Source organism: Saccopteryx bilineata, chromosome 4 (assembly GCF_036850765.1).
Source record: "Saccopteryx bilineata isolate mSacBil1 chromosome 4, mSacBil1_pri_phased_curated, whole genome shotgun sequence".
NCBI classification, from domain to species: Eukaryota; Metazoa; Chordata; class Mammalia; order Chiroptera; family Emballonuridae; genus Saccopteryx; species Saccopteryx bilineata.
Genome location: NC_089493.1, coordinates 23,967,355 through 24,228,480, shown reverse-complemented (window position 1 = coordinate 24,228,480; position 261,126 = coordinate 23,967,355). Strand labels below are relative to the sequence as shown.

The following is a 261,126-nucleotide window of genomic DNA, read 5'->3' as shown; positions in this document are numbered from 1 at the left end:
AATCAGTAAGATACAGACCAAGACCTGGGATGTAGGATTGAAAGAAAAAGGTTGAGAACAGCTTTAAAATTCACTCTCATTTTCTACAGAGGCACATCTGTGTGAAGCATTTCAACTAGTCATGGTCCCTCACTGTCCTTGGGGTATATAGAGAATGGCAACTGACTTTAATAGCAATCTTAGCAAAACATAATTAAGAAGGCAAATCTGCCTGACCTGTGGTGGCGCAATGGGTAAAAGCGTTGACCTGGAATGCTGAGGTCGCTGGTTCAAAACCCCAGGCTTGCCCTGTCAAGGCACATATGGGAGTTGATGTTTTCTGCTCTCTTTCTCTCTCTCTCTCTGTCTCCTCTCTCTAAAATGAATAAATAAAATCTAAAAAAAAAAGAAGAAGGCAAATCTACTGCAAAAGTAAGACTATCTTATACCCCAAGGCTAAGTAGTTTACTCATGTTGGGAGGAGGGGTTGGGTTCAACTGTGTTGACTCTTCTTGTAGCATTCATCTGTCATTATCATAAGTAATTAGCAGCTGCTTACTCATAAATAGAGAGCCCAGTGTAGGCCAGAATTGGTGTTGCTCCAGGTTGCAAGGAACAATTCACTCATTATACTTTTGTTATTTCTGATAGATGCTGGAATTTGTCCTCAGAGAACCGAGGATCTAACTTGATTTCTAACTAGCTGTGGCTCCACAGCCACAAGTAACATTAATACTATCTAGTAGTCTGGTGGAGTAATTACACAGATTCTGGAGTCAGCTTTCCTGGGTTCTCTTCCCAGCTCCCTAATTTACTAGTTTTGGACCCTGGGCAAGTCTCTTAACTTTTCTCTCAGTGTAAAGCCAATAAGTATGTCCACCATCACAGCTGCCTGTCCCATGCAGGTTCGCATTAGATTCGGACAGATGGTAATGAAACAATGGAGCCAAGAACTGGTGAGCCATCATCTTTAATCCTAGCTTGCACCTGGCGGGCAAGTAAAAACACACACTGGGCTCCAAAACCCACTCATTCTGTGCTCACAAAGCTACTGACTTTTTTCAAGTTTCCTAGAATCAAAGGTTTCTAGCTCACCAGACTTACCTCTGTTCCCCATCTCCTTCCTTCTCCCTGCACAAACTCTGCACAAACTGGCTTCTCACTCAGCACTCCACTATCTTGGCTGCTTCTCCTGGCCTCCTTCACATGGCCTTTCTCTGCTCTCCTCTCTAATGCTAATCTCAGGAACCAAGAGAGAGCAAGCTCCGGGTCTGCCCCCATTTTATAGTGTAGAAATCAAAACCTTTAATCCAATATACAAACAAGAAAGTCTCTGATACAAAGTCACTTATCTGGGGCATAATGGGATTACTCATGAGAGTGCACCACCCCACATCTAAAAGGGTGGGAAAGGCTTAGTCCTAAAATCAAGCCCCAGGCTACAAGGATCCTGCCTACCCACAGCCCATCCTCAACACACATTAACATAATCACGCCCATTCCAAGCAAGAAGGGCAACTAATATAACCTGGGCAACGGGCTTCCACGTGGGCAGTGCCATCTTTAACAAAGTGAGCATAATATATTTTATCTGCCCAACATCTCAGTTTTGTCACTGGCCAAGAAATGGGGAAAGTAAGTACAGTATAATCTGATCTCGTAAGGTTGTTGGGACAATGAAATGAGTTAATCACGTAAAATGCTTAGGACAATATCCATCATAGAGTAAGGACTCAAAAAGTAACTATTATTTTCTGGACTTCATTTAATTGGCCTTAATAATATTTTTTAAACTTTCTGAACTTCAGATTTTGTAGAAAAGTAAGGCAATTGAACTCAATTTTTTTTTGTATTTTTTTTTTTTTTCTGAAGCTGGAAACGGGGAGAGACAGTCAGACAGACTCCCGCATGCACCCGACCGGGATCCACCCGGCACGCCCCCCAGGGGCAATGCTCTGCCCCTCTGGGGCGTTGCTCTGCTGCGACCAGAGCCACTCTAGCGCCTGGGGCAGAGGCCAAGGAGCCATCCCCAGCGCCCGGGCCATCTTTACTCCAATGGAGCCTTGGCTGCGGGAGGGGAAGAGAGAGACAGAGAGGAAGAGGGGGGGGTGGAGAAGCAAATGGGCGCTTTTCCTATGTGCCCTGGCCAGGAATCGAACCCGGGTGCCCCGCACTCCAGGCTGATGCTCTACCGCTGAGCCAACCGGCCAGGGCTGAACTCAATTTTATTTCTAGGGTAAGTTCCAACTAACATTCTTTTCTCCTATATGATGTATGTTTTTGTTTATTGCAAAGCCAGTGTTTTACGCTCTGATGCTATTATGCTTCAGTTATTACTGCTTTATTTAACTTCATTCTCTGGTGAAAAGTGGCACTGCCACACCTTATTGTTTCACCTTTTTAGAAGTCTTTCATTTGCTTTCACAATCTTAAAAAAAAAATTAAAAGCAACATTGTTGGGCAGATAAAATATATCATGCTCACTTTGTTAAAGATGGCACTGCCCACATGGAAGCCTGTTGCCCAGGTGATATTAATGTGTGTTGGGGGCGAGCTGTGGGCAGGCAGGATCCTTGTAGCCTGGGGCTTGTTTTTAGGACTAAGCCTTTCATACTCTTTTTGATGTGGGGTGGTACAATCCCATCATGCCCCAGATAAGTGACTTTGTATTAGAGACTTCCCTATTTTGTATATTGGATTAAAGGTTTTGATTTCTTCACTATAAATGGGAGCTTGCTCTCTTGGTTCCTGAGATTAGCATTAGAGAGGAGAGCAGAGAGGAGAGCAGTGAAAGGCCATGTGGAAGAGGCCAGGAGAAGCAGCCAAGATGGTGGAGTGTTGAGTGAGAAGCCAGTTTGTGCAGAGTAGGTGCAGGGAGAAGGAAGGAGATGGGGAACAGAGGTGAATAAAGTCTGGTGAGCTAGAAACCTTTGATTCTAGGAAACTCGGATAAGTCAGTAGCTTTGTGAGCACTGAATGTGAGTGGGTTTTGAAGCCCAGTGTGTGTTTTTATTTTTTATTTTTATTTATTATTATTATTATTATTTTTCTTTATTTTTCTGAAGCCGGAAATGGGGAGAGACAGTTAGACAGACTCCCATATGCGCCCGACCGGGATCCACCCGGCACGCCCACCAGGGGGCGACGCTCTGCCCACCAGGGGGCGATGCTCTGCCTCTGGGGCGTCGCTCTGTTGCGACCAGAGCCACTCTAGCGCCCGGGGCAGAGGCCAAGGAGCCATCCCCAGCACCTGGGCCATCTTTGCTCCAGTGGAGCCTTGGCTGCGGGAGGGGAAGAGAGAGACAGAGAGGAAGGAGAGGGGGAGGGGTGGAGAAGCAGATGGGCGCTTCTCCTGTGTGCCCTGGCCGGGAATCGAACCCGGGTCCCCCGCACGCCAGGCTGACGCTCTACCACTGAGCCAACCGGCCAGGGCCAGTGTGTGTTTTTACTTGCCTGCCGGGTGCAAGCTAGGATTAAAGATGATGGCCCACCAGCTTTTGGCTCCATTGTTTCTTTACTGACTGTCCGAATCCAATGCGAACCTGCATGGGCCAGGCTGCTGTGATAGTGGCTCTGGACAAACATGTTGGTTTCTATTAAAGTTAGGAAGAGTGTTTGTTGGGCAGATAAAATGTATTATGCTCACTTTGTTAAAGATTACGTTGCCCACGAGGAGGCCGTCAACCAGGTGATATTAATGTGTGTTGAGAATCCTTGTAGCCTGGGGCTTGGTTTTGGGATTAAGCCTTTCCCTCCCTTTTTGATGTGGGGCGGTACAATCCAATCATGCCTCAGAGAAGTGACTTTGTATTAGAGACTTCCCTATTTTGTATATTGGATTAGAGGTTGTGAAGCTACACTATAAAATAGGGGCAGAACGGGGGCTTGCCCTCTCTTGGTTCCTGAGGTTATCATTAGAGGAGAGAACAGAGCAGAGAGCAGAAGGAGGCCACGTGGAGGAGGCCAGGAGAAGCAGCTAAGATGGCGGAGTGCTGAGTGAGATGCCAGTTTGTGCAGTTTGACGCTGGAGAAGGAAGGAGATGGGGAACTGAGGAGAATAAGGCTGGTGAGCTAGAAACCTTTGATTCTAGGAAACTCGGATAAGTCAGTGGCTTTGTGAGCACTGAATGTGAGTGGGTTCTGGAGCCCAGTGTGTAGTTTTTTACTTGCCCGCCGGGTGCAAGCTAGGATTAAAGACTATGGCCCACCAGTTTGTGGCTCCGTTGTTTCTTTACCGACTGTCCGAATCCAATGCGAACCTGCATGGGCTGGGCTGCTCTGATGGTGGCCCTGGCCGTGGCTCCTGGCTTTACAGTGTTCATCAAATAAGTTTGTAAATATGATGTATATGTTTGCTTGCTTATAGTTTGCATTGAGTGTGGGGGACAGGCTGTAAGCAGGCAGGATCCTCATAGCCTAAGGCTTAGTTTTGAGACTCAGCTTTTCCCCACACCCTTAACTGTTGCATGATAGCGGGTGGTGCACTCTCATGAGGAATTCCATTATGCCTCAGATAAGTGACTTTGTATCAGAGACTTCCTCGTTTGTATATTGGATTAAAGGTTTTGATTTCTACACTACTAAATGGGGCAGATTGGGAGCTTGTTCTCTCTTGGTTCTTTTTTTTTTTTTTTTAAGATTTTATTTATTCATTTTTAGAGAGGGGGGAAAGAGAGAGAGAGAGAGAAGGGGGGAGGAGCAGGAAGCATCAACTCCCATATGTGCCTTGACCAGGCAAGCCCAGGGTTTTGAACCGGCAACCTCAGCATTTCCAGGTTGACGCTTTATCCACTGCGCCACCACAGGTCAGGCCACCTCTCTTGGTTCTTGAGATTAGCATTAGAGGGGAGAGCAGAGAAAGGCCACGTGGAGGAGAGGAGAAGCAGCCAAAAATGGCTGAGTGCTGAAAGAGAATCCAGTTTGTGCAGAGTTTGTGCAGAGAGAAGGAGATGGGGAACAGAGGTGAATAAGTCTGGTGAGGTAGAAAACTTTGATTCTAGAAAACTCGGATAAGTCAGTGGCTTTGGAATCCCTGAATGGGAAGGGAAGTGATTTCTCACTGTGTGTATTTTTTGTCTGCTGGGTGCAAGCTAGGATTAAAGGTAATGGCCCACCAGTTCTTGGTTCCGTTGTTTCATTACCATCTGTTTGAATCAAATGCAAACCTGCATGGGCCAGGTGGCTGTGATGGTGGCTGTGGCTACTGGCTTTATAAAGAGGTTAGTTAGACTTACAGATTATTTAGTAACTGAAAAAGTGTACCTTGTGTTTAGACTTCCTGGCCTACAGAGTTATCTGTTGTTTATAAGCTAGTTGTAGCAGCTTATACACTGCTTTGTTGTAGCAGTCCATGTGGACTAAGACAGGATGCCAAAGCCATCCTATTAGTCAAATAAGTTTGTAAATATGATATACTGTATATGTTTGCTCGCTTATAGTTTGCATGGGGAATGGGAGACAGGCTGTAAGCTGGCAAAGTCCTTATAGCCTAAGGCTCAGTTTTATGACTAAGCCTTTCTCACCCTTTTAATACTAAGATCTTTTCAACATCCTTCTAATACTAAGATCTTCTAAAAACTAAGCTTTTCCCCACACCCTTGACTATTACATGATGTGAGGTGGTGTGCTCTTATGAGGAATCCCATTTATGCCTCAGATAGGTGGCTTTGTATCAGAGACTTCCTTATCTGTATATTGACTTAAAGGCTTTAATTTCTACACTATAGGGCAGTGGTTCTCAAATTTTTTGAAGTTGGGGTGCATTTAAAATCCTACAAATAATTGGCGCACTTTATACAAATTTCTGAGAAATATGTTATAATAATTAAGTCAAATATTAAAGAAAAAATATAAAGTCCAAATGTGCTTTTATGACATTAAAAAACATTTTTCTGAGTTATGCTTTTTAGAATTCATAAAAAAGAGTAGTTAAAAAATAAAAAAAGACAAAAAATTATCTTTACACACACACACACACACACACACACACACACACACATTTTTAGTAAGATTTAGTAAATTCGGCAGGTCCTGGTAAGAATGTGTTAAGTTTTTTCATTCTAGTGTTTTATAAGAAACATGAGTGTTGGGCAGATAAAATATATTATGCTCACTTTGTTAATGATGGCACTGCCCACGTGGAAGCCTGTCACCCAGGTCCGTGATGGGGAACCTTTTTATAAAAACCACCCACTTTTACAGTGCTAGTCAACCTGGTCCCTCCCACCCACTAGTGGGCATTTCAGCTTTCATGGTGGTCAGTAGCGGAGCAACCAAATGGTGCCACGATTGGCCCACCATGAAAGCTGGAATGCCCACTAGTGGGTGGAAGGGACCAGGTTGACCAGCACTGCAAAAGTGGGTGGTTTTTATAAAAAGGTTCCCCATCACGGATCCAGGTGATGGTATTGGTTGCCCTTCTTGCTTGGGATGTGCATGGGCCAGAGGAGATGGGGGACAGAGGTGAATAAGGCTAGTGAGCTAAAAACCTTTGATTCTAGGAAATTCGGATAAGTCAGTAGCTTTGTGAGCACTGAATGAGTGGGTTTTGGAGCCCAGTGTGTGTTTTTACTTGCCTGTCAGGTGCAAGCTAGGATTAAAGGTAATGGCCCAACAGTTATTGGCTCTGTTGTTTCATTCCCATCTGTCTGAATCTAATGTAAATGTGATTATATTAATGTGTGTTGGGGGCAGGCTGTGAGCAGGTAGGATCTTTGTAGCCTGGGGCTTGGTTTTGGGACTAAGCCTTTTCCACCTTTTTTTTTTTTTTTAATTTTTATTTATTCATTTTTATTAGAGAGGAGAGAGGCGAGAAAGAGAGAGAGAGAGGAAAGAGAGAGAGAGAAGGGGGAGGAGCAGGAAGCATCAACTCCCATATATGCCTTGACCAGGCAAGCCCAGGGTTTCGAACCGGTGACCTCAGCATTCCAGGTCGATGCTCTATCCACTGCGCCACCACAGGTCAGACCTTTTCCACCCTTTTTGATGTGGGGTGGTGCACTCTCATGAGGTATCCCATTATGCCTCAGATACGTGACTTTGTATCAGAGACTTCCTTGTTGTATATTGGATTAAGGTTTTGGTTTCTACACTATAAAGTGGGGCAGACTGGGAGCTTGCTCTCTCTCTGGATTCCTGAGATTAGCATTAGAGGAGAGAGCAGAGAAAGGAGAGCAGAGAAAAGTCACATGGAGGAGGCCAGGAAGCCTCCTCCATGTCACAGGAAGCAGCCAAGATGGTGAAATGCTGAAGGAGAAGCCAGTTAGTGCAGTTTGTGCAGAGAGGAGATGGGGGACAGAGGTGAATAAGGCTAGTGAGCTAAAAACCTTTGATTCTAGGAAATTCGGATAAGTCAGTAGCTTTGTAAGCACTGAATGAGTGGGTTTTGGAGCCCAGTGTGTGTTTTTACTTGCCTGTCAGGTGCAAGCTAGGATTAAAGGTAATGGCCCAACAGTTATTGGCTCTGTTGTTTCATTCCCATCTGTCTGAATCTAATGTAAATGTGCATGGGCCAGGCGGCTGTGATGGTGGCTGTAGCTACTGGCCATACAATAAGCCTGATGTGTCCTAGTGATTTCTTCAATGTTTGGTTATAAATTTAAAAGGCAAACTCTCATTTCCTCATCAATACATTGAAGAATTTCTCTTTACTCTTAATTGTGCAGAAAACCCCCATCATACATATCATCTTAACTTTACACCAAACAAAGGATAGAAGAAACTTATCTCCAGTCTTTCTGGGGAACATGGGGGGTAGTGTAAACAATCCAGTACCACAGCTTAACAGCCTATTGCAACCTAATCAGACAAGTGAGGTGGTGGGTTGGATAGACTGTCAGCTTACAGCAAATTCTCCACACCTTTGTCACCCAAAAATCTAAACTCCAAAAACCCTGTTGGTTTTTTGATCCCTAATGGGCACATATTTCTCTGGAACACCATAGGGCACACCTGGAAATCTTCTAGGGTGCACACTTTGAGAACCACTGCTATAGGATAAGGCACATGGGGGTGGGGTGGGGAGTGGGCTTTCACTTGCTCAGATTCGGTCATCAGCATTTTTCAGAGGAGAGGCAGCCAAGATGATGGAGTGCTGAAGGAGAAGCCAGCTTTTTGCAGAGTTTGTGCAGAGAGAAAGAGATGGGGAACAGAGGTGAATAAGACTGAGATGGGGGCCCTGGCTGGTTGGCTCAGCGGTAGAGCGTCGGCCTGGCGTGCAGGAGTCCTGGGTTTGATTCCCGACCAGAGCACACAGGATAAGCGCCCATCTGCTTCTCCACCCTTCTCCTGTCCTTCCTCTCTGTCTCTCTCTTCCCCTCCCGCAGTCAAGGCTCCATCAGAGCAGAGATTGCCCGGGCGCTGAGGATGGCTCTGTGGCCTCTGCCTCTGGCGCTAGAATGGCTCTGGATGCAACAGAGTGACACCCCAGAGGGGCAGAGCATCGCCCCCTGGTGGGCATGCCGGGTGGATCCCTGTCGGTTGTATGCAGGAGTCTGTCTGACTGCCTCTCTGTTTCCAGCTTCGAAAAAATGAAAAAAAAAAAAAAAAAAAAAGGACTGAGATGGGGAACAGAGGTGAGGTAGAAACTTTTGATTCTAGGAATACTCAGATGAGTCAGTGGCTTTCGGAGCCCTGAATGGAAACAGAAGTATTTTCTCACTGTGTGCATTTCTTGCCCACTAGGTGCAAGCTAAGATTAAAGGTAATGGCCCACCAGTTCTTGGCTCCATTGTCTTATTACCGTCTGTCTGAATCAAATGCAAACCTGGAGACTGCAACATGGCAATGGAGTAGGTGGACATACCAACTTCCACCTCCCAGAACCAAAGTGGATTACAACTTAATTTTAAGATCCATCATCTGGAAAAACCAACTTTGGACTAAACTAAGAGAACTCTTTAACCAAAGAACATCAAAGAAGCCACACTGAGACTTGTAGGAAAAATGGAAACATGGATAGGGCTACTCAGCTCCCTGGGAGCGAACGGCAGCCTGGAGCTACTCGCATGGTGGGAAGTGAGTTTAGTGGAGTGGGAAGGATCCCGAGTCCCAGGAACAAAGCCCCAGCCTGCAGTCCCAGAGCATAGAAGAAGCGTATAGACAGTATTTAGCTGTAAAACAAGTCAGGATACTGTTTGTGAGAAAGAGACAGATTTCTCAGACCCAGGATTCTATTTAAAGGGATGGCACAGAAAACCTGTTTCACAACCACTCACCTGGGGCTCCTGGGGATGGGGAGAGAGGAGAGAACTGGAGTAGCAGGAAGAGAGTGTAATCTAAGAGGCACAGACAGAAACACTTTAAGGGACAGCCACCCTAACCCCTGGGCTTAGTCACTCCCCAAATCTGAAGTGAATATTTCCTCTGGAACCAGCAATACCAGCAAAGGGAAGCAGGACAAAAGCCAAACAAGCTCTTCTGTGGCACTCAGAGCAGAGTCGCTTAGAAGGAGGGAGCTTTCAGAAATACAGTATTGAGTGCTAGGGTCTGAGCTGCTGTGCCCCCACCCACACTGCTGAGGGCTTGCTGGAAGGTGGACAGCAGCTGGATGCGAAAGCATGGTCCTGTCGTCAGGGGTGGAAGCCGGGCCGGCCACAACTGAGGCCCAGCATGAGCTCAGTCTCACCCAGCAGTGGCGGGAAGGGCGTATGAAAGTGGTTCGGCCAGCTGCGGGCCCACCTGCAATCCCACCCACAGGGGAAAGGTGAAAGCCTGGGAACTGCAGAGACCTGTGGCTGAGCAAAGGTGCTCACCACTGCCCACGGTGCTGAGGCTTTCAGCCCCAGGCACAGCATGCAGTCCCAACCAAGGGGGCAGGGTGAAGGCTGAGGATTGTAGACCTGGGCATGTGAACACAACACCTCCTATGGAGGAGAGACAGAAACCACAGCGACAGCCGCAGCTGGCTGGCACCAGCAATGCCCATACCCTAATCCCCGAACGCCCAAGGCAGCGGTAGAGGGGTGGCAGGCCTGCAGGCAGACCACACTTAGGGAACACAGCGGCCACACCCATTGGACTTCAGTGGCCATACCCTTATTATACATAGACAAAATGGAAAGGCAGAGAAAAGCAAACTAATTGAATCAAGAGAAATCCCCAGAAAAGGATTTGAATGAGTCAGATATAACCAAATTACTGAATGCAGAGTTTAAAATAATGATTGGTTGGATGCTCAAAGATCTTAGAACAACAATAGATAGTCATAATGAACAACTAAATAAAGAGATAGCAAGTATAAAAAAGGACATTGAAATAATAAAAAAGAATCAGTCAGAAATGACAAATACAATATCAGAAATGAAGACCACAATAGAAGAAATTACAAGCAGGATGGATAAAGCTGAGAATCAAATCAGCGAGTTAGAGGACAAGATAAATGAAGGCACGGAAGCAGAGCAGAAAAAAGAAAAGAGACTCAAAAAGTCTGAGAAAACTCTAAGAGAGCTCTATGACAACATGAAGAGAAATAACATCTGCATCATAAGGGTTTCTGAAGAAGAAGAGAAAGAAAAAGGGATAGAGACTTTGTTCAATCAAATCATAGCTGAAAACTTCCCTAAATTGATGCAGGAAAAACTCACACAAGTTCAAGAAGCACAGAGAATTCCATTAAAGAGAAACCCAAAGAAATCTACACCAAGACACATCATAATTAAAATATCAAAGCTAAGTGATAAAGAGAAAATATTAAAAGCTGCTAGAGAAAAAAAGGCTATCACCTACAAAGGAGCCCCCATAAGGATGACATCCCACTTCTCAACAGAAACACTTGAGGCCAGAGGGAATGGCAAGAAATATGCAAAGTAATGTAGAACAAGAGCCTATAACCAAGACTACTTTATCCAGCAAGACTATCATTTAAAATTGAAGGAGAAATAAAAAGTTTCCCAGAGAAAAAACAAAAACAAAAACTAAAGGGATTCATTACAACCAAACCAATGCTGCAAGAAATGTTAAGGGGCCTGTTGTAAACAGATCAAAGGGTGAAAAGAATATAGCAAAAGATGAATACAGCTTTAAAGAATAAAATAGCAATAAACAACTACATATCAATAATAACCTTAAATGTAAATGGATTAAGTGATCCAATCAGAAGACATAGGGTAGCTGCGTGGATAAGAAAACAGGACCCATACATATGCGATCTACAAGAAACACACCTTAAAACAAAAGATGCACATAGACTGAAGGTAAAAGGATGGAAAACAATATTTCATGCAAATGGAAATGAAAAAAAAGCTGGGGTAGCAATGCTTATATCAGACAAAATTGACTTTAAAACAAAAGCTATAGTAAGAGATAAATAAAGTCACTACATAATGATAAAGGGAGCAATCCAACAGGAAGATATAAACATTATAAATATATTAGGTGCACCTAATATAGGAGCACCTAAACATATAAAGCAGACTTTGATGGATATAAAGGGTGAGATTAACAGCAATACTATAATAATAGGGGATTTCAGTACCCTACTAACATCACTAGATAGATCCTCAAGAAATAAATTAATGAAGAAACAGCAGACTTAAAGGACACACTAGATCAACTTGATTTAATAGATATCTTCAGAACCTTTCACCCTAAAGCAGCAGAATATACACTCTTTTCAAGTGCTCATGGTACATTCTCTTGGATAGACTACTTGGTACGGCACAAAAGCGGTCTCAACAAATTTAAGAAGATTGAAATCATATCAAACATTTTTTCTGATCACAATGGCATGAAACTAGAAATCAACCACAACAGAAAAACTGAAAAATACTCAAACAATTGGAAACTAAATAGCATGTTATTAAATAGCAAATGGGTTTACAATGAGATCAAAGAAAAAATAAAAAAATTCTTAGAAACAGATGATAATGAGCATTCAACAACTCAAAATGTATGAGAGCCCTGGCTGGTTGGCTTAGTGGTAGAGCATCGGCCTAGCGTGCAGGAGTCCCAGGTTTGATTCTGGTCAGGGCACACAGGAGAAGCGCTCATCTGCTTCTCCACCCCTCCCCCTCTCCTTCCTCTCTGGGTCTCTCTTCCCCTCCCGCAGCCAAGGCTCCATTGGAGCAAAGTTGGCCCGGGCACTGAGGATGGCACCATGGCCTCTGCTTCAGGTGCTAGAATGGCTCTGGTTGCAACAGAGCAACGCCCCAGATGGGCAGAGCATCGCTTCCTGGTGGGCATGCCGGGCGGATCCCGGTCGGGCGCACGTGGGAGTCTGTCTGACTGCCTCCCTGTTTCCAACTTTAGAAAAATACACACACAAAAAAATGTATGGGACACAGCCAAAGCAGTACTGAGAGGGAAGTTTATAGCATTATAGGCATACCTTAAGAAGCTAGAACAAGCTCAAATATACAACTTAACCCTGAATATAAAGAAACTAGAAAAAGAACAGTAAGTAAAGCCCAGAGGTAGTAGAAGGAATGCAATAATAAAGATCAGAGCAGAAATAAATGACATAGAGGCTAAAGAAACAATACAGAGGATCAATGAAACCAGGAGCTGATTCTTTGAAAAGGTAAACAAGATTGATGAACCTTTAACCAGACTCATCGAGAAAAAAAGAGAGAGGACTCAAATAAATAAAATTAGAAATGAGAGCGGAGAAATAATAAGAGACACAAGAGAAATACAAAGGATTGTAAGAAAATACTATGAAGAACTTCATGCCAAAAAACTAGACAACCTAGATGAAATGGACAAATTCCTTGAAATATATAATATTTTAAATATCAATCGGGAAGATTCAGTAAACCTAAACAGACCGATTACAACAAATAAGATGAAACAGTTATCAAAAAACTCTCAACAAACTAAAGCCTGGGGCCTGATGGCTTCACAAGTGAATTCTACCAAATATTCAAAGAAGAACTAACTCCTTTCCTTCTCAAGCTATTTCAAAAAATTCAGGAGAAAGGAAGACTTCCAAGCTCCTTTTATGAGGCAAATATAATTCTGATTCCAAAACCAGGCAAAGACAACACAAAAAATAAAAATTAGAGGCCAATATCCCTGATAAATCTAGATGCTAAAATCCTCAACAAAATATTAGCCAACCGGATCCAGCAATATATGAAAAAAATCATAGACCATGATCAAGTGGAATTTATTCTGTGAAGGCAAGGCTGGTACAATATTCTCAAATCAATCAATGTGATTCATCACATAAACAAAAGGAAGGAGAAAAACCACATGATAATTTCAATAGATGCAGATAAAGCATTTGATAAAATCCAGCACCCATTCATGATGAAAATTCTTAACAAAGTGGGAATACAGGGGACATACCTCAACATGATAAAGGCCATCTATGAGAAACCCACAGCCAACATCATACTCAATGGGCAAAAATTAAAAGCAATTCCCTTAAGATCAGGAACTAGGCAGGGGTGCCCCCTTTCATCACTGTTATTCAACATAGTTCTGGAAGTCCTAGCCACAGCAATCAGACAAAAAGAAGAAATAAAAGGCATCCAAATTGGAAAAGAAGAAGTAAAACTGTCATTATTTGCAGATGATATGATATTGTATATAGAAAGCCCTAAAGTCTCAGTCAAAAAACTACTGGACCTGATAAATGAATTCAGCAAGGTGGCAGGATATAAAATTAATACTCAGAAATCAGAGGCATTTTTATACACCAACAATGAACTGTCAGAAAGAGAAACTGAGGAAACAATCCCCTTCACTATTGCAACCAAAAAAATAAAGTACCTAGGAGTAAATTTAGCCAAGGAGATTGAAAACTTGTAGTTGGAAAATTATAAAACAGTGATAAAGGAAATTAAGGAAGATGCAAACAAGTGGAAACATATACTGTGTTCATGGTTAGGAAGAATAAACATCATTAAAATGTCTATATTACCCAAAGCAATTTATAAATTCAATGCAATACTAATTAAAATACCAATGACATACTTCAAAGATATAGAACACATATTCCAAAAATGTATATAGAACCAAAAATTAACACGAATAGCCTTAACAATCTCGAAAAGGAAGAATAAAGTGGGATGTATCACAGTTCCTGATATCAAGTTATACTACAAGGTCATTGTACTCAAAACAGCTTGGTACTGGCATAAGATCACGCATATAGATCAATGGAACAGAACAGAGAACCCAGAAATAAACCCACACCTTTATGGACAACTGATATTTTGACAAAGGAGGTAAGAACATACAATGGAGTAAAGACAGCCTCTTCAACAAGTGGTGTTGGGAAAATTGGACAGCTACCTGTAAAAAAATGAAACTAGATTACCGACTTATACCATTCACAAAAATAAACTCAAAATGGATAAAAGACTTAAATGTAAGCCATGAAACCATTAGCATCATAGAAGAAAACATAGGCAGTAAGCTCTCTGACATCTCTCACAGCAATATATTTGCTGACTTATCTCCACAAGCAAGTGAAATAAAAGGCAGGATAAACAAATGGGAGTATATTAAACTAAAAAGCTTTCGCACAGCTAAAGACAATAAGAACAGAATAAAAAGACAAACTATACAATGGGAGAATATATTCGACAATACGTCTGATAAGGGGTTAATAACCAAAATTTATAAAGAACTTGTAAAACTTAATATCAGGAAGACAAAAAATGGACAAAAGAAATGAATAGACAGTTCTCCAAAGAAGATATACAGATGGCCAATAGGCATATGAAAAAATACTCAATATCACTAATCATTAGAGAAATGCAAATTAAAACCACAATGAGATATCACCTCACACCACTCAGAATGGCGCTCATCAACAAAACAATACAGAATAAGTGCTGGCGAGGATGTGGAGAAAAGGAAACCCTCCTGCACCGCTGGTGGGAAAGGAGACTGGTGCAGCCACTGTGGAAAACAGTATGGAGATTTCTCAAAAAATTAAAAATCGAACTGCCTTTTGACCCAGCTATACCACTTTTAGGAATATACCCCAAGAATACCATAGTACTATTTCAAAAGGCGAAATGCACCCTCATGTTTATCGCAGCATTGTTCACAATAGCGAAGATCTGGAAACAGCCCAAGTGTCCGTCAGTGGACAAGTGGATTAAAAAGAAGTGGTACATATATACAATGGAATACTATGGGGCCATGAAAATGAAGGAAACCTTACCTTTTGCAACAACATGGATGGACCTGGAAACTATACATATTATGTTAAGTAAAATAAGCCAGGCAGAAAAAGAAAAATATCATATGACCTCACTCATTTCAGGAATCCAATGAACAATGTGAACTGAGGAATGGAATTGAGACAGAGGAGAGATCAAAGGGACCACAGGAAAACAGAACAGAGGGAAAGAGGATGATAGGATGGGATAAACCTGAAGGGAAGAGGGGAGGGCGCTGTAAGGAGGGGGGTAAGAAAGATGTTGAAGGGAATACAGGGGAGGGGGGATGCATTCAAGGCAACACTAGAATCTGTGTAAACACAATAAATTAAAATCAATAAAAAACAAAACAAAACAAAAAAACCCCCAAACTTGCATGGGCCAGGTGGCTGTGATGGTGGCCATGGCTACTGGCCTTACACATTCAATGGGAAAAGAATAATCATTTCAACAAATTGTGCTGGAAAACTGAATATTCACATGCAAAAGAATGAAGTTGAATTTTTTTTGTACACCATATATTTATATAAGTATTAACCAAAAATAGATCAGTGACCTAACTGTAAGTCTTAGAAGAATAAAACTTTTAGAAAACATATAGGTAAATCTTTATGATCTTGGATTTGGCAAAGGATTTTTAGGTATGACATCAAAAGCATGAGCTGTTAAAATAATTAAATAAAATTGGACTTTATAAATATTAAAACATTTTGTGCTTCAAAAGACACTATCACCTGACCTGTGGTGGCGCAGTGGATAACGCATCGACCTGGAAATGCTGAGGTCGCCGGTTTGAAACCCTGGGCTTGCCTGGTCAAGGCACATATGGGAGTTGATGCTTCCAGCTCCTCCCCGCTTCTCTCTCTCTGTCTCTCTCTCTCTCTCCCTCGCTCTCTCCTCTCTAAAAATGAATATAGAAAAAAAAAAAAGATTAAAAAAAAAAAAAAGACACTATCAAGAAAATGAAAAGATATCCTACAGAATGGGAGACAGCATTTGCAAATCATATCTTATAAGGAACTTACAGCCAGAATATATAAAAAAACCCAATTTAACTGGAAAAAGAGAAATAATCCAATTAAAAGAATGATGAAGAATCTGAATAGATGTTTCTTCAAAGAAGATATACAGCTAATAATCACATGAAAAGTTGCTCAACATTATTAGCAATCAGAGAAATGCAAATAAAACTACAATAAGAAACCAATTTATAGTCACTACAATAGCTAAAATAAAAAGACAGACAATAATGAATATTGATGAGGATGTGGAGAAATTGGAAGCCTCATACATTGCTGGTGGTATTATAAAATGGTATATATAGCCACTTTGGAAAAACAGTTTGGCAGTTCCTCAAAAAGTTAAATGTAGCCTGACCTGTGGTGGCGCAGTGGATAAAGCATCAACCTGGAAACGCTGAGGTTGCCGGTTCGAAACCCTGGGCTTGCCTGGTCAAGGCACATATGGGAGTTGATGCTTCCTGCTCCTCCCCACCCTCCCCTCTCTATAATAAATAAATAAAATCTTTAAAAAAAAAAAGTTAAATGTAGAGTTACCATATGACCTGGTGATTCTACTCGTGTGTGTGTGTGTGTGTGTGTGTGTGTGTTTGTATACATACACACACATATATAAATATATACATGAATTTATCAATATATATTTAAATATATATATACATGTATACATATATATCAGTATATATACCTAAGAGAATGGAAACATGAACTTATGCACAAGTACTTGTACACAAATGTTCATCTAAGCTTGAGTGTCCATAGTTTTTATTGAATTTCCATCAAGTAGACATGACTGCCCATGTGGCTGATCTCAGTCTCCAGCCCCTCCAGACATCTACTGACCTATAGCCCCCAAGCTAAATCACATTGCTGGTCTTTCTGGCCAGCTTCCACCCTAAAACTATTTGATGTGGCCAGTTGCCATCTTAAGTCATATTTTTAAGACTATCTGGTGCCCCAAGGCTCCAAGGCAAAAGAAGACACTTATTAGGCATGACATTTCAGGAGCTTAGTGATTACTTCCCAGAAGCTGAGGACAAAGGCCAGATCTCTGTTTGGGGAAGATTGAATTCTTTACTACAGAAACCTTGAAAACATTAAGCTAAGTGAAAGGAGCTAGTTGCAAAAAACCAGATATTGTATAATTCTCTTTAAGTAAAATTTTCAGAATAGACAAATCCATAGAGACAAGAAGTAGATTAATAGTTACCTGCCACTGGATGGGGTGAGGGTGGGGGGATGGGAAAGGTGAGTGACTGTTAGTGGGTACAGGGTTTGGAGTGTTGAAAAATTATATGGTGTTGATGGTGGCACAACTCTGCAGATATACTAAAATCCATTGATCTGAATACTTTAAAAAAGGTGCATTTTATGGAGTGTGAAATACATCTCAATAAAGCTATAAAAGCAAACTCAAGTAAAATGCAAAATTTATTAAGTGAATAAATAAGTGATAAAAAGTATGATCAAGGATCCCTTCATTTTTTTCCCAAATGAGCTTTAGAGTTATTTTGTTGAGTTCTTTTTAAAAAGCCTGTAGAAATATTGATTGTCATTGACTTGATCATAAATTAACTTAGAGAGAAAGCTGATATCTTTACAATTCTATGTCTCAGGAACACTGTTTAGGTTTTGACTTATTAAAATCTTTCGTATCTTTCAATAAGATTTTAAAGCTTTCTTTAAATAGATTGTACGCATTTCTCAGGATATTGATTCTTAGGTATTTCATTTCTTTGTTATCATGAATGCAATCTCTGTTTTGATATGATTACTAAATATAATAATAATTTTTATTAAGCAAGCCAAAAATGTTCTGAAATGTGCCTATGAGTAGAATGAATTTTTTTATTGTAACGACATAAAGTTATGGTCAGCTTGTATTCGGTGATATGTGTTTCTGAATCCTCTTCCTGAAACTGAGCAATTCTTCGGGTTGCTGCTATGAAAGCAGCTTTGAGGTCAGCTACTTTCCTCCTCCAGCCCTGACACTTCCTGTTTAAAAAGCACTCTGAGATCTGCTGACCCTATTTCTTTGCAGATTTAATTATTCTTTTTGAAACTGGGCTCTAACCTTAAGGGGATTTAAAACATAAGGCTCCAGTAGGGATGAAGCTTTAGACCCAAGATAACTATCCCTTTTTCTATTGAACAGCCTGGCAGGGGAACAAATGCCCCTTGCCTTGTGCGCTATCATTTGTTTTGATCATTTTCACTTATCAAGTGTGCTACTGGCTCAGAAGGCAGCCATCTGATACTTGAAGTGACTTCTTACATGACTCCCTTGTCTTTTCTGTAATAACAAGATATCCACCAGAGCATGCCTATTTGTGGAGTAAGAAGCTACAGTGGGTGTGGATGGCTCTGATTTAATAACCCTAAGGGGGGAAGATACTGGGACAATAAGAATAGTTACTGTTTGTTGATGAGCTCCTCTGTGCTTGTTTATCTCATGTCACACTTACACCAGCCCTATGAGTAATTAATTCTTATTAACCCCATTTTACAGATTGAAATATGGAGGCTTAGAGATATTATATAATTTTCCAAGATGACAAATAGAAAATAACTGATTGGAAACTGAAACCCAAATAATAAGATTTTTTTTTTTTTTGACAGAGACAGAGTCAGAGAGAGGGACAGACAGACAGGAAGGGAGAGGGATGAGAAACATCAATTCTTCATTGTGGCATCTTAGTTGTTCATTGATTGCTTTCTCATATGTGCTTTGATGGGGGGGGCTACAGCAGAACAAGTGACCCCTTGCTCAAGCCAATGACCTTGGGCTCGAGCCAGCAACCTTGGGCTTCAAGCCAGTGACCTTTGGGCTCAAGCCAGCAACCCACACTCAAGCTGGTGAGCCTGTGCTCAAGCCAGTGGACCTCACGTTTCCAACTTGGGACCTCCGGATCCCAGTCCAATGCTCTATCCACTGTACTACCGCCTGGTCAGGCAAGAATAGGAGCTTAACTACAGTTTCCTACTGGAAATCTTCCAAGTGGGAGAGTCTTTCCTTCTAAGAACTCTGCAGTCAGACAGAACTGCCGCCCTGGCTTCTAGGCAATGTGCTTTAAGTGCGTGGTTCACAGTGAGTGCTAAATAAATATCAGCTGTTATTCTTCAAAAATACACAAAAATCTCTCAAGTGCTTTTTCTGTACCAGATCCTGTGCTAATTTGGGTGGATTCAGAGTCACACACTGCACATCTAGTAGCCTAAAGGCCAGGGGGTTGGTAGATCTGGGCTTTGTGGGCTGAATCTGGCCTTTGGAAGTGTTCTGTTCCTTCCACACATGCTTTACAATTTTTGAATTAGTTGCAGACATGTCTTTCATTATTTATTTCATAATTTATCACATTGTGTTTGAATTACCAGTTTATTGTTCTCCCATTAGACTGGGGTTCCTTAAGATCGGGGACTGCCATGTCCACTTTGCCTTGAAGTAAGTATCAAATTATTTGCTAAACGAGTAAAGCATGATATTTCTATTCAAATGATATGTTACTTATCCATAATTATTGAGCACTAATCTGGAAGTATTCTGTAATCCGATTTAAAATTCTCCAATTTAAACAAGAAACTGGATGCCAAGGCTGTGATTTAGTTTGTGCTAAATCATTTATAAAATGTGTAGCTTCAGAACATTTTATTATAAAAAGCTGGTACTCATATATATATACTTATAAGAACTTAAAATGCATCATACAGTTGTTTCATTCTTTAGCTTAACCTTCTAGGAACTCTTTAGCTTCATTGATTTTGGCCGCTATATAAAGAGCAGCTCCCTGGTCTGGGTGATTTAAAAGCGTAATTTGTCCATAAGCATCTCTTATCCTTCCTGTATTGGCAGTGGGACTTGAAGCAAGCATCAGAGCTGCTTCCCGTTTCATCATTTTGTGATAGTCACCTCTGGAGTAGCCACCACAGAAGGCCCTCTTTAGGTAGAATTCTCTAGACTTCATGCAAGGGCAGCAAAGAATTAGCAAAAATGTTTGCTAAGGCTTACAGATTTTGGTAGACTTTGAAAAACTTGTTTGACTTGAGGCTCCAGATGCTTCATGGCTTGTAAAACATAACAGCTTGCAAATCCTGCAGCGGCAATGGTTCGTCCAGCTGCAACCGCTGCGCTGGCCACGGCCCAGCCTTGGCTCCTGTTTCTGCGAGAGCGCGGGTCAGCCCAGCCAGTCCAGAGGCCGCAGTCACCACCACACTTCTACCAGTGTGGCCGTGATGAGCAGGGACAAAATGTCCAGACCTAGTTGCAGACATTTAAATGTTGGGAGATTGAAAGATTTTAATGTTAATAAAAATCTGGACTTTCAGCTTCTTTAGAAAAACCAGCACAGCTGGTAACACTTGGTTTACATTCTCAGGGAATGTAGTTTGCTATGTGGGAATGGGACCACAGTCTCCACCACTCCTCAGCTGGGGTCATTGGTGGCCATTCATTGTTTCATTTGCACTGTTTTTCTTATGGTAGAAATAAAATGCTATGATGCTCTCCTAAGAAAACAAAAGATAGGTCAAGAATGGATGACATTTTTAGTTTAAAAACCAGGATTATTCTCATATTTGATCTGCTTTACTTGTTTTATTATCTTCTTAGTTTCTGTAGGCATTTGAATTTGCAGGACCCTAATATAGAAAGATAACCTCAGAGTGTGCTAAGTGCCATGCTGGATGCAAGCCCAGGATGCTTTGGAAGTACCAGGGAGACGTATTCAGCCCAGTCTGGGGCGTCAGGAGATGCTTCCTGACCATGATCATGTGCCATTAGTTGGTGAGGCCCAGAAGGACAGTGTCAGAGGTTTGGGTGGTGGTGGAATGGGGGAGCTGTGTAAACAGATGGAACAGCATGGGAAAGGGCTCAGAGGCAGCAGCAGCAGCTTCTGTCTCTTCTTTGATTTATTGACCTGCCTTTGACCTTCCTACACAGATTTCTTCCTAGGGCAGTGGTTTTTCTCTCTCATCCCTGCGATAGAGAAGATGGTTGAACACCTTCAATGGCCTCCTAGCTCCATATACCAGCTGCATTCACATGCCTAGGTTCTTCTTTTTTTTTTTTCTGAAGCTGGAAACGGGGAGAGACAGTCAGACAGACTCCTGCATGCGCCCGACCAGGATCCACCCGGCACGCCCACCAGGGGGCGACGTTCTGCCCACCAGGGGGCGATGCTCTGCTCCTCCGGGGCGTCGCTCTGCTGCGACCACAGCCACTCTAGCGCCTGGGGCAGAGGCCAAGGAGCCATCCCCAGCACCCGGGCCATCTTTGCTCCAATGGAGCCTTGGCTGCAGGAGGGGAAGAGAGAGACAGAGAGGAAGGGGGGGGGGTGTGGAGAAGCAAATGGACGCTTCTCCTATGTGCCCTGGCCGGGAATTGAACCCGGGTCCCCCGCACGCCAGGCCGACGCTCTACCGCTGAGCCAACCGGCCAGGGCTCCCTAGGTTCTTCTTGAGTCACCAGACACGCAGGTACCCTCAGAGACTACCCCACAAAAATCCCATCAATACAGGATTCCAAAAGAAGAGTCTTTATACCCATAACCTAGTTACATACCATGACTTTATCTGTTCTGCTATTGATAAACTTTTAAACTGTTTCCATTTTGGGATTATTCATAAATAATATGGTTTTGAATATTTCTGCATCACTTTCTCAATATATTAGGAGGGAATTATAGAGTAATAGGGTTTGCGGGTCTTCCTATTTCTAGATAAAGTCAAACCATTTTCCAGGGCAGTTGATTCAGTTTATAGCCCCCCCTCCCATACACACACATGATATGCTCATCTTGTACAGTTTTACATCTGGTATGTAATGGTGGCATCAATTTTAATTTGCATTTCCCTGATTACTAATGAGGGCAGCTACTTTGATTTCATCTTTTGGGGAGTTTCTGTTCAAGCCTCTCATCCATTTCTTAATGGGTTAAATGTCTTTTTCTTGTTGGTTTGTAAAAATTCTTTATGTGATTTGGAAATTAGTCTTTTGTCTACAGCAAGTATCATTTTTTTTATTATTATTAAGTGAGAGTAGGGGGAGGCAGAGAGACAGACTTCCACACATGCCCTGACTGGGATCCACCTGGCAAGCCCCCTATGGGGCGATGCTCTGCCCATCTGGCATGTTGCTCCATTGCTTGGCAACTGAGCTCTTCTTAGTGCCTGAGGTGAGACCATAGAGCCATCCTCAACCCCATGGCCAACTTGCTTGAACCAATCGAGCCATGACTGCGGGAGGGGAAGGGAGAGAGAGAGAGAGAGAGAGAGAGAGAGGGAGAGAGAGAGAGAGAAATGGAAGAGGAGAGGGAGTGGAGAAGCAGATGGTCACCTATCCTGTGTGCCCTGGCTGGGAATTGAACTCGGGACTTCTGGGCTGATGCTCTACCACTGAACCAGCTAGCCAGGGCCCCCAAATTTTAATTCTTAAGTAAGCAAACTTATGAATCTTCTATTATGGTTAGTCCTTTTTGTTTCTTGATTAAGAAAATTTTCCTTGTTCCAAGGTCTTGAATATGCTTTCCAGCTATTACCTTGTAAAAGTTTAATAGTTTTTTTATACTTATGTCAATTTCACCTGGAATTGATTACTATGTATGATATGAGATAGGTTTGTAATTTCAATTTTTCCTACATGGACTCTCAATTTTATCAGCACCATTCATTATAAAGTCTGCTCTTATCTTCCTGATCTGCAGGCCACCTCTGTTGTGTAGCAAGTGTCTGTGTGTACGTATCTGTTGGGGGCCTCTTCATTCGGTTCCTCTTACAGCAACCCTTTCTGCCCTATTCTCCTTATTCAATAATGTGCTTTGTCTTGGCCCTTTACTTTGAAAATCAGCTTATCAATTTCCACCCCCATAAATAAATAAATAAATAGGTAAATAAGTAAATATTTTCCCCAATCAGTCTACATCTCAGCATCTACTTGGAGGGTAGTGGGAAGGGGCTCTTTCTTTGCCACCTGGAAGTGAACAAAGAAGAATGTGGATTTAGTTGCTGTTGAAAGTTGCCTTATTCAAGGGACATTAATATGGGTTTGAAAACAACAGAGAAGGGCAGAGCCCAGGGAATCAGTGAAAACAGAGTCAGACCAGGTCTTCTGTGTCCCTTTTACCTCTGAGTGTTGCAGTTCTGTCAGTTTGACTTGAAGTTTCTGTTATTTGCAACCAAAAACATCTTTAAGCTATCTTAAATATGGACTTGAATGCAGAAGCAAGTAAAAAGCCTCCTTCATGAAAAAGAACACAGCTGTCCCCAACACTATGAATTTTATTTTATAGGAAGGCAGTATGGAATAATAATGATAATGATGATAGTTATAGATAACATCTACCAAGCCAGGTACTGTGCTAAGAAATGTACAGATAATATATCACTACATTTATTATCTTAGTCCAGGAGTCAGGAAATTTTTTGGTTGAGAGAGCCATGAATGCCACATATTTTAAAATGTAATTCCATGAGAGTTATACAACAACCTGTGTACATTAAGCATTATCCAATAAAAATTTGGTGTTGTCCCGGAGGACAACAGTGATTGGCTCCAGCCACCCACAACCATGAACATAAGCAGTAAAAAATAAATGGATTGTAATACATGAGAATGTTTTATATTTTTAATGTTATTTTTTTTATTAAAGATTTGTCTGAGAGCTGGATGCAGCCATCAAAAGAGCAAATCTGGCTCGTGAGCCATAGGTTCCCAACCCCTGTCTTAGTCAATGTCCATGACTTCCCAATATTATTCTTTTTCCAGACCAGAGATATTAGGTAAGTCTCAATATCACACAGCTAACAATATTCAGATATAGGTCTGTCTGAGTCCAACACAGTTATCAATTGTTTTTTGACTTAAAATTTTTTATTAAATAGGAAAAATTAAATGCTTTCAAAAGAGTAAGAGCATGTTTTGGGAAAAGGGGAATCCTACCTTGCTACTAGAAGGAACATAAATGAATATAAGCTTTTTTTTCTTTTCTGAAGCTGGAAATGGGGAGAGACAGTCAGACAGACTCCCGCATGCGCCTGACCGGGATCCACCCGGCACGCCCACCAGGGGAGACGCTCTGCTCACCAGGGGCGATGCTCTGCCCCTCTGGGGCGTCGCTCTGTTGCGACCAGAGCCACTCTAGCGCCTGGGGCAGAGGCCAAGGAGCCATCCCCAGCGCCCGGGCCATCTTTGCTCCAATGGAGCCTTGGCTGCAGGAGGGGAAGAGAGAGACAGAGAGGAAGGAGGGAGGGGGTGGAGAAGCAGACGGGCGCTTCTCCTGTGTGTCCTGGCCGGGAATCGAACCTGGGACTTCTGCACGCCAGGCCGATGCTCTACCACTGAGCCAACCGGCCAGGGCCTGAATATAAGCTTTTGAGAGAACAATTTGACAGTATGTATTAAAATATTTATATTATAAACATATTTATATTCCTTTAACAACTAAACTCTACTTTTAAAAAATGAATAGTACCTACTCCAAAATAAAGGTTTTCAAGGATGTTCATAGCAGTAAAATGTTTAGTAGCAAAGATAGTGTTTTGATTAAATAAATGTTAGGAACTACAATACTAATGCAACTATTAAGAATAATGTTTCAGAATTTTTAACAAGGAAAAATATAGTATCTTAAGTTAAAAAAGCAGATACAAAACAATATTCACAGCAGGATTTTTATTACATATTATTTGAAAACCTAGAAGAATATACTGTGGAACGATAGTAGTGATTATCTCTGCAGGGTGAGATTATGGATAATTTATATTTTCTTTTCTTTTCTGAAATCTTTAAGCTTTAACCATGAATTTGCAGGATATCTTATTTATAAAAATTTCAAACCTATTCAAAAATAGAGAAACTAGAAAGATGAACCTGATAAATTCATCACAGGCTATAACAATTTTCAACCCAGAGCCAATCTTGTCTATATTACCCTTTCTTTCTCCCTCCTCCAGATTATTTTGAAACAAATCTCAAAGGCCATATTCTATTTTTAAAGATTTCAGCATGTGTTTCTAAAAGATAAAAATCCATTTTAAAAAACTACCACCACAGTTTCATTATCACACCTAAATTAAAAAAATATTAATTCCTTAATATCAAAACTCACCATTCAGAGACTGTGAGTGTTGGCTGCTAACAGTTCACACCTGCCCCATTTTCTGGGAAACTGACCGGGCTGAAGAGAGCTGTCTCCGCTGGATGTGTCTGGCCAGCCACACCCTCTCACATTCCCCCATTATGTTTTCAGAAAGACATTCTGATTTTTAGACACTGAGATATCGTCAAATATCCAATCAGTGTTGGCTTTTTCCTGATTGTCTTAACATTTTTATGTTTTATATATTTTTATGTATTCTTGGTTTTGCTTTTTGAATATATCAATCCATCTGTACCTATGAAATAAATAAAACTATATCTATTCATCTATAATCGAGATCCAAGTAAGTTTTAATCATTGTGATTGGTTGATATGTCTGATATCCCTTTTACTTTACAGGTTCCCATCCGTCTCTGTTTTTTTTTCATGCAATAATTTATTGAAGAAGCTAGGTTGTTTGCCTTGTAAGGTTTTCCATAGCCTTGATTTTATCTGTGTGATGTTGTTCCTCCTCTGTCATTTGCTGTCAATTCTTCGTTAGATCTAGAGGCTGGATCAGATTCAGGGTTTCATTTTGCTTCGTTTTTGAGGTGAGGTGTGGGAGGGATAAAGCAACTTCAGAGACAGCGTGTTGACTTCTATCTGGAAGCTTCAAAGTCTGGCAGTCTTTCCTGTGACATCAGCAGCCATTTATGCTTATTGCTACAACCATAAACCGTTAGGAATTACAAACTGGTGATGTTCTATCATTTCTCTTTCATTTGTTAGCTGGAATACTTCTGTAAAGGAGATTTTCCTTTCATCAACGATTTGATTACCAGTTGGAAGAGACAACAAAGAGAATAAATGCCTTGTTTTTTTCCCTCTAATATCTAGTTTTTAAAATAAGTAGGTGGTTTCCTAGCATTCTTCATAAGTGACTTATTTTTAAAATATCAATATAAACTCATGGAGTTAGACATACTTGATGTGCTTTAATTCATTTATGTTTTCAGTTGATTGATGATCAAATTGTCCCACTTTCAGCAAGTGGGAGGCTCTTCATGTTGCCTTCTGAGTCCTTCTGACCCAACCCCAGTTGTCTTTGATAACTTCCGTGCTTTCTGTTATGAGATATTCCAGGACCATCGTAGTTATTTTACCTTCAGATCTGGAATGATTCATTTCTCAAAGTAGTGCCCTTTTCTTCTAGTGAGACAATCTGTATCCCAGGAGGCAATAAATAAATGATGCTTTATAAAAGCATAAAAGACACAGGATGGTGAATAACAGTAAAAAATACATAGAACTATAAAAGTGTCATAGCCCAGGACCCCTTTAGAGACAGGGACATAGTCCCATAGAACTCAAAAGGAATGTCCACTCCATATCATGGGCATGAGCCACAGTCACGAAGAAAACACACTGTTTAGCAAACTTTACAAAAATGTGCAAAACTTTCAAAAAGGTATATATGTGAATAAGCCCTAGTTACTCAGAAAATTAATGTAAATAGAATGCTTCATTCATCTTCACAGTGGTTCTCAGGCTTAGGGTACAGAAAAGAACCATTTAGGGAACTTGTTAAAAAACAGATTTCTGGGCTCCCCTGCAATCTAAGTGATTTTAAAGATGGTGATTCTACCAGCCACCCTTTGAGGCACGTGACCAGACAGAGTCTGGGGAGGAGGGAATGTGCTTCAATAGGGTGGACCTTGGATATACTTCTGAGAATTCAACCATGTTTAAAAATTTTAGTGATTCCAGCCCTGGCCGGTTGGCTCAGTGGTAGAGTGTTGGCCTGGCGTGTAGAAGTCCCGGGTTCGATTCCCGGCCAGGGTACACAGGAGAGGCGCCCATCTGCTTCTCCACCCCTCCCCCTCTCCTTCCTCTCTGTCTCTCTCTTCCCCTCCCGCAGCCAAGGCTCCATTGGAGCAAAGATGGCCCGGCGCTGGGGATGGCTCCTTGGCCTCTGCCCCAGGCGCTAGAGTGGCTCTGGTTGCAGAAGAGCGATGCCCCGGAGGGGCAGAGCATCGCCCCCTGGTGGGCAGAGTGTCGCCCCCTGGTGGGCGTGCCGGGTGGATCCCGGTCCGGCGCATGCGGGAGTCTGTCTATCTCTCCCGGTTTCTAGCTTCAGAAAAATACAAAAAAAAAAAAAAAAAAAAAAAAAAAATTTAGTGATTCCCTATTTCCCATTTTTGAAAGGATTTATTCTGTCGCTTTCTGTTGTCAAGAAAAATAAATTTAAAAATAGAAAAGAAAACAGAAGAAAATAATAACCACTTGCAATCCTATTAACCAGAGACAATGTTCAGACTTCTACAGGGCATTTTAATTGCTCTTTTTGCCCACAGACACCGTCAGTGACTTGCTGGGGTCTCTCAGCTAGTAATTGGGAGAGTCCAAACTGGACCCCAGCTGTGGGATCATGAACTTCATTACGCTCAGGAACAGAGTAGATCCCTCCGCCCACCCAGTATTACTTTATACATATGTCTATACAGCACTTTAGAAATTGTAAAATTAAAAAAAGTTATCTGCGTCTACCAGCTGATGGGCTTCTCAGCAGGGAAAGAATGTCATCTTGTTTATATCAGAATTTTCAGAACAAGGCTTGGTGCTTAACAGTGGCTCAGTACTTGGAACATAGTAGACACCCGATAACTGCTCCTTCCAGTCAGGGAGACAACTCAGCCTCCACGGCCGCTCACAGAGCTGAATTGCAGGTATCCTCGATTTTCCAACACTGACCTGGTTTCCTCCCAAAAGAACAGTTTGTAGCATCCCAGTCTTCAGGAATCAGAACGTCTTCCTGAAAGCATAATGGGGGAATGTGAGAGGGTGTGACTGGCCAGACACATCCTGCGGAGACAGCTCCCTTCAGTCGGGCCAGTTTCCCAGAAAATGGGGCAGGTGTGAACTGTTAGCAGCCAACACTCACAGTCTCTGAATGGTGGGGTTCTGGCCTGGTAAAGGCAACCCGGGCAGGATCTAACCATGTGTACCGCACCACCTAAAATTATCCAGTGTACCTCCAGGGGCACTTCATCCATAGTTTAGAAAGTCCCCATATAGAGAATGGCAGAGGTGGTGTTTTGTGAGATGTTTTTGAGGAGCTGGATTCTGGAGGAAGGGGGATTGGATGGAAGTCTGTGGAAAAGTCTAGACATGAATGTAGGGAGAGCTTGACAATGTTTGTGGTGAGAGGAATGGGAGGAAGGGGGTGATGGAAAGGGTCTAGAGCAGGAAGCGCCAGTAGGCTGAGGTCGGTAGTGATGAGGGACTGAGAAGGAGGACCTGAGTTTGAAACTGGGGGTCCCGGAAAAATTTCAGTGTCTGGGCAGGTGCAGAGGTTCAGGCCAGGGGGCTTCTGTGAAGACCAAGAGAGCAGTTCTCTCACACTAATGTTTGTGGGAAGATCCTCTTCTTTGCTTTAGTCTAGAGTTTCCATTGCTAAAGATAAGGATTTGCTCCTCCTCAGATTTTAGCAAAAGAGGCATGATAAATGGGTGAAAAAGCACATGTGCTTTCTCTTCCTACAGAAATGCCAACCCACCCACCTGGCCCACGAACAGGGTAGGACCTGGGTGTCTGTCAGGAGCTCTCAGGGGAAGCTACAACACCCTTTCTTCTTTCAGAATCAAATTAGCCTTGACATGAGTCACAGTTCCAATTGCCTTTCTTTTCTGAGGAGAGGGTGCTCAGTGTCTCCTCTGCCCTCCTTTCTTGGCAACAAAAGGGGTGCTGTGAGATTTAATTTCTCAAGAAAACTAAAAAAAAGACACAAAGATCCCCAGTCTCCATCTTACACGTGAGCCAAGACCTTCACTGGGTGTAGAGGGTCAGTGCAGACAAAGGCACTCTGATCACTAGCGATGGTTTCTCTCTCTAATTATAGAAAGTATTTAGCTATTGTTCCCTAATTGCTTGCGGCAGTTGGGTTTGAGCATTGTTTTTTTTTTTTTTTTTTTTTTTTGACAAAGCCTGGTTTTTGATGAATTGTTCTTTCCTTTCCCTTTCTTTCTTTCTTTCTTTCTTTCTTTCTTTCTTTCTTTCTCTCTTTCTTTCTTTCTTCTTTTCCTTCCTCCTCCCTCCCTCCCTCCCTCCCCCATCTCTCTTTTCCTTCCTTCTTCCTTCCTTCCTTCCTTCCTTCTTTCCTCCCTCCTTCTTTCCCTCTCTCCTACCCTCCCTTGCTTCCTCCTGCCCTCCCTCCCTTCCTCCTTTCTCCTTCTTCCCTCCTTCCTTCCTTCCTCCCTCCCTCCTTCCCTTCTTTCTTTCCCCTTCCTTTCTCTCTTCCTTCCTTCTTTCCTTCCCTCCTTTCTTCCTTCCTTTTTTCCTTCCTTCTTTCCATCTTCCTTCTTTCCTTCCTTCTTTCCTTTTCTTTCTTTCCGCGTTGGTCCATTGCCATTCTAGCCCTGGCTATTCCATTTGGAGAACTGAAGGAGGAGGTGTGGTACTTCTGGAGTTGCCGCTTACCTCACCTAATTGTTTTCATGACTTCCTCTCTCCTCCTCCTAGTTGCCTAATGGAGAGGGAAGGAATTAACATTTACTGAGCATCTATTTGATATGTGCCAGGCATTGGACTAGCTCTCACATAGGCTGTCCTATTCAATCTTTTTCAGCAAAGAGAGGCAGGTACTATTATCCCCAATTTATAGATGAGAAATCTAAGGCACAGGAAGTCCTCCCAACCTATAAGTAGCTGATCTAGGATTTAAACCCAGTGAATTGAAGCCAGGATCCAAACCCAGGTGTGTCTGACTACATGTTGCTTCTCTCAAGACAACCTGAGAAGCTTTTATAGACTTCAGTTAATAGAACATTAAAGTTGATACTCCTACCACTATGGGAAAATGGAGGAATCCTGCTCCCTGAGTGCCGACTTCTTTTATTTTTTATTTTTATTTAAGTGAAAGAATGAGAGATAGACTCCTGCATGTGCCCCAACCAGGATCCACCTGGCAACCCCCACCTGGGGCCAACACTTGAATCAACCGAGCTATCCTCAGTGTGCCTGAGGCTAATGCTCAGACCAAGGATCTATCCTCAGTGCCTGGGGCCAATGCTCGAACCAATCAAGCCACTGGTTGCAGGAGGAGAAGAAAGAAGTGGAAGAGGGAGGGGAAGAGAAGCATATAGTAGTTTCTCATGTGTGCCCTGACTGGGGATTGAATCTGGGACATTTATATGTCTGGCTGATGCTCTATCCTACTGAGCAAACTGGCCAGGACCTAAAGTGCCTATTTATAGGTTCCTTGCCAGAAGTCTGGGATTCTTGTGTTGGTTCATGACAGGTTGAGAGATTTTCAGCATCATGGTAGTAGTAACAAGGAGGAAAGCCATCTCACCACCAGGGGGCAGTCAGGGTCGCACAGGAATACAGTGTTGAATGAATGGAGTGTGTAGAATAAATAGGTATGGGCAATTAAGGGAACCAATAAATGGTGGGGGAAGCAGCTGGCACAAACATAGCTGGAAGCAATCACTACCCCTAAGTCTAAAGGGGCAGCATGTAGGAACAGTGTTCCTGAGTCCAGCAAGAAGGGTTGGGGCTTGGGCAGAGGTACCCTGACAGGAGCTGTGCAATGCAGAAAGGACGGGCAGGTCACAGAGTAGGGTGTGTGTGTGTGTGTGTGTGTGTGTGTATGTGTGTGTGTGTGTGTGAACAAACATCTAGACTTCTCACTCCTTTGGCTCCCTGTCTCCTGCTCATGGTCAAGCTTAACTAGAGGCAGAAGGCAGGGGAACGCTGGGGAAGCAAGCTGTGCCAGTCAGAGTCCTGCGGCACAGCAGGGCCCAGAGGGTGCAGAGAGCCCTGGGGAGGATGGACTGGAGCAGGGGTCCCCACACTTTTTACACAGGGGGCCAGTTCACTGTCCTTCAGACCATTGGAGGGCCAGACTATAAAAAAAAAACTATGAACAAATCCCTATGCACACTGCACAGATCTTATTTTAAAGTTAAAAAAACAAAACGGGAACAAATACAATATTTCAAATAAAGAACAAGTAAATTTATTTTTTATTTTTTATTTTTTATTTTATTTTATTTTATTTTTCTTTCATTTTTTCTGAAGCTGGAAACAGGGAGAGACAGTCAGACAGACTCCCGCATGCGCCCGACCGGGATCCACCCGCACGCCCACCAGGGGCGACGCTCTGCCCACCAGGGGGCGATGCTCTGCCCATCCTGGGCGTCGCCATGTTGCGACCAGAGCCACTCTAGCGCCTGAGGCAGAGGCCACAGAGCCATCCCCAGCGCCCGGGCCATCTTTGCTCCAATGGAGCCTTGGCTGCAGGAGGGGAAGAAAGAGACAGAGAGGAAAGTGCGGCAGAGGGGTGGAGAAGCAAATGGGCGCTTCTCCTGTGTGCCCTGGCCGGGAATTGAAGTCGGGTCCTCCGCACGCTAGGCCGACGCTCTACCGCTGAGCCAACCGGCCAGGGCAGAACAAGTAAATTTAAATCAACCAACTGACCAGTATTTCAATGGGAACTATGCTCCTCTCACTGACCACCAATGAAAGAGGTGTCCCTTCTGGAAGTGCGGCGGGGGCCGGATAAATGGCCTCAGGGGGCCGCATGTGGCCCGCGGGCCATAGTTTGGCGACCCCTGGACTGGAGACTAGCACAGGTGATTACTCAGTGTGCCCTCCATGTCAGTCTGTAGGAGGCAGGACACTACTTACAAACTCAAAATAAATGGGCTCTGTGAGAGTTGGAAGAGCCTTTGAGTTCTGTCAACAAACTCCCTTTACTTTGCAAAAGAGAATCCTGAAGCCCAGGAAGGGACAATGACTAGCAGGTCCAAGGTCCGAGGCTGGCAGCCAGTTAGTAACATAGGTAGCACTTTAACCCAGCTTGTCTAACTCCCAGTCCATCCTACCTCTTGATATGAGAGATACGGTCAATTAATGGTTGGCAATGAAAGATTACTGCTGAGCCAGCTTGCCTATTTCCTGTTAAAATCACTCAAAGAACTCAGGGTATCTTTTACTTTGAGCCTGGATACTTGCTTCCAATGATGCCCTCTCTGAATACATCTATGATCAGAGTGGGCTGCCCAATCCAGAATATGGGCTCTGGAGTCATAATCATGGGGTAGAATCCCAGCTCTGCCCTTATGGAGTGATCTTGGACAAGTGACTTAACTCTCTGTCCCTTAGTTTGCTCAGCTATAAAATGGGGATCATAAAGATATCTATTTATAGCTCATGAGGATTATATTAGAAAATATACTTAAAGCACTTAAACAATAAGTACTTGATAAATGATAGCATATATAGGCATTTATTTGTACATAAATGCATATGGGATATATGTATCTCTAATAAATTGATTTAGAATTCTGGTTATGAGTTCATATGGTTTTTATTGCTTACTGAGATATATCAGCTGGTTTTCATAAGGATTTTCCCCTCTCCCTTAGGGAAGTTAAGAAAACTTAAGGGTATTCCAGTTATAGTTCAATAAAGATGAAAAAAAAACCACCCTGAAGGGTCTGGGTGAAGAGTCTTTTGGGGGATTCTTCAGCCAGTCAGAGGCAGATAAGATTCCCTGTGGTTCATATCACTCTAGCCCTGGGTTGCAAACTAATTCCAGATAACTCACCTTGACTTGCTTCCTCCCAGATATAAAATATTCCATTTAGCCTTTCATCAAGTACAGGCCTGTCTGACCAGCTCAGGGGACAGGCCAAACAATTTTCCACGTCATGGTTATGGAAACTGAGATGTGTCTAGCACACTTCTGTCCCTCCACCCTGGCTCACAGATGTATATATGGTATATGGACTGGCCTGCCAATTCCCTGGCAAATGATACCTGGCCCTCTGGGGTAGCAGGACCCCGACCTTCTGGCCCTAAGTCTGGAGTTGACTGCTTTTGTCCTGATGGACATTCTTGGTCCTTGGCAGGCGCTAACACAGGCTTCTTGGTCTCTAGCCCATAATTCCTTCCTCTCCTGCTTCTATGGCTGTGTAAAGCCAGTAGCCAGGGCCACCACTATCACAGCAGCCAAGCCCATGCAGGTTCGCATTGGATTCGGACAGTCGGTAAAGAAACAACGGAGCCAAAAACTTATGGGCCATAGTCTTTAATCCTAGCTTGCACCCGGTGGGCAAGCAAAAAACACACACTGGGCTCCAAAACCCACTCGCATTCAGTGCTCACAAAGCTACTGATTTATCCGAGTTTCCTAGAATCAAAGGTGTCTAGCTCGCCAGACTTATTCACTTCTGTTCCTTTCCCACCCGTCTTGATGTGGGGTGGTACAATCCAATCATGCCTCAGAGAAGTGACTTTGTATTAGAGACTTCCCTATTTTGTATATTGGATTAAAGGTTTGGATTTCTACACTATAAAATAGGGGCAGAATGGGAGCTTGCTCTCTTGGTTCCTGAGATTATCATTAGAGGAGAGAGCAGAAAGGAGAGCAGAAAGAGGCCATGTGGCCAGGAGAAGCAGCCAAGATGGCGGAGTATTGAGTGAGAGGCCAGTTTGTGCAGTTTGATGCTGGAGAAGGAAGGAGATGGGGAACAGAGGTGAATAAGTCTGGTGAGCTAGAAACCTTTGATTCTAAGAAACTCGGATAAGTCAGTGGCTTTGTGAGCACTGAATGTGAGTGGGTTTTGGAGGCCAGTGTGTGTTTTTACTTGCCCGCCGGGTGCAAGCTAGGATTAAAGACTATGACCCACCAGTTTTTGGCTCCGTTGTTTCTTTACCGACTGTCCGAATCCAATGCGAACCTGCATGAGCCGGGCTGCTCTGATGGTAGCCTTGGCTTCTGGCTTTACAGTTCCCCATCTCCTTCCTTCTCCCTGCACAAACTCTGCCCAAACTGGCTTCTCTCTCAGCACTCTGCCATCTTGGCTGCTTCTCCTGGCCACATGGCCTCTTTCTGCTCTCTCCTCTAATGATAATCTCAGGAGCCAAGAGCGCAAGCTCCTGTTCTGCCCCCATTTTATAGTGTAGATCAGGGGTCCCCAAACTTTTTACACAGGGGGCCAGTTCACTGTCCCTCAGACCGTTGGAGGGCCGGACTATAAAAAAAAAATATGAACAAATCCCTATGCACACTGCACATATCTTATTTTAAAGTAAAAAAACAAAATGGGAACAAATACAATATTTAAAATAAAGGACAAGTAAATTTAAATCAACAAACTGACCAATATTTCAATGGGAACTATGATTCAAAACCTTTAATCCAATATACAAAATAGGGAAGTCTCTAATACAAAGTCACTTCTCTGAGGCATGATGGGATTGTACCACCCCACATCAAAAAGGGTAGGAAAGGCTTAATCCCAAAACCAAGCCCCAGGCTACAACAATCCTGCCTACCCACAGCCTGCCCCCAACACACATTAATATCACCTGGGTGACGGCTTCTGTGTGGGCAGCACCATCTTTAATAAAGTGAGCATAATATATTTTATCTGCCCAACAAGCTGCGATCCCTGTAGGGTGTTGCTCACCTTTCAGATGCTGCTGGAACCAAATGCGGCTTTCCTGCTTCCCCTACCAGAGGCCTCAGGCTTTTTCCTCCAACATAGGACACAGTTCCTTTATTATTTCCTCTGCAGTGGTCTTTTCTCCTTGCCTTAAGGATGAACCGTGTACTTTGCTTTCTCTTGTTTTTCCTCTGGTTGGCTGCTATGTGATACTTTTTCCCAGATGGTACACTTCTGGGACAAGATATACAGTATCTTTCATGAAAACCTTACTTGGACAGCATTCCAAATACTCAATTTACTAACCCAGACCTTGCTGCCCCAGAAACACAACTGGGACTCTGGCAGGTTCTGAAATAAGTTAGTTGCTTCCCTTTATGGCTTTGGATACTCTGTGCAGATTATATTTAGCTTCTCTGGTCACATCCCATCTCAGTTGAAAACATGTCAAATGTACCAAGCTCTTTCCTACCCCTGGGCCTTTTTACTTGCTGTTCCCTCTGCTTGGAACATGGTTCCTCATCTTCCCAATGCTGACTTTCTCACCCATCAGGTTACAGCAGCCTCAAAAGGCCTTGTCTGACTACTTTGTCCAGTTACTCTTTACCACTTCCCCAGCTTCCTTCCTTCACAGGGTTTATTATATCATGCACCTATCCTGTTATCTCTTTGCTAGTCTACTGTGTGTCTCCTCCTACCCTACCCCAGCCAAATGACATTCTTCAAGGGCCAGGACCTTGTCTGTTTTGTTCACCTTTATATCCTCTGTGGTTTTAAATTGTCTGTATAAATAAGTGGAAAAACAAATCAATGTTCCTCCCTTTCTCTTTCTCTAAAAAAAAAAAAAAAAATAGTCCTGGCCAGTTGGCTCAGTGGTAGAGCATCGACCCAATGTGTGGATGTCCTGGGTTCGATTCCCAGTCAGGGTACACAGGAGAAGCAACCATCTACTTCTCCTTCCCTCCCCCTTTACACTTTTTCTCTTTTCCCCTCCTGTAGCCATGGCTCAATTGGATCAAGTGCATCAGCCTGGGTGCTGAAGATGGTTCCATAAAGCCTCACGTCAGGTGCTAAAAATAGCTCTGTTGTGAACATTGGCCTAAGATGGGCAGAGCATTGGCCCCAGATGGGGAGGTTGCTGGGTGGATCCCAGTTGTGGCACATGTATAAGTCTATCTCCCCTCCTCTCACTTAAAAAAATAAATGAGTAAAATAAAGTGTCCATTTTCATTTACTTATTTATTTGCTAGTTTTAAACTTTATTTATTTATTATTTTTCAATCATTTTTTTGTTTTGCTTTTCAATTACAGTTGACATACAATATTATACTATTTCAGGGTTTCAGGTGTACAACCCAGTGATGAGATATTACATATCTTACTAACTGATCATCCTGATAAGTCTAGTACCCATCTGACACCATACATAGTTCTTACAATATTATTGACTGTGTTTCCTATGCTGTGCTTTACATTCCCATGACTGTCTGTAACAACCAGTTTGTCCTTCTTCATCCCTTCACCTATTCACCCACCCTCCCAAAGCCCCTCTTTCTGGCAACCATCAAAGTGTTCTCTTTGAGTCTGTTTCTATTCTGCTTATTCATTTATTTTGTTTATTTAGATTCAATTGTTGATAGATATATATTTATTGAAATTTTATTGTTCATATAAAAAGGTTTTATTTATTGATTTTAGAGGAGAGAGAGAGAGAGAGAAAGAGAGAGAGAGAGAAAGGTGGAGGGAAGGAGGAATGAAAGCATCAGCTTGCAGTTGCTTCTCATATGTACCTTGACCAGGCAAGCCGGAGTCTCAATCCAGCAACCTCAGCATTCCAGGTCAGGCTTATTGTTCATATTTTTTATAGTTTTTTTCTTCTTCTTAAAGAAGGCCCTTTAATATTTCATGTAGTACTGGTTTGGTGTGAGGAAGTCCTTTAGCTTTTTTTTTTTTTTTTAGATTTTACTTATTCATTTTTAGAGAGAGAGAGAAGGGGGGAGGAGCAGGAAGCATCAACTCCCATATGTGCCTTGACCAGGCAAGTTCAGGGTTTTGAACTGGCGATCTCAGCATTCCAGGTCCACACACGATCCACTGCGCCACCGCAGGTCATGCTCCTTTAGCTTTCTCTTGTCTGGGAAGCTCTCTATCTGACCTGTTTCTGGGCTCTCTAGGCTGTATCATTTTCCTCCTCTGTCTAGTCCTATATTGTTACATGTCTTAATTTTTATAGTTTTATAATAAATGACTATAGAAGGAAGGGCAAATCCTTGAAACATGTTACTCTTTCCCCAGAGTAATTTGGCTATACTTTGCCCTTTGTTTTTGCATATAAATTTTAGATTAGCTTGTGAAGGTCCAGAAGAAGTCCTGTCGGAACTTTAAAAGTCTCAGGCTCTACCGACTACGCTAGTCGGGCAATCCTGTCGGAACTTTAATTGGGATTGTATTGAATGGATAGGTGAGTCTCACTCCCATCTCTGTTCTCCCAGGAAGTAGCTCAAGAGATGTTTGCAGAATGATTGAATGTCTGATAAATGTCTCCAAATTACAGTATATCTTTTTTTTTTTTTCTTCCATTTTTCTGAAGCTGGAAACAGGGAGAGACAGTCAGACAGACTCCCGCATGCGCCCAACCGGGATCCACCCGGCACGCCCACCATGGGGCGACGCTCTTCCCACCAGGGGGCGATGCTCTGCCCCTCCCGGGCTTCGCCATGTTGCGACCAGAGCTACTCTAGCGCCTGAGGCAGCGGCCACAGAGCCATCCCCAGCGCCCGGGCCATCTTTGCTCCAATGGAGCCTTGGCTGCGGGAGGGGAAGAGAGAGACAGAGAGGAAAGCGCGGCGGAGGGGTGGAGAAGCAAATGGGCGCTTCTCCTGTGTGCCCTGGCTGGGAATCGAACCCGGGTCCTCCGCACGCTAGGCCGACGCTCTACCACTGAGCCAACCGGCCAGGGCCAAAGTACAGTACATCTTATGAAGAAACATTCGATAGCTGTCAGTGATGAATAAATGGGAACCAAAGATAATTACGATTAATTAGCACATTCTTACTATTTAGCAAATAAATAATTTACTATTTAGTGAATTTCTTTCTCACCTACTTGTTCTAATACCTTATTTAAAATACACAACCCACAATTCCATACTCCCTGAACTCTTTCTTATTTGAAAAGCCCCTTGAAAAACAAGTTTTCAGGAAGATTCCATGTCGGCGGCTCAGGCAAAGAAACAAGGCTTTCACATCTGATAAGTAAAGTGCCTGTGACCCCTTTTCCGCCCCGGATTCAGCGGTCCAGCCCGACCTTGGTGGTTATTTGTCCGAGTTCCCTGCAGTTTAGGAAACCAAGGAAAACTACAAGTCCCGGCAGGCCGCGCGGCGCCCGGTTTAACCAAACGCAAACGGGGTGGAGAGGAGCGACGTTTCCCGAGAACTGTTACCGGGCCGTGCCAGGAGGCCGGATTCCACGGCGCGACTTTCCTCAGGGTGAGTAGGGCGGCCACTAGGAGGCGGGCGCAGAGCCGGGGTCGCCGGGGTCTCACGGTGCGTACAGCGCGGGGGATCCTGTGTGGACGCGCCGGGCGCCCGGCCCTGCTCCGGTTACTGCAGCCACCTCTGGAGCCGGGAAGAAACCCCAGCCGGTGACCTTGTCACCCCGGGCTCGGGCACGTGGCTCAGGAGACGGGCAGTGCCCCGCCCCCCTCTACGGCGACTCTCCGGCTTGGCTTACGAGTGGGCTGAAGCGTGGACTGGCTACTTCGGTGGCACACTCTTGCATGTAGGTAGAGACGGAGCTGGAGGAGGGCAGCAGGTGGCTCACCGCCAGGTGGTCTGTGTGCTCCAAGACGCAGGCAGCTGGGGCTCGAGTGTGGCCTGAACACAATCAAAGGGCAACGGAGAAACCTTGACCCTCCCGCCGGGACCTGCGCCGTGCCCCAGAGCGCTCCTGATTTCCAGCACCTTGCAGGGCCCAGCGCTTTCGTGTCGCACGATAAATGAGTGCCCGTGACAGTCCGTGTATGGAGAGCAGCCTTTAGAAGACACCTGCCTAGTACAGCTCTCTCTCTCTAGTTTGTGGCATTTTCTTTCAACTGACTAGGAAGTCATTCAATTCAACAAGTCCTTATCGATTACCTCCATGATGCGTGGCACTTCGGGGGTGCTCAAGAACTATTTGCCCAGTTGAAAGTGAATTAAGAGTGTATCTGTGCCTTTGCACGTTTTCTTTAAGCATTTCCCTCTTGCAGTGGTTCTCAAACTATAGCGTGCCTCAGAATTAGGTGGAGGGCTGTTAGAACACAGTGCTGGACCGCCCCCAAGTTTCTGATTTGGTAGGTCTGAGTGGGGAGCAAGAGTTCGCATCCCCTAGAGATGGGGATGTCGCTGGTGTGGGGACTTATTTTTAAGTTCTGTTGTATAGGGAAAAATCCTACGAACTTAAAGCTCCAACCCTTTACACTTGGTTATGGGCCTTTCTGTCCTTGTTTGCCAATATAATTTTGTAGTTATAGTAAACATGTGCATATTACTTTGTACACTGTTAATTCCTTGCACAATACCTTATAGACAGATTTTCGTATAGTCTGTACTTCGTGGACTAATTACATATTCTATCTTGTGTTACTGGCTTGGCTATTTCTCAATAGCCCTCCCAAATGCAAGGTTTGACCTTTGCTGGGAGACTTTGCATTTCATTTCTTTCTGCTGTCCACACTTTCCTGTCAGACAAGGGACCTGTAAGATAAGAATATTGCTTGATTCAGGCATCCACCGCCCCCTCCCCCAACTCACTGAATACATAAGGTCTACCAGAAAGTTCTGTCCGTTTTTGGAATAAAACAAAATACAAATTTTTCTTACCGTCAATAAAGTTTACTAAGTAATATATTTCCACACCAATCCTATCTTCCGAATATGGTCTGAAATGGTTTGCTGAGCTGAATTCAGCCTTTCTGTGATCTCCGATGTTGTCAGAAAAGGATCTTGCTCCAACATGGTCTTAACACCATCGTCATCGATCAAAGATGGTCGCCCAGAACATGGCTTATCAGAAAGGTCGAAATTACCTGTTTCAAATTTTTCGAACCATCTTCTGCATGTCCTATCAGAAACTGTACCTTCACCAAACATTTTCAATAAATTTCTACATGCTTCTCTAGCATTTCTTCCTTGTTGAAATTCGGAAAAATTACAGTGGCGTAAATGAACTTTATCAGTAGCCATGGGTACACTATTGCTTCACACATAAGACTAACGTGAATCAACTTTGTTTTAGTTAATTTGCTATGTCAGTATGTATACCAGAGGTCCCCAAACTTTTTACACAAGGGGCCAGTTCACTGTCTCTCAGACCATTGGAGGGCCAGACTATAAAAAAACTATGAACAAATCTTTATGCACACTGCACATATCTTATTTTAAAGTAAGAAAACAAAATGGGAACAAATACAATATTTAAAATAAAGAACAAGTAAATTTAAATCAACAAGCTGACCAGTATTTCAATGGGAACTATGCTCCTCTCACTGACCACCAATGAAAGAGGTGCCCCTTCCGGAAGTGCAGCGGAGGCTGGATAAATGGCCTCAGGGGGCCACATGTGGCTTGCGGGCCGTAGTTTGGGGACCCCTGATGTATACATTAAGTGATAAAAATAGAGAGGCACACATGCGCCAAATAAACATGTGCTTACGTGTCGAAACTTGTGATAGAAATGGACAGAACTAAAAAAAAAAAAAAGAAATGGACAGAACTTTCCGGTAGACCTTATACCTCCTGGGTTTAGGTTTTCATGTCAGAGGGGTTCTTGTCACCTACCTCAGGGCCCAGGAAGCCACTTGTTCGCCTTTACCCTGTGCTCTCTTAGTTGGAAAGACACACTTATATTCAAGTTCAGGCTCCATCACTTCCCTGTTGTTTCTTACTGTTTCTAAAACCCACCTTCCTTATCTGTAGAATGAGGCTCTAATAGTGGGCACCTCAGAATGTATTGTGCAAGTTGCATGAGATGTTTAAGCACTTGGCACTCCACCTCTCCCGTTGTAAGCTTACTCACTTAACCTGCTGCTGGCTCTTGGCACTTGGTTTTCCCTGAGTCCCTTTCCCCCAGGAGAATGGAAAATTTCTATTTTTTGCTTGGATGGGACTTATTTTCCGTGTCTACTCTGGGACCTCGGTATCAGTTAGGGATTCCTTTATTTAATCAAGATTGATTCATCCACCTTTTGGGCATCAAACACTAGGAAGGGGAGTACGGTTACATTGGGACTGCATCCCTCTCTGCAGGGCAGGGCAGGGCAGGGCAGATTGTAAACCTGCTCAGGCCAACTCGATGGTCCCTGGGCATTGACTCAGTGTCTTTCCGGATTCGAACCATGACGATACCATCTACATTATTTTCTTTTTATCCAAACCTGATTCCTCAAAAGGCATTACTGGGTCTTTTCCAGTCTTGGGAGCAGACCAGAAAAATAATGTTCATTTGTCTAATAGCCTGTCTAGGAAATGGGAGGAGGCTGTGGTCATTTTACAGGATTAATGGAATTAGAGCCCTAAGTTCCTTTCCTCTGTGGCCATTCTCACCTGTGCACCAAGCAGGGCGAGGTGATTCCAGGCTTATTGTCACGGAATGTGGCACAGGGAGGGGGCTAAGGTGAGTGATAACCGAAGAGGTCCAGCCACTTAGTGGCCCATGGACAGTAAGTGCTTGGTGCCCTATTTAGTTCTGTCCAGGAAATGCGTATTTCATTTGACTACCAACTTCGCATCTGTAGAACTTCTCTGACTCTGCTTTCGCCTCATTTCATCGCCCATGAGGTGTTCCCTGTGGTCCAGCAACATGGATCCCATTCTTATGATAGATTTGACAATAACGCAGCTCTCCTAAATGTTTTATAGACTGGAATCAGTTGTTCCTAGTGAAATGCTTTGGTTGCTCTTGGGACATATTGATTTCCAGGGCTCCAAGCAGTATCTTCCACATGCCTGGCATTGTTCGGGTGTGGCAGAGGGTCAGAAATCCCAGTGCCTGATGCAGTTACCTTGTGGACAGTGGTAAGGGTGTTGGTGAAAGGAAGTCTGGGAGTGCCTGTCACGCAGGTCACGTCCCAGAGAAAGCAGGCTCAAGCTCTGACTCCACCATTGACTAGCTGAGCCGCCTGGGGTGCGTCGCGCACCCTCTGTGCTCCTTGGTTTTCTCACTTACACCTGGGGCTGATAATGATACGTCTCACCTCCCTGGGTTGTGTAGAATATCTAATGAGACAGTAAGTGCAAAGGGCGTTGTAAAGGTTACTTATTGCTCATGTTATCTGATGATTGGGTTTAGGATCTTGGTGCCCCCTCCTCCTCCCAAAGGATGTTGCTGTTACGAGAGGTAACTCAGGTGAAAGTCAAAAAAGGCAAGTAAACAGAAGAGGGCAGGTGATTCATTAGCAAAGGGTTTAATAATAAAAGGTGTTTTTCATTGACAGACATATTTCACGGCTGACAGGGTCTTTTAAAATACCCCGAGGGAAGCAATCATTTGCATGTTAAAGACTCACTGACACCTTATGGAAAACTCCAGCTCCAGTCTATTTAGACACAGTTTGGCTCCTATATCATCTATTTTATGTTTTTCAATTTCCACCTCTTTTATTACTGAGGAGATTTGCATGAAAACCGGGTCTTGGGAGTTGTGTCTGCTTTGCCACTTCCAAACCCAGAGGTTGTCTCAAGGCTAGGGGTGGCCTCATCGCCTGCAGGGACAGGCATGGAGGGTGGTGCTAGGAGATGGGGTTTAGGGGATGCGAGGGCTGGGAGCTGGTGCTGGGGGTGACTAGAGGAGGCTGGCTGTCCAATTGTCAGCCCTGGGTATGTGATTCTCACCCGGGCTCTATGTTGTTACTGGCTCTGCACAGGTTCATGGGGTATATAGTTCATTCATTGATTCATTCTTTCAGTAAATACTTTTGGAGCACCTACTATGAGCTAAGCCAAGGTTTGGCAAACTATAGCTTGAACACCAAACCTGCTCACATCTGTTACTTTATCTATCATCTAGGCTGCTTTTTGCCGTGAGCTCTACATGCAGAATTGAAGAGTTGAGACATTATACCCTGCAAAGCCAGAAATATTTACTTTATGGCTCTTTACAGGAATAGTCTGTTGAATCCTGTTCTGGCAGGGAGAACAGCAAGTGCAAAGGCTCTGAGGCTAGAACGTGCCTGACATGTGTGAGGAATAGCAAGGAGGTCATTGGTGTGAAGTAAGATGGGACCAAGGGGGAAGGGGCTGAGACCCTGCAGGGAATTGGGTGTCAGGTCATGTAGGAACTTGTAAGTCATGCCACTGCTCAGCTCTTCATCTGAGTGAGGTGAGGGCCATTGGAGAGTGGAGAGCGGAGGGATGCGCAGTGGACTTAAGTTTCCATGCTTAGAATAGACTGGGGAAAAAGTCACTCACTTATTCATTCAATCATTTATTTTTATCAACAGACTTATTTATTAGCAAATTGTACCCTTTGTATTGAGTAGAAGAGGCAGATATAGGACCAGGTCATTAGAGATAAAAAGCAGTGCCTGATAAGACCAGAGAGGAAGGAACAATGAATTCTGAGTCATTGGCTCCCAAAAAAGAGATACTGGCAGATTGAGTGTGGAGGGATGTTTTGGGAGGTGAAACTGGAAAGGTAGATTGGGCTGATGTGGTGGGGGCCTTGACTGTCTAGAGGATTTGGTCTTCTTGGTGAATGGAGGGGAAGTAGGAGTGATGTGCATGTCCTTGTGGGTTAGGAGGGTGACAGCTTGAGCTGGCAGAGTGAAGGTTAGGTGGGGTGTGGGAAAGTGTTTGGAATGGGGAGTGATCGAGCGGTTCCGGCACATGTGATGGCCTTCCTCGCCTCCTTTATTAATTGTACACGTTTGTGCCAAATCCTGGACCCTGAGGTGCTAGGAGTTCTTGTACCTAAGTTCTTCAGCTTTTCAGAGAAGAAATGTAGTTAAAAGAAATAACGGTGAGGAAGTCTCATTTACTGAGCAGGTGGGGCATTATGTTAAAGCAGCATCTCATTTAATTCTCACCGTGACCACATGAGGTAGGCACTATCAAGAGCTCTCTTATCGCATGGCGGCTCCAAGGGATTGTGACCTGCTCCAGGTCACACAGCTGTGAGCAGTAGCCACGACTCTTTCCGGCTCATAGTATACACATTCTTATCATGGGCTTCTCTGCAGGCCCATCAGGAAGGTCCCAGGATGATTACCCCTCATGGGCCTTCTCATACTGATGATCTTGGGGAAGGAAGGTGGGAAAGGAGCTCAGGACACTCAGCCTAATTTAAGGCCTGCTCCCAGGTCTGACTGGGAATCTGTGTCTTGGAAGAAACAACGGAGAGGGTGAACAGAGCATGCCACCACATTTGATAGAAAATACTAGGCCAAGGGTGTAGAGAGCAAGGTGAAAAGGTGGGATCAGGTGGGGGCCTGCCAGGATGTGAGACGTGGGGCAGGAAGAAGTCCTCTGGGAGCTGACAGGCAGGGGAGTAATGAGGCCCTTCGCTGGAGCCTGGCATGGGGCGGGGAAATAATAACAACAGCGGTGGTAACAGTGGTTGCTGCTGTGTTCTTACTGTGTAGGTGGCACCTTGCCAAACATTTTGCATCATTTCCTCATTCCTCACCACCTGGTCAGATAAACACGGCTGTTATTGCCCCTCCTTTACAGACAAAGTCATGGGATTCAGAGAGAGTAGTTTGCCCCTGCTTACCCAGTTTGTAAGTGACCACGTTCAGACTCTAACCCAGACCCGCTGGACTCTGGAGTGCACGTTCTCAACCACCAAGTCCCCCTGTCTGAAATGAACCCTTGGATTATTATGGCAAAATGATATAAAGATACGGAGGGTTTTTTATATTTTTATATTTTTTATTTATTTATTTTAAGAGAGAGATGGAGGGACAGCTCGGAAGGGAGAGAGATGAGAAGCATCAGTTCATAGTTGTGGCACCTTAGTTGTTCATTGATTGCTTTCTCATATATGCCTTGACTGGGGGGCTCAAGCCAAACCAGTGACCCCTTGCTCAAGCTGGTGATGTTGGGCTCAAGCCAGCGACCACGGGGTCATGTCTATGATCCCATGCTCAAACTGGCAGACCCATGCTCAAGCCAGATGAGCCCATGAACAAGCCGACGACCTCAGGGTTTTGAACCTGGGTCCTCAGCATCCCAGTCTAACGCTCTATCCACTGTGTCACTGCCTGGTCAGGCAAGAGATATGGAGGTTTTCATAAATAGAGACTATAAAGAAAATAAATAGCACACTATTATAAGAAGTGCTGAGTCCAGAAAGTGTGAAGAAAGGCGAGAAAATGAAACAGAACAAAGGTAGGAAAAATAGAAAGCATAGAAAAAGATGGTAATACTCAACCCAAATCCATGCTATTATGTTAAATGAAACAGAAAAAAAGTCAACTATATGCAGAAACAGTATAAAAACGTAAGTTGAAAGTAAAAGAATGGAAAATGATATGAATACTTAAAAAATATATGGCTACATTAGGAGGCATGAGTCAAAATGTCATAGAAACTGAAGACAAGGCTGTTTGTGGCAACAGCTTCCATACCCAGGGGACACAGAGGCACAGAGCAGGGAGGGGCTGGCCACAGGCCGAGTCCAGAGCAGGAGCACACCGGGTGGCGCCCTGAATCTTCCTGCACATCTGTACAAGGTTTTCATCTCCAGGTGGCTTGCTGATGCACTTCTCTTTCGGAAGCTGCAGCTGTGGGTGCCTGGCGTGGGGTGAGGAAGGGCTGTAGTCCCAGGAATCGAAGGGGAAGCAGCCCATTGAGCGCAGTGGCCCCGAAGAGTGACCGTGTTAGCCGGGTGGTGGACTGAACAGGTCCCAGTAGGGTGGGAAAAGGTATCAGGGAGTCAGGAGCTCCGTCAGTCCCACTGTCTGTCAGTGTGGGTTTGTTCCAGCAGGTCAAGTCTGCAGCTGAACACTGAAACCCTAACCATAAGCACCCTGCAGCATTGTGGGTAGCAGCCATGTTGTTTGCCCTCAGATTTCACAGTCCAGACAAGGAGTAATCTGTTCTAACTGAAAATCAGCCAAACGCGAGGGCTCACCTGGCTGCTTCTGACCAGCTGCCATTCTGGCTGCGGCCTGACTGCTTCTGACCTGGGTGTAGAGGGCTACTGACGCCTGTGTGTGCGTGGTGGTGTAATAATAGTTACAAGTAACGACTGTTGACATGCTCCGCTGCTTTTCCTATCTGAAATAGCATTCCTCGTCCCATATTCACCATCTTTCCCCCTTTGATTTTCTTTTCAGTACTTAGTACCAGTATGAGTACTGGTATTCTGACATTCTAATATATATTATGTTTGTTTGCTCATGGTCGGTCATCCCATCGAGAGTGTAAATGCCCTGTGGGCAAGAACTTTGTTTTGTCCACTTTGTCCCCAGTACCTAGAACAGTGCGTGGCACTGCTGAAGGAAGAATGACGTTGAGGGTTGCCTTGTGCTGGGTACTAAGCTAGGCATTTTATATACATGACCTCATTTTATCCCAACAACTTTTATGTTGGATATGATTCCCTTTTACAAATGAGGAAACTGAGGTGCAATGAGATCAAGAAAATGCCCCAAGGTCATACAGTCTGTTAAGTGGCAGAGCCTGGATTTGAATCCTGTATTGTCTGTGCCATTTAGCTGCTTCTCTTTCTCTCCATCTGCAGGGTCCGGGGCCATGGCCAGAAGGGCTCTCAGGCTTGCTTCATGGACCAGCATGGCTCTTGCTGCCTCCGGCTTCTACCTCTATGGGAACAAGTACTTGGACCCGAATGACTTCGGCGCTGTCAGGGTGGGCAGAGCAGTTGCTACGGTAGGTTTTTTCATTTGGGAGTGGAGAGGAACTACAGTTTTACATGCAGGTGTTCAGACATGTAACAGATGGACATGCCGGTCACATATATGGGCAAAGGTCCCTTTACGTATTGAACATGCAAGGATGTGTACCTTCACATACCTCTGCCATCCTGAAGTTAAGAGAATGGGATGGCACAGGAGTTCTGTTTTAAAGCCTTTACATTTAAGTTCCATATCTTATTTTAGGGACAGACTCAAGGGCAGCGCTCCTCGGCAAATGTGTGGAAAGAAGGCTTTGCAGCTTTGATTAAATTCTACCAGGAAAGTTTGTGTGTGTCTCTCTCTCCAGTCAGCTAGTGTGAATCGTTTCTGATGCAGGGCTCATACTCAGAGCATCTAGGCCTTGGGAGACCTTTGGGGATCCCCTTCAATCTTTGAAGTAAGAGTATCTGAGTTGACTATGTGACCATTGGTGGTTTTGTCCAGTGGCTTAGGAACATGATCCTTCTGAGATCGTGTGCTCTTTGTGGACTCATTTGCTTGTGGGTAGATTGCCACATGCCTCATGCTTTTTCTTTCCTCCTCTGTGTGCTGCAGGATGAGCTCACCGTTTCTCCCCCCTGGTGTAGATACATTCAGTCTGTTTGGGTTGTTGGCCAACCATTTCCTTAATACTTGGTGTGGTCAAGTCTTCTCCCTCGTCTGGCTCAGAAAGGAGGTTATGGATATAGTGCCTGCCCTCTAGGGAAAGCCGAGTCAGAGAATCAAGACACAAGAGATAAGCAGGCCGTGGACTATGAAATGATGTCCATTTTCACTGAGTACATTTTTTGGGTCTAGCATTGTCTTATATGCTTTGAGGAGCAGCAACAAACAGTCCCACCTAGATGCAGCTTTGAAAAGAGCTTCTGGCTGAGAAGTGCTCACCTGAATGAGTCAAAATATAATCGAAAGCCATATACTGGCTCAAGATGAGTAACTTAGCTGACCGCTGCTGTGGGATCTCGGACACAGGAGTGAGCCCTGGGCTGGGAGCCAGGATGAGTGTCGGAGGGGAAGCAGAGTGAGATGGAACCTTAGGGGTTTGAATAGCTGGAAAGAAGGGGGGAAGGTTTTTTCCAGTACTTTATAAATTAGTCACAAGGCTGTGCCTTTTTTGAAGGATAGGGTTCTGGTGTTGACCATACTTCTGCACTGCTTAGTGACAAGGTCTTGCTCATGGTTGGTGTCCAACAAGTATATGTCAAATGGAATGAAGCTTTGGGGGTGCACACAAAGGAACAAACTCCTCTCAGTATCAGCTCTGTAAGCCCCTTAACTTCTAGGGGCCTCAGTTGCTCCGTTCTAAAGGGGAAGGTTTGGGCTCAGTAGTCCCCACAGTTCCTCCGTGCCAGAGATACTGGGAAGCCTGCAATCTTCTGATTCACCAGGGTTAAGGGGACTTCTCCTGGAGTTTTAGCCAAGGGACCGAGAATCAAAACTTGTGCTATTAGAGCAAAATATAATATATAAAATGATGTTTATTTGTGATACAGAGAGGTGGAATGAGTTTATCAAGTTGTCATTCAACTAGTGTTTCCTGAGCATTTACCTACATGCTTGGCACAGCATGAGGATGAATGGGAAGGACAAGTTCCTGCACCTACAGAGCTGAACTTCCAGCAACAGTGAGACAGTCCGTACAGAAGGAAATAAACCATGGTTTGTTATGATAGATAGTTTAGAGTTCCTGGTGGGTGGGGTACCTTTTAGTTGGATCTCTGCAAAAGGGGCATTTGTACAGAGCTCTGACTGACAGGAAGAAGCCAGCCAGGCTAAGATCTGGGGGCAGAGCATCTTAGGGGTGGGACTGTCTATTCCCACCTGAATGTCCCCACCTGTGTCAGGGGCCTGCAACTTCAGTTCTTTGGCAGAGGAGCAGTATTTGATGTCTGGGCACTGAGCTTTTCTCTTCCTTGGTTCACAGACAGCTGTCATCAGTTATGACTATCTCACCTCTTTGAGGAGTGTCCCCTACGGCTCAGAGGAGTACTTACAGCTTCGATCCGAGGTAAGGGACCCATGGGACCCATCTGAGCCAGGCCAGGACTGAGTAAGTCCTGACATGGCTGCAAAGCCAGCAGACTTCCTGTGTGCAGCTGGAGGTGGGCAGGGGACAGTATGGGGACCGAGGATGGGAACTGGTATGGAAGGAGGGAAGGACCATCTCCTCATTGGAGGTGCTTTAGTGCCCATAGGCTGGGCTGGCAGGGCGGCATCAAGGTGGATCCTGCAGTACCAAGGCTAAGCATCTACAAGGCCCCGTCAAGGAGGCTGAGTGCATTTCTGGGGAGCGCAGGTGTCTCGGATGACTCAGGAGGGAGGAGGGCGCTGTCCTGGAGATAGCTCAGCCGGCTTCCGAACTGCTTTGTCAGGCAAAACCCAATGGAGAAAGGTTAATTGCTTTTCTATCCTCTGACGGCTACCCGGGGGCCTCTCGTGGGCCTGTGCGTGGAGCTGTTGAGCTGCACTGTCCTCACTTGGGATGGGGCAGTTGATTTTGATGCTGTGACTATGACCAGATATCCTAGAGAGTTGAGGCATCAAGTGAGAGGTCATATTTGTTGAATGTAGCTTGAGTTTGGAGTCAAGTGTAGATACTTTTGGTTTCTCTCGAGAGAAGTTTGTGAGAGGTCTCTGTGTCTTTGCTCAGCCTGGAGGGCCCTGTGCCCCCCAGAAAGTTTCAAGTCATCCTTCCAGGCCCAGCTCAACTTTATTTAAGCTTTTCGTTATGGAGACTTCAGCCATCCACAGGGGTGGAGAGAATGGTATGATGAGCCCCTGGGGAACTGTCATCCAGCTTCAGAAATTATCAGTATTTTGCTAATCTTGTTTCACGTACCACCCCCTTTATTTATTCATTCCTTTGTTTATTTTTTATTCACTTGTTTATTATTATTATATGCTGAAATATTTAAAAGCAAACCTCAAGCTTCATACTATTTCATATATAAGTACTTGAGTATGTGTTTCTAACAGATAAGGACTTTAAAAAAAACTTAACTACAATACCATGATCATACCGAACAAAATTAACAATAATTCCTTAATAACTTCTAATAGCTTGTCCACATTTAAATCTTCCTTGTCCCAAAAATATATTTTTGAAGTTGGTTTGTTCAAATATAGATCCAAACAAGGCACATATATTTGGTTGATGTTTTCTAAATCTTTTTTTTTTTAAGTTTTTTTTTTTTTTTAAGATTTTATTTATTTATTATAGAGAAGGGGGGGAGGAGGAGCAGGAATCATCAACTCCCATATGTGCCTTGACCAGGCAAGCCCAGGGTTTTTTTTTTTTTTTAAATTATGCTTTTGAAATCTCTTTTTTTTAAATTTTATTTATTCATTTTCAGAGAGGAGAGAGGGAGAGAGAGAAACAGAGAGAGAGAAGGGGGGAGGAGCTGGAGGCATCAACTCCCATGTGTGCCTTGACCAGGCAAGCCCAGGGTTTCGAACCAGCGACCTCAGCATTTCCAGGTCGATGCTTTATCCACTGCGCCACCACAGGTCAGGCCCAGGGTTTTGTACCGGCAACCTCAGTATTTCCAGGTTGACGCTTTATCCACTGCGCCACCACAGGTCAGGCTCTAAATCTTTTCAAATCTGTATTTCCCTTCCCTTCCCTTCCTTCCCTCCCTCCCTCTCTCCCTCCCTCCCTCCCTCCCTCCCTTCCTTTTATCCTTCTTTTTTTCCTGCCTTCCTGCCTTCCTTCCTGCCTTCCTTCCTGCCTCCTTCCTTCCTTATTGCTTATTGAAGAAACCAGATCATTTATGCGGTAGTATTTTCTACAATCAGGGTTTGGCTGATTGCATCTTCAAAATGTCATTTAAATGGGAAATAGATTTACCTGGTACACAATTCAAAATATCTAATATTTCAACATATAAAATGATTCTCCTAGTCCTATTCCTCAGGTCCCCAGTTTTCCTGCCTGGAGGTGATCATTATTTCCTGTATATTATTTCAGAGATAGATTTCCATTTGAATTTAATCACTCTATCCTTCTTTATTCCTACCACAAATGATAGTTGATGACATGTTTTTCTCTCTCTTTAGATTGTAGATTCTGTTTGATCGGGGTTGGGTCTTTCATTTTTATATCTTCTACCTCTAGCGATGGCGCCTAGGACTGAGTTGACTTAATATCTCTTTCAATGCTAGGCGGCACCCTGTTAGCTCCTTGCCTTGGGAAAAGCCCCAGAAAGAGAGTAAGGCTTGGAGTCAGAAGACCTGAGTTTATGCCTCAGCTTTGGGTAGGTCATTTCATTTTTTGGTAGGTCTGCCATTTTTCTTATCTGTAGGCTAGAGATGGTTATACCACCTGCTGAGGATTATTTTGTGAAATGCAAATGTAAAGCAGGTATCAGAAAAATAAGTCATATATCTACTAGAAGGTATCCTTATGGGCACAATGACTTGGCTCGTGTTGTGTATCTCCATGTCTGCAGCACTTACAACAATACCTAGGACCTAGTACGTCCTGAATAAATGGTTGTTGAATGAATGAATAAATGAATGAATGAGTGGTTAGTTTGTATTGGAAGATCTCAAAGTTGGTGACACTTCATGCCCCCCTCCTTTTCTCTGCCCTTCTTTGTCTGCCTAATTAGTGCTATGGGCCTTGGAACCCACCAGCACGACACTCTGCAGAGAGGTCCAGGCCAGGGCCCAGGGGCAGAGCAGGCTGGGAGATACTCGCCCTTCATGTGTAAGTCATCTGGAAGGCAGTGGTGCTGCAGCTTCAGGGGATAAGGAAAGTGCAGCCTGGCCTTGGACAAGAGGGCAGTACGTGGTAGTTGGCACCGGATAACGGGTGTAAGCTGGTCCCGGAGGGGTGCCTTGTGGGGAAGAGCTAGCTGGCACTGAGGAGAACAAGTAAATACTGCAGGAGTTTGTTCTTCCATCGGAATACTTATCTGCTCTCATCCGCGTGACTGATAAAGGAATGAATGAAGGGTAAAACATAATTATCTCACCTGTCAAGCCAGTGTCCCCAGGTCCTGGAGTATGCCAGAGCCAGGAAATGAGCTTGGCAGACAGCAACTTTGAGAAGCACTTTCAAGGTTGGTCCTCAGCTGGCTTGGATCTCAGTGACTCAGCTCTGCACCAGGAGGGATGGGAGCCCATGTGAAGGAGTGTTGTCTAGGAGGCAGTGGCGCTTTGCTAGGGAGCTAAGGATATGGGGCAGGGCCTAGGTGCTTTGGAGAAGAGATTCCGGATGCTCAGGATGCTTATAAACAGAGACAAATGTTTGAACTGAACTGTCCACAGTGCAGGAAGAAGTCATGGTGGATACAGACATGCAGACAATGAGCTAGAGGACTTAGGACTGAGTATATTCTGACTGAAGGGTTGAGGTAGAGTGGACATATGTTAATTCTACAGCTCAGGAACCATTTTCATTGAGAAACAGCATCCAAACTTTACTTTGGGGAACCACTTATCTCTCAGGTACTCACCATGAGGTTTGAGTAGGGCTCACTGCACCATCAGCTCCAAGGGTGGGCATGTGACTTAGGTCCATTCCTCTGGTCCTGCAGACTGATTCAGGGAGGGCACCTGTGCCAGGTTGGTCAGTGAGCATCAGCTCCAGGACTTTTGGGGCTGTCCTCCATAGTACATTGTCATTTCTGCTAGATTAGCTGAGGATATGGATATTGGCTTAGGGCTGCTGGCAGCCATCTTGCCACCATGAGGGGAAAGGCTATTTGTGAATGGAGCCAGTATTGTGGAGAGATGTCATTTGAGTCTGTAGATCTAGCTGAGCCTAAAGCCAGACCACCACTGGACTTTTCTTTTATTGTGCCAGGAAATTCTCTTTTTGCTTGAATTCAATTTTCTGTTACTTGCAACCAAATGAGTCCTGATACAGTGGGGAATGTTGGAGAAGCAAGATGGATCTTGAAGCACAGTCAGGGTTTTGATAGGTCACAGAGGATCTATTCCAAAGAAAGAAATGAAATTCAGAAATTCCAAGGCCTAAACAGGGTATGGAAAGGTTTGGATGGTGCTGGGTAGAATTTGAGCCATTTTGGCTGCCGGTCCACCACGAAGCACCTCTATCTGTAAAGTGGTGGCAGTGACCTTTGCTCTGGATGATTTTATAAGAATAGAGATGAGAAGCTCTACTTAATTAAATACTGGGGATTATGTAGTACATCCAGAGAGGTGACTCAGAAGCACAGGGTTTGCCTTGTGGGCTCCTTATCATTTTAGTGGACAAGTTAATGATTTTTATTTTCCTTATTTTACCTTTATTAATTGGAATCCTTCTATAAGAAAGAGGTGACCCTTCTCCTTCAGTTCTTCACCGAATTATTTTTATCACTATGAACACATGGGTTTTTACTTTGTTCTATAAGTTATAATCCAAAACAATTATTATTTATTGTTTGCTCAGAGTGTTCAAACTCTGGCCATTGGGAGCTCCTTTAGGTTGCCCCCTGTGTCTTTTTGATATGCTTCATCATTATTTGAACATTATCTTAATTTTGGTACCAAAAGATGCCCCAGGCTCTTCTTATATTTTCCTTGCCCCAGCCTTGTAATCAATCACTTCTTCTTTCATTGGAGAATGCTATTTAGACACCAAGATGTGGATGCATATTGCTTTTGGGGTGTTGCTATTTCTAGGCTCTCCCAAGAGACAGAGCCAGGAAATACATATATTTATGCTTATTCATGTATGCATACATCAATCAGCCTGTCCTCTTCATTTATTCATCCATCTGTCCACCCATTTGTTCATCCGTCCATCCATCCACCCACCCACCCACTCATCCACCCACTCACCCACTCACCCATCCATTTATCCACTGAAAACTATGAGTTCATATTGATATCTTCAGTTTCAATTTAACATCACAGAGAGTTCACTTGTCCATCTCCCTTTCCTTATATGTAACTTATTTCTCTGACAGTGAGAAACCTGCCTCTTATTATTTACAATATATTAACTTATTTGTAAAACCCTACTATATCCCAATGTAGTTAAGACCCCCAAGGCATACAGAAGCAGGGACGGTGGCCTAAGATGGGTGAGATTGAATTAACCAAGGGGTATTTGAGCTGAGTTTGGAAAGGTGGGTAACATTGAAACCTACAGTGTTGGGGACAAGGTGCTTCCAGTTGATGGTAAAATTCTGGAGATTGTAAGACACAGAGAATAACTCAGTGTCTGGAGGCTAGGGTAAGGGTGAGGGAAGGGGTACACTGGCAAATACAATTAAAGCAAGGTCATAGAGCAGCGGTTCTCAAATTTCCGATGGCTTTAGGTGACCCCTGTGTTTTGGTCATTTGACCCCCACCGGGGTCGCGACCCACAGGTTGAGAACCACTGTCATAGAGGTTCTCTTTGCCAAGTTTTATACCATGGGGAACCATGGAAAGTTCTAGAGCAAAGTTTTATTAAGCTCTAAATGAATGAGAATGCTTGAAGTTATCAATTACTGAATAGTTTTTTGAGCTTCACTCTGTGTCAGACAGTGAGCAGAAGCATGAGCATGTGTGTGTGGGTGCGTGCAAGAGAGACTGCATGTGCCTTTTCCTTTCTTAATTAGGGACCTTGACTGCTGCTGTGACTGGGAAGCTTTTTAGCAGTATTCAGTTTCTTCTTATTGACCAGGTCACTGGGCGCCTGTGGTATCAGACGCTTTAGGTCAGCAGTGTGTGTGTGTGTGTGATATTGGTTACTGTAATATTTACTGTTTGAGCTTGAGGAGGTAATGATTAATGCTATTTTCGTCCTTGCCCGAGAAGCAGAACCAAGCAGTTGCAGAATTCTGCCAGGTAGAGATCAAACTGTCAGCCTTATTATTGATAAATGCTGGCTGGAGCATGTGGCTTGGGTCTGTGATCAAGTGGGCTTGTTGAACTTCACCCTTGAATTTGATAGACTTACCTACCAGACACAGACATGGCAGGGCAAGCCTCTCAGACGGGGGCCTGCCTTCCAGGTCAGGGAGGAGCTGAATACCAGTGCTCTGCAGGCCTGCAGATCCCAAAGCAGGGGAAGGGGTGAGCAGGTCACGGTATGTTCTTCTCCCAGCTCACCAACTGCAGTTTCTCCTACCACAAGGAAGGGGGGAGAGGGCAGGGGGAGGGGAGAAGCATTACACATCTGAAGGGGCTCCCTCCATGTGCTTGCATGAAACTTAACGGAGAGGAAGTTCACCTGCAATCTTTACCCTGAGAATGGGAGATAGTTCTAAATTTGCTGCAGCAACCTTTTGTGCATACTAAATTCAGCTAACCTTTACTTCTGACCTTGTTTAAGGATACAAGTGCTTCAGGCTTAAGTTAGGGGATAGCAATTTCAGCGTTACTGAAATCTGCATTTAGTGGGAGGGTCATATGCTGTCAACTTTAGAACCATGGCATTAGGTAGGGTGTTTTTTGGGGAAAGGGACTCAATTTTTGACCAGTGGATATTGGCAAGAGGAGTAGTGTAAGGAGCGAAGGTGGGGTGATGACTCCATTTACAATTATTCCATTGAACTTGAAAAGACAGCTTTGGCATCAGCTGGTTCAAGCCTTTAATGCTCAGATGCAGAACTGAGGTCCAGAGGCATGATGTGATTTCTTTAGGACCCTCCAGTTTGTGGCAGATCATGAACTTAGTCTCAGACATCCAGGTCTTGCCCCAATTCTTTGCGTTTTATACTTGGTTGTTTCTGTTTATCCACTTCCAACCAGGGGGAAAGCAACCAGTTGGATAGGAAGTGGACCCAGAGAATCTTGGGCAGCTGCTCTTGCCAGTGAGCTGCAGCTGCTGGAGTTGCTTCTCCCTCCGGTGTCCCTACCGCCTGGTGTGAGCTCTGAGGCTGGGGTGCTGCCTGGGGTGGGTTTGGGAAACACAGGAGAGGAGGAAGAAGAGCACTAGAGCTTCCTCCCTGGGATTCCTTTACTCATCCACTGAATCAACCAAACAGTTAATTCAGCAAATATTTGGGATTTGCACTCCCCTGTGGTGGGGAGTGTAGACACTCTCAAGGAATTGGTAGATGCTAGCTCCTCAGTGCTTTGGGAAAGTGTTTCAACTCTTAAGCTATTGAACAACCGCCAGTTTGGGGGATGGCCACACTACCAGCTTAATGAAGGCATGGTAATTCAGTTGGCAGTTTAAAGATCTTGTTGCTCTGCAAGGGGAACTGTCACCGTGTCTAGCTCTTCAGGAATAGTCTCTGAAACACAGGGACTGTCCGGCCAAGCCAGGACCTGTCTGCACCATTCTTCCATCCATTTTAACCCACCTTAACTGGGCCTGCTGCGTGCCAGGTCCTGTGTGGGGCTCGGGCTCAGGGGATATAAGACGTGCCCCCTCTGTCTTCCAGTTGCTTACTGGGGGGAGCGATGTGAAGTCACCAGTTGCAGAAGGATCTATTTGTCTTCATTCTAGCCCTGGCCCCTGATAGCAACTAATTCCCAGCCATGAGGAGTGGGGCAGGAGTCCTGCGTGAAGGGGGCCCCTAACCCAGCCTGGGGGTGGGAGTGCATGCCCAGGAAGGCCTCCTCTGAACTGGCTGTGTCTGATTGTGCCACAGCCCTTTCGCATGTGCGAGCTTGTCAACCTGGGGGTGGGGGAAGCTTTTCAGAGCTCCCATGCACTCTGTCCCTCTTTTGCTGGCCACCATGGCCCGAGAGTGTTCTGCAGAGAGGAGGAGGGGAATGGACTCCTTGCTTTCTTGGTGACTGGCTTTTTCCGAGTTTGTGATAATTTCTGCAGGAGCATGAGCTGCATTTAATTTGCTCTGGTTGGGTCATCTAAGGACCAGCCCTCTGGAATAGGGAGAGAGTCTGCGGGTGAATCTGGCACCTGCTTTTTAGTTTTCTGTGTACCCAAGCCTTAGCACTGCACTGCAAACCTGCGCAACTTTCCGCAGTGGCCCTGCCCCAAAGCCTTCTAATTCGGGGAGCGTTCCATAGGACTGGGTTATTGGGCCTTGGTGTGGTCTGGGCAGAGATTGGGGGGTTTACTCCCATCAGTGGGGACCCTGGAGGAAAATTTGGCATGACTTCATCTTCCCTAGGGGCGGGAGCTCACTGTGCAGTCTCTATAGTTCCCAGGCAGACCACACCAAGCTCTTGACTGCTCTAGATTTGCCAGTGAGCCGTGGACCATGGCCAGTAACACTGTCCCATCTTGCCATGTCTGCATACTTCTTGTCTCTTTAAAAACATGTGACATATATAAGACCTAAGAAAAGTTATAAAAGTAATTTAGTGACTACCGTTGCACTCATGACCTACTTCAGAAATAACACCTTGCCCTTACACTTGTCGCCCCTGGCTACTTCTTCCCGGACTTCAGCCTCCCTCCTGCTTGAGCAGATGCGAGCACAGTCTTGTCTTCTTTCTTGATCATTCCCGTGCATTTCCTTATAACCAGCCATTCGTGGGTTTGCATGATTTTTCATTCTGTTGACTCTTTTTTCATTACTTGGTTTAGTTCTAAGGAAATATATCTATGAAATTACAGACTTGATAGGCTAGCTCTCTCTTTTTGGAGGGGGGGGGATCTAATGCATATGCAAATAAACATTCTGGGTACCACTCACAGTTGCCCCTTCTACCATACTTCTGCACACCATTGCTGGTGCCGGTCACCCTTTGGGAAGCACTGGCTGCACCGTCTGCAGGAGATGCTGGGCCAGACTCCGGCTTGCACCCACCATTTCCTCGGTCTTTCTCCTGCTGACTGGCCACTCTCATTTCAGCTCTTCTCTTCTCTGAGCCCGCCCTGTTTGTCTCCTGGGGTTGCTGCAGGCTGCAGCTGCCTTGTGGGGTGGTTTGCTGCTGCTGCTCAGAGGTGGTGATCTCTTTCCAAAGGCCACAGCTGAAATGAAACAGAATAAGCCCCTGGCTTTCCAGCAATGGGAGGCCGTTGCTGTGTGCAAGGTGTCGCTCCATCCTGATCAGTGCGAGCATCACATTAGCCAGTTCCTCGTTTGCATGCAGTTCCCTTGGCTACACGGCCTGCCTGGACCCACAGGGTTGGCTTCCTCCTGCCGCAGAGCTGCTTTCCAGCTGCCCTGCCTCCTGGTTGTTGTGTGGTTGGTGGAGGCGGGCAGGATGCCCTGCTCTCTGCAGATAGTACTATGTTGAGGTGCCACATTAACCTGCAGCCAAGGGGGCAAGGGCTGGAGAACCCCAGCTGCTGCCCATTCTTACCCATCTCACACCCACCTCAGCCCGACCACGCTGGGCTTCTCAGAGCTGATTACTTTTCCCACTGAAAAGCCCCAAGTGCTTTCTACCTCTGCTGAGGGTAGGGCAGGGCAATGGGATGAAGCCACGTGCTGATGGCTTCGGGGGAGGCATAGCTGGGACTTCCTGACCGCTGCGGGAGCATATGGTATGGGGCTGGTTTACCAAGGAGAGCTGTGAAGTCTGTATCTGCAAGGGCAGGCTCCAGAAGCAGAAGAGATTCTGTCTGTCTGTCCTGGGGGGGCAGCTCACTGCTGGTCCCCAGCCTTCAGGCCATTAGAGTCATGGGGGGGGGGAACTACGTAAAGTGCAGATTCCTAGACTGTGTACTCTAAAGATTTGTTGTCAGGGTCCTGGGGTGAGGCCTGGAAAGCCATTATTTTTAGTGAGTTCCCAGGTAGTTCTCCTGATGCAAATAACAAGTGTGCTGTGCTAAGAGCTCTCTCTCTCTCTATTATCTTCACAACAACGCTATGAGGTAGATACTATTGTTATCATCCCTATTTACAGATGAAGAAACCGAGGCAGATTAAGTGACTTGCCCCACAGCCCACAGCTAGTAATCAGGGTATTGGTTTTCTGTGATTGCCATAACATAGTACCACAAGCTGGGTGGCCAATGACAACAGAAATGTATTCTCTTACAGTTCTGGAGACCAGAAGTCCGAACACAAGGCGCCATTTCCTCGGGGCCAGCAGGGCCCTGCTCCTTCTGGAGGTTCTAGGGAGAGATCCTTTGCTGCCGTGTCTGGCTTCTGGTGGCTCCAGGCACTCCTGGTGGCTGTGTCACTCCAACCTCTGCTCCCATCTTCTCTTCTTTTTCTTATAAGGACGCTTGTCATTGGATTTAGGTCCTACCTGGGCAGTCAGGATAATCTCTTCTCAAGATTGTAAGCAAGGTCACAAACACAGGTTCTGGGGGTTAGGACACGGACATATCTTTTGGGGTGCCATCATTCAACCCACTGCCAGGTCTTGGATGTATCCCAGGTAGTGTGGGTCGCGAGCTTGTGCCTTTACCCACTTGACTCCCTGGCTCTGTCATCTAGACAGGCTGAGCTCCCGGGGTTCCTCTAGGCCAGCGGTCGAGGCGTGGGTTTCCTTGCTGTATCGGGAGTTTGACCCATTCGTCAAGCCGTGAGAAACCAGTGTTTCCTGCCACCTCTCTCCTGTCCCTTTGGCCCTCCGTTGTTTCTCCTGAAACCCTTTGGACTCCCAAATTCTCATAGCTCCCTGTGCTCGGGAGGTTAGGCCGCAGGGGCTGTGAGGACAAACTCGCTGGCTCGGCTGAGCTGCATTTCTCTGGCCTCAGTGGCCATGTCTCCAAAATGGGAACCACTGGAATAGCAGGGACAGAGGGAAGGCCATAGTATCACTCATGATGTCGATGCAGGGCTCTCTGTAAGGGTGATCGAGGCGCTTGTTAACAACTAATAATTGAATAGCCTGTTCTTGATTTCCTGCTGCTTACTGTCTTGGCCCCAAGCAGCTATTTTCTAACGAATTAAAATCTACTCAGCTCTCTTCCTGTCCCTGAATAAAACTACCCTCAAAGCTCTTGCCTGTTATAGCAAGCCTTTTTAATAGACTTTTTTCCTTGTAGAACCGTGAGACATATGTCCAATTAGCAGAATAACTTCACTTAAATATACAAGTAAATGTTGACTGATAATGGTGGGACATATGTAAGGCTAATTTAAGGCAGTGTGGTTCAGGGACTGGGGTACTGCCCCCTCCTTCTTCCCCAGTCTGTCTCAAGGCTTCTCCTTTCCTCCGTTCCTGCTGATGGAACAGGTCTCCACGCCCCCCACTCTGCACGATGAAGAGGGATGTCTCTATGCTATGCCCGGTCACAGCACAGAGTGCCTAAACCACTCATTTATGTAATCAATTGTGCATCTAATTTGCATTGCGCACCTACTATGTGCCCGATGCTATGTGAGGTGCCGAATATGCAATGATCTGTTCTTGAGAGGACAAGAGATAATTATCAGTTGATGGAACTCGGAACATCCACTCTCGGGGGACAAGGACTCTGTCTGATTGCTTGCTGCTTTATCCACAACCTTTAGAACAGCACTCGGCCCACACCAGGTTCACCAAATACTTTTTAGAGAATCAGGGAGGTAAGTAAACAAGATAATGTCAGCTCTTGCTGAGTGCCCTAAAAGAGATAAAATGTGGTCATGGGATAAAAAGGGACTGAAGCTGGGCTGGGAAAGGGCTCTCTGGTGGGGGTTTTTCAGCTAAAACTGAAAACTGATGAGAGAACCAGCACGTGAAGAGCGGGGAAGACGTAGGGGAGAGGCAGGGTGGGCTACGGGATTTTCGGGGCCCACAGCAGAAGGCATATGTAGCGCTCTGGGTGGGGGTGGGGAAATCAGTCTCCCCTGCCTGTGGCCCTGTACCCCAACCTGCAGTCTCCTGAGAGTTTGTAACCTCTGTGCTGGGAGGTGCTCAGGACCTGGACTGGGGGTGATGGAAGGTCCCTGCCGGGTCGCCTGTTGAACTTGCTGTGGATGCGAGTCTAGGATGGGGACGGACTGAATGGCACGTGTGTGACCCCGACCCTCCCTATGTCTGCACCCGGGCACCCCGCGGAGGTGGAGGGCAGTGCAGCCTGCAGGACTCCCTCACCAGGCAGCCCAGTTGCCGCCCGGGTGCAGAGCAGCTGTGGTTGTGGGGTGGAGGTGGGGAGGCCCGGGGCCGGGGCACTGGGGTGAGTAGGCAGCCCACTGAGGAGTTGGGACTTTGTGTGAGGGGAATCCTCAGCGGGTGCTCATTGTCCCATCAGGCTTCACTTGCAAAACACAGATTCCAAGATAAAATGAAGAATTTCAAGACAGTTACTGTATTAGTTTCTTACTGCTGCTGTAACAAACTATCACAGACATAGTGGCTTAAAACAATACCCGTTTATTCTCCGACAGTCTGGGGGTCAGAGGTCTGAAATGGTTCTCGCTGTACTAAAGCATTCATGTCAGCAGGGCTGTGTTCTTCCTGAGGCTCTAAGGCAGGGGTCCCCAAACTACGGGCCCGCAGGCCGCATGCGGCCCCCTGACGCCATTTATCTGGTCCCCACCACACTTCTGGAAGGGGCACCTCTTTCATTGGTGGTCAGTGAGAGGAGCATAGTTATAGTCCGGCCCTCCAACGGTCTGAGGGACAGTGAACTGGCCCCCTGTGTAAAAAGACAGGAAAATAAGGGAAACTTATTTTCCTGTCTTTTCCAGCCTCCGGAGGCCACCTGCATTCCTTGGCTCATGGCGTACTTTCTCCATCTTTAAAGCCAGCACTGTCTGGCCAGGTCCTCACTCGGCCCTTTCTCCGTTTCTCTTCTTGTGCCTCCCTCTTCCATTTAACAGAACCATTGTGATCACACAAGGTCCACCTGGATAATCAGAGATAACCTCTCTATCTCAAGGTCAGCGGATTAGCAGCCTTAATTTCACCTGTAACTTGAATTCCCCTTTGTCATTTAAGAAACATATTCACAGGCTCCTTGTCCTGGACATCTTTGTTGAAGAGAGAAGGCGGCATTATCCTGTCTTCCATATTACGTCACAAGTGTGGGGCTCTTCTGAGTGTCTGAGTGTGGGCCTCAGTATGGCTGCACTGGTCACATGCCCATGGAGCCGGCCCTGGGAAGAGGAAAGTGCATGCCTAACAGCCCTGAGATGGGAAGGAGCTTGGCTTGTTCCAGGACCTGACAGGAGGCCAAAGTGATGGAGTAGAGTGAGTGACAGGTCATGTGGTACATCATGAGACAGAAGAGGCGGGCTCTGGTCGAGAGCATAGGGACAGCAAAGGGTTAGGAACAGCGGCTGAGAACTGCCTTTGAATCTTTTAAGAAATACCTCTATGTGAAAAATTTCAGATGTAATTAAAAACGAGAGGGAATAATATGATGAACCATATACCTGGCACCTAGATCTAAACTTTGTTGCTGTAATTCATTCATTTGTTCATTCATTCATTGCTGCAGAATTTTAAATGATAGAAATCAGTGCTTTTCACCTTTTATTTCAGTGTGCATCTCTAACAACAGATGTGTTTCTAAGTATTCGTGTCATTATCACCATGGACAAGGAAGTGGGACTGGCCACATGTAACATAATGAAGTTAACAAAGAGTTCTTTAACTTCATTTAATTCCTATGTGTGGTCGGTTGTCCCCAAAGATCCTACCTGTTGATCTTCACCTTGCACCTGAGCTTTGTACCTATTCCCTCTTAGAGGGAGGCCTCCGTCTCTGAATCTTTCTGAGTGTTGTTCTGTGTTCCTTCCCACCAGCCCCCAAGATCTCCAGCCTATGAGGAAATGAGAGGGACTCCTGTTCTACACCCAGGCCCACAGCCTGAACAGAGATGATGGGGAGGGGCGGGAGGCAGACTGGCTGGATATGCTATTCTGCTTGTGGACTAACACTGGTGTTTCTTGTCTGTAATTGCCATTCTAGAAATGCCCTCACTCTTCCAGCCGCAGAGTAACTGTCGAGAACAAATTAATTATGCATCTTCTCAGTGTGTGTGATTAAGGGGCACACACAGGGAAGGGTTCTCTTTAGTTTTTCTGGCAACTGAGTTCCCAGAGGGATGCTTTCCAGACCACAGAGTGCGTGCTCTAGGCTGCTCTGGGCAACGTGGTTTGTCAGTGTGGTGGCAGGCTTGGCCCCTGGCAGGCAGAGCCACAAGTTGCCAGGTGTATTGTTCATCTCTTACATTTGCCGCGTGCGTGCTGTTTGCTGAGGGCTTGTACACTTACATCAGCTCATGTGTTGGGATTTCAGGGATGCCGGACTAAGTTTCTTTCCTTAACACCTCCCGAAATCATCGCTGATGCTTGTAATTCCACCGTTAGAGATGAATTCCTTTGGCCTAAAACTCTGTTCCCTATTAAAACACACGTATTCTTGGCAGCTGTGTAGCATGTTTTATTCATTAAGCTTTCTCAGCCATTAGCAGCTGCCCTCCCCAGGTGCCCCCTTCTGCAACTTGTTTTTTTTTTGGATGGCCTTCTCTGAAACAGAACCTATATTTGGATCCTATCTGATTCCATAGATTCCGCTTTCAGTTGCTGAGGCTGGAAAAACAGACAGGTTAAAAAAGCTCCTGCCAAGGTGACAATGACAGGAAATAATTTCCTGTGTTACCACCTCTAGGGAGTGTTTGCATTTTAAACTGGAATTTTCTGGAAACACAGTGCTTAATGCGGAGGAACCTGCACCCCTTCATTCTATCATGTCAGTGGCCTGACTCTTAGATCTCTCCCTTATTGGGTCCCCTTACTGAGGCAGAGGTGAGAGGGTAGATCCAGTCTGTGTACCTGAACTTGGGCATTGGTTTGGAGTGGTGTTCACTGTGAGCAGCAAAGGAAGTGGAGCCGGCCACATGTAACATACTGTCCATTCTGCGGAAGGAAGATTGAGGGGTAAGGACAACTCTTGTTGGGGTGGGGCTAGAATGAAAAGGTTGTCTTTAAAACCCCAGTAAACACAGTTGTAGATTGGTAGAGTCAGAAGACACCTTGGAAATGACCTAACTCTGGGAAAGCGCATATATTTCATTTTCCAGCTCCAACTGATCAGTAGTGGTTGTCTTCGTGTAGAGTGGAGAATGAAGGAAGTCTTCACCTGGGCTCAGTGATTGCCTGTTGTGGTAGATTAGTGATGTCTGATGTGTGCCAGAGGTGTGGTAATAGGGGGGAGACATGTATGTCACCCACTTGCTATTGCTGACTCTGCCCATCTCCCATGTACAAATGAACCAGCTGAGGTCCAGAAAGCTGGGATCACTTGTTCAGTATTACATAAGTAGGGAAGTAAGTTAGGGACAGAATTGGCCCACAATCCTGATTTTTTTTAGTCCTGCTTCAAAACCTTTACTTTTGAAGTATTCAGATAGTCTAAGAAACATTTCTCTGTGGTCAAAGAGCATTGTGGTCTTGAAGCAAGTTTCTGGGTTCAGGTCCCAGCATTGCCACTCGTTAGATGTGTAGCCTTGCCAAACTATTTACCCTTTCTGAGCCACAGCTTCTTCATCTGTAAAACCGGGGATAATAACTGCGTCTACCTTATTGGGTGGTTTATGGAATTAAATGAGATAATACACATATAAAGGGTTCAGATTAGGGCTTAACACATAATGAGTACTAAATAAATGCTAGTAACTCAATTCAGTGTTACATTTTTATTGCATTGCCATTCGAGATTCTTGCTGGATATGGGCACACAACCTTCCCACGGTCACTTCTCTCAGTGTCCTTCAGAGTCACTGCTCAATACCCACCTGCTTCTCTTTGTTCCTGTCAACTGCTCTGGGGACTTCTGGCTTTGAAGTGCTCCTGGAATTTGTGGTTTGGTGATGAAAAGTCTCACGGTATAATAAGCACGTGTGGAATGGTGCTGGATCTATAAATGCCTGCAGTTCTGGGGCAGCTTTTGTTGTTACACTCCACTGGCTGCAGAACTTTGTTTTGACTTGGGACCTGCAACGCAGCCTGGAGGCCTGGTGTGGCCCCCAAAGGCCAGCTGCCAAACGGGGCCTTGGGGGCCATTTTGCCTGGTCTCCCCTCTTATGGGAACATCAGTGCAGCATCTTCCCGGATACTGTTGCTGATCCCCTAAGCCAGTGTGTTCCTCCCACCCCCGCCCCGGTTCAGAGCCTGGGGGTCCACGCCCAGCTGCTGCTAGCCCTACCCCCTTACGCCCGCCTCTCCTGTGGGCGTATAAAGCGGGACCCAGTCTTGTGCTGTGCTGTGGGCCTCTCCATGTCTGTTCCAGCTCTGTAGGCTCTTGCTGGTGGTTTCCTTTGGATGATCTGAGGGGGACCCAAGGAGGCCTTGAGAATTAGGAGGAGTCTCTGCTAGTTCCAGAAGTCTGGCCTGGGGTGAAGGGACTTTGAACTGACTCCTGCAGGATGAGTGGTCACCCCTTCCATATTTGACTTGCTGTCACTTTGGGTCACAGTTTGGTTGTACTGTGGCCAGTCTGGGGTTGCTTCCTTGCTTTTTGTTGTCTGGGCCTGGAGCAGAGTATCTGATTATAGCCCCAGAGCTGCTGGATGGGCAGGAGCCCAGTTCTTTCCACAAGAGGCTGTTAAAGGGAGCAACTGGGCAGGGGGGGGGGGGCGACGACTCCTGGCTCTGCTGTTAGTTCTGGACAGTGAGAGGCAGTCGCATCATCTGTGAGAGAGAGGTGGGCCAGCTGGGCCTAGGAAGAGGGGATGGGAGGGAGGCCTGGGTCCAGGCTGTAGAGGATTTTGACAGGGGAGAGATGAGAGGAGTGGTAAGACTTTGGAGCCGCTCATACAAAGGCTGGGGGTAGAGGATGGCACAGGAGGTGACCTATCATTGCAGGGGGGTGAGTGGGGAGGAAAGAGATGAGGTGGAGGGTGCCAGGGTTGCATAATGTGGGGCCTGGTAGGCTCTGGGAAGAGTTGAATTTCATACTGAAGGCAGTGAGGACTTTTGGTGGGTTGTCATTGAAGGCTGTGTGTCCCTTTTCCCACTGTGGCCAGTGTCCTATCCCTTGCTGACCCACCTTCTTGGGCTGTGCAGTCTGTGGCCTTGACCATTGTTTGTAGTGAGAGGCCTTATGCCTCCTGGGCCTCTCTTGCTTCCTTTCCCAGTGGCCCCCTGATCTTAGTTTGTTTGAGCAACTGGTGCTTTCGAGCCCTGTTTGTTCATGAATTTGTTCCTAATCTCAGTGTTGTTAGCAGGCTTACTGGAGCAGCCCAGACATGGCAGTTGTGTGGTCCAGACATGAGATATAGCCGAGGCTCAGCTGGGGCTCAATTGTGAGCATGTGGGGAGGGCAACATGGTGGGCCCATAACAGGCATTGGCTCCTTGAATTTATTTTATTTTATTTTATTTTTATTTTTTAAATTATTTTTCTGAAGCTGGAAATGGGGAGGCAGTCAGACAGACTCCCGCATGCACCTGACTGGGATCCACCCGGCACGCCCACCAGGGGGCGATGCTCTGCCCATCTGGGGGGTCGCTCTGTTGTGACCAGAGCCACTCTAGCACCTGGGGCAGAGGCCAAGGAGCCATCCCCAGCGCCCGGGCCATCTTTGCTCCAATGGAGCCTTGGCTGCGGGAGGGGAAAAGAGAGACAGAGAGGAAGGGGGGGGGGTGGAGAAGCAGATGGGAACTTCTCCTGTGTGCCCTGGCCGGGAATTGAACCTGGGACTCCTGCACGCCAGGCCGACGTTCTAACACTGAGACAACTGGCCAGGGCTGGCTCCTTGAATTTTGTGAGGAATGCTTAGCAAGGTGTTTGGGGTGGCAGTAGAGTTTAGTAGAAAGAAACTTTTCTTTTTTTTTTTTTTTCAAATAGAGAAAGAAGGAGGAGACAAATAGGGAGAAAGATGAGAAGCATCAACTCATAGTTGTGGCACCTTAGTTGTTCATTGATTGCTTTCTCATATGTGCCTTGACCAGGGTGGGGGGACTCCAGCTGAGCCAGTGACCCCTTGCTCAAGCCAGTGACCTTGGGCTTCAAGCCAGCAACTTTGGGCTTCAAGTCAGTGACCACTGGGTTCAAGCCAGCAACCATGAGATCATGTCAATGATCCCATGCTCAAGTTGGCGACCCCATGCTCAAGCTGGATGAGCCTGTGCTCAAATCAGTGACCTCAGGGTTTCGAACCTGGGACCTCAGTGTCCGAGGTCAGTGCTCTATCCACAGCATCATCATTGGTCAGGCTGAAGGGACAGATTTTGAAATCAGAAGATAATAACTCAAACCTTGTATAAGTACCATGTGCTAACTAACTGATTGCACCATGGGAGTTCTGACTCAAACCCAATAACTACTACTTACTGGTTGAGGAGCCCGGGCAAGGCCCCTAACTTTTTTGAGTCTCAGTTCCTGCATCTGTGCAGTGGATTGAAGCTTTCTTACCTGGATCAGGTGAGAGAATGTGTGTGCCAGATTTCATGCACTATAAATGACTGTGCATTTACTACTGAGGACCATTATTGCAAAGTGTGCAATGACCGAGATTTGTTTCCCAGCAGCTAATATCGTATGCTGGTACAGTGAACCAACGACTCAAATAGAAACTAATGATTATGGAGAAGCGTATGTGAGAATTACAAATTGGCAGCCTATTTATACTTGCATTGTGCTGACAAGTCATTTGGCAAATTAAGTGTGATCCTCATTTTAATATGAAATTATTAACTGACTTTGAATGTTAGTAAAACATAAAATGATAGGAAAATACCTACTTGGGCATTCATGACCTTTATCATCTGTGAATGAACACATATAAATTGAATGAAGACAGGAATTTTTTGTTTAAAAGACTCAAGGTGAATATTTATATCAAGTATAACTAAAATACTGTTAAGTAATTTAAGAAATAAACAATTTATATATTCTGGAATTAGCGATGTAGTCACTAAGATAATAACTATTATAAAAAATTCAGAATGAAGAAAAAATTACCTATCATTTTACCAATTCCAGCAGTATGATTTTTGGTATGCTCTCTTCTAATCCTCTCCTATTGTATCCACAGTGTTCTGTTAATATAATGAACTGTTTTTCTCATTTAACATGTTATCCTTAGCATTTCCCCATGTTGTTACATAGCGTTCACTTAAAATGGCCACTTGATATGCCATTGAGTAACTTTAATAATTTACTTACCTATTCCCCTTTTTTTCATGTCTTGGATTATTTTCTTAGAAGAAGTTTCTAAATGATAGATTTTATTTATATACACGAATCCATGTTAACATAATATAAAATTAATAAAAAAAAAAAGAAAGACAAGCCATAGACTGGGAGAAAATATTTTCAAATCATATATCAGATAAAGTACTTGTATCTATATATGAAGTATTTTTAAAATTCCTATATCTTAATAATAAGAAAACAACCAACCCATTAAAAATGGACAAAATATTTGGACAGACATTTCACCAAAGAAGATATAAATATGGAAAATAAGTACATGAAAATATGTTCAACATCATTACCCTTAGGAAAACACAAATGTAAACCAAAATGAAATAACATTATACATCCATTTGAATGACTAAAATGAAAAAGACACTGTACTTAGCATTAGGAGAATGTGGAGGAACTCTGGTGCCCTGTTGATAGGAATTTAAAATGGTACGACCACTTTAGAAAACAGCTTAATTTCTTAAAAAGTTAAACATGTGCCTATCATACAACTTGACCATTACATTCCTAGGTATTTACCCGTGAGAAATGAAAGTGTATGTTCATGTACATGAATGTTTATAACAGCTTTATTTGTACTCTAAAAGTGGAAACAACCCAACTGTACATCAGCAGATAAATGAATAAAAATTTGTGATACAGTCATACAATGGAATACTACTCAGTAAGAAAGAATAAATGATGCATGCCACAATCTCAGAAAAACTATGTTGAGTGAAAGAAGCTAGATGGAAAAAGAGTGTGGGCTATATGATTGCATTTGTATAAAACTACAGAAGTTAGTCTGTACCGCTAGAAGCAGACCAGTGGTTGTCTGGAGACTGAGGTATATGGAAGGATAGGGCAGGAATTACAAAGGGACATCAGGAGCTTTTTGGGGCTGATGGATATACTTACTGGCTCGATTATGATGATGGTTCAATAGGAATATATATATATATAAATGTCAGAAAGTATCAGATTATACATTTTAAATATGTGTAGTTTCTTGAATATCAAAATACCTCAATGAAACTGTTAAAATAAGCAATGATAGTAATGAGTTATGATCCTTGGAAAAAAAGTAGAAGCCCATGAGTCCAAACTGATATACTTAAACAAATAGATAAATGGAAAATTTGGTAAAGAGCTCATTTATAAAATTTGGCAATACTTCCTCACAAAATAATTACAAAGAGAAAACAAGTAATAAGTGGGTAACTATCTTAATGAAGTGATCAAAATTAACATTGTCTGTAGGGAGATATATAAAAATTGTGAACAACCTTATAGGATATAACGGGAAGAACAGAGCCTTTTACTAAATTGTTAAATTCAATTAGCTAAATTAAAAAAATAAAGAGGCCCTGGCCAGTTGGCTCAGTGGTAGAGCGTCGGCCTGGCGTGCAGAAGTCCCGGGTTCGATTCCCGGCCAGGGCACACAGGAGAAGCGCCCATCTGCTTCTCCACCCCTCCCCCTCTCGTTCCTCTCTGTCTCTCTCTTCCCCTCCCGCAGCCAAGACTCCATTGGAGCAAAGATGGCCCGGGTGCTGGGGATGGCTCCTTGGCTTCTGCCCCAGGCACTAGAGTGGCTATGGTCATGGCAGAGCGACGCCCCGGAGGGGCAGAGCATCGCTCCCTGGTGGGCGTGCCCGGTGGGTCCCGGTGGGGCGCATGTGGGAGTCTGACTGTCTCTCCCCGTTTCTAGCTTCGGAAAAATACAGAAAAAAAAAAAAAGAATCTTGCATCTATTATGTTCATGATGAATATTGATATATAACTTTTAAAAAAGATTTTTATTGATTTTTTTGAGAGAGAGAGAGAGAGAAAGAGAGAGAGAGAGAGAAAGAGAAGAGAGGGGAGGGGCAGGAAGCATCAACTCATCGTAGTTGCTACTCATAGGTGTCTTGACCCAGTAAGCCCTGGGTTTCTAGCCGGCAACCTCAGCATTCCAGGTTGACACTTTATCCACTGCACCACCACAGGTCAAGCGGTCTGTAATTTTTCCCCTTGCATTTTCTGTCTGGTTTTGATATGGGGGTAATGCTTGTCTTATAGAATGAGTTGGGAAGTATTCTATCTTCAGTTTCCTAGAGGAGAAATCCATAATATTTCTTCCTTAAATGTTTAGTAGAATTCAAAGGTGACACCATCTTTGATTGGAGTTGGTTTTGTCTGGTATAAACTGCCCATCTACTTTATTTTAATTAGTGTTGGCATGATATCTCTTTGTTCATCCTTTTACATTTAATCTATTTGTGTTTATATTTAAATAGCATTTCTTGTAGGTAGCAAATACTTGAGTCTTTCTTTTTTATCCAATTTGACAATCTCTGGCTTTTAACTTGTGGTGTTAAGACTATATTTAATGAGATGATTGTTATAGTTAGATTTATGTCTTCCATCTTTTTAAAATTTTTTTTTAATTTTTATTTTTTTAACAGGGACAGAGAGAGAGTCAGAGAGAGGGATAGATAGGGACAGACAGATAGGAACGGAGAGCGATGAGAAGCATCAATCATCAGTTTTTTGTTGCGACACCTTAGTTGTTCATTGATTACTTTCTCATATGTGCCTTGACCGTGGGCCTTCAGCAGACCAACCCTTTGCTCAAGCCAGTGACCTTGGGTCCAAGCTGGTGAGCTTTTTGCTCAAGCCAGATGAGCCCGTGCTTAAGCTGGCGACCTTGGGGTCTCGAACCTGGGTCCTTCTGCATCCCAGTCTGACGCTCTATCCACTGCGCCACCGCCTGGTCAGGCTATGTCTTCCATCTTGTTTTTTGTTTTCTACTTGTCCTGTTTGCTTTTATTTCTTGTTTCCTCTCATGCCTTCTTTTGAATTAAAAATTTTTTAAATTAATTTTAATGGGGTGACATTAATCAATCAGGGTACATAGGTTCAGAGAAAACATCTCCAGATTATTTTGACATTTGATTATGTTGCATATCCATCACCGAAGTCATATAGTCTTCCGTCACCTTCGATCTGGTTTTCTTTGTGTCCCTCCTCTTCCCTCACCCCTGCTAACCACCACACTCTTGTCCATGTCCCTGAGTCTCATTTTTATGTCCCACCTATGTATGGAATCATATAGTTCTTAGTTTTTTCTGATTTACTTATTTCACTCAATATTATGTTATCAAGGTCCATCCATGTTGTTGTAAACGATCCGATGTCATCATTTCTTATGGCTGAGTAGTATTCCATAGTATATATGTACCACATCTTCTTTATCCAATCATCTATTAAAGGGCTTTTTGATTGTTTCCATGTCTTGGCCACTGTGAACAATGCTGCACTGAACATGGGGCTGCATGTGTCTTTATGTACCATTGTTTTTGAGTTATGGGGGTATATTCCCAGTAGAGGGATTGCTGGGTCATATGGTAGTTCTATTTTTAATTTTTTGAGGAACTACCATACTTTCTTCCATAGTGGTTGTACTACTTTACATTCCCACCAACAGTGGATGAGGGCTCCTTTTTCTCCTCAGCCTCTCCAACATTTGTTATTACCTGTCTTGTTGATAATAGCTAATCTAACAGGTGTGAGGTGGTATCTCATTGTAGTTTTGATTTGCATTTCTCTAATAGCTAGTGAAGATGAGCATCTTTTCATATATCTGTTAGCCATTTGTATTTCTTCCTAGGAGAAGTCATGTCCTCTTCCCATTTTTTAATTGGATTGTTTGTTTGTTGTTGAGTTTTATGAGTTCTTTGTATATTTCGGATATTAGGCCCTTATCTGTGCTGTTGTTTGAAAGTATCATCTCCCATTTAGTTGGTTGTCTGTTTTTTTGTCGGTTTCTTCTGCTGTGTAAAAGCTTCTTAGTCTGATGTAGTCCCATTCATTTATCTTTGCCTTTACTTCCCTTGCCTGTGGAGTCAAATTCATAAAGTGCTCTTTGTAACCAAGGTCCATGAATTTAGCACCTATGTTTTCTTCTATGTAATTTATTGTTTCAGGTCTTATATTTAGGTCTTTGATCCATTTTGAATTAATTTTCATACAAGGGGACAAACTGTAGTTGAGTTTCATTCTTCTGCATGTGGTTTTCCAGTTTTCCCAGCACCATTTGTTGAAGAGGCTTTCTTTTCTCTATTGAGTGTTGTTGGCCCGTTTATCAAAAATTATTTGACCATATACATGTGGTTTTATTTCTGGGCTTTCTATTCTGTATTCTGTTCCATTGGTCTGAGTGTCTATTTTTTTACCAATACCATGCTGTTTTGATTATCGTGGCTCTATAATATAATTTGAAGTCAGATATTGTAATGCCCCCAGCTTCATTCTTTTTCCTTCGGATTGCTCTGGCCATTTGGGGTTTTTTATAGTTCCATATAAACCTGATGATTTTCTGTTTCATTTCTTTAAAAAATGACAGAATTTTGATGGGAATTTTATTAAATTTGTATATCACTTTGGGTAATATAGTCATTTTGACTATGTTTATTCTTCCTATCTAAGAACAAGTAATATTTTTTCATTTTATTATATCTTTTTTGATTTCCCTTAACAATGCTTTGTAGTTTTCATTACATAGGTCCTTTACATTCTTTGTTATGTTTATTCCTAGGTATTATATATTTTTTATTGCAACCATGAAGGGGATTGTTTTTTTGAGCTCGTTTTCTGATGTTTCATTGTTGGCATATAGGAAAGCAGTGGACTTTTGTATATACATTAATTTTGTATCCTGCGGCCTTACTGTATTGGTTTATTGTTTCTAGTAGTCTTTTTGTGGAGTCTTTGGGGTTTTTGATTTACAGGATCATACCATCTGTAAAAAGTGAAAGCTTTACTTTTTCTTACCCAGTATGAATGCCTTTTATTTCTTTCTCTTGTCTGATTGCTCTGGCTTGAACTTTCAGCAGTACATTGAATAAGAGTGGAGAGAGTGGACAATTTTGTCTTGTTCCTGATTTTAGGGGAAAAGTCCTCAGTTTTATGCCATTTAATATGATGTTAGCTGATGATTTATCATAGATGGCCTTTATTATGTTGAGATATTTTCCTTCTATACCCATTTTGTTAAGTGTTTTAAACATAAAATGATGTTGTATTTTATCGAATGCCTTTTCTGCATCTATTGATAAGATCATATGGTTTTTGTTCTTTGTTTTGTTGAAATGGTGTATTACGTTAACCATTTTACGTATGTTGAACCATCCTTGTGATTCTGGGATGAATCCCACTTGATCATGATGAATTATTTTTTTAATGTGTTGTATTCGATTTGCTAGTATTTTGTTTAGTATTTTAGCATCTGTATTCATTAGAGATATTGGTCTGTAGTTTTCTTTTTTTGTGTTGTCCTTGCCAGGTTTTGGTATGAGGGTTATGTTGGCCTCATAAAATGTGTTTGGCAGTATTGCTTCTTCTTCAATTTTTTGGAAGACTTTGAGTAGAATAGGAACCAAGTTTTCTTTGAATGTTTGATAGAATTCACTAGTATAGCCGTCTGGCCTTGGACTTTTATTTTTGGGGAGATTTTTAATAGTTTTTTTCTATTTCCTCCCTGCTTATGGGTCTGTTTAGGCTTTCTGCTTCTTCATGACTCAGTTTAGGAAGATTGTATTGTTTTAGGAATTTATCCATTTTTTCTAGATTGTTGAATTTGGTGGCATATAGTTTTTTGTAGTATTCTACAATAATTCTTTGTATATCTGTGATATCTGTGGTGATTTCTCCTCTTTCATTTTGGATTTTGTTTATATGAGTCCTTTCTCTTTTTTCCTTGGTGAGTCTTGCCAAGGGTTTGTCAATTTTGTTGATCTTTTCAAAGAACCAGCTCCTTGTTTTATTATTTTTTTCTATAGTTTTTCTGTTCTCTATTTCATTTATTTCTGCTCTGATTTTTATTATTTCCTTTCTTCTGCTGGTTTTGGGTTGTCTTTGTTCTTCTTTTTCTAGTTTCTTAAGATGTGAAGTTAAGTGGTTCATTTGGGCTCTCTTTTGTTTGTTCATATAGGCCTGTAGTGATATGAACTTCCCTCTTATTACTGCTTCTGCTGCATCCCAGAGATTCTGATATGTTGTATTTTTATTTTTGTTTGCCTGTATGTATCTTGATCTCTGTGCTTATTTCTTCTTTGACCCACTCACTTTTTAAAAGTATGTTGTTTAAGTTTCCACATTTTTGTGGGTTTGTTTACCTCTTTTTTGCAGTTGAATTCTAGTTTCAAGGCTTTCTGATCAGAAAATATGCTTGGTATAATTTCAATCTTTCTGAATTTGTTGATGTTATTTTTGTGGCCCAACATATGGTCAATTCTTGAGAACGTTCCATGTACACTAGAGAAAAATGTATACTCTGTCACTTTGAGATGAAATGTCCTATAGATGTCTATCATATCCAATTGTTCTAGTGTTTCATTTAAGGCCAATATTTCTTTATTGATTTTCTGTTTGATTGAATAATCTAGAGCCATCAGCGGTGTATTGAGATCTCCCAGTATGATTGTATTTTTGTAGGTTCTTGTTTTTAGGTTAGTTAGTAGCTGTTTTATTTATTTTGGTGCTCCTTGGTTTGGTGCATATACATTAAGAAGTGTTATGTCTTTTTATTTAATTAATTTATTTATTTATTTTTGCATCTTTCTGAAGCTGGAAACGGGGAGAGACAGTGAGACAGACTCCCGCATGCGCCCGACCGGGATCCACCTGGCACGCCCACCAGGGGCGACGCTCTGCCCACCAGGGGGCGATGCTCTGCCCCTCCAGGGTGTCGCTCTGCCACGACCAGAGCCACTCTAGCGCCTGGGGCAGAGGCCAAGGAGTCATCCCCAGCACCCGGGCCATGTTTGCTCCAATGGAGCCTTGGCTGCGGGAGGGGAAGAGAGAGACAGAGAGGAAGGAGGGGGGTGGTGGAGAAGCAGATGGGTGCTTCTCCTGTGTGCCCTGGCCGGGAATCGAACCTGGGTCCCCCTCACACCAGGCTGACGCTCTACCGCTGAGCCAACCAGCCAGGGCCTGTTATGTCTTCTTGATTCAGTGTCCCCTTTATCATTATGAAATGACTGTTTTTGTCTCTGATTACCTTGGCTGTCTTGTAGTCAGCATTGTTAGATATGAGTATTGCTACACCTGCTTTTTTTTGGATGTTATTTGCTTGGAGTATTGTTTTCCAACCTTTCACTTTGAACTTGTTTTTATCCTTGTAGCTTAAATGTGTTTCTTGTAGGCAGCATCCAGTTGGATTTTCTTTTTTAATCCATTCTGCTACTCTGTGTCTTTTTATTGGTGAGTTCAATCCATTTATGTTTAGTGTAATTATTGATATTTGAGAGTTTCCTATTGCCATTTTATATATTGCTTTCTGATAGTTTTGTATCTTGTTTGGCTCTTCTCTTTTATTTTTCTATCATTTGTTTTTGTTTGGTTGTAATCCATACTTCTTTTCTCTGTTACTTTCTTTTTCAAGCCATGTACTTCTGTGTTGTTTTTTTCAGGGGTGGTTACCATTAAGTAATGGAAAGCATACATATCATATTCATTGTAGTACATTATCTCATGAGTGCTTCTGCACTCCATCCTCCTTTACTACTGTTAATCTTTGTCCTCTCCCCTTTTTTGTTTCTTTGTCACAGATTAATCTTGTTTTTATTGTGATCCTGATGGAGCTTTTACTTGTAGTTTTGTTTTGTTTTGTTCTTTGTGTCTGGTTGGAAAACCCCCTTTAGTATTTCCTGAAGTGGGGGTTTTCTGGTGATAAATTCCCTTATCTTTTCTGTATCTGTGAATGTTTTTATTTCTCCTTCGTATTTGAAGGATAGCTTTGATGGGTATAGTATTCTTGGCTGGAAGTTTCTCTCTTTTGGAACTTTAAATATTGGGGTCCACTCTCTTCTAGCTTGTAAAATTACTGCTGAGAAATCTGTTGATAATCTAATGGGACTTCCTTTATATGTTGTATTCTTCTTTTACCTGGCTGCCTTGAGAATTTTTTCTTTGTCACTGGTTTGTGCCAATTTCATTATGATGTGTCTTGGAGTAGGTTTGTTAGGGTTAAGATAACTTGGTGTTCTGTTTGCTTCTTGAATTCGAGGCTTTAGTTCTTTCCACAGGCTTGGGAAGTTCTCGTCTATTATTTGTTTGAATATGTTCTCCATTCCATTTTCTCTCTCTTCTCCTTCTGATATACCTATTATTCTTATGTTGCTCTTTCTGATGGAGTCAGACAATTCCTGTAGGGCTGTCTCATTTATTTTTAAATTCGTGAGTCTTCTCTTTTCTCTGTAGTACCTCTAGTTGCCTGTCTGCTATGTCACTAATTCTCTCCTCTATCTGGCCTGTTTTATTGGCTAAGGTTGTTACCTTATTTTTCACTTCATGAATTGAGTTTTTCATTTCTGTTTGATTCGTTTTTATAGTTTCAATTTCCTTGGTGAAATATTCTTTCTGTTCATTGAATTGTTTTTTGAGCTCCCTAAATTGCCTTTCTGTGCTTTCTTGTATATCCCTGAGTATTTTTAGGACTTCAATTTTAAATTCTCTGTCATTTAACTCTAAGGTTTCTAAGTTATTGAAATTTTTTTCTATAGATTTTTCCTTATCTATCTGAGCTACATCACTGTTTTGTATCCATGATATTTGATTTTTTTTTCTTTAATGGCATTTGAGAGTGGTATTGTTAATAACACTAATAAGAGTTGATAAGATTTTTTTTTGAGAAAATGCAGTGAAAAACTGAAAATTTTATTGTGCTACGTAGAACAAAAATACGTAGAACTGAGGGCCTGGGTTGGGGGGGAGTGACAAAGTGGCAAAAAATGAGGCAAGAACCCACAAAATGCCACAAAGAAAAAATTTGGATCAAAAATAAAATAATTTGTAAATGATGGTTAAATGAGAGAAATAGTGTAAAAGAAAAAAAAAAGAAAAAGAGAAAAAAGAAAAAAATACAGTGAAAAATGAAAATTCTGTTGTATTAAGTGGCACAAAAACTATAGAATAGAGAGCCAGAGTTGGGGGAAATGCTAAAGAGATAAACGAAGTAAAAAGCACACAAAATGCCACAAAGAAAAAAATTGAATCCAGAATAAAATAATTTGTTTGTGGGTGAGATTTGAATGAGAGAAAAAGTGAAGAGAAAAGAAGAAACAAAAAGAGAGAGAGAAAAAAACTGAGTTAAGGTTTTTTGGAATGTAACACTCATAGGAAAAAAAATGAAAAATATAACACTTATGGGTAATAACATTCAAAATGAAAAGAAAAGAATAAAGTGGAAAGAGGATAAAATGACCAAGGTGGAAGGAAAAAAAAGAAAATAAAAGATAAAAAATACAAGAAAAAAATAGGAAAAGTTATAAAGACTGTGGATTTTTTCTGGTTTTGAGATGTTATCTTCCTCCTTTTTCTTTCTTCTCTCTTTATGGCCGGTGGTGCTGTACCCCAGGTTCTGCCCCTGTGGCACTCTTAGGCAGAGATTTGCTGTTGTGTTGCTATGGTGATGACATAAACTAGGCCTCAGTCCCGTTGGTAGGCGGGGCTTGTTAACATTTTCAGGCTCTGACAATGGGAGAGTCCATTTTCCCAGAGCCTCTCCCCAAATCTCTCCTTCCTGAACCAGCAGCCTGGGACCCATCTGTGAAGTTGCCCCAGCCACTGCGTAGAGAGCAAGAGTCTCTAAGAGCTGCCAGATATCCCCTCTATCCCCACTCAACTCAACGCAAGGTTCTGGATAAGGCTTTGCCAGCCAGAGCTGCCAGTGTAATCAGGCAGGGCTGGAAGCCGATTGCCTTTCAGGTGTCTTTCTATGAGCCTCCGGCATGTCTAGTATGCCTCAGCACTCCGCAGGTCTGCTCTCCAGAGGCTGTCTGCAAGCTGCCTGTGCACCCTTCCCCCCACCACTTCCACAGTTCTCTTCCCCAGGAGTGTGCTTTGTTAGCCTGTATGGCTGGCGGAGGCGCTGTGCCCAGATGGGTCCAGGTGTAGGGAAGCCAGCTTTCATGCACTTCCCACGCGCTGTTGGTTGGGGAGCCGGGATTATTCAGAAACTCCGGTCACAGCCCACACAGAGGGTCACTACTGACAGTCTCCGACCTAGTCCCTCCATCCAGGATTGTGGGCACCCACGCCTGAAGTGCCAGGTGGATCCACTTGTACACTACCCGCACTTGCCAACCGGGATACCGGGGGTAAACAAGTAAACTGCTCACTCACCTCTGCCGGGGTCTGCCACTGGCATTAGCTCCGCATGGGCTGAGCCTCAGGCCCACTCTTTTCTCAGCTTGAACGTCTCTGCCCTAGCCTGGCTTTTTCCGCGCCCCCAGCCCTCACTTTCTCTCAGTTCCAAGTGAAAGGAGCCCTTACTCAGGTCAGTGAGGAAAGCGGAATATTCTGTTCTCTGTTTTATTCCCTTCAGAGTGGGTTATATATTCAGCCACCTTTTTGCCCAATCATACCTTTGTTTGATGTACGTGTATTTCAGATGCTCCTGAGATTGTTTTTCTGTCTCTAGTTGTTGAATTTGTTGAAGTTTCAGGGAGAGGTATCGGGAGCACTCCTCACGGCGCCATTTCTCTGACGTCACTCTGAATTAAAATTTTTTGATGGCTCCACTTTATTTCCTTTGTTGGCTTATGAGCTATAATTATTTTAATTATTTTAGTGATAATATTAGTTTATAGCATACAGCTTTAACTTGTCACTGTCTACATTCAAGTGACATTATACCACTTTACAGAATGTAAGAATCTTATAATAGTATACTTTCTTTCTTCCCAGTCTTTATGACATAATCTATTGTCCTTTTATGTATGTTATAAACTCCATATTACATTGTTTTATTTTTGTTTAAGCACTTATCTTTTAAAGAGATACAGGATATTAAAAATTCTTGTGTAGTTACCTATGAAGTTACTATTTCTGGTCTCTTTGTTTCTTTCTGTAGGCCAATGTTTCACTCTGGTACCATTTTCCTTCTATAAGGATGTTCTTTAACATTTCTTGTGGCACAGGGAGATGAGTTCTGTCAACTTTTAGATTTCTGAAGAGTTTTTTTTTTTAACCTCTGCTTTGAAAGGGGTTTTGCTATGTATATCATTCTGGGTTTTCTTTCAGTGCTTTCAGAGATGTTGCTCCACTAACTTCTGCTTGTGTTGTTGCCAGTGAGAAATCTGTCATCTTTATTCCTCTGTCCATGATGTGTCCTTTTTCTCTGGATAGTTTTAAGATTTTTTCTTTATCACTGATTTTGAAAATTTTTTATTATGCTGTTTTCTTTATGTTTATCATGCTTGGAGCCTGCTGAGAGTCTTGGATCTGTTGGTTTATTTATTTTAAATAACAAATTTTTTGCCTGACCTGTGGTGGCGCAGTGGATAAAGCGTCGACCTGGAAATGCTGAGGTCGCCGGTTCGAAACCCTGGGCTTGCCTGGTCAAGGCACATATGGGAGTTGATACTTCCAGCTCCTCCCCCCAGTCTCTCTCTCTCCTCTCTCTCCTCTCTCTTCTCTCTAAAAATGAATAAACTAAAAAAAAATTAAATAAATAACAAATTTGGATTTTTTTCAGTCATTATTTTTTCAGATAGTTCTTCTCCACCCCCTCCTATCTCCTCTCTTTTGGGGATTTCAACTACATGTTTACTTGGCTGCTTAAATTTTTACCACCGATCACGGATGCTCTCTTCATTTTTAAAAAATTCCTTTTTTATTTCATGTTACATTTTTAATAGTTTTTATTGCTAGGTCTTCATGTTCACTAATATTTTCTCCTACAATCCCTAGTCTGCTATTGATCCCTTCCAGCTTATTTTTCAAATCACACATTACAGGTGCCATCTCTAGAAGTTTCGTTTGGATCTTGTCTCTCTAATTTTTATATTGTCCATGTCTCTGCTTAACTTTTTGAACACATGAAGTGTTGAGTGCTAGATGTTTATGTATTTCTTTTTCTACAGAGACAGAGAGAGAGTCAGAGAGAGGGATAGATAGGGGCAGACAGACAGGAACAGAGAGAGATGAGAAGCATCAATCATTAGTTTTTTGTTGCAATACCTTAGTTGTTCATTGATTGCTTTCTCATATGTGCCTTGGCTGTGGGCCTTCAGCAGAGCAAGTAACCCCTTGCTCGAGCCAGCGACCTTGGGTCCAAGCTGGTGAGCTTTGCTTAAACCAGATGAGCCCATGCTCAAGCTGGCGACCTCAGGGTCTCGATCCTGGGTCCTCCACATCCCAGTCTGACGCTCTATCCACTGCACCACCGCCTGGTCAGGTGCTTTTGTATTTTTATAAATGTTCTTGAGCATTGTTTTGGGACACAGTTAAATTATATAAGAACTGTTTTTTTTTTTAAGTATTAATGGGAATGGTGCAGTTATTTAGTTTGAGATATTCCCCATTACTGAGACAAGCCCCTTGTGGGTATTATAACAAATGCCTTATGAATAATGAGAATTTCCAATCTGACTGGTGGAAATAGGCCCTATGTAAGCACTGAGTACTGCTAATCCTGGTCTTTTTGGGTGTTCTTTTTCTGGATTCAGTTTTCCCACGTGTATGTTCTGACTAGTTCTGAGCTGAATATGTAAGATGGACCCTCTGCAGATCTTCATCTTCAGCCTCCTTTCTTTGTATAGCTTTTTCCTCTCCAGGACTCTCTCCTGTGACTCTACCTGCTTTGGTCTTCCTGGGCCGTCGCTCTGTCTCTTCTACTCAGGAGTCCTCTAGGCATTGCCTGGGTTTTCCTTTCCTGCACTGTGGTCTGCACACTTTTAAATGCATTAAACTGGGGCAATCATAGGGTTCACCTTGTTTGTTTTCCGTCTCTCAGGAATCGCTGTTCTTCATTGTCTGATGTCCAATGCCTTAAAAACCATTGTTTTTGTAAATCATGTTGGTGGGTTTTTTTGTTTGTTTTTGCTTTGTTTGTTTGTTTCAGATGGGGACGTAATTTTGGTCCCTGTTTTGGAAGAGATGTCAAGGGTGACATCAAGATTCTTGGCTTTAGCATAAGTTTAGAATTCAATTTCCTAAGATGGGGAAGACGGGGAGGGGTGGGTTTGGTGGTGATGGGTGTGGTGGAAAAGTCATGCTGAGTTTGAGGAGCTCATTGGAAATTGGAGTGATGTCAGGGAGGCAGTTGGACAGGGGACAGGTCAGGGGCAGGTCTGGGCAGAGAATACACATTTGTGTGTCATTAGTGGGTAGATGGTATTTACAACCATTATACTGGACAAAATCCCCAAGGGAGCATATATGTAATGTTGTATTTGTCATGTTTTTTTCCCTATATTTTTTTATCCTTTGTTGACACTAGAGTAACTGGGTTAACCAATTCACAGAGATAGCAAGTGCCTAACCTGGAAGCATGCCTTTCATATGTGCACCAACCAATTCAGAGCCCATGCCCACCAAGCACCTCCTTTATTGAGCATTTATACCCTGGGACACTATCCACCTGTCCTAACTTCCCCAGGGCCAGGTACCAAAAAACTAGGGACATGCCCTGTGCTCCTAAGCCTACTACAGTTATTCAAACTAGTCAAGCCTAAGCTTGCTTACTCTGCCTCACCCATTCTTTCTCATGGAATCTACAACAAAAACTCTTATCCACATTTTCCTCTCTCTGCCTGTGCTTCTGGCCAACCCTGGTGCTTCCCTGTGTGGCTCTGCATGGCATGCCAAGCCTCCTGCTTCTAGGGAACTCTGAGTAAAATTTCTTCCTTTGAGACGGTCATTTCTGAGACTGTCTTACCATATCCGATTAAAACAAATCCTGGGTACCCTTCCAACAAGTACAGAAATGCCAGCCCGGTTAATTGGAGTACATGCATTACCTACCTACTTCATTTTTTTTTTTTTTTTACAGAGACAGAGAGAGAGTCAGAGAGAGGGATAGACAGGAACAGACAGACAGGAACGGAGAGAGATGAGAAGCATCAATCATTAGTTTTTCGTTGCGACACCTTAGTTGTTCATTGATTGCTTTCTCATATGTGCCTTGACCGCGGGCCTTCAGCAGACCGAGTAACCCTGTGCTCAAGCCAGTGACCTTGTGTCCAAGCTGGTGAGCTTTGCTCAAACCAGATGAGCCCGTGCTCAAGCTGGCGACCTCGGGGGTCTCGAACCTGGGTCCTCCGCATCCCAGTTCAATGCTGTATCCACTGCGCCACCGCCTGGTCAGGCACCTACCTCATTTAACCTTCACGGCAACCCTATGAGGTAGGTACTAATGTTATCTTCCTTTTATGGAGGAGAAGACTGAAGTGGATGGCGATCATATAACTTGAATGAGGGCAGCAGTTTCTGATTGGTGATGCTGGGTGTAGACTGAGGCAGGCTGACGCTGGCCCTGTGTTCTTAAGCACATGTGGTCAGAGGAGAGACAGAAGGCATGCTCAAATGTGTGATCACTCTCCTTTAAAACATTTAGAAACTGCAACTTGTTTTGTTTCCCTTAAGGCATGATGAGTTTTATTTTCTTGCCTAAATCAGTGTTTTTCAACTGTGGTCCGTGGACAGGCGGTTGAAAACCACTGGGCTAAAGGACAACTACTTAAAGCAAAGAGACCTTCGAGACAAGTCCTGGACTGATTTCTTGGGATGAGAGAGGAGTTGTAGTCCCATTTTCATGATGGAAACGCTCATATGGTCCTAGAGTCCTGTGAAATTAGGGGGGACCCTGTATTCTTCTCTCTGCCCCGAAGTCTGCGTGGCAGAGTCCTGTACGTTTACAGCTAAGAGAAGAGTCAGCTGGACTTTTCAATTTCCAGAAGATGTTGAAGAAGGGATGATTTAAAAAACTTTCTCCCCGGATTGACATAGTATATATTAGTTTAAAGAAATTTGAAAAGTACTGAAAAATCTATAAAGAAGAAAAAGCACTCGTGTAATCTCACAGCCCAGAGATACCACTGTTAATATTTCATGTATTTCCTTTGGGTCATGAGTTTTTATTAGAAGAATTAAAAGTCCTTTTCTGTTTTGGAATCTGCCACCTTCTCTTTCACTGTCTCCTTCCCGTGTTGTGCAGGGTATGTACGTGTGTGTGTGTGTGTCTGTCTCTACGTGTGTGTCTGTCTGTCTGTCTCTTTCCTCTCTGTTCACACTCACCCCTGAACCCCACTGGGATACTGCCCAGTTCTGATGGGGAGTCCTGTTGGTTCAGTCTGACTTGAGTAACTTATGGCCAAGTTTGGGGGCTGAGACCCCTGCTCTTGGGGATTCAGACATGAGTAAAGAATTGCCCTCCTGAGGCCTTTGCTCCATCCCTCCCAATCAATAACTAATCAGCAGTGAGTTGATCCTATTAGCTATTTACTGTCCCTCTTCCAAACCCCAAACCGAGCTGGCTAATGAGAATGCTTTTAATTAATGTAAGGCAGATTAAAACTCATTATAGCAAGGTTATTGGTAATGAGATAATCATAAGGCAACTTACTGAGCTGGGAGTGAAAACGAAGTTGGAGGAGAGGCAGGGGGACCGTGCCAGCCGCTCCTGCCATCTTTTGGCAGGGACGGAAGGCGGAAAGGGTGTGGGCTCTGCAGCGGGGACAAGCTGTGGTGACATACCCAACCAGCCCCTGAAGCCAGGAGGTGGGAAAGGGCAGGACTCGAGTCCAGTGAGCAAGTGGGTAGTCAGTATTAGGGCGGCAGCCGAAGTAGAGAGGTCTTTGGGGGAGCAAATCTGAAATTGGTGTATTTGGAATAAGGCTCTGTAGCTATTTGCATTTCTTATGCACGGATGCTTTGCAATTGAGATGACACAGCTTGAAATGAGCTATAATTTCTGTCTGTTAGATTGTGGTCCAGATTTGTTGAACTGAACAAAGCATAAAGAATAGATGGGCCTGAAGTTTTTTTTTTTTTTTAATTTCATTTTCAAAGAAGATTGATTTTCCCCCGTCTTTTGCTATTCATTCATTGAACACTGACTATATCCTGGGCCCTGTGCTAAGCTCTTTTTTTTTTATTTTTATGCATTGCTTCATTTGACCAACACAGTTATCATTTTTCTCTTCCTGTTACTGATGAGAAAACTGAGGCTCTAATGTTTAGTGACTTATCCATGGTTATATGACAAGTGAGTAGCAAAGTAGGATTTGAACCCAGCTCTTTTTAGGCCAGAAATAGTACCTAAAATGGGGTATTAAATAAATAGTTATTCAAGTGTTGGTGAAAATGTGGAGAAAAGGCAACCTTGTGCACTACTGATGGGAATGTAAATTGGTGCAACCACTATGGAAAACAATATAGAAAGAGGTTCCTCAAAGAATTAAAAATAGGTCTTGGCTGGGTAGCTAGCTCATTTGGTTGCAGGCATCTCCAAACTACAGCCCACAGGCCACGTGCAGCCCCCTGAGGCCATTTATGCGGCCCCTGCCGCACTTTCGGAAGGGGCACCTCTTTCATTGGTGGTCAGTGAGAGGAGCACTGTATGTGGCAGCCCTCCATTGGTCTGAGGGACAGTGAACTGGCCCCCTGTGTAAAAAGTTTGGGGACCCCTGGTAAAGCATCATTCTGATATGCCAAGGTTGCTGATTCAGTCTCCAGTCAGGGCATATATAAGAGTCAATCAATGAATGTGTAAGTGGAAAACCAAATTGATGTTTTCTCTCTCTTTTCCCCATCTTCCTCTTTTTCTCTTTCTAAAAATCAATCAATAAAAATATTAAATATAGAACTACCATATGATCCAGCAGTTTAACTTCTGGGCATTTATCCAAAGAGAATTAAAACTCTATTCAAAAAGATGTCTACTCCCCCATGTTCACTGCAGCATTATTTATAAAAGCCAAGATATGGAAACAACCGAAGTGTCCATTGATGAATAAATGGTTCAAGAAATTGTGGTACATGTATGTAATGCAATATTACTCAGTCATGAAAAGGATGAAGTCCTGGCAATTGCAACAACATGGATGACTCTTGAAAGCATTATGCTAAGTGAAATAAGTCAGACGAAGGGAGACAAATACTGTATGATCTCTCTTATATGTAGACTCTAAAAACCAAACCAAACCAAACCAAGCTTATAGTTACAGCGAATAGATTGGAGGTTGCAAGAGGCAGGAGGGGAGGATAGATTGGGAGAAAAGAAATTCCTTTTTTTTAGTTTAAATGAATGAAAATTTTAAAAAAGATTATTTATTATACTATAGTTGTTACTAATTTAGAAATCTGAGCTGTCCAATATGGTAGCCTCTAAGCCACATGTGGCAATTTTAAGTTATTTAAAATTAAATAAAATGAAAAAATCACTTTCTCAGTCTCACCAGCCACATTTCAAGTGCGCAGTAGCCGTTTATAGCTGTGTAGTGGCCACGTATTGGCCAGTGCAGATAGAACATCTGCATCATTGCAGAAACTGTGGAACTGTTATAAACCGACTGCCATTTACCTGATGTCTCTCCTGGTGCCTCTGCCTGTGTAGGTGCTCAGAGATGTGCAGGGTGAGGGACCGGATGCAAGGCAGTGCAGAGCTCGGCAGATGCGGGAAGCTGCCCTCACTGAGCACACTGACTTGGTCGCGGGAAAGGCTCCTGGCTAGCAGAGAATTCCTGTATATGTCCCCTGCTCCCAGCAGGCTTGTAACTCCTTAAAACACCAAACGAAGCGATGGTGAAAGGCAGGTTTCACTAAGCCAGTAGTTTCTCGAAATTCTGCGTGGCACCTTTCTTCTGACCTCAGAGGACAGTGAAGCTGGAGGAGCTGGAGCTGGAAGGAACCTTGGAGGTCAGAGTGCCTGCTCTGTTATTCAGGACTGTGTCTGTTTTGGTCTGAACAGAACATTTAGATTTTTGGCGAGTGGCCGAGCCTGTCATCTTCATGTGACTCTGTGTGTGTATATGTATGTTTATTTAAAAGCTGGTTGAAGGTGACTTTGGGGCCTCTTTAGTTGAAATATGGGTGCCGTTTGCAGTAGATGCTGACTCATTGTCATGGATGATGGGTTTGTGTGTGTATGTCCTATTGTCATTCATCATCAATCTCCATTACGGCACACGCAGGATCGCCTTGAGGTGCACAGAGGGTCCAGGGGATGCACGTGATTTGCCCTAATGGCTGAGGTGCCACGTATCTGGCGAATCAGGAGTAGGCTGCCTTTCCTGGGCTTGTGTGGCCAGAGAGGGCCCACCCAGAGCATTGCCCAGACAGTCCTGATGGTGACCATCCGTTTGGTCACCCTATCTGTGACTGTCTATGCCATGGTGGAGAGGTAGCAGGGCCCTGGCTCTGTTCCTGGTGGGAGGGCTTAGCAGGGAGAGGCTGATGCCTTCTGAGGGCTGCCAGCTGCAGACAGATGCAGATGTGCATCCAGTCTAAGGGACATGGTGGAGCAGGTCTTCAACACACGCATTTGCACACACACGTGCACACGATGCCCACGGACGCACACATGCATGTTACGTTGTTCTCTCATTCTGAAATGCCCTCCTTTTTTTTACCCTAATCTATTCAAGTTCAATTTCAGGGGCTAACCTTGAGATTCAGCCAGAGTCCAGTCACGCCAATAATTTGAATAGGAAAAATTTAATATAAAGGATTATTAACTAGTAAAAACCAGTTTACTCCTAAAAAGAGTAAAAGAAGATTCAGAGGGTGGAGAAGCAGCAAATGCACAAAGGAGCCGAGGGACAGTGAACCAGGACAGAACCGAGGACTCAGCCGAAGGCTGCCCTCCCGCGAGGCTGAGATCCAGGCCCGTCCCGGTGAGGAAATGTGATGGGAGGCGTGGCCCATGGGCGCAGCCTGCCTGGTGGTGGAGAAGTCGGTAGGATGTGGGCTGGAGCTGATGTGAACATGGCTTGCCTGGTAGTCAGAACACTCGCCGGAGGGTGTGGGTCTGAGTTGGTTGATAGCAGAGGCCCATCAGGTGGTGGAGAAACTTAGTGAGTGTGGGCTGGTCTGTGAGGGCTGCTGACGGGGTACTCTCAATCCACTGACCTGCCGGCTGCTCTGCTGAAAACGGCACACTGGGACCAGTAAGGGTGACCACGTGTTCTTCAGTAGCTTCCCAGTGTCCCTGCAGAGCCCCTGTTGACAAAGTCTCATAGCCAGCCACGTGACAGGAGAAACGGCACGGGGTCCGCTCCACTATCACAACACAGGGCAAAGAAGGGTGGATTTGGAGCTGAGAGGCCATATATTCGTGAGAGGCACATACCTGCTTCCCCTCCCGGGAGCCAGGCCTTTGCTCTAACTCCAGCCCTCTGTGTCTCCCATCCATGAGCTCCCGTGGGACATGGTGGATCCCACCGCCAAGTGTCATTTTTGTGTGTGAGCGGCTCTGCCAGGTCCCCCCAGGTGGTCGAGGGCACAGGACTCAGCCTGCTGTAAGCCCCCACTGAATACACCGTGTTTGATGCCGTTACTGGAAGGGGAGTGAAAAGGAGTGTGTTTCCTCACCTGTATTCCAATCCTCCGCTTCCATTTGGTATTGTCCCCAGAACAGCGTTGAGTGGGGGCTGAGCCTGCCTCTGTGGGGCGGGGCCTGGGCAGCCTGGGCGGAGCCTCTGGCTGGACCTGGGCTCTGGTGCGCTGTACCTTGGGACTAACGGACTGGGGACGCCTTTCTGGCCACCTCATATTCTGCTGATGATGTGATCTCTCCTTGGCTGGGTTGGAATTGGGGGACAATTATTTGAGCTGCAAAAAGTCATTTGTTCATAATAGCCTGGACGCTCGTGTTGTGACAGTAATCCTGGTTCCCTGTTTGGCCATTGACCTTTCTTACTTCCTTAGGACTGGGGCTTGAACGTGTCCTTGGCCAGCCATAGCACTACCCTACCGACCTTCTGCCATCTGACACTGGGCAGCTCAGTCCCCAGTTCCAGATTCTTAAGAAGGAGAATCTGTTCCATCCCTCATAACCCTTTGATTCATCTAGAGTGTGTGTGTGTTCTCTTAACTCTTAGAATTAATTCTCTTCTCCCTATAACCTCTTGTCTGGGAAAAATAACTCTCCGTGGTGCAGCCTGGATCAGGTATCCACACCAAAGCGGGCGGACTCTGCCCAGGGGGAGGGAGTCATGCGGACATAATGTTCCCTGAGAGTGCTTTGGGGTGGGGCAGCGGTGTCCAGCAGAGCCAGCCCTGGGGGGACCCTCTGGGCCCAAGGAGTCGGGGCATCTGCTCTGCTGTGGTGGGAGGAGCAGAGTGGCTTCCCAGCTGCAAGGATGGGGATGTTCAGGCCTGTAGTATTCTCTTCTTAATTTCTAAAGCACCAGTTTTCTGTGTGGTCCGCTTGGCACATGCTTCTTCCATGTTCGTTGCCAGCTGTTCATGTGGTGTCTTGCCTCCAATATGTACTTAATGATACCAGCATCTTTCATAGCACTTAAGAGAGGTGAGTCCATCAGAGATGTTCATGCACCCTCGCTTGGTCGGCTTCATGGGCGGGGAGGGGCGGGACTCCCTTGTTGTCTGTGTGTGCTCACGGCCCCGCCCGACCTCGGGAGCTGCAGCTCCAGGAAGGCAGGGCCCTTGGAGTTCGCAGACCCTCAACTGAGTTGGGGGAGACTGGGGATGCACAGCCTGGGGCAGATGGGGGCCACCTCCCGGCTCGGGAAGGACAGGTGGGCATCGGGCCGCAGGTTAGACTGCCCTGTTCTGGACAACCTGCTCAGCTGCCTGCTCCAGGTGCCAGTGAACTCCCTGCTCCCGTTAATCGGAGACCACTGCAAAAGTTTGCTGAGTTAAAGGAGCCGTAGGTTTGGGGTATTGTTTAGACGCCCCTGTTTTGATATTTATCATTTTTTTTTTCATTTTTCTGAAGCTGGAAACAGGGAGAGACAGTCAGACAGACTCCCGCATGCGCCCGACCGGGATCCACCCGGCACGCCCACCAGGGGTGACGCTCTGCCCACCAGGGGGCGATGCTCTGCCCATCCTGGGCGTCGCCATGTTGCGACCAGAGCCACTCTAGCGCCTGGGGCAGAGGCCACAGAGCCATCCCCAGCGCCTGGGCCATCTTTGCTCCAATGGAGCCTTGGCTGCGGAAGGGGACGAGAGAGACAGAGAGGAAAGCGCGGCGGAGGGGTGGAGAAGCAAATGGGCGCTTCTCCTGTGTGCCCTGGCCGGGAATCGAACCCGGGTCCTCCGCACGCTAGGCCGACGCTCTACCGCTGAGCCAACCGGCCAGGGCCCTGTTTTGATATTTATTAACTATTTATAAGTAAACCATCTGAGTTTCTTGTCTTTGAAGATGCCAATACCTGCCTCCCTGAGCTGCTGTCAGAATGGAAAGACATAATGTATGCGACCATGTTTTATGAACTGTCGGCCTCCAGACAGATAGTAGTGTTAGGATGTCTGAGGGTTGAGGGCAAATGCATTAACTGTACCGCTGAATGAATCATTAGTAGATTAGACTTTGTTAAAAGCCTCGTACAGACACTCCTTTCTGACGGAGTGGGACCCAGACCAGGTAAGTTTGGTGGGAAGGAGGGGGTCCGAAGCATCCAGCCATGTGAGAACGCCAGCCTTGGTGTGAGGTCGGCACTGACTGCTCTGGGTCCTGAGACTGAAGGGGAGCAGGGGAGAAAAGGTGAATGAGGTGTGTGTGTGTGTATGTGTGTGTGTGTATACTGGCGGTGAATCAAGGTTGTCAGGTGGCAGCACAGGGGAACAATGCCCACTGGACAGGGTGCACTAACCCCTCTCTGCTCCTGGGCTGTCTCTCTGCAGGTGCACCTCCGTTCTGCCAGGCGTCTCTGCGAGCTCTGCTGCGCCAACCGGGGCACCTTCATCAAGGTGGGCCAGCACCTGGCGGCCCTGGAGTACCTGCTGCCCCAGGAGTACACCAGCACGCTGAAGGTGCTGCACAGCCAGGCCCCGCGGAGCAGCATGCAAGAGGTCTGCCAGGTCATCCGCGAGGACCTGGGCCAAGAGGTACCCGCCTCTGCCCGGGGGGCCGGGCCCCAGGGCGGGATCTCGCTGCCAGGCGCCGGGGACCAAAGAGGTACCCGCCTCTGCCCAGGGGGCTGGGCCCCGGGGCGGGATCTCGCTGCCAGGCGCTGGGGACCCACCACCAGTGCAGAGCCACACTGGGCGCCGCTTAGACCAGAGGGTTAGAAGGAACCTCAGTGAAAAAATAGTAGTTGAACCATATGAGTGAGTTGACCTGCAGCCTAATATGATTGATCTGGTTCAACCTAATATTTATCAACTATTGAGGGTTTCCCAGGTGCCGACAACTGTGCTGTGTTCCATGCGTCATCTCACGTAATCCTCATGCAAACATGCGGTAGATACTGTATTAACCCCATTTTCAGACAAGGGATGGAGACGTGGGTGCTAAGGTTCAGTGTCCCAGGGCACGTTAGTTAGTGATTCCGGTACGCTGCTCTGTGATCCTGTCGGGAAGCTGACCAGTTCACTCAGAGCATTGGTTTTCCCGGGACATCCCTGGCAGGCAGTCACCAGCCTCTGCTTGATTACCTCCAGTGATAGGAAGCTTATTCCCTCGTCTGCTGCCTGAGGGGGTCTCGTCTTCTGTTAGTCGTCTCTAACTATAAAAGTGCTTTCTCCTCAGGGCTAAAATCTGCCTGCTCAAACCTCACTTTTCTGATTGTTGTTCTGACACTTAGAGCAACAGAGAAAGGGGCAAAGGGCCCTTCTGTCCACAGCCCTGGTCACACTCCTCTGGACTCATGCTAGTGACCTGTGAGATGTGGAGAGCCTGACCTGGGCCCTGTGGCATGGACCCTTGCTGGCCTGTTCTGGTCGTCTAGATTCTGGGGATCGGGAGGGGCTTCAGCAGCTGTCTGCAGATCGTTCAGCTGTGAGTCGGGCTCCTTCCTGCAAATTGTGGGCTATAATTTGAGGGTAATCAGAGATCACTACTAAAAAAACTTCCTCTCCCCCTCACCTTTTACTCTATTTGAAATTCTCCTCTTTGATAGAGAATCCTTTGGGTCTTCTAGAATTTTTTTCTGAGCAAAATAATCTTAAAGTCAAGCCTTGCTCAGCTAATACCTTTCCTGAGATGAGTTTACAACCTTTGATACCTCCCATGTGCCCTAGAGTAAACTCCTTAGCAGGTGTTCCAGGTCCGCCCCATCCACTTGCAAATTGCTTGTCTTGACTCTATCTGGGAGGTGCACAGGGGCTTTAGCTGTTGGGCTCTGGAGCCAGGGGCATGGACCATGCACGGATGATTTATCTGGCCTTTCCCTTTCCTTATCTGCAAAATGAGGCTTAGTGTCCACCCTGTAGGGATGTTGTGAGGATTAGGAGAGATACTGATTATGAAGTGCTTAGTGCAGTCCCGGACCTGAGCAAATGCTCAACTATTAGTAGCTACTACCTAGGTCCACTGTGTACCATTAGCCCTCAGTCTTCTGCCATGATCTTCTGTCTGCCTGGAATATTTACCCCATGCTCTCCCTGTCAAGTGATTCCTTGTCCTTCTGGACCATTCATCCATCTCTCCATCCATCTATCAAATGCCAGGCACAGTGCTGTGAATCCTGGCCAAAGCCCAGCCCCTGTCAAATCTTCTGTGACCCTTTGCACAACGTTGCTTCCTCCACTTGCGCACCTTGTAGCTTGGTTAGTTATGTCTGGGTGGTTTCCCTGCAAGTACTGAAGTGTTTGGGATGAACCTCGATGCCCTTTTACCCTGTTTCCATAGCACCAGAACAGTGCCTGGTGTGTAGTAGGTGTCAGTGTTTGTTTAATGAACCAGTGCACGAACGAATGGCAGCTTCCTTAGGCTGCTCAGGGCAAGGTGGAGAGTAGGGGCAGAGGTTTCATAAGGACAGCTGTCCCACTTCTATGATCTGCATGGAGCTGGCCCTGGCTCTTTGTCCCTTAATGTAGAGTTGATGTCAGGTTTCCAGTATCCAACCAAGGATGTCCCACTGGCCTGAGGGGGACTTGGGCCACATAGGAAGGGAAGCATAGAAACCTCTGTGGACTCCCTTCCCATGGAGGAACATCTCTTCCAGAATGGGGGACACTGAGTGAAGGTGAAACCAGTTTAGGACTGGAGTCAGGAGCAAGCTGCGGGCTGGGAGGAGCAGGGTTAGGATGGAGGGGCCGCAAGCAGAGGCGACAGGATTTGCCCTGTGTGGAGGCCTGCATGTGGCTCTGCTTCTTGCCAAAACTGTTGGCCTCCTGCTTCCCATAGCATGAGATTCACCCCAAATTAAAACTAAATAAGCCACTGTAATAACAGTGTGAGGTGCATCATTGCTGGCATGTGGCAGCTCGGTGGGGTGGGGGCCGCAAAGAAGGAAAGCCAGCAGATTAACCCTGGGAGGCCGACCGGTGTGTGGAAAGCTAGAGGAGGGGCCGGAGCAGGGCAGTGGCTCTAAGTCAGGCTGGAGTGAGATGGGAAGTCTGGGTGTCGGCAGTCATGGTGGGCTCACCCCGCTGGCCAGAGGATGTTTGGGGTTGGGAGATTTCGCCTGTGTCTTCAGGGCCTCTTCTCCGGCCTCCCTGGGCAAGTAGTCCTGAGTGTGGTGGCCTGTGGTTCCTGCCCCACAGGTTGTCTTGAGCCTTCTGAAAAGGGGAGGCCAGTGTCAGGGTCACGGTTCTGTGGGGGCGTCCCTCACAGCTGGGAGGCCCAGAAACCTCTGGTTTCTTACCCCGGCCCCCACAGGCACACGATCAAAGCCTCCCCTCCCCATTCCTCCTCCTCCTCCTCCCTCCTGGGAAGATGGCATTTGTTCCTGGGTGACACACTTTCTCAGTGTGTGGGTGGAGGGCGGGGAAAGGGGCTGTGCGGGAGCAGGGTGGGGGGGGGTGGGGGTGGCGGGCGGGGAGTCAGTCACTCTGCACTCCCTCCTCCGCCAGTCCCTCCCTTGACACTTCCCAGGGAGCAGCTCTCCCCTCCCAGGAAGATCTTGGAGCACCCTGCTGATCCTGGGCTCCCTCCGTGGAAAGCTCCGAGGCACCCCTGGTTTCAGGAGCATGGTGAGAGGAAGCTGATCTGTCACTCACCACCATCCTCCTTCTAGGTCCACGTCCTGGATGAGCTCTGAGGTTACCTGGAGCTCAAAGGATGCGTACCTGCCCCTCAATCTCAGACTGAAGAGGGGAGGGGTGGTTAGAGTGGAGCTCACGACTGGTGTCCATCCTGTGCTGGCTGATGACATCTATGCCTCGTGAGGACCCCTCCCCTTAGCAGAGACGTGAGAGGGTTGCTAGAGCTCTCTGGCCAATCCTTGTCCCAGGCAGGTGGGACTGGCTGAGATGACATCTATGCCTCGTGAGGACCCCTCCCCTTAGCAGAGGCGTGAGAGGGTCGCTAGTGCTCTCTGGCCAATCCCTGTCCCAGGCAGGTGGGACTGGCTGAGATTACATCTATGCCTCGTGAGGACCCCTCCCCTTAGCAGAGGCGTGAGAGGGTCACTAGTGCTCTCTGGCCAATCCCTGTCCCAGGCAGGTGGGACTGGCTGATTACATCTATGCCTCGTGGGGACCCCTCCCCTTAGCAGAGGCGTGAGAGGGTTGCTAGTGCTCTCTGGCCAATCCCTGTCCCAGGCAGGTGGGACTGGCTGAGATTACATCTATGCCTCGTGAGGACCCCTCCCCTTAGCAGAGGCGTGAGAGGGTCGCTGTGCTCTCTGGCCAATCCCTGTCCCAGGCAGGTGGGACTGGCCCTGGGAGTATCCCCAGCATGGGAATGGGGGATGAGAGTGAGGTTGCAGCTCTTTTGGACCCCATGATTTCCATTTGGTTCTGGATTAGTCCAGACCCCTGGACTGCAGCCCCTGTCGTCAGTGTAGAGGTGAGGGCAGTGAAGGGATGTCACCCAGGCGCAGAGATTGCTGAGTCAGGAAGTGTGGCGCAGGGGGCCAGGGGCCACACGGCTAAGGGAGGGCCTGGGAGCCACAGCACTAGACCTCGGATCTTCTGACTCCCCGGCCAGTGCTTTGTCTTCTATGTGGCAAAACTCCTGTTTGCCAGATTTTCTTTTGGAAATCAGTTTTCTGTGTGTTTGTGTGTCTGTGTCTCAGAAGTTTCTCAGCTAGTATTACCAGAAAGAATCTTACTTTTTTCCTTTTATTTTGAATGTTAAGTTTAAGTTCTGAAGGACAGCTTCTGCAAAGCAATCAGGAACCCAAACCCTAGGAGATGGGGTCATTTCTGCAGCTTCAAATGTGACTTGGGTCTGGAGTAGGTTGGGGATGGTCTCCAGCTTGGTCCCCTGACTGTCCTTGGGGTTGTGGGTTCTGGTGCAGTGCTGACCTTGGCCAGCAGATGGCGCCTGAGCCTGAGAATCAGGGAGGGGTGTTTTAAGACAAGGCCGACCCTTCCCTGCTGAGGGGGGCCCTCACAGGTGGATGAGACTCAGGTTCTTTCTACCCCGGGGCGTCCATGCTGTGGAAGGAGTCCAGGCTGACACCTCTGCACAGTGAGTGGGACAGACACAGGCGTAAGCCGTGAGGCTGTTGACCACCCTGGTCCCTAGGAGCGTTTGTCTCTGTGCTGGAGGGTCCATAGGGGTCTTCACAGTGACCCATCCTTACACCTTCCTCACCTGGGTTAGGAGTCTAATAGTTCTGTGGTTTGACACCTTTCTCTTAATTCTTCCATTTCTTGTCTCTTTGTTATCCCAGCAGCTGGGATTTAGTGAAAAGGGCAGTGCAGGAAGCTGTGGGTGCGACCAAGACCTCCTTCTGGTCCCTGTAGTCTGGGGTCATTGGGAGGTACAGTCATCACTGTAGTACCTGGTCATGTAAGAACCCATGGACTTCACAGGAGGGAGGGAGGGGGCTGTGGGAAGGGAGTAGGAATGGGAGGAGGGGAAGGAGAGAGGTGCTTTGGGTGGGTGGGAGCTTTCTGAAGCACGTGGCACCCAGCCCAGGCTCTCAAAGATGGGTGAGACTGGGGGAGATGAGGTTGGAGGGGAGGATTGCTGACTAATGAGATGGGCGGAGCAAAGGCGCAGGCCCTGGAGAGCAGGAGGCACAGAGAGTGAGTGCATGGCGACTCATCTTGCTGACTAGACCTGGAGGTTCAGGTTGCTGAATAGTGGAGCTGAGGTCACAAAGTTGGGGCTGAAGCCACATTATGAAGGGTCTTTGAATGTTCTCATAATGTGAGCCCGAGGGAGAGGAGAACTTGGGGGGATCTGAGCAGAGTAGGATGGAGTCGGACAGAGCCTGCAGGTGGGGAAGGTGGAGGGGGAGGTTTGTGGTTTGGGGGAAGCTTGGGGAGAGGAGTTACAGTGGGGTTTAGGCAGAGATAATAGACCCGTCAGCTGCACCGGCACAGTTATCTTTGGTCATGGACGCGTATGCAGATTTCTCTTTTCTTCCTCCCTCCCCAACACATACAGAAAGCCCAATCTCATACAATGTATTTTAGTAAGTGATTTAGTTTTCTTCGTTGCTCTGGAATATAGTTGTATCAGATACGGTTCTTTCCAGTCTGAAACTCTATGAAAAACCTGAGGAAATGAGGTCAGCCACCAGAGTGGAACATAGAAGTGTCTTTGTTAGGGGCACCACTTGCACTGGTGTTGGGATATCAGGGTTTGAGTTGTGTACTCTGAAACACCTTTAGTTAGTCTGTTAGTTAAACCCTAAGGGGTGAGGATCTGGACCTTGTTTTAGAACTCCCCACAGCACCGGAGGACGGTGCTGGGTGTGGCAGGTGCCCAGTGTGCCCGAGGCACCGTGTGACTGGAGTGGCTGTGAAGATGCAGAGAGAACCATCCCACAGCAGATCTGAGCACACACCCCGTTTTTCTGTATGAACCGTATGAGGCTGGCGTTTTTGTCTTGTTTCACTCAAGGTACAAACAAAAGTTCAGAAAAGAGAAAAGAAGCTCTACTTTCAAGAACACCGATTGTTTATCACGCGTGGGGAGGTGGCAGAGAAAAGCCACGCTCGGCATTGGGACCAGCAGGGGCAAAGGGGGAAGGTGGGAGGTGTGGCAGGAGACCACCTCCCTGAGCAAGGGATCCCTGGTGGTGGGAGCCCTGGGCAGGGCGGTTCAGGTCCTGGGGCAGAGGCTTTCGTGGAGGCCTTGGGGCTGGGGGACAGGGTGGTGGGTATTGATAGCGAATGGCGAACTCTAGGGTGATCCTTAGCATTTCTGCAGGCCTGCACTAAGGACCTCTGCTGGAAAACTCTGTGGGAACTCGGAAAAGGTGCCCCTTATGGGCATCCCTCCCACTGGCTGTGACAGCTCCACCAGGGTTAGATTTCATTCTCCTGTTAGAGAAACAGAACCCACAGGATGTGTGTGTGTGAGTGTGTGTGTATGATAAGTAAGAGAGATTGATTGATGGATTTTAAGGAATTGGCTTATGTATTTATGAAGGCTGGCAAGTCAGAGATCTTCAGAGTGGGCCCTCAGACTGGAGACTCAGCAAGAGCTGATGTTTCAGTTCAAGTCTGAAGGCTGTCTGCTGGCAGAATTCCCTCTTGTCCTATTTAGGCCTTCAACTGACTGGATGAGGCCCACTCACATTGAGAGGGCAATCTACTTGAGTCAAAGTCCACGGATTTAAACGTAAATCTCATTCAAAAACACTCGTATAGAAACATCAGAATAATGTTTACCCAAACATCTGGGCACCATGACCCAGTCACATCGATATATAGAATTACCCTCCTGGTCCCCCACATGCCCTCTGTCAGGAGTACACATTGTACCCTTGTCCTGCTTCCACATGGCGTTCCAGCTTCACTGAGGGAGCAGCAGCCAAACCGCCTGTGGGTGTGTTAGCTTTGTGACCTTGGGAATGTCTCTTATCTTCCATCTCTCAGTTTTCTGATCTATAAAGTTGGGATAGAAACAGCACCCGCCACATAGGTCCGCTGCAGGGATTAACTGGACTAATGAATGTGGAGCTCACAGAGCCTGCCCGGCACAGAGCAAACGGCCAGCAGACATGAGCCATTATTTCTGATACGCTGGATGCTTTATCTGTGCAAGGCACTGAGGTTCTGAGACTATAAGTGGTAGAGTTGGGTCTTTAATTAGGTTTTCTGATACCTGGTATGGTTCTCAGTCCCAGATACTATTTTGCCAGAAGAATGCTCCTTTGTCTTCCCCTCCCGGGTCAGGACCATGTTTCTGTATCAGCACCGCGCGCTGACCGATTGCTCCACTGGAGCTCCCGGACCCAGTGTTTCATCCAGTGGCCAGCCCCTTCCCTCTCGCTGCTGGAAACCTCCACCGTGCCACCTGAGAGCCTGTGCCCTGGGCTTCTGGACTGCCCCTTCCCCGTCCCCTGACCCTCACCAGGCGGCTGCTGGCAGCTCCTCCAGGCAGTTTGGACACCTGTGATTTCCAGAGGCCCAGCAGCAGCATCTGCTTGGTGTTCTTGGTCCCCGAGGCTGACTCCGTGGAGCAGAGGGGTGGAGGTGGAGCCCCGGGCCCCAGGCCACGTGCTGGTGGCTGTGCTAGGTTCAGGACCCACCAGCCTTTCTCATTCAGCTTCCCTTGTCCTGGAGGAGCTGGGTATGGGGTGTCGGCGGGACTAACAGGCCCTGCGGTTGACTGGCTAGAGAAGTACTTAGGGCAGAGAGCAAGGGCCTCCTGCCCCCAGGGCCAGTGTCCCCCGAGGGCCCGGGACAGGCAGAAACTGTGCCCTCGCCTGCTGACACAGGCCCGTGCTCTCCTATTCCTTCCTGCCTTCTTTCCGGTGCTGATCCAACTGCCCCCTGTCCTCTTATTTTCTCACAAAAATTTATCGAGCCCTCCTCTGTGGCAGGCGCTCTGCCAGCCCCTGGGGGTCCCTGTCCTCTGGAGCGCTTGTCCCCATTCTCCCACACTGCCAGGGGCCGGGTCAAGGCTGGCTTGCCCTTTCTCACCCCCAGGCTGAGCACTGGCTTGGGCTGAGTACCACCGTGGGGGCTTCAGCCGTCTATAGGTTTGCTTCCTTTGGGCCTCAGCACAACCTTTATTGGTTCCGGTGCCTGGTTTCTTTGTTTCCCCAGCTGGTCCCCGAGAAGGCTACCGGGCGGGCGAGTGTTCTGGGAACGGAACAGGAGGAGCTGGTGGCTGCAACGCTGTGTGCGGGAGGGTGGGGCAAGCTTACCCTCCTTCCCCACTAGGTCTCATCCAGCCTTCCCAGCAGCTCACAATAAAAAATACATTTATATTAAAAACATAATGAAGAATAAAAAAACCATTTTTTCCCAATAATGCCGAACATCAAAAGGAGATTTTTATCAATTATGAGAAGCAATTTTGGCCATAAATGGTAATTTAACAAGTGGGAGATGGATGGCGGGAAGCGGTACTGTCAGCTGGGCGGATGGTGTGCCATTAGTCACGGGGGAGGGGCTGAGGCTGCTGGTGGTGCTGGTTCTTCTTCCCTGGGCCTCCCAGCCCCGGCCTCCGCCCTGCAGCCTTGTCCCTGCCTTGCGGGGCTCCTGCCAGGTCTCTGAGACACCTGATGAATCTGAGGCAGGCAGAGTACAGCCCCATCATGCCTGAGGGTAGAGACCCCAGGGAGCAATGAAGGAGGTGCTCCCACCTTGTTCCCAGCCTCACGGCTCCTCCCCTCGCCCTCAGCTCCTCCCCTCGCCCTCAGCTCCTCCCCTCGCCCTCAGCTCCTCCCCTCGCCCTCAGCTCCTCCCCTCGCCCTCAGCTCCGCCCGGCCACGTGAAGGGGGGCTTCACTCCCAGTCCTGCATCAGCGCTGGCCTAGCCTTTCACTCCCCTTCTCTCCTCCTCAGACTCTCATTTTTAAAGGTCCAGGTCGAACAAGAACACAACAATAATATTATACATGCACACTCTGAATGCTTGCCAGGTGTCAGGACGCGTTTAAAAGTTTCAGATGGATCAACTTTCCACTAAAACTCTCTGAAATTGGCACTGTTACTTATTTTACAAACGGGAAACTGAGTTTCTGGTGAAATCGTCTTTCCTGGTCTCCTCACGCACCCCCAGTCAGGATTAGTGGCTCCTTTGTTTCCCCTGGGAACTTCCGTCCCCTGTTGCAGCTCTTACGCAGTTGTTTGTGGTGTTAAGGTGGGTTGCTTCCCCATCTTTTTTTTTTTTTTTGCATTTTCTTTTGCATTTTTCTGAAGCTGGAAACAGGGAGAGACAGTCAGACAGACTCCCGCATGCGCCCGACCGGGATCCACCCGGCACGCCCACCATGGGGCGACGCTCTGCCCACCAGGGGGCGATGCTCTGCCCATCCTGGGCTGCTTCCCCATCTTGAATCCCTCGTGGGGCCTAGCGTGGGCCCTGCACATAGTACATGTTGGTCAGTATGGCTGAGCTGAATGGGGAACTGCTTTGACTGTCCCTGCCCCCTTGCAGCCGCACTGACCTGGCCAGGCGGGACTGTGGATCCAGAGCACTCGATTGGCCCAGAGCTGGTCCTCTGGCTTCAGCCTGGTTTTCTAGTCATCTCAGTGCTCAGTTTACGTCCTAGGTCTCCTCCCACTCTTCCCGGGTCCTTCAGAGCACCACCAGGGCCCGGCACACAAACGTTGCTCAGTGATGGACTGTTCCAGGCCCTGAGACACTCCATCCCACTCAGGATGTCACAGTGCCGGGCCTGGAGCCAGCCGGGAGCCCGCTCTGCCTCGGTCCTGGTTCCACTGTTCCCTGGGACACTGTTGTGGGCACCTGTGGAGGGCCCTGTGAGCACCTGTCTGTGGCTCTCTAAACTACAGGTGTGCTTAACACCTCTCTAAACTACAGGCTAGGGGCAAGGGCAGGGGCTGGCTTCTAGAAGGAACGAAAGGTAATTTCTGAGGCAGTGTAGCATAAAGGTTAATAAAATAGGCCTTGGAGTCAGAGAGCCTTGCACTAATGCCAAATGCTACCATATTCTAACTGCTGTTAGATCTTTCTGAGCCTTAGTCTCCGTTTTTCTAAGGAGGCGTGACAGTGGAACCTTCGTGTTAATAGGGCTGTGATGAGGAGTGAGAGCTACAACTCATCTACCCTGAGGTGCCTGGCGGACAGTAAGCCTCGGTAGCTGTAGGACCGGGACCCTCAGATAATACCCTGGTGCCTGCCCCTTTCTGAGTATGACAGACACTGGCTCTCTGTCCAGACTTTATTGTCCAGTGTCAAGTGCTTTAGACTTGCCTGTGTTAAGTCCAGTCAGCTAATAGTGTGTGTAGCACTTGTTTGGGCATCTGCGTGTTGTTCACGGGAACCACGCCTCGGGTTGTAGGATTTCGAAATCATCTCATGACACCTCTTCGTTTCTTGGGATCACATCCCTCTACTGTGTTCCTGGGCGGGGAAACTGAGGCTCAGACAGGGAAGTAACTTGCCCTGTGTAGCATACGTGGGTGGTGGTGGAAGCAGGACTGGAACCCAGGGCTCCTGACTCCAATCCCGTGTTCGTCCTCTGGACTGTTCCGTTCAGGGGGGAAGCAGAGGGCCTGGAATGAGGCTGGTTTTGCTGTCAGAGGAACACAAAGGGCCTCTGGTAGCTTTCCCCCTATGTGGGGCTCTGCAGTGTCCTGTGGATTTCAAGCAAGCTGTATTTCCTTAACTTTATCCCTCATGGTGACAGGGTTCTAGGCTGTTCTTTGTACCCACTTGGCCGTGTGGGGGTGATCACATCCATGCGTTACCACTTCACCCTCAGTCCACAGACCGTGCTTGGGGTCCTCCCTGTCTTTGGGATCTGACCTTCAGGGCGGTGCCTGACCCCTCTGCTCAGCTGCTGTGTGTGGGCCCCGACTCATGGTGGCCCCATTCCCTGACATGGGACGGTTGGCCACCACTTGCTTTGCTCATTCAGAAAATGCCGATTTGTTCAGCAGCTGACACGTTCTCACCGCTGTGCCAATGCTGTGGGGGATACAGAGACTGTTAAAGCCACGTCCCTCCTGCCCTCCCTCCCAGAGGCAGGCAGATGGAACAGTACACAGAGGGAGTAATTAGAGAACAATTAAGCACTCAGCTGTGGGGCTGATGCAGAAGTTCCGGGGAATTCAGGAGAGGGTTCTTGGAGGGGGCGGGCCTCGAGCTGGCCCTCAGCGGATGAGTATGACTGAAGGAGCAGAAGTGTGAGGGCATCTGAGGCTGGGCAGTGTGGTGGCGAGTGCTGGGAGCAGACCAGTGGGGCTGGAGTGGCAGGGAGCTCGGGGTGAGTGTGTATTAGTTTACTAGGGTTGTTGCAGCAAAATACCATTAACTGAGCGGCTTAAACAACACAGATCTATTATCTCGCGGTTCTACTGGCTAGGAGTCCAAGTCCAGTTGGCAGAGCTGGCTCCTCTGAGGGCTGTGAGGGAGGGTCTGCATGCCTCTCTCCCGGCGTCGAGGGTGGTGGTGCAGGTGGTCTTTGGCGTTCCGGGGCCGGCAGAAGCATCGCCCTGCTTGCTGCCTTCGTGCTCACCAGGCGTTCTCCCTGTCTGAGTGTTCTGTCTGAGTCTAAGTACCCCTCTGTATAAGGGCACACTCATATTGCATTAGGGGCCCGCTTGATGCCAGTGGGACCTTATCTCAACTAATTGTATCTGCAGTGACACTCCTTCCCAGCAGGGTCTGGGTTGTTGGGGGTTTAGGACTGCAAGGCATGAGTACCTGGAGGACGCAGTGCAGGACACAGCAGGAGTGTGAGGGTCAGAGCTGCACCTTGAACAGGCTGAGGCGAAGGGGCAGGTGTATTATAGCACGTAAGCAGAGTTTAGGAAGTGTTGGGGTAGCGTCGGGTTTTGGGGGGCTCCTCCAGGGTCCCTCTGTGTCTCTTCTTCCTGCAGCTCAGCTTCATCCCAGACCAGCCCTCCGTGCACGGCTGCCGTGGGCAGCTCTCCGCCTCACCTCTTCCCTGCTTTGCTCCTCGGAGGGCTGCCCCTCCCCTCAGTCTGATTTTATAAAATTCTAGGTGGGGACTCTGACCCACCTAACCTCAGTCAGCCATTGTGCTGAGATGAACGGTGTCCCCACGCCCCTCCCTCCATTCATGGCTACCCAGAACCCGAGAATGTGAACTAAGGGCTTTGAAGATGTAATTAGGTGAATTTAAGATGGGCTTATACTGAACTAGGGGGAGCCCTAAATCCAGTGAGTGGTGTCCGTATAGGACGGCCGTGTGACGATAAGACAGCCGAGGAGCTGCAGAGGTGGCTGGCCGCCACCAGGAACCAGGAAGAGGCAGGGCAGGATTGTCCCCGAGAGCCTTCAGCGGAAACGCGGGCCTGCCAACACCTGACTTCAGACGTCTAGACCCCAGAACTGTGAGGCACTAAATTTCTGTTGTTTTAAGCTGCCCACCCTGTGACAAGTTGTTATGATTTCCCAGGGAAGTGAATACAGGTGTCCACTCTCAGACCAGCGTAAGATGTGGTCCCTGTTATTTAAACCCCGAGGTTAGAGTTGGGGTAGGGTGGGAAGCCACAGGCAGGAAAAGGCATAAAGGTGGATAAGACAAACCCACCCCTGTCAGTGGATGATGATATTACAGTTTCTGTGCAGGTGGATCGTGCTGTGTGGTACGCGCTGGCTGGGTGTTCCACAGGTATTGTTTCTGACTCAGTAATTCTGCAGCGTTGGTTGATGTTACCGTCCCAGTTTTTCAGAGGAGGAAGCAGAGGCCCTGAGAGGTTAAGGAACAGCTGAGATCACATAGCTGAAAGGAGCAGAGCCAGTTTTGAGCTCTGTTGCGGGAGTCCCCATCCTTCCTGCGGGGCAGCTGCTATTCCCAAGCTGGGGCTGATCTCTGGAGGGCAGCAGCGTGGCTGCAGGTGGTGGGCCTCGATGGGCAGGCTTTGGGGAGTCACCTCAGGCTCTGGGTCTAAGAACTAGTGCTAAGTCAAATCAGCCATTGTGTGTGTGTGTGTGTGCGCGCGCGCGCGCGCGTGCTTGCACAATTCCTGAGGACAGGAAGAGACATTTTGGGCAGAGTCAGACAACAGTTCAGGACGGATGGAGGGGCCCATGCGAGGAGCCTCTTTCCATCACCCACATCTGGCAGATGATTCTTTTGTAGCTGTCTTCCGGAGCTGGGGCAGGGCTGAGGCCTTTCCCCTCGCCGTCCCCCTGGAGCTCAGAGTAAGCGTCCCAGGGCGGGCAGTGAGTCAGGAGGCCACAGACCAAAGCACAAATGGCAGAGCCACTGGCTGCCCCAACAGCTGACCCCACATCCTCTGGGACTGCCAGAGGGACCACAGGTCCTGATCTTCTCCCTAAATGGAACTCCTGACCTTCCTTCCCCTCCCCAGGGAGAGGGGCATGAGTCTCCTGCAGGCCACTCAGGGCTGGGGTGGGGGTTGGGGGGACAGGTGGGGGTGATCGCGGTGGTTTCTGATGCCTTCTTCCTGTCTCCCTGTGGGCCAGAGGTTTGTCTACTGGTGATGGCTGGGGTCGGAGCGTTGGCTCGAAGGAGGCCCAGGTCCTGCCCTGTCTCACAGTGCACACAGTTACCAGCCTTGCCTAAGTGCTTGCGGCGTGAGAAATGCCCATCTTAGTTGGGCTCTCCCTGCAGGCGCACCAAGGCAAGGATTTTGGTGGAGGTGGTTTTGTGGGAAGTTGCGGTGTTGCCGGTGGGAACTGGGAACGTGGTCCAGGGAAGAGAAGGCAGTTCTGAAACCAGGGGCCACGCTGGGCAGCAGAAGATGAGTCCTGTGGGCAGTTGGGGACATGGTGCCAGTCGCCTCAGAATTATTCCACCCGAGGGCCAAGGGCCAGCGAGAAGGTGGAATGTTTATACACCAGCCTCCTGACTTCTCGAGTTGTGGTTGATCCTGGGGGCTGTTAATTCTGCAGCTAGGGAGAAAGAGCCCCGGGATGCAAATCCTGGGAATTGTAAGTCAGGCTATTTGGAGCAGGAGGGAAGATCTGAAGGAAGTGTAGGCATCCTCTCCCATAACTGTCATGAAGAAGCACTATTATTTCCATTTTACAGAGGAGCAACTCAAGCATAGGGGGGTTGAGTCACATGCCTGAGGTCACACAGAGAGTACAAGGCAGAGTCAGGCACAAAAGCCAGGCTGAGTCCAGAACCCACACTTTTCACCTCTGTGTTCCGTTACTCTCTGTAAGGCGCCCTGGTCATTCCACAGTCTCACAGCCTTGCAGTGTAGGGCCTCTCCCTGCATTCCTGGTGGGAGCTGGAACAGGCATCCAGAGAACTGCAGCGGGTCAAGGGACTGAAATGTATTATTTATTTAAGTGAGAGGAGGGGAGATATCGAGATCCAGACTGCCGCATGAGCCCTGACTGGGATCCACCTGGCAACCCCTGTCTGGGGGCTGATGTTTGGACCAACCAAGCTATCCTCAGTGCCCAGGGCCGACACTCAAACCAATTGAGCCACTAGCAGTGAGGGGAAGAGAGAGAGAAGGGGGAGGGGGGGGAAGAGAAGCAGACGGTTACTTCTCAGGTGTGTCCTGACTGGGGATTGAACCGGATGTCCTCATACCAGGCTGGCACTCTACCCACTGAGCACACTGGCCAGGGCCCAAATTTATTATTTTTTGTTCCACGAAAATGTTAGCTGTTTTCAAACACAAGGTCTCATTTAGGCCTCACAGCAGCTCAGTGAGGGGGTATCCCTTTCCCCATTATTTTCAGATGTAGAAACTGAGGCTCAGAGTAACTTCTTCAGGATCGCACAGCAGGACAGTGCCTCAGCTGGGAACCGAGGCCCGAGTATTGTCTGACTACAGAGAGAAACACACTTCAATTCCAGAGGCTGGTCTGGGGAGGAGAGAGGCTGGGTTCGAGGCCACGGTGCTAGGCCTGTGAGACCCAGTCTGCCTCCGAGGCCGGTTCTCCCCTCTGCAGTCACACCCATCTGCCGTCTCCCCTGCAGCCCTGGACCTCTGTTGCCTGAGAGCCAAGCAGAGGGTGGTCAAGGAGGTGCTCTGAGAAGTGTGGGCGGCTGGGCTCTCCTCCATCTCTCCTCCGGAACAGGTGCTGCCCTTCTGTGCGTGCAGGCCGGGGCTGGCGACGAGGGGGCTGGTGGTGGCCGGCTGTCCTTAGAGCTGCGCCCTTCTCAGGGAGGAGCCCCTCTCCTTCCGCTGCCCCACTCACCGTCTACCTTCCGCGGCAGAGGGAGGCCAGCCCTCCACGGCGCCTGATTTATGTTCATCGTGGAAACAATAATGTTTAATCTGGGAAAGGCTAATCAATTTTTTATGCTGATTATGAATCGGCCAGCTGTGCCTGCTTCTTTATTCACGGGGCTCCGGGAACGAGCTGCCCGCCCAGGCCAGGCTCCCTCGGTGGCTCCTGCCGCGGAGGCCCTGCGTGGAGGAGAGCTGCTCAGCGGCCTTGCCGGGGCCACTTTGGAGGGACTCCTGCTGTGTGTACACGTGTGTGACCGTGTGCTTGTCACCGGGGAGGTGGAGAACCAGAGTGAGTGTGTGTGCGCATGCACACATGTGCGTAGAGCCGGCTGGGGCGGGCTGGGGCGCCGTGGGCGGGGGCACCATGGGCGGGGACACCGTGGGCGGGGACACCGTGGGCTGGTGCGAGGTAGAAGGTAGGGGTTACAGGATCGCAGGGTTAGGAAGGCCATCAGGGCTCACGCGCTCCAACACGCTCCTGTTACAAGCCAGGAATTAAGACCCCACACAGGCTGGTTGGTGGCCTAGCTCCCTAGTCCCCTTACTCTGAGGGCAGGACTCCAAGCCAGTGTTAGGAATGGAGAGAGAGAGTCTGAGGAGGGTACAGTGTGGCTGCTGACCTCAGGACACAGCTCTTGAGAGCTGAGGAGCATCTGTGTTAGGTCAGAATGGACTAGAAACTTAAAAGAAGTCAGGACAAGAAGAGAGAAAGTCAGCTGGGATCCACAAGGAGGGTGACGCGGGGCTTCCTGGAGGAGATGAGATTTGGGCAGGTCAGAAAGCCACAGAGAGGGTGTTTTGGGCAGGTGTTGTGCCTGAGCTGACAAGGGAGGCAGGGTTGAGGATGTCGTAGCTGGTAGGTGTCACCTCAGGGAGGTGTCTGAATCTTGAGGGAGACCAGAGGGGCCTGTGTGTCCTGCTAGGCCTGGAGCTGGAAGCACAGAGCCTCAGGCCCAGGGCGGGGCAGGTGCTTGGCTGGGAGCCTGCCTGGCTGTCCTAGGGCAGGGGCCCCTGTGTGTTTGGACCCTCTGTAGCCTTTCTCCCCTCTGGGACTTCACCAACCATTTGTTTGTTCATTTGTTGACTCAGCAGCTGTTTATTGACCTTCGGTAGTGCGGGCCCTGGGGGTCATGTGGGTGAGCAAGCCGCCATCATGGTGCTTATGACCTAGTTATAGGGGAATGGCAGGTGTTACACGAGGCATCAGAACAGTGAAAACTGAATGACGCTTGTGATAAATGCCATGAGGGAAAAGAATGGGGTGCTCTGAGTTTGGAGCGGGCCGGGTGGAGTTTCCAGGAAGAGCTGGTTGAGCCGAGACCAGGGGATAGTTGGTAGAAGGGAGGGCAGGACAGAGAGAGTAGCGAATGCAGAGGTCTTGGGATGGGAGAGAGCACGGTCTGTCTGGGGACAGAAAGGGGTGTGGTGGCAGGGCAGAGGGACACTGACAGATGAGGCTGGAGGGGTACGGGTCCAGGCATGTCCAGGAGATCCTGGGCTGGCAACTGCTGACGGTGTGTCCAGTCTGTAGTGGCTCATGCGAGTCATGGGTGGAACCAGGAGACCAGTTTTGAGGCTTTTGTGGTTGTCCAGACAAGAGGTGATGGTGGCTCAGGTGAGGAGTGGATGGATGTATTTTGGAGACAGAGGTCAAGGACAAGTTAATTGGGGAGGGGCCGAGGGAGAGGGAGGGGCCACGGTGGACTCCCAGGGTTCTGGCATGAACAGTGGGGGAGCACAGCTCTCAGGGGACAGTGAGCGTGTCAGCAGGTCATCCTGCCAGCACTTTGGGGAAGGGTTTTTTTTTTACGGGACTGGGCTTTGCACAGTGGTGTCCTCTCTCCTTAGAGGAGATGGGGAGGGTTGTAGAGTCCACGTGGGACGGCAGTTTGGGGTTCAGCCTTGAGAGGCTGGGACCCATTGGGTTCCTGGTTTCCAGCAGCACCGTGATCTAATGAGAGCATTAGGGGTGTGTGTGTGTGTGTGTGTGTGTGTGTGTGTCCCGTCCATCCCTGGCCCTGTCATTGGGTTTGGAGAAGGAGAGGCTGTTACTTTAACAGCCGGGGCAGCTCCTGCAAAGCACCTGCATCGCCATCACTGTAGCGAAAGGCCTCTCACGGGCCCCCTCTGCTCTCCTCGGCTTTGGTGTGTGAACTGAGGACTGGTGGTTCTGTGTGAGGTTTAGCAGGAAACGGGGCTCCCGGGGAAGAGACTGGAGAATGTGTCATTACAGCCGAGCAGGTGGCAGGATCTGGCCTGGCGGCTGAGAAGTAATCATATGGAAGAGGCAGCCAGAGGAGCCAAGAGTCTCTGGCCTTTGGGGAGGGAGGATTGGGGATCTATGCTAGGTTGTCACCTGGCACTGCGGGTCAGAAGCAACGAGGTGCCCTCCTGGTGCCACATCTTGGGGCTCCCACTTGTCCTGTGTCCCCACACTGCTTGTGCACTCCCTTATCTTGTTTCCCGGCGTGCTAGTCTCACCACTGCCCTGGGAAATAGCACAAAAGAATAAAAACGACGTACAGGGTGGGGCAAATGTAGGTTTACAGTTGTGAGGATGTGAAACAGAGTTTATTCTTGTGTTCTTATTTATTAATTACTGTATTATTTCCCATGTGAATGACTGTAAGCCTCTTTTTGCCCCACTCTCTGTACTAATATACTAACAGTGTTGTACAAACGCTCTGCGTCAGAGGTGAGCAGACTTTTTCTGTAAAGGACCTGTATTAGCTCCTATGGCTGCTATGACAAATCATCACAAATTTGGTGGCTTGAAACAACACATGTTTATTACCTTACCACTCCGCACGTCAGGTGTTGGCTGGGCTGCGTTCCTCCTAGCGGCTCTAGGGGAGAAGCGCTTTCCTTCCCTCTTCTAGCTTCTAGAGGCTGCCTGCATTCCTTAGCTTGTGGCTCCTTCCGCCATCGTCAAAACCAGTGGTGTCATCTTTAAATCTCTCTCTCCCACTCTCTCACCCTTTGATCTCTGCTTCCTTTGTCATATTTCTGCTCCGACCTTCCTGCCTCCCTTTCATAAGGACCCCTGTGATTATGTCGGGCCCACGTTGTAATCCAGGATCCTCTCTGCATTTCAAGAGCCTTAGCTTAGTCACACCTTTGGGGTTAAGGACCTGGACATCTTTGAGGGGGCGGGGAGCATTTTTCTGCCTACCCCAGGGTCGGGTAGTCGATATTTTGGTTTTGTAGACCACACACGCTGTCACAGCTGCTCGCCTCTGCTGTGGTAGTGTGGGAGCCGTCGTGGACAGTGTGTGATGGGCAGGCGTGCTCTGTCCCCGTGCAGCTCCTGTCACGGACATGGCAACGGAATTTCACATCGTTTGCACATGTCACAAAATACTGCTCTTTTGATTTTTTCCCAAACACTTGAAAATGTGAAAAATCGTTCTTAGCTCATGGGCTGTACAAAACCAGGTGGTGGCCTAGGTTTGGTCCAGTAGACTACAGGGTGCTGCCCCTTGATCTAGGTGCACAGATAGTACCCTTTAACATTGGGAATGCTCCGGCCTAGTGGATGTTGTTCTTATCACTTCTATTTTGCGGAAGGTTATCGAAGCGAAATCATTTGCCACATGGCTAGACGTTGGCAGGTAGGGTCGCTGGCGCTAGAGCTGGCGTTTTTAACCATTGCTCCTCTTTGCCGTGTCAAGCCAGTAGTGTGTGTGGTTCCTCCAAATGTGGGCATTGTCTTCCCAGTGGACACACTGGGTGAACCTCCCTTTGAAATCTGGGTGCACCTCCCTATGAAATCCCTGGGCCCTGTTATTATCACGTCAAAGTGAATTTGGAAAACTTACTGAGAGAAACTTGTATAGGTGTTCTAGAAAGATTGCATGGGCTTTGGTTCCCGAACTCTCTTGTTTGGGGCACCGAGGTGTGGGAACATAGCCTAGGCCAATGGTTCTCAACCTTTCTAATGCCGTGACCCCGCAATACAGTTCCTCATGTTGCGGTGACCCCAAACCAAAAAATAATTTTGGTGACTACTTCATAACTGTAATTTTGCTACAGTTATGATTTGGAATGTAAATACATGATATGCATTATGTATTTTCTGATGGCTTTAGGCGACCCTGCTGGGGTCGCGACCCACAGGTTGAGAACCGCTGGCTTAGGCTCATTTGCTGTGTGGCATTTTGCCACCTCCTGGGAGCTGAGGAAGTCTCTCCTGATGGCAAGTGCTGCCGCCATAAGCAGAGAATGTTTGTGCTTTATTTCCTCTCTTCCTGTGTTTTCGGGTATAGCAACGTCTGAAGGTTGCTGGGAAAAGGCCTTTGGAGTTTTGTGAAGGTGAGCTCATCAGGTTGGAGAATTCCTGGGCCTCCCTAGAAATGAATGTGGGCCACTGTGGCCAGGCTTTCTTCCCATGGGCAGAACTACAATGAAGAACCCTTCTCTGGAGGTGGCCCAGGGGGCCCAGTTCATCCTGGAGTCTGGTTGGGAGTTGCTGCCATCTTCTTCCTGGCTCTCTCCCACCCCATCTTATTCCCTTCATTTATGGTCACACAAGCTCTTCCCTCTGTCTGGGTGGCTTGTCCTTCATTGCTTCAGCTAGGTAAGTGGCTCTTCATCCTTCAGATCTCAGTTCTTTGACACCTCCTCAGAGAAGCCCTCCTGCCCAGGTTTAATTCTTTGAGCACAGGCTCTTTCTTTTAATTTTATTTATTTATTTATTTATTTATTTATTTATTTATTTATTTATTTTTGTATTTTTCTGAAGCTGGAAACGGGGAGAGACAGTCAGACAGACTCCCACATGCGCCCAACCGGGATCCACCCGGCACGCCCACCAGGGGTGATGCTCTGCCCACCAGGGGGCGATGCTCTGCCCCTCCGGGGCATCGCTCTGCCACGACCAGAACCACTCTAGTGCCTGGGACAGAGGCCAAGGAGCCATCCCCAGCACCCGGGCCATCTTTGCTCCAATTGAGCCTTGGCTGCGGGAGGGGAAGAGAGAGACAGAGAGGAAGGAGGGGGGATGGAGAAGCAAATGGGCGCTTTTCCTATGCGCCCTGGCCGGGAATCGAACCCGGGTCCCCTGCACGCCAGGCCGACGCTCTACCGCTGAGCCAACCGGCCAGGGCTTGAGCACAGGCTCTTGATGGTACCAGCTACCTCTCCCTTCATATATTTATCAGGATTGGCCATTTTACATTTATTTGTAGTTACTTGATTAATTTCTGTCTCCCCACTGGACCTCACGTTCCAGCAGGGACTGTAGACAGAGGGTGGGGGTGTACCCCATCTGGACTCGTATCCCAGTGAGTTCCCATAGATAGCACAGTGTGCTGTACGTATTAGAAACTCAATAAACATTTGACAGGTGAGTAAACAAATGACCTTTAGCAAATATGTTTCTCTCTCTAAAATGAGGGCAATTATATATCTCCTCTGCCTAACCTCAAGAGAAAGTTGAGATTTACGTAAGAGCAATTTGAGGGCAATTAACACGCACATGTAAGGAATGATCCACGGTTGACCATTCAGTCCTTACAGAGCGAAGACATCCTGAGGTTCCGTATACCAGCCCAAGCTCAAGATGAAGGAAGAGGTGGTAGGTCCTCTGAGCAGGCTGGCAACGGAGGGTGTGGAGCTCAACCTGCCTGATTCTGAGCTCCGAGTCCTGGCACCACCTGTCTCTGCCCTGTGATGGGGTGTGAACACGTGGCCCCTGGGCACTTCCTGGCCTCAAGGACGGCTCATGCCTTCTGTACTCTGATTACCCAGGGGCTGTCTGCTGGGCAGCCATGGCCGTGGAGTGCCGGGCTTCACACTGCACTGTCTAGGAGCCTCGGGTTGCTTCTACCCCAGAGATCTCGGTCCCAGGCAGAGACATAGACAGCATCACCCTGTGAGGCTGTACAAGTTATTAAGATGAGGAACGTCGAAAGATTAGATTTATGACAGCCAACAGTGGATTATGAAGAATAATTTATCAAATGTCAGTGCCTGCAGCCTACAATTTACAGAAGGTTTGCTTAAGCCGAGGAGATCTGATTGGACTTCCCCCTCCTCCATCGCTAATGAATGACAGATCTAATGGATGGCTTCCCGGGCTGGCCAGCCACACTGGGTGTTTATCTGCTTTTTATTAATCATTATTATCATAACATTTCCACAGGGCCCCTCCGCCCACAGCTCCCTGGCACAGGGAGGCTCCTCTGGCTACCTTGAAGGAACTGGGGCCATTTCTGAGAGATGTTTTAACTGCCCTGGATTAGCTGGAAGGCCCAAAGTCCCCTCACCAAGAACAGTTAGGGAAAATTGAACCTCACCTTCATTTGTTCGTTAGGAAATAGCACTAATTATGGGTCAGGTACGTTGGCTGCAATGCTGAGCAACAGTGGAGGTCTGTGGTCTAGAAGGGAAGAAGCAGATTAGGCAAACACAAGCGGAGGCAAAGGTGCATCTGAGCACTTGCTCTGGAGGAGGGCACATGAGCTCCAGAAATGTACACGGGAGGCTTCCTTGAGGAGGTGACAGTTGAGCTGTGATTTGAAGGATGAGTAGGAGTGACCAGAATGAGGAGGAGGGAGAGGCTTCTCCTAGGCAGAGGGGTCCGCATGTGCAAAGGCCTTGCAGTGGGCAGGGAGGACGTGTGCTGGTGGTAGGAAGAGGCAGAGAGAGCTGAGGTCAGAAGGAGGAGATGGGGCAGGAGAGGTAGGTGGGTTCAGACCCTGTGGGTCGTGTGCAGAATCTTGGCCCCCAGGAAGCTAGTGAAGTGGTTTAAACAGAAGTGAGATGATCGGCTTATGTTTGGAAAACTCACCTTGGCTATATGTGGAAGTTGGATTAGAGGAGGAAGAAATGCAAGTGGATGGGTCACTGAGGAGGTCATTACAGTCTCTGGGTAGATGAGGATGGTGGCTTCTACCGGCTGACCAGGACAGATCCAAGTGCCTGGAATTACTGACTGTGTCCGGTGCTCTCTTCACTGTCCCACTCTGTCCTCTTCCTGGAGGCGTCAGATGGGGACCACGACTCCTGCAGGTTATTGGGCTCTTCTATAGGCTGCACGCTAGACACTTAACATACGTTGTTTCATACAACTCTGTGAGGTTGGTACTAAAATTCCCATTTTACAGGAGAGAAAATGGAGGTACAGAGGGGTTATGTAACTGCGCAAGCTGGTATACCTTGGAGCCAGAATTGCAGCGTAGGCGTGTGACCCAGACCTTGCAGTGCAATCACTATGTCTTAATGCCACTTAGGTCCCATGTCCTGGCCAGCTGGTGGGCCCATGGCCATCTGAGGGCATGGCTGCCCCTGGCTTCTGTTCTCCTTTTGTCAGCTGCTTGTCACCATCCTGTGGGAGGACAGAGGCTTGGTCTGACCTGTGATGCCTGTGGTAGAACCAGGTGGGCAGTTAGGTCCTGTACCTGGAGGCTCTTTAGCAAAATGGTAAGACTTGAGCATCATGTCACTCTCCTCGCAGGAATTCAGTAGGAACACTGTTCTGTGACTCCGGGGTTGACCCTTGTCAGAGAGGCCTTTTGTTCTTTCTTCTAGCTTGGCAGTAGCAATACCTGATAGCTCTGCAGAACCGACAGTTTGATTTTTCCGGACCTCTGAAAGAACACAGATTCCATGGAAGACAGGGTCTGTGTGTTCTCGAGCTGTTACTGTCATTGTTATTTTTATCGTAACAAATTGCCGAATGGGAAGCTGGGGTGGAGGTGCTCCCACCTTGAGACACGGTAGCTATCGAGTGGGGAGAGGGACAGACACTTGGATGCCTGTCCTTTCCCCGGACCGCCCAGGGTCTACATGGTGATATTGGAAGTCCCCTTTTCTTCCTGGCCAGAAAGCCTTTTAGGGTTGGGTGAAGCCACCCTGGGTGGAGGGCCCTGTCTTCAGCAGGCCCTGCTAAAATGCTGGGTGTTTTACAGCCTTCTGCTGAACTGAGGTCTCCTCATGGCCAGAGACGGTGTCTGTCTTGTTGGCCCACGTACCTAGCGTGGTGTCTGTCATGTCGTAACTTCTAGACTGCAGCCAGCAGTCATTGTTGACTGGCTGAAGCTAACGAATGGCAAATTGGTCTTTCTTTCTTCTTTTCTTTCTTCTATCTTTTCTTTTCTTTCTTTCTTTCTTTCTTTCTTTCTTTCTTTCTTTCTTTCTTTCTTTCTTTCTTTCTTTCTTTCTGGCAGGAAAGGAGAGAGATGAGAAGCATCAACTCATAGTTGAGTCACTTTAGTTCATTGATTGCTTTCTTATATGTGTCTTGACAGGGGAGCTCAAGCCGAGTCAGTGACCCCTTGTTCAAGCCAGGAACTTGGGCTCAAACCACTGACCTGGGGCTTCAAGCCAGTCACACTCAAGCAGGCCACCTTGCAGTCACGCTGGTGAGCCTGTGCTCAAGCCGGAGAAGCTTATGCTCAAGGAGGTGACCTCCGGGTTTTGAACCTGGGACCTCAGTGTCCCAGGTCAACACTCTATGCACTGTGCCACCACTGATCAGGCTGGCTTTTTTTTTTTTTTAATGTATTTACTCTGTTCTCTTGATAGTAGATGTGGAGCACTGTGTTGCGTGAGATGCCACCCCTGTATGGGTACTGCAGAAAATGCTGTGATTGTGAGTTCTGGCATGGGTGTGTTTGGGGTGTATTCATTAGCTATTGCTGCATAACAGATTACCCAGAAACTTAGCATCTTAAAACAACAAACATTTGCTGTCAGTTTGTGTGGGTCAGGAGTCTGGGAGTGGCTCCCTGGAAAGAAGGCCCTGGCTCAGAGTCTCTCCCGAGGTTGCAGCGAGGCTGCCGGCTGAGGCTGTGTCATCTGAAGGCCAGAGCAGGGACAGGAGCTGCTTCCTGCCGCTCACTGTTGGCAGGCGGCCTGGTGCCTTACCATCCGGAACTCTCCACGGGCTGCCTGAGTGTCGTCATGACATGGCAGCTTGCTTTCCCTGGAGCAGGCGATCTGAGAGAGAGCAGCGAGGACATCGTAGTGACAGTCTCTGAAGTCACACACTGCCCTTCCTCCACCTGCTCTTTGTTAGGAGTGGGTCATTAGGTTCAGCTCATGCTCAAGGTGTGGGGAATGGGTTTCGCCTCCCGAAGGTAGGAATATTTAAAAACTTATGAGCATATTTTAAAGCCACCCCCAGGGGAATGAAAGTGCATGTGCCACCCATTTGCTGTCACTGTCGGGTGACATGTTTAAGCCCCAGGCATGTGTAAGGCAGAGAAGAAGGAACTGCGGCAGTGAGGTACCAGCGGCTAGGTGACTGAGATGTGGGGGTGCCTGGGGCAGGCCCCTGGGGAATGGGCTGAGAGGGGACGGAGAGCTCCAGGCAGAGGCCTGTGAGAAGTGGTGGGAAGTTTTCTGTCCAGGTCGGACATCAGCGCTTTGCAGAGTCCTAGCTGCTAGAGCTATTTTGTCTGCCTCAGTTGGGGGCAGGACGGGGGTGGGGAAGGTCCACTCCGGCCACACTGTTCGTACAGGGACTTGTCTCTCTCCCCATCAGTCTGCAATGGATGGCTGCATCCAGGCGTGAGGTGGGCCACTTCAGACCTGGAGAGCCAGATGTTCTCTGCTGCAGATGCCATGGTAACCTGCCCCAGGTACCCTGGGCAGGCCTCCTAGCTCCTAAGCGTGAGCTGCCTGGCCTTGGAATCTAGGCCTGGACCTGCTCGCTGTGAGTAGGTCCTGTCTTCATCTGGAGCCCGCCAGTTCAGGGTTTGTTAGACTTGTGAACATTATTGGATAGTGATGCAGTTTTTGAACCAAGAATAGGTGTGATGTGAGTATGGGGACAATAGGATGGAATATTTGCAATTGGGCCATCTTGGAAATTCAGGATGTCCCCCATTTTGTGATTGGTGAGTCAGTGGAGGACCTGAGGCTTTGGTGGGGCTGGCTGAGACTCAAATGACATTCTCAGGAGGCATATTATAGCTTTTCCAGAAGATTCGACTTCCCGTCACCTTATTTTTAGCAGAATGTGGACCCTGACCTGCTCAATCTGGCAGTTTGGAAAGCTTGCCTGGTAACCTGGCTTTGTGGGAATCTGCTGGCTGGCTTTTCTGGAGTGTCGCACGCTGCCCTGTACTGGGGTGTCCTGTCACGTGGTCTCCGATTCCCGGACCCCAGCTGAAGCCAGCCTCTGAAGTTTTAACCTGAGCCCCTGTCTGCTAAGCCCCTAGGGGATGACCCATTTCTTCCTGCCCCTCTGGATGTTTGCTGCTCTTTAAAAAATCCCTGAACACCCCCTCCCCCCTCCCCCCAAATAAACCAGACCATACAAAGCTAGAGAAACTTTTCCTGGTTATTTTTCCTTTTTCAGAGAAGGACATCCATACATTTGAATCATGGGCCTACAATAATTAAAAAGCACATAACTAGTCATTTTAAAATGCAGTTGTTTTACTTAATTGATTTTGCCACCAAACCTAGAGGAACAACAACAGAAAAGGACCAGGGGAAAGAAAGCCTCCGCATGGGAGAGCGGTTTCTGCGAGTGGCTGGCGCAGCCCAGGGCCCTGTGTGGATCTAACTGCTGCCCAGGCTGCAGTCTGTTTCTGCTAACGGTTTTCCGCTGAAGGAGCCGGGGAACCAGGCCTGGTTAGGGGGTGATGTGTGTTTCAGCTGCATGGGGCTGTGTGTGTAATTCTGCTTTCAGGACAGGGTCTGTTTTTCCTTACTATCAGCTTACAGGACTTGCACTGAACACTTTGAATCAAGGTTCCATTTAAAGATACTTTATTCATATTTAATTATAGGCTGTAGTACCAATCTTTAATTACCTTTTTTTATAAGCCAGCTAGGAACATCCACTAGCAATCAATTATTGTGTGTGTGTGTGTGTGTGTGTGTGAGCACAGGCGGGTAAGCGTATGTGATCTGCTCCCTGATGGAGCGGGGAGGGATGGCTGCTGGGCCCTGGGGTGGGGGAGGGCCGGGAGGGGCGGGGCATCTGCCTGATGGGTTTCCTGTGTGGGGCGGGGCATCCGCATTTCCCACACCTCTCTCTGCTTCCGCTGGTCAGACTGGGAGTTTGGACAAGTCCTCAGAGCTCTGCCTTGTTCAGGGTGCTAAGTTGGCAGCTGGGCTTGGGTGGTATCTCAGGAGCCAGGTGGTATCTCCATCCCCTGGTGGGAGCAGGGACTTGTGGGGGGCCCCTTCCCATCCCCGAGGGCATGGCAGACCAGACCTCCTCTTACCCTGGAGATTGGGATGCTTCTCTTGGCCCTCCCTGTTTTTCACCTCCCTTGGGAGTGCTCTTGGATGCTGGCTGTTTTTGCCACCCAGCCCTAGTGATTCCATGTCACTCTTTGGTTGCAATGACTCTGCAATGTCCCTGCAATGACACTGATTTGAAGACTGGTTGTCCTTCTTAGAGAATGAGCCAGTGTTCCCAGGGAGCGAGGTCAGTTCACTCCCAAGTCCCTTTGCCGTAGGGAGTTTGGGCCATTCCAACTGCTTAGTTCACAGCTGCTCCAGGAAGTATTCTTCTTGGTGCTCCTTCCAGGATTACCAGGGGGTTTCCAAAGGAATTCAATGTTGATCTCGTTATGTAATGGCTGGGAATGTTGCTGAAGTTCTACCTCCCTTCTATTCCTGGATGCCTGTCCCAGCAAGAGGGTGGAGAGAGGATGGAACTCACACCGAGCCTCTCGATGTTGGGCACCATGCCTGTGTCTCTTTAATTTAGCCTAGTTGAGCCCCTTCAGTTGTGTGTGACAGAAAATGACTAAAACTGACTTAAGTGAAAAAATGGAATTATCGGGTGGGCCTTCAGGAATGGCTAGATCATGGGGCTCAACCATTGTGATTAGGATTCATTGGCTCTGCTTTCCTCTTTGTTGCTACTATGTGACCCATGGCATCTGTAGGCTTCAAGTTCAATTTTAGTAGAAAGAAAGAACCCCTTCTGCTACAGTTTGAACAAAAGTAAAATAGTTGAGTCTGATTGGACCAATTGGGTCATGTGTCTGTCTCAGAACCAATCAGGGCATTGAGGGTTCTGATTGGCCAGGTCTTGGTCTCACACTCACCCTGGAGGAACAGGTGGAGTCCACCTGGGTAAACCCCACATATGACATGTGCTTTTACATTTGAGGCCTTTGGGTTAGTAGGAGTCTGGGAGCCAGAAAGTCTAGCCATTTCAAAAGGAGGGAAGAGTTGATCCAGTTCTTCTTCAATGGAGAAAATAGTGGATTTAATCCTTCAACAAATCTTTGTCATTGACTAGTTTCAGCCTTGTTCTAGGTACAGGGACTTTAACAGTGAACAGAACGGACAAAAGTCCCTGCCCACTGGGAGCCGCTATTCTACTGAGGTGTATGTGGCTGTGGTCCTTGCATCCTTTAAATCCAGGGTCCTGATTGAAGGGTTCTTGTGCAGAGAGACCCAGGGTGATTCAGGGTAGGTGATGTGGGAAGAATATGGCCCTCAGGGAGCCTAGAACTCACAAAGGAGGGAAGAAGACAGGTGCATGATTGGGAAAGAAGGGGGAAGGAGGCACTGGGAGGGGTAGATAAAAACCCTGTAATAAAGAAGGGGGACAGGGAAGCCACTCTGTACCCATCTCCCGTGACAGAGAAGTGCAGGCCCCTCCCATGTTGTCTGGACCTTTGGTCTCTGCAGGATATTGATAAATGGGATGCAGTTTAGTGAAAGCTAAAAAAATGATGACAGGGCTGGAGGGAGTGATTTATGAGACAAGATTAGTGAAGTGATGGTGCAGCGTAGCAAACGGGGATGGGGTGGTGGCCGTGGGTCACGTGACTTCTGGAGTCCGAGGAGAGGAGAGGGGCTGAGGGGCTGGGTGTTTGCTGTGAAAGGGACAGAGGGAGGTCGGGGCACAGGCTGAACAGGCCTCAGCCTGCGAGGTGGGGAGGCCTGGACTACACATGCACAGTTGCAGGTATGTGTATGGCTGGCCAGACTTTGCAGAATTGTGAGGCTGTCCAGGGACTTCAAGAAATGAAGAGGATGCTAACCTCAGCTTTGGCCGATCTTGCAAAAGGCTTTTGGGTTTTCCTTCCCATCTGGTAGAATACATATATGTGGGCCATGTAGGTGAGACCACTCAAGTCAGAAAGACTTTTCTCTTCAGGGAAATTGGTATGGCATTTCTAAGAGAGAAGGGGAGAAGGCGGAAGGGAAGAGAAAGTGGAAGAATTAGGGTGTACGTTTCATTTCCTAGAGAAAGCAAGGCACAGAAATGGCAGGGGATCTGCCCACGGCTACCTTTGGGTGGCATTGCATGTGAGGACCAAATGCAAGGCTCAGGCCTGCAGCCCTGGGCTTTCTGCCAGGGGGCCAGGCTGGGAATGCGCTCAGGGGCCCATGCTGAGGCTGCTGCTCAGGCAGGAACCAGAGGTAGTATTGGGTTGGCAGCCTCCGGCCAGGGTTCCTTGAGCTCTCCCAGTTGGTGAGGTTGGAAATCTTCCGTCTGACCCCTGGGCAGCCCTGGGCTAGGTTCCGTTCACTTTTGATAATATCTTTATGTGAAAGTCTTGGAGGCACAATGGTAGATAATTAAATGGGTGGATTGTGCGCAGTCCGAACATTCTAGATAGCACTTCTCATACGTGAGAACATGCCCTCCACACATGTTTCTGCCTCACTCCCTCCATATGCCTGCTGTGAATCTCTGTGCAGCAAAGGGCCCAGGCAAGGAGCTGGGCTGGCACAGGACTGGCAGCAGGAAATCTGTCGTGGGGGCATCGGGCAGCGGCAGCTCTGGCCCATCATCTCACTGAATTGAGTCATCTTAATTGCTCCATCCTTTCTCTACCCTTGACAGATCCATGACTTGTTCGTGAGCTTTGACGACACCCCTCTAGGGGCTGCCTCCCTGGCCCAGGTCCATAAGGCGGTGCTGCATGATGGGCGGACGGTGGCCGTGAAGGTCCAGCACCCAAAGGTGCAGGTGCAGAGCTCGAAGGACATTCTCCTGATGGAGGTGAGAACATTCCCCTTTCACCTTCCTTCATCTTCATTCTTTGTTTCCCTGCAATCCAGGCAGCTTCAGTGAAACCGATTCAGAGCGGGTGGGTAGATGTGGCCCTTCCAGCAGCAGAGTGGCAGAGAGGAGCTTGAGACCACAATAAAGGAGGTATCATGTAATGCCGCGACCATGGGACCTTAGGGTTGGGTCGGTCAGTTCTTGATTTGTTCCCAGGTACTATTGATACATTCACATGGTCTCAGAGCACACTGAACAGCGACTGGGGCTGAGGGGACCTCGGGAGGATGTGGTAGAGACCAGACGAACCCAACGGGATTTCATTGGGGGTAGAAAAGTTACATCATAGTTTTTAAAATTATCACAAAAGAGAGCATGTGGTCAACCAAGCGATATAAAAGTGACAGGGAGATCGCAAAGAAGTATCTATGTAGATTGCATGCGTGCCTATCCAATATGTTTTGAATGAACAAACTTGCATTCCTAAAAACGGCCCTGGGAAAAGCTCTAGGGAGACTGTGTCTCTAGACTTTTCTAGCTCCATGCCCAGCACGAGGGGGGGAGGGTGAGCCGGCCGCTGCAGGTGGCAGCCAGCACCCTCCCTGAGAGGTCAGTGGGCCATTTAACCTGCCGCATGCCCCTCGCCTCTGTTTCTCTTTCCTTGTCCTTTGCTCTCATTCCTCATTTTGGACTCTTATTTTATTCTTTCAACTCACTCTTGACTAAACTTAGCACACTCGTTAAGGGTTTCTTCTGCATCAGGCGAATGAGCAACATCTTCCTCCCCAGGGAGCTCCCTGAGTAGAGGAGGAGCAGGTCAGTCCACAGACGGCCACAGTGGGGGGACATGAGCTCCATTCAAGGGGCGTCTGTGATGTGCCCGGAGCACTGCACCCTCACTGTTGAGGGTGTTGAGAGGGCCTCACCGAGGAGCCTGTGAGACAGCCGGGCCGCAGGAGGGCAGCCTAGCCTGTGCGAAGGCCCCGGTCTTAGAGGAACAGGCTGGAGACTCCCGCTGGTTCGGATGTGGTGAGCTGGGAGGGGCGGCAGACAAGATGCTGGGAAGGAAGGCCCGCAGAACACAGAGGGCCTCGTAGTCCAGGCTCTGGCACAGAATGGTGTCCACAGTTAGCACGTGTTTGCTATGGAATGAGCTGATCTGATCTTCTCTCCTAGTCAGTGATCAGATGTGCATTAGGAATAAAAATCTGTTGGCAGTCTGGACTGATTGAGGGCCTGCTACCGTGGTCTGAGAGAGAAGTAATAATGTGGCCAAAGCAGTGGGATGGGTGGAGGAGAGGGGTGGGTTCAAGGGTGGAATCATCCGGGCTCTGTGACCAGGGCAAATTCTGGTATGAATGAGAAGGAGGGGACTGAGATAAAGTGTGGGTTTCTGGTTTAAATGATTAAGTTTGGATGCCTTTACCTGTGCGTGTCATTCTGAGTTCTCTGGAGAAAAAAGAAATTGCTCCTGGTATGTCAGAGGGAATTTGAAACAGAAAGTGGGCTGACAAGGAAAGGGATTGCTGAAACCGAGGGGACTGGTGAGACAACTACCAGGGGCAGGAAGCTACCCTCGGGGTGCAGGGGCAAATACAACAGTGGTTCTCCGGAGCCCAGGAGCTGGGGACCCCTGGTGGAAGCTGGGCCCAATGGGAGACGGATCACAGGTGCAGGGCCTGTCACCGGGAAGGTAGAGCCAGGGTGTCATCTCCTCCTGTCCCCCGTCATTACACCAGTGTGGCCCACTGGCCAGATCTAGTTGGAAGCCAGTTGGCAAGAGAGCCTGGGAAATGTAGTTTGTTTGTTTGTTTGTTTATTTATTTAATGAGAGTAAGAGGGTTGGAATGGATTTCACTTTCAGAACAAAATGTAATAACGATGGAGCAACCATGTTTGGTGAGAGACAGCTGGCAGGGGTTTTCGATCGGGAAACCTCTGTCCGTCTGCAGCTCAGGCTATAAATACAGATTCAGGCTCTATCAACAAGGAGACTCAGAGCTGAATCCGGGAGGGGGCGGGTGAGATTACTTAGAAAGGTTGCGAAGAGTGAAAACAGGAAGGCGGCAAGCAAGGACTCTGAGAAGGTCACCATCCAGGGCATGTGCCCAGGAGGATCAGGAAGGCGTGCTCAGAGGGACTGGGGACACCAGGCCCGGGCAGCGCTGCTGCATCTGGGACATCCATTTCAGCAAGTGAGCACTGTTATCGAGAGCTGAGTAATGAGCCACCTCAAAACGTAGTGGCTTGAAATAGTCATATATTTTGCTCATGAATCTGTGACCTGGGCAGGGTTTCGTAGAGACACTCACTCTGTTTCATGCAGTACCAGCTGGGGGGCTTGACTGGAACTGGAGGATCCACTGCAAGGGGTTCCTTCACGTGGCTGGAAGGTGGGTGAGGGCTGTTGGCTGGGAGCTCAGCTGGGGCTGTGGGCCACGGCCTCAGACCGTCTCCATGCCAGCCTCTTCATGGCTGTGCGGGCTTCCTCACAGCATGGTGGCCAGGTTCTCAGAGCGAGTGCCCTACGAGAGTAAGGCTGAAAGTACATTATGGTTTTATGACTTTGCCTTGGCTCTCATATAAGTTACTTCCTCCTTACCCTGTTGGTAAGACCCGGGAGTCACAAAGGTCCCCTTTGTTAGAGGGGTGGGGATATAGATTTTACTTCTTCTTTGGAGGGGGGGGGGCTCATATCTAATTTTTATTCTGGAATGTGAAACTTTTTAATTAAAGTATAGTTGACATACAATATTATAATATGTTAGTTTCAGGTGTTTAGCATAATATAATTTCACATTTATACACTTTACAGAATGCTCACCACAAAATGTCTATTGCCTGTCACTGTACAAAGTTATTGTATCACTGACTGTGTTCCCTTTGCTGTACTTTACATCCCTGTGAGTTATTTATAACTCTAAGCTTGTACATCTTAATCCCTTCAACCTTTGTGCCTATCCCCCACCACCCAACCTTCTGGCAACTATCAGTTTTTCTTTATGAGTCTGTTTTGTTTGTTCATTTGTTGGTTTTTTAGATTCCACACATAAGTGAAATGGTATATTATTTGTCTTTATCTGATATTCTTCAGTTAGTGTAATACCCGAGGTCGCCGGCTTGAGTGTGGGGTCATGTCATTGATTACTGGCTTGAACCCAAAGGTCACTGGCTTGGCTGGAGCCCCCCAGTCAAGGCACATATAAGTTGTAATCAATGAACAACAAAGGTGCCACAACTATGAGTTGATGCTTCTCATCTGTCTCCCTCTGTTTGTCTCTCTGGCTAAAAACAAACAAACAAACAAAAAACCCAACTCTTTTCAAGTTTGGCTCTTTGACGGTGGGGGAGAGTGAAGATGGAGTTTAGAGCAGAGCAGAGTGAGAGATCAGGTCGCTGCTGGGACGGCAGCGGCAGAACGAGGGGAGTGGAGGTTCAGGGGAGACGTAACTGATGGATCTGGTCCAGGAGGAGGCTCGAGGGGTCAGCATGCAGGGGCTCCGGTGGAAACATGAGCCTGGCCAGCCGCTGAGGCTAGAGGAGAGTGGTAGGGCTGGGGAAAGATGAGTGTGGGGGCGGGGGGAAGGGGCGAGTGGGCAGCTGAGATGTAGGCCTGATAGCCTCTAATTTTTCTCTGAAGTAGGAGGCAAGACCATCTGCTGAGAAAGAAGGGGTAGGAGGTGGCATTGGAGGCTCGAGTGGGGGCGCAGGTCTGGAACAGCTGCCGTGTGCATTGGAAAAGGGATCAAGGGTGCTGTGTGGCCCTGGGAGCCCACCTGGAAGCCTGAGTTTTCTGGAGCACCTGTCCGTGGCTATGGCCTGGCCATTGCTGGGAGTGAACTGGGCGTCGCAGAGGATCCCTGGGTGTCCTGAGACCCGGCAGCCAACCCTGCTCTCCTGTGTCAGGTGGGAACCTGCCTCTGGCCAGCAGTGTTATCAGGACTCACTTGGGCTGGAGGACAGCTGACACCGTTCTCTCTGCTCAGAGCCTCGCTGGCTCCCTGAGTAATGGTGTCCGGAGGTCAATAGCAATAATAGCAGTAATAAAGATTTGGCATCTACTGGAGATAAGCATCAGATGCTTTTCTTTGGAAGAACAGCCTAGCGGCTGTGTGCAGAATACGAAGTGGTCCTTCACCGTGGCCGAGGCAGTGCTGGGCTGCGACCACAAGGCGCAGAGACCTGCACTCGCTGCCTGCCGTGGAGACGCTGGAAGTGAGGCTGCAGGTCACCACCTCCGTGGACCAGCAGCACTAACAACGGCGTCAGATGGCACTGTCTTCTCGCTGGGCTTCGTCTCTGGTGGAAAATAATCTACCTGGGTCACCCTTCTCAGCTATAAATTTAAGAAGAGCCTGACTAGAAAACTCATTTTATTTTATATTTAAAATGAGTTGGGTTTTTTTTTCTGAGTCTAGAACTAAAATGGTGCCTTGGTTTTAGGAATGAGGACCGCTGAATGGTGCTCAGGGATGCTGGGTAGGACAAGAACGATTTCTAGGGAGTGATAGGGCTACCTCAGCCTCCAGAAACTTGGAGACAGAGAGCAGGCAAAGTCGCTGTTCTGCATAGCCTTCTGGTGCTTCCTGTCATGACAACTCCAGGTACTGTGTGCCTCATTCTTCTCTCCCACTGCCCACTATTGTCCATCTCTCCTCTCCACCCCTGTGAATGACCACAGCATGGGCTTCAGAGGAAGACTATCTGATGAAAGTAATTCATATTAAGGAGAGACTGACTAATAGGCTTAATCTCCAGATATTTGCAGTTTATACATCCAAACACATATCTGCTTAAGGTCTACAGGTGAGAGACTTTTGAGAGTGAGGAGGTGGGGACTACTAGTTGTATCAGTTAGGACATTGTTGGCTGCAGGTATCCGGAAATCTATTCCAACATACACCAATCCAACACTTCATTGTGTCTTTTAAAGACCTCGGTTCCTTTGGTCTTCCACTCTGCCATCCTGGCTTGTCCTTCCGAGGTAATGCCCCTCGTGGTCCCAAACCAGCTGCAGCAGTTTCTGCTATTACAAGTAGATGCCATTTAGATGCTAAAGAGGTCCTGTTTCTTCCCTCAGGTTCCTTACCCAAAATGAGCCCTTCAGGACAATTCCCTTCATTTCTTACTGGCCAGAAGTGGGCCGCATGCCCAAGCCTGTATCAGTCTTGGCAAGAGAAATGAGACCACTGATGGGGTCATTGACTGATCATTATTCACCTTCTCAGGCGAAGGCCTACCTTCCTTGAAGGACATGAAAGACACACATATTTGAGGGTCTGTTAGCCAGGAAGGTGGGGGAAATGGCTTTTGTTTTGGCACTCAATGGCATGTGTGCCACCCGCATGTTTTCTGTCACTTGTGAACCTGGCGCTCCTCTTAGGGAAGGGGACAGTCTCTGGGATAGTCTGTTGAATGATGACAGAGAGGTGAAGGCCGGCTCGCAGTAAGTGGTGTCTGATGAACCTGATGGTGCTGGTGACTTCGCACAAAAGAGAAAGGCACAGCCAAGGGTGTTTTTTAGCTTTGTCATTATCACCTGATATTGTCCCTTTAGTAGTTGGGGCAAGTCTACTTCTCGATGCACGGCCAGTGACTGTTATTGATTTGAGTGGCTGTCCAGAGCCAGACTAATTGGGCCCAGAGATTGGAACAATGAGTCAGCAGGAAGGGTGGACTGACAAGGCAGAGTCCATCCATCTGCTGGCGGCTGGCTTTTCAGCAGTTCCTGCTGCTCACCATAGCAGGGAGCCTAGCTGGACCTCAGGCCATTCTCTCTGGGAGAGCAGCGTAGGACTCAGATGACCTGGGGACCCGCAGGAAGATACGACCCTGCGTCACTCCCTGTTATCTCTCAAGCTTCTGAATTGGATGCTGAACATCCCTTTGCTCTGTCACCCCCTAAAACTCTAACTCATGGCCCTCCGTGTGCCACCTGTCCTGAAGGTGCTTTGCAGTGTTGGGATGGGACCTTGGTCTCAGCAACAGAATCTGATCACCATTTGATGTCACCCAGTCTATCCCAAGGGTCTCTAAAAATAAAGACTTGTGACAGTCGTATTTTTGATTTTTTTTTTGGAACACTTTCTGTCCATGCTGCCTGTCATCTTGTTTCTTCTCTGAATATGTTGACTGAACAGTGGGTGGCTAGGTAATGTTTGTGTTTGGCACAGAATCCAACAGTTGATTTTATTTTTTTTTTAAAAATATATTTTAAAATCCAGAGATGTAGACAACCCCAAGGAAATTTCTGTTCACCCTATAATTCTGTTTTCTAAAAAGTGCACACTTTAAGAACTTATCAGAACAAAGATAAACCCACGCATGCAAGTTATTTACATTGCTCTGAATTAATTTTCGATCCTGGTCGAACATCCATTTTTACCCGTTCGGATCTGAACAGGTGCTCTATTTAGTGGGTGGTTTCCCATAGAACACTGTTTCTTTTATACTATATAATAACTTGATAGCAGTAACTTGCATTTCAGTTGCATTTTACAGCTTACAAAGCTCATTTTATGCCTTATCTTGAACTTCCTATTGCACCGTCTGTCTTGTGTTGCATGAGACAGGGCTGCATAAAGAAAGAAGCAAAGAAAAAAAACCCCAAACAAACAAACAAAAAAAAACAAAGCCAAAAATCAAAACCAAAAAACAAACAACAAAAACCCACCTGGGTCCAAGTTCTGCATTTGAAATTACAAACTCTGTGACCTTGAGAAGTGCTTTAACCTCCTGGAACCAGCTGCCGTCTCTGTGAAATGGGCAAGAAAAGGATGAAACAAGCACAGACATAGAGCACCTTGCAGCACAATGCCTGGCACATAGTAGGTATTAAATAATGATTATTCCCATTTCCTTGCTTTCATAAATAGCAATCAAGTTTTCAGGCTTTTGTGTGACTCTTAATTTTTCCATTATATTTCTGTGTGGCCCACAGTTGGTCATTCCCCCTGTGAGCCAGTGGTCTTGTAGAAAAATAATTTCCTTAGTCTACCTCAAAGGAAGTATTAATTTTCCAGCATACCTTGATTGATCCGTAGAGTTCCAAATCAAGTAGAAAATTCTCAGGCATTCCAAAGCCTACAGTTCCTGAAAATTTAGAGATAATCCCTTTTCCCACCCAAACTTCAAAAATAGAAAAACTTAATCTATTTGAATAACACACATGTGAACATATAATTATCACTGGGTGGAGAGGACAAACCGTTTGAAATGTTCACTTGTTCATTCATTTATTCATTCAGATGAACACTCAATAAACATCTGCTGAGTATTGAGTACGTGCTAGACACTGGTGAAAATATTGGCTGTTGGAAGACTTTTATGGAGAAGATAACATTTTGGAAGAAAAATCGAAAAGTCAAATTGATAACGACACCTGTTTTATTTTAGTTGATTGCATCTGTTGTCGGAAAAGAAAACGTTGAAGTGAATCTACTTAGGGCAGGCTCTTAAGAAGGGAATTGAAAGAAAACAGAAGGTGCAACTGAGTTCTGTTTTTCTCAGCCAAGAAAAGTCTAAGATGGCAGCAGCCCAAACCGTTTTAGACTTGGACCAGACAATGCTTAATCTGCCCCCTCTCCCCAACCCCCTGAATTACGTGCAAAAATTCTGTGAGCATATACATTTTCTGGGCTTCATAGCTGGCACTAGATTTTTACATTGGTGACTTCCTGTAATGGGGATGGCATCCTCCTTGGAAGCTAAGAACCACTGACTTCCATTCCAACAGACCTTCATTGTGAAGTAACTGAGGGAGTGACTCAGCACACGCAGAACACGCTAGACACCAGTTTAATGGCTACTGGACAGTTTTTTAGGATATGAATTACTCTACTCATTAGTTATTAGCGATTAATATCAGTTGATGTAATCTTTGACTGCTTTTATGATTAATGACATTAGCTATTAATAATAATCGGCAGTACTAGTAATAACTAATTATGTAATTGATTAGAAACAGAAAAATCTTTAAAGTGCTTATCAGTGTTGTTTGGATGTTAATGATAATTTAAAATTTCACAAATAACAGTGACCTTACAGTAAATGATGAGGATTTATTGTTTGGTTGGAAACCTCATCCCCGGTATAGCCTCCACTAGGTTGCATGTAACTCCCTGTTTTGCCCATGTCCGCCTCAGGGTCATTAACTGGTTGGTAATCAGTAAATATTGATTGAGCAGATGACCGAGCCTCACTGTGGCTCCTTCCCTTGTCCCTACTCGGTGAGAACCTCTGGAATTTAGGCTGGAGCCACAGTCTGAAGAGGGTTCTTGCCTGAACTCGGAGCCCAGAGTGGAATCAGGGGACTCAGAAGCGTGTGTGCCCCCCACCCGGGCCCGGGCAGTGCTTTTGTCTGTGCGCCAGCTCTGCCTCCCCTCTGGTGGCAGCGAAGGGCCATCTGAGGGCAGGGTGACGAGATGCGATGCTTGGAGGCTGCTGTGCCCAGGCGTCTGGGTTTGACACATGCGGTCTGGCCTGGCTGCTTCCACCTCTGCCTTCTAGTTTTCTACGACACAGACGGAAACAAAACCAGAAACAAAACATAAACTAAATCGATTATCATAAGGTCACAGGTCTAGCCTGTGAAAGGCTAGACAAGACTTAAAAGAAATTAGACTGCAGCCGAAAGTAATTAAAGAGAGTTTTGAGAGAAACTGAATGTAATAACCCCGTGTGATGATTCTTTTAGAACAGTGTCAGGTACATAGCCTAGGTCTCGTGTTTAAAAATGAAACCGTAAGTGCTTTGTAGTTCATGGGTCTGTTTTAGTTTTATTTCTTTTGTACCGCTTGGGCCTAACACAGTTGGGCCTAATATTATAGACCAGGACAAAAAGAAGCGTAAGCCAAGGCTCACAGGTGGGTATTAGTAATCCTTCTGGATAGGCTGGGTGGTGTCTTCGTCTGCTAGAACTGCCATACAAAATACCACTGACTAGGGGCCTAAGCTGTGACACTTACTTCTCACAGTTCTGGAGGCTGGAAGTCCAAGGTCAAGGGGTAGGACAATTCAGATCCTGGTGTGGACTTTCTTCCTGGTTTGTAGACAGCTGCCTTCTCTCTGTGTCCTTACATGACACAGAGAGAGCAAGCTTTGGTCTCACTCTACTTATACGGACACTAATCCCATCTCAGGGACCCCCCCGTCATGATCTCATCTAAACCTAATTAGTCCCCAAAGGTTTCACGTCCAAATACCATCACACTGGGAATTAGGGCTTCTGCATATGAATTTGAGGGTAGGGGGCTCAAGCACTTAGTTCATAGTTGGGGAAGGTACCAATAGGCCCATGGTTCCTTAGTTCTTGCTCACTGCCCTTCTGCTCTAGCCAGGATGGAGGGGGGTATTCTCAGATAACTTGGACCAGAATTACTGGAGGATTGGTCAGTGGTCTCCCCAGCCTGACTTTGACCACTAGCAGGAGGGCTTGTCTGAGAGCAGGAGAGTTGCCTACTGTGTTTCCCTCCAGGAATGCTGGAGCCCCCCCGTGTCCCTGGCATCAGCCTTTCTCACCCACTACGGAGCCATCGTCTGAGAACTTGTGAGACCATCTCAAATCCAGAGTTCCGGTGGCGACGTAGCCTCAGAACTGAGCCCCTGGCCACAGAGGGGCCGGGGTGTGCTCTGCCGGTGTCACTGGACTCTGGTTCTCTGCCAGTGACATTTAACTTCACACCATTAAACTGACAACTGAAATGTCAGATAGGTCTTCGAAAGCCCCTCTCTCCATCCTGGCCTCCCTTAAGAATCCATAGTAAGGCCAAATTGCGAAAAATCCGAGCTTTTCATCCAAGTGGTCAAGTCCCTTATCTCTTATTCCTCTTGTCTTATCTAACCTTGTTTTCTTATTCCGATTTAATTTTTTATCACAAGTTAGTTAAGGTGTACTGAAACGTAGAAAGGAACATTATAGATGCCCAGGTGCCTACCACTTGGCTTACGAAGTAAAGGAACCCGCACTCACGGTGCGGCACACGCTGCAGCCTCTGTAAACAGGACCACGAAGCGCAAACCTGGGAGCGCAAACACAGCAGTGCAGCGACAGGCTCAAGAGCCAGGCGTCGGGGGCCGGGTAGACCCAAGTGGAATTCTATTTCTGTGCTTCCTTGCTGGACAGATTCAGAAAAATCACGTAACTTCTCAGAGCCTCAGGTTCCTCGTGTGTGAAGTGGGAGGCGATGAGAGTGTGCCCTGCGGTCCTCCCAGAGTTGTGGAGGTGAGGGGGAGTAACTCAGCAAAGGCTGAGGCCGTGCTGGGCACGTGGCGAGCCCTCAGCACGTGCAGCTGTGGTGACTGCTGGCAGTGGGCCCTGGGGGAGCGGTTTCCCTACCCACCCTCATCCGAGGGAGACCTGGGAGTTGTCCACAGTTAGACCCAGGCAGGAGGGCAGGGCGCCTTGGTGGGGTGCTGTGAGCTGACCAGTGCACTGCTTGGTGGATTTGAGGTGCTCGTCCTGGCTGTGAAGCAACTGTTTCCAGAGTTCGAGTTCATGTGGCTGGTGGATGAAGCCAAGAAGAACCTGCCTTTGGAGCTGGACTTCCTCAACGAAGGGAGAAATGCGGAGAAAGTGGCCCAAATGCTCAAGCACTTTGACTTCTTAAAGGTAAGAGGGGCAGGGCAACGGGGGCATGGTGGTCTGGTGGGGAGGGCTGGGCCCAGCCCCGAGGGTCCCCCCTTTCAGGACACGAAGGGAGACATCTTCCGAGTGATGCACGTTAAAGCTCTTGAATGCGACATTGCAAAGAAATACCAAATGTTATCTTTGACCTGTCAGTCAATCAAACAGATGTTTATTGAATGATCTACAATTTCAAGACACCGAGTGCTACCCAAGGACCTATAAGCTGTGGTCTCTGCCTCCATGAAACATGGGGTGATGGCAGTGATGATGCTACTGCTGCTGTTGCTAACTAACGCTCCTGTACTTGGGCACTGTTCCTAACACTCTATGCATATTCGCTCCCTTACTATACGGTCAGGTCTGTTACAATTCACCATACATGTTCTTAGAAGGATCTTCAGTATGCAGAGTCACACATCAGAAACTACAGGGCTTATGGAGGAAATAGGTAATGCTCAAAACACTCAAAAACATCACCAGTGACACGGGAAATAAGACAAGAACCTAAGAAAACCCGTAGCATAGTTCTTCACATGTTAAATGGCTATGAAATACGTAAGATCACGGGACACATGGTGCTTCCCCCTGACATCTGTGTGTGAAGTAGGCATCAGAACAGTTGCCACTTGTGAATTATTGTGACGTGGTGGAAGGCACGTCACTTGGAACTGGATAGAAAGCTGGGACGCAGGTGTGGGTGGGTGTGACCCACGTCACGTGGTGCTGTCTGAGACAGGTGTGCCTGAGGTATTCTGTGTGCTGTGACGCAGCAGGATGTAGTTTTCTGTGTTCACGTGGTATCTCTCGTGGATGATAGCGCACATAAGCAAATGCAAAATTTGCACGGTGATCAAACTGTTCCCTGTTATGTCATAGCATTGGGACAAGCTTGTGTTTTCAAGTATTATTGTAGAACTGCCTGTAAAATGGAAGGCACTTGTGGGAAACACATCAAACAGTACAAAGTTGCGGCTTTGCAAGAGGTCCTGCTGATAAGTGCTCTAAAACTCAGAAGGGACTCCCACGGTCTATCAGGGCAGGAGGCTCTGCTGAGGGGTTGGCCCTGGACTGGTCTTTGAAGACTGTCCTAACGTTCCTCACAAGGCACATAGGGGTTGGGATGAAATGAGCATCAACACTGCTGTTCTACTGCATTTTATCCTGGGTGGGGTTTGGATCCATTTACCCAGGGGCACCTCTTTGTGGTGCAGCGGCTGGGACCCTGTGTAGTCTATACAGAGAGGTCAGCATTTGGCTCTCAGAAGAGATCAGCCCGTCTCTCTTAACTCAGGAGGCCTGGAGATGTGTGTGTGTGGGGTTGGGTTGCGAAGCCCTTGGGAGCTTTCCCAGAGCTGTCCTGCAGCACCCCTAGGGGAGAGTATATAAGGACATTGAACGGGAAGGTCTCTTACTCTGGACTTGTGCTCATGTGGCTTGGAAGACATCATGAGAGACGGATGTAGTGTTGTTTATACTTCCGCTACCCAGATTGATTAACAGAGGTGGGGAGACTGAGGGTGTGTCTACACTGGCCACCTAAGAATCGTAATGTTTGGCTCATGGGAGGAAAAGCCATGGCTGTGGTCATCAATGTCGTGTCTTGACACATTGATTTTGGTGGAAGGTGTCACCACTGGCAAAGTTGAGGTCTTTGAGTGAGTTGGCGGGCAGGTCTGTTGACTGGCTTCTTCTCGGCCACTATCATAGACGCGGAGGTACGGACCCTCTTGTGCCCGTAAATCCAGATGTGCAGGCTTGATCTGGTGACACTGCCCCAGCCTTGAAGTTCAAACCCCCGTTCAGTGAAAAGTTGGTTCTCTGGGACAGGTAATGACATTAGATAATTAGCACGATGCTGTGGTGTCTAACATAAGCTTCCACTTGTATGACCCATTTCTTTCATTCTTGTAGCATCTCTGGAGCTAAAAGATGTTTGTTGAGCATCTCTGGAGCCTGTTGCTGTGCCAGGGGCTGGGGCACATGCTGTGAGCAAGAGATGGTTGTTTCCTGCCTGGGAAAGCATCCCATCTCGTGGAGGACAAACACAGGAATGTGTTGTCATAGTACAGGTTGGTCATGCTGCGACCAAGACCTACTCGTCTGTGTTTCTGTGGGTGCCCAAGAGGAAGCACTTCATTCTACCCGGGATATGGAGTGCAGAGGGGGCTTTCACGATGTGTGGGCTATACAAGGCCACAGGCAATACATATTTCCTGAATGTTTCTTTTGCAGCACTGAGCACTGTGCAGGTGTGGTGACATGGAATCTTTCCAACAACCATCATCCCATTTTATAGGCAGCAGTCAGAGATGCTCAGGCCGCAACCCAGATTTCCTGACTTCAGCTCTGGTACTCGTCTGAGGACATTCTGTTGCCTCTTACCCGGCAGGGGTGCTCTTCAGAGCTAGAACTGTGAGCCAGACAAACAGAACCATCTCCTCCACTGTTCCCATGGAAACAGCAAAATTGTCCCCTGGCTGGGGCCAACTAGCATCTGCCAGACCAAGACATGTAATAATAATAATAGCACACATTTTTGAAACGAGGATGCCAAATGGGTAAATAATTAATGTAACGATTTGACCTGCCGCTTCTAAAACCCCCGCACACCATTCCTAAGACAATGGTAGACTGAGGGCTCCTGAGTAATTAATTTTGCCTAAACAAATAACAAGGGGGAAGCGAATTTCGCGCTGTGAACCCACTTCGGCTCTTAAAACCAGAGATAGATTGCTCTTGCACACTGGCTCCCCGTCGCAACATCTGCGCGTAATTAAGCCTCAGCAAAGAGTTTACCTCTCAGTGTGCGAGACATCTTCCAGCGGGGTTGAGTAACCTCAGCCCCATGCTATAAATCTCCGAGCCTCAGACAAGCCCCGAATGCAAATGCGCTGTTGGGGAGACTGGGAGAGGTGAGGAGGCAGCCAGGCTGAACGGTCAAGACCAGGGCGTTTGGATTTGGCATCAGAGTGTGTGTGTTGGGGGGAGGGATAGGACAAGCAGAGGTCTGTGACTGACCTGGGAGACAGCTAGCACAAGGTAGGAGGGAGAAGCCCTATAACCGCCGGGTGTGGGGCTGGAAAATATGGGAGTGTGTCTCCACCTATGGACGTGGGGCTGGGTGGGGGCATCATCGCTTGGGTAGGGCCACTCTGTGGTTGGTTTCCTCCTTCCCTTCCTCTCTCCCTCCCTCCCTCCCTTCTTTCCTTCTTTCTTTTTTTTAATTTTTATTAAATTTATTGGGGTGACATTGGTTAATAAAATTATATAGGTTTCAGGTGTCCAAGTCTGTAAGACATCCGTGTATTGTACTGTGTGTTCACCACCCCAGCTCCAAGGTTTCTGAGCGTGAGGCCTCCAGACATTGTGGACAAACCTTGTTAGGCAGTGTGCATGCCTTTGGAGAAGTGCCGTAGCTTCCTCAGAATCTCAAAGATTAAGAACCACCGATGTACAACAATTAATATTAGTTAAGATTTTCTTTGCGTGCTTATGCTGTGTTAGACAAAATTTTAAGTGCATTGCATGTGTTTACGCTTTAATCCTTATAATAGCCCTGCAATGGAGATGCCATTATTAGCCTCATGTCACCAATGGGAAAACTGGGCTTCGGAAAGATGAAACCGTGTGCCCAAGGTCACACACCTTCCCGGGAAGGGGCAGAGGCAGACTCCGAGTGGAGGCAGCCTGGCTCCAGAGCCTACTTGTTAAAGCTGTGCTCTTCTGCCTATGCCATATTTTACGGGAAGATTTAAATTATGCTGAACTGTCTATAACATTAACTCTGAACTCTAGCTGTGTATCAGAACCACATGTGAAACTGTGCATGGCTGTCATAGGGCAGCTGATGTTAGTCCAGCAGCTGCTAGGTGAGTACTTCTGTGTCGAGCACCAGAACTCCATATGTACTATGAGGGAGTAGGGAGTGTTTCTTCCATTGTAATTGTCATCGCCGTCTTACAGGTGGGGTAGCTGGCACTCAGAGAGGTTATGGAGCTTAGCCACAGTCACACAGCGTGGAGGTGGTGGAGCCGGGGCTCCAGCCCAGTGGTCTGTCTCTGAGTCTGCGCCCTGCTCTGCTCTGCTCGGGTGACGGGAGGGCTGCAGCCCTGGTTGGTGGGCAGCAGTCCAGACAAGCGAGGGCCCGCTTTCCAGGTGCATCGACCGAAACACAGAAACAAAGTGGAAGCCAGACTGTGAGCCTGAGGCCCAGCGTCTTGAGCTGGAACTTTTCATAATCTGTGTTCTCTTTCTGGGGGCCAGCTTGGCCCCAGTGTGGGTTCAGTCTGTGGGAGTGGGGCCTTTGCTTTGTTACAAGGAGACCCTAGACTCAGAGGGCCTGTTGGCCAGGGCATGACCCTGCCTGTGGGGTCAGCAGGTGCCCTGCTGTGAGCCTCCCAGGGTTTAGTTTTTTGGGGGAGAGGGCAGGACAGTGGTTCTTATTACCACTTTAAAATGTTTCTCTTTCATCTTTTGGTCCTTGATAGAAGAAGCAGAGGAAGGATCAGTGGTAAAACATGGATGATTGAGTGAGTGGAGTTCACCTTACGCCCCAAACCCTGCTGCCCATGTGGTGATTTAGGGGCAAGTCCCGCGTCTAGCCAGGTTTCTCCTGACTGAGCAGGGAGCAGCTTTGCATTTTGTAGTCATTTCCATGTTACATCCATCAAGGCGCAGTGTCCTCGCTGCGTTCCCAGGACAAACACCTCCGTCAGGTTTGATATCTCTGTCATTTCAGATCTAAGCAGCTGAAGCAAGGGACGCAGTCTGTTGTCAGACCGAGATGGTTGCATTGGGGGGGGGGGGCTGGGGAGAAGGTGGTGGAGGGGAACCCAGCATGCCCGTGACCCTGGCGAACAAGCCTTTGAGTTTCCCTCTCCACCAGTGGCTCCTTCGTGGCTCTTTCCATGCTGCCCCAGATAGGCCCACATGGGGGTCTGACCACCTGTCCCCAGAGTCCCAGGTGCCCTCTGCCAACCTTCAGTTCCAAACACACTACGGGAAGAACTTAGCCCCTTTGACTTGGAAGCTGTGAACATGGGCAGCAAACTTGCACTTGTATGTTTAAAGATACCTTTTGAAAAATGCCAAGCAAGACTGAGTTTTAAGTTCAAAGTAGCAGAGAGTCACAGATTTCTCTACTGGCCCAGATTTTTAAATGGCAAAAACTGCAGGAAAGCAGCAGACCAAAGCGACATCTTTTTTTTTTAAAAATAAATTTTTATTAATGATAATGGGATGACATTAATAAATCAGGGTACATATATTCAAAGAAAACATGTCTAGGTTATTTTGTCATTAAATTATGTTGCATACCCCTCGCCCAAAGTCAGATTGTCCTCCGCCTCCCTCTATCTAGTTCTCTGTGCCCCTCCCCCTCCCCCTAACTCTCTCCCTCCCTCCCTCCCATGTCCTCCCTCCCCCCACCCCTGGTAACCACCACACTCTTGTCCATGTCTCTTAGTCTCGTTTTTATGTTCCACCAATGTATGGAATCATGTAGTTCTTATTTTTTTCTGATTTACTTATTTCACTCCGTATAATGTTATCAAGATCCCACCATTTTGCTGTAAATGATCTGATGTCATCATTTCTTATGGCTGAGTAGTATTCCATAGCGTATATGTGCCACATCTTCTTTATCCAGTCTTCTATTGAAGGGCTTTTTGGTTGTTTCCATGTCTTGGCCACTGTGAACAGTGCTGCAATGAACATGGGGCTACATGTGTCTTTACGTATCAATGTTTCTGAGGTTTTGGGGTATATACCCAGTAGAGGGATTGCTGGGTCATAAGGTAGTTCTATTTGCAGTTTTTTGAGGAACCACCATACTTTCTTCCATAATGGTTGTACTACTTTACAGTCCCACCAACAGTGGATGAGAGTTCCCTTTTCTCCGCAGCCTCTCCAACATTTGCTATTACCCGTCTTGTTGATAATAGCTAATCTAACAGGGGTGAGGTGGTATCTCATTGTAGTTTTGATTTGCATTTCTCTAATAACTAATGAAGCTGAGCATCTTTTCATATATCTGTTGGCCATTTGTATCTCTTCCTGGGAGAAGTGTCTGTTCATGTCCTCTTCCCATTTTTTTATTGGATTATTTGTTTGTTTGTTGTTGAGTTTTATGAGTTCTTTGTAAATTTTGGATATTAGGCCCTTATCTGAGCTGTTGTTTGAAAATATCATTTCCCATTTAGTTGGCTGTCTGTTTATTTTGATATCAGTTTCTCTTGCTGAGCAAAATCTTTTTATTCTGATGTAGTCCCATTCATTTATCTTTGCCTTCACTTCTCTTGCCATTGGAGTCAAGCTCATAAAATGTTCTTTAAAACCCAGGTCCATGATTTTAGTACCTATGTCTTCTTCTATGTACTTTATTGTTTCAGGTCTTATATTTAGGTCTTTGATCCATTTTGAATTAATTTTAGTACACGGGGACAGGCTGTAGTCGAGTTTCATTCTTTTGCATGTGGCTTTCCAGTTTTCCCAACACCATTTGTTGAAGAGGCTTTCTTTTCTCCATTGTGTGTTGTTGGCCCCTTTATCAAAGATTATTTGACCATATATATGTGGTTTTATTTCTGGGCTTTCTATTCTGTTCCATTGGTCTGAGTGTCTATTTTTCTGCCAATACCATGCTGTTTTGATTATCGTGGCCCTATAATATAGTTTAAAGTCAGGTATTGTAATGCCCCCAGCTTCATTCTTTTTCCTTAGGATTGTTTTGGCTATTCGGGCAAAGCAACATCTTGGTTGCAGCTGGAACCTTTGTTCGGGGAAGCCCAGAGCTCCACACTTGCACGTCGGCCCTAATTATGCTCAGAGCTCCTGCTTGAGACGGGGCAGGAGCAGCCTCCTTTCTAATGAGGAGAACGGGCATGGAGAAGGTAAGGGGCGGGGCCAGGTCACGACAGTTGTGAGCAGAACTAGGAACAGGGAACAGATTTTCTGACTTCAGAGCTGCAGTCTTTGGGCTTGATGAGTTTTGGGGTTGGGATGAGGGAAGTTCTTATTCCCTCAAAGTCTTGAATTAACTTTTCTTGTTTCTGTATTCGTAAGTGAAATAAACCCATCAGGTTGTTGGGGGAGATGCAGCATGCTGCTATCTAGTAACTCCTCCTGCCTAGCTGTGGTGGGGACTGATGGGTGCCGCATTCTCACTCAGCCCAGCAGCCCTTGGGGCAGTTTAGTCTCTTGCCTATTCTTGGGGACATCGGTTCTCCTTCTGGCGATCGGGTGTTCTCAGAGTCAGGGGGTGGGAGAGCATGTCAGTTGGGAATGCCTTTGTCTACAGGTAACTGACAGTCCAATTTAGAGGGTCTTAAAAAGGATTTGTTATCCTCTCATAGCAAGAAAAGGCTTGGAGAAGTTGCCTGCTGAGATAGTCTTAGCGGTTTAACAGTATCAGGGCTAGCATCTGATTTTCTTGAACTTTTCCTCATGTTGCAGGATAGCTGCTGCAGTTCCAGGTATCACATTCACTTTACAGTAGGAAGAGAAGGGCGAGGAGAGTTGTCTCATCTACAAATATACCTTTTGTAAATCTTGAAAATAAAAACCTCCCACTTCTAGCAGACCTCTATTATGTCTCATATGCCAGAACTGTGTCACTTGGCCATACCGATGACAAAGCAGGCAGGGAGAGGAGAGTGTTTCGTTTTTCCTGTCTCTGGGAAAGAGGAGGACTGGGAACAGGTGTTGGGTTAGGATCCAGCATTGTTTGCCACGGGGTCTTGTAGGAAACGGGTATGAGAAAACTCATGACTTCCCAACCAAAAAAACTTAGCATCCAATAAACATCCATTCATTCACACCTTTATACATTCATGCATAGGTGCACTACCCGGGTGCACAGGTGTGGAAGCTGAGGTGGAGGGTTGAGACTCATACCAGGAGCCTGAAGTGGGCCTGGTGGAAGAGGGAAACAGCTTTTAATGCCATCCCTTGTTCAGGTAGGAGAGGTTCCACACATTTCCCAACAAGTCCCAGTTTTAGTTGTGGCTTTTAATTGAGTCAGGGAAACCTTTCCCTGGTCCCTGAGCAGGAAGGGTCTCTAAAGGAGGGGCTTGTCTCTTGTCCTGCCTCCCTCTTTCCCACCTGTCACTGCTGAGGTCCCTGTCAGGCCTTCTCTCCTGTTCCTGGGAGGAGTGTGTGCTGTTGTTGGCCTCATTTATCCTCGCCCCCGGCTCCCAGCCCCCCAGACTTTTCTGACCTGCCCTTTCCTATTTCAGGTCCCCCAAATCTACTGGGAGCTGTCTACCAAGCGGGTCCTTCTGATGGAGTTTGTGGACGGCGGCCAGGTCAATGACAGGGATTACATGGAGAGGAACAAGATTGACGTCAATGAGGTGAGGCTGGGCACTCACAGCTGCTGTGCAGGGACACGGGGGGGGGGGTTTTGGGGGGGCTGCCCAACAAGGGCAGGTGTGTCCAGGTGAGGTCTCACAGCCCTGAAATGGGGCCCGAGTACGAAGCATCCGCCCAGGTCATTTGGCACAAGCCTCCACCGTCTCCTGAGGTGGGGTTGGCCGCACGCAGAGGGTGCAGCCTGTGCCGAGCCCCACCTAACGGCTCCTGCCTGGACAGGTGAGAGCCATCTGTCTTCTGTACCGTCCAAGCTCCTTAGAGCTGAGTGGCCACAGAGAATGACCGTGAAATCCATGCGTAATCCTCCGCCTCGGGGCCTGGGCACGACCCCTTCCCTCTTCCAACCGCCCTCCCTCCCGCCACTCGAGGGATCAGGGGAAAAGGGGACGGGAGTAGCCAACTGTTTCCACTTCTCAGAAACAGGAGAAAAGGGGCTCTGTCTCCCACCCCACTGGTCTCGGGGAAAGCTGGCCAGTGTGGTGGGACCTGTGCCCCATTTTCCTCTTCCTCCCCAGAGGGTCCCACGTCAGGGTGGGTTTGTACTTCTCTACAACTACAACGTTCATTATGTTTGCAGTCCCTGCTGTGTCCTGGGTGTGGAGGCTCAGAGGGGAAGCAGACTCAGATCCCTCCCTTAGGGAGCTCACAGCCTGCGGTCGGTTAGATACACAGCCACTGGGCTTTCCTGGAGAGTTCTGCTCCGGGCAAAGGACTGGAAAACTACTGCTCTAGTTCAGTGCTCCACTCTACAGGGGGGAGAACAGTTCAGAGAGAGAGAGACAGAGAGAGAGACAGAGAGAGCACGCAAATGTCTTTCCTGAGGTCACGCAGCCAACGTGGGGCTTCGGAGCCTGCCTCCCTCACTGCTGGCTTCTAGGGTGGGCCCGGGAGGGTGGGCAGAGCTGCCTGCCGGGAGGGAGGGAGACTGCTCGCCCACCTCCTCCCCTGTTGGTCGGGGTGGGGACATGTCCTGCATTAGGCTAGGGGTCCTTTGCCCACCAGGACAGTCTTTGGATCCAGTGGGAAAAGGAGAGGGGGATAACCTTTGGCTTTTTCTCAGCATCCTTAAAGGGAAGCAGGGGCTCTCTGCTGGCTGATCAGGAAAGATCCCAGAGTCCCCCCCTCCCCGTTACTGGCATTTAGTTATTGCCAGTTGCAGTGGGATTTTCATTTGGGCAGCACCCCCCAAATCCATTAATCTCTTTGGATCCAGTGAGCTCAGGGCTGTAGTGGCATTTAACCAGAGGCAGCTTTGATTTCAAAGATGAGTACAAAGATGTGCTCTGGTGTGGTTGCTTGCTTGTGGCTGAGTGAGGTCCCTGGGAAGAGGGGACAGTGGGCTGGAGGTGGCCCATGGAGCTGAGGCAGGGTGGAGCCCTCTGGGAGCCCAGTCTGCTCCTGTCCCCACCGTGCAGGCAAAGCCAGCGTTCTGTGCAGAGCTGAGCCTCTGTTGACATACTGTGAATTAGTGGGCAGGTAAATAAACCAGCTTCAGGCCCTGGGTTGGCTTCTATGGGGCAAGGCTGGTGTAGAGTGTTGGCTTTCTGTTTTCTGTGGACATGCAATAGTTGGGCAAGCTGATATGAGGCAGATTTGGGGAAAGCAATAACATTACTAATAATTACTATATGCAACTATGTGCCAGGCATACAACCCATATGATCTCTACTCCTTACCACTGTCCTGCCAAGGATGCATCATTAGCCCCATTTGCAACGAGAAAGCTAATGCTCAGAGAGCTTAAACAACTTGCCCAACATCACATAGCTTTCAGCAGCAGCAGAGCCAGGATTTGAACCCAGGTCTACATGACTTCAGAGTCCTTACTTCTCTACCGTCTCCATCTCCCTCCTAGGGATTTGCCTTGGACCGCAGTGGAATCTGGGCCACGTCAGTAACTCCCCGAGGCAGGAGTTGGAGGACTGACTGAGAAACTTGACCCAGCTGCAAGCTGGCTGCAGCCCGTCTCTCTAGCTTCCAACCAGGGCTGTTTCACCATTTCAGACAAACATGGCTCCATCGGAGAGAGATGAGTGAGAGAGTTAGTGCGCAGCAGGGCTAGCGCCATGCCTGGCATGCCGTTAGCGCTCCAACCGGTCACTGTTGTTGTTTTCATTATTATTATTGCAATCGTTGGGCTCTGTCCTTCCCTCCTTCACCTCCTTTTCCAGTGAATGTTTGCTGACTGCCTGACCCCCTGTGCCAGGGAGTAACCTGAAGAGGCAGGTCTTCTTGTCTCCATTTATCAGATGAGAAATCAGATGCAGACCTAACTTATGTAAGGCCTAGATCTTGATGGTACACCTCAGCGAGTTTCATATGGACGTACCAGGTAACCACCAGCCAGAGAAAGGTACAGATCATTTCTAGCCCCCTGGCAGGCTCCCTCCTGCCCCCTTCGAGTTTGTGCCCTCACCCTGCCTTCTGGCACCATAGATCACTTTTTCTCATTACTGAACTTCATGTAAATGGAACCATATAGTGTAGTCTTTTGGGTCTGGCATGGTCGTCATCAGTCAGCTGTGGGCCTTTTTTGGAAGCTGTTTTCTTCCATTGGTCTGTGGGTTTACCCTTGCTGTAATACCATACTATCTTAATTCCTTAGGAATCCCTAAGGAATCAATTGCTTAATTCCTTAATCCCCTGTGTGACCCAGAAAGCTCTTTGATATTCTGAGATGATGTTATTAATACTTTCATAGAAACGCCAGGCTGGACAGGGTGCCGTGGGCCATGTGTCCATTGTATTGGGCGGATCACCAGTGGGTGATGTTGGGAGAAGACCAGTAATAGGCCCTACTTTGTTCAAATCAGTCTATTGTGTCTCTTACCCACCAGTATCAAAGCTGCCGGCCTCCCGGAAGGCATGCGCACACACACAGAGTATGAAAGACCCCACGTTACTGAACGTTTCTAGCAGGTTTCTGAGGTTCTAAAGTCTCCCTAGGACTGCGGGACTCAGGGGGCCCATCCCTGGAGTGACTCTTCCTCCTGAGGACAGCCTGGCTCTGTGTGTTCCTTGGGGAGGGAAGTACAGTAAAAGGGACAGATAGGAGTGACAAGGGCCAAATCCTTGGGTGGGGGGTGCAGGGTGGTTACTGGCATCTTGGCTGCTACAAGCTGGTGACTCAGCTAGAAGGTGGGATTCAGCAGGGAGTGGCTCTAGAAGGAATCTCGAGGGGGGTGGGGCTGCTCCGGACCCCTGTGGCCACTTGCTGAGTCATCCCCACTCCATTCTGAAGAGGCCCTCTCACCCTGTAGCATCCCAGCCCTGCTGAGCCTAGCGTGTAAGGACCTTAAGACCCGTCTAAGTAACTGGTTCCCAATAGACACTGGTAGAGAAACGCCAGGTTGGGAAGCAAGAGACCTGGGTTCAAACTCCAGCTCTGCCAGTGGCTCACTGTGTGACCTTGGACAAATCACTCTCCCTCTCTGGGCCTCAATTTTCTTATTGAATGTTTTGGATTAGCTGGATTCTCAGGGGTATGTCCTGCTTGGGTATTTGAGAGAGGAATGATACTCAGGTTTCTGGGAGCTAGGACATGAGCCATCTCTTAGAATCACAAGGGAACTTACATAACAGTACAGATTCCCGGGCCCCACCCTAAATGTACTAACCAAAGTCTGGGGTGGGAAGGCTTGAAGAATCTGAATTTTAACAAACTCTCCAGATAGGTTGAGATACTCTGTGAAGTTCAGGAAGCACCTGCCACAAGGCCAGAGGGCCCGGGCACCTCTGATGTTTTGTACCTCCTGGCACAAAGCAGCCCAGCCCAGGTGTCCTCACCCGCCAGGGAACACAGAGCCGTGGGGACCCAGCAGCCCAGGGGCCCTTGTTTGCTTGTACCTCTGAGCCTGGAAGCAGATATCACTGAGGGCCTGACCCGATGATCATATTTGTAAGCCAGTTTAAGAGCTGGCGACAGTGACTGTCGTTGATTTCATTAGAAGCAAAGGTCGTGCGGGAGCGTGTGTTCCAGGCTGGATGGAGCCTCCTCAAGCCACAGGGCGGCTATTGATTGCAGGACCTTTATCGAAGGTTAATTGGATTTCAGTGAGGGTGTATTTAAGACCCAGCCCGGGCTGGGGCCCAATTGAATTTGTGTAAAATTAGCCGAGAGGAAGGTGACAGAGCCTCGAGTTTGGGGTTGGCAGGACGGGGACCGGAGGCGTGGTGGGCAGACGTCTGCAGTCTGTGAAGAATGGGGGTGGGCTCAGGGCTGGGGGCTTGTAAGGACTCCAGCCTATCTGTTCCAGAGGCCTGGGAGCCAGCAGGGGGGCGAGGGTCGGGTGGCCAGTGGTCACTCGTGGACTTTGATCTGGCCCTCTGTCCTCGGCCCTCCTGGGCTGTGGCGTGGCCGCCAAGCCTGTCGTCTTTTTGCTTTTGTCTGGGTTGGGAGTGGAGTGAGAGGTCTAGCTCTTACTCTGAGAGTCTTCCTGCTAATCCTCCCTGTGCAGACCCCAGCTCCTGTTTCAGGTGGAGCCAGGGGCCCTCAGCTGCAGCCTCTCTGGGTCTGAGCCCCTCATCTCTGTGGCCGGAGTGATAATAGTACTAACTTCACAGGGTCCTTATGCAGACTTTGCAAGCTATGAAGTTCTGCTAAAAAAAAAAAAAGAGAGAAATAGTAATTTATAATTTATGGGGTTATTATTCATCGAGGCACGTCTCCTTCCATAGAATCATTGAGAATCTTCTTTGCTTCCCTCTTGTGCACTTACCTCTGTTGTCTGAGTGATGGTCTTTGACTGATGGTGACTCCCCTTCCCCATCTCCTCAGAGTCCCTGCCCCGCCCCGCCCCATGCCACCAACCATGCAGGAGAGGGGTCTGTCTTGCTCAGCACTGCCCCCCCCACCCCCCGTGGCTGGGCCTCTCTGGCTGGGAGGTGGGAGGTGGGAGGTGGGAGGTGGGAGGTGGGAGGTGGGAGGTGCTCAGACCGGGGCAGAGGAGCTGGGGAGTCATGCAGACCCCAGTTACTGCAATCACTAGAAAGAACACACCTTCCCTCGTCCTCCTGTCCGCAGATAGCTGCCTGGACCAGATCTTGAGAAGCTCGGGGATGTTGAAGGGGCCCAGGGCACACGACAGGTTCCTGGAGATCCGTTTCCCCAGTAGCAGGGTGTCAGGAGTGGGGCCCAGTGTCACTCTGGACCCAGCCTTCCTGGTGTGGGTGGTGTGCCTTAGCTACTTGTCAGTCGTGCATCCTTGGTGGCTGCAGCTTCTTGTTGCTGAGTGAGGTACAAGAGCAGCCTGAGGGACTGGTGACAGAAACATGGAGCAGTCGGTGCCGTGCCCGCAGTACCTGCTCCACACGCTGTTACCCTGGGGTTCCCACCCTCGGCCCGCTCTGCCGTGCCAGCAGAAAAGAGGGAGGGGAGTGTGCAGGGAAGAAACCCTTCGCCCGTTTTCACGTTGGCCCAGATTAGGTGGGAGGTGTGGAAATACCTCCCTGGAGTGGGTTGTTGCCCGAGGCAGGGAGTGCCAGAGGGTGCCAGCCTTCCTCCCGTCACCACCTCTTCCAGTGGTCATGGCCCTGAGGATGTCATGGCCCTGAGGATGTCATGGCCCTGAGGATGTCATGGCCCTGAGGATGTCGCCGTGGCCTTTGCGTCTCCCAGGTGATGTCCTCGTTCAAGCCTAATCCAGAGAAGCTTTCACTAAGCGCCCAGAAGCTCCAAAATCAGATTAATCCTCCCAGTTTCCTGAAATTAACTTAGCACCTGTCCTTCCTTCCTCACCATGTCTCCCAACACCTCGTGTGGTGGAGACGTTCCTGTGCCTTCATGTTCAGGGACGTCACTCGGCGTCTGCTAGTCCAAGATCCACCCACTGCTCGCAGAGACGTGGCCTTGTGCTGGGCAGCAGCCAGTAAGTGGGGTTTATATGCCCCAGGGGTGGCCCCTGCAGGGAGGGCGGTGGGGAGAGGAAGGCTAGGCCGTAGTCTGGTCTGTCTTTCAGGCTGTTGTTCTGCCTGAGGAGGCTGGGGCAGGAGCTGGGGGCTAGGCGCAGAGAGTTTGAATTATTAACCTGCTTATACTTCACCCCGGGACACCTACATGATGGTTAATATCCTGCAACACCAACCTCCTGTTTCTTCAGAGATCGTGGCCTTGCTTCCATGACACCCTCCAAGAACATAAATAGACCTTCCCTTGGGGGTGGGAATAAATTAACCCGTGCAATTATAGAATAATTAAAGTACTTTCAGCCACTTCAGTGTTAAGAAAAATCTAAAAATAACTCCTAGATTTGCATATTATTTACTAAATTAATTTTTTACTTGCCCTTTCTGTAGATTCCTGGCTTTCCCCCTCCTTACTGTTAGAGGATAAAGGCATCGCGTGATTACCGACATCCCTTATGGGAGCGGTACGTCGTTTTTATATGGAGCAATGAAAAGACTCCTCCCTGACTCCCCCCCCCCCCCCCCCCGAACATTGGCTTTAGTTAGCAGTGTGTTTTTGGTTAGACAGATGGCCCTGGGCCTCCCTGAGATGCGTCTCCAAATGGCATGACTACCCGGATGCTGTGGGGACCACCAGGGACCTTGGCCGGCCCGGCCTCCCGGCAGGTGCTCTCCCGTGACTAGAAAGGCAGGACGGCCTGAGTGAGAGCTTGTCCCCGGAGTCAGGCCTCCCGAGTGTGGGTCCTGGTTTTCCTGACTGCTGGCCAGGGGACCAAGCTGCTCCCTTGTTTGAAATCTTGCTTCTTCTACCCGTGTACTGCAGAGGGTGGCTGGGGGTCCGTGCGAAGGGCCTGGAACTGCTGGGCACAGAGTGTGAGCTGTAACCACCCGAAGCGGTGTTGCTTCCTGTCTTATGCAGATACCACCATTAATAGGGCAAGGGGAAGCTTTAGAGGAATTGAGTAGACAGTTTTCCAAAGAAGACATACTACTGGCCAACAGGTGCTTGAAAAGGTATACAACATCCCTAATCAAGGAAATGAATATTAAAACCACAACGAGAGATCACCACATACCCATTGGAATGGCTGTTATTGAAAAGACAGGAGATAACAAGCATTGGTGAGGACGTGCAGAAAAGGGAACCCTCCTGCACTGCTGGTGGGAATGTAAATTGGTGCAGCCACTGTGGAAAACAGTGTGGCAGTTCCTCAAAACAGTAAAAACAGAACTATCATGTTATCCAGCAATCTTACTTCCGGGTATATATATCCAAAGGAAACAAAATCAGTATCTGCACCCCCATGTTTATTGCAGCATTATTTTCAATTGTTCTTAATCATGAGATTCAGCTACCGTGCTGTGGAAGGGGTAGGAAAGAGGGTTCCGAGCCCACTGATGGCCTTAGGTGTTTCCTGGGGTCCTTGATGACTTTGTGATGGGGGGGGCTGGATGCCTTTTTCTGAGCAAATTGGTTTCCAGAGACTATTTACTATAACTCTAAAAGGAAAAATACCCCGAATTTAGAAATAAGCCAAGAGTATGCACGTGTTTTAAAGTCATTTTTGAACATTGTTCAACCAGCCTACCGCGGATTTTTTAGTATTTAAGGGAATGTATGTTTGTTAGATTTTGCACTGAAAAATTAATTAAGGGCTCAGACTGAAGTCATATGTCAACCGGTAGATCTTATCCAGTAGAGATGCAAATAATTTCTGCCCAGTAGAAAAGATAACCTCAAAGGTTATGATTTCCTTATTGCCTTGTAGGATAATAACCAGTTTTGTATCTAATGGAGGCATCTTCGGTTCTTACTACTGTTTAAATACCTATAAATACCCAGTCCCTCAAAATTCTCTTTGAACCAGCTCTACCTCCTATTTAGTCCTTTATTGATGAGGTAAATAATCTTTGACATGTGTTCAGTCTATATTAGCATGAGGGTCATATTTTTAACTTTTCAAAAATCACATTTTGATCGTGATAATGAGTACATATTGTTTGGATATGAATACATATCCAAGTTTAAAATAATAAGCTACCCCAATGCAAACACTTGTGTGTCTCACAGCGTAGTGTATAAAGCGCTTTCTCATACGTGATCACATTTTGACCTTGAATCTCAGGGTTTCCCATTGAGGAAGAGGAACAGAAAGGGTTTGTTCCACTTAATGGCTAAGGGAGCACAGAACCAGACTGAGAAGTGAGGTGACTTGTCCCCTAGGTCACACATGTGCTGGGTGGCAGTACCAAGATGGCTGCCCAGACTGGTGCTCCCTCCTGTCTCTGCCTAGTGCCCCCTCTTATTCTGGTGAAATCTGGTGAAAATGAACATCAAGAGCAGCCCCTAAAGGGGAAGACACCCAGGTAGTGGCGGACGCTGGGGTGTTGAAATGGGGAGGGCTGCTCTGGGGGCTTTGCTCGTGCGTAGATGAACTGCAGTTGGCAACACCTCCTCCTCTGGCAGCAGCAACTCACGCTCATGAGCAAGGGCTCCCCTGTCCTGAGTCTGTAGACCCCCCGGAGCCATCCTCCAATGTAGTAATAGGGGGCCCAGAGCGATTAGCAGTGTTTCAGAAAGCTTAAGGGAGATCGTACATCTCCCCATGACAGGTCTGCCCAGACTAAATGAAATGCCGTTTCTCTGCTTTTGGCTGGAATTCCATCAGTTCAGTCTGGCTGCACTGCTTATCTGGGGCTGATCAGGAGCCCCGATTGGACCTTATATGCATCCTTGACAAATAAAAATGAATTATTACTTAGTAAATGCAATTGGTTGGGCAAACACAGCCTTTTAGAGCATGGCTCCATGAAGTTCCAGGCACCTAACCAGGGGGTCCTCAGGGGCACAGAGGTGGGGACTTGCCGAGTCTCCCAGGACCAGCGCTGGCTGGAGCCCCTTTCCCAGGTAACAAAAAATGGTTGCTCTGGGACACCTGACATATCAGCCTGAGTCTGAGAATTTGACATGTAGCAGAGTCCTGCTCCAAATGCTAACAGACACTGAGTACTGGGCCTTCATTTTGCCCAAGGAAACCTAGGAGCTGGAGAGCTGATGATGGCAGGACACAGCATGACACAGGGTAAGTGTCAGGACTTTAGACAACCTCTGGAACCCTGGTTTCTTCATCTCTTTTTTTTTTTTTTTTTCATTTTTCTGAAGCTGGAAACGGGGAGAGACAGTCAAACAGACTCCCGCATGCGCCCGACCGGGATCCACCCAGCACGCCCACCAGGGGCGACGCTCTGCCCACCAGGGGGCGATGTTCTGCCCCCTCTGGGGCATCGCCATGTTGCGACCAGAGCCACTCTAGCGCCTGAGGCAGAGGCCACAGAGCCATCCCCAGCGCCCGGGCCATCTTTGCTCCAATGGAGCCTTGGCTGCGGGAGGGGAAGAGAGAGACAGAGAGGAAAGCGCGGCGGAGGGGTGGAGAAGCAAATGGGCGCTTCTCCTGTGTGCCCTGGCCGGGAATCGAACCCGGGTCCTCCGCACGCTAGGCCGACACTCTACCGCTGAGCCAACCGGCCAGGGCTCTTCATCTCTTATAAAGGTGCAGTGCAACCCAGACTGCCGCTCTCCCAACAGAATTGTGAGGAAGCAGTAACAACAGGGACACCAATGAGAGGTCACCGGCTTCCAAGCACCATGACAGTCTCTCTTTCAAAAAAATTTTCCATTGATTTGAGAGAGAGAGAGAGAGAGAGAGAGAGAGAGAAGCAGCAACTCATTGTTTCATTTAGTTGTGCACTCATTGGTTGCTTTCTGTATATGCCCTGACCTGGCAGCAAACCTGTGACCTTGACGTGCTGGGACAATGCTCTATCCACGGAGACACCCAGCCGGGACCCATGATATTCTCATTTACTCCTGTGCTAGCCCTTGAGAGTGGTCCTGCTATGATTTCTATTTTACTGAAGCTGAGAGTAGAAGCACCTGTTTAAAGTCACAAAGTTCAGTTGAGTGCCTCAGTCAGTAGGGGCCTGGGTAGAATAATGGGAGGTTACTGGAAGGCTGTGGGGTTGCAGCTGGTTGCAATCCTGGGTCTGCCCCTTTCTAGCCATGTAGCTCTGGGGAAGTTAAACCTCAGTGTGTCTCAGTTCCTCATCTGCAAAATGGGGATCATAATTGTACCTACTTTTAGGGCTTTTAGTAAGTAAGAATGGCAGCTGTGGTTACTAACGTAGGGTTATTCTTGATTTATTTTGGGCCCAATTATAATCGATTGGGATTCAGAGGAGATTAATGGGATGAGCATCAGAAGCAGGAACCACAGCATCTGGAAAGAAAACCATGAAAAACCAAAAACATAAAAAAACCACCAGAGAGACAAAGTTGTCAATTACACCCTGGCTGGGTAGCTCGGTTGGTTTAGGGCATCATCCCAGTAAACCAAGGTTGTAGGTTTGATCCCTAGTCAGGACACATACAGGAACAGATCAATGTTTCTCTCTCTCTCTCTCTCTCATCAGTGAATAAATTTAAAAAAGAAGGTCTCTTTTATTAAATGAAAAAGGCAGAGTTAAGGCAGAGTCCTAAACTCACGTTTGACCTGTTATAGGCAAGTAGATGAATAATAGAGCTAGTAATAGAGCTAGTATATGGTACGTAAATTCTACTTCAATAAAGCTGTTTAACAAAATAGAGCCAGTCCCTGCCATGTTTGGAGCTTATGATAGTGGGTTAGATGGTCAGTAATCAAATAATGACATAAGTCTGACCAGGTAGTAGCTTGGTGGATAGAATGTCAACCTGGGACACTGAGGACGCAGGTTTGAAACCCTGAGGTCACTGGCTTGAGTGTGGGTTCATCTGGCTTGAGTGCAGGTTTACCAGCTTGAGTGCGGGTCGCTGGCTTGAGTGTGGGATCATAGACATGACCCCACCATGGTCTCTGGCTTGAGCCCAAACATCGCTGGCTTGAAGCCCAAGGTCGCTGGCTTGAGCAAGGGGTCACTGGCTCGGCTGGAGCCTCCCAGTCAAGGCACATATGAGAAGCAATCAATAAACAACTAAAGTGATGCAATTGAGTTGATGCTTCTCGTCTCTCCCCACCCTCACTCTCTCTCTTCCTGTCTGTCTCTGCCTCTCTCTCCCTCTCTCTCTTTCACTTCCTTAAAAAGAAAAAGTCATAAATAGTGTGTTCATGCCATGAAAGTAAAGTACAACATTTTCTGAGATTGTATGACACGAGGACCTCATCTAGGCTAGGGAGTCAGAGAATGTTTCCCCAGGAAAGTGATGCTGAGTTGGGATGGGAAGAAAGAGAGGAGTAAACCAGATGAAAGGGAGATGAGAAGAATACTCCTGGCAGACGGAATATCACATGCAAAGGCCCTGAGGTAGGAAGGCATGAGGATCACTGGAGAAGAGAAAGAAAGAAATTGTGGCTGGAGTGTCAGTGTGCAAGGTGAGACCAGGGAGAGAGGTTGGACTTGGTTGTGGAAAACTTTGTAGGCCAGGGAAAAGTAGTTGAGTATTCATCCTAAGACCCTAATCCCCACCCAGTGAGCCAGCTCTTCTCCTCTGGCTGGGATATGTTTGTTAGTGACCATGGGGTCCAGCTGAGGCTAAGACAGATGCCAAGGACAGTGTGTCCTGGGTGTCAGCTTTCTGCATTGAGCATCTTTGTCCCCTGGAAACCCAGTGGCAGACCATCTGTGGGCCCGGGTCTGGCTCTATTCAGCAGCTGTTTCCTAGCTGGGAAGAGGCTTTTAGCTTTAATAAAAAGGGAGTAGAGATAAGAAGACCGCCTCGGCAGGGAAAGCAGCAGTGACAGAATGATTTAAACGGCCTTTCCAGTGTCATTTCTTCTGTGCAGACATCATAAATCAGATTAGCATTGGGCTCCGACGGGGAGGGTGTAGGGAAAGGGGCCTGCAGGGAGAGGGGAGAGGGGCTGTGACTCTGGGTCCTCCTGCGGCTGGCCTGGAGCTGGTGGTCACCTATTCCTGGCCCTCATTCCCCTAGCCTTACTCTTTGGGGGAGGGGCAGGGGGACTGACTCTGCCAGCCAAGCTTCCCAGCCCACATTCAACTTTGGGGAAAGAAATGAAAAGGGATTGATAAGAGAAAGAGGGAAGGGAAACGGCGGAAAGTGGAGGGGTGGGTGTGGGAGGTGGGTATTACCGCCATCAGAGAAACCGGAAGCAGTGGTCCTTCTACTCTGCCGAGTATTAAAATCACCATGGGAATTTAAAAGAAAATACTGACACCTGGGCACCAACCCCCACATTCCTGGGTCCCAGGAGATTCTGATGTGCAGCTACAATCGAAAAGAACTGGATGAAAACTCAGCTTCTAGCTTCACCTTAGGAACTCCGCAATCTGAAGCCGTCCCTTTCCCCAGCACTGCTCAGACCCACTCGGCCCCTCAGGCCTTCCTCTTGAAAGTGACCAGATTGCAGGACCGGCGTAGACCTCTCGGAGACAGGTGTTAACGAGGATCAACTCTCACCCTCCTCTCTGTTCTTTCAGATCTCGCGTCTCCTGGGCAAGATGTACAGTGAGATGATCTTTGTCAACGGCTTCGTGCACTGCGACCCCCACCCGGGCAATGTGCTGGTGCACAAGCGTCCGGACACGGGAAGGGTGGAGATTGTCCTGCTGGACCATGGGCTCTACCAGGTAGGAGAGGCCTGGCCTACCCAGCCAGCCCCAGGGTCTGGTCCTGCCTGGACTTAGAGCCCGCTGAATTTCCCTGTGGGCGAAGGAACGGGAGGCAGTTGGCTGAGGTCTCTGGAGAGGCCCTGCCCTAGCCCTGGAGCTGTCCTTTTGTGCAAGTCCCAGTCATATTCCTATGTTTCCTGAGCCTCAGCTTCCTCCCTGGCAAGGCGAGGTTTGTAGTGCCTTCTTTACAGGCCGCTGTGAGGGGAACACGGGCATGTGCCCAGCTGTGTGAAAGTGCTTTGTCAGCCTTGCTGCCTAGGGAAGCCCAGGCCCGCCCAGACCCTGCGTGTGAGCTGCACTCAGATGAGAGGGGACACGATAGGGAGGGTCATTCAGCCCCAGTGACAAGGTGAGGTGTAGCAGGAAAGGGGGCTGGGAACCGCTAGGGACTCTGTCCTCTGGACTGGGGATGCAGAGCTGGTTCAGATGAGCCATGAGTTCTGCCGGGAAGCTGGAAAGTTCAGGGCCAGTCCTGGGACCCAGGGCCTGGTTTGATTCTAGGAGTCAGAGGGTCCTTGGGGAGGTTTTCCCTGTGGTCTCCTACTCCTCCCTTCAGGGCCCTAATTCCACATCCCCGAATCTGGTCCCCTTCGCAAGGCTCCGTGCTGTTGGGCACGTTAGTTTAAGGTGGGCCAACTGCTGTCACACATAGCCCCAAACAAGTGATGGCCACTAATGCTTGCTCGTGTGCCAGTCTGGGTGGTGGAGGAGGCCGAAGGCAGGGGCTGACTGGGGCTCTGCCTCCCAGGCCCCCCTTGGGCTGGTCTTGCCATCTGCAGCCAAGGGGGTAAGGGCGTGGAGGAGGTGCATGGGCCAGGTCTGGAGGTGGAGCTTCTGCCATATTCTATCAATCAGAGCTCAGGCAGAGGGCCCGACTGCCACGTCCAACTGGGAGGGAGGCGGGGAATGTGATTTCGGTGGGCACTTGGTAATTTCTGCCAATTAGGACCAAGACTGGCCAAATAGTAGCTTTGAACTTGGACCTTCAGGGATGGCTGAACATTGGGAGAGGGGAGCAGACATGCAGGGGCCATGGTCTTCGTCCATCCCCGTTCACAGTGGTCACTCCAGCCAGGGCCTAGGTCTGCTGTAGGGAGGGAGGCTCAGGTCCCGACCCGGCCGCTCCTGCCACAGGTGCTCACGGAGGAGTTCCGCCTGGACTACTGCCACCTCTGGCAGTCGCTGATCTGGACCGACATGAAGCGGGTGGAGAAGTACAGCCAGCGCCTGGGAGCCGGCCGTCTCTACCCCTTGTTTGCCTGCATGCTGACTGCGCGCTCGTGGGACTCGGTCACCAGGGGCATCAGCCAGGCTCCGGTCACTGCCACTGAGGTGGGTGCCCCTCACCTCCCGGCCTGCCCTCTCTGAATGCAAGGAGCAGAACCAGGGGTGGCCTGGGACCCCTTCCTGTCCAGGGTCTGAGGTCCTGCCTGGTGGGCTGTTGGGGGTGGCATGGTGGGCACAGATGGAGGTGCACTGGATGAGGAGGAGGAGGGGAGAAGCAGGATCCCTGGATGGCAGGAGGGCCATCCACGTAGCAGCCTCATCAGCCCAGAGTACAAACGGGCCACGTTAACCACGTGACCAGCCGTCCGTGGCTTTCACTCCAACCTGCTCCCAGAAGATTTCAGGCTTCCACGTTCCCCCCAGGACATCTGGGAATTGCCAGGTCCCACTTCTGCTGCCTTCTCCTGGGTACTGTCTCCCACTGTGTGGTTCCTCTGGGTACCCTCCCTGCTTTACTGATAATGCATGGAGAGTCTCAGTTTTCATGTGGTGCTGCTTGTCTCATTGTCCTGGGGGGTTTTAGTGAAACAGCTTTTTGATCTCCTTGTAGTTCATTTTTTCATTGGATCTAGACAGCAGTCCCACATCTCCTCCCTGTACCTGTTTTCACCTCTGTCCCACCACAGGGACTTACGCGGCGGCTCATTCTGCTTAGCTCAGAGTTCCCTCCCTCCCCGCTTCTCAATCCATCATGGAATGGATTCTGTCTTCCCAGCCTGTCAGTTTGCCAGACTCATGCAGACTTGCCCGTATCCATACGGGAATGGGCTGGGCTCACAAGGGCCAGGGCCCTGCTTGTGCAGTTAGAAGACCTGGGTTCTATTTCCAGCACCTACTCTTCCTGGTGGCATGGCCTTGGATAGTTCTTGTCACCTCTTTGAGCCTCAGGGGGTTCGCCTGTAAGCTGCCTTGTGGTAGGTGGCTTTAGGAATGGCTGGACCCAGAGTGTCAAACGATATCACCAAAGAGGCCACCTGTTGCCATCTCTTCATTCTGCTTTCCTCCAAGTTGACATTGTTCCCCAGCAAGCTTGGTGGCAAAGATGACCACCAGCTGCCCTAGGCCCACACAGCTTTAAAGCTTGTCATCTCAGAAGGGAGACAGTCCCCCTCCTTTGTTGGATAGGGGTGGTCATTTCTGCTGTACTGACAGTGCATGGCAAGTGCCTGTCGTAGGTCCTGAGGTTCATTCCCTGAACAGACACTTGTGTTTGCTGGACCCTGGATGTGGTGCTGAGAACCCAGTGATGAACAGAAACAGTCCTTCTTTGTAATTTGTGCTGTGATTGAGGGAGGCAGACAGTAAACAAGAGAACAAACAGGTAAATGGAGTAATTGCAGGTTGTGGGGATCAGGGAGGAGACAAGCTTGTGATGGGCGTGCTGTGAATTGAGTACTCAGAGAAGCGATCTCTGAGGAGTTGATATGTAAGCTGAGGCCTGCAGGACAAGGAAGGTACCAGCCACAGGAAGAGCTTGGAGAAGGCATTGCAGGCAGAGGGGACACGGTGTGTGAGGCCGGGGGAAAGGAGCGTCAGTGTGATCTGGAGTGTGGCGAGGTGGTGGCGGAATGGGAAGAATTTGGAGCACCGGGCAGAGGAGCATCACTCAGAGCCCATGAGCCATGGGGAAAAGTTCAAATGAATTCTTAGTACAAAGCAAAGCCTTCAACAGGTTTTTAGCAGGAGGACATCCTCAGACTTGCTATTTTAAGTATTTCTGTGGAGTGGAGCAAGATGAGCAGTAGGTGATCAGTGAAGAGGCTGGGGCAGAATTCCACGTGGAGAGGTGCTGGGACTCAGACTGCACTAATGGCAATGGAGGTGGAGAGAAGCAGATGGAGACAAGATGCATTTTGGACTAAAGACCAAGAGGCTGTTCTGTTGGCTTGGAGAGAGGATGAAAAGTTGGATCATAGCTCTTTGGGGTGAATGACAGGACAGGGGAGGGTGGTGCCACTTCTTGATATGGTAAGACTTTGGGAAGGACATATTGGGGTGGGGGTATCAGTAGTTCTATTGAACATTCAGATAGAGGTGTCATGGGCAGTTAAACCTGGAGCTCAAAGAAGAGGTTCAAGCTTGAGATATAAATTTGGGAGGCCTCAGCATATAGGTGGCATTTAAAACCATATGCATGGACAAGATCAAATGGCATAAGCAGATACTTAATAAATATCTGTTTTTATTAACTAAATGTGAATTTTATTTTTGCATTTTTATTCATTCCTAAAGACCCAGTATAAGTGCTACGGTAGTAGTCTGCTTGGGTTGACAGAGTAGAATGTCATCAACTGGGTGTCTTAACAACAGAGATTTACTTTCTCGTAGTTCTGGAGGCTTGAAGTCCAATATCAAGGCACCATTGGGTTGGTTTCTGGTGAGAGCTGTCTTCCTGGCTGGCAGATGGCTGCCTTTTCATTGTGTTCTCACAGGACCCTTCTTTTGTGTGTATACACTCCTGCTATCTCTTCCTCTTTTTTTTTTTTTTTTTTTTCTTTTTTCATTTTTCTGAAGCTGGAGAGACAGGGAGAGACAGTCAGACAGACTCCCACATGTGCCCGACTGGGATCCACCCGGCACGCCCACCAGGGGCGATTCTCTGCCCACCAGGGGGCGATGCTCTGCCCATCCTGGGCGTCGCCATGTTGCAACCAGAGCCACTCTAGCGCCTGAGGCAGAGGCCACAGAGCCATCCCCAGCGCCCGGGCCATCTTTGCTCCAATGAAGCCCTGGCTGCTGGAGGGGAAGAGAGAGACAGAGAGGAAAGCGTGGCGGAGGGGTGGAGAAGCAAATGGGCGCTTCTCCTGTGTACCCTGGCCGGGAATCGAACCCGGGTCCTCCGCACGCTAGGCCAACGCTCTACCGCTGAGCCAACCAGCCAGGGCATCTCTTCCTCTTCATGTGAGGACATCAGTCCTGTCAAATTAGGGGCCCTCTTGTGAATTCACTTAACTTTAATTACCCCCTTAAAGGCTCTGTCTCAGTAAGTAGTCACATTGGGGTTAGAACTTCAACTTAGGTATTGGGGGGGGCAATTCAGTCCATAGCCCCAACCCAGGGAGCCCTCTCTGTATAGCTATATGAACTTCTGAGGAGTTGGTGAGTGCCTGGAGGACAGGCATCCTGTCTGCTACCTCTCTGTATAAGGTCTCTGCAGTTCTGGGGCTGGGGCTGGTAGAGAAGGGTTTGTATACGTGCTGGAGACGTGGACTCCATTTACTCTGGACAAAAACCCAAGCAGAGGATAAACTTGGTCTAGGCCAGAGATGTTAAGGGCTCAGTTTTCCGAGTCCTAGTCTTACTTCAAATTAGGAAACCTCTAATATTGTATCAAGGAGGATGTTTTCCCAACTAAAAGTGGCTTAAAGAGTTAGGAATCTGCTCTCTCCATAACAAGCCTGTCAGCAGATCAACACCCTCAGGCCTTTGGGCCGACTCCTCTGCGATTCTTGTTGTTTTCTTCTCTTGATTCCAAGATGAAACCTTTACATCTTTGTTCTGTGGTGTCTGAGGTGGGAGTGAGGGCTTTTTCCTCTCATATATTGTTTCTTAAGAGCAAGCAAACCTTTCCTAGAAATCCCCGCAAAGACTCCTCCTTGTGTCTCATTGGCCAGAATGATGTCACATTGTCTATGCCTAAACCAATCATTTGGCAGGGACATTGAGCTCAGAGCCGGTATTGGCTGAGATCCGTCAGTGATCTGGGGCTAGGGAGGAGCTCTGCCTCCCCGGAGAGCAGGGTCCCAGGGTATCCAATGAACAGAAATGGGGTTCTTTTGACAAAGGAAAATGGGAGATGGCTGTCGGATTAGTGCAGACACCCAACGGGGCCTACTGCAGACACCCACCGTCAGGATGTGTCTGAGCTTGAAGGCTGTGACGCTCCCACTGGGTAGTCTGGGTGGACGCAGGTGCTTTCTGTTGGCCCAAGAGGGGCTGTCGCCAGGCCAGGCCCTGCCTTGCTGAGAGGGGGTCCCCATGGTGAGCGGGGCTTTGATGAGGCCTCAGCCCTCCAGCTGGGTGACCTGCAGCTGTGATGGGAGGCAGCGGGCAGGCAGACAGCCTCTTGGTGTCTGGCTCCGTGTTGAGATGTTCCAGTCTGATAGCTCCTGCCTGAGGGACATTTCAAGTTTCACAGCGACTCAGTTATCAGCAGTGTCCATGTGTCCCTGGGAGGGCAGAGAGTTCTGCTTCTGCTGCAGAAAGCGGCCAGGCGGCGAAGCCTTTGGCAGCACTACTGGGCCCCTCGTGACTTCGGTTGGCACCGAGCACCACCTCCCCATGCCTTATCTCTGATGGCCCTCTCGGTATCACTGGGAGGGTGGCACAGAGGGTATGAGCAGTTCCAGTTTTTAGGTGAGGGTACTGGCTCGGGAAAGGTGAGAGGAGTTGCTTAGCTCACACAGTCTGCGTGAGGTGAGAGGCAGTGTAGTTGGGTGGTGAGGGCCTGGGCTTCGGAGCGGGACCGCCTGAGTTTGAATCCGGACTCACCAGTTCCTAGCTGTCAACCTTGGGCAAGTTACTTAACTTCTCAGTATCTCAGTTGCCCACTCTCAAAGGGATAATACCCTCGCCTGATAAGGTTGTTGTGAGGATTAAATGAGTTAATACACGCAAGCATTTTCAAAGTGTCCAGCTTACTTGGTGAATGTGTAGTATATGTTGGCCGATGACATTGTCATTGTCATTGTTTCTCTGGAGACCAAAGAGGGATCAGAGCCCCACTGTCATACTCAGGACTCTAGTTGGGGACAGGACTCTGCCCAGAGCCATACAAGGCTCAGGTATGGGAAAGGGTGGAGAGTAACTCAGGGGTGGACCGTGGGCTGAGAGGCTGGCTCCAGCCTCACCAAATGGTTGGTGGGGAGATAGATTTCCTGCCCCAGTCTGTTTGGAGGCTGGGGGATGGGTGCTGGTGACCTTGGCTGTGGGGAGCTGGGACAGCAGAGCTGCAGATGTGCCTCCATGCTGGTCCAGTGCTTGACGAGAAGTTGGGGTGAGACGTCCCATCCAGGTGTGTCAAAGCTCCTTGTGCTGAGCTTCCCTTTGGGAAGGGTTTCTGGTGGTCTTCAGGCAGCTGTGCTAGGAGTTCCCTCCTGGAGCTTCCTCGCAACCCCCCAGGTCACCAGCTTGGATACTCGCCATCCTGGGCTCCACTTTCCACACCAACCATTTCTGTCTCCCTGTTGCTGCTTTAGGACTCAGAGATCCGCGACAATGCGGCCAACTACCTCCCCCAGATCAGCCAGCTCCTCAACCACGTGCCACGCCAGATGCTGCTCATCTTCAAGACCAACGACCTGCTGCGCGGCATCGAGGCCGCCCTGGGCACCCGCGCCAGCGCCAGCTCCTTCCTCAACATGTCGCGTTGCTGCATCAGAGCGCTGGCTGTGTGAGTGTGGCCTCCGGCCTCCCCTCCCCTCCAGCAGCTTGTGCTGCCCCAGGAGTCCTGCTCACCTCCGCTCCCCCCACAGTCCCCAGTATCCCAATCTCCGATCTCCCTGCAGGAAGGTAGGGGCGGAGAACAGCTCCAGTGAACTGGCTGAGGCCCCCGGGCAATGCTTTGGGTGGTCCAGAGTGCTACCCGCATTTGGTAAAATGCTGGGTTCTAGGACCTCACCCTCTTGGTCAAATGCAGGAGTCCCCAAACTTTTTACACAGGGGGCCAGTTCACTGTCCCTCAGACCATTGGAGGGCCAGACTATAAAAAAAACTATGAACAAATCCCTATGCACACTGCACATATCTTATTTTAAAGTAAAAAAACAAAACGGGAACAAATACAATATTTAAAATAAAGAACAAGTAAATTTAAATCAACAAACTGACCAGTATTTCTATGGGAGCTATGGGCCTGCTTTTGGCTAATGAGATGGTCAATGTGCTCCTCTCACTGACCACCAATGAAAGAGGTGCCCCTTTTGAAGTGCGGCGGGGGCTGGATAAATGGCCTCAGGGGGCCGCATGCGGCCTGCAGGCCGTAGTTTGGGGAATCCCTGGTCAACTGTTTCAGGTTATCCTTACTCTCAGTTACTAAGTTTGGAATGTTTTCTGAAAGTCTCAGTCCCATCCAAGTGTCCCCTGGGCTTGGGATCAGGATGCCCTGATGTGTGTCCCATCTCGGTCCGGTCCTGGCACCACCCGTCTCCCCGGTACTGGCCAGACAGCGAGGCCAATATTCTTTTCCCTACAGGTGACTGTGACTCATAAAAGTGTTGTCAGGAGGCTGTAGACTCGCCCTGGCCAGTTGGCTCAGAGGTAGAGTGTTGGCCTGACGTGTGGAAGTCCCGGGTTCAATTCCTGGCCAGGGCACACAGGAGAAGCACCCATCTGCTTCTCCACCCTTCTCCTTCTTCTTCCTCTCTGTCTCTCTCTTTTCCTCCCGCAGCCAAGGCTCCATTGGAGCAAAGTTGGCTCAGGTGCTGAGGATGGCTCCATGGCCTCCACCTTAGGCGCTAGAATGGCTCTGATTGCAGCAGAGCAGTGCCCCAGATGGGCCAAGCATTGCCCCCTGGTGGGCATGCCAGGTGGATCCCAGTCAGGTGCATGTGGGAGTCTGTCTGTCTGCCTCTCCCCCGCTTCTTACTTCAGAAAAATACAAAAAAAAGAAAAAGAAAAAAAAGAGGCTATAGGCTCCCTCAAGATTTCAGATCTTTTTAGAGGCCTCATTGCCCTGGGGTGTTGATGGGGAAGGGAAAGGTACTTCCCCAGGGAAGTGGGGTACCTCCCCACTAGTGGCAGAGGAGCGAGAGTTTTAGGCCCTTCCACCTGAGGGTGGCTAATTCATGGGAAGGCCTGTGCTCTGGCTGACTGTTCTCCCCCGAGAGGGGAGGCCTAGACGGGGGCCAGCACCCAGTCTACCCACCTAAGGTGGGGAATGGGTCACTTCGGCCAGCCAGTTGGTGAAGACAGAGTTGACCACATATATCATGTACCCACTCTCAAATATCAAATCAGATGATAGCAAAATAGACGGTACATGGGAAGGGCTGAATATGATTTAGTCTTCCTTTGAGGGTTCAGGAAACGAAGTTTTGGGTAGGTCATCGTCACAAACACCAGCTTTCCTCCCCCCCCCTTGTGCTGGAGCCGGGGGACTGAGCTGGGCTGCCTCCAGAACCGCCTCAGCCTCCTGGGGCCACCTGACCAGGTTTCCAGGTGACCCCTTGCCTTTAAAAAGTTTGGGAAAAAGTTTTTATTTGAGTTTGAGGGATTCTGGCTTGATAAGTATTAATTATACCTTTGGAAAAAGAGAAGCATTGAAACATTGTGCCCAGTGGCTCCACGAGGCCTCTGGGGCCCTGTGAAACAGTGGCCCTTGCTGACCCCACTTGTCAGGAGTCCTCCTGGGAACAGCTGAGTTCCTCTTGTCCCTGATTGGGCAGTGGACGGTCACAGGACCCGTCCATTGGGGCAGGGAGCTGGCGGGTTGGCTCCCTGGTGATCCTGAGTGTTTCTTGCCTCTTTATCTCTTGTTCTCTCCCCTTTTCTTGTCCCTCCGCAGGCACAAGAAGAAGAATACCCGTTCGTTCTTCAGAAGGACCCAGATCTCTTTGGGCGAGGCCTTCAGCTTGTGGCAGATCAACCTTCATGAACTCGTTCTGCGTGTGAAGGCGTTAAGGCTGGCCAGCTGGGTCTTGGCCCTGCTTTGCTGGCTGTTGCCTGCTCCACACTGAATGGACTTTCTTTCCCCTTCCTTTTTTCAGAGTGGCTCTATGGTGGGCAAGGGGTCTCTTCACGCATTCTTTAGTCATGTCCCTGCCAGCTGGCCTGTTTCTGCCACATGGTGGGCTGGAGCCCTTTGGTCACGGTCCATCGCCGCCTTATACTCCACCTCTGGGGTTCCTGTCCTGCACTGTAGCCCGTCTCTGGGCCCACGGGCCGACCCACACAGTAGGCTTCTCTCCTTACCAGGGAGATGGCATATGGTCTGCTTTCTGATTCCCGCCACGTCCCCCAACATCTGTTAGCCCTTCCTTTGCCGAGATGGACCGTGAATGTCACTGAAGGCACATGTAACGTGCAGGAGGTTGGGTTTTATTGGGGGGAGCGCGGCCTCTGAGCCTGCGGGAGCAGGTTCCTCTCCTTGTCCTGTCACTGCCCAGAGCTGCTGCACCTTAGTGAGTGGCTGGGCCACTGGGCAGACTGTGCTGCGGCCATGAGTTCCCTGTGTCCTGGTGACCCTTTGGTGTTTTATGTGCCGTGTGTTCAATAAAACCCCCTCAGGGTTGCAGGGAAGGTTTTGGTTGGTGGGATTTTTATTCTAGGTTGGGAGTGAATCCACACTGGCCATTAGGTAGGAGTGGACCTTGACACCACGTGCCATTGTGTTGCCTGTGTGTTCTTCCAGCCCGCCACTGTGGGGCCACTTCAGGCTTCTTGTAGGTTTCTCTCATCCTCCGATACTTAGATCTTAGTTGGAGTTGTTAGAAGCCCAAGGCCAGGAACTCAGGGGCTCAGCTAAAACCTCAGACTTTGGTTCCCCGGGGTTCTCACCTTATTCCCTGTGACCTGGCACCTGCCTCGTTCTCCCGACAGCTTCCTGACGTAGCCCTTTGGTTCATCATTCGATGCCCCCGGTCCAGGAGACTGTAGTCCGGACCCCTTGGCATGGCTGGGGTTCCACCCGGACACCTCCTTGTCACCTGTCTGGACTCTGCTTCACCTCACTGCCTGCCGCCAGCCGGCCCCTCTCCCAGCACGGTCACCTGCCCCTGTTTCCGGGACATCCCCTGGTCCTGGGCCTGCGTGCTCTCTAGGTGCTACTGGATTGGATGTCCCCACACTCTGTTCATTGCTCCTGGTCAGTATGGACCAGGAATCCCACAGAGGGAACCTTTGACTTCCAGGAAGTTGAGCTTGTTGGAGGGGAGCGGATCTCCGAGCCTGCTGGAGAACAGTTCCCTGTCCTCGCCCTGTCACCGCCCAGAGGTGTCACACCCCAGATTCGGTGGGGCCTAACTCTCACTGAGCAACTTGGCTCGCAGACAGCAATTGTGTTTGAGTCTCTCTGATCTTACTTCATTCATGGGGCAGAAAACCCCCGAATTTGAGTCTTATTTTCTGTTCTCATTACTCATCGTATAAGAAGCAGATTTTCCACTGACCAGAGGTAATTCACAACCCTTTTATTTACTGAAAGAATTAATTGTTCTTAGTGACCAATTGGATGTACCCAGGGACCCAAGAGAATAGTTTGCAAGATCTGTTACTAATCATGAGGGTGCATTCTGGAAATTGTATTTTATGGTGTCTTTTATAGCCACTGAAGTAAATATAAATGTCCTTTCCATTCGAGGTAATGGTTACTTGCTTTTCACTTTTGGTTTAACGGTTGGCTTCCTGCAGGCCTGAGAAGTAAAACATCAGCATGTTGCCAGTGAGCCGAGCACCCTGAGCAGATCTCCAGGGAGACTAGGGAGTCTGGGAGAGTTTGGGGTACACGACACTTTTAAAATAGGAGAAGAGTAGGTTGATTATTGAGTGCCTTCCATGCGTGTAAATAAGTTCTGTCATTGAATTATCCATCAGCTCTGTGAGGAAGAGGAGTCATTAGCATCATCTTACAGAGATGGGAAGCAAGGCTCAGAGAGGTTTAGTAATTTGCCTAGAGTCACACAGCTGCTGAATGGTGGCCTATGCTTTTTTTTTTTTTAATCCCATAGCGCTGTAGACATGGATCGTACTTGCTGCTTGGGCTGTCATATGTACCTGCACTGGGTCTCAACACCCTGATTTGGGAGGAAATTAGATATTCAGTGGAGGTGGGGGAGTAGAAGGGTAAGGGAGACAAAGAGTCCCGGAAAATGCAGGCGGAGTCCAGATGTTCCCCGGGGCCTAGGATAGGATGGACCTGGACGACTACACTCAGCAGTGCAGTGTGACACTGACCACTCAGAGTAGGATGGGCCTGGACTACTACACTCAGCAGTGCAGTGTGACACTGACCACTCAGAGTAGGATGGGCCTGGACCACTACACTCAGCAGTGCAGTGTGACACTGACCACTCAGAGTAGGATGGGCCTGGACCACTACACTCAGCAGTGCAGTGTGACACTGACCACTCAGAGTAGGATGGGCCTGGACCACTACACTCAGCAGTGCAGTGCGACACTGACCACTCAGAGTAGGATGGGCCTGGACCACTACACTCAGCAGTGCAGTGTGACACTGACCACTCAGAGTAGGATGGGCCTGGACCACTACACTCAGCAGTGCAGTGTGACACTGACCACTCAGAGTAGGATGGGCCTGGACCACTACACTCAGCAGTGCAGTGTGACACTGACCACTCAGAGTTAGTGCAGACTCCACAGGCTTAAGGTCAGGGTGCCTGTGAGACTGCTCCCACTTCAGGCACAAGCTGCAGATTTGGGGGTCTCACTTTAGACACAAGCTGCAGTTCTGACCAATTGACTTCAGGGTCAGAATTTGGAGGGCCCCCCATTCCCTTCAGATTTAATAATTTGCTAGAATAACAGAACTCAGGAAGTTACTACATTTGTGGTTACAGTATTACTATAAAAAATAACCAGCACCAGCCAAGTGAAGAGAGGCGTGTGGCAGGTCTGGGAGGGTCTGAGGGCAGAGCTGCCATGTCCCCTTCCATGGGATCCGGACACTTCGCCCTGGGGCACAGCAGCGTGTTCACTGAGCTTCAGTGTGCAGAGTTTGTGTCAGGGTTTCGTTATCACTCAGGCAGGATTGGTTGCATCAGTGACCACGTGATTGAACTTAACCTCCAGCCCCCTCCCCGCAGACAGATGGGGCTGATATCACCCCCATCTTCATCATCTAATACAAACTCAGGTGTGACCAAAGGGCACAGCATGAATATCCAAGATACTCTTATCACTGGGAAATTCCAAGGAGTTAGAGATTGGCTCCCAGCAACCAGGGACAAAGACCAGACACATTCTTTATCAGATAGCTATCACTCTGGTGTCTTTTCTTCCTGTGCACTTGGCCTGAAAGTACACCTTTATTGACCGGCCGCTGGCCTGTGCCTTCTTGGCCTGGGTGGAGCCATCTCTGGGACCCAGAGCTATGGGAGGAGATCCCTCTTGCTGTCAGTTCTTCGGTTCAGGGAGAGCTCATGCGAGCTGCTGTGGGAGACCTTTGCCCTGCCTCCTCTCCGTCCTGTGGGACCTGCCATGGACTGATTTGGGTTTGGTGCTTCCCAGTAAAGTCCTGTGACTTTTTCCCCATCAATGACCATGTGTCTGGAAGACAGCACCAACTTTGAAGAGTGTTTTCTCTTGTAACTCTTGGATACTGAGTCATTTTAGATGTTGGCTTCTTTCGTTGGGGCAACATGGCTACTTCTCTTCCCTTTCTCTTCCCAGCTGGAAGGAAGAGGCCCATTTGGTGGAGGACCCCTCAGATATGTTCCCAGCTCATTGTCAGTGCAGATGTCCTGGCTGGTAATATGTGCCCAATAAACATGCAAATATTTAGAATCTTGGGATACTTTGTTTCCGGGGATGTTGAAATCTGTGTATTAAAGCAGCCGCATGCGTCGGTCATCCTCCATGGGGAATGCTGCTTTGTTTGACTGTCAGGTGAATTTCCTCAGAGCTGGAGCCCACTCCCAGGATCAGAGGTGGCCACTCGGCATTATAGGCTGCCTAGGGTCCTCTTGCCACAGCTGCAGGACTCTGACAATGCAACCCTCTAAGGACATCTCAGAAAACGAAAGTGGCTCCGGAGGGCCGTGCAGAACCTCAGGGGCAGGACTGGTTGAGAGGAGTAGAAGTACCCTCAGTGTTAGCAAGTGTGAGGAGTTAAAGGGAGCCATGCAGATAACACTTGGGACTCAAGGGGTCTCTTTTTTATTTAGAAAATTAAATTTAACAGGTTGACATTGATCAATAAGAGTACATAGGTTTCAGCTAAACATTTCTATAACATTTGAACTGTTGATTGTGTTGTATACCCATCACCCATCAAATTATTTTCTGCCACCTTATATTTGTCTCTCTTTCTACCTTCCCCCCATCTCTCCCCCAGGTAACCACTGCATTTTTATCTATATCCAGGAGCCTCAGTTTTGTATCCCACTTATGTGTGAAATCCTACAGGGACTTCAGTGGTCCTAAGGTGATAGCCACGAAGAGCTAGGGTGTAGGTTGGGAGCTGGTGACTGGGCAGGTCCTAATAGACCAGTCAAAGCCGCAGAGAGAGGTGTTCCTTGCAGCTTGGCCTGTTGGAGCAGCGATGTTAGCTGGGCTGGATTGGGAGGGCCCATATTTAACAAGAGGCCAGAATGCCAGGTGACAAGGTGCCGCTGCTACAGGCAACTGTGGAAGGCTCAGTCCCCTAAGCCTATGTCTGCAGACATTTTGGTAAAAGCACGTTTGGTCAAAAAGGCCCTGCTCTTATCTTTTCTTCCTCCCTCCCTCCCCATCCTCCTTCCTGAAATAAATCCTGTTAAGAAGCTGCACAGACTGGCTTGGCTTTCTCTCCTTCTCTAAGGGGAGGACGAGGTCAGCCCTCCGCAGAGTAAATGGTAACCCTCAGGCTGTCGCCAGGATGTCCAGTTTCCTGTGGTGAGTGCCTCGTGGCCTGGTTTCCCTGGGGCTGCCTCGGCTTGGCCCCCGGGGACAGCTAGCTCCCCTCCTGGCCGGTCACTCCGCCCCTGGACCGCTCTGCCCAGGGCACAGAATACTCTCTGCTCAATTTTGCCTCTGGCTTAACAGTTGCAGAGTTCCTTTGATGTTGCTTCCTACTTTTCTCCTCCCCAGGTGTGAGAGGAAGGCCAGGCTGGGGCAGGGGTGCAGCGAGGGGTATCAAGGCCCTAACTGCTGCCATTTCGGCTCCGTTCCCTCTCAGACCTTTGGCTGTACACAGATGATCCGGGCTCTCTCCTTAAGACACAGATTGTGACTTAGGAGGTCTGGGTGAGGCCGAGAGCCTGCATATCTAACGAGTTCCCAGGGGATGTTCATGCTGCTGGATGAGGACCACACTATGAGTGCAAGGATCTAGATCAGTGGTTCTGAAGGCGTGGTCCCGGGACGGGCAGCATTAGTATAACCGGGGAGCTTGTTAGAGATGCGAATTCTCAGACCCCTCTCCAGACCTGCTGAATAGAAACTTGGGTGGAGCCCGGCACTCTGCTTTAGTAAACTGTCCAGGGGACCCCGATGCACGCAAGGTTGAAAACTCGGCTCTATGGTTCTTGACCCAACCTGCACACTGGGATCACCAGGAAAGCTTCAAATGCCCAGGATTCTGATTTGTATTCAATAATACTTCTCCTCTGATCGGAGGTTTCACTTTCTGTGGTTTCAATTACCTGAGGTCAGTCTTGGTCTGAAAATATTAAATGGAAAATTCCAAAAAGAAACGATTTGTAAGTTTTACCAGTCCAAAGGGTTATAACTTTTCTAATGGACAAAAATTTTTATTTCTCCTGCTAGTTTCATTGTAACCCCAACAAAGCCTAAAACAGAAGGGTTCAGACTTACAAAAGGGAATATACTGGCCCATGAAATGAGCTCTGTTCCTTTCATGTGTTATTTCTAACAGACATAAATATGTATATTCTGGGGGGAAAAATACAGGACTTTTCAACAGATAAATGAATAAACGAATTGTGCTATAGCCATACAATGGAGTATTATTCAGCCATTAATTAAGTAATAAATAAAGTCCTGGTTAATGCTACAACATCATGGGTGAACCTCGAAAATATGCCAAGGAAAAGTGATTTGTAAGTTTTAAATTATGTACCATTTTGAGCTGCATGAGAAATCTCGTGTTGTCCTGTCTGTCCTGCCTGGGATGTGAACCATACCTTTTCCAGAATATCCAGGCTGCACCTGCTCCCTGCCCTTAGTCACTCAGGAGCATTCTCCATTATCTGATTGGTTATCAGGGAGAGGGAGAGATGGGGGGTGGCAGGCCACATTCACGTAACTTCTGTCACAGCATATTGTTATAATTGTTCTATTTTATTATTGTGTTGTTAATCTCTTACTGTGCCTAATTTGTAAATTAGTTGTATCATAGGTATATATATATATATATATATATACACACACACACACACACACACACACACACACACACACACCATAAAAAAAAAATCGTATATGTAGGGATTGGTACTATTTGCTATTTCCAGTAGCCACTGGGGTGGGTTTTAAGAGTTTTGGAATTTAAGGGGAAACTATGACTATAATAGTTTTGAATAAAGGGCAGGCATTTAAAAAATTACAGTGGTCCCTCATCTATTGTGAGGATTAGGTTCCAGAACCCCCCATGATAGGAGAAAATCTGCGAAGTAGCAACCTTTTATTTATTTTATTATTTATATATATATTTAAGGCTTTATAAACCCTTCCTACACTCTTATAAACACTTCCTATGCTCTTAAACACTTTCTACACTCTTAAACCTACGTAATTTTAACAACATATAAAATTCTATATGGGTACTCACCAGTGAATACACTACAACTTGAATGATGAAGAAGATGATGAATTAGCTTATTTAAAAATAATACTTATTTTAAAAAAATGCTTATTTTACCACAAAGATAATTAAAATAATAAATATATAAAAATACCTATATACTGCAAAATCCCATGATACGGCATAAAATCCGTGATACAGAATTAGGTATATACAATTTATAAATCCACGGTACAGTGAGACCACGAAAAGTGAACCGTGATATGGCAAGGGACCACTGTATTTTAATCGATCTCATCAAGAGTACCATATTACATTTTAGTTGTCATGTTTCCTTAGTCTCCTCTGCTCTGTGATAACTCCTCAGACTTTCCTTGTTTTTCATGACCTTGAAAGACCACGACCTTTGGAAGAGTACTGGTCAGGTATATTATAGAAAGTCTCTCAATTTTGGTCTGTCTGATTTTTTTTTTTCAGAGACAGAGTCAGAGAGAGGGATAGATAGGGACAGACAGACAGGAACAGAGAGAGATGAGAAGCATCAATCATCAGTTTTTCATTGCGACACCTTAGTTGTTCATTGATTGCTTTCTCATACAGCTAGTGGTCGACTTACGACCACGATTGGTTCTGACAGACTGGTCGTAACACGGTTTGGTCGTAAGTTGAGTAGGCTATATGTACAGTACTGTGAAATGATGTTATAAAAATCTTTAAGTCATATTTTATCATAATTTTCTTTATTATATATAATAATTTTCTTTGTTCATTTTATGCCATCTGTATTATCTCTACACCATTTTGTTTCTTATTTTTACATTTGTCAGGTTTAAGTAAAACACTACATTATCAGTACAACTGGTTTAATATTTGCAAAACATACAAAATTACAAAATACAGGTGCATACAAAATACAGGTGTAAAAAATACCATAGGAAACATTTTCCCAATTGCAAAACATATTGAAATATATAAACATGTATGAAACATTTTATTGGCGGCTGGTGCTTGGCTGTGGATCATTGATGTAGTCATCTGAGGCAGCAGTTCCTCTTGGTAGACATCTTGGGAGGGGTTTGATGAAAAATATCCAAGACACAAAACACAAATTACTATACCGAGTCTGGGATAACTGTTGAAATGGTGCACACGGAGATGGTAGTGCTGCCAGAAGCTTGTCTGCACTGTTGTACTCTCAGCTGGGCAATGCTTGCGCTGCCAGACACAGAGCAGTCGTGGCTAGCAATTGTGGTCATAAAGTCGAATGGTCTTAAGTTGCATAGGTTGTAAGTCGATCAATACCTGTATGTGCCTTGATGAGGGGGTTACAGCAGACCGAGGAACCCCTTGCTCAAGCCAGCGACCTTGGGTCCAAGCTGGTGAGCTTTGCTCAAACCAGATGAGCCTGCACTCAAGCTGGCAACCTCGGGGTCTCAAACCTGGGTCCTCTGCATCCCAGTCCAATGCTCTATTCATTGTGCCACTACCTGGTCAGGCTGATGTTTTCTTAGACGAGGGTTATGGTTTGGGAAGGAATACCACTGGTGAAGTACCCCTCATATCACGTCATATTCGGGAAAACATGATATTGACATAACTTACTCGTTGTTCCTGAAAGCTCCCCGGCGGGGCTTGGTCCCTGCTCTAGGCTCACACACCTGTCAGGTGTCTTCCGGAGAAGGAGAAGGAGGAAATGCTGTTTATGAACTCGTCCACGTGTGGGCTTAGGCATGCCCTCTTAGTGATTGAAGAGGCTTAGCTATTTCCAAATTAAAAGGCTCCTAGGAAACTGCAAAATGCAGGATGCCAACACAAGGTAAAAAAAAAAAGGCAATGTAGTGTAGTTTCAATGTTTACATTTACCACAATTAACTCTCTAAGCACACACACAAATGTAATGACAAATGGATGTAATATCAGGAGCATGAGCATCAAGCCCCATCCTCCAAAAGATAGGCCTGGCATGAGGGTTTCATTTTCCTGGTGTATTTGCAGTTCTAGAAATGAGAACCCCCAGTGGAGGGTTGCATGGAGCCTTCTAGTCGGACACTGCTGAGTGGTGGTGAGCCTGGTGCCCTTTGCACCAGCCTGAGCTGGTAGCTGCCTCCTGGTGCCCAGAGCGGGCAAGTCAGAGTCTCATCAGGACTGGTGGTTGACCATTTCAAGCCACGATCCCAACCGTGAAGGAAGGAAGGGTTTCTGGCCTTTATAACGGAGAGGGATAATGGAGAGGGAAGGTCTGAGGGATGGAGCGCCAGTACCTTGGACTTGCCTCTTTCCCGGGCTGCTGCTGGGAGGAACATGAAGTCCGTCTGGGCTCTCCAGGCTGCTGAGTTATGGACAGAGGGGTTCTGGCTGTCTCCTGCCTTCTTGGAACTGCCAGGACTGTGTGTAGTTGGTGGGGGGGAGTCTCCTTCCCTGGCCCCTGGGGGCTCGCTCCTTTTCATGACAAATGTAAACATATGTACATCAAGAGTATCTGAAAACACTGAAGCAGGCAGTGTAGTGTACTGTTGAAGGGCCTGGGCTCTAGAGTTGGCCTGAGTTTAAATTTTGCTGCCCTCAGCGTTCTCTGTAATCTTGGGCAAGTAACTCAGTCCGTCTGGGCCTCAATTTGAAAAGTGGGATAATGGTACCTACTTCACAGGATCATTTTGAGGATTAGGTTAGATAATATATGCCAGCGGTTTTCAACCACCGGTCCAGGGGCTGATGCCAGTCCGTAGAAAGTCCATGCTGCCCCGTAAAAGAGTTAACCACTGATATATGCAGTGGACTTATAGAATTGCTTGGAGAAGAAAAATCATTGTAAGCGCTCAATAAATGGTTAATTTTTATTTTTTTTTGTATTTTTCTGAAGCTGGAAATGGGGAGAGACAGTCAGACAGACTCCCGCATGCGCCCGACCGGGATCCACCCAGCACGCCCACCAGGGGCGACGCTCTGCCCACCAGGAGGCGATGCTCTGCCCCTCTGGGGGGGGGTTGCTCTGCCGCGACCAGAGCCACTCTAGCGCCTGGGGCAGAGGCCAAGGAGCCATCCCCAGTGCCCGGGCCATCTTTGCTCCAATGGAGCCTTGGCTGCGGGAGGGGAAGAGAGAGACAGAGAGGAAGGAGGGGTGGGGGTGGAGAAGCAAATGGGCGCTTCTCCTATGTGCCCTGGCCGGGAATTGAACCCGGGTCCCCCGCACGCCAGGCCGACGCTCTACCGCTGAGCCAACCGGCCAGGGCCTGGTTAATTTTTTAATTAGCCCTCATGGCAGAGACTTAACTCGTGCCTGTCCTCTACCTGAGGGGCTGAAAAAGCGAGGCCTTGCTTTCCCAGCCTCCCTCGCAGCTGGGGGTGGCTGGCATACGGCATGAGAGGTGAAGGGAATCTGTCGACGACCTCTGGGAAGTTTTTCTTTATAGAGACTGATACAGTTATTGTTTATAGGTGTAGCCCATTCTTCCTTCCAGCAGGGGACGCTGTTCTGGATGTGTGAAAGTATAGCAGCCACTTTGTGATCTTAAAGCAATAAATACAACATGTTTTATTTGGGTACCTAGCATTCCTGGATGCTGGGCTATCCCCCTGTCAGGCATTTATGGGTGTGAAATAAAGTTTATTACTCAGGTAGTAACTAGCAAAAGGATTCCCCAAGGGGAAGGACTCAGGCTTGGTCTGGAGTGAAACATGAATGAGGTGTGGGGTTGGGGTGGCTCTGGTTTTTATTATGGTTGGGGGTTGGGATTGGGCTGAGGGCTCCTATAGGTGGGCCAGGGTTTGCATGGTTTGAACTTCTCCATCAGCAGCAAGGAAGGGAGAGTTGGACTATTTTTTATCAGCTTGCCAAAGGATGGGGCAGAGGGGAAGGGGAGAGAGCAGGGCTAGAAAACTGTCAGTGGTCAACATCAAAAATGGAGTCAGTGGCCCTGGCCGGTTGGCTCAGTGGTAGAACGTCGGCCTGGCATGCAGAAGTCCCGGGTTCGATTCCCGGCTAGGGCACACAGGAGAAGCGCCCATTTGCTTCTCCCCCCCTCCCCCCCTCCTTCCTCTCTGTCTCTCTCTTACCCTCCTGCAGCCAAGGCTCCATTGGAGCAAAGATAGCCCCGGTGCTGGGGATGGCTCCTTGGCCTCTGCCCCAGGCACTAGAGTGGCTCTGGTCGCAACAGAGCGACGCCCCGGAGGGGCAGAGCATTGCCCCCTGGTGGGCAGAGCGTCGCCCCTGGTGGGCATGCCGGGTGGGTCCCGGTCGGGCGCATGCAGGATTCTGTCTGACTGTCTCTCCCTGTTTCCAGCTTCAGGAAAAAAAAAAAAAAAAATGGAGTCAGACTCTCCATCACCCATGAAAATCCAGCACACTGGAAATATTCACCAGAAAAATGGAAGGAGCCTAGGAATGAGCCCCTGTTGAGTGGTAAGTGTGGCTATGGGCTGTTTGCCATATGCAAGAGTAGACATGCTACAGGTTTGTTAAATAAACGAATGGGAATGGGTGCTTTTAGAGTATGGGGAGACTTTCGTCTGAGGGTTCTTTAATCAAATGCTTCCTACACCCATGGCTTGGAGGTGGTGGCCAAGAGCCATGGGTGTAGGAAGCACAACGATCCTAGCCATTGAATGGCTTGAAACAACACACATTTGCTATTTTACAGTTCTGGAGGTCAGAAGTCCAAAACTCGAGGTATCAGCCAGGCTGCGTGCCTTCTGGGAGCTCTGGCGGGGAGCCCACTTCCTTACCTTTTCCAGTTTGCAGAGGCTGCCTGCAATTCTGGGCTCATGGCTGCCTCACTCCAACCTCTGCTTTCTTTTTCACATCTCTCACCTGCACCCTCCTATAAGCACTTGTGATTACTTTGAGCCCACCTGGATAATCTAGGAAAATCTCTCCATCTAAAGAAACCTTAACTTAATCACTTCTGCAAAGTCCTTAGACCATGTAGGATAAAATTTATATAGGTTCTAGTGATTAGGCAGTAGACATTTTTTTTGTTTGTTTGTGTGTGGGTGAAGGGGAGCATTAGTCTACCTACCACGTCACTGAATCCAGTGGTAGGCTTGGAAATACTCTGGTAGGCTTTGTTCTGAGTAGAAAAATTAGCTTATCAATAACTGATGAAATGATAGCAATAATAATAATAATAATAGCTAATACCAAGCACTAACTATGTGCTAGCCTCTTTGCATGTGTTCAGTTTCTCTTAGTTCACGGGACAACCCTTTGAGGGCTAGGGAACACTGTTATTGCTCTTGTACAACTGGCTGAGGCAGAGACGGCTTCGGTTCCTGCTAGAGGCACATAGGCAGTGAATGGTGGAGACAGGTGTGGTCTGTAGCCAAAGTTTGGGCACTCTACCCCTGACTCTCCACCTCCCTTTGCTGGTGTGGACTGCTTCCACAGAGTGCACGAGCCGTGGGGCCCTCCCTGTCTTCATGTAGCCCCCTTGGTCTGGAGCTGGGGGGCTCCCGCAGAGGGTGCAGCTAGGCAGGGGAAGCCCCTGAACAGAGGGTGAGTCCGTATGTCCCAGAGCTCACCCGGACAGTGAGGCCTCAGACATCACACCCCTTGGGCAGCTCTGGTTGCTGGGATGTAGCCCCTGCTAGTGAAATCCTTGTGAGGGGAGTTAACATCAGCAGAAATATTGCCCCATGGTTCAGCAGGAATATAGAGAAGGTTCTTCTGTTTATTTTTTCCTCTCCCAAGTATGCAGGGAGAAGTGACAAGGCTGCCAGGGGACTTAAACTGTTAGGACCTTTTAATGAGCTGCCTGAACATGAGAGCTGCCTTGTAACAGTTCATGTCCACAATCATCTGAGGGCAGGATGTGTCCGGAATAGGCTCTGATCTTTTCCTTTGTTTGTCCTGGACTGGGTTCTCTGGACAGGGGCTGGTGTCACCCACACAGGGTCAGGCAGCTGGAGGTCAGGTACATCGTCCTAGTTCTGCTGTCACTGGGCACGGCGCTTTGGTTTCTGAGCCTCTGCTTCCCCTGCTGTGAAATGGGTGTCTGTCCAGAAGGTGCCTTTCTCGGAGGGCTATGGTGGACGTGAAAGGATAACAGCAGTGAGAATGACAGGCAAAGCAACATGGAAAAACTAACCGATACCCAGCATGTACGTAGACAGTCTGTCTACCTGGCATCCCTTGCTGCTTTAACAAAGCTTTTGCCTTCAGGGGGCACCCATTTCTGCAAGTGTGCTGATCTAGGATCTCCCACAGACAGTGGGGGTAGAAAGATGACCACCTCTGTGGCCACAGAGATCGGTTCTGGTGTGGGCTCATGACCCCACGGACCTTCCTGTGACTTTCAGCCTGAGCTCTGGAGAATGACTACCTTTCCGCTGGTCGCTGAGCTCCAGTGGCCATCTTGCCTGCCTCATCCTTTGACCTTCTAGATCCAGCCATTCCTGCAGGCCAGATCCATCCTTGATCTTCTCATTACATGAGTCAATATATCTGCCTTCCTCCTTTATTTGTGTAAGTTACTTTAAATTGGGTATCTAATTTTAACCAGAAGAGTCATTATCACTGTAGGTGTTTTGCTTAAGGGCCCCAGTCCCGTGTTGGGAGGCTGTGGAGAGCCTAGAGTCTGAAGGAGAGTAATAGAGATGTCCACAGGGAAAGAAAATAGACGATTATAGACTGGACCCTCTCCAGAGAGCTGCACAGGAGCAAATGAGGTTAAATTATCACAAGTTCTTATTGTTATTGCTGTTGTTGAGACAATGAGAGTAAGGGCTACTGGTTGGTTACTTTATATGCCATTTTCCGGTCAAAACCATCACAAAGGTCCATGCCATTCTGGCTGGAGGCCAGTTGTACGGATATTATGCTTTTTATAATAGTCATGCCCCATGGGGTTCTTAGGAACTGGCTTGGCTGTTGGGCTGAAATAGACTTAATTTCTCTTAATTGATTCTGCTAGTTGCTGTCCACACAGGTATAGGTCACCCCAGAGAGCTGACAGGAGCGCTTTCTTTAATCACAGTATTAGTTTGAAAGAGACATCCGTGAGAGCATTTAAGATAAACACAATCTCACAGAGGTGTTCCCTATTGGCCTGAGAGCTGGCCGGCCAGGTCACAGAACCCATGTTTAACCAGGGATGAGTTTGGGAACTGGACTGTGTGTGTGGAAGCTTCTCCCTAATTTCACAAGTCTGGCTGAGTGAGACAGAGCTCACATGAGGGTCGTCACTTCTTTCCCAGTCTGGGTTGTGAGATTCCTCAACAGGCTGCCCTAGATGTGTGACAGATGCCAGGCTAACCTGTCTCCACAGCCTGCTGTGCTCTGCTCTCTCTGCTTTTCCTGATGTCCACACCCTCTGCTTTCTTCATTAGTGACAGCACTCAAGGCCTGCCTTCTGCAGAGAGCCTCCCGAGACCACTCTGCCCTTGTCCGTCTGACTTCTCCTGCTCCCCCTCCCAGTTTTCCTGACCCTTCACCCCCACTGCCCACACTCACCTGTCTACCTGCCGGGTGCAGTCCTCGGAGCGCCAGGACATCTTCTTTGTCTCTTGCACGCTTTTTGACAGCAGGACAGTGAAGGTCTTCCATAGGTCATTGTGTGATCACTTACACATGCCTGAATTCACGCATGTAGCATGCATTCCGTCAACTCCCATTCATTGGCAGGAGGGGTGGAGAGACAAGATGAATCAGACATGACGCCTGCCTGTAGGGAGCTGTGGTCTCTCCGCCAAACGAAGCTGGCTCTGGGTAAGAAGGGAGGCTATTGCTAGTGAGGCAGTGGTGAGCTGGGAATCTGGGGCCTGGGAGGGGAGGAGGGGGCTTAAACAACTCCTGGGGACCAGTGATGCAGGTCAGCACCTCCGCCTGGAAGCAAGATTGGATGAGACCCTCTCTACGCCTCTCTTCTAGGCCAGTATTTCCCCAAATTTCATTGTGATCAAGGAGCCTGCATTCACTGTCTCAGTGGATGGTGCTGCCAGCAGTCACCCAGGTCCAAAAGCTGGGAGTCAGCTCTACCCCTCCCTGACCTTCAGAGCGGCCGCCACAGGCTCTACCTCTTTGTTTGTCCTGTAGTCAACAACTCCCCGCTGCCTCTCTACCAACACTGTTTTGGTTCAAGTCTTGTCCCTGCACTGTTTTCCCTGCCACCCATCTTGTCCCCCCAAACCAGCTCTTGTTCAATTCAACTGAAGCCAACTGGCCTATAGTCACATTTCCCAAAACCCTTTTGCCTCAGGATCAATTCTACCAAAGAATAGTTTATCTCAAACTAAGTATAAGGTCTACCGGAAAGTTCTGTTCGTTTCTATCATAACAAGTTTCAACACGTAAGCACGTGTTTATTTGGCGCATGTGTGCCTCTCTATTTTTATCACTTAATGTATACATACTGACGTAGCAAATTAACTAAAAGTTGATTCACGTTAGTCTTATGTGTGAAGCGATAGTGTACCCATGGCTACTGATAAAAGTTCATTTACGCCACTGTAATTTTTACGAATTTCAACAAGGAAGAAACACTACAGAAGCATGTTTGTGGCATCCAGCATATTCCCAGGACTTAGCACCCTCTGACTATCACTTGTTTTTGTCTTTACAAAATTTTTTGAAGGGCAAAAAATTCAAAAATGAAGAAGATATCAAACAAGCACTGGTTCAATTTTTCACATCAAAAGATAAAACATTTTTCAAAAATGGGATATACAAATTGCCCTCACTCTGGCAAGAAATCATTAATAATAATGGCAATTATATTATTTAATAAAGTTTATTGACGGTAAGAAAAATTTGTATTTTGTTTTATTCCAAAAATGAACAGAACTTTCCGGTAGACCTTATATTTTGGAATGTTTTCAAATCTATTTGACCTTCCTATTATTTCTTGCCCTCTCCCCCATTTTATAGTTTTTGAAATCAATTCATGCATTTGACTTAAATTTGTATTTCTAAAAGTATTTATTAAACAGGCAGCATTTGTTTTGAATGATTATTTTGTGTTCCTATAGCTGTCTTGTCCTAGGTATCCTCCTTTCATTAACTTTAAAGATAACCAATATTTAGTCATTTTGTCTAAAGATACTTTCCTCAAAATATAGTTGTCTTGGCAAGAAATATTCAAGGTCCTAATTATAATCAATTATTATGCACCTTGATCCCTTAACTAAGGGTACATAGATTTCAGATGGAAAATGGTAGGTATTAATGTTGAGTTTTGTATGAGGCATATTATTTTATGAATTAGGAACCTTGAAAAAGGACATTTGTTATATGCAATATGACACATTGACCAATGACTGTTATATAACATATACTCAGCTCATGTACTGGGTAAGTGAGATTCTGAGATGAGGTCCTAGTACTACCACTTGTAGCAAAACAATTTATCTCACACTTGAATTACGTCAACCATTAGGAAAGAGACATTTGCCTCAAATTTTAAACAAGGAAACCAGTGGAATGAAATAGCCTGCTATTAGTAAAATAAACAAGCGTTGACCTAAAAAAGTAGATTGGATTTGTCTGGGGCTCTCAAAAGATATGGCAAATATCTGGCATGGGGCTGCCAGCCCCTACGATGGCCAGTACAAACTCCACAAATTGATCACTGCCTCCTTTCAGGTTTAGTTGGGATATGGCTCCAGAATCCTTAACACAACATACCAGTCAAATGCTACTGAATGAGCAGTGTTGGCAATGTAATGCCCAACTGCTAATTTTGCTCAAAATAGGATCCTTTCTTATGATAGCTTCAGGACTCTCATTAATAAACATAGGGAAACAAATGATAGAACATTTCTAACTTTCTAAAGATGGGGAGGAGATGTCTTGGGCTCACTTGGGCAGATTTAAAGGCATTATGATGTCATTCCCTAGCTTAGAGGACACTGTATGGCAGTGGTTCTCAACCTTTCTAATGCCGTGACCCCGCAATACAGTTCCTCATGTTGCGGTGACCCCAAACCAAAAAATAATTTTGGTGGCTACTTCATAACTGTAATTTTGCTATAGTTACGATTTGGAATGTAAATACCTGATATGCATTATGTATTTTCCGATGGCTTTAGGCGACCCTGCCGGGGTCGCAACCCACAGGTTGACCCACATGCTGTATGGCCATGTTTTCTTTTGCAGGGAGTTTGCACCTCTGGGGCGTGGGGCACCATCCTGAGTCTGCATATTAGAACCAAAGGCATTCTAGGTAAGAGCCTGATCTCTGACAGTGTTCAGTGTGGGAAGCTGCAGCATGGAGCTAGGGGGGATCCTGATGTGGGGGTCCAGAGACCTAGGGGTCACTTAGGGAAAATCTCTTCCTCTCTACCCTCTGATTTCTCACCTTTAAAGTAGGGAGATTGGGTTAAATCAGTGGTTCTCAGTGGGGTGCTGCTATCCTCAGGTACTTCCAAGAAATGTGTGGGGACATTTGTGATTACTGGGGGGCTGGGGGGTTGCCACTGGGGGTGCTAGATGTCTTCCTAGGGGCAGCACAGCTTCATTCAACAGAGAATTTTCTTATGACCTGTGTAATTTCCCAATGCCCCACAGGATATTCGTGTGATGAAAATCCTGTTTATAATTAACTGAATTGACAACCTAATTCTGTTTTACATGTAAAGGCAAAGCGTTTTTTGCATGGTTAAGAAACCCATTGGATTTTGCAGAAATGCAATTACCATGTGAGGTGAGGGATGATCTGTTTCTTTAGGAACTGTTGTTCACCATCTTGGAAAAGCATATAACCACTGGCAATAGAGAGCCTGCATTTGAATGGCCAGTGCAACCCACCTGTGTTTGTGTGATTTTTAAAAATTAAATTATGTAGATCACAGTTTCTGTGGATTTCATTTCAGGACGGTAAGGGACAATATAAAATATTTGTTGTAAAAGGGTATGTTAGGTCCAACTGGGCTATAAAACCACTGGTCTAAAGATTCTCCAAAGATCCTATTTTAGCTCTAACACTGCCGGAGTCTATGAGAGTAGGAAGGAGGTTTATATGGCATGAAGAATGGCAGTAGAAATGAATTAGGGCAAATCAATGTCCCCAAATTGAGCAGAGCCACTGCTGAGAGTGTCCATTGCTCCACAACCGTGTTACTGTAGTGACGGCTTTGATTTTGGACTCCAGGTCCACGTGGGATTCAGGATCAGAACCCCGTAGGGCAGCCACCTGAATCCTTTGCTGTTGGTAAGGGATCTAACTCAGGGTGCCCCTACCGGGCGGGGAAGCTGTGCTCGCCACTCCTTTCCTTTTGCTGTATGCCTTCCTCCTGCCCGTTTTTCATGATATAATTTTAGTAGAATTAAACTCGAACAGCCCCAAATTGTATAATTAATTACATTCAGCTTCAATTACAATCACTAATTGATCTAAGCCTGCTAACACAACACTTTTATTATTTGGCACACAACTATTGAGCGCCGACTTTGTGCTGGGAATAAAGTAGGAAATGGTCAATTTCTCCTACGGCGGACGATGGGGGGGCAGGTAGCGTTTGTGGGGGTTGGGGGGGGTAGGATAAGTCCCGCTGGCCTTCTAGTTCACCTATGAACAATTGTACGCTAGAAACCTCACATGGCCACGCTCTGGGATCGGGCAGGCCGGTTTTGGCACCAGATGTCCCACATTGCACCCAAGTTCTCTCTGCTTTTCTCTTTCTTTGACTGTCAAATAATGATTAGTTTAGAAATTAATAGATAGAAACAACAGCTGCCATTTAAGGGGCTCTTAATCTCCTCATTAGTCTTCCTAACCCTGACTCAGGGCTCTTACCTTTCTCTCCGGAATCAAAGACCTTGCCCAAACCTGGATATGCATTCTTCTTAAACGAGGAGTCTGACTCCCAGGGTTCTGCATTTCTGACAAGCCTGCACGTGTCTCTGATGCCGCTGGTCTACAGACCACACTTAGAGTAGCAAGGTGCTGGGGCCACCAGATCACCTCTCTTTCAGGAACTGTCATTCCTCAAGGGAGAAGCCAAGGAGAGTGATTCAACAGCTGGCTGTAGAAGATTGTTCAGGCAGGGTTCTCCCCAAGTGGGACAATGACTGTTCAGTTACATTGGGGTTGCTTCCTCGCTGTCCTGTGTTATTTTGGGGGGTAGGGAATGTTTTCCTCCTGCTCCTGGTCGTGGTTGTATTAAGTAACTTACCAAGTGAGTTCACATATGGTAGTGAAGGTGACATGTGCCCTGAGGCTGGTTCGATACTTGTTAAGTGATTAATTCACATAATATATATTTCTTGTCCACCTAGGAGGAGCTGGGTCCTAGACAGAGGTAAACAAAGACATTCCCTGAGGTGGGAAAGGCAGGCATGCAAACCAAGGCTCGGGCGTACAATGTAATCAGCACCCGTGCGGAGCGACCTGCCCAGCTCTGTTCCAGGGACGCTAAGGACCAGCAGTACCCCGGTGTCAGGGTGATTATATGTCCCCTTTTCCCAGGGGTACGGGCAGGTGGTCCACTTCGGAGCTTGACACAAAGGGCCCTCTGGGAACGAGCAGCTGGAATGGCCCCTGCTCCCAGAGTTCTAAGCCTCCTTCCCCATTCACCCTGCTTCTCTCCTGGTCCTCCGCAGCTCCTCAGCTTCCGAAACACCAGTGTAGCTGCCGGGCAATCAGAAAGGAAAGATGGTGGCAATTGGGCTGTTTTTCAGAGAGGAAGGAGGAAGAGCTGTAATCACGTCTATTGTCATCGCAGCGGGTCTGATGACAGCTCATCAGGCTGAGAATCCCGGAGGTGGGACCCCTTCTCCTCCAACCCTCCCTCCCTGCTCATACTCTGCAGCACACACAGTGCTCTTCTGGGGAGCGCACCCCGGCCCCCACCTGCCCCTCCCTGTCTGGCTCTGTCACGGTGGAGGCGGTGGTCAGGAGGGCCGCTGGACTGCCCACTTCAGACGGGAGCCCAGTCAGCCAGGAGGGAGAGGGTTCATCACAGTCATTCCTCCTCTCGCCCCTGAGTTCTGAGGTGTTCACGGGGCCAGATACACACGGGGCCATCCTGCCTCGGACGCTGTCCAGCCATGAGACAGCCCCTGCGCCAGACTGGCCCTTGGTCAATTTGCGTCACTACTTACCTTTCCTGGAGACATTTACTGAGTTTGCCTGGGTGGTGACCTTCTTCTCTGCTTCCACTTCGCCAGGGAGGCGGCTCCGTCATGACTGCTGTGCGCAGGTAGCAGTCACGGGAACGCCGTTCCTGGACCGTGCTGGGACACAGGGCAGCTCTGAGGCCATAAACCTGGACATCATTTTTTTTTCCTGGGCCCTTGCCTCCTGCCCAGAGGCAGCTTTTCCTGGGAAATGGTCACAGGTGTCCTCTCAGGTCATAACCCTCTGACTCCTGAGACTTAAAAGAGGTGCAAGGAAGAGGGTGTAGGGCTTCTTCTCTGGGGCCCAGTGGTGTCTCAGCTTTCATAATTTCCCCTTGACTCCCTCCCTCCCTCCCCCCAGTCTGGAAAAAGAATATTTTTAAGTTGGGGTTGGGTTGGGGGGAGTGGTGGAGGGTGTAGAGTGAAGAGGGAACGTTGTTCTCATTCCTAACGTTTTCTCCTAAATCCTTTGCTTAAGTTTTGAGTCTATTCCATTCCTAAAGGAAGATCAAATATATAGTTAGCTTTTTGAAAGCAAAAGTCAGTAAGCTGGCACTCAGTAAATACTTGTTAAATAAATAATAGTCCATATTTTCAATTATAATACAAAAATAATGGGGTCATATTTTAAATGCCTCCCACCCCCCCTCATGAGTGCACACACACACACACACACACACACACACACACACACTCAGGCACAGCTCATTTTAAAAGAGAATTCAACAGGCTTTAAGCAGACAGAATGTGCATTAGTTTTCTATTTCTGTGTAACAAATTGCCACAAACTTAGCGACTTAAGATGGCACATATTTCTCTGACATTTGTGCTGGGTCAGGAGTCCCACACCTTAGCTGCATCCTCAGCTTAGGGTCTCACGAGGCTGCAGTCAAGGCTGATGACTGAAGTCACCCTGGCTGCGTCCACGGGGCCCTCTTCTGGGCTCATGCAGATTGTCGGCATAACTCAGGTCCTTACAATCTCCTAGGATGAAGGCCCTCAGCTTTCAAAGCCTGCCCCTCTCCCCAGGCAGTTCACAATATGGCTGTTTTGCTTCTTCAAGACCAGAAGGAGCATGTCTCTTTTTCCTCAGGAAGGACCCAGTCTCTCTTTTAAGGGCTTACTTGATTAAGCCAGGCCCACCAAAGGACATCTCCATTTTGGTTAACTCCAAATCAACAATGCTGCAAAATCCTTCCACCTTTGCCTAATAATATAACCGTATCACAAGGTGATATCTCATTATATTCAGGCTTACCCACATTTAAAGGGAGGGAATTAGCGATGTGTAGGGGTGTGTGTGTGTGTGTGTGGCAGGGGAAGGGTGGGAATTGTGGCGATTATCTTAGAATCTAGCGTATCACAGAATGTGTTTTCCATGTGTCTATTTTATCTCAGTTAATATATATACATATATATTTTACAAATATAAACTACAAAATATGTTTCTATATTAGAGATATAAACTCAAAGAAGGCGGGGACCTTGTTGAGGGCAGTCTCTGACTATAGAACCATAAAATCAAGGACAATGATAATCTGTACGCCAGGTGCTTTTCAGTGTGTTAACATCCATAGTTTGGTCTAATTATTACATCTATGGTGTTTTACTGGGGAGAGCTGGAATGCGAACCTGTGCATTTCAACCCAGGCTGCTCGCTTAACTCGTGTCCTAAATAGAATTTAGGAAAACATGAACAGACAAACAGATGCATGATAAATGATTTAAAATGATGATCGTGATGGCAAATTTTATGCCTGTGTGCTCTCTCTCTCTCTCTGTCTTTTGCTGTTTCTGTCTCTCTGCCTCCTGCTCTCCTTTATTCCCTCCCTCCTGCTCTCTGACATTAAATGCTTGGTTTCTCAAAGTGACAGTTCAGGATGTTAAGTAAACAGCACCCCCTCTTTCTTTCAAGACTGGCAAAATGGAAGAGGCTTCTTGGAGTCTCAGGTACAGTAGCTATGTGGGCACCTGGTCCGGCCGCTACCCCATGGTCACCAATGGGCTGGGCACTCCTCTGACTGCCAGGGGCTCCACATTGCCCCCTGGAGTCCTTCCTGAACCCACGCACATCCCTGCTCCGCACATGTTCAGAATAGACACCCGAGCAACACGGACTCAGGCCTCTCCCTGCACAAATGGACTTGAGTCTCAGGAGACTAGGAGGTCAGCCAGATAGGGCTCATCACTGCTTCTCTTTCCGTTTCACACCACCGACTCCCTGCAAACCAATGCCTGGCTTCTAGCCTACACCAGCCTCTTCTGACCCCATTGGGTGGTCAGTCCTGCTTTCTGCTTTGCACAGAACTGTAGTACTGGGCCTGCTCAGCAGGGGTCACAAAGTTTAGCCTGGCTTACCTGGGCTGGGCAGGTACCATATCTGAGTCCAACTGCTAAGGGAATTTATATTCATACAGACAGTGTTTGTATTTTCTGCCAACAAAAATATATATTTTTGCTTCTGTAAAGAAATACAAGCCTGGCCCTGGCTAGTTGGCTCAGTGGTAGAGTGTTCTTGGGGCCCTCAAAAATATTTAATATATATCCTGGGAGATCGCGAGGAGCTAAGTTATGCCAACAATCTGCATAAACCCAGAAGAGGGCCCTGAGGACACTCTACCACTGAGCCAACTAGCCAGGACCAGGCTTGTATTTCTTTACAGAAGCAAAAATATATAAATATGTATTTTTGTTGGCATGTGGAAACCCCAGGCATGTGGAAGTCCTGGGTTTGATTTCTAATCAGGGCACACAGGAGAAGCATGCATCTGCTTCTCCACTCCTCCCCTTCTCCTTCCTCTTTATCTCTCTCTTCCTTTCCTGCAACCAAGGCTCCATTGGAGCAAAGTTGGCCCGAGCGCTGAGGATGGCTCCATGGCCTCCGCTTCAGGTACTAAAATGACTCCAGCCACAACTGCCCCAGATGGGCAGAGCATTGCCCCCTGCTGGGCATGCCTGGTGAATCCCAGTTGGGTGCATGTGGGAGTCTGTCTGACTGCCTCCCTACTTCTAACTTTGAAAAAATACAACCACCCCAAAAACCAAAAACAAGCCTTTAAGATCTACCTCTTTTTGCAGGATATACTAAAGATAGTTAAATGACAGCATGAGGAAATAGACATATTTAGAATGTGGGGCAGTCTATATGACAGCTGGCCTGATCTCTTCAAAGAGTCAATGTCATCGGGGTGGACTGTCCTAGATAAGACTTAGGAGGCATTATAAACAAATTAATTGTGTTAAACTTATTGGATCCTGATTTCCAAGAAAGGGCTCTAAAAAATATTTTTAGGACAGGTATAGAAATTTAAGTATGAGTGAATTTTAGGTGATATTAGGGAATTACTGCTATTATTGTTAGGTCTAATATTGATTCTGTTGTTAATTGGAGAAATATCCCTACACTCTGGAGATACATGTTGAAATATTTATGGGTGAAGATCATGATGTTTTAAATTTACTATGAAGTGGTTCAGCTATGAGGCAAAAAATGGCATAATTATTAATAATGGTTGAAACTAGGTGGATGGTACTTGGGTGTTCTTTCCTGCATGTTTGAAATTAGAATTGAAATTACACTGAAGCAAACAAACAGAAAACTGGAGAGAGCTGCAGCTGACCCACATAGCTGCCCCACACAGCCTAGATCCCCAGAGTGGGTGACAGGCTGTGTGATATGGAGCCTAATGACCACTGCAAAATCTCATACATTAGCAACCGACACTGGCAAAGAAGAGGGCTGTGCCCTTCTTCCACCTTCCCGCTCTTGTGTGTGTGCTTGACCAGAATGCATCCCAAACCTTGCTGGCCAGGCACATCGTACCATGCAGGTAATGGAGTCAAGCCTCAGTGGCCCTCACTTGTGTGGGCTTCTCCCAAAGCCCCAGGAGGCCCTAGCAATATGTTCACATGATCATGTGCTTTGCAACAGGAAGATATTTCAACTGCAGATCATTAAGACTGTTGTCTATTTCTACTCTGATTTTCCCTGTGTTATACTTTCCCTGCATTGGATGGTATGGAATGGCCGTGGGAATCTTTGGGCTAAGAAGATGGACCTGGGGATGCCTTTAGTTGGTGTTTAGTGGGATATGCTTCTGTGGTTTGCAGTCATTTGCTAGTTGTCTTGTTGCAGGAATGGCTTCCATAAAAATTCTCTCCTGCCCACTGTGTCAACTCCCCTGGCTTTATGATACTGAGGTATAGGCCAAAGGTCATCAAATGAGATGTATCCACAGATTCAAAATGAGATTGTGTCCTTTGCGCAGCACGAGAAATATTTGACAGTGAAGGAGAAAAAGATCAAAATGTAGAGAGCCAGAAGTAACAGCCTTCCACTTACTATATGTATAAAATTGTAAGTGGAAAATTTGGTACTCACTGATGTCTAGTAAAATGGAAGCTTTTTCCTATCAGAAAAATGCTTAATAACTTAGCTTATACATTTATAGACGCACCAAATCCTTTTATGATGGACATTATGAATCATAGAATTGAACAGAATTCTTATATTTATAGGGCAAAACCTGTAGTAGTATTACAAATAATATGTCTCACATGTTTTATGCATATCAACTATGAACAATAAAATAAATTTTAATGAGCCATGCTGAAGGAAAAATTCAATTATCTTTTTATTCTTCAGAAGGTATATAAATCTTGTCCTATGAAACAGTGATCAAAGATCATATAGCCCAGAAAAGTAGGGGTAAAAAAGATAGGTTTAGCAATTGAATAATCATACTATTTTTCTCAGATTTTGTGATATTTATGTTATTTCAGCACTTAGAAATTTATAATATATTATGATTTTTTCACATTATAAATAGGTAATTGTAATTTTGTATTATTTTATTTAAAGAAGGACTCCACAGTTGTATAGGCTTTGGGCAGAGGATGGCAGAGCAAAAGCTAGAGTTCTGTCCCCTCATGATACTTGGAAGCCCATGGCCACTCTGGATGGCCCATTTCTGGTCTCCTTTTATTTGAGGGAAAAACAACTATCTCATTTAAGTGACTATTTGTTTGGTTTTTTTTTTTTGTGGCTTTTCTGTTATGAACAACCAAACAGAACTTAACTGACATGCCCTTTCACTCAATAGTTCCACTTTCAGGAATTTTTTCCCACTGGTATACTCGTGCATATACAAAATGATGTATGGCCAAAGTCATTAATTGCAGCAAAAGCTTCCAGGAAACAATCTATATGCCCATCAGTGGATACTGGCTAAATAACTTCTGTATAGCCATACAGTGAAATAGTAAGCATTGATTATTAGGAGGAAGCTTGTCATATCAATTCAGTATTATCTATGAGATATATTGTTAATATAAAAAAGGAAGTGCAGCCTGACCAGGCGGTGGTGCAGTGGATAGAACGTCGGACTGGGATGCAGAAGGACTCAGGTTTGAGACCCTGAGGTCGCCAGCTTGAGTGCGGGCTCATCTGGTTTGAGCAAAAAGCTCACCAGCTTGAACTCAAGGTCGCTGGCTCGAGCAAGGGGTTACTCTGTCTGCTGAAGGCCCGTGGTCAAGGCACATATGAGAAAGCAATCAATGAACAACTAAGGTGTCGCAATGAAAAACTGATGATCGATGCTTCTCATCTCTCTCTGTTCCTGTCTGTCTGTCCCTGTCTATCCCTCTCTCTGACTCTCTCTCTGTCCCTGTAAAAAAAAAAAAAAAAAAAGGAAGTGCAGAACAGTGTCAGCACTGTGCTATTATTTGTATCAGTATGCATTTATTTAAATATATGTATTAATTCCTCAACTAAGTGGTTGAGAACAGGAATGAGGAATGTATTCTTTTTGAAAAATCTTGTGAACTTTAATCTACAGGGTGGGGCAAAAGTAGGTTTATAGTTGTGAATATGTGAATCACAGTTTATTCTCTTACTATTTATTGTATTATTTTCCATATGAAAAACTGAAAATCTACTTTTGCCCTATCTTGTAGTTTAAAATAAATAAAATTAAAATAAAAACTAGAAAAATTATTACAGTTAATATCTGTGTAACAATATTTATTATTTTTTAAAAGAAATATTTTTTTAGAGAATAAATAAATAAAAATCTCTTAAGTTACCCATAAATAGAGATGCCATATGCCTGGCTTGCCCAGGATGGTCTCAGTTTATGCCTCTTGTTCTGGTGTAATTATCACTGTCACCTTATTTCACTTCTAGTGGTGTCCTGATTTGGATGATGAACTGTCTGGTCAACCCACCCACAAAGTACATCATAGCCCATAAGAAGTTCAGCCCAGCCTGAGATGAAACTGACCCACTTCTTTGGCTGATGACCAGATGAAGTAGTTGACTTGAGTTTAGAGGCCTTGAGTGAAAAATAGTGTTTCTAATAATGAATGAATATCAGGGAGGCAGGCAATGATCACACCACTCAAGGTAATGGGAAGTGGAACAAACGAGTATGCTAGTCTCACTTTCTGGTCTCATGCCAATGCCGGGGCATTGCTTATTGGGAGGAATGGTGGATAAACCACTGTGATATTTATCTGGTTATTTTTTCTCTTTCTCCTTTTGCTGTATAACTGCATGCACAAATACACTGCTCACAAAAATTAGGGAATATTTTATAGCTTCATATTCATTTTGAAATATCCCCTAATTTTTGTGAGCAATATATGACTCAACTCTGTAGAACTTAACATGTTACATTTGCAGTCTGCCTCTACCTCCTGAATTGTGAGCTCTCTGAAGGCAAGGAACATGTCTGATTTCTCCCTGTGTCCCAGCACATAGTCAAACTGTCTAAATGTTTGTTGAATGAATGAGTGAACTCTGTGGAGACCTACACTGACATCTGGTGCTCTTTTCTCCACAGATTTTGGCTGTCAATCTTGAAGACTGTAATCTTTATGAAGGCAGGAACTAGATGTACTTGAATCAACACTGGAACCCCAAAGCAGAGCCCTGGTATATAGTAGGGACTAATAAATGTCAGTTTGATAAATGAATGAATGAATGAATGAGTAGATAGATGAATGATTCAGTTTTGCATCAGTCACCTGAGGACCAATATTTTATATTTATCATTCTCATTAGTTATGGACTGAGTTTTCCTGTGCCCAGTTTATATGTTGAAACCTTCACCCCCAATGTTTTGGTATTTGGAGATGGGCCTTTGGGAGGTAATTAGGGTTAGATTAGGCCATGAGGGTAGGGCCCTCGTGATAGGATTGGTGGTCTTATAGGACGAGGAAGCTTGCACAGACCAAGGAAAGGCCCTGTGAGGACATCACAAGAAGGTGGCTGCAAGGCAGGAAGAGAGCCCTCACCAGGAACGCTATCTGTTGGCACCTTGATCTTGGATTTTTCAGACTCTAGAACTGTGAGAAATACATTTCTGTTGGTTAAGCCACCCAGTCTATGGTATGTTGTGTGGCAGCCGAGCAGATGAAGACAGGTGGCTTACCTGGCCCTGGCATAGGATGGGAGAGTTCTTTCACACTGGTGGAGGAAGAGTTCACGGAGGAGGCAGGGTTTGGAGACCTTCCTGAATGAAGATAGGAAGCCCCTTACAAGCTGTCAGCACTTCCTACGAGTCTTGGCAGAGTGCCCTCCTGTGCCCGCAGTTTCTTTAGAGCATCTCTCCCCAGCTGTTGCCTTCATGATGGATGGTATTTCTGTGCCAGGGAATGTATTCCCCAGGGATGCTCAGGTTTTGAGAAAGTAAAATTAAAAATGAGTATGAGAAAGTAAAGTGAAATAATAATTCGTAAATGCCACAGTTACTAAGAAAACACCAGTCCTAATTATTAACTTAGGTTGTGCTGTATTCAGTGTGGGTTGTGAGTTATGCTGTAATCATTGAATTAGCTGTCACGCCGTCCTCTCTTCTCCTCAGGAACACACATCAAATTCAAGTCACTGTGATGCTATTTTAGGGAAGATACTGAATTTCCTCTAGTGTTCCAAAAAGCAGCTGATTCACAAATTTTAGTATTCTCACTATTAATAGGAACAAATTAGCTTAGAACTGATTGAGACGCACTAAGGTAGAGAACCAACTGTTCTTTTGTTTTAGAATTGCTTCCTTCTACATCTACTTAAGATGGTATGTGTCCTCGAAGGGTGACATGTCACTCTTTAGCTACTTGTCTGCATAATAATGGAATGGTGTCAGTTGTGCTATGGAATTGCTCGTGTGTGTGTATGTGTGTGTATAGTCAGTTGTGGGGAAGTGGGGTAGGGCTGCTAGAAAGGTGGTGGGAAGAGAAGGGGCGTGAGTACTCCAAAGCCTCCGAAGCTTTGCTTTGGGCCCCATTACAAGGCCCAGACACACACATGGGGTCATCTGAGGGTGGCGACTCTGTGTCATATGTGACAATAGCCACGATTTCTCCTAACCTTATCATCAGACCTTGTAGTTCTTTGATAACTGATTGACTCTGGGACACCATATTCTAAAGAGATATTAGTGTCTGGCCCTCAGATTGCCTCCTTTTTGGTGTCTGGAACCCGGGTGGTCTCTGGGAAAGAATGAGTGGTTTTGTAGTAGGAGGAACTTAAGAGCTCGGGGCTGGATGTACCCAGGCCTGAATTTCACCCAGTTCAATCACTTATGAGCTGCATGGGCGTGGGCAAGTCACTGGACTGTGCTAAACCTCAGTTTCTTCATGAGTAAATGGGATTGATAATAAAGGTTTCTACATCATAGAATTGTTGTATTAAAACAACAGTGTTTAACATAGGTCTTAGCATATAATAAATCTTCAGTAAATACGAGGTGTTATTTTTTCTGCATGTTTGCTCATTCTCTGATATATTTGAGACCAGATATAAAAGGACTTTGGTTGGGATGCTTCCCAGTTGTCATTGACAGTGTTATTCATTTTGGGATGAGTCTATCTCCAGGACAGAAACCAGAATGAGTGGGCGGAGCCTAGTGCTGTACGGTTTCAACCAGCGAGGCTTGCCTTCACTGTCTGAATGATGCCTGGATGCACGGAGCATCCTGTGGCGCTGAGCTTCTCCGAGTCCCGAACATGCAGGAATAAAGCAGAAGTTCATCCCTGAAGGAGGCCTTTGAAATCGAAAGCCTGAGCTCTAGAAAGTGGGAATCTGGGTGACCCCCACAGAGCAGTGCTTTAGTGAAAGAAAGGAAAGTGTGTGTACCAGGCTACAAGGAGAGGGGTATAATCAGCTAACAAATCTCTGATTGCTGATACACAGCCTGCAAGGCCTCTCTCCTAGAACAATGTGTGGTTCCTATAAGCTGTGCCCACCTCTTAGAACAGGCCAGGCTGAGGCTCAGATTTTATCAGTGAACAAGGAGCTTAAGCGTTTGGAGGCTTGTCACTAACCATAGGCCCTTCACTAGGCCAACATGACGCTCTGGGGCCTGGCTTTCTCACCTTTGAAATAAGACAATAGACAGTCCCTGACATGTTCTAGATACTTCGCCCCTGAGCATCTTTGTTGTAGACATTTTTGCTGCAAGCATTTTTGCTGTGTAACTAGCTGGCCGTAAGACAATTTTGCCATAAAAAAAGATAAAATCATGAAAATTTAAAGAGGCATAAGAGAATTAAAAATACTTTATTATGAAATACAAACTACTTAAATACCCTTAAAAATGTGTGTAGATTTGTGGCAATACAGAGAAAAGAGCTGATTTTATATTGTGCGTTAAACCTAAGCACTTGTCTTCATTCTGTGGGAAACGTGGGCTCAAACCTGCACCCCCAAGAGGGCCCTCGGCCTCTCTTTCTACTCCTAGTGTAGTGTGTTTCAAAATAAGAAACTAACTCTCGGCAAATCATCATCATCTGGAAGAAATGCTAACTACGGTAAGACCACACCGCAGTACAGGTTGGTAGTCACAGAACAGTCATGTGGAGGTGAAGCACAGCATAGGGAATATAGTCGATAATATTGTAATAACTATGTGTGGGCCAGGTGGGTGCTGGAAATATTGGGGGACAATGCTGTACACCTGAAGCTAATACAAAATAATACTGAATGCAAAAAAAGAAAGCATCACCACCACGTCTGTTTGTCATGGTAGATCATTATGGGGGCTGGCTAAGATTTACAGGTATATAATCATACAAAAACGGGTTAATTGCGAGGATTTCATCAATGGAGAAATGAAATGAAACAACCCCTTCCCCCACCTTTAATATCAAGCAGTTATTTTATCTTTTTTTTTTTTTTTGCAGCATAATTGTTTTATTTTTTATTTATTTATTTATTTTTAATATTTAGGGTTCTCTATACACAATATCATGTTATCTGCAAATAATGACAGTTTTATTTCTTCCATTCCAATTTTTTTTTTTATTTTTCATTCATTTTAGAAAGGAGAGAGAGAGAGGAGAGAGAGAGAGAGAGAGAGAAGGGGGGAGGAGCAGGAAACATCAACTCCCATATGTGCCTTGACCAGGCAAGCCCAAGGTTTCGAACCGGCGACCTCAGCATTTCCAGGTCGATGCTTTATCCACTGCGCCACCCCAGGTCAGCATAATTGTTTTATAATTTTCAATGATTTTTCAACCACCAGTCCCTGGACTCTGTAATCTTCATACAACATCGGGGTGGTTAACTCTTTTGCGGACCAGCACCAGTCCGCACCAGTGGTTGAAAACCACTGAATTATATGATGATGTTGTGGCAAAAATGCTTCCGGCAAAGACACCGTTGTGGAAACGCTGGACGCGCCCCAGGACACCTTTTATCGCAGACACTCTGGCTGGAAGGCTGTGAAGGAGAATGAAATGGTTATTTCTTGGTGACTTGCCCTTTCTGCATCTCACTTTTTCTCCCCCTTGTCACTCACTCTGGGCTCTAGGGCATTCTTGCTGCCATCGGGTAATGGTCAGCTTGGTCACCAGTACTGGTTCCAGTGAAAGTTTACTGCTTATCTGCCTGTCCATGTCCATTCATGAAGTTGAGTTTCCCATTTCTCTTCTTAGTTTTTCCTCATGACAGTGGTGCCATTAGGTCATTCATTCATTCATTCTCTAGGTCCCAGGCTCAGTGCTAAGGACAGAGGATATAGCGACAGTGAAATGGGCATTATCTTGTGCTTGTGGAGTGAGCACGATGGGGGAGGGGACAAATCAGATAACAGGTGTAATGAGAAAGGAACCAGCTTGGTGAGGGCAGTTATTAAGGGGGGCGGGGCTAAGAAGGAAAGAGGGTGGGGTAGGTAAGGTAGGTAAATGTTGAAGACCAGACATTTGCGTTGAGGCTTAACTGATGAGAAGAAGGTGGACAAAAGAAGCAAATGTTTGTGTGTGCGATGGGGAGGGAGTGTGGGGAAGGGGGAGGACGTCAGCTCCATGAGGGCAAGGGCTTTTGGCTTTGGTTTGCTGCTGTACCCCAGTGCCGCCAATAGCAGGCGCTCAATGTACAGGTGATGAATGGAAGAATAAATGGAGGCACACAGGTAATGTCCCTGTGGCATGAAAGAAGCTCCCAGCAGCAAGAGGAAGTCAGGGAGCTGGTTAGAAAGCTTACCTGGTTTGGATTCTCCCAAAAGCAGATGCTGAGACCAGGGTCTGGGTGCAGGTAGTTTTTATTTGGGGAGCACAAGTGAGGGAATGGGGGAAATAGAGGAAAAGAGAGAAGAGCCATTAGGTAGAGTGTGCGTTAACAGATTGGGTTGGGGGTTGAATCCCATTGGGGACCTCTGGGTAACCTTGGGGCACACACCTGAGCATTGTCCTCCCAAGGGGTGGGGACAGGCATTTGTCTATGACTCTTGCTCTCATTGGTTGAGAAGTGTTCCTGAGAGCATCAAATCCCTAACCCTTCCGGGCTGGCCTGCTCTGGGTTGAGAAAGCCCTTCGGCAGAGGAGCCACTTGGAGTGGGAAGGGGCCATCTCTTCAACAGCCCTCCACCACAGCCGCAGGTGAACTCCAAGGAGGCTTGGGGGCCTGGGAGTGGGCATCGACAGGGTCTGCTGCAGAGGCAACGCAGGGCTCCAAACAAGAGAGGATGTGGATTTGATTATGGTGGTGAAATTGGGTGTGGAAAGTGATCAACAGTAAAGAGTCAGAGCTCTCCCTTTCTTCCTGCTTGTCTTGTGCTTTCATTCCACAGGTGTGTATTGTTGTGGTCCGGCGTTCTGGGCAGTGGGCTCTGAAGCTGAGCTCATGGAGCCAGCTGTTTAAGGAGCGCCTTGCAGCAACACCCATGGAGAGGAGGGGACAGATGCAGGAGTGGGCAAAGGGAGAAGGGCCGACAGCGTCAGCCAACCGCACAGGGTGCTCCAGAGCTTGTCCCGGCTGCGGCCAGATGCAGGGCCTTCATCCCTCGGGGATGTGGGCCAACCTGGGAAGGGCCTGTGTGTCTTGGGGCAGGCAGCTGTGTTCAGCTGAGGCGATTGCTATCACAGAGTCCACCATGGTTATTAATAGTCTTTTGCATGCCAGGTGCTGTTGTAGGTGTTGGGGATGCAGCCGGGAATGGGTGAGGAGGGAGAGGGAGAGAACAAGCAGGCAGTGAGCAGTGCAAGGCAGAGAAACAAACAGGGCTAGCTGAATGATGGCTAGGCCGGCAGGAGGAAGGTGGGACGGAAGTGAGGGAAACAGGAAGGAAAAAGCAACCTGAGCTTGAGTCTGGTGGTGGGCAGCTGCTTCTTGCACTGGACTGCCCAGGAGCTGCGATTGACCACGTCTCTTGGCCATAACTGCCCTCTGTGCAGGCGGTAGGGGGAGCCCCCTCCTGAGAGCAGCCTTGAGACCCCCTGCTCTCTTGTTGGCAATCAACCCCAGGGTTTTAGGAGCTGGAGGTTGGCATGTCTTCCTCCTGGCTGTCACCTTCCACCCAGAACAGCTGGCACAGCCCCGGGCCTGATCATTAACCCAGGGAGGGGCGGTGGGTTGGCAGAGCTGGGCTGGGCCCAAGCCAGGGCTGGCACTGTGCTTGTGTGTCTGCCTTCACTCGCTCACGCAGTCTGCTGGCCTGCCTCACCTGGGCTGGTGCCTGTCAGGGGCCTGATCGCGACGTTCCCTTTTTGGGGACAGGGGTGGGGGAGGCACCCCCAGCCAGGCTCAGGCTCAGGCTCCCAGGCCCTTGTTTTTGCAAAGGAAGGTCAAATATTCCAGCCGCAGAGGTGGGGGGAGCCTGGACGCAGCTGTCCTGGAGGTCACAGGCCCTTACGGCCGCGCAGCCTGGGCCCGGGCAAAGGCGGGGTGATAGCAGACAGGCAGGTGTGGGGCCCGGAACAAGGCCAGCCTGCCCGCGCGCGCGCTCCTTGGGCGCAGGTTCCCTGGGCAGCCTTGCAGCTCCTGGCATGGAGGGCACAGTCCAGGGGGTGCGCTGCTGGGGACCCCCTGACCTGAGGGCGCTGAGGTTTAGACGGATTTAGTGTAGAAACAGAACAAACTGACCCCTGAATTCATTGGCGACTGTTTCTGACACCTGGGCTTCCCGGTGAGTGCACAAATGAAGCGGAGGGCGGGCTGCATGAAGACCTTGGGAAACCTGGGCGCTTCTGCGCAACCGGAAGTGGAAAACGGTTCCGACTCCTAACAGAAGTGTGAGGAAGGCAAAGACGTCTTGCTTTTGTCTGTGAGGTGGAGTGGGGGCGGGTGCATAGGGCTGTTCTGCTATTGCCTCTAAGAACCCCCAAACAGTCCTGGGCTGAGGGTTCCCCCTCCTCTCTTCCCTTCCGTGGCTCCCCTTGGTGGGGGCCGAGCTGGCAGAGGCCCCTGGGACGTTTTATGGTTTCAGATTTACCAAATAGAAGTATAGGATACCCAGTTAAATGTGAATTTCAGGTAAATGAACTTTTTTTTTTTCTTTTCTTTTTAAGGATAAGTGTGTCCCATGCATTTTGGAAACATATATACTTATACTAAAACAATTCATTATCTGAAGTTCAGATTTGACTGGCACTCTGGTATTTTCTCTGGCCACGTTGCTTGAGAGCCACATCTGCCTTGGCACACCACGTCCAGGGAGCAGGAAGAGGGCAGAGCTGTCAGGCCCTTTGCCCTCTACCCCACCCCACTCTCAACATTGGGAGTGCTCCCTGAGTGCTCTCTGAGTCTGGGCTTCTGTTCAGAGGTGGGTGGTGGGTGTTGAGTTAGGAACGAGAAGACCTGGGCTCTGAGCACCTGTGTTGACCCCCCCTCCCCCGCTTTTCATAATGTACGTGTCTGACTTAAACTTTGACTGCTGAGGCGTATGATTAAAATAGGCATCCACGTCACTAGGTAGAATAAACAACTGTGCCAGCTGCTGGGCTCCGTAGTCAGGCAGGTTCCCCCCTCTCAGGGTCCTTCGTTTTATTTATTTATTCATTTTAGAGAGGAGATAGTAAGAGAGGAGAGAGATAGGGGGGAGGAGCTGGAAGCATCAACTCCCATATGTGCCTTGACCAGGCAAGCTCAGGGTTTCGAACCGGCGACCTCAGCATTTCCAGGTCGACTCTTTATCCACTGCGCCACCACAGGTCAGGCCTAGGGTCCTTCGTTTTAAAGATCTTGGTTGGTTATAAGTGACCCTTGGTCTACTCGTTTGTTTCCTCTTCCCCTATTCTAAATTTCTGCTCTTAGATTTTAAATTTACCAATGAAGAGTGAACTCTGGAAAACCTAGGCCCCCCACTCCCCCCGCACCCTGGTCAAGGCAGAATCTTAGGCCAATTACGCAAGCAAGCTCTTTCTACCCCTGTTCCCTCCCCGCCAAACCTCTCTGTGTGGCCCCAGGCGTGACATGTAATTTCCAGGTCTTGTAAGTCACAAACCTGTGTCATTCCAGTTTGCTGAAGGGTGTCTTGCAATCATAATAAGAACTAGTCTGGCCACAACATTGGTTATTGAAAGGCTGAGACCAGCACAAAACACCTTGTCCTTCCAACACGGAGCTAGGTACAGCCAGCCTCTCTGAGACCATCTTCCTCGTTGGTAAGCTGGTGTATAGCAGGTAAAGCCTGCCTGGTAAACATGTGGTGGCACATCATCCAGCCCAATACGTTTCTTCTGTGCACTTTAAGAAGCATAGAGCAGGAGACTCAAGCTCAGATGCCTCCCGGTGCTGGGTGTGTGTATGAGCAGGGCTGTCGGTGAGTGAAATGGCAGCAGTCCCCCAGAGGGCACAAACCAGGAAGGTGGTAGGGGACAGCTGTATTGCTCTAGCTGTTTATTGACACATGGTAAAGTGAGGTTAGGTCGTACAAATTTTCAAAACAACCTAGATATCTGGATTGTCACACAAAATATGATTTAAAAATATTAGCAACTAATTCATATTTTTCTTTTTCTTTCTTTTTCCAAGTGAGAGGAGGGGAGATAGACAGACTCTTGCATATACCTGGCAACCTCCATCTGGGGACCAATGCTCTTCCTATCTGGGGCCGTGCTTACAACTGAGCAATTTTTTTTTTTTTTTTTGTATTTTTCTGAAGCTGGAAACGGGAAAGACAGTCAGACAGACTCCCGCATGCGCCCGACCGGGATCCAACCGGCACGCCCACTAGGGGAAGTTGCTCTGCCCCTCCAGGGTGTCGCTCTGTCGTGACCAGAGCCACTCTAGCGCCTGGGGCAGAGGCCAAGGAGCCATCCCCAGCGCCCGGGCCATCTTTGCTCCAGTGGAGCCTCGGCTGCAGGAGGGGAAGAGAGAGACAGAGAGGAAGGAGAGGGGGAGGGGTGGAGAAGCAGATGGGCACTTCTCCTGTGTGCCCTGGCCGTGAATCGAACCCGGGACTTCAGCACGCCAGGCCAATGCTCTACCACTGAGCCAACTGGCCAGGGCCACAACCAAGCTATTTTTAGCACCTAAGGCTGATGTGCTTAGACCAGACCAAGCTATCCTCAGCACCTGGGGCCAATGCACTTGAACCAATTGAGCCATGGCTGTGGGAGGGGAAGAGAGAGAGAGAGAAAGAGAGAAGGGGAGAAGAGGGAGTGGAGAAGTAGATGGTTGCTTCTCCTGTGTGCCCTAACAAGGATGGTCCACATGCTGGGCCAAGCTCCACCACTGAGCCGATTGGCCAGGGCCCATATTTTTCTTTAAGTAACATTTTAAACACTGTGTGGCCCTAACTAACAAATGAAATTTAATAGTTACATAGTGTTTACCATGTGCCAGGTTTTATTCTGAGAGCTTCATTGTATTAATTCCTCCAGCTATTCCATGTGATAGTAGTATAATTCCCATTTTACAGATGAAGAAACATAGACACAGAGAGGCCAAGGATTGATGGCAAATGTGACCTGAAGGCAGTTTATCTTTGAAGACAGTTTCTTTCTGAGCTTGCTGGGCACTAGTTACACCGAGCTATACTGGGGGTACAGACGATGGCTAAAAGCACAAGCTCAGGGGTGAGAGAGATGTGGATTTCAGGCTCAGCCTTTTCATTTTCTTATCAACTATGTGTGGTGTGCTGGCAAATGTCAAACAACCAGCTCTCCAAGGTGTTTGCCCATTTCTGTGGTGTAAGTACTCCCACCAGGGCCCAGTTCAAACTACCAGGGTGCTGTCACTGAATGTGGAGTCATGGAGAGAGGCACAAAGTAGGCTCTAGCACACCAGTGCTGCTGCTATGCAACCTTAGACAAGCTGATCCACATTTACAGCCTCCTGGCCTGTAGAATAGAAATCAGAATGCCTACCTCTCAAGGTGAGAAGAGATTTTGTGAGTACGGGCTTGCATTCAGCCTAGGTCTCAGTAAGCTATAGCTATTGTTATTATGATTAGTTCCCAGAGTGAACCTGTCATTTGTCACCAGGTTTTGGCCTCATTCTCAGGTACATGCTTAATACATGTTGAATGCATCATTTCTCTTATGCTTTCACTTACTGAAATCTTCTCTTTTTTTCCAGCCCAGTCCTGCCTCTTCCACGATGCCCTCCTGATTGTTCTTCCCCCTTTTGCCAATTCTGCCAGTTAAGTGAGAGGGCCTCTATGGAGATGAGGGCCCAGGGCATGGGCGCCCCCTTCTGGCAAGGAGCAGCAGCAACTCCAGGGGCAGTAGGTTGGCCTGGTTGCAGGCATTATTTCAAGGGTCATGACCTTAGGTAAATCTTGCATTTTCTCTGGCTGTTCTCTGCCTGTAAAATCAAAGTGGTAATTCCTTTCCTGTCTCCCAGGTGGCTGAGGGGTTAGAAAAGTGACCACTGAGAGGAAAAAGCTTTGAAATTGAATTCGTCACATATATGTGGTATACACTCATCTGTAGAATGGGAGTAATAAGCATTTCTATCTCATAAGGGTTTTGTGATGATTAAATGAGTTAATTTATGTACAATACTTAGAACAGGCCTGTCATATATTACCTATTTTATATTAGCTAATATTATTATAAATAATATTAAAAGGTGATAAACTGTCAGCTTGAAAGTCCCTTTCAGTAGTCCGGGGGACTCTCTTGAGTGGGATTCTCCTGGTGTTTCCTCCTTGCTTGGTGGGAGATAAAGACTCTAATGTTTTGTGGTTTAGCTTAGAATGGAAGCTGCCTCCTGGGGACTCCTTGGTAGTGGTGGGGAGCCCTTAGGAACGAAGTGGGAGCTGCCCCTGTCAGGCAAAGGGACAGACTGGGCTGTGTCCCACAGACAGACCACAGGCACCACGAGGGCTGTTTGACCAGATCCTGGAATACTTCTTCTCTTACCACTGCAAGGTCTTCCCCCTGAGTTCATACCCCGGGACTACATGAGCATCTCCCACGCTTTCAAACATCCAAGTCCCTCTGACATAGGGACTTGAACACAACCCGAATTCCAGACTGAACCTAAGTATTATTTTTTGATTGAACCATGAACTACCCCCAAAATATGTTGTGAGTTTTTATTTTTCCTTCTAAAAGTCACCGTAGTGGTGAATCAGTTCTCTCTGGAATGGACCCAAAGAGAACTTTCTGAAGCCAATCAACTGGGAGAAAACGGGGACATCAAAATATTCCCCGAATTGAACCCGAGCGACGTGGGAGATGTTGCTCCGATTGGTCACTGTGGGAATTGGCCTGTGGTCTCGTGTTGCCTGTGTCTGGTCAGACGCTGTGTTCTCCTGCCTTCCCATCACTCCCTGAGCAGGACCTCTCAGGACCCACGGGGCACCTGTGACCAATTACAGATAGATCTAGGCGGCATCATGAGGATGTCAGCGGGTGGCAGCAGTCCCTGTGCGTGGAAAAATGAGTGAGATGGAGGTATCCCCTTAGGGAGGGGGAGAAAGGGGATGGGCAGAGAGTTGATGGGGCTGCCGTGTGTTTGTTGTTTATGGTTTTACCTGCTGGCCCAGGGCCCTTTCCTGACTAGGGCTCTGCTTGGGGGTGGGGAGAGCTGTGGGAGGGGTTGGGGAGAGCTGGGGAGAGCTGGGGAGAGCTGGGGAGAGCTGGGGAGAGCTGGGGAGAGCTGGGGAGAGCTGGGGAGAGCTGTGGGAGGGGTTGGGAGAGCTGGGGAGAGCTGGGGAGAGCTGGGGAGAGCTGGGGAGAGCTGTGGGAGGGGTGGGGAGAGCTGTGGGAGGGGTGGGGAGAGCTGTGGGAGGGGTGGGGAGAGCTGGGGAGAGCTGGGGAGAGCTGTGGGAGGGGTTGGGGAGAGCTGGGGAGAGCTGTGGGAGGGGCTGGGGAGAGCTGGGGAGGGCTGGGGAGAGCTGGGGAGGGCTGGGGAGAGCTGTGGGAGGGGTTGGGGAGAGCTGGGGAGAGCTGTGGGAGGGGCTGGGGAGAGCTGGGGAGGGCTGGGGAGAGCTGGGGAGGGCTGGGGAGGGCTGGGGAGGGCTGGGGAGGGCTGGGGTGAGCTGGGGAGGGCTGGGGAGGGCTGGGGAGAGCTGGGGAGAGCTGGGGGAGCTGGGGAGAGCTGAGGAGGGCTGGGGAGGGCTGGGGAGGGCTGGGGAGGGCTGGGGAGAGCTGGGGGGAGCTGGGGAGAGCTGAGGAGGGCTGGAGAGGGCTGGGGAGAGCTGGGGAGAGCTGGGGGGAGCTGGGGGAGCTGGGGAGAGCTGGGGAGAGCTGGGGGGAGCTGGGGGGAGCTGGGGGGAGCTGGAGTCTGGCCTTCCCCTGCTCACCATAGTCAGCAGCTCATTAGGGATTCTAATCAGGCAGAAATATTTCCCCGTCAGCTCATTACAAACTCTAACAAGGTCCCAGCTCCGGGTCGGGGCTGCGTTTCTCCTGCTGGGGATAACGATGAGTAGCTTGTTGGAGCCTTTGGTAACTCATTTGTTACAACATGCGGTTTGCAGCAGCAGGAGGGCTTGGTAGTGGTGGAGGAGGAGCAGGAGGAGAGAGCCCGGGATGAGATGGAGGGAGACACCCCTTTAGAGAAGACAGGAAGGCACAAAGCGCCTGCAGCTTTAGGGAAGCCACGCCCACACGCTAATAGGCACCTAGAATCTTCTAGGACTCTGGGCCCAGGTCTGTGTGAGGTGCAGACCAGCTCCAATTGTGTGTGAGGAAGCAGGTGGCATCGTGATCACTTGCTGACCAGGGACAAGCTTCTTATCCTGTGGGGACAGTCCTCAGGACCCCTGCTTTGCATGTTTGCATGACCCCAGAGGCTAATCTTTGAACTTACACGGTGATTTGGAAAATATTGGCATGCCATAATTTTCCAACACAAAAATTATCAGTGTGCTCCTAATTTTCATTGTCTTACATCTAAACTTCTTTACTTTTCTATCAAGGCTTTGCACAAAATAACCCTACTAAGTAAGGTTAGCTGTATTTCAAGTACATTCCCCATCTGAAATCCTCTATTTGAAACTTTTAAGGTCCTGGTCTCTCTAATAGCTCATACAAATTGTTATTGTTATTATTATTAATAACCTTTTTTCTTGGTTGTTCTGTCCATTCACCAAAGCATAACCGAAACATTACATCTACAAATCCTTTCGTGGTTATGCTAACTTTCATGGGGTGCCTACAGGGATCAACCAGCTACAACCTGTGGGCTGACTCTGCCTCACCATCTATTTTTGTAAATCAATTTTCATTGGAACTCAGACATACTCGTACACTTTGATTGTCTTTGGCCAACTTTGTATCACAATAGAAGAGTTCAGTGGTTGTAACAGAGACCATATGACTCAAAAAAACCTAAGGTATTGATTATCTGCCTCTTTGCAGAAGAAGTTTGCTTAGCCCAGCTTAAACTATAAAATGTATAACATGCTTCCTTAAATTCTTCTAAAAAGCCTTCCCAGATGGTGGTGGCTCTTCTTCTTCTTCTTCTTTCTCTTCCTCCTCCTCATCTTAAATTTTTAAAAATTGATTGTAGCGAGAGAGGGAGTAGGAGACAGAAAGTGAGACAGGAACTTTGATCTGTTCCTGTACGTTACCTGACCAGGGGTCAAACCCATGCCCTCTGTGCTTTGGGACGAAGCTCTAAGTAGCTGAACCATCTGGGTAGGGCCTCAGGCTCTTCTTTGTTTTCGCCTCTTCCTATCCACTCTTCACTCTTCCCATCTTTTTCTGCTCTGAACTTGCATCACACTTTATGCTTGTTTCCTGTGATGTCTCCTCTTTGTTAAAAATGTAGTCATTTATGCGTCTGTTTTGTGTAATCCTCTACTCTGTAACATCTGGATGGGATCTCTTTAGATCCATCTCTGCAGCCCCTTCACTCTTAGCACAAAAGTTCAGTAAGGGGATAACTGGGGGCGGGGCGGCAAGAACCCTGTTGGTGGCAGAGTCTGCTGTGGCTCCCGCATAAACTTCCTGGAATTGCCACAAGGGATGTCACAGGCTTCTAGCAGTTCTGTTCAGGGACTGACATCATGAAGAGCAGTGTTCTTTGTGGACTAAGGCTAGCCCATCCTGCCCTTGAATTGGGAGCCAGATCCTGTTTTCTTATTAGTGAGATCACTGTGTCATAGAGGGAGGGGTGCCCTGCAACTTTGTGGATGAGTTACAGGATGCTGCTGACCTGGTCCATTTCCATCCCTTCCTTCTTTTCTAACACGAACCCTTCATTTATTGATAGATTCCACATGTAAGCCCATCAATTCTATGAAGATATTTGAGGAAAAGAAAAGCTTCCTGTCTTTTAATCCTTGTTATATATACAAAATCACAATGAAAGTGTGTGGCAGGCAGAATAATGGCCTCCAAAGGTATCCATGTCCCCATCCCTTGGAAACTGTGACTTTGTTACTTTACAATGCAAATGGGAGTTTGAGGATATGATTAAGGTTAAAGACTTTGAGATGGGGAGGTTATCTTGCATTGTCTGATTGGGTCCACTTTAGTTGCCCGAGTCCTTAAAAGTAAAATAAGGAAGCAGGAGAGTAGGTCAGAGAGCTGTGACATGAGAAGGACTAGACCCACTGTTGCTGGCTTCAAAGCTGGAGGAAGGGGCCGCAAGCAAAGGAATGCGGGCAGCCTCCAGAAGTGGAAAGGCAAGGAACGGATTCTTCCCTAGAGCTTCCAGAAGGAAGGAAGCCTGGACAGCACCTTGATTTTAGCTCAGTGAGACCCATGTCAGACTTCTTAACTCCAGAACAGGCAGATAATAAATTTATGTTGACATTACATTTGTGGTAATTTGTTACAACAGTCGTAGAAAACTAACACATATACCAGCACCCTGACCCCCTTTTTTTTTTTTAGTCTGAAGTGGCTGACCTTACCACTGACTCAGTGGCTCAGAGAGGCAGATGAGGGAGGTGGAGGCTGGATGGTCATTTGCCCATCATTTAAGAAGAAAAGTGGCCTTCTCCAGAGTCCTGGAGCTGGGCAGATTGTCTTGGAAATCAGGTTGGCCTTGCCCCTAAGAATAAGTTTAATCAGGCAAATGTGAATAGCCTTTTTCTGGCAGTCCATTTGGGGAAGGGATGGACTGGCCTTGTGGTTTTTGTTGTTGCATGTGTAGAGTGTACAAATTTTAGGTATTTGTACCAGCTGGTAGGATTCTGGTCCTCAGAGAATCAGGAACCCTAAAGTTCAGGGCCTGGGTGATTTCCCCTGGGCATTGGTTTTTTTGCTAAAACAATTGAATGAACCCTGTATCAATTATCTATTGACATAATACTGTGTTAAACCCCGCTCCCCCTCCAACCTCACTGACTTAAAACAATAGCCTCTTATCATTGTTCACAGGTTTATGGGTCAGTGGGCCAGCTCTGCTGATCTGGGCTGGGCTCAGCTGGGCTTGCTTATGCATCTGTGCTCAGTGGGGAGGTTGGCCAGAGGCTGATTCATCTCAGATGACCTTGGCTGGGGAGACTCAGTTCTTTTCCATGTGCTCTCTCATTTTCCAGAAGGCTAGGTGATCTTGTTTTTATGATGGATAGAGGGAGGGAGGGAGGGAGAGAGAGGTGGGTGTACCTCTTGATGCTGAGGCTTGGCACAGATATGCTATCACTCCTGCTGTTGCAATTCTCTTGGTCAAAGTAAGTTGCAAGGCGCCTACAGTCAAAGAACAAACAGTAAAATAGACAGAGACTCAACACCTGATATGAAGAATGACCAAGTCACATTGCTCATAGTATGGGAAGGATGGCAAGTTTGGGCCATTTTTGCAGTCAATCTTCCACAAACTCTGTGGGAAGGAAAAATGTCTTTGTCCCCAGTAGCCTCAGAAGGCTGAAGTGAACAAGGCCACTTCCCACATCAGGCTCCTCTCCTGGCTGTGGGAGCCATCAGAGCCTCCAGATCCTTTTTCCTCTTCACTACCTACCCCCCCTCCCAAAGCCATAATTCTTCCAATGAATTGCCAGCCGCCAGTCCTTCCCTCCTCTGTCTCTCTGCTCCAAGCCTGAGGGATGTTGTGGGCAACCGGCTGGCTTGATGAATGCCGCTTCTGTAAACCTTCCCCTGGCCCCTGTGGCAGCATCAGCGTGAAATGAACTTGCTAATACTCTGAGAGCCACGGACCTTTTCCTCTTCCCCAGCACAACGCCTCAAATCGATCTGGCTGGGTGAGCCGCGACAAACCCCACAGAAAAAAAGCATCAGCAAATTTAAAGCCTCGTTCGAGGTCTTGATTCACCATAAACCAAGATGCCGGCAGCAGGAATTGAACCTCTTCGCTGCCGCTGATACTGGGTTTATTGACTTGCCGATACGATGCTGATATTGACCAAGACTGAGTTCCGAATGAAAAGGCCCAATGGCAGTATATCTTTATTGCTCAAGTAATCCGAGGACTTGCTAATCCTCCTTGTCCCACTCAATAATGTTGCCAAAATTCTGTTGGAATGGAGAGACCATCACTTAGGCACAACAAGATGCCCTTTCCCCACCAGGCCTCCTGAAATGGGGATGGAGGTAATGGCAGCGTGTTGAGAACAGGACCAAAGTGTTGCAAAATCTATTAACGCCCATACCTGAAGCCATGATTCCTTTAACTTTTTAGAGAATTGACTCTCTCCTCTTGGGAATCAGCCCAGGAATGAACATGACAGCATTGCACGTGGGACCTGCTCATGGATGGTGTCCGCTTACCCCTCTCCTCTGGTCCTCAGCCTGGCCTCCCTCCAACCCAGGCTAATGCATCCCATCTCAGGGAAACACTGTGATGTCATCCTTAGTGCTGGCCCCTGACAATGAAATGAAACTGACATTTAGTTCTTTCTAATTTCAAGGCCCACTAGGAACACAGAGAAGGAGGGAAAATTTATTATCTGCTAGTTAATTTTCTCATTGAAATAGTCTGCAGGCCTGGCTTTTAGGGAGGCTGTGTTTGTAGTAGAATCATCTATGGTGACTTTTGAGTGTTTGGGCATCAGTGACCCTGGGGACACAAGCAAGGAGCAGATGAGCAGATAGAATAGGGCCGAGGCCGGGACCCTGAAGGGCAGAGTTGGGGAGTGAGCCCGAGGGGCAAAGTTCCAGCCCAGCATTCTTACCTAGCTCTGGTAACACTTGGTAGTCTCTAAAAGGCCCGCTGAAGGGGGAAAACGGAGGCTCACGGGGAGAGGCCAGAAAGGCAGAACCACAGGAAGATGGGGCTGCCCCGCTGATAGGCACACAGGCAGGTGCAGGAGGTCCCAGATGCTCATCCACGGTGGGACTCTTGCTCTGTTCTTTCTGCTAAGACTTGGGTTGTCTTTAGCGGTGTGATCGCCACTAGCCCTCCCGGCTTGCTGCTCCAGGGAGGGAAGGACTTGATGACAGCGTCACCCACCTTCCAAAGAGGCACTAACACAAAGATTCAGAGTGCAGGCTTGGCAGCCAGATAGTTTGGGTTGGAAATCTGGCTTCAGCACTTACCAGCTGGGTGACCTCGGGCAAGTCTCTCATCTTTTCCAAGCCGCAGCTTTCTCATCTGTAAAAAGAAGGAAATAAAAGCAGTCCCATGACAGGCACTATTTATTGCCTCCCTTTCTTCCTTGCCAACAGAATATCAATTTTTCTCAGATATTACTTCCCATGATCTTGTAGGTCCAGTTCCAGATCCCAGAGAGAACATGTGATCAGTCCTGGCCAATGAGATGGAAAGGAAACATTTCTAGGGTGGTTCTGGAAAAGATTTCCCTCCCTGATAAGAGAAAGCAGATAAGGACGCCTGCTTCCTTCTTGATATGAAGTCAGTGGATGGGAGAAACCTCCCCACTTATGTGGTCCTCTGCTTCCCAAAGTAGAAGGAAATTTATTGGGTAATGCTAAGTTGTTGGCAGCCATGTTAATATGACAAGAATATGCAGACACCTATCCAGGGTCCCCTCATCATGGGACAGCTAAAACAAAGCCATTAATTGCCCCTTTTCATCTCGGAAAAACAAACCCTTGTTTGTTAATGTTACTGTGAATTGTTAATGTTATTCTGTTCTTTGGAGCCAAAATATTCCTAAATGATACAAGTACCTACCGTGTGAGTTTGATGAGAGAATTAAATGAGATAGTCAGAGGGTCTTCTGGACAGAGACTGAAATTTCATTTCTCTAGTCCCTGCAAAGGCTTGATAGTAGGTTTGTGAGATTTGCTCCCTGGGAATAACGATGAAAGAGAGAGGCTGGGAAAAGAAACGGAGGAGTGGGAATAGTCTTCTTGCTCTGTTTTGGGGAGAAAGCAGTTCAGGTCTTAGCTGGATGGTTCTCTGTCCACCTGGCATGTGCTTTCTGCTGGGTCAGGAGCCATCCATCTTGTAGGCAGTGACAGAAACATCATTATGTGGCACATGACTGTACATTTTGAAGAGTTTGCATTTATGTTCATGAGGAATATTGGTCTCTAGTTTTCTTCCTTTTTCTTTCCTTTCTTTTATGTTCTTCTTTTTGGGGGGGGGGTTGGAGGAGTACTATCTTTAGTTTTGGTATCAGGGCAATGCTAACATCATAAATTGAGATGAAATATGCTCTCTTCTATTTTCAGAAAAAATAGAATTTTATTATTTATTTATTATCTAGAATTTATTATTTCTTCTTTAAATGTTTGATAGAATTTGCCAGTGAACATAGTCCTTTTGGATTACTTTCTTTGGAGGGAAATATTAAACTATAAATTCTATTTTTCTAATAATTATATATAATACTGTTTGGGTTATCTATTTTATCTTGGGGAGTTTGGTAGTTTGTGGTTTTTGAAGAAATAGTCCATTTCATTTAAGTGGTCAAATTTATGTGTGTAGAATCATTCATTGTAATCTCTTTCTAGCCTTTTAATGGCCGTGGGGTTTAGAGTGATAGCACAGCTTCTAGTCCTCATATTGATAATTTGTGCCTCCTCTCTCTTTTCTTATCTCTCTTTGTAGAAGCTTCTCAATTTTACTAATTTTCTCCTATAACCAGCTTTTGGTTTTCTTGATTTCCTGTATTGTTTTTTCTTATTCTCATGTCACTGGTTTCTGCTCGAACTTTATTATTTTCTTCCTTTTGCTGGCACTCTATTTATTTTGTTCTTCTTCTAGTTTCTTACTGTAGAAACTTAGGTTATTGACTTTGACCTCAATTGTATTCTGATTATAATCATTTATTGCTATAAATTTATCTAGAAGTATGGCCTTAGAAGTTTTGATGTAAATTTTTATTTTTGTTTATTTAAAAATTATGTTCTAATTTCCCTAGAGACTCCTCTTTGGCCCATTTGGGAGTAGTATGTCTACAGTTCAGTGGCATTTAGTGCATTTAGAATGTTGTGCAATCACCTTTTTCTCTAGTTTCAAAACTTTTCCCCCCAAAAGAAACACCGCATACCATTTAAGTAATCTCTCCCCATGCCCCACCCTTACCCCTTGCCCCTGGCAACCATTAGTATGCTTTCTGCCTCTCTGGATTGGCCTATTCTGGACATGTGCCTTTTTTTTCCGGTTTCTTTCAGTTAGCACATTTCCAAAGTTTATCCACATTGTAGCATGTATCAGTACCTCATTCCTCTTCATGTCTGATTTCTTTTAAAGGAGGTAGTTGTGCTCAGATTTGACCCTTGTTTGTTAATGTTACTGTGAATTGTTAATGTTATTCTGTTCTTTGGAGCCAAAATATTCCTAAATGATACAAGTACCTACCGTGTGAGTTTGATGAGAGAATTAAATGAGATAGTCAGAGGGTCTTCTGGACAGAGACTGAAATTTCATTTCTCCAGTTCCTGCAAAGGCTTGATAGTAGGTTTGTGAGATTTGCTCCCTGGGAATAATGATGACAGAGAGAGGTTGGGAAAAGAACCTGAATTGCTTTCTCTCCAAAACAGAGAAAGAAGACTGGTATCAGGGTAATGCTAACATCATAAATTGAGATGAAATATGCTCTCTTCTGTTTTCAGGAAAAACAGAATTTTATTATTTATTTATTTATTATCTAGGCACATTCTAACATGCCTCTCCCGTACTTCTCCTTTTCCTTTAACTTTTCCCTTTTCTTACGGAGGTTGGGAGAGAGAGGAACATAGAAAGATCTTATTGTTGATCTTGATCAAGATTTGTTTTTAATCTAGATCATATAACAAGATTATGGTCAACAGAGCATTTTGAAGACTCCTCACTAGGGATGGTGGAGGGTAAAAATCCTCATTTAATCATGCAACATTTATTGAACACTTATTACATGCTGCTCGAGGTAGGAGACCATGTTGGGATCACCAAGTGAAATAAAACACTAATCCTACCCTCACAGAACATTCATCTCAAAGATGTCAGCCAAACATGACACTGCAGTACAATAACTATTTCTGTCAGATGGTCATTCAGGGCTCTTCGGAAGCACAGAGTCAGGGTGTTAATTGGGTCAGACTTCTGGGAGGGACTGCAATTTCAGCTAAACCCTGAAGCCAAGAAAGAATTGCCTGGAAGGGGAAGGTCAGGAAGGGAACAGCTTATAGGAGAGTCCAAACATCATGGTGAGCCCTGTAAGCCTGTGGATACACCAAATGGAACACACACACACACACACACACACACACAAAAAAAAAAAAACCCCAAGAAAAATGCCAGGTAGTCCTGACTTCTTTGAAGTGAGACAATATAGGAAAGCCCATTCATTGGCTTATGAGCTTATTCCCACCAAATCTTTCTCTGAAATAGGAATATAGGATGTCTATCAACATGACTCTGTAAGTACAAGTTGCTGGTGTATTCCATTAGAGCTAGTAGAGTGGGGGGTGAGGGAGTTAAGAGCTGGACTTGAGCCTGGTAGCCTGATCTTGAATCCTTCCTGATTCTGTCACTTATGAGTTGTGTGACCTTTAGGAAAACATTTAACATCACAGAGCCTTGGTTTTGTCATCTATAAAAAGGAACTCATAACAGTATCTACTTCTTAAAATTGTTATGAGAGTTGTATGAGTCAACACAATATATGTAACTCACTTGAGCAGTGCCTGGCACCGATCAGTGCTGTCATTAATGTAAGTACTCAGTAAGTCTCAGCTTTTATTGTTTCCCTGGACTGATCGCAAAAACCACTCATCAGAGGTGAGAACCATAATGGCTACTATGTGCCAGGCACTGGGTGATTTATATGTCATCTCATTGACCTCTCCTGACAACCTGCTGAGGGAGGTTAAAAAGAGACTTGACAGATGAGTAATCAGGCTTGGAGAAATCTTCTCCCACAACCTGTAGCTAATAATGGATGGAGTCAGCATTTGGACCTGGGTTTGCCCAACTCTAAAGGGACTGCTCTTAACCTATCCTCTATCCTGCCTCTCTTAGGTGGGGGTTCCAAAATGCTAGTGGGACACATGCCTCAGGGCTGTGGGTTCGAGGGGCAGGATGACTTCTGAGGTCATTTGATATTTCAACACTCATTTGGGATATTTGAGGGTTTATTCTCTTTCCTTATAACTCAAGCAAAAATCCTCTAGTTAGAGTCAGTCACCTCCCTGAAGGGCACAGAGTTCTCCTGTGAGGGTTGTAGGAACATCCTCTGGGGTGAGGGCATGGGCACCTTTTAAGACCCTGGGTTTTTGGCCCTGGCCGGTTGGCTCAGCGGTAGAGCGTTGGTCTGGCGTGCGGGGGACCCGGGTTCTATTCCCGGCCGGGGCACATAGGAGAAGCGTCCATTTGCTTCTCCACCCCCCCTCCTTCCTCTCTGTCTCTCTCTTCCCCTCCCGCAGCCAAGGCTCCATTGGAGCAAAGATGGCCTGGGTGCTGGGGATGGCTCCTTGGCCTGTGCCCCAGGTGCTAGAGTGGCTCTGGTCGCGGCAGAGCGACGCCCCGGAGGGGCAGAGCATCGCCCCCTGGTGGGCAGAGCGTCGCCCCTGGTGGGCGTGCCGGGTGGATCCCGGTCGGGCGTATGCGGGAGTCTGTCTGACTGTCTCTCCCCGTTTCCAGCTTCAGGGGAAAAAAAAAAAAAAAGACCCTGGGTTTTCTAGCTATTAAAGGTCTAGCTCAGGGTCTGTGGACCTCCACGGGTTAACTCTGCAGGCCACATGCTGCAGAAGTTGGCATTTATTTGTGGCTGCTGTTTCTGTCTTCATCATGATGGAGAGGTAATTTTTGCTAAGAGCCATTAAAGTGCCCGAGCCAATATTTGGTTGGAGAGAGTGGCCATGGTCTCATTTCCTGCTTCTCTCAGTGCCTTGGATCCTGCAAGACATCAAAGCATCCTGCTGGAGGCCTCCCAAGTGGGAGCCTTCAGGAAAGGACCAGAAGCATAGCTGTGGGGGTTTTGTGGTCTACAAGATATGGGACAAGTAGGCACATCTCTTTAGAAACTTGGAGGTTGATGCTGTTCATGGTGTTACTGTTGATTTTGGGATTGGAGGAGGCAGAGAAATGGGAGGTCCATGAGGAAGTTGACATTCTTAGAGACTGTCTGTCCTGGTGGGATGTGAGCCCGGTGGGCAGTGGGCTCCTTGAGATGCTTGAGGTGAGCAGTGAGGGATAAACTGCTTTTGGGATCTCTAAGGACACAGGTGTTATCTTGGGACCCTCTCTGAAATTAGAAGAGAGAAAGGGAGGTTCTGCCTGACCAGGCGGTGGCACAGTGGTTAGAGCATCGGACTGGGATGCAGAGGACCCAGGTTTGAGACCCCGAGGTCACCAGCTTGAGCACGGGCTCATCTGGTTTGAGCAAAGCTCACCAGCTTGGATCCAAAGTTGCTGGCTTGAGCAAGGGGTTACTCGGTCTGCTGAAGGCCCGGCGGTCAAGGCACATATGAGAAAGCAATCAATGAACAACTAAGATGTCACAACAAAAAACTGATGATTGATGCTTCTCCTCTCTCTCCATTCCTGTCTGTCTGTTCCTATCTATCCCTCTCTCTGACTCTCTCTTTGTCTCTGTAAAAAAAAAAGATTAAAAAAAAATAAAGAAAGAGAGATTCTGCTTTTAGGTTCTTTCCTCCCTCCCTTTGTCTCCAAGGATTTATTGGGCATTGGCTAGAGTTGAGTGATAAGCCTGTGGAGAAAACACATCCAGGAGTTCATGTAGTGAGGAGGTAGCCAATAATTATAATATTGATAATGAGCTCTATGCAAGGTGCTAGGGGAGCAGAGGAAGGGGCACCTGACTGCTCAGAATGGAAGGTGAGGGCCAAGGATGAGAAGATCCAGGGAGGGTCAGGGAAGGGCTCGTATTGGAGCTGGCATTTGAGATGTACACTGGAGGAGTTTGCCAGGTGGTAAAGTGGGGGCAGAGGACACACAGAAAGGTGAAACAATGCAAGGAAGGCTAGACGGTATAAAAAAGAATTGAATGGGAGTTCACACAATGTGGTATGTAGGGTTCTAATAAAATGTATGCATTAACAACACAAAGTAAAACTTCTTGTTAGCAATGCACTGATGCTGGTCTTGGACATTTTGACTATTTGTGACTTTAAGGAAACCAAACTAAATATTAGTTAACATCTTGATAAAATGTGTGTTAACAAGTCATGAACATATTTTATTAGATAACTGAGGGTTTTAGTGTATCTGGAACACAATGTCATGGGAGTGAGAGAGAGAGAAGAATGAAATGAAGATAAGGGTCAACTTAATACTTGACTTGTTACATGTGTTATGATTTTTCTTCTTCTTTTATCTACTTTTTATAATGGAAAAGTCTCCATCACACATTAGAGAGTCTAATGTCATGAAGCCTTATATACCCATAACCCAACTTTAATAACCATTGACTTTCTTCCATTTTTGTTTCATTAATTCCTTCAACTTTCTTAGTTGCTGGAGTGTCTTGAAGTAAACCCAGTGCTCATATGTACTTCAGTATAATTTCTTTTAAAAAAGTGGAACCACAAGAAATGTACCAGATAATTTCTTTTTAAAAATATAAGCACAATATCATTTTCCCACTCAACAAAATAAAAATTCTTTAATATCACTTAAAATCCAGTCCATGTTCAGTGTTCACTGATTGTCTTAGAAATGTCTTTTTATAATTGGTTTGTTTCAATCAGAATCCAAGCATAGTCCACGAACAGCATATGGATGATTCGTCTCTTGAGTCTCTCTTAATCTATATTAGTTCTCCACCCACCCCCTGACTTAAAAAACACAACACATTTTTTTTAAATTAAAAAAAACTGATAGAGCTAGAGGCTTGATAAGATTCAAGTTGTCTTGTGTCAGGAAGACTTCATCGGTGGTACTGCCTGCTTCTTATTGAACAGCTAATAGTTGGTCATGGTTAGTGAGATTAACGTTGGTCACTGGGTTCAGGTAATGTTGGACTAATCCATTCATTATCAAGTTTGTATTAAGGTTTTTAAGCTGGAGTGGCCAAGACAGGTTTGGCCATGAGCTAATGGAGTGATTTTGGAGGTAATGAGACCAGCTGAAAGCAATTGCAGTGGTCTAGGCCAGTGGTGGTCAACCTGGTCCCTACTGCCCACTAGTGGGCATTCCAGCTTTTATGGTGGGCAGTAGCAGAGCAACCAAAGTATATATAAATAAAAAGATAGATTTAACTATAGTAAGTTGTTTTATAAAGATTTATTCTGCCAAACAGTGAAAATTCGACATAAAGTACTTGGTAAGTAATTATTATTATATGCTTCAACTTGCTGTAACTCTGCTTTATAAATATTATAAAGTAAAGTTACTTCCCTACTTTATAAATCACCATTACTGTAGAACCAGTGGGCAGTTAGAAAATTTTACTACTAACAGAGATACAAAAGTGGGCGGTAGGTATAAAGAGGTTGACTACCCCTGGTCTAGGTGAAAGATAAAGATTTCATCTAAGAGGATGGACAAGAGGGCCCTTGTTTGAGAGGTATATAGTGAATAGTGGGTGTCTACTGAATGTTGAGATGAAGGAGGAGAATACAGTCAACTAGCCTATTTGTCATCTTTCCTTTCTCTAGAATGTGCTTTAGGTAATCCCACCCAGTCCCATGATTTCAAATACCCTTATATAACTTCTGACCCTCAAAGTTGTATCTCTGACCTTCAACTTTTATCCTGAATGCCACAATCTTATATTCAGTTGCCTGCTGACCATCTTTACCGAGATCCCAAACTTCCAGGTCCAGAACTATACTGTTGTCCACACGAATGTGCTTCTTTCCCAGCCTCCCCTCTCCTAGTAACAGCCACTTCTACTTGTTCAGACAAAAACACCGAGTTTCCTTGTTTCTTACCTGTCCCTCACCCACCAGTCAAGTCCTGAAAGATCTACCTTCAAAACATATCTGAATCTGAAACAGTTCTCAGCAACTGTAGGCCTAGGTCAAAATATAGTCATCTTTCAGCTCTTCCTAAAACCTCAGTGTTTCTATTCTTGCCATAGTTCAGAGGAGAAATGTAAGTCAAGAGTCAAGGCTAAGCCTGACCTGCGGTGGCTCAGTGGGTAAAAGCGTCGACCTGGAACACTAAGGTCGCTGGTTCGAAACCCCAGGCTTCCCTGGTCACGGCACATATGGGAGTTGATGCTTTCTGCTCCTCCCTCCCTTCTCTCTCTCTCTAAAATGAATAAAGAGTCAAGGCTAAGAGGATAGTTCCTTTCATTATTACTCTTCCATTCTTGGCAAAGACAAACAATACTAACTTCTTTTTGCTTTATATAAACACTCCTTTTAGTCCCAAAATATTAAATATAATCTCTACAGAATTGTGATCTGGTAGACTGCAAAAATGGCCCCAATTTGTCACCGTTTCCTGCATCTATGCTTTTGCCATGTAACTCTGCATGGCTCTCCCATCATCTCTGGGCTTAGTCAATTGACTTGCTTTGACCAATGGAATGTTAGTAAAGAATGATGCAAGCATAAGCTTGAAAAATGCTTGGACATTTGGGCTTGGTCTTATTCTTTTGCACCTCTGCCATTACTATGGAATATTCTTGCACTCGTCTATTGGAGGATGAGACCTGTGTGAAGCAGACAACTGAGGCTTGCCTGGATAGATTGACAGCCAGCTGATCCCTAGATATATGAGCCAATTAAGTCGAGACCATCTCACCAACCACCCCAGATACATGAGCAATTAAGGTTTCATGTTTTTTTGTTTGTTTTGGGGGATTATGTAGCATTGTGGCAATAGATTACCGGGCAGTTTCAAATTAATATCTACTACATGGATTCTTCCTCTTAATTTCAGACTTATTTATCAAACTACTTATCAGACAACTCTGTTGGTTGTAGAATAGACAGGTTTAATAAAACATGACAAGAGCCTTTGATAAAGCAGCTCTTTTCCTAGTTGTTCCCATATCATAATGGCACCATCATTCACCTAGTAGCTCAGGTAAAAAAAAAACAAAGATCATTCTTTATTCTATGTATTTTTTGTATTTCTCATCCACATGGTCAGGTTGTTTCTATATCTTCAAAACATGTCCTAATACATCCACTCTTCTCCATTCCTACTGCCAACCACTTTAGTCTACACCCCCATATACTCTTTTCCATATCATTCTAGTCACCTCCTACTTGGTCTCCTGGTTTCCATCCTTGACTCATCACCATAAAGTCTCAAGATGGAAGCAAGAGTAATTTTTAAAAATATTCTACAGATATGACACCAAAAGCATAGCTAACAAAAGAAAAAACAGAAAAATTAAACTATATTGATTTTAAAAACTTTTGTGCATCAAAGCATACTATCAACAGGGTAAAAAACAGCCTACAGAATAGGAGAAAATATTAATAAATTATATACCTGATAAGGTGTTAATATATAGAATATATATAAAGAACTAAAACTCAATAACAACAAAACAAGCAGCTGAGTTAAAAAACGGGCAAAGGACTTCCATGGATATTTCTCCAAAGAAGCTATGTAAACAGTCAATAAGCATGCAGAAAGATGCTCAGTATTATTAATCACTGGGGAAATGCAAATCTATATCACAATGAGCTACCACTTCACATCCAATAGGACGGCTACTATAAACCGCCCCCCCCCCAAATAACAAGTGTTGGTGAGGATGTAGAGAAATTAGAGCTCTTGTGTACTTTGGTGGGACTATAAAATGCTGCAGCTGCTATGAAAAACAGTATGGTGGTTTCTTGAAAAATTAAAAATAGAATTACCAGATGATCCAGCAATTCCACTTTTGGGTGTATACCCAAAAGAATTGAAATCAAGGACACAAACAGATTTTGTACATCCATGTTTATATCAGCATTTTTCACTGTAGACAAAAATAAGTAACCCAAGTGTCCATTGATGTATGAATAAACAAAATGGGATATATGCCTACAATAGAATATTATTTATCCTTAACAAGAAGGAAAATCTGACACATGCTACAACATGGGTGAACAATAAAGACATTATGCTAAGTGAAATAAGCCAGTCACAAAAGGGCAAACACTATATGAGTCTATATAAAGAGAGAACTAAAGCGTGAAATACCTAGAGTAGTTTAATTCATAGAGACAAAGTTGATGGTGGTTATTAGGGGTTGGGGGAGGGGAGTATGAGGAGTTACTGTTTAAAGTGTATAGAGTTTCAGTTTTGGCAGATGAAAAAAGTTGTGAAGATGGATGCTGATAATGGTTGCACAACATTGTAAAGGTGGTTAGTGCCACTGAGCGGTGCTCTTAGAAATGGTTAAAATGGTACATTTTATGTTGTGTATATTTCTTTAAAAATGGCACAGAAAAAACATTCCTCAGATATTTAAAATATAGTTTAATATATCCTTTTGAGCAAATCAACAAAATATAAAAAAGGAAACAAATTCAGGGATAATAAAATAAATTATTGGCCTTTTTAGGGTTTCCTATAAAGAAGTATACCTGTTTTTAGATTATTATTACACACCTAGACTCTCTTTCTATATTCAGGATATACTGTAGGTTTCGAGATTTCATCTTGCATCTAAGTTATTTTCCCTGTCATATGAAGACCGATAACAGAATGTGCTTCATGGCTAATTAGTTATCCTATTTTTTATATTTTGAATACAATCAAACTTAGATTAAGAACTTAAATTATTTAATACTTGACATGTACAATAGAATATATATGTTATACATATATGAATATACAAATATAGGTAAGTTATAAATATATGTGTATATAAGAATATTTATTATATTTTAAAGTATAAATGTGAGATCATTTCACTTTCTGATAAAATATTTTCTTAAACTTTCCATCATAGCCCTTCCCATGGCCTTCAGGCTGCACAGGATCCTATGTGGTCTATCCTTCCAACCTCATCTTTTATTACCTTTCTTCTAACTCATTTTGCTCTGGTGACCTTGGCCTTCTTGCTTGAACTTAAATTTCCAAGTTTGGTCCTGCCTCAGGGCCTTTGCATTTGCCATTCCCTCTGTCTAGTATGCCTTCCTTCTAGATATCTGCATGCCTCCTGTCCTTGCTTCAATCTGATCTGAGCTCAAATGTCTGCTCCTCAGAGAGCACTATCCTAACCATTGTGTCTAAGGTCAACCCCTCCCTCCACTTCATTGCTCATCTCTTGCTACCTTCTTTACCTGCTTTGCTTTCTTGTCAGAACTCATTACTACATCCTTGTCTATCTCTTTGAGCAGCATCCCAGCTCCAAGAAGAGTGCCTGACACACTGATGGTGCTCAGTCAATGCTTTTGCAGTGCATGAACTCTACAAATACTTGTTGAGTCCCTCTTATGTGCCACACACTATAGATTTAGTTTTGGTGTCTGTATGGAAGATTATACTCTTGACTGACACAAGATGCTGAGACAGGGAGAACTAGGGACATTAGGTTGTTCCGATGAGCTGGGTTTGCGATACCTTGGGTCTAGCAGGTAGAGATGGAGAAAGACAGTTGTAGCCCTAGTATGGAACTCAGGGCTACCAAGAAATTGGACAGAATGCCTTACAGAACATACAGAATTCTATACCAGGACTGACTACCAGTCTGTTCAATCTGGCCTTGTATTTTCTTTTTTTTGACAGAGACAGAGAGGCAGAGAGAGGGACAGATAGGGACAGACAGGAAGGGAGAGAGATAAAAAGCACCAATTCTTCATTGCAGCTCCTTAGTTGTTCAGTGATTGTTTTCTCATATGTGCCTTGACCGGGGGTCTATAGCAGATTGAGTGACCCCTTGCTCAACCCAGTGACCTTTGGGCTCAAGCTAGCGACCATGGGGTCATGTCTATATCCCACACTCAAACCAGTGACTCCTCCCTCAAGCTGGTGAGCCTGTGCTCAAGCTGGATGAGCCCGTGCTCAAGCCAGCGACCTTGGAGTTTCAAACCTGGGTCCTCCATGTCCCAGTCTGACGCTCTATCCACTGTGCCACCGCTGGGTCAGGCTGGCCTTGTATTTCTGGTGGGCACAAAGGAATACAGGGAAGAATGCATGGTGGCCCATAATATCAACAGTAAGACCTACCTTAAGTGGAGCCTTACATGATGGGTCTTCAGGAACTATGAGGACATGTCTGTCCCCAGAGCCATTGGCTTTCTCACCAGCTCCCTGATTTTGGGAATTCCCTTAGATGGGCAAGTTGTTCACTCAGCCACTAGAGAGAAGCTAGAAAGGCAAGCATTTCCATGAGAAGGTCTCCTCCACTTCAAGTTACAAGACATATAGGTGACTCATTTTGGAACTTTCTAGAAACCAGGTTTGGGATATTGGGTAGAGAGAGAATCTGAGGTCTAGGACAAAGAACAAGGAAAGTAAAAAGATGGGCCCCAAAATTTCACATACTTAGTATTCCTGACTTCTCCCTTATAAGTCATTGTCCATCTACCAATTTCCTAGATAGAAACTGCCCTTATATTTGTATAGCACTTTATAGTGTATAAAATATTGAAAAGTCAGGTCCTCCTAAATTTGAATTCCACCTACCATGTATGACCTGTGGGACCTTTGGAAAATTTACTTAGCCTCGGCAAACGTCCTGACTTGTAAACTTCAGGTACTAATATAGTCCCCAGGGAATTAAACAAGGCAAGGTACGTAAAGCGCTTGACTCGCTGTGGCACATACACGTTGGATAAACATTAGCTTTCTTTAACTCATTTGCCTGACACCAACACGGGGAGGTAGGTTTGACAGGTACCATTGTCATCCCATTTTACAGATGGCAAACTGAGACCAGAGAGCTTTATTGTGAATTTCTCAAAGCCATAGATCTTTCAAAGAGGAGAGCTAGGTTTTGAATTCAGACCTGGGGTCTCCCTGCTTCTCCTCCCAATCCCCCAGCACACTGCCTCTTGCTCCTTTCTGATTGTGCTGTCCTGATGGTGTCAGGAGGTGCCAATGCTGGGGAAGTGGCCTAAACATTCACCACCTGGCACATGGTGTTGTCTGTACCATGCGCCAGGAGGGTGCTGCCATCTTTGCTTTTGTTATGCTTTTGAAGACATTTGGGAGCAGCATGTCTGAAAGCTGAACAATAGCCTTATGTGTTATCGAGGGTATTCTGATCAAATTATATAATCCCTAATTGCATCCTGCCTTTTCGATCTAACCTTTGTTGCTCTATTTCTAGCACATCACAGCGTCTGTTGCTACTGCTTTTCCCTTCGCGGCTGAACACAGACTTGGCTGGCTGGAGGACACGGGCTGGCCAGGCAAGGCTAATGATTCACCTTTGTCTCCACTGTCTTACATTTATGAGACTTGCACACTAGTACCAACACCTTCCCCTCCTTTTCCTAGTTATTAAAACTAAATGGCAAATACAACCCAATACTTAGGCAGTTGTCCCGCTAAACATGGCTGTCCTGATAAAGGCAGTGATCTTGCTGACCCTAAGTGCTGCGTGGAGGCAGCGTCGTTTTGCCGTGGCTTGGCGGGGTCTTCTAATTTCCAAAGCCTGGGCAGAGCCATCGGTGAGTGGCTTACTGTCGTGCACGGCACTGAAGAATGAGCTCTAGCTGCACTTCAGAAGGGGTGACTTGGGTTGTCAAATGCGTGTATATAGGTCCTAAACTCGTGTCTAACCAGGAGGTGGCACCCTTTCTCTGCCCAGTTGGTAGTGGTTGGTCATTACTGTGGGGAGGGAAAAAGATGTGTCCATGGCGTGGACTGCCATTTCAGAGGCTCTGAGTCATGTGCTCTCCTCCCCTAAACAGACACACAATTCTCTAGAAGGAAACTGCACGGGCTTCAGTTCTGTGGCTGCCAGAGCCACTTCTCCCTTCCCTCGGAGATGCCACTACCGCCACTTTCTTTGGGTTTCTCTCCCCTCGGAATGCACACTGGGTCTGGCAGAGTGGTCAGGACAGAGGATTGTGATAAAGGTAGAGTGGAAATGGGAAAGAAGACAGGATGGTTGGGGGACTGCTTCTTGTAATGGGCGCTTCCCTCTGTCCCTATTATGAGCAGCCCTTCTGCTTTTATCTCTGGAGTAACAAACTCGTCCTGTATCTCTGCACCCAGAACTCAGTCTCAGTTCTGCTGGTCACCTGGGCTGCTATTTGCTCTGAGCCCTTTCCTTCGTTTTCAATGGATTGTGGGGAACCTAAGGTATGAACTGGGAAGAAAGACGAAAAGGATAGGGGAAATGAATACGAGAGAAGAAAACGTGAGGAAAGAGACAGCCAAACAGACAGCAGATGGACAAACACAAAGACAAAAGACAGAGACACACAGATAGAGTTATGAGAGAGACAACAGGACACGTACACAAGGCAGAAGGTATTGGTTTGGAGGCAGAAGAATGGATTTGTATTACAGCCCATCTACTTCAAACTCTATGAAGTTGGGAAAGCCACTCGACTGCTCTGAGCCTTAGCCTTCCCATTTGAAAATGGGAATAATTACACTTCAATGGAAGGCAGGAGGTCCTTTTGTAAGTGACAAAGCTCTTGACAAAATCGATGTAATGCCCACCAGACCTGAAGAGAGAGGATGTTGTCCTGGTCCATGTCCCGAATCTTGGGGCTGGGGCATAGGAGCTTTTAGCAGCCCAAGAAGAAACCCTAGTCCCCTACACTCCAATTCCAGTTTCTCAGAGCATTTTATGAGAGGAAACATTTGCTCGTTTTCAGCTCCTGGGCAGAGAAGCCTTCCTTCCCAGGATGGCATCGTGTGTGTGTGTGTGTGTGTGTGTGTGTGTGTGTGTGTACGTACACATGCACATTTTTAGATTACTCTCTCCCAGAATTAACACTCGTAGCTAACATTTTACTGAGCTTACTATGTGCCAGGTGCTTTTCTAAGTGCACTTCATGAATGAGCATTTAAGCCTTAGCCGTCCCTTATGAAGTAGGTACTACTATTAGCCTCATTTTACAGATGTTGAAATTGAAGCACAGATGGATGAAAGGAAATTGCCTGAAGGCATACAGGAAGCGGCAGAGGAGATGAAACCCGGGCCATCTTGTGCCAGGGCTTTCCTAACCACCCTGCTATCCTGCCTCTCGAGTTAGGTTCATGTCCCTTACTCTCTCATCTGTCAGGAAGCAGGAGGCTGCCTCAGAGGACAGTTTAACTGGCAAGCACATTTCATCCAAGGGGCACACTCTGGGGGGTCTGTCACTACATTCAGGGTGTTGAGGGGGGTGTTCCAGCTTGAGATGCCTCCCCACCAGGCCAGATGTGCCATAATAAATCCTTTTTCTTGCAGTGAGGTGGCGATATCAGCACTTTAGGAGAGAGATGAGCGATGAGGAGAAGGACTACACGTGCCTTTTATTCCTGATCAAATGCAGCACGCAGACAATGTCTAGACGCCACTAGCCACCCTGCTCCCAGCTTGTTTCTGGAGGTGGGAACACCTATTGTCTGGAGGTCCTGGACTCCAGAGCTAGCCTTGGTTATGCGCAGCTGGGAACCTACAGCAGGGTTTGCAGTGAAGTTGTTCCCATGAAATGAAGGGTACTTCCTGATTTTAGTTCCTTTCTGCAGGGCAGTCATTGTGGGCCCAGATGAAAATCCCATGACAACTCCATTTTGCCTGATTTCATATCAGAGACGGATATATATGTAAGTGACTAAGCGAGCAGGAGTCCACACCAAAAGGCGGCAGAGGACTTTGCAGGTAGCCTCAATTTGCTTCCATCCAGATGCAATCGGCACACATTGGCTGAAATCAGGGCTCATGGTCTATTGGTCTCATTTTGTTCCCAGAGAAGGGAAAACCTCCACATGGGGTCCTGGGCCAGAAATCTAAGGCCCAGGGGATCTTCCTGAGCTGTTTATCTAATGCACTCATTGCCCTCATCTTCTCTTCTTGTTTCATTGCGTGTTTTTTTAAAGGTACTAGGGTTCTCTATTTCCTGTGTTTTATCATGTTTGAGAACATCTGATTAAGACCTTACATTTGAAAAACAATCTGTTGCAATTTGCAATTATGTCAAATTCTCTTGCCCTCAGATCATTGTAGACATCTACTTGCTCTCTGCAGGTATTGAGTGTTACTGTTTGAAGTCAGAAGCCAGTCTGATGTTTCACCTGGAGTTTATTCTGTTTATTCTTTCTTTATCTCTGAGGTCTAATACTTTAAATAGGATGTGTCTTCATGAGGTCTACCATGACTTATTTATTTGGATTATACTTTTTCTTTGATGTTCACTAACTTAACTAGGCTATATCTTTTTTTTTTTAATAAATTTTTATTAATGTTACTGGGATGACATTAATAAATCAGGGTACATATATTCAAAGAAACATGTCTAGGTTATCTTGTCATTAAATTATGTTGCATACCCCTCGCCCATAGTCAGATTGTCCTCCGTCACCCTCTATCTAGTTCTCTGTGCCTCTCCCCCTCCCCCTAGTTCTCTCCCTCCCTCCCTCCTATGTCCTCCCTTCCCCCACCCCTGGTAACCACCACACTCTTGTCCATGTCTCTTAGTCTCGTTTTTATGTTCCACCAATATATGGAATCATGTAGTTCTTGTTTTTTTCTGATTTACTTATTTCACTCCTTATAATGTTATCAAGATCCCACCATTTTGCTGTAAATGATCTGATGTCATCATTTCTTATGGCTGAGTAGTATTCCATAGTGTATATGTGCCACATCTTCTTTATTCAGTCTTCTATTGAAGGGCTTTTTGGTTGTTTCCATGTCTTGGCCACTGTGAACAGTGCTGCAATGAACATGGGGCTACATGTGTCTTTACATATCAATGTTTCTGAGGTTTTGGGGTATATACCCAGTAGAGGGATTGCTGGGTCATAAGGTAGTTCTATTTGCAGTTTTTTTTGAGGAACTATCATACTTTCCTCCATAATGGTTGTACTACTTTACAGTCCCACCAACAGTGGATGAGAGTTCCCTTTTCTCCGCAGCCTCTCCAACATTTGCTATTACCCGTCTTGTTGATAATAGCTAATCTAACAGGGGTGAGGTGGTATCTCATTGTAGTTTTGATTTGCATTTCTCTAATAACTAATGAAGCTGAGCATCTTTTCATATATCTGTTGGCCATTTGTATTTCTTCCTGTGAGAAGTGTCTGTTCATGTCCTCTTCCCATTTTTTTATTGGATTGTTTGTTTGTTTGTTGTTGAGTTTTATGAGTTCTTTGTAAATTTTGGATATTAGGCCCTTATCTGAGCTGTTGTTTGAAAATATCATTTCCCATTTAGTTGGCTGTCTGTTTATTTTGTTATCAGTTTCTCTTGCTGAGCAAAAACTTCTTAGTCTGATGTAGTCCCATTCATTAATTTTTGAACTAGGCTATATCTTGATGTCTTTTATTCTAGAATAATTACTCTTGTATATATGGGGTACCATTTTGATTTGCTGATTTTTTTTCATTCCAGTGAAATTTTTCTATATTATGTTTCAGAATTTTTTATTGATTTTATTTTTTTTAAACCTTAGTGGCACCAATTATCCTTAAGTTTGACAATCCTTGTTCTTTACTTTTATCATTCCCTATCTAATTGCTTTCATCTGTTTTATTTTCTCCTCATTCACTGGGACTATATCATGCTTTCCCCCAATCTTATCCATTCTAGTTTTTCATCATGTCATTCAGCTGTTTCTAATTTATTTATTAGATTTGTAATAAGTTATTTTGGTTCACAATTTGTTTCCTTAGCTCTGTGAAATTTCTTGTAATTTCATTTTATTGTTCTATCATCTCCTGTGTATTGATTTTATATTTTATTAAGTTTTTCTCTAGAATAAAGCTCTCACGGGGAAACAATCTCTGTTTCTTGGGTGACATATTTTTCCCAACTGTTGCATTTGTCGGTAATCTTTTCTTTTCCTGTTATCTCTCTCCCTGGAAAGATGCTAAATCCTGTTGGCTCTTTCTGCCTCTGCTGAGGCCCCACAAGGTGATGAAGGGGTTGCTACTTCAATGGCATTTTTCCAAAGCTTTTCCTAGATCTACTTAATGCTCTCAGGTCATGCCTCCCCACATTGTAGGGTGTTTGTGAGAATTCTCAGGAATCTTTGGACTAAATTACTTCCCTACATTCTGCTCTTGTTAAGAGTGATGTAAGAAAGCATTCAGGTCACAGCAGGACATTCTGTTTCTTTTCCTCGCTGCTGTTTTGGAATTCTGTGGCGCAAGTTCTGCCCCTTTCCTTCGTTGGTTGCCGCTCATGCCTTTTTTGTGGGTGTCTCACATTTTTGCTTTATTTCATTGAGTATGTGAAGAGAGTTTGTTCTTGTTCTACTCAGATGATTCTACCTAGAAGTCTGCATTATTTTTATGATCAGAAAAAAACCATGCTATGAGATTATTTAAAATAGAAGAAGGAGATTTTAGTTATCTCTAGTTTTTTGGACCATTTAAAAAAAACGATTTTGAGTCCATTAATGTCTGCTTATATGAATAAGTTTAGTAAGGCTGCCCTTTTTAGCTTGGCTGCTTATGTGAAAACAGATTGGGACAAATATAGAGAGAGCAAGGTTTACCACATATTTTCTCAATACATGAACTTCATCCTCCTAGAAAATTCTGAACCTGACCTCTTAATAGGGCTTCAAGCAATGTTTAGATGTGCTTATTTGATTTTGCATGTCATTCAATTAATCCTCACTGACATTTTTTCTAATTTGGGTGCAGAAATTTTAGAGATTTTCTTCTTCCTTGGGGAAACTTTGGTTTTGCTCGCAAAGAATTTCAACTGATTGGATGAGGCTTTAACTGCATCTACAAAGCACTTTCCACACAACACCTTGATTAGCGTTTGATTGGATAACTGGGTATGATCGCTTAACCATGTTGGTACATAAAACTATTACAAATGGAAGAATGGGAGGTGGGAAAGGGCAAAATGTCAGAGGGTTGGTTTGGCATATTACCCACTCCAGAGTTTGATAAGTTAAAACGTCTCTGCTCCTCCACTCTGGCAGAGTGACTGACAATGAAAACAGTTACATTTACATAATTCAGCAAGTGAGTGCCTTGGAAATGCTGCACCATGAAACTGTCTATGTGGAGATGTACTGTGGGCGACTTGTTGGAGATTTATAATTCACATTACTATATTGAAAACACCAAGAAATCGCACAGCAAAGAAACTTGTTTATCTTTTTTTTTTTTTTTTTAAATTCAGCTTTGCCCAAACTCACTTGACCATGAAAGTTTTCCTTTCTTTCCCCCATGTAACATCCATGAACAGAGCATGTGGAGGGAAAGGCTGGCGTAATCCCCTCTCCTTAAAGTCATAGCCCTGTTCATCTGGGTACTGCTGAGGCGTCCGTGATAAAACAGAAAGAACAACTTTTCAGTTGCTCCCTGCGCATAAACATTTCCTGTTTTCCTGGTGCTCACAAGAAGTCCAAGATTGACTGACACAAAAAAGGGGAAATTTGCAGCTTGTGTCTTGTTCATGTGACCGGACCTTTTAAGAGATAAACAATCCAAAACCCTTCTCACCAAATCTTTGAGTGAAATGGTCTCCAGGGAAGTGCTGATTTGCATATCACTTGATGTACCACCAGGTACCCTCAGGGGCATCAGAACCCCATGGGAAAGCCTGAGCTCATGCCCTTGTGAGATGGTACCCCAGGCAGCAGGGAGCAGCAATGCAGTAATGTGCAAGTGATCTCATCCAACAGTTTCCTCAGCTACTTCTTGAGTATCTACTGGGGGCTAGGGCACAGTGCGCTTGCGTGCGTGCGTGCGTGCGTGCGTGCGTTTGTGTACATATGGAAATGAATAAAGAGCTATTGAATAAGTTAGCGGACTTTTTGGGGTAGGATTTGATTTAGTAACAGAGACCCCTCAAATAATAGTGTCTTAGATAAGACTAGGGTTTATTTAGTTTTTGTCATCTAACAGTCTGTTACTAGCCAGGCCAGAGTTGGAATGGGGTTCCATGGTGCAAGGGACCCAAGTGCTGCCATTTGTAAGGTGTTTCTCTCATCTTATCATCCCAGAATAGCTAAACACAACATCCTCGTTCCAGCCAGGAAGGAGGCAAAAGTGGCACCCAGAAGGGCGCTTCCCCTGGCCTTAAGGATACAATTCAGTGGTTCCCTGCGTCACCCACCATGCACCCCACCAGTCACATCGCCACGGACAGCTTCAAAGAGAGGGAGACTGAAAAACATAATCCTAACTCCAGGGGGTCATGAAACCCAGCAAAAAAGCGAGGGTCCTATTATTCTGGAGAATGGGAGAGTAGATTTTGGGGAACAACTAACATTCTCTTTCACAGGGTTTTATAAAATAAATACATTCATTAAGCCCTTCACTTTTTCTAAGCAAGGATGCACCACAGGCCTTTTATTCCAAGGACTGGACTATGGAGTTTTGATGCCAAGAGCTGAAAACCACAAGGTGAGTAGCATTTATACCTCTGAGTGCATAGGTAGCATCCCAGGATACAAAAAATTTGAGGCTGACATTCCGGTTTCCAAAGAACTCCCAAAGTACTTTTATTTATTTATTTATTTATTTTTTAATAAATTTTTATTAATGGTAATGGGATGACATTAAAAAATCAGGGTACATATATTCAAAGAAAAGAAAACATGTCTAGGTTATTTTGTCATCAAATTATGTTGCAAACCCCTCGCCCAAAGTCAGATTGTCCTCCGTCACCCTCTATCTAGTTCTCTGTGCCCCTCCCCCTCCCCCTAACTCTCTCCCTCCCTCCCTCCCATGTCCTCCCTCCCCCCCCCACCCTTGGTAACCACCACACTCTTGTCCATGTCTCTTAGTCTCATTTTTATGTTCCACCAATGTATGGAATCATGTAGTTCTTGTTTTTTTCTGATTTACTTATTTCACTCCGTATAATGTTATCAAGATCCCACCATTTTGCTGTAAATGATCTGATGTCATCATTTCTTATGGCTGAGTAGTATTCCATAGTGTATATGTGCCACATCTTCTTTATCCAGTCTTCTATTGAAGGGCTTTTTGGTTGTTTCCATGTCTTGGCCACTGTGAACAGTGCTGCAATGAACATGGGGCTACATGTGTCTTCACGTATCAATGTTTCTGAGGTTTTGGGGTATATACCCAGTAGAGGGATTGCTGGGTCATAAGGTAGTTCTATTTGCAGTTTTTTGAGGAACCACCATACTTTCCTCCATAATGGTTGTACTACTTTACAGTCCCACCAACAGTGAATGAGGGTTCCTTTTTCTCCACAGCCTCTCCAACATTTGCTATTACCAGTCTTCTTGATAATAGCTAATCTAACAGGAGTGAGGTGGTATCTCATTGTAGTTTTGATTTGCATTTCTCTAATAACTAATGAAGCTGAGCATCTTTTCATATATCTGTTGGCCATTTGTATCTCTTCCTGTGAGAAGTGTCTGTTCATGTCCTCTTCCCATTTTTTTATTGGATTGTTTTTTTGTTTGTTGTTGAGTTTTATGAGTTCTTTGTAAATTTTGGATATTAGGCCCTTATCTGAGCTGTCGTTTGAAAATATCAGTTCCCATATAGTTGGCTGTCTGTTTATTTTGATATCAGTTTCTCTTGCTGAGCAAAAACTTTTAATTCTGATGTAGTCCCATTCATTTATCTTTGCCTTCACTTCTCTTGCCATTGGAGTCAAGTTCATAAAATGTTCTTTAAAACCCAGGTCCATGATTTTAGTACCTATGTCTTCTTCTATGTACTTTATTGTTTCAGGTCTTATATTTAGGTCTTTGATCCGTTTTGAATTAATTTTAGTACACGGGGACAGGCTGTAGTCGAGTTTCATTCTTTTGCATGTGGCTTTCCAGTTTTCCCAACACCATTTGTTGAAGAGGCTTTCTTTTCTCCATTGTGTGTTGTTGGCCCCTTTATCAAAGATTATTTGACCATATATATGTGGTTTTATTTCTGGGCTTTCTATTCTGTTCCATTGGTCTGAGTGTCTATTTTTCTGCCAATACCATGCTGTTTTGATTATAGTGGCCCTATAATATAGTTTAAAGTCAGGTATTGTAATGCCCCCAGCTTCATTCTTTTTCCTTAGGATTGTTTTGGCTATTCGGGGTTTTTTATAGTTCCATATAAATCTGATTTTTTGTTCCATTTCTTTAAAAAATCTCATAGGGATTTTGATGGGAATTGCATTAAATTTGTATATTGCTTTGGGTAATATGGCCATTTTGATTATATTTATTCTTCCTATCCAAGAACAAGGAATATTTTTCCATCTCATTGTATCTTTTTCGATTTCCCTTAACAATGCTTTGTAATTTTCATTATATAGGTCCTTTACGTTCTTTGTTATGTTTATTCCTAGGTATTTTATTTTTTTTGTTGCAATCGTGAAGGGGATTATTTTTTTGAGTTCGTTTTCTAATATTTCATTGTTGGCATATAGAAAGGCTATGGACTTTTGTATGTTAATTTTGTATCCTGCGACCTTACTGTATTGGTTTATTGTTTCTAATAATCTTTTTGTGGAGTCCTTCGGATTTTCGATGTATAGGATCATATCATCAGCAAAAAGTGATAGCTTTACTTCTTCTTTTCCGATATGGATGCCTTTTATTTCTTTGTCTTGTCTGATTGCTCTGGCCAGAACTTCTAGCACCACGTTGAATAAGAGTGGAGAGAGTGGACAACCCTGTCTTGTTCCTGATTTAAGGTAGAAAGTCCTCAGTTTTATGCTGTTTAATAGGATGTTGGCTGATGGTTTATCATATATGGCCTTTATCATGTTGAGATATTTTCCTTCTATACCCATTTTGTTGAGAGTCTTAAACATAAAATTGTGTTGTATTTTATCAAAAGCCTTTTCTGCGTCTATTGATAAGATCATGTGGTTTTTGTTCTTTGTTTTGTTGATATGGTGTATTACGTTAACCGTTTTGCGTATGTTGAACCATCCTTGAGATTCTGGGATGAATCCCACTTGATCATGATGTATTATTTTTTTAATATGTTGTTGTATTCGGTTTGCCAGTATTTTGTTTAGTATTTTAGCATCTGTATTCATTAGAGATATTGGTCTGTAGTTTTCTTTCTTTGTGCCATCCTTGCCTGGTTTTGGTATGAGGGTTATGTTGGCCTCATAAAATGTGTTTGGAAGTATTGCTTCTTCTTCAATTTTTTGGAAGACTTTGAGTAGAATAGGAACCAAGTCTTCTTTGAATGTTTGATAGAATTCACTAGTATAACCGTCTGGGCCTGGACTTTTATTTTTGGGGAGATTTTTAATAGTTTTTTCTATTTCCTCCCTGCTTATTGGTCTGTTTAGGCTTTCTGCTTTTTCATGACTCAGTCTAGGAAGGTTGTATTGTTCTAGGAATTTATCCATTTCTTCTAGATTGTTGTATTTGGTGGCATATAATTTTTCATAGTATTCTACAATAATTCTTTGTATATCTATGATGTCTGTGGTGATCTCTCCTCTTTCATTTTGGATTTTATTTATTTGAGTCCTGTGTCTTTTTTCCTTGGTGAGTCTTGCCAAGGGTTTGTCAATTTTGTTGATCTTTTCAAAGAACCAGCTCCTTGTTTTATTGATTTTTTCTATAGTTTTTCTGTTCTCTATTTCATTGATTTCTGCTCTGATTTTTATTATCTCCTTTCTTCGGCTGGTTTTGGGTTGTCTTTGTTCTTCTTTTTCTAGTTCCTTAAGGTGTGAAGTTAAGTGGTTTACTTCGGCTCTCTCTTGTTTGTTCATATAGGCCTGAAGTGATATGAACTTTCCTCTTATTACTGCTTTTGCTGCATCCCAGAGATTCTGATATGTCGTATTTTCATTTTCATTTGTCTGTATATATCTTTTGATCTCTGCGCTTATTTCTTCTTTGACCCATTCATTTTTTAGAAGTATGTTGTTTAGTTTCCACATTTTTGTGGGGTTTTCCCCCTCTTTTTTGCAGTTGAATTCTAGTTTCAAGGCTTTATGATCAGAAAATATGCTTGGTACAATTTCAATTTTTCTAAATTTGCTGATATTGTCTTTGTGGCCCAACATATGGTCAATTCTTGAGAATGTTCCATGTACACTAGAGAAAAATGTATACTCTGTCGCTTTGGGATGAAGTGTCCTGTAGATGTCTATCATATCCAGGTGTTCTAGTATTTCGTTTAAGGCCGCTATATCTTTATTGATTCTCTGTTTGGATGACCGATCTAGAGCCGTCAGCGGTGTATTGAGGTCTCCAAGTATGATTGTATTTTTGTTAGTTTTTGTTTTAAGGTCAATAAGTAGCTGTCTTATATATTTTGGTGCTCCTTGGTTTGGTGCATATATATTAAGGATTGTTATGTCTTCTTGATTCAACTTCCCCTTAATCATTATGAAATGACCATTTTTGTCTCTGAGTACTTTTTCTGTCTTGTAGTCAGCATTATTAGATATGAGTATTGCTACGCCTGCTTTTTTTTGGGTGTTGTTTGCTTGGAGTATTGTTTTCCAGCCTTTCACTTTGAATTTGTTTTTATCCTTGTTGCTTAGATGTGTTTCTTGTAGGCAGCATATAGTTGGATTTTCTTTTTTAATCCATTCTGCTACTCTGTGTCTTTTTATTGGTAAGTTTAATCCATTTACATTTAGTGTAATTATTGACACTTGTGGGTTCCCTACTGCCATTTTATAAATTGCTTTCTGTTAGTTTTGTATCTAGTTTGATTCTTCTCTTTTGTTTTTCTATCATTTGTTTTTGTTTGTTTGTGTTCCATACTTCTTTCCTCTGTTGCTACCTTTTTTAAGTCAAGTGTTTTTGTGGTGGTTTTTTTAAGGGTGGTTACCATTAAGTAATGAAAAGGGTACCTACCATATTCATTGTGGTACCCTATCTTATAAGTATTTCTGCACTTCATCATCCTTTGCTACTGTTAATCTCCATCCTCTCCCCCCTTTTTTTTCCTTTGTTGTCACAGTTTAAGTTTGGTTTTATTGTGTTCTTGGTGGAGCTGTTACTTGTGGTGTTGTTTTCTTTTGTTCTTTGAATCTGGTTGGAAAACCCCCTTTAGTATTTCCTGGAGTGGGGGCTTTCTGTTGATAAATTCTCTCATCTTTTCTGTATTTGTGAATGTTTTTATATCTCCTTCATACTTGAAGGATAGCTTTGATGGGTATAGTATTCTTGGCTGAAAGTTCCTCTCTTTCAGGGCTTTAAATATTGGGGTCCACTCTCTTCTAGCTTGTAGAGTTTCTGCTGAGAAATCTGATGATAATCTAATAGGCCTTCCTTTATATGTTGTACTCTTCTTTTCCCTGGCTGCCTTGAGAATTTTTTCTTTGTCATTGGTTTGTGTCATCTTTATTATGATGTGCCTTGGAGTGGGTTTGTTGGGGTTAAGAAAACTTGGTGTTCTGTTTACTTCTTGAATTTGAGGCTTTAGTTCCTTCCACAGGCTTGGGAAGTTCTCGTCTATTATTTGTTTGAGTATATTCTCCATTCCATTTTCTTTCTCTTCTCCCTCTGATATACCTATTATTCTTATGTTATTCTTTCTGATGGAGTCAGACAATTCCTGTAGGGCTTTCTCGTTTTTTATTATTTTTGAGTCTCTTTCTTCTTCTCTCTGTTGTGCCTCAAGTTGTTTGTCTTCTATTTCACTAATCCTATCTTCAATCTGGGCTGTTCTGTTAGCTAAGCTTGTTACCTCGTTTTTCAGCTCGTGAATTGAGTTTTTCATTTCTGTTTGATTTGTTTTTATAGTTTCAATTTCCTTGGTAATATATTCTTTGTGTTCATTGAGTTGTTTTCTGATCTCCCTATATTGCCTTTCTGTGTTTTCTTGTATATCTCTGAGTATTTTTAAGATTTCTATTTTAAATTCTCTGTCATTTAGCTCCAAGGCTTCCAATATGTTAAGTCTTTTCTCCATAGATTTTTCCAGATCTATTTGTGTTACCTCTCTTTCTTTTGTATCCATAATATTTGATTTCCTCTTTCTTATCGGCATCTGAGGGTGGTCTTATTGATAGCACTAATTAGAATTAATAAAGAGTAAAAAGTAAAAAAAAAAAAAAAAAAGGTTAAAACACCCCACAAAAAAAAACAGTAATAATTTATTATTTCCCCCTTTTTTTCTCTCTTCTCTTTCCCTCCTCTCCCCTCCTCAGGGAAATATCGTGCCTATAATGGAGGGCCTGATTTGGGGTGAAGAGTTCAAGGGGCAAAAAAAAAGGGAGTAGGGACCTACTAAATGCAAAAAAAAAAAAAAAAAAAAAAGGAAGAAAATCTTAGACAAGCATAAGATGATTTGCTTGTAAGTGATGGTCAACTAAGAGATATAATGAGAGGGATAAGAGGGAACCAGAAAAAAGGACCAAAAAAGAATAATAAAGAAGAAAAAATAAAAATAATAAGTAAAAATCTGTTGTATTAAGTGGAGCGAAGACTAAATACAATGGAGACCTTGGGTTGGGAGGACCCAAAATGCCACAAAAATAAACAAAGAAGAAAAAAAAAACAAAAGCAAAAAAGAGAAATAAAGCCAAAAAAAAGCCTTGAGTCCCAAATTAACTAATTTGTTCATGATTGAGGATTATATGGGAGGAAAGTAAAAAGAGAAAAGAAAAAACGAATAGAAAGGAAAAAATAAGAAAAAGAGAAAAACAAAGGAAGAAATAAAATAGGAAGAGAAAAAAACAAAATAAAGCAAGACAAAAAAACAAAAAAACAAAAGAAGAGAGAGTGAGAGTTAAGTGTTTTGGAGTATAACCTTAAAGGAGGGTGAGGATGAAGAAGAAAAATAAAATGCAACACTCATGAGTAGTGTAGTTCAAGAAAGGGGAAGTATAAGGTGTACAGAGAATAGAAGGACTGAGGTGGAGGAAATAAAGGCAAAAAGATAGAAGAAACAAACAACAACAACAACAACAAAAAATTAGTGGATCAAGTTGTAAAGTCTGTGGGTTTTTCTTGATTTTGAGAGGTTAACTTCTTCCTTTTTCTTTTCTCTCCCTCTTCCTGGTCAGTGACTCTGTACCCCAGGCTCTGCCCCTGTGTCACTCTTAGGTAGGGATTTGCAGTTGATGGGATACTATGGCAATGTCATATAATTGGCTTTAGTCTTGCTGGAAGTCAAGGCTTGTTGGCGTTTGCAAGGTTCAACAATGAGAGAGTTTGCTTTCCTGGATTCTCTTTCCTAGTCCCCCCTTTCTGAATCAGCAGCCTGGTGATCCAGCTATAAGGCTGCAACTGCTTCTGCCTGGGGAGTAAGAGGCTCAAAGAGCTGGGAAATCCCCACTCTATCCCCACTCAGTGCAAGGCTTTGGGAAAGGCTCTGACAGGGCCTCCAGTGTAATCAGGCGGGGGTGGGAGTCAATTGTTGTCAAGGTGACTGATCAGCGCCTATCATTTAGTTGGACCTCTCAACCCAGGCTTTCCACACTTTGTAGCCTGTTTTTGCAGGGAAGAAGAGGCACTATTCTCTGCTTGCGACTAGTGTAGTATAGACCTTATTATCTGCCAAGTCCTTCTTGTTAGCGTTTATCCTTGAATATGGAGGCTCTATCAATCAGAAGTTGCCCCCACCCCTTTAGCGAGAGGCACTAAAAAATATCACGCCTCTTGTCTTGGATCGCTGAACTGAGAGAGATCTTATCAATTAGAACCAAGGGTGCACAGATTTCATGGGTTAAGCTAATTTCAGTGATTGGGTCGCAGCTGAGCTCCCGAAGGTATTTTAGGCTGCCTGCGTGCGCCCCTCCCCCAACGCTTGATTGTTAGCTTGAATGGCTGGGTGAGGTGCCCCGCCCACGGAGAGAATCTCCCAAGCCTCTCCCGCTCGCCCCGCTGCTGGCGGCTGGACCGCACCAGGCGCAGGATAATGGAGCCCCCTGGGTGTGCGGGCCAGCAGGGCGCCCTGGGCGCGTGGAATGCCCAAGGCACGCGCGCGAATGGGGCGCTCGGGGCACCGGTGGCCGGCGACCCCCACTCGCAGTGTGCGGGCCGCTGGGAACGTCAGCGGTGCTCAACCGGACCGGGCGCGCGCGTGGTTGCTCGCGGCGGCTTGCGGCGGCGGCTCGCGGGAGCTCGCGGTTCCCAAGTATATGGGCTTACTCACCACAGGCGCACTTCCTTGCGGCTTGAAAGAACGTCCCTGTGGTAGATTTCTCCACACCCTCGTCTCTCAGATTCAAGTGATAACAGTCCTTTAGCTATCAGTTTGTGTGGAACTCCGGAATGCTCCGAGGATAAATTTTTCTGTTTCTAGTTGATAAATTTGTTGTGATTTAGGGGAGAGCTGTCGGACGCGCTGCTCACGGCGCCATTTCCGTGACGTCAGTACTTTTATTTTTAATAGCAACTTAACTCATTGCTTTATAATTACTTCTCAGGGTGGATGTGTCTGCCCCCCCCCCCCCCCAATTATACCTGCTCCTCTAGGGCGGGGACTCTGTTCTCTGTCTGACTCATGGTAACGACTCAGTAAATATTGGCTGACTCCAGTGTGAGGAGTTGACAGCCACTTGCATTCCCATTTCCACCTCCAAAATGACCTGAACTCTGACATTCTCTAAATTGGAAGTACTGCAGGTAAATCCAAATACTAGATGAGGAATTGGATATGTGCTATCAGTTCTGGCTGTTGGTTGCTTGCTTCACCAAATCTAACTTTACATGGGGAATATTAGCTTCAGCTTCTGCATACTATCTGTTCTAGCTGTCCATTGCCATGTGTCAAACTACCCCAAAACTGAGTGGTATGAAATAACCATTTGCTGTGCTCATAGACTCTGTTGGTCAGGAATTTGGATGGGGCCCCATGAGAATGGTTTGTTTCTGTTCCAGAATGGTGGGGTCTCAGCTGGAAGCTTCAGAGACTGAGGGTGACTCAGCACTGGAGGGGTTGGAATTATCTGGAGGTTCCCTCCCTCCTGCCTGACAGTTGATGCTGGCTGTTGGCTGGAACCTTCAGTGGGGCTCTGCTGGAACATCTACACGTGGTTTCTTCTTGTAGCTTGGGCTTCCTTATAGCATGGCGGCTAGGTTCCAATGGGGAACTTCCTAAAAATGACAGCAGGTTGATGCTGCATTGCTTTAGTTCTAACTTACCTTGGGAAGCCATACACTGTCCCTTCCACCATATTTTTGTTCCTTGTGGCCATCACAAAGGCCTTTCAGTCTCAAGAAGAGAAGAAATAGACTCTTCTTGATGGAATAGTGGTGGTGGTGGTGGCTTAATCAGAGGGCTGAGGAGTGAGGATTCCTAGAGTCAGTGAGAACTTTTGGCAGAATGCTGCTGTCAGCCACATACCCCTCATCCAGAGTGCCCCCCAAGAACCAGGAGCTTTGGCAAGATTGCTGGCATCCCCGGCACCCTGACAAGCACCATTGGGTAGTGAAAATCTCCCTTGACTGGGAATGAAGAGGCCTGTGATCTGATTGTCACATAATATAGGACAGGCCACTTGACCCCTCTCAGCCTCAGTTTCCCCTATCCGACTGATGAGAAGTTTGGACTCAATCAGCTAGTTGTTTTCCAATCCTTTTAAAGCAGGGAAGTCTCCTCCTTTTTAATTTGTATTATTTTCAACCACAGTGTAGGTGGAGCCCATCCCAATATACAGACTGAACAAAAGTCTGTGAAAGGGGTTGTGAGCACCTTCATGCCCATTGTCCTTTCCTGCTCCCTGGGGGTGCTCCACGGTACCTTCCTGCTCCTCAGAGCACGTTTGGAAAACCTTCGGGCCAGGACCTTTCCTAATGGTCTCCAGGATGGTGTTGAGGGTGAGAGAGGAAAGACTCACCCCTTGTCTCTCAGATTTCCCTCCTCACAGATATGTCTGCTTCCTTCCTGCTCCCTACGTGAGCCCCACCCCCTGTCTCCACCATCAGACACTGGGGTACAGCTTCAGGCAGGTGTTCTGGGTGAAATCCCACAACCCCCTGGGGAGAGCAGTGTTTAAGCAGCATGAATATCTGCTGGTATTGTTTGGATTTGCCGCCCTCTCAGCTCCGTCTTTTGTGCCGAACCAAACCAGCCAGGTCTGGGGAGAAGATGGGGACTCCGTGGAGAGGCTGGAGGGCTAGGGGCCGGGGTCTCCACAGTGTTACCTTCCAGGCCTCAGCGGGTGACTGCGGGACTCCCCAGCGAGGAGAGGCGCCTGGCCTGCTCTCACAGTTTATTCTCTTCACTGACGATCTCTGCTTTTCCACCCCTCTCCTTCTGTCTGTCTCCTCCCCGGCCCTTCTCCTAACCCACTCCCTCACCCACACTTTTTGCTCCGTCTCTTTGTCTCTCCAGCCATCTCTCTTTTTTAAAAACTCAATCCGCAGAGCGATTAGATTTGCAAATGAGCGGGCAGAAAACTGGGAACAAAGGGAACAGAGCCGAAGAGGGAGCAGGTATAATTACTGTAATTAACTCAAGCAGCAGGGACACATCCCCTCGTCATAGGCTGCTGCAAGGTGCTGTTTAAGCGCAGCAGGAGATGCTGAGGGGAGCCGGCTCCCCTCCCCCAGGGCTGGGGTGTCCTCACGGGGCCCTGGCTGGGGTAGCTCCTCCAGTAGCAGGTGCCTGTGTGAGGACCCTGCTCACCTCCTGTCCTGGGCTCTGCAGGAGCCAGGAGGAGGGGATCTAGGCTCAGAGGACATGGTCTGGTCTCCTGCAGGGCGGAGTGGGGACCAAAGAACAAAGTTACGGCTCTCCCCTCTTACCTGGGCACTTAGCTCCTTCCCTGCTTTAAGACATTCTGAGAGCGGCTCTGGTATTCCTGAGATCCAAACACATCTAGAGGGCTTGGGGGAAAACACGTCTCTGATCTCATGGAACTGTCATATCTGTGTCCCGAGCATCCCCGAATGTACACCTCCTGGCATGTGAGGCCTTCCGGTGCACCTTGGCAACCTTACTTCTCACACTCCACCGGGTAGCCGAATCGGACCGTGCGGGATGCCCGGAACGTGACTGTGTGCTTCCCTGTCTCTGCCTTCACGTGCGAGGTCCCTTGCCTCCTGCGTGCACTTTTCCAAATGTCAGCTGGTAAGACGTTATCCCCCTCTTGAGATGCACTTGAAAATAAAGCCACTTCTGTGAAGTCTGTACCTATCTCACCTTCCAAAAAAGCCCACAGACCTCGTCTCTTTTATGGACCTTACCCCATTGTACCTCTCCTGACGTCCTGTCCTTTGCGGAAGGCGGACGGACCCCAACTTTGGAATTCTGGAGTTTAACTGTCACCTTTGGGGCTCTGTCAACAACCAGAGCCCTCTCACTTGCCAATGACAGAAACCCAACTCAAACTGAGGGAAACGGTGAAGGGAATGCATTAGTAACGGAAGCCTGAGGATGTCTGTAGTCGGGCATGGTTGGATCTCTGGGCTCAAACATTATCATCAGATGTCTTCCCCCCTCTGTTCCCCTTCCTCAGTGTGGGTTTCACTCCCGGGCAGACTTCTCTACAACATGGCCCCTGGTATCCCCAGACCAGCATCATTCGTAGAGCCACAATCCCAGGGAGAGTTGTTCCTTCCCAATGTTCTAGCGTAAACCTGAGACCAAGTCTCATTGGGTTGGGTTGGTCAGGGGAAATGTAACCCAGTGATTGGCCAGGCCGGCATCAAGTGACCCCTGCTGCAACCTGTGGGAAGAACAGGCCAGCCCTCTCCAAACCACGTGGGTTCCCAGTGGGGAAGAGTGGCTCCTCAGAGGGACCTAGAAGAACAACATAGTCACAGTATGTCAGCAGAGAGCCACCCCTGGTTCAGAGCGCCCAGGGGAGGGCCCAGCGCCTGGAAATGCCCCGTAGCCTCCCATTTTTATACTCAACCTGTCCTTGAATACCCAGCCCATGTCCACCAGCTCTGTGATGCCTCCTCACTTGCTCTAGGTGCCCATAGTCTGTACTCCTGACCCAGGTGCAGACCTTTACGCTGTCTTATAAAAATCTTTCATTTTCACTTGTCAAAGCCTCAATTGAGCAACAAGATTACAGAGCCTCTGGGAGCAGGAATGTGACCGTCCTTGTACTTCCCCTCCCACCCTAAGACAGCCCTGGGCAGGTGGACGGCACTCCAGTGGACCAAGCATGGAATGCAGACTACATCCGGGTCTGAAAACTGGTGGGGTCCCTTACTACCTCTGTGACCTTGGGAGCCCCCTGGCTTCTCGGAGTCTCAATTTCCGTATCTAGAAGTTAGGGCTATGAAAACAGTTATTTTACAGAACCATAAAAAATAAAAGAGCTGCTATGTGTGGAGGTACCTCCTCCTCCCAGCGAAGCCAGGCCCGTTTTCCTCCATCTACGGTTGACCTTTGGACAGTGTGGAGGATGAGGGGCCCTGGCTCCCACACACTGGAAAAGCCACATAGAACTTATGACTCTCCTAAAACTTAACCACAGCTGGCCATTTGCACCTGTGGATTCAACCAACTGTGAATCCAAAACAGTATTTTTAGAGACAGAGGCTGGAGGTGGGGGAGAGGGAGTGAGAGTTAGTGTTTAACAGGCATAGAGTTTCGGTTTGGGGAGATGTAAAATTTTAGAAATTGGTATCGGTGACGGTTACCAATATTGGTGAGGATATTTATTATAATAATATTAGCATATTCTGCTAGGAAAAATAATGCAAAAGGACCTGCTGCATATTCAACATTAAAGCCGGATACAAGTTCTGATTCTCCTTCTGTTAGGTCAAAGGGTGCTCGGTTAGTTTCGGCTAGAGTGGAGATAAATCATATTATGGCTAGGTTACCCAACATTGTGAATGTAATTAATGCTACTAGTTGTATACTCAAAAATGGTTAAAATGGAAAATTTTATTCTATACATATTTTACTGGAATTAAAAATTTTTAGGTTAAAAAGAAAAACAGAATTTTTGATCCTCAGTTGGGAAACTGCCGATGAGAGTGTGAAAATACGGCTTTCTACCCGTGTTGGTTGCATCCCGGGACATGAAACCTGCAGAATACAAAAGGCCAACTGTATCGATTGAAAAAACATCTGCGTGTAAGCCGACCCACGCAGTTCAAATCATGTTATTCATGGGTCGGCTGTACATGATTGTATAATTATAACTGAGGTAAGAGACAGGCACTGGCCTTCCGTATTTCCGTGAGTCTCTAGGCTGTTCTCTGCCTCCCTGGTCGTTTGCTTTTGTTTTCCTTGTCCTAGTTTGTTTGTCTACCTGTTAAACGGTGTGCATGGACAGGGCCGCAAAGCCTAGTGGTCAAGAGCACAGGCAGGCTCGGACCCTGGGCTGCCTTGATTTGGGGTGTCAGTTACACCATGTGCTGCTGTGTCACCTCAGACAAGTTATCTAACCTCTGAGCGGCCCAGTTCCTTATCTATAAAACGAGAAAGCACAACCGCATCTATCTCGTGGGCTGGATTGAACGCGCCGATTTGTGTAAAGCACCTAGAACAGGACTCAGTGGGGAGCAAGTGCTATAAAAACGTTAACTGTTATTCCCCTCTTAATGATCCAAACTGAAATACATCATCCTTCAGCATCAGGCTCAGCTGATTCGTCTAAAAATCACTTTTCCTCCTCTCCATCCCTACTCCTCATTTTTTAATTCAGTCCCTTGAAATATGGATTACTCCCACATCCTCCTAATTGGTCTCCCTAACCTGTCTTGCCATCTAATTTATTCTTCACACAAAAACTTAACCATATCTGTCCCCTTATTTGTCACTGATGTGGCATCCAATAGTGATCAAGACACAGAGTCCAAACTCTAGGGCATGATGTGCAAATGATTTTTCCTTGCTTGCTTCTTTAGCCTCAGCCCGACCCGCTGGTACTTTGACCAGGTTTTTATGAATCCTTTTAGAGCTATGTGACTGATAAAGAAGCATATATACCCCTTCTTCTTTACACATATGGTGCCCTTTGCTACAGTGTTACATTTTACTTCTGTTGCTTATCTTACAGATTGTTCCCTCTAGATTGGCCTTGTTCTTTTAAAGGCAGAGCCTGTACTCCTAACCCCTACTCTGTTCTGCTCAGTGAGTGACAGCTGAGTTATTATGGGCTCTAATTGATGCTGGGTAAATAGTTGAAGATTTGAATACATTATGATGAAAATGCACCCAGGTGGCTGGAGTCATGTTCTGAGGACTGGATAAAACAGGATGCTCCATGATCTGTTGGGGTCCCGTGTTATCTAATGGCCCTGTGCTCTCCTTACACTACCCTGCAGTGGTTCTTCTTGTCTGCTGCTTTTATGGTAGGCTGAGACAGAGCAATATTTCAACCCAGCTCTTGTCTCTTCTCTCCCATTTCGTAAGAATTGGATACACAAGACAAAACCACGTTCACTGTATAAAAGGATGCCCGCCTGCACACATTCAGGGAAGCACTGGAAGCTGATATGAAGGGTGCCTGCATAGCACCTGGCATCTAGAAGCTCAGCAGATACTTTTTGGATGAACTTGGGGGTACAGTGTGTCCTGTGTAACTATTTTTAGCCCTCACGTCTCCCCCAAAGTCCTGGTTGTCTAACATCTAATTGGTATCTATTTAATAATGTTGTCAAAGATGAGCATATGGAGGTATTTACTGACACATTATTTATAAAAGTAAAGCACTGGAAATACCCTAAATGTTCATTGCAACAGAATAGTCAAATAGATGGTGAAAGATTAGTGTACAGCATTAGTATTAGTCTGTTTGGGCTGCTATAAAATATGGATTAGACTGGATGGCTTATAAACAAAAATTAATTTCTCACAGTTCTGGAGGCTGAGAAGTCCAAGATCAAGGCACCAGCAGCTTGATGTCTGGTGAGAAACCACTTCCTGTTCATAGCTGGCTGTCTTTTTACTCATCCTCACATGGGAGCCGGGTTAGGGACCTCTCTGGGGCCTCTTTTATAAGAGCACTAATTCTATTCATGAGGGCCCTAACCTCATGACCTAATCACCTCTCAAAGTTCCCACCTCTTAATACCATCACACTGGAGGTTCGGATTTAACATGTGAAATTGGGGAGTGGCATAAACATTCAGTCTATAGCAAGTATAGGGCTCTTACAAATGTTTGTGTTTGTGAAGTAGGTTAATGTGGCTCCCAAATGCAAGTCCACCACTCCATCTGACTCTCCCTTACCACAACTTTGGAGCTAAGACTCAGCATGAGATACAGTTCAGTATTACACATCTCTTCTATATAGTTCGCACAGCAGATCACAGAGGGGCTTTATTTGCCTTATTCCTAACGAAGAACTAGGCAAAGCCCTATAGCTAATGTATAGAAGAGACTATATGGTGGTTTGTTTTTTTTTTGGCAGTTAACATTTAAAAATTTTTTTATTAATTTTAATTTATTGTGTTTACATGGATTCAAGTGTCCCACTGAATATAACATCCTCACCACACACCCCTGTGTCCCTTTTTATACCCCCTTTGCCCCTCCCCCTAAATCCCTCCCCCCTTCCCTCTGGGATTTGCTGTCCTGTTATCTGTATCTCTGTGTTATGTATGTATAATTTCACTAATCCCTTCACCTTCTCTGATCCCATCCCCTCATCCCCCTTCCCTCTGACAGCTGTCCCTCTGGTTCCTGTGACCCCGCCTCTGCCTCTATTCCGTTCCTCAGTTCACTTTGTTCATTAGATTCCACATATAAGTGAGATCATATGATATTTGTCTTTCTCTGCCTGGTTTATTTCACTTAGCATAATAATCTCCAGGTCTATCCATGCCATTGCAAAAGGTAAGATTTCCTTCTTTTTCATGTCCATACAATATTCCATTGTGTATATGTACCACAGCTTTTTAATCCACTCATCCACTGACGAACATTTGGGCTGTTTCCAGATCTTGGCTAAGGGTTCCCTGTTCTCAGGGACATTTGCATCTGTTCTTGAGGCATTTGTATGTCTGTTGAGATTTAAAGTGGGAGACAGCTCACACAGTAGTTTCTATCACCCACTTGTGGTTGAGAGAAGAATATATATATTTTTGAGATGGTGGCTGGGTTGATACCTTGAAATCATTACATGAGAGTTGATCATCACTTGATCTGAGTATAAGGTAGCCCTTTCTAGAGACTGTATGGGTCATAGAAATTTGGAATATCAAAGTAAGGAGGGCTTTAGAAAGAGCTACCTCTTTATTTTACAAACGAGGATATTGAGGTAGAGGGAGACTGATGCCTTCTCCAAAGACAGCATTTGATTTGGCTGAGAGGGCTAGGACCTAAGATCTAGGCCTCCTGACTCTTAGACCAGTAGTTTTTACTCCTTCTGTGAATATGAGAACTATTTTCTAGATTTCCTGACAATCAATGAGTGGTTTTGCATATAGTCTCCCTCTGTGTCCTTTCTCTGTGTTCTAGCTTACTCTCCTCTGTTTCAGGTGCTACTCTTGATTGTATTTGAGTTCACAGCAAGATGGCAGGTCGATCACATAGAATAGGGGACGTAGAGAGTTGAGCAGATGGGTTTTCAGGATACTGGGCTACAGTTTTGCATCAACTCTGATAGAAATAGTTATGTATTGTTTTACATTAGATTTGGAATTGTAAAGGTAAGATTGTACCGTTGAATCATATCAAGGATGCTTTCTACTTAAAGATCACTGTGTCCACCCTTTGCTTTATTTGTTCCTTCTCTAGGAATTCATCTTGCAAAGATGTGTGCATAAAGATGTTTGGAAACATAGTGTGCAATAGCGAGAAACTATAAACAATCTAAATATCCACTGATGAGGGATGGTTATAAAAACGATGGTACATTCACACAGTGGAGTACATAGAGCCATGTGATGATACAATGTGGCAGATATTGCGGGTTGATATGGTGTAACCTATAATATACATTAAGTGAAAATATGACGTGTATGTATGTCTGGTTTGGGTTCCTTTGAAAGCAGAGGCTTAGACAAGCATTTGAGTGCAAGTAGTTTATTTGGGATGTGATCCCAGGAAAAATGAATGACAGAGTGAAGAGAATGAGACAAAAAATTCAAATAATGGGTATATTATTGAGTTGTTGTTGCTATATGTAAGAGAAGCACAAATAAGTCCAGACATTCGAAAAACACAGAATGTGTGTGTCTGGAATTGTCTGTTGGTACAAAGGGAGGCTGGATCCATCTTGCATTGGTTAGGGTTGTTCCAGGGGCTTAACTGCCTCTTACTTCCGGCTGCATTTCCTTGTGAGCTGAGCAGGCTCCTCTGATTTTGGAGAAAGCCCTAGTGTTCAAGGTGGGGCTTTGTTCCTGTGCAATAGGGACTGTCCAGGGGAGTTGCAGCAGATTTCTGAGGGCGTCTGGTAAGATGGGATGCTGGGCACCAAAAGCATCTGTTGTAATGTAAAAGACATCTACTTGCAAGTAAACAAAGTGTGTGTGTGTGTGTGTGTGTGTGTGTGTGTATAGATCCAGTCAATTTAAAAATAAACATAAAAATCACTGGGAACTGTGGTAGGGAGTTGGGGGTTTTGGAGGTCTAGACATTCAGTGTGGGAGAGGACAAATTTTTGTGTTTAATTTTTTGTGTTAGTTGCTGCTTTTTTTAACCCTATGAATATATTTTTCTTTCTTTCCTTTTCTTTTCTCCTTCCTTCCTTCCTTCCTTCCTTCCTTCCTTCCTTCCTTCCTTCCTTCCTTCCTTCCTTCCTTCCTTCCTATGAGAGATTGAAAGAGACAGAGAGACAGAGACAGACAGACGGGAAAGGCGAGAGATGAGAAACATCAACTTGTAGTTGTGTCATTTTAGTTGTTTATTGATTGCTTCTTATATGTGCCTTGACTGGGGGTGGGGGGGGCTCCAGCTGAGCCAGTGACCCCTTGTTCAAGCCTGTGACCTTTGGGCACAAGCCAGCAACCATGAGATCGTATCAATAATCCTACGCTCAAGCCAGTGACCCCATGCTCAAGCTGGCGAGCCTGTGCTCCAGTTGGATGAGCCTGTCCTTAGGCCAGTGACCTTGGCGTTTTGAACCTGGGTCCTCAGTGTCCCAGGCCGACACTCTATCTACCGCGTCACCACCTAGTCAGGCTATGAGTGTATTTCTTTAACAATGTTTTAATTAACTTTATTGAGGTATAACATATATAATAAAATGTACTCATTTTAAGTGTCCTGTGTGATAATCACCATTACAGTCAAGACATGTATCATTTCCATCAGGCTCCCTACTGGCCTTTGGCAGCCACTGCCTCCTCCCACTCTTGGTGACCACTGCTCTACTTTATGTCATCTTAGTGTAAATTTGTCTTTTCTAGGATTCTTATAAAATGAGAATTCTTATAAAATGAATCAAATACTATATATTTTTCTGTGCTGGCTTATTTTGCTCAGCAGAATGTTTCTGAGAATTATATATTATATATTTTATATATCATAGTTTGTTCCTTTTTATTGCTGAATCGTATTGTGTTGTAAGGATGTAACACAATCTGTTTCTTATTCACATTTGGATGGACTTGTGGATTGTTTCTTGTATTGAGTTATTATGAATAAAAGTTATGAAAACTTCACAAATGTTTACAAGTCTTTGTGCAACATTAGTTTTCATTTTTCTTGCATAAATACCTAGGGGATTTCTGAATCACATAGGAAGTAAATATTTAACTCTATCAGAAATTGCCAAAATTTTCCAAAGTGCTGTATTACTTCTATTTCTACTAGCCAAGTATGAGATTCCCAGCTGTTCTACAACCTTACCAACACCTGGTATTGTTTCTCTTTTTAATTTTAGCTACTCTGGTGGGTGGGAGTAGCATCTCATGGTTTTAATTTGCATTTCCCCAAGGACAATGATGTTGAGCAATTTCATTTGCATACTAACTAGTTATAGTTCTTCTTTTGTGAAATGCCTGTTCAAAATTTTGACTATTTCTAACTAAGTTAACATCTTACAATTGAGCCATAAGAATCCTTTATATATTCTAGATACAAGCCTTTGGTCAGGTGTATGTATTGCATGTATATTTTCATGGCTTGTCTTTTATTTCCTCTTCAGTGCCATCTTTTAAAGAACAGGAAGCTTTAATTGTGATATAATCCAATTTATCAATTCCTTCTTGAATATATGCATTTTGTGTACTATCTAAGAATTCTTTGCCTATACTATGGGCATAACATTTTTCTCCTGTGTTTTTTTCTTTAGACAGTTTTTAGTTTAGTTTAGCATCTATAAATTAAGCAAAGGTCGATTTCAAGTTAATTTTGGTTTATATTGTAGGGCAGTGTTCAAGGTTACTTTTCTTCCTGGGATATTTAATTGTCCTAGCAACATTTGTTGAAAACCTTTTGCATTGGATTACTTTGGCATTTTTGTCAAAAATTAATTGACCATGTATGAGTAGGCCTATTTCTGGATTCTTTATTCTGTTCCATTGATCTCTCTGTCTATCCTATGTTAATAGCACATTGTCTTTATTATTGTAGCTTTACAGGAAATCTTAAAATAGTGTAGTTCTTACACTATTTTAGGATGTAGTGGAGAAAGTAGTCAAGGTCCTCCAACTTTGTTCTTTTTCAAAAATTATTTTGGCTATTTTAAATCCTTAACCCTTACATACAAATTTTATTGCCAGCTTGTCAATTTCTATTAAGGATAACCTGGTGACATTATGATTGAGATTATATTCAATACCTGTATCTGAACAATACTGAGTCTTTCCATCTGTAAACATTGTATATCTTCTCATTTATTTAGGTCTTCTTTAATTTTCCAGTGATTATTTTATCATCCCCAGTGTAGAGATTTAACATATGTTTAATTACATTTATCTGTGTTTTATGTCTTTTGATATTATTATAAGTGGTATTTGTGTTAGCTAGCCTCCAAATTTATAGCTAGTGAACCTTTCCTTCTGATATTATTGCCTTTGTATAATACCTGGCACCCTGCTCCCACCCTCATGCACACATTGTACCAGAATTGATTTGTGTGGCCGATAAAACATGGCAGAATTGGAATGCCACTTCTGACACTAGGTAATAAAAGGCACTGTGGCTTCTTCTTTGCTTTTTCTTACACTGCTTGCTTTGGAAGACATGGGAACCGCTCTCTTGGAAGGTCCAATGTGGTGAAGAACAGAGACCTACATAAATGAGGAGTTGAGGCTTCTACCAGTTAGATGTGCGTGAGTGATCTTGGAAATGGATCCTCCAGCCCCAGCCAAGCCTTTGGATGGCAGCAGTCGTGGATGACATCTTGACTGCAACATATTGAGAGACCCTCATCTGGAGGACCACCCAGTGAAGATGCTTCCAGATTCTTCACTCTCAGGAATTGTGTGAGCTAATAGATGTTTATTTTTGTAAGCTGGTAATTTGTTATGCAGCAATCAAGAACTACTATAGTATTGCTTTTTTTTAAAAAAAATAACAGTATCTATTTTATTTCAATTTCCAATTTTCAATATCAAAATAGCATATAGAAATTCCATTTTTCTATATAGACCTTGTGTCCTTGCTAAAATCAGCTCTTTTGCAGATACCTTAGACTTTCTATATAGGCAATCATGACATCTGTGACAAAGATAGTTTTACTTCTTTTCAAATCTGGATGCCTTTTATTTATTCTACTGCCTTTTAAAACTAGCTAGGACTTGCAGTGTTATGTTGAATAAAATGGTGAGAGCAGATATTCTTACTTTGTTCTTCTTCTTAAGTGTAAAGCATTCAATCTTTCACTGTAAGTATGATGTTAGGCGTAGTTCTTCCATAGTTGCTCTTTATTGGGTTGAGGCAGTTTTCTTTTTTTCTTAAGAAAATTTCCTAATTCATGTCATTAATAGTGGACTTACAGTTTTAGTAACAGATAGTTGTTATAGTAAGACCTACACACATACACAAAATTACTATATTTAAATCCAGTGTTTCCATGTTTAAGTTATACTTCTGAAATCAGAAGAGAAAGTACAACTTAAGTTTTACAACAAAAAAATATACCAGACAAAAAGATAGTTTAACAGTAAAAATATCACTATCTGTTCTTGATACAACAGGTAGACACTCTTTGTCAGAAAGCTACATCTTTTCAATTGGATTGTCCAAATCATTAAAATATGGGTGGTTCAGTGCCATTTTTCCAGAAGCTTGTTTGGCTGGATCATAAGCGAATGTTTCTGCAAGAAAATTGAAGGTATTTTCAACCAAGATTTTTCCACGGGATCTAGGTTTCCCAGTTTCCACTTGGGAAATGTATTCTTATCATCCTGTAAAAATTCCACATCTGGCCACACTTCATTATTGGGGGTGTCCCTAACTCTGAAAATCTGCAATTTCTGAATCCCCATGCAAAAGTGGCTTATTACTTGTACTTCTGCATATATGGTGTCTGTACTCCAAGGGTCAACTGGAATTGAGTGTGAGTTGACCCAGCAACACTTCTGGAGATCCTACCAGAGTGCTATTACCCCATGTATATATCTTCTAATAGGTATTTCAAAAGTTCTGGCAAGGCCAAGACCAGCCAGTTTAATTGTTCCATTGTTATCAATAGATTTTGAGATTTTAAGATCTCCAGAGTGACAGAACACAATCCCTTGCATGATTTGCTATGAATAACTCTTAACAAGTAAGGAACCTGTGAACTGACCAGAAGGGATAGACTTCAAGTATTTCTTGAGATCCACAATATTCAGAGATGAGATATAACCTGGAGTCCTTCATAGCACGTCTTTGAAGACTGATTATATTTGAATGACAGAAGTTCTTTTAATACAGAAATTTCCAGAATTACAGTACTAGGAACTTCTTCCTCTTTACTTTCTAGTCTGACTTTCTTCATGGCTGCCACTTGACCTGTAGTTTTGTGTCTACCCTGATGTATAACTGCGGGAGTACTTTCTCCAGTTTTCTCTATTCTGGTGTAATATTCCATAGTTACTCAATAGGTATGGTAGATCCCAGCTTCTTATCCTATGATGGTGGGGGTGTGGGGGTGGGGAGGCTGGGGGAGTGGTGAAAACAGCAGCGGTTGCTACCATTGTCTGTGTCGCTTTTTCATAAATGCCCAAGAATCCTGAGAGTTTTTTATCATAAGCCATTTTCTAATAATCTTTTCGAGTCTATTGAGATAGTTGTATTTTTTTCTTTTTTGTTGTGTTAATGTGGTGAATTACATTGATTGATAATTGAAAGATAAACCAGCTTTGTGTGGCTGAGATAAACCCCACTTAGTTGTCACATATAAATTGGTTTTGGAAACACTTGATGACTGCTGTTCTCTTTTCTGTTATTTCAGGCCCATCTGCATTTTGCGGCGAGAGAGGCCAGGAGATGCTGCTCCCTGTTGGTCGCTGCGTGGGGTCCCAGTGGTCCCTTGGTGCCTGAAACTTGCACAGGTAGGTGTTTGTAACCCTCTGAGGTCCTGGGGAGAAGTACCCAGACTGAGACATGTGGGAATCTTGATAAATTGTTGATAATTTCCCACAACCTTAAATCAATATGTTTGTTCAAATATTGGTTCAACTTTAATTAGATGGAGGAGCTGAAAACTGGGATAGTGGAAGAGTGGAGATGGAGGACTGCTGCCAGAAACCTCAAAACAGGGAGAATATTTAGGTACCGGCTACCCTCATACGCCAAATATTCCCTGTTGAAAGCATGGCCCTTTCGGGTTATAGCCACATCACCAGGATCATCTTACAGTATTCTTCCAACCATACACTTGACTTTTCCAGAGAAGAGTTATGAAAGTACATCTCCCCCTCTGTCTCCTCCTGTTTCCAAAGATAGGCTAACTCCCAGTGATGTTTGAGCACACCTGTCCTTATGGCTTAGTGTACTAGTCCGCTGCATGGGAGACCCACCCCTTAACCTGAGTCTGGCCTGTTTCTTCTTTGTGCTTTGAGCTCAGTAGGAGTTTGATCAGTATTTGTCGAAAGCTCGGTGTCTCCTTCTTTGGGAATCCAAGAAGATGGTTATGAGATACTATGAAAATTTAATTTCACCCAAGAGCATTAAGACCAGGAGAAAGCTCTCATTGCTTGCCTTGGAGGCTGGGGTCAGTCTGCATATGTTAAAAGTAGGGAATCTGAGACATGAGATTCTGAAAAGAAAACTCTCAGCGGATGAGGTAATAGGAAAGAGCTTGAGTGGCTCCACTGAGTCCAAAACAGCTGCCAACTTTTCAAGGTTAATATGCAGAGAAAGGATAGAACTGGTTTTCTCCTGCGCCTAGTCAGCTGTGGAACTTGGAGACTTTGAAATTAGCTGGTGAGCCAAGTAGAGCAATGCAACCTCTCCTTCTTTCTCCTCTATTCCAATTTTTCATTCTCTCTCTCCTACCCCTCTCTATTCTGGACTGGGACAATCAGATGACAAAAGAGTTCTACTTTAAAACAAGTGCACCCAGGTATTTATAGTAAGGAATAGGACTGACTGAGCCAGCTGCTAAAAGTAGAAGGTCTGACCTAATCCATTTGGGAAGATTATGGCCCAATGCATTTAGGGATAAAGAAATCAATTCATATCTAATATTTAGAAAACATATTCAAGATTGGGATGGTAGACCTTATGGGAAAAGCTATAGATTTTTCTAAAGTGACAGCAAAGTGGGAATGGGTCTTTCAGGCAAAAGACTTAACTCTTAGCCCAAACATCAGAAGCTCTTCTAAAGCCTGTTCTCATTTTCCTCCAGGAAAATTGGTCTAAGTCCGCTAAGCATTTTGCACTACATGAATGTCAGTATAGCTCGCTGAGTGCATAAGGGAGGTTTGGGGTGCTAGCTTATGTTTGAGAAGTACTGACTCTCTGTCAATTTCATGGTTGATGCTCATTCAATTTTTCCACATGTGTAAGTTCTTTGAATGAACAAATGCCCCACATTTACTGAGCATGTACAAAGTGCCAGGCACCATGCTGGGCCCTTCTCGTGCTGTTTTATTTAGGATTCACCATAACCTTGGCGTATGCTCTCCATTTTTCTGATTTACAACCTGAGACTCAGCTAGGATTTTCCAAAGCTGTGTTGCTTGTGAACAGAAGGCTGAGATTTGAACTCATATCTAGCATTGGGGCGCACACTAGTTTTCTCCAATTCTCTTGGCCTTTTATTCTGGGCTGTGCACTTCTAGGCCCTCAGTCAGTGTGTGCTTTTGATGAAAGTTTTTTGACTACTTCTCTCTTAGTATTGTTTCTTTCTCTGAGTTTAACAGCCTAATGGTACTGTTCAACTTCAAATCTACTTTATGTTTCCTTATAATCATCTATTATAACAGGTAGGAATGCATTCAGTTGCAAGGAGAAAACCTCAACCAATGTGTGATTTAAAAAAAATTGCTGCAAGTTCTTTGATCCTCTTCCATTGAGAGTTGGGGCCTTTGTCACCTGTCCTTGAATCTGGTGACTGCTTCAGCCAACCAAATAATGCAGAAATGACACTGCATGACTCCAGCATGATGTTAAGTCACAAAGAGCCATGCAACTTTTGCTTAGGTTTCTCAGAATGCTTGCTCTTGGAATGCAGCCATTGTGCTGTGAGAAGCATACACCAGATGGAGGGGCCATCTCTGTAGGGACTCTGGTCAACAGTCTCATTTGAGTCCAGTCTTTGGTCATCCAAGTCCAGGTACAAGACATGCGAGTGAAGAAACCATCCTGGAAGTAAATTCTTCAGGTCTAGCTGTTCTAGTTCCCTGGTGTTACAGTCACTTCCAGCTGTCTGGTCTCCTTAGTAAAGATCTCAGGTGTCATGGAGCATCAAGCCATTTCATCCGTACCCTGCCTGAACTCCTGACCTGAAGCATCTGTGAGCTTAGTTAAATGACTTTTTTATGTCATCAAATTTTGAAGTAGCTGTTATTTAAAAATATTAACTGGAATATCCAACTAACACTGATTCATAGCAATAGAAGTGTGTGTGTGTGTGTGTGTGTGTGTGTATTTAATAAAGTGAGAGATCTGGAGAAGGCTCTTTTTTTTACACTTTTTTATTTTTATTATTAATTTTAATGGGGTGACATTGATAAATCAGTGTACATATGTTCAGAGAAAACATCTCCAGGTTATTTTGATATTTGATTATGTTGCATACTCATCACCCAAAGTCAGATTGTCTTTGTCACCTTCTATCTGGTTTTCTTTGTGCCCCTCCCCCCCCCCGTAACCACCATACTCTTTTTTTTTAAAAATTTTTTAAATAATTTTATTTTTTTAATGGGGCGACATCAACAAATCATGATACATATATTCAAAGATAACATGTCCAAGTGATCTTGTCGTTCAGTTATGTTGCATACCCATCACCCAAAGTCAGATTGTCCTCTGTCACCTTCTATCTAGTTTTCTTTGTGCCCCTCCCCCTCCCCCTTTTCCTCTCCCTCTCCCCGCTCCCCCCCCCGTAACCACCACACTCTTATCAATGTCTCTTAGTTTCACTTTTATGTCCCACCTACGTATGGAATAATGCAGTTTCTGTTTTTTTCTGATTTACTTATTTCACTTCGTATAATGTTATCAGGATCCCACCATTTTGCTGTAAATGATCCGATGTCATCATTTCTTATGGCTGAGTAGTATTCCATAGTGTATATGTGCCACATCTTCTTTATCCAGTCATCTATTGATGGGCTTTTTGGTTGTTTCCATGTCCTGGCTACTGTGAACAATGCTGCAATGAACATGGGGCTGCATGTGTCTTTACGTATCAATGTTTCTGAGGTTTTGGGGTATATACCCAGTAGAGGGATTGCTGGGTCATAAGGTAGTTTTATTTTCAGTTTTTTGAGAAACCACCATACTTTCTTCCATAATGATTGTACTACTTTACATTCCCACCAACAGTGTATGAGGGTTCCTTTTTCTCCACAGCCTCTCCAACATTTGCTATTACGTGTCTTGTTAATAATAGCTAATCTAACAGGTGTGAAGTGGTATCTCATTACAGTTTTGATTTGCACTTCTCTAATAACTAAAGAACATGAGCATCTTTTCATATATCTGTTGGCCATTTGTATTTCTTCCTGGGAGAAGTGTCTGTTCATGTCCTCTTCCCATTTTTTTATTGGATTGTTTGTTTGTTTGTTGTTGAGTTTTATGAGTTCTTTGTATATTTTGGATATTAGGCCCTTATCTGAGCTGTTGTTTGAAAATATTATTTCTCACTTAGTTGGCTGTCTGATTATTTTGTTATCAGTTTCTCTTGCTGAGCAAAAACTTCTTAGTCTGATGTAGTCCCATTCATTAATTTTTGCCTTCATTTCTCTTGCCTGTGGAGTCAAATTCATAAAATGCTCTTTAAAACCCAGGTCCATGAGTTTAGTACCTATGTCTTCTTCTATGTACTTAATTGTTTCAGGTCTTATGTTTAGATCTTTGATCCATTTTGAGTTAATTTTAGTACAGGGGGACAAACTATAGTCCAGTTTCATTCTTTTGCATGTGGCTTTCCAGTTTTCCCAGCACCATTTATTGAAGAGGCTTTCTTTTCTCCATTGTGTGTTGTTGGCCCCTTTATCAAAAATTATTTGACTATATATATGTGGTTTTATTTCTGGACTTTCTATTCTGTTCCATTGGTCTGAGTGTCTATTTTTCTGCCAATACCATGCTGTTTTGATTGTCGTGGCCCTATAATAGAGTTTGAAGTTAGGTATTGTAATTCCTCCAGCTTCATTACTTTTCCTTAGGATTGCTTTGGCTATTCGGGGTTTTTTATAGTTCCATATAAATCTGATGATTTTTTGCTCCATTTCTTTAAAAAATGTCATTGGAATTTTGATGGGAATTGCATTAAATTTGTATATTGCTTTGGGTAATATGGCCATCTTGATTATATTTATTCTTCCTAACCAAGAACAAGGAATATTCTTCCATCTCATTATATCTTTTTCGATTTTCCTTAACAATGGTTTATAGTTTTCATTATATAAGTCCTTTACATTCTTTGTTATGTTTATTCCTAGGTATTTTATTTTTTTTTGTTGCAATCATGAAGGGGATTATTCTTTTGAGTTCATTCTCAAATGTTTCATTGTTGGCATATAGAAAGGCTATTGACTTCTGTATGTTAATTTTGTATCCTGCGACCTTACTGTATTAGTTTATTGTTTCTAGTAGTCTTTTTGTGGATTCTTTGGGGTTTTCGATGTATAGGATCATATCATCTGCAAAACGTGATACCTTTACTTCTTCTTTTCCGATATGGATGCCTTTTATTTCTTTGTCTTGTCTGATTGCTGTGGCTAGAACCTCTAGTACCACATTAAATAAGAGTGGAGAGAGTGGACAACCCTGTTTTGTTCCTGATTTAAGGGGGAAAGCCTTCAGTTTTGTGCCATTTAATATGATGTTAGCTGATGGTTTATCATATATGGCCTTTATCATGTTGAGATATTTTCCTTCTATATCCATTTTGTTGAGAGTCTTAAAAATAAAATTGTGTTGTATTTTATCGAAAGCCTTTTCTGCATCTATTGATAAGATCATGTGGTTTTTGTTTTTTGTTTTGTTGATATGGTGTATTACGTTAACCGTTTTACGTATGTTGAACCATCCTTGAGATTCTGGGATGAATCCCACTTAATCATGTATTATTTTTTTAATATGTTGTTGTATTCGATTTGCTAGTATTTTGTTTAGTATTTTAGCATCTGTATTCATTAGAGATATTGGTCTGGTTTTGGTATGAGGGTTATGTTGGCCTAATAAAAATGTGTTTGGAAGTATTGCTTCTTCTTCAATTTTTTGGAAGACTTTCAGTAGAATAGGAACCAAGTCTTCTTTGAATGTTTGATAAAATTCACTGGTATAGCCATCTGGGCCTGGAGTTTTATTTTTGGGGAGGTTTTTAATGTTTTTTTCTATTTCTTCTCTACTAATAGGTCTGTTTAGGCTTTCTGCTGCTTCTTGACTCAGTCTAGGAAGGTTGTATTGTTTTAGGAATTTATCCATTTCTTCTAGGTTGTTGAATTTAGTGGCATAAAGTTTTTCATAGTATTCTACAATAATTCTTTGTATATCTATGGTGTCCGTGGTGATTTCTCCTCTTTCATTTTGGATTTTGTTTATATGAGTTCTTTCTCTTTTTTCCTTGGTAAGTCTTGCCAAGGGTTTGTCAATTTTGTTGATCTTTTCAAAGAACCAGCTCCTTGTTCTATTAATTTTTTCTATAGTTTTTCTGTTCTCTAATTCATTTATTTCTGCTCTGATTTTTATTATCTCCTTTCTTCGGCTGGTTTTGGGTTTTCTTTGTTCTTCTTTTTCTAGTTCCTTAAGGTGTGAAGTTAAGTGGTTCACCTGGGCTATCTCTTGTTTGTTCATATATGCCTGAAGTGATATGAACTTCCCTCTTATCACTGCTTTTGCTGCATCCCATAGATTCTGATATGTCGTATTGTCATTTTTATTTGTCTGTATATATCTTTTGATCTCTGCACTTATTTTTTCTTTGACCCATTCATTTTTTAAAAGCATGTTGTTTAGTATCCACATTTTGTGGGGTTTTTTTCCCCTCTTTTTTGCAGTTGAATTCTAGTTTCAAGGCTTTATGATCAGAAAATATGCTTGGTATAACTTCGATTTTTCTGAATTTGCTGATGTTGTTTTTGTGGCCCAACATATGGTCAATTCTTGAGAATGATCCATGTACACTGGAGAAAAAGGTATACTCAGTCACTTTGGGATGAAATGTCCTGTAGATGTCTATCATATCCAGGTGCTCTAGTGTTTTGTTTAAGGCCACTATATCTTTGTTGATTCTCTGTTTGGATGACTGATCTAGAGCCATCAGCGGTGTATTGAGGTCTCCAAGTATGATTGTATTTTTGTCAGTTTTTGTTTTAAGGTCAATAAGTAGCTGTCTTATATATTTTGGTGCTCCTTGGTTTGGTGCATATATATTAAGAATTGTTATGTCTTCTTGATTCAGTGTCCCCTTAGCTATTATGAAATGGCCATTTTTGTCTCTGAGTACTTTTGCTGTCTTGTAGTCAGCATTATCAGATATGAGTATTGCTATGCCTGCTTTTTTTTGGATGTTATTTGCTTGGAGCATTGTTTTCCAGCCTTTCACTTTGAATTTGTTTTTATCCTTGTTACTTAGATGAGTTTCTTGTAGGCAGCATACAGTTGGATTTTCTCTTTTAATCCATTCTGCTACTCTGTGCCTTCTTATTGGTGAGTTTAATCCATTTACATTTAGTGTAATTATAGACACTTGTGAGTTCCCTATTGCCATTTTATAGATTGCTTTCTGTTAGTTTTGTGTCTTGTTTGATCCTTCTCTTTCATTTTTCTATCTTTTGTTTTTATTTGGTTGTATTCCATACATCTTTCTTCTGTTGCTATCTTTTTTAAATCATGTGCTTCCGTGGTGGTGTTTTCAATGGTGGTTACCTTTAAGTAATGAAAAGAGTTCCTACCCTGTTCATTGTAGTGCAGTATTTTGTGAGTACTTTTGCACTCCATTGTCCTTTGCTACTGTTAATCTCCATCCTTCCCCCCCCCCCTTTCTCTTGGTTGTCACAGTTTAAATTTGGTTTTATTGTGTTCTTCTTGGAGCTTTTACTTGTGGCTTTGTTTTGTTTTGTTCTTTTTATCTGATTGGAGAACCCCCTTTAGTAATTCCTGGAGTGGGGGTTTTCTGATGATAAATTCCCTCATGTTTTCTGTATCTGTGAATGTTTTTATTTCTCCTTCATATTTGAAGGATAGCTTTGATGGGTATAGTATTCATGGCTGAAAGTTCCTCTCTTTCAGGACTTTAAATATTGGGGTCCATTCACTTCTTGCTTGTAGAGTTTCTGTTGAGAAATCAGATGATAATCTAATGGGCCTTCCTTTACATGTTGTATTCTTCTTTTCCCTGGCTGCCTTGAGAATTTTTTCTTTGCCGTTGGTTTGTGCCAATTTCATTATGATGGCCTTGGAGTAGGTTTGTTGGGGTTAAGAAAACTCGGAGTTCTGTTTGCTTCTTAACTTTGAGGCTTTAGTTCTTTCCACAGGCTTGGGAATTTCTCATCTATTATTTGTTTGAGTATGTTCTCCATTCCATTTTCTCTCTCTTCTCCCTCTGATATACCTATTATTCTTATGTTATTCCTTTTGATGGAGTCAGATAATTCCTGTAGGGCTATCTCATTTTTTTAAATTTTTGAGTCTCTTTCTTCTTCTCTCTGTTGTGCCTCAAGTTGCTTGTCTCCTATGTCACTAATCCTACCTTCTATCTGGCCTGTTCTATTAGCTAAGCTTGTTACCTCATTTTTCAGCTTGTGAATTGAGTTTTTCATCTCTGTTTGATTTGTTTTTATAGTTTCAGTTTCCTTGGAAATATATTCTTTGTGTTCATTGAGTTGTTTTCTGAGCTCCCTAAATTGCCTTTCTGTGTTTTCTTGTATATCTCTGAGTATTTTTAGGATTTCTATTTTAAATTCTCTGTCGTTTAACTCCAAGGTTTTCAATATATTAAATTTTTTCTCCATAGATTTTTCATCATCTATCTGTGTTACCTCTCTTTCTTTTGTATCCATGATATTCAATTTTCTCTTCCTTAATGGCATCTGAGGGTCGTTTTGTTGATAGTATTAATGAGATTTAATAAAGAATAAAAAGATAAAAAAATAAAAAAAATCGAAAAGAGTTGTTTTTTTAAAAAAATTAATTAAAGAAAGAAAAATAAAATAAAATAAAAATGAAAAAAAAATTACCCCCCCTCCTTTTTTTCTCTCCTCTCCTCTCCCCTCTTTCTTGAGAAAATCTTGTGAACTGTGAATTATATTGTACTAAATAGAACAAACAATGCCTGTACTGGAGGGCCTGAATTGGGGAGAAGTAATAAGTGGAAAAAAACCCAGAAAAAAGGGGGTGTGGACCCACAAAAAGCAAATAAGGAAAAAATTTGGGTCAAGAATAAAATGATTTGCTTTTAGGTGTTGGTTGACTAAGAATTATGATGAGAGGAATAAGAGGGAAACAGGAAAATGGGGGGACAAATTAAAAAATTACTATTGTATTTAGTGGAACAAGAACTAGATAAAATGGAGAGACAGGATGGGAGCACTGTTAGTGAGTTAAAAAGGTGAAGTAAAAACCTCCAAAATGCCACAAACATAAGTTTGAGTCCTAGATAAGATAATTTGTTTGTTATTGAGGTTTGAATGTGAGGAGACGTAAAGGAGAAAGGAAGAAACTAATATTGAGGGAGAAAAGAAAGAGGGAGAGAGAGAATAAAAAGAGGGAACCACTAAAAGAAGAAAAAATAGGAGAGAGAGAGAGAGTTAAGGGTTTTGGAGTGCAACCCTCATAGAGAGAAAGGAAGAGAAAAGAAAAGATAATGGGAGATGTGACACTTATGGGTAGTGTAGTTCAAGGAGAGGAAAGAGTAAGACCGGCAGAGAGTTAAATGACCAAATTGGAGGAGAAAAAAAAAATCAAGAATGAAGATAAGAGAAACAAATGAACAAATATAATAAAATGGGATAGGTTATAAAGTCTGCGGATTATTCTTGATTTTGAGAGGTTATCTTCTTTCTTTTTCTTTTCTCTCCCTCTTCCTGGTCAGTGACTCTGTACCCTGGGTTCTGCCCCTTTGGCATGCTCAGGTAGAGGTTTGCGGTTGATAAGTCTCTATGGCAATGTCATGTATTGTGCTTCAGTCTTGTTGGCAGTCGAGGCTCATTAGCATTTATAGGCTCCGACAGTGAGAGAGTCCATGTTCCTGGAGCTTCTCTCCTAGTCTTTCCTTCCTCAATTAGTAGCCTGATAATCCTGCTATGGGGTTGCTGCTGCCTCTGCCTGGATAGTAAGAGGCTCAAAGAGCTGGCAACTCCCCACTCTATTCCCACTCAGCACAGGGCTCTGGGTAAGGCTCAGTCAGTCAGAGCTGCTAGCATAATCAGGCGGGGTTTCCGCCCACTCAAAGACTTCTGGCTCTGCCACTCTGTCCGGTAACACGGGCGGGCGCCCACTCCCGGGGCACTTGGAGGAAACTCTCGCTCACTATCTGTGCGCAGACCAGGATATCAGTCTGGAAGTCTCACACTCAGAGTGAAACCCCCACCCACACGGAAAAGTTGCAGCTTTGGAATTGGCTCTCGCTCCCTTTGTGTGTGTGGCTTTTTCAGGGTACTGGGGCGGCCTGGTGATTCCGCTTTTGGCCCACACAAAGGCCCTTGATTCTGCCCCTCTGTGGGATAACATGGGCGCACACTGCCGAGGCACTTGGAGGAATCTCTCGCTCACTATCTGCGCGCGCAGACTAGGATATCAGGCCAGCAGTCTCACTCTCTGAGTGAAACCCCCGCCCGCACGGAAAAGTTCCAGTGTTGGAATTGGCTCTCACTCCCTCCCTGTGTGTGGTTTTTTCAAAGTGCTGGGGTGGCCTGAAATTCCACTTTTGGCCCACACAAAGGCCTCTGCCTCTGCCTCTCTGTGGAGTAACATGGGCGCCCACTCCTGAGGTGCTGGGAGGAATCTCTTGCCCACTCTCTGTGCGTGCCGACCAGGATATCAGGCCAGTCGCCTCACCCTCTGAGTGAAACCCCTCCTGCACGGAAAAGTTCCAGCATTGGAATTGGCTCTCACTCCCTCCCCATGCGTGGCTTTTTCAGGGTGCTGGGGCGGCCCAGAGATTCTGCTTTTGGCCCACACAAAGGCCTCTGACTCTGCCTCTCTGTGGGGTAACACGAGCACCCACTGCTGAGGCACTCAGAGGAATCTCTCACCCACTATCTGCGCGCATTGACCAGGAGATCGGGGAAAATGGCTGCCCCACTTGTCTTTCTTTGTCTGGGTTTGGGGCGAGTGTTAGCTTGTATTGCCTGGGTTGCCACAGGAACAGTTTTTCCTTGGCTTGGATCTCTATGCCACAGCCTGGTTCGGCTGTTTGTGCTGCAGCCTGGATCTATTCACCCCCTTTGCCCGCCTCAGTTTCTATATTCTCAGTTCCCAGTGAAAGCAGCCCTATTTAGGTTAGTGAGGAAGGCGGAGCATTTCTTACTCCCTATTTCCTTCAGGGTTTGATTATATATTTAGCCAATTTTTCACTTGACCATACGTTCGGGTGTATTGCGAAACATCTGGAGGCTCCAAGGATAGGTTTTTCTGTTTCTGGTTGAAGATCTTGTTGAGTTTTGGGGGAGATTTATCGGTATCGCTTCCTACCGCGCCATTACTCTGATGTCATCTCTCACCACCATACTCTTGTCCATGTCTCTGAGTCTCATTTTTAAGTCCCATCTATGTATGGAATCATAAAGTTTTTAGTTTTTTCTGATTTACTTATTTCACTCAGTATAATGTTATCAAGGTCCATCCATGTTGCTGTAAATGATCCGATATCATCATTTCTTATGGCTGAGTAGTATTCCACAGTATATATGTACCAAAGCTTTTTAATCCACTCGTCCACTGATGGACACTTGGGCTGTTTCCAGATCTTCACTATTGTGTCCAATGCTGCCATAAACATGGGGGTGCATTTCTCCTTTTGGAACATTGCTATGGTGTTCTTAGGGTATATTCCTAAAAGTGGGATAGCTGGGTCAAAAGGCAGTTCGATTTTTAATTTTTTGAGGAATCTCCATACTGTTTTCCACAGAGGCTGCACCAGTCTGCATTTTCATCAGCAGTGCAGGAAGGTTCCCTTTTCTCTACATCCTCGCCATCACTTATTCTGTGTTGTTTTGTTAATGAGCGTCATTCTGACTGGTGTGAGGTGATATTTCATTGTGTTTTTAATTTGCATTTCTCTAATGATTAGTGATGTTGAGCATTTTTTCATATGCCTATTGGCCATCTGTATGTCCTTTTTGGAGAAGTATTTATTCTTTTCTTTTGATCATTTTTTGATTGGATTGTTTGTATTCCTGACGTTGAGTTTTACAAGTTCTTTATAAATTTTGGTTATTAGCCCCTTATCAGACATATTGTTGAATATGTTCTCCCATTGTATGGTTTGTCTTTTTATTCTGTTCTTATTGTCTTTAGCTGTGCAAAAGCTTTTTAGTTTGATATAGTCCCATTTGTTTATCTTGTCTTTTATTTCACTTGCCCATGGATATAAATTGGCAAATATCATATATTGCTGCAAGAGATGTCGGAGAGCTTACTGCCTATGTTTTCTTCTAAGATGCTTATGGTTTCACGGCTTACATTTAAAGTCTTTTATCCATTTTAAGTTTATTTTTGTGAATGGTGTAAGTTGGTGGTCTAGTTTCATTTTTTTGCAGGTAGCTGTCCAATTTTCCCAACACCATTTGTTGAAGAGGCTGTCTTTACTCCATTGTATGCCCTTACCTCCTCTGTCAAATATCAGTTGTCCATAAAGGTGTGGGTTTATTTCTGGGTTCTCTGTTCTGTTCCATTGATCTATATGCCTGTTCTTATGCCAGTACCAGGCTGTTTTGAGTACAATGGCCTTGTAGTATAACTTGATATCAGGAAGTGTGATACCTCCCACTTTATTCTTCCTTTTCAAGATTGCTGAGGCTATTCGTATTCTTTTTTGGTTTCATATAAATTTTTGAAATATGTGTTCTATATCTTTGAAGTATGTCATTGGTATTTTAATTGATATTGCATTGAATTTATAAATTGCTTTGGATAATATAGACATTTTAATGATGTTTATTCTTCCTAACTATGAGCATGGTATATGTTTCCACTTGTTTGTATCTTCCTTGATTTCTTTTATCAATGTTTTATAATTTTCCGAGTACAAGTCTTTAATCTCCTTGGTTAAATTTACTCCTAGGTACTTTATTTTTTTGGTTGCAATATTGAAGGGGATTGTTTCCTTAATTTCTCTTTCTGACTGTTCATTGTTGGTGTATAAAAATGCCTATGATTTCTGAGTATTAATTTTATATCCTGCCACCTTGTTGAATTCATTTATCAGGTCTAGTAGTTTTTTGACTGAGACTTTAGGGTTTTCTATATACAATATCATATCATCTGCAAATAATGATAGTTTTACTTCTTCTTTTCCAGCTTGAATGCCTTTTATTTCTCCTTCTTGTCTGATTGCTGTGGCTAGGATTTCCAGGACTATGTTGAATAAGAGTGGTGAAAGGGGGCACCCCTGCCTTGTTTCTGATCTTAAGGGGATTGCTTTTAATTTTTGCCCATTGACAATGATGTTGGCTGTGGGTTTTTCATAGATGGCCTTTATTATGTTGAGGTATGTTCCCTGTATTCCCACTTTGCTGAAAGTTTGATCATGAATGAAAAGCATTATCAAATGCTTTTTCTGCATTTATTGAATTTATCATATGGTTTCTCTCCTTCCTTTTGTTTATGTGATGAATCACATTGATTGATTTGCAAATATTGTACTAGCCTTGCCTCTCCAGAATTAATCCCACTTGATCATGGTGTATGATTTTTTTTCATATATTGTTGGATCCGGTTGGCTAATATTTTGTTGAGGATTTTAGCATCTAGATTCATCAGGGATATTGGCCTATAATTTTCTTTCTTTGTGTTGTCTTTGCCTGGTTTTGGAATCAGAATTATGTTCGTCTCATAAAAGAAGCTTGAAAGTCTTCCTTCCTCTTGAATTTTTTGAAATAGCTTGAGAAGGATAGGAGTTAGTTCTTCGTTGAATATTTGGTAGAATTCACTTGTGAAGCCATCAGGCCCAGGACTTTTCTTTGTTGGGAGTTTTTTGATAACTGTTTCGATCTCATTTGTTGTAATCAGTCTATTTAGGTTTTCTGATTCTTCCAGATTGATTTTTGGAAGATTGTGTTTTTCAAGGAATTTGTCCATTTCATCTAGGTTGTCTAGTTTTTTGGCATACAGTTCTTCATAGTATTTTCTTACAATATTTAGTATTTCTGTTGTGGCAGTTATTTCTCCACTCTCATTTCTAATTTTATTTATTTGAACCTTCTCTCTTTTTTTCTTGGTGAGTCTAGTTAAAGGTTCATTGATCTTGTTTACCTTTTCTAGCTTCTTAAGGTATGCCTGTAATGCTATGAATGTCCCTCTCAGTACTGCTTTTGTTGTGTCCCATAAATTTTGAGTTGTTGTATGCTCATTATAATTTGTTTCTAAGAATTTTTTTATTTCTTCTTTGATCTCATTGTTAACCTATTCGTTATTTAATAACATGCTATTTAGTTTCCAAGTGTTTGACTATTTTTCAGTTTTTCTGTTTTGGTTGATTTCTAGTTTTATGCCATTGTGATCAGAGAAAATGCTTGATATGATTTCAATCTTCTTAAATGTGTTGAGACCACTTTTGTGCCCTAACATGTGGTCTATCCTAGAGAATGTACCTTGAGCTCTTGAAACGAATACACATTCTGCTGCTTAGGGTGAAAGGTTCTGAAGATATCTATTAAATAGAGTTGATCTAGTGTGTCCTTTAAGTCTGCTGTTTCTTTGTTTATTTTCTTCCTTGAGGATCTATCTAGTGATATTAGTGAGATATTGAAATCCCCTACTATTATAGTTTTACTGTTAATCTCACCCTTTAAAGCCATCAAAATCTGCTTTATATATTTAGGTGCTCCTATATTAGGTGCGTAGATATTTGTAATGGTTATATTTTCCTGTTGGATTGCTTCCTTTATCATTATATAGTGTCCTTCTTTATCTCTTACTATAGCCTTTGTTTTAAAGTCTATTTTGTCTGATATAAGTATTGCTATCCCAGCTTTTTTTTTCATTTCCATTTGCATGAAATATTTTTTCCATCTTTTTACCTTCAGTCTATGTGCATCTTTTGTTTTAAGGTGTGTCTCTTGTAGACAGCATATGTATCGGTCCTGTTTTCTTATCCATGCAGCTACCCGATGTCTTTTGATTGGATCATTTAATCCATTTACATTTAAGGTTATTATTGATATGTAGTTGTTTATTGCCATTTTGTTCTTTAAAGCTGTATTCATCTTTTACTATATTCTTTTCTCCCTTTGATCTGTTTACAACAGGCACCTTAGCATTTCTGCAGCATTGGTTTCGTTGTAGTGAATTCCTTGATTTTTTTTTGTCTGGGAAGCTTTTTATTTCTCCTTTAATTTAATTTAATTTTTATTTTTTTTATTAATTTTACTAGGGTGACATCAATAAATCATGGTACATATGTTCAAAGAAAACATATCCAGGTTATCTTGTCAATCAATTATGTTGTATACCCATCACCCAAAGTCAGATTGTCCTCCGTCACCTTCTATCTAGTTTTCTTTGTGCTCCTCCCCCTCCCCCTTTTCCTCTTCCTCACCCCCCCTCCATCCCCCCACTGTTATCAATGTCTCTTAGTCTCATTTTTATGTCCCACCTATGTATGGAATAATGCAGTTCTTGTTTTTTTCTGATTTACTTATTTCACTTCGTATAATGTTATCAAGATCCCACCATTTTGTTGTAAATGATCCGAAGTCATCATTTCTTATGGCTGAGTAGTATTCCATAGTGTATATGTGCCACATCTTCTTTATTCAGTCTTCTATTGAAGGGCTTTTTGGTTGTTTCCATGTCTTGGCCACTGTGAACAATGCTGCAATGAACATGGGGCTTCATGTGTCATTACATATCAATATTTCTGAATTTTTAGGGTATATACTGAGTAGATCTCCTTGAATTTTAAATGATAGCCTTGCTGAATAAAGTAGTCTTGGTTGAAGGTTCTTGTTCTGCATTACTTTGAATATTTTTTGCCACTCCCTTCTGGCCTCAAGTGTTTCTGTTAAGAAGTGGGATGCCATCCTTATGGGGGCTCCTTTGTAGGTGATAGCCTTTTTATCTCTAGCAGCTTTTAATATTTTCTCTTTATCACTTAGCTTTGGTATTTTAATGATGATGTGTCTTGGTGCATATTTCTTTGGGTTTCTCTTTAATGGATTTCTCTGTGCTTCTTGAACATGTGAGACTTTTTCCTGCCTCAATTTAGGGAAGTTTTCAGCTATGATTTGATTGAACAAAGTTTCAATCCCTTGTTCTTTCTCTTCTTCTTCAGGAACCCCTATGATGTGATGTTATTTTTCTTCATGTTGTCACAGAGCTCTTTTAGAGTTTCCTCAGACTTTTTGAGTCTCTTTTCTTTATTCTGCTCTTTTTCTGTGCCTTCGTTTATCTTGTACTCTACCTTGCTGATTCAATCCTCAGCTTCATCTATCCTTCTTTAAATTCCTTCCATTGTAGTCTTCAATTCTGATATTGTACTTATCATTCTGACTAATTCTTTTTTATTATTTTAATTTCCTTTTTTACATTTGCTATCTCTTCATTTAGGTGTTCATAATGACCATCTTTTGTTCTTCTAAGCTCTTTGAACATCCTAACAATCATTATTTTAAACTCTGCATCCAGTAATTTGGTTATATCTGACTCATTCTGGTCCTACTATGGGGATTTCTCTTGATTCATTTGGGTTGCATTTCTCTGCCTGTCCATTTTATCTATGTATAAAAGGGTTTGGCCATTAGAGTCCAATGGATGTTGCCTCTGTGTTCCCTAGGTGTTGTCTGTCCTCAGGCCCACCACCCCCTCTGCTGCTCCTGCCTAGAGCATTGGGGTATGAGCGTTGCCGGTGCAGGCCTGCTGTGGCTGTCGTTGCGGTTTCTGTCTCTCGTCCACCAGAGGGGCTGTGTTCACGTGCCCAGCTTTTACAAGCCTCAGCAGGTCTCGGCCTTTGCCCTGCCCCCATGGGTGGGGTTGTGCACCCCACACAGGCCACAAACCTGGCACCACGGGCAGGGTGAGCATCTTTGCTCAGCTGT

General features: G+C 45.9%; 2 protein-coding genes and 1 pseudogene across 6 annotated transcripts; 1 reads left to right on the top strand and 2 right to left on the bottom strand.

Annotated features, from left to right (window-relative positions):
- Window positions 1-19,839: 19,839 nt before the first annotated feature.
- Window positions 19,840-20,174, bottom strand: LOC136335845 (mitochondrial import inner membrane translocase subunit TIM14-like). Its single transcript, XM_066277018.1, has 2 exons — window positions 20,121-20,174; window positions 19,840-20,049 (listed from the first exon to the last, which is right to left on the bottom strand). The coding sequence occupies exons 1-2, from the start codon at window positions 20,172-20,174 to the stop codon at window positions 19,840-19,842; spliced, it is 264 nt and encodes an 87-aa protein (XP_066133115.1).
- A 17,818-nt stretch (window positions 20,175-37,992) lies between these two features.
- On the top strand, window positions 37,993-160,465 carry ADCK1 (aarF domain containing kinase 1). Of its 5 annotated transcripts, XM_066276298.1 has the most exons (12): window positions 37,993-38,126; window positions 46,363-46,508; window positions 48,459-48,542; window positions 89,056-89,259; window positions 118,108-118,266; window positions 128,393-128,491; window positions 128,720-128,878; window positions 137,131-137,247; window positions 149,645-149,794; window positions 150,971-151,168; window positions 156,322-156,515; window positions 158,628-160,463. In XM_066276298.1, the coding sequence occupies exons 2-12, from the start codon at window positions 46,374-46,376 to the stop codon at window positions 158,797-158,799; spliced, it is 1,671 nt and encodes a 556-aa protein (XP_066132395.1). In that variant the 5' UTR covers window positions 37,993-38,126; window positions 46,363-46,373; the 3' UTR covers window positions 158,800-160,463. The 5 variants fall into 5 exon arrangements, with proteins under 5 accessions (XP_066132395.1, XP_066132397.1, XP_066132399.1 ...); XM_066276300.1 differs by lacking the exon at window positions 89,056-89,259 and having other exon boundaries at window positions 158,628-160,465; XM_066276299.1 differs by lacking the exon at window positions 128,393-128,491 and having other exon boundaries at window positions 37,994-38,126; window positions 158,628-160,460.
- An 83,549-nt stretch (window positions 160,466-244,014) lies between these two features.
- On the bottom strand, window positions 244,015-244,340 carry LOC136335285 (cyclin-dependent kinase 1 pseudogene; annotated as a pseudogene).
- Window positions 244,341-261,126: the final 16,786 nt, after the last annotated feature.

What these genes read in the sequence shown, in the direction of transcription:
- LOC136335845 (XM_066277018.1), bottom strand. Translation starts at nt 20,174, where the DNA reads ATGAAGCATCTGGAGCCTCAAGTCAAACAAGTTTTTCAAAGTCTACCA. An exon ending in TTCAAAGTCTACCAAAATCT is followed by an intron (nt 20,050 to 20,120) that starts GTAAGCCTTAGC and finishes TTCTACCTAAAG; the next exon opens with AGGGCCTTCTGTGGTGGCTA.
- ADCK1 (XM_066276298.1), top strand. Translation starts at nt 46,374, where the DNA reads ATGGCCAGAAGGGCTCTCAGGCTTGCTTCATGGACCAGCATGGCTCTT. An exon ending in GTCCTCCCAGAGTTGTGGAG is followed by an intron (nt 128,492 to 128,719) that starts GTGAGGGGGAGT and finishes GGTGGATTTGAG; the next exon opens with GTGCTCGTCCTGGCTGTGAA. An exon ending in AGCACTTTGACTTCTTAAAG is followed by an intron (nt 128,879 to 137,130) that starts GTAAGAGGGGCA and finishes TTCCTATTTCAG; the next exon opens with GTCCCCCAAATCTACTGGGA.